Source organism: Pezoporus wallicus, unplaced genomic scaffold, assembly GCF_028554395.1.
Source record: "Pezoporus wallicus isolate ANWC-B61680 ecotype Strahan unplaced genomic scaffold, APGP_CSIRO_Pwel_v1 contig_10012, whole genome shotgun sequence".
NCBI classification, from domain to species: domain Eukaryota; kingdom Metazoa; phylum Chordata; class Aves; order Psittaciformes; family Psittacidae; genus Pezoporus; species Pezoporus wallicus.
This window is the reverse complement of record NW_026638213.1, coordinates 15,792-292,848: the sequence shown is the minus strand read 5'-3', so window position 1 is coordinate 292,848 and position 277,057 is coordinate 15,792. Positions and strand designations below refer to the sequence as shown.

Genomic DNA, 277,057 nt, shown 5'->3' with positions numbered 1-277,057 from the left:
TCTGGGGCTGCGGAGCTCCACTCGCACTTACCTACCTGCCTGCTGCCGGCCGACGGAAACCAGCCCGCGCCCTGCTCTGAACACTCGCCTTTAGTAGAAATACCACAGCTTTTAGTTTTTCTCTGTGAATTTAAGACCATCACCAGACCCACGCGCTTTCCTCAAGCTACTGCAAATCGCTTTTGCCCGGGATTTACAGCAGCGTTTCCCGTCCCCGGCTGCCCTCCAGCCGGCAGCAGCCCAACAGGTTGGAGGAGCTTTTCTCTTTCCTTTTTCTTGCCAATCCCTTTTTTTCTCCCCTTTGCAGCAATCGCTGTAATTTGCTTTAATTGACAACATCATCTGCGCGAATCGTGCCAGCCATGAAGTTTCCTCCTCGAAACGTTTCGTGGGACCTGCTCACAGACCAGGGAACTTCATTTTTTATTCTGTGGGGCCTTTAATTGGGTTCTTCATGTGCGTTTGGAAGTGGCTGCACAGAACTAGTGGGAGAGGAACCAGATACACTGTCACCTTGTGCTTCATACCTATTTGGCATCTAAACTTTTGAAGTGTTTTGGGGGCCTTTTTTTTTCCTGGGAACTTGAAGGTATGAAGAGAAGCTCTGTGCTTTATTGATTATTCTGAGTAACCTGACTCTGGGTCTGGATGTGGATTACCGGGAGAGAGGTAATGTTGAGCTCCAAATTTGAATGAAGGCAGGAGAAGGATGGAAGTGATAAGCTGCGTGTGCAAGAGAACAGTACCGGAGGAAATGTTCTTTTCACTGTAAGTCCAAGAAATCCCTCCTGCATTGTTTCTGGGAAGAAGACTGGTAACTGCCAACGACAGCGAAGGCAGAGAGCTTGAACTGCCTCTGTGGGAAATGCTGGCAAGAAGCTGAGAGGTCTCACAAGGTTCTTTGGGATAGACATTTTGGACCTGTGGATCTTCCTAACACTTGGTCAGGAGACACGAGAGCACCATGTCTGCGGCGACACCTCCCCGTATTTCATCTCTGTGGGACTGACAAGTTCCTCATGCTCCCCGGTGTTCCTGTGTATTTGAACTGATTTCTTGCAACCTGTTCCTCTGATATTTCCTGATTTCTGTGCTGGGGGAGGGACTCACAATGTAGGATATATATTCTTTTTTTTTTTAGCCAGTTTGTTGGTTTAAAATATGCCTTTGAGCTCCCAGCGGGCCTTTGAGCACGTGGCACCAAGCAAGAGAAGCAGTGATGGCGAGACCCGGAGCAGTGTCCTGGTGAGCAACGCTGGCGGTGACTGAGCCCCTCTTTCCTGTGTCTCCTGCCTCCCTGTCGCTGGGACACACGCTCGGAACCCCGACAAGCTTTGCCGACGGCTGGAGCCCGCCGCAGGGTGAGGACGCGTTCCCGAGCGGTATGTGTGGCCGGAGCCCGCTGCTGCAGCTGGTAGCATGAGTGCTGGCCCCCCGCTGCAGCTGGCTGTCCTCTGGCCCTGGCTGCTCATGGCGACCCTGCACGCAGGGCTTGGCCGTACAGGGCTGGCGCTAGCGGCGGCGGTCGAGTCAGAGAGGTCGGCAGCGCAGAAAGCCATCATTAGAGTGATCCCCCTGAAGGTGGAGCCCATTGTGCTGGAAGGGGAGTTTGCAAACGTTGCTGAGGTGACTCCAGCCGAAGGAAAACTGCTGCAGGTAAGAGCAGCCGTGTGCAATCCAGCTCCATCTGCCCCACTGTCCTTCTCTGGTCCTCTCTCCCTTTTTCTGTTCTTGTTGTTTCAGCTCTTGGCTCAAGGCGTTTGGTTTTATTTTCCAACTACAGCAAGTAGGCATTTCTCACATGAACTGTCCACCTGTGTGTGTTGTTCCTTTGTGTTCCTGCCCCCCAAGCCGTGCTTGCTCCTGCGAGGGGGACGGGATGATGCATAAGGCTGCTTCTTCGTTTGGTCTCGGTCTTTAGGTGCACTTGTGTCAGAGTTGAATTTTGGATATGGTCGGTTGATTCCTCACAGGTTACTGCATATCTTACTTGATGTTCTAACCCTGAGTGTGTCGAGACACAGGTGGGACACTGAGCACCTGACAGAAACCAGGATTTTATAACATTTTTTTTGGTGTGAAATCCATCAGTTTTTCTGCACACTTCTGCTGGTAGCTGGGCTTGTGGTACAGCTAAAATACACACCCAGGCTTTGCCCACCTCAGTTATTGACCCTGCTCATTGTTGTCTTCTGTACTGCCTGTACCTGAATGTTGAATTGTGCCCATAGAGCAGTTCCCATGATGTCAGCACCAAATGTTTTTATAAGTGAAATTAATGCTGGTTTCTGACCTGTGCTAAGGAGAGAGCATCTGACCATCCTGCCGTGAGGTGCAAATGCTGCCAAAAGACAGCACTGAGCTGGTCGTGAACAGACCAACCTCCTGCCTGTGACAAGTTTTGAGTTCGGTTTCTTGAGACCTGGTGCATTCTCTCTCGTTTCTGTTGGGAATTTGCTTGGCAGTTGTGTGCTTTATTCTTGAAAACAAAACCCAACAGAATAGCCTGTGTTAATACGGAATCTTCATTTTTACATAGCTTTTCCCAGTCTTCACTTCCCAAATGTGGAATGTTGTAATTTTAATCAAATTTGTAGCTGGGAAATTTAAATGAAGGTAAGAAATTGGGTATAGTCTCGTAAGGAATACAGTCAAGTCAGCTTTAGAGCATGGTCACCTGTCTGCAAATGGGAGCGGGCAATGTGTGTCATTTATAAAGCCTGTTTTTTCCACGCCTTTTCAACTACTCAGAACAAAAGCTGTGCTGTAAAACTATATTGCCAGGCTAGAAGAAAAATCTTAGCCAAATATACTCAAGGTCCTGTTCGGTCGTGAGGCAATGTCCAGGAAAGTCAATATTTATTCCTTACAAAAACTACAGTGGTGTTGCAACTGAGCACAAAGTGTAGAGCGTGGACCTTTTTGAAAGGAGAAGGTGATAACTTGGGTTGTGGGATGTGTGGATGTTTTTAACCAAATCCAGTGCTACATGGTGGGATTTTTGTCTCACTGGCTGTTGCAGCAACACAAATGAGGCATTTTGAGTGCTGAGCCCTGAGTAGTGTTGGATTTACAAATGGACTTTGTGCTTTAAAACTCATCCTCAGTATGAGAGGGCTGGGGAAACGCTAATCTAATCTGCTGAGTTTGTGTACACAGATACTAACCTGCACTGTATATGTTTTTAGGCCTTGGTTCCACCACTGTGTGTGCATAGGTGATCATTCCTGTTCCATATCCCACTGAATCCAGTGCAGAAAATCACTCGGGTCTGGTTTCAGATGGCAACGTTGGGATCGGGGGGTCAGGCTGTGCCTGCTGCAGCAGGATGTTTGTCTGGTGCCAGGCACGGTGTTCTGGGAAGGCTTAGTCAAGTGTACCTGTGACCTCTTGTGTATGTCGTATGGTGTAGTTTCTAATTCTGCACTGGGGTGCAAGATAAGTAAGAAGTTAACGGGAGGAACTATTTTTAGTTTGCATTTAAGTAGTTGGATATTAAATACACCTGAGTTAATTAGGTTTTATTGGGACATCTCATTTTACATGTGGTCGTCAGCATCCCAATCTTGCAAAAATGTTAAGCCACGTGCTCAACTTTAATGTCATTGGAACTCTCACCTGCCTGTTCACACCTACCTGCACAATTGGTTCTTTATATGCCATTCAGATATGTAATGTGATTATCTTTGAGGTTAATGAGTTGAGAAGTCTTGGTCTTAAACCATTTTTGGATAGGTCTTCTTGGTTGTGTCTGTAAGATGCCATCAATTCTCCTGCCATTCACAGGAGAACAGAAACTGCAGAGCTGAGCTTAGCAAAGCAGAGTGGGTGATCCAGTCCTGGTTTTGGAGGAGTGCTCTCTTATTTCAGTGGTATAATAGGATTGCTTAAGGATAAGTGTTAGCCCTATATTCAAGTAAAGTTCTCTTTAACTTATAATTATCTTCAGAGTGTTCTGGTCAATATATTTTTAGAAATGCATTCTTCATGTAATATAGAAAATCCTGCATGGAAGTAATGGAACCTCAACCAAACGTCCTTCTACCAGAACACTTTCTTGGTTTCATTTCTCTCTGCTGTGCTCTCTGGGATCATCTATAGAGATGGACTTTGATCACAGTGTGTTCTTTTCTTAGAAGCTAACTTTAAAAGTACCTTCTTTACCTATATCAAAAGAATCCCTGTGTCGAGCTCCTCCTCGCACCCCTCACTGCTGTGGCCAGTTCTGCTGGGAGGTCTCTGGATTTCCAGTTTTGCAGTGATGGGTGAGCAGGTGGATCCGCAGCGCTGCCCAGGACCTGCCTGCTGCCTGCCCCTTCCAGTTCAACCCAGGCAGTGTTACCTCTGGCACTCCACTCCATGCGGGATGATGCAAAGGCAGAGGAATTTCTCAAGTAGGCAGAGCCACTTAAGGCTTTATAGGTCAAAAAACCAACACCTTAGACTTCTTACAGAAATCATCTTCAAGTTTGTTCAGAGCTCAGGCTTGTTCAGATAGTACATGCTCTGAGCATTAACTATTGCTTAAAATGAGAAAAGTAGTGTGGTGAACTAGTCGCCAATTTCCAAATAGCTGGAGCTTTAGATCTCTGCTGAGCCCTCTGCAATAGCTTGGGCTTCTGAAAAAAGTCCAAGGGAAGAAAATGTCCCTGTAGTAACATGGAAGAGCCAAACCTTTCAGACAAGTAGGTTGGGAAGAACATGTTTAGATCTTCCTGATAGCGGGCAGCCCCTGAGCAGTGAAGGACTCACCATGCCCTCTGAATTGCAGTTCTAGAGTCATTTGCAGATCAACTCCCTTTAAGATGATGAATAATGAAATTTTCACAGCCTCTCCTTCTGATCTTTATGCTGTTCTGTCAGCTGTTTTTTGAGGAATGAATCTTGGTTTCCTTCTTGCCCATGCCTCAGTCTCCAGTTGGTACTGGAGAGAGCTGTTGGTTTGAAGATAGATGGGAAAATAAGGAACATCTTGGAAAGAAAAGGAGTGAGCCACTGTAGAGACTTGAAAGAAAGAGATGGAAGATTTATCCAGTTTGAATTGCAACAGAATTCACATGCAAATGTAATTGTGGATGAAAAAACCTTCTTATTTGAGAAATAGTTCAGCACTTACAGTTTATTTTAGTAAAGTGCACATGCAAGCATACATCATTGAAAGTGAGCATTAGTATCTCTTCATTTCAGTGAATATAGGCCCAATCTTGTATGCAATGGAAGGGTGATGCTGTTAGCATGTGCAGTGTGGCTGGGATCGTTACAGTCTCTAGTTCTAGGGATAGTATTCTAGAAACAATGTTAAAAGTTTGGGAAAATTTGCAAAAAATGATGTTAAAAAGAGATAGTAAATACAGCAGTTTGAGTTTATCTATAAAGGCAAAGTGATACTCAATCACAGATCACCTTACATGCCTATGTGTAGAAAAAACACGTAGATACGTAGAACAGCAGAACAGTCTTACTTATCAGGCAAAAGTATAGAACCAGTGTTCCCAAATTACATTATTTTATCACAAGTTCCGCAACACTGCTTCATTTCTGTATAACCTTTACAGTTCTATGGGTGATTGTAGGAGAAAGTAAACTTTCACTTACCCACTGAGCACATTGTTTCAACTTATTTCTGCAGGGAAAACCCTTGTGAACACAGAACAAGCTCCTAAAGGCTCCGAATGGCAAAAGCAAGGATTAGCCTCTTTCCTCTCCTCCCCAAAGAAATGAATGATTTTTAAAACTTATTTTTTAAAATCAATCTTCTATTTATGGTGGAATGAGTGGGAATTATGGGAGGATCCCAAATCATCACTGTTTAGGTGTGTGCGACTCAGAAACTGAAAATCAGACATAGCTATATCCGGAAGAGAAGCATGTGTGTATTCAGAACAGTGTTAATTAACCCTTGAAATAGTTGCAGTGAACCCCACATGATCATCCTGGAAATGGAGAGTGTTTCCAATGTGGCAATGCACAACGCTGTTGGAGAATTATAATCACCTCCTTAACTGCTTATAGAGGGTAACACTCCCAGCCCATAAGAAAGTAAATATATTAGTAGTCTTCTATACTACTAGCTCCTGGATCAACAAAGGGATGTGGAGTGCATAATGTTGACAGAGATCAAAGAAGTGGTAAAGTCCAACTAAATGATAATGGAGACTTAAATTACCTGTGAATAAACTGGTCCGATAGCACAATAAGAGTAAGTTCAAAGAAGCAATTTCTGCCTCTTGGAACAGCTAGTACTAGGGTACACAGAAATATATTCTTGACTTCGTGTTAAGCAATGTGCAAGAACTGACTCAAAAGCTGGCAACAACTGAGCCCCTTCTATTTGACTGCAGCATAATAAAATTCTTTGCCCAAGTATCAAAAAGTGGAATTTTGACACTAACCTTTAGAACAGGAAATTGCACTAAAGTGCAGCAGCAAGATTAATGGCTCTTACAGCTTAAAGAAAAATATCTTTAGATGTGGCATAGGTACTACTCAGGACAGGAAAAGCATATGGAAAAATAGAAAGCATTGTCCCAAAAAGGCAGTAGTAACCCAATACAGATACATTGGTAGGGTTCAAGAAATCATTTTGGACAAACCGTTCTTTGAAGAAATGGATGTATAGTATTAGTGTAGGACTGGCATTGTATGTAGTGTAACCTGCAGTGGAGATTAATGCAGTTCTTCCCTGTGAGGGTACTGAGGCTCTGGCACAGGGTGCCCAGAGAAGCTGTGGCTGCCCCATCCCTGGCAGTGTTCAAGTCCAGGTTGGACACAGGGGCTTGGAGCAAGCTGCTCTAGTGGAAGGGGTCCCTGTCTGTGGCAGGGGGTTGGGGCTGGATGAGCTTTAAGGTCACTTCCTACCCAAACCAGTCTGGGATTCTATGACTGGCATGGTATTGGTATCAGGATAGGATTTAAGTGTATCTGAAAGGTGAACCATTAAAATCCAGGTGCAGAGTAGGGAGTCTCAGCTAGAGTTAGCTGCTAGAAAAAGCTGAGCTTAGAAGCTTTCTGACCTTCCATTCGTTTTTTGATTACATGTGGAGGCTGAGTTGGAGCTTTGTGTGGTGTGTCTTCTCCTTTCCTGATCAAAAGAAAATGTGTCATGGGAAACTGTTCTCTGTTTAAGGAGGAGTTGGAAGGACTTTAAACCTAAATCTTCCATCTCCCCAGTGCCCCATCTGGCGCTGGTCATTGTGCCAGTAGAATTATTTATGAGACGTGTAGGCATAGACCCATTCTGACTTGAAGATTTTTGGTACCATAAAGGTCATGGATCTGGAGGTCCAAGTAGTTACATGGGGAAAACATAAATAGGAGAAACAAACCCATCTGCAGCAGAGCAAAAATACATGATCAGCAGGGTAAATCAACAGGACTGGAGTGAGCAACAGTCAACAGAGGACTTCTGGCCACACACACCCATCCTGGAATATATCCAGGGAGCAAGTGGATATTTCCCAAAGATAAGCTAGCAGAGGGATGAGATTACAGGAGAAGGGAAATGAGCCTCAGTCTCTCCTGTTGGCGGTAGCCAGGCTGGACTTACGGGTGAAAGAGTTCTGGACAATTGGAGAAATGACTTCTTGTTGTGTGCCCCCCATAGAACTGAAGGTTTGATAGGCATTATGTATTCTCCCTCTGTATTTTTCCATGCATAGAGCTCTCAGATATGCCTGACAGCTTTCTCTGGACTTCCCCAAAAATCTTACTTAGTCTGAAAACAAGCAAGTATTAAATTAAAAGTCAAAAAAGGTAAATAAGCGCCATGGAAGAGGTGCAGTGGAGTTTGATCTTCAGATCTCTCTGTCTTCAGTATCTTAGAATCGTAGAATCATAGAATAGTTAGGATTGAAAAGGACCTTAAGATCATCTAGTTCCAACCCCCCTGCTGTGGGCAGGGACACCTCACACTAAGTCATATCACCCAAGGCCTCGTCCAACCTGGTCTTGAGCCCTGCCAGGGTTGGAGCATTCACAACCTCCCTGGGCAACCCATTCCAGTGCATCACCACCCTAACAGGAAAGAATTTCCTTCTTCTATCCAACCTAAACTTCCCCTGTTTGAGTTTTAACCCGTTACCCCTTGTCCTGTCACTACAGTGCAAAACCTTGTGTTGCAGCAGTCGCCAAGAGTCAAGTATATGGAATTTTGGTTTATAAACAAAGCACAGTTAAAAGCCAAACCTCAGTACCTGGGTATATATCACACTTCAGCAATGTATGTTCATATTTTATCACCCTTCCATCCATTCTAGGTCTTGAGATTAGCTACAGAAAGGAGGACAGGGTATAAAGCAGGCACATGTGGCGCGGGTGGTCATGGTGGTCTCTTCTGTCTTTGAGTTCTGAGATTTTAATATTTACTTTTAATGTCTGTTTATTTTCCCCTTATTTCACTATCTGTAAAGAACAGGAAGCATTGTAGCATTGTTGTACTGCCTTTCCTTTGGCCATAATGCTTTCAGTCTACATTAAGGAATTGTAATCATATCTCATGCTTCGGAGCTTTGGGCTTGCTGCCAACATGGATCAGTCAGGAGGTGGCCAAGAGTACTCTTGGGACCTTTTCACCTTTTGTTTTTAGGGGCATTACCTCAAAAGCAGGTGCTAAAACATACAGGTCAGTGTTCAAAGATAGTAGAGAGGGTATTATCTGGAATATGCTTAGGTTGTATTGGTCACTTCTGTGCAGGTTGCCAGATTTAAGGGGAAGATTCTATTCCCCCTTGCAGCCACTCTGTTCAAATTATGTGACATTTTGGGTGTGTTTCCTCTTCCTCTGCAGCTTGAGACATGAATCATCGGCCTAGATCAAGGGATGTATTCTCACCTTGTCACTTCCCTGATCCTGAAGGAGCTAGTTAAGGGCATTAGTGGCCCTTTGATCTCTCTTTTGTTCTCCATCCCATTAATTTGGTCTCCAGTGATCAAATGGGTTAATCTGATGTATATTGCTGTGCTCAGTATCAGGATAGTGGTAGAAATGTAATGGATTGTCACACGCAGGAATTCCAACTTGGGAGCTGAATTAATTCCTCTGGCCATAAACTCCATTTTATGTTTATAAACTCCAGTTTATAATGTTTTTTTACCAGCTTCAGTTATGACATGTTGATTTCAAATGTGAGTAAACCAGTTTGGGGATATAATTTGCTGTTGTTTTGACAAAAGGTATGGGAATTCTAGTTGAACATGACATGAAAGAACAGCAATTAGATTTCCTACTTCTAAAGCACTTCAGCAGCTGTTGTTCCCTGGGTTCTTTGTTCAGCTACACAGATTTGCTCAAGATGACTGGTGTGTTGCTGTAGAAGGGATACAGACACTGCGGAAACATGGAGAGAAAGACTGGGATTGAATTTGATCCAGATATCAAAAATAAAGAGCACTTCAGTCCTACTGCAGATGTGAAGCAGTTTTTCTTACAAAGGCCAAAAAGCCTGATAGTACTGCAGAGCAGGTGCAGGAAAGACACTGTTTGAAAAAGGATTTGGGGTGATTGCCCCATAGTAGAGCAGAAGAGACAACTAAAGGAGTGAATTCAGGATGTTGGTTCTTTCATTAGTTGAATTTTGTGCAGGATCCTGTAGGATTGCTAAAATATAAGGAACATGAAAGTAGGATATGAAAGTCAAATAAGAAAGAGTGCATTGCAGCAATTCCTGTGACTTCCTGGGTGTCAGTTTGAATCAGAGGTCAACGGCTAGCAAGTCAGCCTCTTTAGACCACCATCCTGCCTAGAAATACAACTTCAGAAACCCTGGGTTAACTATTTTTGTTGAGTAGTAAGAGAGCTAGTGGATGATGTATAGCTGTTACTGCTTCAGCCTTGGATCATGTTACTTGCAAAATTATCTTAATAACTTTTACTTACTGAGACAGTTTTATTCCAAAAGAAGTGGAACCTCACAGAGATCCTGAAGATACAAGAAAGAATTACCTCAGGTACTCCTTTGTTCCATAAATGCCTTATCTGAACAGTAGTCCTCATTTGCAGCCATGCTGGAGGTGCACATAGGTCCCCAGATGTCAGCGACAGAGACTTCTGTCCAAACAGGTCCCTAGGGCCACAGAAATGTCTCTGTCCTCCCCATTATCCTCTATTACATCTGACCTCATTCATATAAGTGTAAGATGCCCTAAGTCATACAGCTCCACTCAGCTGTTCTTTTCCGCTCATCTACTCTCCCAGGTTTCTTTTTTCCTTTACCTTTTACCATTTTCATCTTTCTTTTTGGTCAGAACAATTTTTATTCTTGTTATTTTTCTGTATGTGGTCTTCTTGATCACTACTGGTGCACAAAATGGTTTAGGCTGCCGCCTGGCATTGTTTGCCTCCAGTACTTTGCTCTCCTCCATTCTTCTCTGTGATCATCTGGTCTTTCCATTATCTCCTTCAGAGCACCTAATCTGTAATTAGATTAAGTGCTCAATTGAGATTATTTCTCCTAATACTGGGATGACATTGTCCCAACTGTAAATTGCCTTCCAGAATGGCAAGAATTGTCCTGTAGGCCGCACATCCAGTCTGCCTTTAGAAATCTAGCCTTCCTAAACAGGTAACTGCCTTTATGGAAGACTTTCTTCAAGGCTGTAAACTTCAAGGGTGCAGACTAGTAAGATGCATCATGTTTTTAACTCACAGAAGAGCTCAGGTCCTGCTTACATTCTTTAGGAATCCTATCCCCAATGCTGTGTGCAATCATCAGGAGTATCATTCCTCTCCAACAACATTAGCCAATACTGAATTCTAGAACCTGTGACAAAACCATTATCAGTTGTGTGTATCTGAACCTTCGAGTGCACCTTGCAACATCCTGCTCCTGTGCATCAGATCCCAGAATATAACCAAAGGATCTTAGTCCTTCCACCCATTCCTATAGGCACCCAGATGGGGCCAGTGCCACCGCACCCAGTCAGTGCTAGGGAGCAATGAGATGTACACTGTTCAACTTGGCAATTTCCTGACCTTTTCTAGGACCTCCGTCACAAGATACCGTTGTGGTGGGAGACTGCTTGCTAGCACTGGATATCTCTTCATCCCTCCTCACATTCCCATGCATTGTGCATATTGTAGGCAACAGAGCCTTCATCTTTGATACCTCCCAGAGTGCTTGGGTAGAGTACATGCTCTTGGGAGTTAGCTTCTCTTTATAATAACTGTATCTCAATAACAGTCAGATATTCCTGTGGTGGAAATAAGAGCCTCTCTATTAGAGAAAGTATTTTCTTTTATAGATACGTTGGTATATAAGCCTCTTTCCTTGCCTAGGGAGTGAATCATGGTAAACTGTGAACATGAGGTATTTGCTCAGCAAGAAAACCAGTTGATGTAGAATCATAGAATCATTTAGGTTGGAAAAGACTTTAAAGGTCATTGAGTCCCACCATAATCAACGTTTGCCTTGAAACAGAAAGGACTCTGCCAGACATCTTAATACTCCAGCAAAACAAACAAGAAAACCCCAAACCCTCAAGCTATAATCTTATGGCTGTCAGCTGAATTACCCTACACAAGTAATTTAATGAAGCCCCTAAATATGCAGTGAATGTCCATAAGTATACTTTTTAGAAAGATCTGTATTACTTAAAGATATCAAATAAATAAACCAGTTCATTAGTTCTGGGACATAAAATTCTTACCCCACCTGGTCTTAAGTCAAAAATAGTTTCAGTCCCTTCCCTTGCCATCCTTGCTATTTGCACGTTAAGGTCTTCATGTTCAGGTGATATCAAGTGAGACATCCTGAGGTCCCATCTTTTTTGTCAGAAACCACGGAGCCAGGGAATCCAGTGTGCCTGGTCAGACCTCAGCATCAGGAATACTGTTTTAGCTGACAGACTGCAAATGGGAAATGTGGGATAACATCGGAAGGAACAGTTCACAGAAGCTCAGGGGTTTGCAGAATTGACTTCCTCAGGTGCCAACAAGTACTGGCTGTGTATCCCATTGGCTAGCCTGTTTCTTGGATTCCTGGTAACCACATTCTCAGTTCTGTAGTCTGAGGAATTAACTGATACTGTCTAATCCTTCTTCCCCCCCAAAGCCTACTGCAAGATCAGGCAGCAGGCATTAGAGGCGCTCCTGCAGACCTCATGGTGGCCGGGAGAGGCTGAGGATATGCTAAAGCCAGTTTCCAGAGAAGCATGCCCATCCTTCCAGACTGACTTGCGCAGAAGGCAAGACATCTGCTCCAGTCCCTCCTCTGAACTTCTGCTTCTCAATTTTGATGCTAGATAATGGTTGCTGTTCACAGAAGTCTCTTGTCTTAGACCTCTTCTCCCTACACAGTCCTGTGTTTCAGTGATTCTGGATTGTTCACTGGGACTAGTGAACAGCAGTGTATCGATTACATCAATGCAGATATCTGAGTAACTATTTCTGTCCATCTGATTTACAATTTTCTCTGACCCTGTGGTCCTAAAATACCATGTGGAACTTTGGTAAATGAGTAGTGATCTCCATCCCAGCATGGGACCTTAAGCAGGGTCTCACCATCCCCCAGCACAATAACATGAACTTGTGGCAGCTTGTTTATTATTCTGTGTTCTTAAATGTGTCTTTCCTGGTAGCAGGAAGTTCTGCCAGAGGGTGAGAAAGCCCCAGTGCTAAATATCTAGCATCCAGTGTCTTTATTCCCTCTTCCCAGACAAGGTTTCTTATATACTTTCCTGAGGTCATATCTAAGTCTTGTTGGAGCCAGAAAATAAATAGCCCTTCTTTTCCTTGCCAGCTAACCCCAGACCTCTATGGACAAAGTGGTATGTGCCCTCAAGATGTCTGATGTCAAGCAGGCCATCTCCTTCCCATCTGCACAGAAGCAAACCTGTCAGGTGGCCTCTTCATTTGTAACATCAACTGCGAGATAAAGCAGTGCACTGATACTGGTAATTGCATAACATTGTATCAGGAGATGTTATGATACTGCCTAAGTGTTGGTGCCTCTGGCCATCAGTACATTCCATCAAAGGTCAAGTTGTATAAGAGTCTCTCCAGGGGATGTCTCCATTCTTGCCTTCTGCAAAGCTGGTGTGGAGTTCCATTGAACTCTATACCATTGCAGATGCTTCCAGGAATGATGCCAAAATAGGCAGATTGTGGTTTGTGGACTACTCTAAAATGCTTGAAATGCCCTTCCCACTCGTGGAGGGAGGGAGATTGGGAATTACTGCTTGGAGTTACTCACCTCCTGAATAGGTATGTGGGTTGTCCTTTGAAGAAGAAAAGAAGATAACGTGATAGTAATTGGGCTGGTTTGAGATGTATAGTATAAATCCACATCAACTGTTCACTCTCCTTCCACTAAAGACTTGTGGCCGGGATGAGTGGTAGGCCCATAGGGAAGAGTTTATCCATGCTTACTGTTCTGAATACATGCATACTGACAACGTGCATCTCCAAAAAGACTGCTAAATGATGGTAAACATTTTTAATTCTTCCATAGCAGTAATCTGACCCTTGTGCCATGACTTACGAAGTGAGGGGGAAAAAGGAGAAATTAAGCTGGTGGTATTTAGGGATGGACAAACAGTTCTGAGTAAACAAGATGAATGCCAGTATTGAGAAACCTGATGTTTCCGTGAAGGCAAACTTCCTTATATTTATTTAATTCTGTTGACCATGTTAAGAACTTTGAGAGATTTTTTAATGCCTTATAAACTCTAGTTAAGCATCTGTATGATGGGTTTAAGTAGGTAGGATGAAGAAGTGTAGCTGGTTTGTGAATATCCCTGTGCTTCTCTAAAGTTTATGTAGAACTGGACAAGTCCACTAGAGCCCAGGTGAAAAGCCACTGACACTTTTGGGATTTTTTGGGGATGTGTTTATGTAAGCAAAGATTTGAAGGAGATTTAAGATGACTTTATGTTGAATCGTAACTTGTCTGTGTCCTGGTGGGGAAACCAGACCATAGTTTGGGCATATGTTAAGGACTTCCTTTGATCCAGGACAACAGTTCCTGTGATCTTCAATCTCTTCAGTCTAAATTGTATTCAGAGGATCACATTTGACCTTTTGACCACAATATCACACTGGCAGCTTATGTTCATTTGTTATTTCATCATGATACCATCCTTTCATTGACCTTTGGTTGTTTTCAGAGTCAGTGCTTTCAAGGGCCCGAGTCCCTCATCCTTTGAGTATTTTCTGAGCTCTTTGTTCTTGTATTATATTGGTGTCTGTGACTGTATCTGGATGTAGTAAAATGTCCATTGTTCCCATGGGGCCAAGGCATCACAGCTGATAGCAAGCTCTGGTTTTGACCGTATTCATGATAGTGCACGTCTTTGTGTTATCTACAGCAAGACTGCCAGAAAGAAGTAATTGAAGTTTCTCCATTTGAGTGACTTTTCCAGTTAAATAGGTAGTTCTTAAATTACCTAATTTTGGTTCCATTTAAGTGATTAAGCTTAAGTGATTAGAGCAGGGTGAAGAAAACAGAATAATGTATATGCATGTTGAATGCTATTCTGATTTATTCTTCACCTGTGGATACTTAAGTGTGTAGAGTCTTGTCCATGTGTTTGGAGGCTGGCTGTTACACATACCTGAATTGTTCATTAAGAAAGTGCATCTCTACCACATAGTCTCTTCTCTCTTTGTTTGAGAAATGAAATGTACTGGTGTAAAGAACTAACTGAAATATCATGTTTATTGAGTGCTGTGTAGAAGTTATTCTTTTTGTTATGCTCAGTTGATGCAAAGCCTACGTGAGAGAGGTGTTCACCAAGCTTGGAAGTCATATATGTCATTTTTTCTGTAACTGCTACAGCGATAAGTCTTGCAACATAGAAATTATACAGTTTTTAACACAAGAAAATTATTGAAAAAAGATACCTTGTTTGAAGTGGGTGGCTCTGGTGCTGGTTTCTGCACAGAAGATATCCATGAGCCTGGGGGAGGGGGAGAACTTTGAATTTCAAAGTAATTTCTCTTTCATCTTTAAATTTTGATATTCAGTTGAGTTTTGCCAGAGTTCAGAGTAACTTCAAGACTTCAACCATCTTTCAGATATATTTACAGTGAAAATCTGTTATTTCCACTCGGGCTGCACCTGTAAGCTGATATCCCTGGGTTTCTCTTAGTTTCACTGTTTTGCTTTGTTTTCCACCATGTTTTAACAAGATAAGCATCTCTCAGTGTATTTCCCCTTCATTTCAGTAATTGCCTTCTTTAGTGACTGATTTCCTGTGCTCTTCTGTTCATGTATGTTACAAGATCTGTGTGTACAGCCCGAGTATACCAATGCATAGAGCCCTCACTTAATCATATTATCAGCTCAGGTAATTCATTAAAATGTCCTCAGAGCATCAGATGGAAAAAACAGCGCTGATTTCTCTGAACTCACTCCCCGCAGACAGCCTGTGTAAACAGAGATGCTTACCAGATGCCTAGAAATTTGACATCATCAAACATTGAGGTGGGAATTATGTTTCTTTCAGGTTTTTGAAGTTCTTTCAGTTGAAATAATTTAGCCTGCCTAAAATTCAATCTGAGTGCTACAAACTCAGTGTTTGCCACTGTTCTGACTGGCTGCAGAGCAGCGTAGAAAAAGAAATAGCTTTAACATTGAACCATAAAGGAATTTATGACTAATGCAATAATTAAAGTTCTACATTAAATAAACTAAGAGATAATTTTGTCTCATGAAGCTAGATGTGATAAATTCAGTTCTTAAAATGAACTAAGCAAGTATATTCTGCATCCTCAGATCTCACTGTAGTGATCTTGCCTGATTAAAAAATACCTAGATAGCCACAATGCAGTTTCATGGAGGAGTGAGGAGATGGCTTCCTTGCAGTAGCATAAGAATGCAATGTACTTTTGCCCATTATTGACTGGAAGTTTCAGGCTCAAATGAGAAACCAAGGTTGTAAATTTGGATAGCTGAACAAAAGTCATGTTGATAATACCTCTTCTCTTTCTTCTTATTGCCTGGTAATACTGTTTCAGTCTTACTTGGACAGTGTTTGTTTGATGTTTAAACAGGCATAATGCTGTCTGGAGCCAAGCAAATACAGATCATTGTACTGCATCTTCACTCTTCTGAGGTGTCCAGCGACCTCACAAACATGCTGGAAATGGAGGTTAACACGAATGAGTCAAACCAGTCTGAGGACAGTAGAAGAGTGGCTGTGCTGCATCTCTTCTAGGGCCTCCCACAGAGATACCAAAGATAATTCCAGCCTTACAAAACTGCATGATTGGTTTATTTGACATCAAAGCCTGGAGCCAGATTTAAAGGAAGCATGAAAGTCCAAGTCAAGAGTTTAATTCTGTGTAAGTTCTTCTGCATTGTAGAGTGTTAGAACCTCTGGTGTCAGCACACTGAGCAGCATGGGTACCCATGTTCAGAAATTGTTTGTTTTGTCGTCATCTCCTTAGGATCAGGATTTTTGTGTACAAGAGTAACTTACTTTGCTGGTTTTAAAATAAGAGTTTTCTTCCATTTATTGGAGAACATGAAGTCAAGGGTGTCTTTACCTAGAAGTGAAAAGTAAGATCTGTGATGATGCTTATTTCTTCAGGGAATCCAGTCCACATTGTTAGACTTGGTCCCTCCAACACATTATCTTCTGTGTGGATGAGTTTTACCCTTTTTGTGGAAAATCACTGTAAAGGACTGGGACTTCTTGGGGTCAACTGCTGTAGTACAGAGTAGGTGTCTATCACAGGGCAAACGAACCAGGTATTATAAGGGCACAGTGGTATTATTAGGGCACAGTTTCAAAAGTTTTTCCTTCTGGTATTCTTCTTTATTGTTCACTGTTGGGCCTTTGGGGTCCAGCTGGGGTCCTTTGCTCAATGGTGTAGGCTTACTCTGAACTCCTAGCAGCTGATCTCTAAACCATTTCTATATCACCCATAAACCTTTTGCCTTCTCATTTGTTTTCTAGAATATTTTTCTGACTACTTTCTTTATTCTTAGGTTGATTTTTTTTTTTTAGATGCTTGGAGACTTTTGTTTTATTTATTTTTTTTAATTTTCCTTTCCCCTGAATGTGTTTTGGGGTTTGTCTGTAAAGGGAGGCTCAGCAGCACATGAACTACGTACACAGGTACTTGAAGTTAGGAGGAGAAGCCCAGTAGGAGAGAAAGCTCAAGGTGGGCATGGCCTCCCAAACCTCCACAGTCAGTGGCTTTGGGGGCACCCAGACAGAAGTGACCATCAGGACAATCGGATTGTTGGCCAGGCTGGATCTTGCCCACATGGCTTTCAGGAGCTTTTCCACCTCTACATCATCTTTCATTAGTCAGGGCCTGTGAAAAGAATTATTTTTGTTTACTTGGCAGCAGTTTGAGGTGCCCCCTTCATCCTGCCACTGTGAGGAACAGTGAATAATGGCTCTATATTTGTATTATTTACAATGTTCACAATTTTACAAGGCACTATCCTCTGCGGGGTAGAGCATCCCCTGCTCTTCCTATACACAAGCCATTCCACACCTTCTTGCTACCTGTCTACTTTTTCTATCTGTGTACTTTTTTATAGTTTTCCATTTTGCTATAGGGTGACCCACTACTGAATGGTCTGTTGGGCTATAAGTGTATCACAGACAGTATTTCCTCGTCCTCATTCCCATACATTCCTAACGTCGTTTTCCTTTTTTGATGTATGTATGCAGTACACACAAATAGTTTTCAGAAAATGTTCCTGAATGATTCCAGGATCTTCTCCAAGTTTAAGCAGCTATTTTAAAGCCTGTCATCTTGTCCTGAGGGTTTGAATGACTCTTTCCCAGGCACATCCCTTTGCACTCACTGGTGCTGAATTTCAGCTGTCCTTTTACCCTGTAGCCATTCAAGCTGCAGTTACATGTACAGCTAATATAAAATGATGGCTGCTTGCTGCTGAGAGGAAGAAGACTTGCTCTTCTCTTTTTCCCCTGATTACTGCTTTCCTCTCAATCCTGCTTTTTCCATGTCATAGCTCATCTTTCACGTGCTGTGGCCCCAGTCCTTGTGAGACCCTTTCCCCAACCTGCCCAACTCAGGGAAAAAAACACAGAAAATACTTAATTTGCTAGGTTCATTTTCTGATGTTTTCATAAGCTGAATGGGCTCATGGAGAAGTCAAGGATGGGCTGAGCAGTAGGGAACAAGTGGCCAGGAGCATGGGAGGAGGTGGGAGCTGTTGGCACCTTGTCTCTCATTCAGCCACATGCTGAGCAGACTGAGATCCTTCATGCAGGTCTTCACAATCAGCTTGAGATTGGATAATTAAAAACCCCTAAATAGTTTCATCTGCAGATTTTGTCACCTCATGAATTTACCCTTTTCATGGTACTGGATGAATATGGTGACACGCTCTGCGTGGGCACTTCCTGACTGCCTCTGGAGGGAACCACAGTGGAAAAAATTCATTGAGCTTTTTCTGCAGATGTTTTTCAAGTGCATCTTTCATCCCCTGTGTTGTTGCCACACAAAGGCACTAACGGGCTTCCTGCCTCTGATGTGTTGAAAAAAGCATTGTTTGTAAGCTCTGAGCATGTTTTTCTCTTAGGACTGGGCTTGTTAACGTACCAGGATTACAGTCTCTTCTGCTCTCATCCTTTAGATGCAAGTTCCACTTTTCAAAGATTGCTTTTTGTATTCTCCTTTCCTAATTGTTCACTGTTGGGCCTTTGGGGTCCAGCTGGGGTCCTTTGCTCAATGGTGTAGGCTTACTCTGAACCCCTAGCAGTTGATCTCTAAACAATTTCTGTATCACCCAGAAACATTTTACCTTCTCATTTGTTTTCTAGAATACCTTTCTGACTACTTTCTTTATTCTTAGATTGATTTTTTTTTTTCTTTTAAATGGTTGGAGACTTTTGTTTTATTTATTTACTTTTATTTTCCTTTCCCATGAATAGGGCAATTTGAATATGTAATGGTCACTCTTACAGAAATCATCTGTCTTCAACCAAACCCTCTGTATTCTGTGCAGGATTGCATCTACTTTGGAGGTAAAGAAGTCATTAAGGATATCTAAAGCTGCCTTTTGGTCAGACCTCAATCCAGCATTTGCCTGTCTGTATGATGCTGCTTGAAGTCACCTGTTAATACTGTGCTTTGCCACTTTTGTCACCTTCCTAAATGTCCTTTGCCTTTCCTGGTCTCTGGCATCACCGTGGATGGGTGGTCAGTCCATAGCTTTAGTACTTTTTTTCCCCATAGAGGCATGGAACTTCAGTATAGATCTTTGGAACTCTTTCATACAGTTAAATGAATATTAGTACAGTCTATTGTATTATTCCTGTATCTCTAATCTTACAGCATCCTCTGGATGAACTTCCTTGCCTTGAATTTCCCAGGTGCTTATGAAATTAATATTCTAATTTAAAAGCAGGCATTTTCCCATCTTAACTTCAGGCTTGGATTTTGTGTTTTCAAGATATCTAGCTGGATAAATATTTGTATACATACACATAGATGTGTATATCTGTATATATACCCATACAGATACGTATGTATATATGTGTGCACACATAAGATACACATTTGTTGATACACATAGCGTTCTTGGATGGTGGGTATCGGGGCAATAACCTGTATTTTAGGTGAAGGAATTAAAAAATAAATTTTATATCCAGATTCCAGCTACACATGCATGAAGCCTGACACACAATTCATTTTTAGACTCTAAAAGAGCAATGTGGTGTGGTGGGTGCTGCTTGATGGGAGGTGCCCAGTGCTCTGTGTTGCCTTTTGAAAGAGCAGTGAATTGGAAAGCACTCACTGAAGTCGCTAGCCCAGAGTGAGGCAGAGGCAGAGCTTGAATCAGGGCAGACAAAGGCACTGATCGAACGTCTGCAGTACTTAATCTCTGCAAATGTTAATAAAAGTATTAGGCAGGCAACATGTTTCCTCTTGTTTTGTTATGGTTGAATTTCATATGCAGACAGCATGCCATGAACCTCGTTTTCCCTTGCCATCCCTTCACACCAGCAGCAGCTTTCCCGAGCCTCAGGCACCACAAGCTCTGACTCATTTACTTAATATTCCTTTAATGAAACTGCCCAGAGCTCTGGACCTTTTCTCCTCCAAAACAATCTTTCTCCTCCCTGTTTTTCCACACCCTGCGCTTTCTTCTCGGCTCCCGTCACATTCCTAATCAGACTTTAGCTGAGCTTCCCCGAGCACACTGTCCCTTGCTGCTATTCCCTGCCCAGTCCCCTCTGCCTCCTGCCAGTCCCAGCCGATGGGTGGTGAGGAGCAGCCGCAAGCCAAGGCAGTGCTGGGGATGGCATGGGAGGTACCAGACAGGCTTTTTGGTGAAGCCAGGAGGGCAGGAAACAAGCAGGAGCATTTCTTCAGCCGTGGTGTGATGGGGAGAGGGGGACAGCTCATGGTCTCCTTCCCCCTTGGCTTTCTAGCAGAGCCCAGGGTAGCTCAAAGCTGTGCTAATTCATGGGCATTCTTTGCCAGAGGATCAGGGAGGCTGTGGCAGGGGAGCTGGAATGAGCACAGAGTGTTCCTTGCTAAAGGGATGGGCACAGTGGAAGAAGCCGTAACTGGCCTGTGGGAAAATCCCCCCCACGAATGTCTGTAGTGGCCCTCCCAGGGCTGGAGGGTGCTGGGAAAAGCAGAGCCCAACCCAGGGGTCTGCCACCAGGAACAACCAGAGAGCAGCTGTGGTTGCACTTGCCCAGCTTTGGTGAGGACCATGCTACCACCTGGAACCCACAGGGGATGAAGGGGGTAAAGGGAGCTGCAGACCAATTGCAATGCTGTGGTCCAGAAATGGAAAATTTCAGCTCCTTTCCATTGGCTTTGCTTTCTCCTTCCTCAGAGGTTAGGACTGAACATAGTGAGCAGCAGCACCGATGGGATGCTGCTTTTGGTTTGTGTGTTAGCTAGTACCTCTGCATGAGAGACTGCAAAAACCAGATAGTGAAGCGGTAAGGGGGGGAGAAACAAAACACATTTAAGAGCAGTCAACACACCCAGGAGTTTTTCTGGATGTGGGATAGAAATGGTGCTGGGTTGGGTCTGTCCCTGCTTGGACTGCTTGTGGCAGCATACTGTGTTGAGAGACACTGGTGGGCTAGTGGTGTTGCTGTTGCTCACAATGCAGAGATCTTCAGGAGGACTTTTAAACCTGCTCTTAAAGATTTCTGCGTTGTTGATGGGGCTTTTTTTGTCCGTATTTGTTATTTTTTCTGAAATGTGTACTCTTTGAAGGACTTTGGTCATGATGGGAAAAACACAGGGCTGATCCAGAGCAGGGCTGACTGCCCAAGTCTGTGCCTATTCTGAAAAGTACAGGAATGATGCTTCTTCATAGGGCTGAAAACCACGAAACTTGGCTTCTCCAGCCCAGCACTGATTAACAACTTACTTGCTCCTAAGGAACGTGTTCTGCCCAGTTTGCAAAACAGTGGTGCTTTATGATCCTCAGGATTTAGTTTTACAAGCGTGGATTTAGACAGTCACAGATTATTTGGTGGCATCTGCAGATTCATTGCATGCAGCAGTTGCTGCAAGCAGCAGCGTGATTTGGTGGGGTATTGATGTTCACTAGATGGGTGAGTGTCCTTGATGAGGTTCTGTGGTCAGTAGGTGGAGGGTTTCTTCCTCCTCAGCAGCTCTGGGAGGATGAACAGGGAGGCTTTGAGCAGCAGAGAGGATTTACTTTTGGGTGGATAATGTGAAGTGTGCCTGGGGGTGGGGAGGGAGGCAGGGGAGCCTGCACAGGGCAGGCAGGTTGGGAGATGCTGGGGAAGCCATTTGCCTCTGCGGAAGGGGGTTAATGGGGCGAGGAGGTGTAGGTCTGTCCAGGGGTGCAAACAGGAGGAACGAAGCCATTTTCCTTGTGTGGTGCAGAAACTGGAGGCTGCTGCTGAACATCGCGTGTTGCACTGGCAAGGAGAGGGCTGGTGTGTGTTATTGTCGGCGTTGCACACACAAAGCTCTCCTGGGCTGGCTGCTCCTGCAGCCTGTACAGACAGGCCTGTGCTCCTCAAAGCCGAGGGATCGGATTCTTGCCCTCCGGGGCTTTCCAGCCAGCTCGCAGTTCAGAGGAGTCCTTTCTTTCTCTTGCTGTTCACGCCCTGCAAAGAATTTTCTATCAACAAAAGAAATGGTTTTATAATCAACTTGATGTTCATGCCCAGTCCTGAGGTATATGAAAGGGGTTTTGAAGGACCAGGGAAATGGAGCCTGGAAGTTGTGGAAGCAGGGGATGGCAGATGGTGGCACAGCCCTACTGGGACAGGGCTGGGTGAATTTTGGGGTACTGCAGAGTCAATGAAGCTCTGGGAGTGGGAGTAATCAGACAAGATGCCAGGAAAGAAACTGTCCCTAGAAGGAAAGTGTTGTAGGATCCCTGGTACAGGCTCTGTTAGGCTGAGAAGCCTGCTACTCCTGCAGCTTCTCTGATGGACTCTAGTGTTTCTGTTGTGTGCTCCATCACATGAGGATCCTTGAAATGTTGACTGTAGTTCGGGTTGTACCTCACAGTCAATAGGACCATGTCAAATGCAGAAGGATTTTCTTTGGACGCTGTTGGTCATCATTCCAGGGAAAAAACCCAGTCTTGTTTGAACTCTACTTGGTGGCAGCCCTGGCAGTGTTCAAGGCCAGGTTGGACACAGGGCTTGGAGCAACCTGGTCTAGTGGAAGGTGTCCCTGCCCATGGCATGGGGTTGGAACTGGAGGAGCTTTATTGCCCCTTCTAACCCAAACCAGTCCATGAGTCTTGTCTTCTGCATAGAAATGGGATGTTGTGAGACCCTGTGGAGGTCTCATCAACATCAAGTTCAAAAGCTGTGGGACAACCTGGGGAGAGAATGAAGTTTTCTCTTTGCAGAAAACACACTCTGTGGGTTTTGCAGTGCCATGTTTTTCAGATGTGAATGGCCAACAGATTTTAGTTTGTCCCTGCCAGGGAGATATTGGGAGTGCTCATGGCACACAGCCGGCAGGGCCAGGCAGCGTTCCTGTTCTCAGCAGCGCAGAGTGCACGGTCAGCAGGCAGGCTTCTACCAGCTCTGAAACACGGCTGCCACCATGTCTCCTGGAGCAGTGACCCGGCTGCCATCACTGTGACAAATGATCAGTAACAGGAGATGGAGAATTTGCCATTTTATCACAGAGAGATGCCCTGCAGTCTCAAGTGATGGAAATATTAAATGCTTCCGAGTCCGATTTCCACTCTTTCTGTATGTATTACAGCCTCGTTTGTGGCCCAGGGCTCAGAACCCTACCAGCCAGTAACTGTTCATTTCTTCATCCTTTCATACTGAGATTACATGTATGTTTTCAGCCTCTTAGAGCAAAGCTTTCTCAAAGCTCAGAAAAAAGCTGGTGCTCAGCCATCCCGGCAGTGGTTTTGGAATGGAGATGGGGTAGGGTGGTGCTGCTGTCAGAAGGAAGAGCTTCAAGGCAGAGGTACAGCCTCCACGCTCAGGACATGTGAGGATGGTTGGGGCTGGCAACCCAGGCTGGGCAGAAAAACTGTTCAGAGTTATGTGGCCATACTTGAGGCTGTTGGGGAGTAGCCGTTTCTTCCCATTGCGGCACAAATGTCCCTGCGTGGCTCTGGGGTGGAGTCAGTATTTTTTAGTGAAGTATGGGGGCGTGGGCTCAGGAGCTGGACTCTGTTACCTGAGTGGATTTCTTTGCTTCCAGGAGTGTGTCCAGAAGCTGGTGCATTTGAAAAAGGAATATTTTTGTGCTTACGAAAGGCGGTTTTTAAATGTCAAAGTTGAAAGTACTTTTCCTTAGCAAAAACAAAATCCCCACGAAGCCATCCAGAGCTGGCTGTGCACGCCACAGGCTGAGCAGATGCGCTGGCTCCGTGGCATTCTGGAAGAGACTTTTAGGGCTATAAAGGCAGCCCCATCTTGTTGTCATCTCTCCTAGCCAGGAGCACACACTGAACACCACACACCAGCCTTTGAGTTCTTTGTGTCAGAACTGTTTGCTTACTTAATTTTAAAATGACCACATCCACATAGCTGGAGGAATTGCCACATTATGATGCTCTGGAAGTGTCCTTTGGCACTTGATTTACAACAGCTAAATAGCAATGGGGTCAGTGGCCAGCTGGCCACCGAAGCAGGAAACTGAATGACAAGAAGAATAAATAATGTTTCATGGAGCTGGAGTGTCTGGCAGTGCTAGAAGCTGTGATGATGGATCAGCCTCCACAATATTAGCCATGGAGAGTGCTCGATGGCTGCTCAGCTGCCTGCCAGCACCGATGGCCATGGGAGCAAATGGCTTATGGATTCCTACCCCCTCTCTGCACACATGTGCAGGAGTAGGAGCATTGTATTGCCCACTAAGATGCTGATTTTTGCTGGGGATGGGAGGAATGATTGATACAGTTGTACAGAAGTGGCATCTCTGCAGGCTTCCAAAGAATGAGAAACAGCCATCCTTGGGCAGAGCTCGAGGAGAAGCAGCAGGGTTTGGGAATTCCCCAGCCCCCAGTAGCAGAAGTGATTGATGGAAGTTGTGAGAGTATAGGATTGGTAAATGAGAAATGCTTTTTGGGCTGCGAGGGTGCCCATGCTGTGAGGGGTGCTGGTGATTAACAGTGCTGTCACTCGCTGTGCAGGCATAAGGACTTGATCACAGGCATAGGAAGCAAGCTCAAGCCAGGCAGAGCAGGAAGGCAGGGCTGTGGCACTCCTCTTGTGGATTAGATTCAGCAAGGAAGGTCACTTTCAGAGTATTTTTTGGTATTAGAGGAGAATTTCTCCAGGAAAAGTCCCACCCCCACTACTCCACAGCAGTTTGTCCAAGTTGACCTCAATGGTTTCGTGCCAAAAATACCTGTGAACAATAATGACTTGTTAATGATTTATTCCAGTTTTCTCAAGTTCTGCACTGATTCCTAATACAACAGAAACCATGGAAGCAGTACTCTGCCGGCTCTAAGGTTTTGGCTGTGATGGGTTTTTGTACTTTTTGCGCACTCAGTTGACAGTGTTGCATGAGGAGTCCAAGAGCTTGGTGTATTGGGCAGTGTAAGCGCACATTGTTCAGCGTAACATTAGGGACTATTGGTGGGAAAATCACCTGAATAGCACTGGGTGAGAAATCAGCTGAGCTGTAATGAAGGACTGTCCCTTCCAGAGTCAGCAGACAGTCCTGAACAGACACTTGAGCAGCTTCCACGTGGTAACATCAATGTCAGCAAGGCCCAGCTGTGTGGAAAGTTTGCTTTTGGCAAAGAGAACTGCAAATTCATGCTGTGTGGACCAGGCATGGCTCTGGCAGTGGGAGCTCTGAGAACAAGCTCTCTCCTTCCCCGGGAGATGGGCACCTGCCCTTTTTGCAGGCCATCAGGGCAGAAGTACAGAGTCTTATGATGTGAAGGGATGAGATGCAACATAAAAAATGTGTCCTGGGTGCTTCCAGCATGGCTGTGTACTAAGCTCTTGATCAAATATCCTGCCTCAGTGAGGGGGAGCACAGCAAGATGTAAAGCAGCAGATAGTGAGAATCTGTGATTGCAACAACCACCTCCACCCTTCAGAACCAGAAGAAAAGACAGTCAAGCCTTGGAACCAGAGTCTGCATGGGCTGCTTGTACACAATGCAGTGTAGTTTTACCACTGAGCAGCCATATCAGAAGCTCAGGACAGTGCAGCAGCCTTCCCTTGTCAGGGACTGACATCTGACATCACTGTTAGAAAAAAGCAGAACAAGAGAAGCATTGGCAGGTGTCAGGCTGGCAGCTCTGTCCATTGTGTCCCCTGATCTGCAATAATCAGAGATGAGAGAGTGAGACAGGAGGGCTTTTCTCCTCACTGAAGTTGTTTTAGTTCTGGCTCCTGTAGCTCTGGATGTCCTTGTAATCTCTGTCCCTTCTGGAGGAGACGGGGCTGATGAGAGCTGGATCCTCCAGTGGAGGTCATGTTGCAAGTTGCCTGCTTTCACTGCCTCAAACAAATGGCCTGTGAATGGCTCCCTTCCCCTTCTGCAGAGCAAAACAAAGCTGTTAGAGCTCAGTCAGCCTTTACCATTTTAAAGCATTGTCTGGTCAAATTACTGGGTGGGCTTGAGTAAAGACAGGAGGTAATCTGCTTGGTCACTTCTGTTAAGCAGGGAAGTTATTTAACTTTCTGCCTCTTTGCCCTTGGTCCTGTGTGTTCAGCACTCCCTGCTGCTCTGAACAATGCAGCAGAGGTGGCTGAAAATGGAAATTTCTGCACCTTTTTAGCCTCAGCTTCTCACATACTAGGCCAAGAGCTGTGTCATCCTCATCCCTAAGAACCTCCACGTGGAGACATGCCTTTTGGTGATGAATGCTCCCAACAGGCTGAAACTAAGGGAAAGTGGTTTATGCTCACCTGTTTCAAGCTCCTTTCAGCGTGCCAGCCCAGCACTTTGAACGTCTGTGGTATCTCCAGTGGTTGGACTCCCAGGATCCAAGCCTGGTTACACATAGCAAGGATAAGTGATAGTCCAAGGTGCATCTGCCAACTAATAGAGATCAGTCTTGTAAGTCTCCTGTAAGAATATCTTCAGTCAAAAAAAGTTGTTGACTTAGCTGAAATCCTTTGTGGAGTTCATTTGCAAAGGATATTGTGGAAGAAAGTATAAATGGGCAAAAAGAGAATGAGGCATGTTTGTGATGTCCTTCAGGCTGCCCAATGTGCTCTGCCTATGTCCTCCAGATCAGTAACTCCAGTAATGCTGGAAAGGTACGAAAAACCCCTGTGACCATGTGTTGTGTGGCTTTAAGAAGTGCAGAGGGTGTCCATTGGAGGGGAAGGCTGTAATGAGGCAGGACTGCGAAGCAGACACCCCATCTTTCTCTTGCCTCTGGTAGCAGCTGATGAGCTCAGCATCCCCAGGAGCACAGAGCTGCATTCTTGGCATTCCTGCAGCTCCTTAGATGTCAGTGATGTCATTGATAGCAGCCAGGGAATTGCGGATCCCAGAGGGCCTGAACTCATGTCTTAGCAAGTAAGCGTAGGAGGAACCAATTTTTGTAGTCTGCTGCACTGTACTAGCAAGTTTTATTGAATCAAATCACAGCAAATGTATTTGCATCTACAGTTCTGTCTCCTGGCAATACTACAACATCCAACAAGAGAAATACTTCTGTCCTTCACCAGCTACTCCCTCATCCCATCCATAGTTAAAAACCCCACATCTGAGCAATAAAGCAATGGGAAGCCAGTGTGGTATGTGATTAAAAAGCAAGTCATTTATTCCTTTAGCTATTCAGACTTCACCCTTATGCCTCAGACCTGCTGACATGCATCATGTTTCAGGCGCACCACCGACACCATGTGAAAGCATCCGTCCTCTGGAGAGCATCCCTTGAAAACTCCATCCCTTGTCAGCCTGCAAAAGAGACACTTTTGCCTTCTTTTGCCTTTTTTTTTCTTTCCAGGACAAAAAGATGTGGTTTAGGAACACAGGAGGAAAATTTGAACATAAAGTTTTATATTTTTACTGGTGGCCTTTTCTACAAGGAGCTTTTGGGTGATGGCATACCAGTGCTGCTGCAGACTCCTGGTAGGCATGGGGTGCAGTAGTTTGTGATGCTGATGGAGCTGGGAGTTTTAAGACCCAGACTGGACTGGAGCAGAGGTTTTTTAACCTCTGCAGATATCTTGAAACCATGGTAGCTTGGTTGGCAGAGCTAGCATTTTACAGCCTAAAGTTTGGTGATGAAGGGGATTGATGGTCCATGAGGCATGTTTCTACCTGAAATGGAGACTTGGATTTTTCTTTTATCTAGGTGTATTTAGGAAGTTCCCTCTGACAGAAAATTCCAGGAGTCTGGCTCCTGGAAGCAGAGCCTGGCTTCTGCTCTCGCTGTTCTTCCCCAGGCAGGAGTCCTGCTCTGCAGCTGAGGTATTTCCTGCCTCGGAAGCAGTTTGCTCTGTAGCCTCAGTGCTGCTTGAATGTGGCTCTGTGTTACTCAGCTGTAATTAGAGCAGCTTGCCAGTTCTTGATTTCATCCCTTCGTTTCAGCGGGATTTCCAGACTTGGTGCAGTTTGCCCCACAGAGCTGGGGCTTGATTTTCTAACCCAGTTCTAGCTAGACCTTATACCTACACCTGCATTTTCCCAGCTACAAATAACAATGGAAGTGATTTTATCTAATCTCCCACCACCTGGTTTGTTCTTGTCCACACTCTTAGACATGAGGGTATTGAAAACACTTTTGGCAGGAGTAGCTTTAAGCTGTGTAACCACCAGCATTAACACAACCACCCAGGCTACATGTAAAGAATAAGCTATGGATGGCAGTGACCTTGTGTAGGGAGGGAAATCTGGGTAGCCAGAGCCTGTGGGCTGTGTGGTGTCCTCTAATGAGGTCTGGGAACGAGCACAGGCAAAGCCCTAGGTGATGTCCTGCAGGGAAGAGCCCACTCTGCATGGACCTTGGGGCACGAAGGTCTTTGGGGACCTCTTGGGAGTTCCGGTGTCTCTGGCAGCCGGTCCCCAGCACACCTTGTCAGAGCAGATCTGTGACTTTCTAACTTGGGTTTCAGGATGGAGTGCCGAAGGCCCCTCTATGCCGGCATTTTGGCGCTGTGTTTTGGAAGGACTCCAGGCCAGCAGTGAAGGGCTCTTTGATAATATCTGACGGGCGGGTAAGAATTTTGGGCAGCAGCCAAGGTACACATTGCCTGTAATCGTTAACTCAGTCTGTAAACAGTTCAAACGGCACTGAAGAGGCCGTCAGTTATTACATTAGAGAGAAGCCTTTCATCTCCCCGCGCAGAAGCCAGCCGTACAGTACGGGCCCCTGCGGAGCCGGCACTGGCTGCAGGGCTGAGGCAGGGCAGCGCAGGCAATGCTTGGCCATACAATGAGCACCGTGCTGACCTTCAAACCTTTGGCGCTGGAGCAATAACTAGATCATTCGTTTCCTTTTGTTCTGCACCTGGCCAAGGCGGTGGAGCCCAGGGATATTCAAGGGGGAGGGGATCGGCGATGTTCCCCCCGGCACAGCACCAGCCGGGAAGGCTCAGCCAGCCCCATCTCCTGCCTGTAGTCTTTCCTTGCTGAGCCTGGGTTCATGTGCAGGCGTGACAAATGCCCCTATTTCACTCAGGACCAGTTAAGTCTGCCCTGGACCATTGCTGGTTCCTCCAGAAATGGCCACAGTGATGGTGCAGGTCTGCATCAGGGTACTGCAGTCTCCAAGCAGCAGTGGAGCTAACACTGCTGCTGAGCTTCATCTTCAGAAGAGTTCTAGAGCATTCCCCAGTCCATGTCAACATCAGGAGAGCCCTATGGTCTTCTACCAGGGCAGTTCAGCCCTCTTGGAGTTGTGTGACACTTCAGAAGAAATTATAGACTTATAGACTGGTTTGGATTAGAAAGAACCTTAAAGCTCCTCCAGTTCCAACCCCTGCCACAGGCAGGGACACCTTCCACCAGAGCAGCTTGCTCCAAGCCCCTGTGTCCAACCTGGCCTTGAGCACTGCCAGGGATGGGGCAGCCACAGCTTCTCTGGGCACCCTGTGCCAGCGCCTCAGCACCCTCACAGGGAAGAGCTTCTGCCTCAGAGCTCATCTCAGTCTCCCCTCTGGCAGGTTAAAGCCATTCCCCTTGGCCTGTCCCTACAGGCCCTTGTCCAAAGCCCCTCTCCAGGTTTCTTGTCAGCCCCTCTAAGCACTGGAAGCTGCTCTAAGGTTTCCCCAAAGCATTCTCCAGGCTGAACAAGCCAAGCTCTCTCAGTTTGACATAATCTCTCAGTTTATGGTCTGATCTGCCCCAAGGAGAATTTCCTTGTCAGTCTTTGCTCTACTAAGCTCTGTTACCTACTTTCTGGAAGTGCAAGAATGCTCCTTCTGACATCCACCCTCAAGGCTTCAACTTTGAAACCCACTATAGAAAGTTGCTGGTTGAGGAAACACTACTTCAGTCTCTGCGGTAGAGTTACGTGAGTTTGGGTGAGTTTTTGTGTCTGGCCCACCACTGCAGAGTCAGTGCTGTCTCCTATGATGGTGTTTGACATATCAGTTGTGGAAGACCTCATATTGCCTGTGCCATCCCTGAGTTGGCCCCAAGTGACAGTGCAGCTTTGTGCTTTGAGTGGTAAAAAGGATGCTGTTGGGCTGCTGTGCTGCCTGCCCAGTTTTGCCAGTGCTTTAAGCTGTTGCTGAGGGGCAAGACTTGTGTGAGTTTTGTGGAATAGTTTTAACCTCCAAAGCACTGTCAGCACAGTGCAGATGGTCGTTGTGTAAGAGGGCCTTGAAGTATGGAGACTGCCACACTGTCCACAAGACTGAGGATGAGTTGAGCACTCTAAGGTGTGTGAGGTGAGCAGCTTGACATGGGCTGGATACTGTTCATTGGGTTTGAATCCAGACTGCTTGCAGCAGGAGCATGAGCTGTTTTCCCGTGACTTGGGCCAGCTTGCCTTTACTTTCGTTTAGTGGTGTGAGTCAGGGCTGACCAGAGAACTCCCTTTGCCTTTGATATTCCAAAATGGATGTGTGGACCAGAGAGAGAGAGCTTAACCAGACATCGTGATGGAGCTGTCAGAAACGTTGTTGGAAATGGTAGCTGTGCTAGAAGAAATGACGCTTGCTTCCCATGTGTTGTAGCCCTCTGTCCCAAGACCAGCAAACCTCAGCAGAGCTCTCAGTAGGACAGTGATGTGTGCAGTGACAGTTTTCTCTGACACCGTGGCCATGCTTGTGCGATGGGATGGAAAAGACCCAGACTTCGCCTAAACCATCTAATCCTGCACACGATATAATCAAATAAACATCCCACTTGGGGCTCAGCACCTCCCTTTGTAGCTCACCAGCTTTATAATGAAAAGGAGGAGGAGATGCATTTATTGACTGGGGACTGATTTGTTGTATCAAACCCTCGGGCACTGCTGACCCTTGAGATGGCCCAAAGATAGTGAAGCTCTTGAGCATGTGTAAGGGAACAAGCATAGGGGTATTGCACTGGCAGTTTGTAGATCCTTTGTCTCCTCTCCCACCTCTTGCCACTCCTTTGGGGGACTTGGATGGTTGTCTGAGCTATTTGCACGTTGAGGTAGGACCTGGGTCTCTCTAAGAATAATGCGTTTTTTATCAGTGAACGTGTTTGTCTGTGACTCACATGTGGGTAAGGTGTGTTTGCTGTTATAACAGCTCTTGAAACTTTATGCAGGTTAAATTAAAAAGCCCATATCCTGATGGCTAAGCTTCATGCCCAAGAGTCATGGAAGCTGCATTTTTTCCTCAGGCCTCTTGAAACACTGCCATTCCCTTCCAAACAGCCATTTCCATCTTCTTCACAGTTAATATCCACTTCACCTCTCTGCCTCATCCCTCCTCATTGTCCTATGTACTTCCAGCAGCATCCTAGAGCATCTTTCAGCCCCACTGTAGCTGCATGCCAGCCTCTGAGCAGCATCTCCTGGGCCTTTGGTTGCATCCCCTCATTCCTACTGCTATGTCTGTGAGTAGAGCGACAGCTGCATAGCATTGTGACCTTGGTGTAAAAAAGGCATCTGTTGAGCTGATGGATTTGAAGGGTTAAGGTAAACTGGGAAGAACCTGACATATAGGAATAAAAATGTTAATGCAGTTTGAGCACTAGAGTTGGTCCATCTGCCCTGATCCTTCCTGCATCAATTCTATCACAGGTCAGTGTTAGCAACAAAGATGGGGAGGAGGGTAGTAGAGTACTTCCACTTGATCCTATGAAGGAGTATCATTTGTTTAATGGAGAGCCTTACTTCCAGCAGGAAAGAGGATGTATTGAGCCAGGCATTGATATCCATGAATAAAGAAATGTCCGTATTCTGCCCTCATGAGCTCATACTCTGTGACAATGACATGGCACAACTGAGTGAAGTGAGCATGTCAGTGGGGGGTGAGCACCTCTGACCAACAAGCAGGCGTGGCACAGTGATGCCTGAGATGCTGCATACCCACAAAAGGCCCCTCCTCGCTGTGCCTTAGTCTCATTGCTTATCTCCTCACTGCCCACAGGCTCCTTCTTGATCTGTCATGTAGCTCATCTAAGAAGGATGGCATTTCCATCCACTGCAGACTGCAGCACCACTGACACATGCAAAATGGCCCTGGCATGAGCTGCAGCAGTGGGGAGGCTGCTGTCCTGAATAAGATCATTGTATGCTTCTCTCAGCCCTGCACACTTGAGTATTCCCTCAAAGTCTTGTGTGGGATTCAAGCTGCTGACGTAAGAGGAAGGGCAGGAGAGCCGGTGCTGGGGCAGGATCAGAAGTCACTCAGCTGTCTCCATCATTAGCTGGCACTGCTAATGACCTGCAGGAGTCTGCAGGGTGGAGAACACTCTCTTGGTGCTCTGGCACTGACCACGAACTTCAGCTTTATTCAAATACTTGGTTTCTAGCACAGATGTTTGTGGCAAAAGGCTTCCAGTGGTGGGGTGTAGCCTGTGGAGCTGCCTGGTGAGTGCCCACATGGTTGCACCAGACCCAGGACAGAACTGTGCTGTGCTCAGGGATTGCCTGAGCTGGGCCAGTGTTTGCATCTTTGCATTGAACAGCTCTTCCTGGTCTTTTGTTCCAGGAATTCTCCATATCGTTAGTGATTTTTATGTAGCTCTAGCATATCCCTTCTGTACTAAGCTGAAGAATTCTTGTTCACTTAATCTTTTCTTGTGCAGAAATAGTGCCCTCTGCTTAAGGTGGAGTGAGCAGGACTTCAAGTAGTATTCAAGATGTTGACACATTGCAGCCTTCTCTAGTAGATTTTCTTTTTTTCACTGATTTTTTAACAGAAATGCCCAGCAGTCTGGTTGCCTTTTGCTTTGGGTGATTCAACAGTGCTTTCCATAAAACTCACTGCAATGCTGCCAAGATCTTTCCTGTTCATTAACAGCCAGCCGATAACTCATCCCTCTGTCAGATAGCTAGCTATGTTTTATAATATTTCCCTTTTTTAACATCTTCTATCAGTGCATTACTCAGTATCACATGAGTCCTTTGCAGCCACTTTTAATATTTACCAACTTGAATATTTATGTATTACTGAAAAACTCATCCACTTCACTATTCCTCTCGTTATCCATGTCCTTTGTGAATATTTGGACAACACAGTTTACTTCTGTGACTGTCCTGGTAAGTTCACTCCATTGCAAAGGCTGACTTGCATTTTGCTCTCCTTAGTCCTGGTGATGACCCAGTGAAGTACTACAGGATGCTCTGTCATTGTCCATAGCCTTGACCTCGTAGGAGAACAGAAGAGGAAATACCAGACTATTATGTGAACTGAACTACCTTTATTCCCACACTTGCTGACTGCTTTGAGGAGTCCTGTAGGTGTGTGAAGCATCACTCTCCTTTTCCAAAGCACTGTTCGTTCTTTCCTCTGTTCATCACACTGGGTTTTCCCCAGTTTTTAAGTCAGGATTATTGACCTGCCATTCGCTGCCTCGCTCTCAACTTCATATTCAGCGTGGTATTTGCTACCTGCTATTTTTCTGGTGGTGGTGTCAATTTAGTGATGCGTTATATGTTGGTCTTAACAGTTCACCAGTTTAGGCCATGGTTTTTCTGGAGCCTTTTGGTAAACACTCTCTTTTCCTGTTCTCTTCCTCTCTTTTTCATGCTTAATTTTATTGGTTGCTTATAAAAATTTTACTGCCACTTCAAACCAAATCAATCCTTTTAACTCATCCCCCACGAAGAAAGGGCGTGAAATACTCTGGGTTCTCTTACAGAGAGAACTGAGAGGCTGTCAGGGGCTTTGCTTTTCAGCCTTTGTCCCTTAAGGCTTTTGGGAACAGGAAAGTTTAAATGGTTCTGAGGGGAGGGGGCAGCAGATTCTCTCTTTTCCATGGGCATAGTCAATTCAGTGAGAATTAATATGTTTAAACTGCAGCAAACCCCATTCAGATGAGGTGTTGGGAAATACTTCCGGGTGTGAGGAGAAGGCAGCCCTGCCAGGAGTGAGCAGGCTCCTTTTTGGAGGTCTCAGAAACAGGTTGAGCGAGTGTCTCTGAGGAATGTGTTGGGTCTGGCTGATCCTGCCTTTGGGCTTGGTGACCTCTCAGGGTCATCTTTGTTTTTCTACTGTTTTATAAATGAAGCCCCCAAGTGAGAACCCAACACCTCTCTCTGCCTGGCTTTCCCTGGGACCTTCCCGCATCCTGTGTAGCACCAAATGGGAGGAGACGGTGCTAGGAAGAGAGGAGCAGGGGTGAGTGGAGCATGTCACTTGGGTGGACGAGGTGTGTCACTTGGGCAAAGAGGAATCCTCCTGAGCTGCCCCTGGCCATGTGGTACAGGGTGCTGAGGAAGGCACCTGCACTCATCCTCCAGAGATGATTAGTGTCTGATGAGGGACTGGTCACAGGTAACGAGGGTGTCACTGCTCTGGCTGAGGTCGCTGGGCAGCTGCCTACATGGGAAGGGTTTCTGCTGGCAGGGATCTGCATGGCTGTTTCCCCCAGCCTCCTGCCCTGCCCTTGGTGGGTGCAGCTGTGCCCTGGCAGGAATGCCTGAGGCAAAGGACACTTGCTTGGTCAGGGAGGGTGGGTGTCCCAGAGGGATGAGGAGAAGACCACGATGCCCAGTCTTAATAGATAATCAAAGGGAAGGCTTTGGTGCATCCATCAGCAAGTCTTCTCCAGATTTACCAACTGGAACAGCTGCCAGCATTTTATATGTGCTCTGACGCTCATTTGGGGCTGCAGCAGCTTAGCTTGTTGCTTTTATCCCCAGTGCTTATCATTAATGCTGTGATCAGGCCCTGCAATCCTTGTCACAGAGGGGTTGCTCCATGCTCAGCACACAGGTCTGTCACACACTGCCCCAGCAATGTCACAGCACCCCAAGACATTCCCACCCAGGGTTGGACACACCTCCAGGCAGCACTGGTAGCCTAGGCTCCTCAGGGAGCAGCCTGGCGAAGGCTGGGTAACGCCAGCAGGAGGGTTATCTCTGCAGTATTGGAAGGATCACGAGACACACTCTTTGCATTTCCTGTTTTGTGTTTTTTCTGCCATTATTAAAATGATACATTAGCCAAAAGCCGGAGACCTCCCAGTCCAGCAAACAGTATAAAAGTAACGACATTGCTTGGTAAAGCCAGTGGGATCATGGGCACTCCAATGCTGTGTTGGTCTTGGTGGGGCAGTGCCTGCTGTTACTTGTGTGAAGCACAGGGTTACTTGGGAGCCTTCTCTTAATGCTCCCAGGGCATAACAGATTGAATTGTTTCCCTGGAAACCTGGATTTCTAGAGTTATGGTGCTTGGCTTGGTACGATCGCACCCTCTCCAGTGTCTTTGAGTCTGAAATCTAAGTTCTATAGCACTATGAGATTTTTCTTCAAATATCAGTATGGATTAGAGAGGGAGTCCCCAAGAGGAAGGTGGATGGGGGACTGCCAGTCAAAGGCATGCAGCAGTTCATTGGTGCCCAGCTACTCTGTGCAGTATTTAAGGTGTAACAGGTTATGTCTTAGCTCGTGCTCATGGTGCCATCTCTTACACATAGGTCTCCAAGTTCCTGAGATAGTGAGAGCCTGGGCTTTTTCTTTACTCCCTTGTGACTGTAGGTGTTCCCTGCCTCAAAACCTGGGCAATTTGCAAATGTCTGTGGTTGTGGGTATGTTGGGGTTATTTAATCCTCACCATTCTAACTCACTTTTAAGAGCTCTTGTTTTGCAGCCCAGGACTTAGTGCTACAACAAATCACAGAATCACAGAACAGTTTGGGTTGGAAGGGGACTTCAAAGTTCATCTGCTCCAACCCCCCTGCAATGAGCAAAATGTAGCGCTGTGATTTTGTAGTGCCTCCTGATCTCCCAGTGCCAGGCTGCTTGCACCTTTGGAACTGGTGCCAGGTTGTGCCATAGCACAGGCTGCGCAAACCCACCCACAGTCTGCCAGCAGCATGACTGTGCCCTGCATCGTTTGATGGGTACAACCATTAAAGATTGCCCGCTTGAAGGGGCAATCTCTGCAATTTGCAGCGCCGGATACCTTGGCACTGTGGGTCAGTGCAGGCAGCAGCCAGTATGGGGCTGCTTGGGACTGGGTAATGAAGCTGTGGTCTCTGCAGGGGACTCCACTGAGCCCTGGCCAGGCCGCAGGGGCACCTTGGCCAGACAGGGACAGAGAGGGGGCCCAGAGGGCAGGACCCGGCTGAGAACCCCACTCTGGCTGCAGCCCTAGGGCTTTGCTGGGGGTGTTGGGGTGAAGACCAGCATCCCACATCCCTGGGGCAGTGGCTCTGGGCTGGTATAGGGATGCAGGGCAGGATGCTCCAACCTGCACAGGACCAGCTCTGGCATGCAGCCCCAGTTAACTTTAGCATTGTCCACCCTGGCCTCTGGCTGCAGCAGCTCCAACAGGCAGAGCTCTCTCTCTGTGTGCCCAGGAAGGACACTTTGCATCTCTGAGTGAGCATAGGTGCTGCTCGTCTGCTTCAGCTTTTGAAGGCTTCCATATAGATGGCTACATCTGAGTGAATTGCCTACACTCCATTGTTAGCAGCAAGAAATGGGCATGGTGCATCTCCTCCTGAAGGATGTGACTAAAAACAGCCTGGGTGAGTCATCCTCCTTGAAGGACTTGTTCTTGCGACCCACTCAGACATTAAAAGGTGACATCAGCATGTCTGCAGTTAGGTGAAATAAGCCCTGTTTTCCCTCTCCCCCACAGCTGGATTTCTTCAGTAAGCAGCTGGCAGAGGGGAGGAAACATGATCTGTCTCTTTCTGAGCCTGCCCAGCTCCTGCCAGCCCTGTGCCTCTGTGTGCCCTGGCTCCATGCTGAGGAGCAGCCCCAGCAGCCTGAGCAAGGGCCCAACACAGCCTCACAGCCCCTGGGACAGCAACGGCGAGTGTGGATGGAGGTCGAGGAGTGTCCTTGGGCTGCTCTGGCAGTTCCTTCCCCTGGTTTTAAATCTGCCAAGACAATAACCTTTTTTGCATAACACTGGGATGCTGTTGCAGGATTACATGCAGGGTGGGCAAGCCTTCTGGGCATGCTTCTGGATGGACACCGGACACAAAGCCTGCCTTAATCCTCCTGATTTATGATGTTGAGCTTTCTTGCTTGTTTCTCACACTTCCGTGCATCAATGCAGTAACAACAGCTGTCCAGCAGCCTCAGTATTTACAGGCTTTTCTGTACCATAACCTGTGTGCTTCATACACCACAACATAGTCACAGAGCAGGAAGCCAGGTAACTGTGTTAAGAAGAGCTGGGGAGGCCTCATACAAGGTGATGGGACCCCCCAGGAGGGAGCCAACATCTGATATGCAGTTTGCTTCAACATCCTGCCATGCAGCACCAACACTGCCATCCAACGCGCCATCCTTCCACTGCTGGACTGAAGAATCAGAGGCAGTTGCTCGCTCTTCCAGACAGGGACCAGAGCAGTGCTCAGTGGATGTCGTAATGAGGGTGAATGCACAGGAATGAGGTGCAGCCAAGGGCAGTGGTGCTGCCCCTCTGAGCTCTGCCCCACACCGGGACAGGCTCACCACAAGGGGCCTTGACCACCAAAACCCCAACTGCCTGCCTCCAACAGGAGTGAGCCCCTCAGCTCGTGTCCAAGTGACATACTGGGGCACCATATCCCTTCCTGCAGGGTGCTCTGCAGGGTGGGTGCGCCCAGACCTGGTGCCTTGACCCCGTCTTGTCTCAGCTTCCCAGCAGTTGGGCTCAACCTGATGAGCATTTCTCCAGGACTCACTGGGGATATGGTTACTGGAATCTTTTCTTCTCCCTTCTCATTCCTGGTACTTCTCTACCTGCTTTCATTTTTTTCACTCCTTCCTTTGGCTTGTCTGCAAGTTTATCTTCAAGTTGTCTAGTTTGGTGGCTGAGAAACAAGGAGTGCTGAAGCTTTGAAGGCAAGAGAAGTTTGCTTTTGTTGTGGTCCCTTCACCTTGCCCAGGCCCTGGCAGGGAGCATGCTGGCTGCCAGCAGGGCCTTGTGGTCCAAGGTTGCTGGCAGTCCTTGCAGCAGCAAGACCTGTGCTATCCGGATGCTCCATCCCAGAAGGCAAGGACTGTGCTCTCCTGGGCTGCTCTAGCTCTGAATATCTGTGACTGGGGCAAAGCCAGACACAAGTGCAGGCCAGGTTAGAAACTGCACCTTTCTCTGTGACATGGAAGTTGGAACTAGATGATCTTTAAGATCCTGTCCAATCCAAAACATTTTTAGGATTCTATGACGTTGTCCTGGTGGACCAAAACTTGGACAGTGACTTGCTTTTTTGTGGCATTCAGAGCCTCAGTGACTCTTAGACAGGGCCATGGGATGCAGCAGCAGTGGTGATGCCCACTACAGGGGTGTCCTGCACCCTCTGGGCAGGTAGCTATGGTACAGTGAGTGACGGGCTTGAGCCACCCTTTGCAGTGCTAAGCCCCAAGGTCTGAGTGTCCCTTTGCTTGTGTCCCTCAGTCCCACCCGCTGTCCCTGTGCAACACCAGCGAGGATGAGCACACCGAATCGGGATTCATCACCATTGTCAAGCTTGAACAGCCGGATCGGGATCCCAACCCCTGCCTGTCGCTGGCAAACAAGGTAGGTACAAATGTGGGAACGGAAACCCGTGGTGCAGGAAAGAGTAAGAGCAGGAGGGTAGAAAAGAGCTGTTGGAAGGTGGAGAAAAGGACAAGGACATTGATCCTTGGCAGGGGGGCTCTCTGGGAGAGATGCTGTGGCAGCCATCCCCAATACCCGTCCCTCTTTATCTTTTGGACTGCCTGGCTTTGTGGCTGTGGAGTTTTCCTTAACCTGACTGCTCTAGGATGCTCAGACCTGACCCCAGCATCCCAGCTGCCTGGCAGCCTTGCGCCCCTCCTCTTTTGCAGCCTCGCACTGCTTGCTTGTCTGTTGAGGGGATTTGTGTTTCTTGGTGTCCTCTGACCTGTGGGAAAACCTGGTCACAGAAGACACCTTCTGTAGCTCTGTCTTCAAAAACAGTACTGTGATACTTCACTGGATGAGGCATGTAAAGAATCAGCACTGAGCAATCGGGCCAAAAACAAACGAGATGAACTAGTGGTGGGATGTGACTTGTTAACAACATGGGCAACCATCTGCCCTGCAAAGGCATGGGAGATCTCAGAGGTCTTCAGATCAGGTCTCCTGTGAAAGAGGTACCTCAGTGACACAGCAGTCACTGTGTCAAAAGCTGAGGTCACTGGTGCAATTCTCTGGTAATAAGGAAGTCAGGTAGGAACGAGGGTCATTTTTTAAGCCTTAAAATCTTTGTGTCTCTGATAAAGTTGTGTGGATAAGGCTAGCATTAGCTTTTACTTGTTACTGTCTCTGTACTAAATGTTGTGTTATTTTCCACCAGCACTGTACAAACATGAAAAAAAAAACAACTTGCATAGCTCTTCTTGGCTTTATCTGGATGCATTCAGGTGATACTGCTCCTGGTGTCTGCCTTCTGCTGGTAGTGATGTGCTGGGGATGGGGACAGGGTCCTTTTCCATCCTCCCTGCAGCAGGGCTGAACAGGGCAGGTGGAACTCATTCCAAGCAGTTGCTCCTGCACAGCAGTTTGGGGGTTTTTTAGTTGTTTTTTTTTTGTTGTTGTTGTTGGTTTTTTTTTTTTTATGCAGAGGTTGTGGCTACAAAAGCAAGGGAAGGGATGTGATGCTGCTATGGGTAGGCCACCTCGAGGCTGCTTTCCCCCAGCTGCATGGCAGACAGCAGTGCCTATCCCTTTCTGGACCAGGGTGGAAGCCCAAGTTTGGCTTGCTGCTGCTCTGGAACTGATACCAGCTGTCAGCACAACCAGTGTGCCGGAGTTAGGGAACTGCTTCCAGTTACCCAGACCTGGAAATCAGCCTGGTCCCACTGTGGGTGTAAGTGCATGAGGATGAGGAGTTTGAAGTGTGAACCCAGGGGCTTCCAGTGTGTCTTGTGGCAGGAATGAGAGCAAGGTGTCCTTAGGGAGCACAGCTGGGTACTCCAGCTGTCCCAGGTCCATCTAGATGTGACCATCACATTATAATGGTCTCATCTCGCAGGGGAGGGTGCTGGGGTTGGCAGCAGCAACAGCTGGTTTGGTCAGTGCAAGTGCTGTGGAGGGTCTTGAACAGAAGGAAGGAGCAGCATCCAGCACTCATCTTCCACTTGAGAACCTTAAAGGTTAGAAGCTGTTATGCTAGTTTTGACCTTTATCTTTGAGTTGCTAATCATGGTGCAGGAAGTACCAGAACGTTACTGAGGCCAGGGACAGGAGAATCACAGAATCACAGACTGGTTTGGGTTGGAAGGGACCTCAAAGCTCTTCCAGTTCCAATCCTCTGCCACTGACAGGGACACCTTCCACTAGAGCAGCTTGCTCCAAGCCCCTGTGTCCAACCTGCCCTTGAACACTGCCAGGGATGGGGCAGCCACAGCTTCTCTGGGCACCCTGCGCTAGGGTCAGCTGAGAAAGGTCAGCACAGGGAGGACAAGTCATGGTGCATTGCTGCACTGTGGTCATCCTCACTAGCCTTGATCCCTTCTCCAGGACCACGAACCCACACAAAGAAAATAAACCCCTCAGTTCATTGCCATGGTACAGTGACAGTTCACTGGCCTTTAGTCATCGTTGCTTTATTACCAGAGCCAAATCCAGCAATGGATTTTGAGGTCCAACTAGGCATGACATCAGATGCCATCCTGCCTGTAGTTACTATTTCCTACTCCAAGACCTCACCCAGGGAGGCTCACAGCTCTTCTCCCTGCCAGTGGTCACATTCTGGTCTAGTGGAAGGTGTCCCTGACCATGGCAGGGGTATTGGAGCTGGATGATCTTTAGGGCTCCTTCCAACCTAAACCATTCTGTGGTTCTATGAAACAGGACTAGGTTAGCCATGAAATACAGGCAGATGTTTCTTAAGCTGGCCACATCCCTGGGCCCTGCCTTGTACCTTGGTTCCTCCATCCCCCTGCAGTTGCTGTGTGGATGCTTCTCCATCCTCCCGAAGCCAAGCTCCTTTCCTTCAACATCATACAGATCTCTTTCTCAGAATCCCTGGACAGCACTTCTCCTCAGGAGCAGGGATGAAGCTGTAGGATGTGGCTGGTGCTCACTAGAGCCTTGTTTTCCTGACGTGTTTTTGCGGTGGAGCTTTGCATATTGAATTGCAGTGCTGTATTGATGATGAAAATAGCCATGTGAAAAGTGTTATCATAACCTCTGCTTTAGCTGTCACCCAGCCAAGCAGTGCTGCGTCCAGCCCAGCAGGAGAACTCCACCTGATCACACTTCAAAGTGATTTATTTTTCTTTCTGGTGCATAGTTTGTAATTTTGGGGGTGTGTGAATTTTTTCCCTGAGCAAACCATTGGTTGCCAGTCTGATTGACAGGCTACTGCAACCTCCTCAGTCACCCTGGAAATACACGTTTGTACCAAAAGTGTTTCAGCCCTCAGAAAGGGAGGGCACCTCTGCATGTGGCTGGAGAGAGCTGATGAAAGGCAGCAAGCACTCAGAAAACTGTTGCATTAAGTAGGCTTGATAGCTTGAACAAAAGCTGTGTCCTTTGCAGCAGGAGTCAGAAGGATGTTGGGAAGAGTCAGTTGTCCATTCTCAGTTGTTCTTTTTCCTATTGTTGGTGTCTTTAGTAGGATCAAATCTTCGTAGAGCTGTTCACTGTTCATCAAAGCTTGACTGGCTCCAGTGGGTGTAAGTCAATATCTGAAAGTGCTGTTTCTTCTTCAGGGCTCACAAACACCGAGGCTTCTTTGATCCCAGGCAGGACCCCAGTCTTTGGTCCCTGCCCCTAGCCTGTGGTCCCACTTCTCCAGCTTCCCCATCTGGTATACCCAAGAGTGTCAAATCCATTCAGTGACTCAGAGCCTTCAGCCTGTCCTCCCTGCTCTTCCTGACCATCTGCAGCTCCATGCACATCCCCATCCCTGTCCCCAGACTGAGGCACCCATCTTCTCCCTGATGAGGCACGTGGAGGTGACCAGCACCTGCGAGTGAGGGATGGAGCTGAACCCACTCCACCGCTGCTGGGAATGCCCCTTCCCTCCGCTCCGCTGGTGCCCTGTGTTTGATACCGCAGCTGGGAAGCGGCGGCACTGACCTCTGGCCCCAAGCTGGGGTTTGGCAATGTTGAGGCTGAGCTGCGGCAGCGGCTCCGGCAGCTCCTGTTTGCACAGGCGCTCAGGGACGTGCAGATCAAAGGGCTCCGCATGAGTAAGAGTGGCCCAGCCCTGCTTTCTGTTCATGTTCCCATCTCCAAGGGCTGTCTTTGCCTGCCTGGAGGGCTCAAAGGGCTTGGTGGGAGGACGTGGGTGACCCCACAAGGTCCTCCAGGCGCTGTGCTTTGACCTCACCAGGGTGGCATGTATATTCATTTGGGTGGGTCTCAACACTGTTCTCAGAACACAGCAGCCGGTGGGCTGTGAAAAGCCACTCTGTTCCTAATCCTAGATCAGACCCACAGCCCAGGCATTGCCTGAGCTTCTCCCTGGTACCTGTGGGGGACAGGGACTGGGGAGAACAATATGTGTGGGAGTCAAGCCCATAGACAGCCCATGGTTGATGCAGCTATGATGAGCAGTGGGGACCTGAAGAGGTTCCTGCTGTCCTGGGATGCGAGGGACGCACAGGGGTCAACAGGGCTAATGGGGCTGCAGATCCCTCCCTAGCAAATCCAACTCTGAAGCAAAGGGGACAGACAGCTGGGGAATTTGGTGTGCACTGCAAGCCCACCAAGTAATTTGCCTCCACAACTACAGGGGGAAACTGTCTATGAGCTTCAGGGCTGTAGCAGGAGCAGGCACTGCAGCTCGACACAAGTACAGAAACCAGGGTATAAAGTGTTTTCTCAATCTAAGCAGCAGGTAGGTGCTTCTTTCCCCCATGAAGAGACGGGGAGGCAGATACATATCCAAATGGTAGATGTTAATGCAGAGGTACAAATGTCCACTGAAGCTTCTGTTCTTTTGGACAGGCAAAGCTGGCGGGGGAGCGTGGAGCTCGTGCGATCCTTTTTGACATTACCGATGATGAAAGTGCTGCTGATCAGGTACAAACTCCACTGATAATAACAGCTAAACCACAGTGCCTCTGTCCCATCCCTAAATGAGCCCGAGTCAGGACCTACCAGCCACTGACATGCAGTGGGAGGTTCCAGGAGGACACTGCAGGCTGTTTCGGATGTTAGCTGTAAGAGCTCATCCATGCACAGACAGGGCTTTACTCTTTCACTCACTCCATGGCACATCCAGGTGTCCCCAGAGCACATGCCAGCAGCTTGCGAACAGCATCTTGCTGCTCTTGAAGGACATTGTCTGGTCAATTGAGCTTTTCTGCCAGGAGCTGGATGCTTCCTCTTGATAAGTCACAGATTACCTATCCCAGCTAGTACAGACAGCCCTGGTGTACCTTAGGGGAAAGGTGATTTCTGAAATGTTCAAGCCAAAGTCACGGCCACCCTGCTGTGCTGGTGGTGATGCTCTTACTGCAAGCTTAACATTAGTTTAAAGACCTCCAGAGGTCTCTTCCACCAACACTGCTGTCATCTCTGGAAAGAAATAGGTTCCAACCTCGAAATAATCAAGGGATGATGAAAAGCATCCAGCACTAGATAAGAGGACAGGTAGGGGAGCTGATGTTTGATCTTATCCAACCTCTGGGCTGACTCCTGCTCACTGGATTAATCTGTTGTCATTCTTTTGTATACTTAGAACTAAAATTCTGATGCCAGAGAAATACAACAGTGAGTGCAGGTGAGGGGATGCTGAGATTGCTCAGTAAGGGTATGGGAAGTGGCCTGTGTCAGATGGACACCCTCACTCAGTCAGTGTGGAGCAGAGGGGAGACTGAGGCACTGGCTGAGCCAGCCCATGCCAGGCTGTCTGGACCATGGTGGAAAGCTGCTGGTATGGTCAGAAACACACTGAACAGTGACCAGTTATGCACGTAGGAGGCACCACTGGAGGTTATTAAGAAAACCTTGCTGAAAAGCTGCTGGAAGAAGAAGAGCTTCCATCTGGTTTCATCAGAGAGGAGAAAGGCAAGTTGCGGGGGTCAGTTGGTATCTAAAGTGTGTGCAAGAAGCATCAGGAGGAACCAGACGTGCCTTGGGAACTGGGATAGTCCTTGTTTTGGGCTGTTCTGGACCACCTCTTACTCTGTTTGTTTCTTTACAGCTGAGAAAGCCCAGAGGTCTGAGTCAGCCTGTGGTTCTGATCAGAGGTCACGATGCTGAGCTTCTCATGGGGGTCGTGAACAAGAACAGAGAGGCCCATGTGAAGATAGAGGTCAAGGAGCCACCATCTTGGGTGAGAAACACACCATTCCCACTGCCTTCTGTATCCTCCCTCCCAAGCTGCTGTGCCATGGAATAGGACTTCCCCAGAGATGCTGAGCTTTCCTCCCCAGGGACAGAGATCACAGCCTTTTGCAGTAGCTGCCTGTCTGCAGCATTCAGATGGCATGCCACAAATAAAGGCTCAGAAGTGCTTTCAGCTTCTTCTCTTCCCTTACTTTAATTGTCACGAGTGAGGTGAGGGGGTTCTCTGTCTCTTCAGGTGAGACCAAGGCTTGATTTTTTCATCTTGTGCTACCTTTAGACCGTGACCTCTAGAGAGGTGTGATGCTGCAAGACAGAGAAATTCCATTCCTGCTGGAATGCACAGAAAAGACTGAAACCTTTTTCTTTTACCTGTAAAGAGCATATGAGACAGAGCTTGGCCAAGGATCATGTATTCAAAGGCTGATGGTCAGGAAGAGACAGGGATTCCCCTGCCTAGCTTCTGACTCCCACCCCTGCCGCACACGAGTAATTTCTTCCCTGTTCTATCCCACAGCCAGACTACGACGTGTGGATCCTCCTCACGGTGGTCAGCACCGTGGTCGTTATCATCTTAATTTTTGTGGTGCGCACAAAGTGCCAACTGAACAGGACTCAGGTAGGGACCTCATGGAGCAGCTGTGTCTGAGCGAATGGAAACACAGGAAAGGCAAGAACGGGCAGAGTGTGGGAGGGGAAATACACCTCTGTGTGAACTGAAGATGAGGCCACATGAAGCAGGAGCAGCCCAGGAATGAGACGAGTGAACCTGAGATGGGCTGGCTGCTTTCCTTGTGCGGTGGCCTTGCTTTCCTCCTGCTGCCCCACCAGCACTGCAGCCTGCAGTCCCAGAACCTTTCAGAGCTTGGCCCAGCACCCAAAGCTGCAGAGCTGGCCCTCTAGCTCTCGATTTTAACAGTATTGTCTGTACAGGTAGAGAGCAGAAGACTTAGTATTTTTAATAGAAACTAACAAATTAAATAATTGTCTTTTCAGAGTCAGATGTATTTCCAGATTTGACAATACCCTGTTGGTCCTATAGAAGGACAAGCCTTTGGGGCTCAAAAATTCAGCACTGCTGAATTGGCCAGATGTCTCCTGCTGGTGACAAAGCCTACTCTGGCTAAGTCAGGTTAGACAGAAAGTCACCTCTGGAAAAACGATTATCACCCCCAAATTCCTGATGATGCCATTTTGCAAACGGAAGGGCAGTGGGAAGCAGGGCAGTGTGGGGCTGAGCCTCTCCTTCACACCTCCTCTCTCCGGTGCAGGACTCCCTGCAGCAGCAGACCATGCAGGCCATCGGGCAGCTGGCCACGCGTAAGTTCCAGGCGAGGTGCCGGCCAGCAGCACGGTGGGACTCGGCCAGTACCTGCAGCTCAGCCCCGGTCTGTGCCATCTGCCTGGAGGAGTTCAGCGAGGGCCAGGTAGGCTGCAGGCATGGCTGCTGCTGAGCCACAGCACTGAGCAGGCTGGCTGCCGGCGTGTGGGAGCTGCGGCGGGGGCTGAGCAGTGTGGTAGGGGCAGGAGGCACTTGGAATGTTTCCTTCAGCAGCTCCTGGAGGCTGGGACAGGATGGGCATCAGAGGAGTTTTGCCAGCGCCTTGACCAAAACAGCCCTGCCCCTGTTGAAGACACTTGCCTGCAGACTCAGGCTCCTCGAAGACAGTTCTCCAGCTGTTGCTGTAGGGTAAAATGAGGTGCTGAGGCGCTGGCACAGGGTGCCCAGAGAAGCTGTGGCTGCCCCATCCCTGGCAGTGCTCAAGGCCAGGTTGGACGAGGCCTGGAGCAAGCTGCTCTAGTGGAAGGTGTCCCTGCCTGTGGCAGGGGGTTGGGACTGGATGAGATTTAAGGTCCCTTGCAACCCAAACTAGTCTGTGATTCTATGATTCTATGAAAATGCCCATATACATCCATATTGCAGCAGCGGGGCAGTCCCCCTGCTATTCCCAAGGGCAGCCACCTCTCTGGAGGTGGCTGGATGCAGTGAGCAGAACCAGAACTGCCAGGCTGCTGCACAGCCTCCTCCATGCAAAGCTGGGCTGAAGCCCGCTCACAGTTAGCCATCTTTCTATCCTACAGAGCTCACTTCCACCAAGAGGAACCCATCCAGCCCTTGGGACATGGTTCTCCTTGCTCACACTCCTCTTCTTCTTTCCACCTCTCTAGGACCTGCGGATCATCTCGTGCTCCCACGAGTTTCACCGGGAGTGCGTTGACCCCTGGCTGCAGCAGCACCACACATGTCCACTTTGCATGTTCAATATCCTTGGTAGGGCTCAGACACAGCAGGGTTGTGCCCAAAGGGTCCATATACTCTTGGGTGATGCACATGGTGCATCAGCAGGAGCACTTGTGGGTGTATAGGGTGGTGGGTGCATGGAGAGGGGTCCCTGTGCATGTGAACACCGGCAGTGTACAGGGCTTGGGCTGGGACCTGCACTGAGAGGAGGAGGTTTCAGTCCTGGGACTTGTGGGAAAGGGAGGTGGGATCTGAGCATCAGGGCAGCAGGGCAGGTGCTGTGTGTGCAGGACCATCAAGGCAGTTTGGTGGTGGCAGTGAGGGGTTGCAGGGCATGGGTGGGATGTGGGGTTGCAGTGAAGGCTCGCTGATGCAGGGGCTACTGCAGCTGGGCTGTGAGACTTGTGCTGGATGCTCCCTTCTCTCTCCACAGCCAGAGACTCGGTGGACCAGGCCACGGCTGCTGGCTCCAGGATGGCCCCACAGGACATGGAACCCGGACGGCGACTCCACCTCTTCCGACAGCACCCAGGACATGCCCTTTACCACCTCCCACATGCTTATCCTCAGAGGAACCTCAGGAACTTTCCCCCGGAGCAAGCCCATGGCAACCCCTTCTTTCACTCTCTGGAGCTCTCCCAGTTGGATTTTGGCACTATCCACTACATGCCTTACAGGCCAGCCACCTCCCTGCTTGCCTGTGGCCACTCTTCTCCTCTGGCCCCGGGCTTGCTGGGCCAGCAGCATCCCAACCCCTCGGCATGCGGGCAGACGCTGCCATCCCACAGGACTTGTTCTCTCCAGCCCCAGCCCCAGCCCCCCTGCCTGGGGCTCAAGGCAGCCCTGGTGCAGAAGCAGCACCGGGCGCCTGCCCTTCGCCGGGGGGTTGGCCACGGGCACCAGCACAACAGCAGTGGCTCTGGAGAAAGCTATCTCACGGAGCACAGCGGGTACCTGGCAGATGGGCCAGGCAGTGACTCCAGCTCGGGGCCTTGCCACGGTTCCTCCAGTGACTCCATGTTGAACTGCACAGATGTCAGTCTGCAGGGCATCCATGGCAGCTGCTCCACTTTCCGCAGCTCCCTCAGCAGCGATTACGACCCCTTTGTGTACTGCAGCTCAGAGGGCCCTGCCACAGACAATGGCCAGGAGCAGCCGCTGCCACCAAGGGACATGCGGCCCAGGTCCTTGGACTTGATGGTGCCTGGGGGTGCTGGTCCGGCGAAGCCCCAGGTGCTCAGCCACGTCCACTACCACCACCACCAGCACCACCACTACAGAAGAAATGCGGAGTGTACCCCGGGGTGGGCAGGGCAAGGGCCTGGGCAGCGCAAATCCCGGTACACAGGGGCCAAGGTTGGCTTCCACAGTGCTCGGACACAAAAGAGAACTGAGAAAAGCTATCACTGTCAGCAGCCTCCAGACAGCAGCACTGTGCTGCAGGAAGCAGCTCTGGTGGGACAGCCAGCCTGTTCCCAGCAAGGCCGGGAGTCCCCTCATATCTCTTCCGCTTCTCCAAGCAGCTTGGACTTCAGTAAAGATGCCAAAAGACAATTGGAAGCATCTGGGACATCCCCTGTCCCACTGCCCCCAAAACACAGCTCACAGAGCCGTCACCACCGAAGGAAAAGAAAATGTCCCCTGGAGCCCAGCCCCGCTCTTCTGCCCGAGGACTCAGCCTTGCCCAAAGCTTGCGATGCTCGTGTTCCTCATAGACATCCTGCTGGCTACTGCTGCTCACCCGAAGCCCAGCCCCTGATCCCCACAAGCGCTCCCCTGTCCTGCAGCTCAGGCTCTCGGCCGCTCTGGAAGTGTTTAGTGCCGCAGTCTGGCTCAGAGCTGAAAAAGCAGGAGGAGGGGTTGTCAGGATGGGAGGGAAACCACACGGTTCCTGCTGATTTCTCAGGGACAGGCACCCCCAGACACAGTCTGAGTCTTCAACTTCACTGCCCGTCTCAGCAGGGTAGTCAGGGTAAGTCTGCTGTTGGCCTCTTCTTGCAGCAAGCAAGTGGATGAGGGTGGTTTGCTGAAGGTACTCTGGCTGCCAGTAAACCTGATACCTTCATGGTGGGCTTTCCTACAGGACCACTGACAACAGAAGCGTTTCAGATGTCACCTGTCTGAAAATCATGGCCTGAATGATTAGCAAGGCTGTTAATGAGGGCACCAAACCCTGCAGTTTCATCCTAAAATAATACACATGAGGAATAATGTGGCTATTTTGAACTAAGCATCTCTAGCAGCTGGAATATCTCCCAAATGAAGGGATGGGAGCATGTTTCTCAGTGTCCTTACATCAGTCTGGATGTCTCACTGGCACAGTCAAGGCTTATTGGGCTCTAGTTGTTTTAGCCAACCCTCGCTAACTGAATCAATAAGGAAGTGTGCATTGCCAGTGGTAGTAGGAAAACAGACTAAATGAGTTTATGGATTTGCACATGCCTCACCTCTCACCTGCCTCTGTTGTGTGGGAGTTGCTTTTTAGCATCGTTTGGAAATCGGACATAATTAAAGTTTGGCCCTTTGCCTAACTGCTGCACATCTCTGAGAGGGGAAATGCATTTGAGACCAGGCTCTTTCAAAGAGCCTGAGTTTAGCTCCCAGGTCTTGCTCTCTCATGCTCCTCTGAACACAGCAACCTGCGAGTCAGCATGGGCAGGTTCTGGCTGCAAGCAGAGCCTGGCTCCTTTCCTCACCCTGCCACTGACTCATTGTAGCTCCTCGGGCAAATCGTTTTGATTTAGGTACCAAATACAGATCGAGCTGCCTAATTTCTGTTAAAATGCTGGCCTTAAATTCATGACTCACTGTGCCCATTGTGCCACGCAGATAATAACTTCCTCCCCATGCTCGTCTATCCAGCCCTCCACCACACCCAGGCTCCTGGTGCTGGAGCGCCTGTGAGAAGGCAGCAGAGAACGGGGGAGGCTGGATGGAGCCCTGTCCTGGCTGCCTGCAGCACTCCGCGCTCCCAGACTCCCAGGAACAGAGGTTTTTTCCCAGGCACAGAAGTGCCTGACACTGCAGATGAGTTCTTCAAAGAGCCTGGAGGGATGCTGCCATTTGGAGAGCTAAGGAGGCAGCAGTTTAGAGGTATCTCCCTGGTTTGCAGGTAGCTCTGAGTACTGATGTCCCCTGAGTTGCAGACAGTGGGCAGTGATATTGCCAGGACACAGCCCTCTCAGGGTCACAGCAAGCGACCTCCACATGGAGAGAGCCCCCTGGCATGAGGGGCAGGCTGCTCAGGAGTTGCTTTGAGCTCCCATTTAAAAATAAAACTGGGAGGACTCCCCAGGCCACCAGAGCTGGAGTCTCCACCTCACACAGGGTGCGGGGTGCTGCAGTGTCCAAGGCATGGCAAAGGTCCCTGGTATGATGCCTCCACCTCTTTGTAGAGAACCCCAGTGGCCCAGATGTCCCCATCTCCTGATGGCATGGTAGGGAAAAGCTCTCTTGGCATCCACCCAGAGCCAGTGCTAGTGTGCAAGCACACAGCCTTCATTCCCTCCCTTTTCCAGGAGCTAGAAGGACCAGTGTGTTGGAAAGGACATTGCAACTCTGAGTCTATTTGATTGCAGTAGCTTCTGTGAATGCTTTCAGGACCAGCCAGAGAATCAGAATCTCCTTGTAAGATTGAGAAAGACACAGAAAGGAAGGATTTAACTTTATTAGGAACCGAGGACAGTTGAAGAGAGCAGGAGCAGAGCTTATGCAGAAAAGCCATCAAGCTGAAAACACTTTGGTTGACATAACACAACCTCAGAGTTGCTGGATGTAAATCAATAGAGAACAAGCTAAAAGAGCAAAAAACAATCTCAACAGACAGTCCCATGTAAGCAGGACACAAAAATAGACAAGGAGACCAAGAAGAAATGCATAAATATATGCCTCTAGATAAATGTTGTAAGGCTAAAAATGTAAGTAGATGAATTAGAAAGCCCAGCTTTAAAGTAAAATTTTGACATAAACCTCTTAGAAACCCAGCTTAAAACAAACAGTGGGCACCTGTAATTTCCAGGTGAAATTACAGAGAAGAATGTGTCTCTTCTGGTGGCATGGGAGGGACACTGTGTTAAGGAGAGTGTAAAGTCCAATGACAGGTGACACAAAACCCCCCAATTGTGCCTAAGTAAGAGAAGTATGATGTTAGGGTTCTAATGCACTGCGCTAGCACAGGCTGCAAAAAAGGATCCTGCATATACATGAGACCCTTCTTCAAATAGTACTAAAAGAAGCAGTCAAAAGAGTAAGATGATTTTGGGCACAAGGATCACTTAAAGCCCCAGAAAAGGACTGGCCAAGCAATAGAAGGGGAAAAGAGAAGCAAGAAGCTGTTCTTCCAAAGTAAAGGCGTGGCTAGACAAAGAAATCAGAAAACAGCAAAGCTGAGCGTGGAGCCACAGTGAGGCAGGGCAGGGAAGATTGCTATGAACAGTTTGTGAGAAAGACTAGTAATGCAAACAGTTTGAACTCCTTTAGAAGCAGGAAAGCTGCCAGTGGCTCTGCAGGTCCATGAAGTAACAAAGGTCTAAGAGGGATGGCAAGGGCTGTAACTGCATAGCAGAAGGGTAAACTGAATTTATTGCATTAGTGATCAGCGTGGAAGTGCTTGAAGAGGCTCTCACCCTGGAACGTGGGGCAGAGGATCCCTCATAAATCAAATCATTAGTTTGAGCATTTCTGAAATGCATCAGTAAAGCAGACAGTAATGAATCGCTGGGGCTACAGGGCGCCCACGTGGGCATCATGCAGGGGCTCAAGCACAGAACTGCTAACCCACAAGCATGCAGTCTGTTACCCATGCCCAGAGCCAGAAGGAATAGCTGAGGGCAATATCAGCTTGAAACAGCTGAAGCCACAGAATGATGAGCCTGACTTTCCTGCCTAGCGAATTGTTAAAAATTCAAATACAGGGTCTGACTTGTAGGTACATGGCTAAATGTGAAAACCAGGGGAGGAGGCAACACAGCTTTTGTAGAGAAAGATAATGCCTTGCCGATCTTTTAGGGGAATGAAGCTCTCAAAGGATAAAAGGGAAGGTACTCTCATAGGTAAATAACTCACTAAAAAATAGGAGACAAAGTGCAGATCATTCTTAATGGAAGAGAGTTACTCAGAGAAGGAAGAAAGTGGAGTTCTCCAACTGTCTGCACCTTTCAGCAAGTTCATAAATATCCTCCACAAGGAGAAGAGATAGTTTATAAAGTAGTTTATAAAAGACAAGATCCTTCAGCATTGGCAGCTTTAAAACTGGTTATAAAGTTTGGTTATAAAGTGGGTATAAACTATCTCCTGTTGCTCAGGCAATAAGAGTGGTGGATGAAATCACATGTAAGTAGCACAAAATGCCACACACAAGCAAAACTGCTTCTGAGTAAAAAATTGAATTATTGTTAGGAACTAGCTGGAAACAAATGGGGAACAAGCAGCAAGTGCCATCATGCAGCTGTGTAAGTGTGCAGAGCTTTCACAGCTAGCACCTGCCACTGCCCGGCACTTCTCGAAGAAGGGTGTAGCAGACTTGGGAGAAGTGCAGAAAGGTATCGAGTACAGTCACAAGAAAGGATATAGACACTTTCATGTGGGGAAAAAAGATGATTCGCAGAGGATATGAAAGGGAGGATATGAAATCAGGAGAGAAGGCAGATAAAAGAGATTCGCCAGTACTTGTAACAAAGAGGTGGCATCAAATGGGAACCAGAAGTTTTAAAACACCCAATAATGTAATAACATGGTGTGTGGTGAAACTGGTGCTTATTGCCCAGAGGACATAGGTGCCAGAAATAAAATAGGTTCAAGAGCCTAGATCAAGAGCTATCAAATGCAGAGATGCAAATATACTCTCTGGCTCAGGAAGTCCCTAAACCAGGGTTTCCAGAAGCTGAGGGTGCTCCTATGGGATGCAGCACCCTCCAGGTATGTGCTTACCTCACCCAGCTGCAAGGTGAGGCTGAGTCTTGGTCCATGGCCCCTGGAGAAGCTCCACTTGTGCAGGCAGTGCCATGCACTGGCATTACAGGGAATAACGCTGTCCATAGCCATTGCCAGGGCTCTGCAGATGATCCCGATGATGCTTGCATGATCTTGGAGTTTATCCTGCTTCCTTGAGCACCTTCACCACCTTTTCCTGGTGGGGTTTGCATAAAGATACATCCCTGGCTCTCTTGCCTGGGAGACTGTACCTGGGAGTTGTTTCACTGAAGAATCAATCCTCAAGCAATGCTGAATGGAACCTTTAAAGAGAAGTCAGACAACTAGCAGCGACTTACAGCTAGATGGCTTCCTAAACCACCCTGGCGTGCACGGAACTAGTCCCAGAACAGCTAGATTACTCCCAGCACAGGCAGATGAAGTTTCTTGATTTCTCTCTCTGGGAAATCTCACCTCCTGCACCATGTTGTCAGCATCTCCCCCTCTCCTCCATCCCCTACTCATCCTCTTAGCTATTTCCTTTCATGTCATGTCTTTGATCCTTACTACAGAGGGGAAAAGGGATTAAAGGGCAGAAAAAGACCTACCAGTAAAATATGGTATCCAGAGAACAAGACTTCTGTTGTATCCCTAAGGTGTGCTCCTTCAGTTCATTGCCCTGTGTGGGTCTCGATGGCCAGTTCAGCAGCTGAGGCTGTACCACCACTCCCAATCCAAGACCTTTTTATAACCTCTCTTTCTTTTTGGCTAACAGGGGACACTCACACAGGCATGATTTTCAGAAAAACATTTTTATAATGCTGTTTGGGTGCCTCAGGGCATCTGATCGCAGAGTGATCGAAGCTGTACAGTCTCTTTTGTGTTGCACATAAGCTGGTGTTTGTGAGAAACAGTTGGCAATGGCTTATTCAATGTACCAGTGACACAAATGCCAGATATGCTCAAACTCTGTCTCCTGGTACTTTGGCCATGCTGCACATGTATGTATGTGTATACCACTGTGTCTGTGCATTTCCTTCTCAAAGCAGAATATCAATTGTTTCTTTTCTTCCCATAGATTTAATTTTCACAGGTCCTGTTCCTCCAGCTGGTCATTTATAAAAAAGAAGAATTTGCTGACTGTTCTGGAAAGCTGTTTTGAATTGCTCTCTATGAATACCTGTATGCACATTTGTCTCCTTTTGATCTTGAGAACATTCAGGAAAAGGGATATATGCAAAAATAATACCTGTATGCCTTTACTGGGCTACACTGGCCCTGTGTGATTGCCCTGGGCAGGCTTGAGAGATACCTGGGAAAAGGACTGTGGTGTGTGTATCAACACTTGGTCACTGAGAGAGAAAGGGCCTAACTGAAGCAGTAACTCAGGGTGCGCTGTTTCTAGGCAGTTGCAGTACGCTGAATATTTCAAAGTGACCTGCTCAGCACTTGCCTGTTGACAGTTCATCAGGCAGAAGCTGCAGTCCTTGCTGGCTGGGCCTGAGGGGTTGGCATTTATGGCCGAACACCACTCATTGGGTTTGGCTTGTTTGAGACTCACAAGCAATCTCTGCAACTTCTAATACACTCTGAAATGCACGTGCCATCCCTCTCCTGCATGCACACAGCACTTGCAGTCTGCTTTTGTTGTGTGGAGTTTCTGTTGTTCGCTGTCCCTGGTAGGTGCTGCCATGCCACTGTGAGAATACGAATTGGTGTTACATTCTGTTGCTACTGATTTTTTAAATGGCTGTACAGCTTTTCCTTGAAGAGCAAGCATCAAAAAGCCTCAAAAGCAAACATCTAGTACCAGTGTGAACTCTGAGGTGCACTGTGCTTAGCCTGTATCTTCTGAAATACTTAAAGACTAGCTTGACATCTTATCTTAACATTTTATTGTGCTTTAGCTTTCAGAAACAAACTGACTGGGGAGGTGGCCAGGAAAGTCCCTCCAAAATACTGTGAGAAACTTAGTGGCTTTCGCTGCAGCATCTGTTCTCTGTATTGCAGGGTCATGGCTGCAGAGCCTGGGAATGTTCAGCTAGGTGAGCATTTTTCTTTCTCCTTTTCTTTGAACACAGGATCTGAAGAGGAGGTCCAGGATGTCCGTGAACACTCAGTTTAATAAAACACTGGCCTGCTTCCTTACTGGAGAGCTGGAGTGGACAAAGATGTTCAGTGTACCAGCCGTCGAGGAGCTCACATCTGGCTCTGCGCAGTCCTGACCTGCACAGCCCATGCCAGGGTGCAGACTCTGAATAAGCACTTGTGGTCTCTTCACATGTTCCCCATTTGCGATGGTCACACAAACACGGTGCTGTGTTCTCCAGGTCCCCTTCTCCTTTGAAGGCAGAGGCAGACCATCTTCATCCTGTAGCATCCATCTGTGTGGGCCAGCTGGCTCAGAGGTCAGAGTTGGGAGTCACCAGCTGGAGAGCTCGCGCAGTGAGTGCAAGCTACTATATCGGCATGTTCATGCCATGGAAGGTTTTGCTAAGCACTTCAAAAATAAACAAACCTTCAAGACCAAAAGCTGCAGAAATGACTTTCTGTGGCCTGGTAGCTCCTGACTTAATTTCCTCGCTTGTCAAAAGCCAGACTTCTTAATTTAGCTTTTCCACTCTTATTTCAGACACAGGAACAAGCTATTCTCCATCTTATCACCCACAGGTCTTCCCTGCAAGGTGCTGCTTCTGGCTTTTTTGGAAACCAACAGCTCTCACCACTTTTGATCACTTCATTGTCCCTCAGCTGACGCCATCTCAGCCATTTGCTGGGTTTTGCCAGCAGCAGGCGAGGTGAAGACACAGGGACAAGATCAGTATTTCTGGGAAGGAGCTGGGTTAGACTCTTCCTGTTGCAGTGGGAAGAGCAATCTCATCTGGCAGTGTGTACAAGTCTCTCTCTCACTCTCCTCCACCTGCTCTCAAGATAGGTGTGATGGCTGGCTCTGTTAAGAGCAACTCATTTGTTGAGCATATTTCAAACCTGAGATGCTCCCATCTCAGGAATCATGGAAAATCTTTGCCTTGATGTGGCTCTTGCTTCTGTCCTTCCTCTCTCATTGCCTCAAGACAGAGCAAAATTCCCAGCAAAAGTATCCATAATAAGTGCTGAGCATCACCCAGCCTTAATTGTATTTCTAAGACACCTGAAATGATCCTGCAAAGGAATTTTTCAAAATACTCTTCTGGCTTTCCTAATATTTTTTGAATGGAGAGAGAAAACTTGATCAATCACTAAGTTCTTGGTTTATTACTAGGGTTTTTTTCTCTCCCAGTTGCGGAGGTTTTTTTTTTAATGTCACTAGTTCTCATTTCCTACATCTCATAATTTGGGGGCATTCAAGTAAAATAAAGCCTGCCCAAATGAAAAACTTACAGAACCCAATCAGTTTTCATTCAGCAGGGAATTCAAGTATTGATTTTATTGCCTTCAATGACCATTCAGGCCAAAGAATTGGGCAGATTCCCACATGAAGTGCCCATTTCTGTGGCACCCAGCGTTCCCAGAGTTAATACTCTGGGCACTGGTGAGGATGCAACACTGGAGCTGAAGGTAACTCCTGACAGTTTGAAACCCGATGTAGGGACAGACTGCTGAGTACTCAGTAACCTTTCTGTGTCTTTCTTTAAAGCAGCAGCTGCTTCTCCAGTACAAGAAAGAGTATGGGTTATGTAGTTCCAGTTCAGGATGATCCTACCTCTGCCTTCCTTCATTGGTGAGAAAGGCTTTTTATGGGGTTTGCTGCCCTTCTTTGAAAAAGGCATCTTTGTCCCAGCTGCTAATCAGTCACTGACATTCAAATGATCTGAAGTCAGGCAATAGCACTGTTTAAAACAAAACATTATTCCCTTGTTAATGTTCATTTCTTCTGTGACCAAACCACTGCAGGACCTTTCAGTCTAGGGAAGAGTTGAATTTCTTTCATCAAAGAAACCAGGAGAACTATATTTTAATCTTTCGAGGCTCTTCTTGCTTGTCCTACAAAGCAGGCAGAAGACAGAAGCTCAGATTTCTTTCTCCCTTGCAGGGATGTCTGTCTTAAGCTAGAGGAAAAAACCAAAAAACAAACAACAAAACAGGAGCATATGTAGATTCTCCCTGTTCAGCTTCCTGTGCATGTTGTCCATGTCAACCAGCTCCCTACATCCTTGACCATCCTGGAGGACTCAGATGACTTCACAGGAAGGAGGGTTGCGAAGTCCAGGTGCTCCCACTGGTTTCTTTAACAGAAGGCTGCGAACCTCCAGAGGTGCATTTCACTGCCTCAAAGAATGGGCATCTAGTCTGCAGTCTAAAAGTCCTCCTCTTTCCCTCCTTATCCTTAAGAAAACAGAGGGCTTGGAACCTGCAGGAGACCTCAAGCTTCTTGGAGAAAGTGGTCAGCACTAATGCACTCTTTCCACTCCCTACTGCAGTATTACAGGGCTGTGCAGGGCAATGCCTGCTTTTCCTTTCCTGTTTTCCTTTCCTGACATTATGCTGCTGCTCCTTTTCATACAGAAAGCCATTCTAGATTCTGAGCCGAATGAGAGCATGCAGGTCTGCCTCTGTGGGTTCTTGGATGGGAGGAGAGGGAGGAACTCTCCAGGAAGGTGGTTTTTAAGGTCCTCTTCAGTAGATGGACTTCCATCCTTGGCTGCCTGGAAGGGAAGAAGCAGTATCTGAGAAAAGGCTCCTTTCAGTTCCTGCCCCTGTCACTTCAGGGTGATGCATTCAAGTGCTCAGGACCCTTGGGCTCTGTCATGGAATTTCTTCAGCCTCACTGCAATGAAGCAGAGCTCGTTTTTCTTCATTGCCTCCAAAGTCCCACCTGAAAACCGATGGAAGCCAGAGCATCCCAAACTCCCTCTATCTTAACCCGAAGTGCAGCCATTCCCCAGGGACTGCCACCCTCCCAGGGCCTCCTGCCCCACCGGGGTGGGTGCTGTGGCCCGGGCTGGCTGGACCTCCCCCCTTCCCACACAGAGCCTTTGCTCCGTTCTGTGATGTTCAGATCCTTTGGAAATGTGAATATAGGTTTGATTTTTGTCACTGGTTGTCATTTCCTGAGCCTGGCCTGGCTCTGGGGCTTGGGAATAAATTATGACACCACCCCTCCCCCCCCCCCCCCAAAAAAAAAAGAGGAAAAAGGAAGAATACGTTTTATATCTATGCAAACTTGTGTATTTATGTCCGATAAAAGATGTGTGAATATGCTGATGTGCTCAGAAATATATTTATTTACTAATATATTTATCCACGTACCCGGTCTGCTCGCCTGCTTTTGTTCTCAGACCATCGACCAGTTCGAGTACGACGGCTGCGACAACTGCGATGCGTACCTGCAGATGAAGGGCAACCGGGAGATGGTCTATGACTGTACCAGCTCCTCCTTCGACGGGTGAGTGGGCCCGACCCGTGGTCACCGGGGTGTCACTCGGCTGCAGAGCGTCCTCTCACTCCTGTCCCTCCCACAGGATCATCGCGATGATGAGCCCTGAGGACAGCTGGGTCTCCAAGTGGCAGCGGATCAGTGAGTGGGTTTCTGGGGGCGGAGATCCCTTCTCCTCAGCAAACCCTTCTCTGGGGCAGCGGGAGTTGCTTTTGGGGCTGCAGAGGGTGTCTCTGCTCCCGATGAGGGGGCATCAGCGCTGTCAGAGGCTCCCAGGATGCTGCCCCACCTGGCTGCTGCCGTGCAGGTACCCCTCAGTGTTCTCTTTCCCCCAGGTAACTTCAAGCCGGGTGTGTACGCAGTGTCAGTGACCGGCCGGCTGCCTCAAGGTAACGCTGCAGCTCGTGTTATGGGGGAGGCTCCTGCGCAGGTGGCAGCTGAGGGATTGTTCTGTGCAGGAGGTGCTGGGGCTGTTGTTTTGAAGGTGTCAAACTGGGCAGAGCATTGTGCTGTGCTGTGTGACAAAATCAGGATGTTCAGTGAATACTGTGTATTGCAAACAGAGCACTTGCAGCGTGGGTGAAGGGATGAGCAAGGGTGCCACAAAGAGATGCTGAATAGGAGGTGCTTTCACGGTTATGCAGGTGGGGTTTCTCCCAGCAGTCTTTCAGCACAACACCTGCCAGAAGCTGACATTAAAGATGCTGCTATCCCTGTGGTACCAGGGATAAACTGTGTGAAGGCTACATGACAGAGCAGCCGGATTTTTTCAGGGCTCTTCATCCCTAAGGAATACTGAAGTGTGTTTTTCTCCTTGCTGCAGGGATCGTCAGAGAGCTGAAGAGCCGTGGTGTGGCTTACAAGTCCCGAGACACAGCTATAAAAACCTAAAGTGCTCTTGTGCTGCCTGGAGGATTCCCCAGATATGTTTGGAGTGGCACCAGGCATGTGGGGCACTGCTCCAAAACCTTTTAGCTTTAGCATGTGTGAAGGAGAGCCTGACGTGGAGGGAGCTTCCTGGCTCAGCTTCTCTCAGTACTTCTGGCCTCTGTTGTACCACTGTGGGCCTACACAGACTGTAGATATTTTCTTTGACCCTTGTCGAGGGGGATGGCATGAATGGGTCTGGGGAAGCAGTGCTTAATGGTGATGCACTAGATTTTTTACTGGTGGCATGGAAAAGAGAAGGGCTGGGATATAGTTGTGTTTATACTTCAATAAAATGCACTGTCTGCTCAGAGCTGAATCTCTAGTCACTAGTTTCACCCACTGCAGGGAGTGGGGGTTTCACACTCACCCCCTACACCTGCCAGACTGTTTGGAGTCTACAGTTGCCGTCACTTCTTACACCATGGACGACACTTCTGCCTGGGGAGGGAGATCCTGCCCTGGCTGAACTGCGGAGTGCCTCACTGTAGGAATGAGCAGACTAGTGGGTTGGGTCTTACAGCTCACTGCTGGATGGAGTAGGTAGATGATGCTAAGTATTTCATGTGCAGGTTATCTAGAGGTCTTGGCGCTCTGGGCCTGCGTGGTCTGGTGCAGGGGATGTGGAAGCCGGCTGATCACAAAGGACTCTGCCCTTAGATAAGCCATCTATATCAGTAGCTCTCTGAAATAATCTTTTTCCCCCTGAGATAATTCTATAGCTGGAAAGCTCAATTTTGGTTTTTTGTAGACAAATAGTGGAAAATCACTATCTGGTGAAATACGGTGGCTGGAATCAGATGGTGAAAGCACCATCTGATGTGGCACGAAAGCAGCTGCAGCAAGGGAGCATTGCTGTTGCAAAGTGAGTGTCAGCAGCACCAAGGTGATGTGTTCTCTGTCCTGCTGTGGTTTGTAGAGCTAGCCCAGAGAAGAGCCCCAAGCACTCAAACCCAGGGGTTTGGAGCAGATGTGTGGCTAGAGAAGACTGATGTGAACATAGGGAGGCTGTGTGGGGTCACAGTGCTAGTTGAGACAAAAGACTGCAGGGAAAGATGCCTTAAACCACATTTCTCCTCGGGACTTGTAGTGAAGAGTATTTGCTGGATGCAGACCAGGACCAAGTCAAGTTGGTGGTGGGCTTTTGAGCTCCAGCAGACATCTCCAGGAGCTGACTGCCTTTTGTGGAAGAACCAAGGGTGCTTATGCTCCTGGCCTGGGGGTTACAGTCTCCTCTGGGAAAGATGGACCAGCAGGTTCACATCCTCTGGGGAGAGGAGGGATCTGATTTTCACACACCCCTGGTGAACATCCAAAGCACTTGAGTTACCTGATGCTTACCCTCCAGGCTTCCTTGGTTGCAGAGCCTGGGCAGGAGATGACCCTGGTAGGTCAGGTCTGTGGGAGAAAGGTGTGACTGACTCCAGGATGCTCCGATTTAGACATTTTAGGCACAGACATCTGGGCCCTTGAGGGTATTTTGGATTGGCTGTGCTGTGAGAAGCACAGAGTGAGCTAGGATCCCCCAGGCTGTGTTCATTTCCAGCAGAAGTGTCCAAGAAAGCTGCAGCCAGTGCTGTCTAGTTGTGTGAGGTTGATGAGAGCTGACAAGGTTCAGAATGAAAGGGATCAAGGAGGATGAGATAGGCAGCATTTTTTACAGCTGAGGGGAGATGGATCTTGAGTGATGCTTTGGCTACAGCCAAGTTGGAAGGATTGTGGGGGCAGATCACCCTTCCGTGCCAGTGTTCCAGGCCAGGTTGGATGGGGTTTGGAGCAGCCTGCTCTAGTGGAAGGTGTCCCTGCCTGTGGCAGGGGCTTGGAATTGGATGAGCTTTAAAATCTCTTCCCACCCAAACCATTCTGTGATTCTATTATTCGTCATACTCTTAAATGACGAATGTATGATTCGTCATATTACTATATGACAGAGAGCAACGACCCTGGCCATGGCCAGCTTCGAAGCCTCACCTTTTAAGTGCCACGGGGTGGCAGCACGGCTTCGTGGAGCATGGCTGGAGGCTGGTGATGAGGGGAAGCTGCTGGAGATGGACCAGAGCAGGACAGACCTGAGGCTCATGTGCTTTTTCTGCTGTATTTCACAGTGCCATGCCCTCCCTCTAGCTTACCCGGCTGTGTCCCCCTTCCCTGGCTCCAGGGATTGGCATGGACACGCTGGAGCTGTTCCAGGACTGGAGGCACATTGTGACTCTTTCCACAGTCCCAGGTCAGCTGGTCCCCTGGCCGCATGGTGCAGAGGAGGTGATGAGAGGGCTCCGTGCAGGACCTGTGCAGGGTGGGCTTGTTTGGCTTGTCTGGGTGTGAGTCTGCAGGCACGGTGGTTCATGTCTCCCTTCCTGGGGAGCTGCAGTCTTGCAGTAATGCAGTTACTGCCCAGCGCTTGGGAACTTTGCTTAGTTGTCCCCAGGGAGAAGTGCACATTGTCACTGTGCCTCTCATAGAAGGTGAAGGGGCTTCTAAAGCCTGCTGGGACCTCACCCCTTGGAAGGAATCACAACTACTCCAGGTTATATAGAGTTCAGACTGGGGTGCTGCAGTGAAAGTGCAAGAGGCAGAACATCAAGCAAACAGGCTGAGCCCTGGTGGGCTTTCAGAGAGAGCTGCACCTCCTCTGCCTGCAAGCAGCTCACAGTGCTTCTGAGCACTGGGTGCCTCTGATAGGGCTGAATCAGTGAGCCTCTTCCCTGCAAGCTTGCTCGCTCACCCACACACGCACCACATCTCCCAGCCCACGCCACCCAAGTGATTCATTGCTTCCAGGCTGCCAGAGCTGAGCGTTGGACCTCTGCAAAGCGCCCTAAAATGAGCATTTCAGTTAGACTTGAGCCCTGGGGCTGCCAGCAGTTTGTAGCAGCAAAAAAGCAAACGGATCTGGATCTTTATTTGCTGAGAAAAGTAGGGCAGGGAGCTCTCACGTTGAAGGAATAGAAAAGATGTGCAGTGGCAGCCTGGGCTGTAATCAGGAGAGAAAGCGTCAACAGGGCAGGGAGTTGTGGATCTGAGTCAGTTGAAGACGGCTCCTCCCCCTGCACCAAAATGACGTTAAAATGTTTGAGCCAGGCCTGGAAGCCCTGCAGGGTTGGCACCGCGGCCGCCCCCCGTGCAGGGGGAGGCCAGGGCAGCCCCGGGCAGCGCAGGCAGGAAGCACGAGCCAGTGGGTTTTCTTGGTGCGGGTTTTGAGAACCGATACCTCGGCTCTGCCTCCGGGTGAGAAAAATGACTTTCCCAAACCGCAGCGCACTGGGTGCTTCCACGCAGAGCAGCTGCTGCCGCTGCTGGGAAATGCCTGTCTGAGCCCTCCCCACCTGCACGGGGGGCCCCGAGGCTCTGTCCCTGCACGCTGCTCCCACCGCCTGCCATGAGCCTTTGTCTTGCAGCTTGGCCACGCTGGCCTGCAGATGGAGGGGGATGTGTAGCAGTGCCTTGGGACAGTGGCTGAGGTGTGGTGACACCCCCAGTTGTGCTCCCACGGGTGCTCTGCGCATGCCGTGGCAGAGGTGCTGCCCAGGGTTGACTGCAGCAGCATCAGGGCTGCTTCATCCTAAATCTGCTCTCAGGGGCTGCCTCACTGCCTTCCAGTGCACAGCCTCAGATCTTCCCTGTGTGCTGGGGGGGCTGGTGACCGCAGGGGTGCGGAGACCCTTGGGGGTAGGTGCTGGGGGGATAAACTAAACTAAAACAAACCCCTGCTTTCCTTGGAAGCTGGCTGAAGAGACCTTGGCAAGGTTGAGGTGCAGGGAAAAATGACCTGGTCCCTGTGCTGCCAGCCCAGGGCTGGGGGGAAGCACTGCTGGAGCGAGGATGGCAAAGCCATAGTGCATGCCGTTAATGGCGGCCCACCCTGCCCATCACCTCTGCGTCAGCACCCATGGGGAGAAGCTACCAAGGCACCTGATTGTGTCTGATGTGGTGGGAAGAGGAGGGGCCCATGGCCAGCTTTCAGTAGCAGCCGTTTGGATGGGCTGCAGAGGGGATGGGTGCAGGTTTCGGAGGTGCAGGTAGTTATGAAGGCTTTCAAAGCATGGCAGAAGTGGGGCACGTCTGCCTCGTGCACCATCCCAAGGGGTTCCTGGTGTTCTAGCAATGGTAGGCAAAGAATGGAGACGTGTTCCCGGCTGAGGGGATCTGCAGGGAAAACAGGGAGCTCTGAGGTATGATGGGTCCTCTGGCTGTTTGCCTGTCAGGAATTACAAGGGAAGGAGGAGGCTTTGCTTTGTGAGGGACAGACAGACTGGTGGGCCATTGGTTCCTGAAGCAGGCCTGCAAAGAGCACGTGAAGATGGTGCTGTCACCCCCTGCAAGTTCAGTGCTGCCTGCAAAGTGGCCCTAAGCTGCTTCATGGTGGATACGTCTAAACCCACTGATGCTGACAGAGTTGGGGTCTTAGCATCTGGGGGGACACAAGAAGCTGTTGGAGGGTCCCAAACCTCCTCTGGGCTGAGCCCTCTCACCTCCCTGGTCTGCTCCTGCAGTTCTGCTTCATGGGAAGGGGAGATGCCAGGGGTTGGTGGGACAGATTAGGGTCTCATCCTGACGGTGGAGGTTGCGGGGGGTGCATGGTTCCTTGTGGCAAATGGCAAAGTGAGACCACAGATGAAGTCACAGGACGGATTTGAGAACCTGGTGGTATCTGCTTTGTCCCCAGCTCTACTGGGGCCTCCTGCTGCATCCTGAGTGGTACTCGTCCTTCCTCCTTTTGGCCAGATGTACGTCACCCAGGCTCTTCCCAAAGTAGGTGCTGGGTTTTTCCCCTGGAGGGAATGGTCCTCCTGTGTAGACAGTGGCAGAAGAGTTGCTGAGAAGCCAAGCAGAGTCCTGGACACATGCTGGGTGAGGACATTGCACCTCCTCTGGGAGACCCCAAACAGCTGAGGTGCATGGTATGGGGCAAGGTGTCAGCCTGTGCTGGTGGCTACAGGAACCAGCCCCTTGGCCAGGCTGGGCCTTCGATGCTGCTCTCCCAGCACCACCTGGCCTGGCTGGTCTGGAAAGCAGCCATCATTGCCAGGTTTGGGAAGATGTTCCTGGCAGCCCTTGGTGCCTGTCCCTGGGTCCTCAGGGTCTCTGGACCTCAGAGATCCTCATGCCTTGTCCCAGTGTGGGAGCAGGCAATTCTGGGGAAGGAGGGACTGTCACTACAAAGCTCAGCCCCACATCTCCTGAGTCCATCCTGCACCAGAAGGTCCAGAGCACAGCTTCATCCGTTCCCCATATTGCTGTTGAGTTACAAGAGGAATGGCTTTAAGCTGCCTGAGGGGAGACTGAGATGAGCTCTTAGGCAGAAGCTCTTCCCTGTGAGGGTGCTGAGGCGCTGGCACAGGGTGCCCAGAGAAGCTGTGGCTGCCCCATCCCTGGCAGTGTTCAAGGCCAGGTTGGACACAGGGGCTTGGAGCAAGCTGCTCCAGTGGAAGGTGTCCCTGCCCATGGCAGGGGTTGGAGCTGGAGGAGCTTTAAGGTCCCTTTAGCCCAAACCCGCCTGGGATTCCATGATTCTCCATCCCAAATGGGCCTGCCCTGGCACCCACCGTGTGCCGTTGCACAACCCTTGGGTCAAGGGGGGAAAGGGGAGAGCGGAGTCGCGGTCTGTGCCGCAGCGCTGGTGCCGGGCCCCAACCCGTGTCCTCCCCTGCCCCCACCTGCGAGCTCGCTGCCGCAGGTGACACGGGATGTGACGGGGCCCCGTGCGTGGCAGCCAACGGCCCCACGCCCGCCATTGGCGCAGCCGGGCCGCGCTGTGTCTATATTTGGTCAGATCGCGCTCTGTCTAAATTTGGTCCCGTGTGCCCCCGCGCCCGCCCCCCACGGCGCTCGGCCTGGCTGAGGTTTCCCCTCACGCTCACTCGGCTGCCGCCCGCCTCACCCGGCAGTTTCTGGTTGACTCACTTGTAACGGCCCTGCCGGCAGCGGCGCTCCCTGGGGACGGGCAGGGCGCAGGCAGCGGGATCAGGCTGGGAGCGCGTCCCGGCGCCTGGCAGGGAAACGGGGCTCAGCCCCATTCCTGCTTGGGTGCAGAGGTGACCCTTGTCTGTGCCAGCAGCGCTTCCTTGTGCCTAGCAGGATGGTGGCAATGATCTGACCATCCAAAAAACTCTCAGGAGCTTTTGGGCACCCCCGATTTCTTTGGGGCAGCAGTAGTAGCCCTCCCCATGCTCTCCAGGAGCACCACCAGATTGGAGCCTTCTGCCCCAGGGGTCTTTTCTTGAGGACACCCATTGCGCTGCAGAGCAGAGGGAACTGTGCCCATCTGTGCGCCTCTGTCCCCTCTTCTTAGAGGGAACGTGGTGGCATATGTTGGGAATGCAGTCATTAGTGTTCAGTGTTAACAGTGACATGACCGTAGCTCTGTTGGGGTCTGGCAGAATGATGACCAGGAGGCGCTCCTGGCTGTCTGTGGAGCAAGTGGCTAGCAGAATCCCATTCCCACTAGCCAGTGAAGGGGACTCAGGGAGGCTTCAGGTGAGACCACCCCCTCCCTCCTCCTCCTCCAGCACAGCTCTCAGGCCCCCGAGGAGCCGGATAGATGGAAGCTGCGCAGGCATGGCTGGGCAGCAGGCAGCTCCCTGCCTGGCACAGAGCTGGGACCACTGGCAGAGGTTCATCTCCTTTCAGCACGGCACAGGGCTGAAGGCGGCCGGCCTGGCCACCACTTCCCCTGCGTGCAGCGAGCCCTGCGACCGCAGGCGAGGAGGGGAAGTTGCTGCAAGGGACGATAAGAAATATCAGGGCTTTCGCAGTGCCTGGGCTGTGCAGCCTGACAAGGGCCCTTCCCCCTGCCCCTGTGCCGGGGCTGGCGCTGCTGCTGCCCCCCAAGCCCCCAGCTCCCACACTCCCCTGTGCCCATTGATACTGGGAGAGTTACTGGAAAAGCAACAGCCCATGTCCCGCTGGGCAGTGGGGAGCCTGGGCCCTGTGGAGCAGCAGCAGCGGTGCATCCCCGGTGCTCAATACAGAGCAAAAACTGAGTGGCACACCCGGGTGCCGGGATGCTGCGAGTGTCCAACCTGCATCTGCATGACCCGAGAGAAGAGCAGGGGAGGGTAGAGCCAGGGAAGCAGTGTCATGGTGGGAGAGGGTTTGTTTTAAGGAGTGCTGGTGGGTTGGGGAGCAGCACCCTTGGGAACAGCAGCAACCAGCACCCTGGGGATCCATCGTCAAGTCCTCAGGTGATGCAAAGCAGATGGCCAGGGTCTGAAGAGGGGTCTCAGGAGCATTCTAGGGACCAGAAGCTCTCACAAGGTCCTCGGGGAGAAAACACAGCCAGAGCAGCCTCCCTGAGCTTCAAAACACCTCTGTGTCCCCAACACAGGGAGCTCTTTTGACCAGGCCAAGCACTGGGGGTAGAAATTCCTGCAGCCTCGTTTGCCAGTTGGTAAAATTAACCAATGGCCAGGGGATGTGGGAAGTTCATCATCAGTTGGAGACTTAGAGACCTGAAGAACCAGATCTGCTGATTTCCTCCTCTCCGAGAGGCGGTGCAGGCAGTGAGTGGCTGCTGCTGGCAGAAGGAAACCAGCCTGGGACACCCAGAATGTCATGTCCCCTTGCTTGTGCTGGGCCAGGGAAAGGGGAAGCATTGCCTCCCTCCACTTCCCTGCTGGGAAGGCGCCAGTGGCCGTCCCACACACCTCCTCGGCTCTTTGCTGAGTGGGCAGTGCTCTGCTGAGAGCCCATTTTGGGAGAGCACAGCTCCTTCCCTGCAGCATCCCCAGCGCTGGCCACGTGCTTCACCCTGCCCATGACATCCGTCTCTCCGCAGCAGTGTCTCCCAGCTGCCTCCATTAAGAAACACATCATCTTGCTTTGCAACGTGGTTAGCATCAAATGTGCCTTTTCTCACCTCCACCCCCTGCCCCCAGCTCTCTCAAGCAGGGGCTGGCTTGTTGAAGCAAGTCACGCTACAAGAAATGTGGCCTTGGAAAGTCCCCAGCAGCACCTCTGGGACCAAAGCTTCCTCTGTCTGCCCCCAGAAAGGCTCCTTGTCTCTGCTGTAGGAGCATGGTTGCCTGTACCTCTGCACCTCTGACACCCTGTGGTAGCACCCAGTACCACTGGGGACCTGCCCGCTACACTGGACTTGGGCTGCTGTCTCAGGTGAGTATCTGGTTTGGGAACAACCTGCTCACACATCCAGACTGATGTTCACAATTGTAGGTGTCGTCAGGAGGGATAATTCAGGGAGCTCAGAAGGCGTTTGGGTCAGCTCCACATGTGCATGTGGTGGCCTCTGCCGCTGGTGAGGAGCTGCTTGCCGCAAGCAGAAGCAGAGGGATGCTCTCCTGAGTCAGAGCTGCACCAGCAAAGGACCCTGTGGAGACATCACCTGCTTAGATTTCCCTGCTGAACTTCTCACTGGCTTGGGGAACCAGCAAAGGATGGGAGACAGGGCAGACCACTGGGGCCAGCTGGGCAGGCAGACAGGCTCACTCCAGCCACTTAGGGTCTGGGGCTGTTTTCTCCCAGTGAAACTTTTTGAGCAGTTCAATCTCCGTTTGAAAAGAATTTCCCAACCAGCTCCCTTTCCACCAAAGCCCCCTCTACCAGCTCATGTGCTGCTCAAGTCAAATCACTTCTGACTGTGCTGCTGCTCGGTTATTTTTGACCTTGCTCTTCCGCTGCCTTCTGCAAACCTCACCATAGGTTTATTTTTTTTTTACGTTTCCGTCCAGCTTGTCAATGTGGAGTGTGAATAATTTTGGCCTAAAAAAAGAGCCATTTGCAAAGCCACATGAAAACAATTGCACAGGCAGATGCAATCCCATTTAAAGTCACCTGTTGTGCTTTAGCTCGTAGTTTTTAGACTAGTTTCATGGGCAGCTTCACCTGGCACTGTGGCAGGGCATGCTTCCAGCATGCAGTGCAGTGCTGGCTGTGCAAACCCCCTGCTCCATGACACACAGGAGCTCCAGCCCCTGTGCCACCGAGCAGTGCTGGCTACTGCAACCCGGCATGCAAACCCTGCGAACCTGGCCGCTGCTTTACTTCCCGGGGCCTCACATCCCTGTCAGCCGTTAGAGCTGCCCGGGGTGGGGGGAAGTCTAGCGTTGCAGAGCATGGAGTGGGTAAGAGGCTCCAGAACGCCGCTTGGGCAACGTGTTTCCGAAAGATCACGTTTAGGGCTCACAGTCCATTGGCACCCATGTCCCCACCTCCTTTGGCCCTATACAGGACAGCACCCTGAATCCTGCAGACCCCTCCGTAAGCTCTCTCTGTGGTTAGGAATGTCTCACTCCTGTGCAGGTCCCACCACCAGGATGGCGCGAGGGGCAATGGTGGAGCCCCGTGGCCATCCCAGCCCCCACGCAGCTGGGAGGGGGTGGATTTGGTTCCTGTCGCCCTGCGCAAACAGCCCTTTTTGCTCTTTGTGTTTTGCACAAACATGTTTGTCGCCCTCAGCAGCAAGGCCCAGGAGAGCACAATCGGCTGCTCTGCAACGGCTTCCGGTGCTCGGCAGCAGCCACCCCTCGCCCCTCGCTGGGCTGGCTGCGGTCAGGCTGCGGGGTGGTGCTGGGTGGGACCATGCACCGTTATCTCCTCAGCAGCTACGGCTCTTCCTGTGGTTGGGGCCACGTGGGCAGGATGGGGTTAAAAGCAGCCCCACGACGGACAGGGGCCCATTGCTCTCTGGCCGCCGCCACCATCACTCCATGCAGCACCTCACCACACCGGCACCCGGCATGTGCCACCAGCACCCAGCGTGGGCCACCGGCATCTGGCATACACCACCGGCACCCAGCATGCACCACCAGCACCCGGCATGTGCCACCAGCACCCAGCATGGGCCACCAGCACCCAGCGTGGGCCACCTGTGCCCTGACCTGGTAATGGGGGGACCCATCCAAGGTGCCCACATGGCTCTCAAGGAGCAGCATGGGGCCTCCTGGGGTGTGGTGGCCATGGCCCCGATTCCACTATGAGGGGGGGCAGCGGGTGCTGGGGGCCGACGACAGGTAAGGGAGCGCCCCATCCCAGGAGGGGGGTGCCGGGGGGAGGAGGCACCACACTGGCGGGTGGGTGGAGGCAGGAAGCACCCGAAGCAGAAGTGACACCCAGGGGGTTTTCAGTGGCAGTGGGAACAAGACTGGGTGACATGGAGGCTGGCGGTGCAGACAAGGTGAGGCTGGCGGGGTGAGGGTCCATGTGGCTTTGGGTGCAGGGACCCCCGACTGACCCCCAGCGCATGGCCTGAAGGGCAGTGGGAGCATGGAAAGTGTCTCCATGTGACTGGCAGATGGGGCAAGGTGGAGTCCCATGGGGAGCCGCCAGCCACGGAGCTCCTGTGGCTTCAGGGGCAGGGGGGTGAGGCAAAGTGTTCTTGGGATAAGGAGGCAGGGATGACACCTAATCTCCCATGGGGGCATTTCAAGGGTGATGGCGATGGGGTTTTCTGTAGGATGCCCACCATGGAGACAAGGCAAAAGAGTCCTCTATGACCAGGGTGTCAGTTAGGTTAGGTCCCATCATGGGGACATGGCAAGGGGAGTCTTTGTGATGCAGGTGGGATTAGAGGGACAATGGTGGAGTTTGAGATGAGATCTCACTTTTGGGATCCAGATGAGGGGGTCCTCATGGGATCCTCTGGGGTTTGAAAGGCAACAATGGAGTTCAGGGTGGGATTCCGGCATGGGAACAAAGCAAAGGGGTCCTCTATGAAAGGGTATGGGGTGAAGGTCTCACATGGGGGCATAGCAAACATGACCTCCGTACCCTGGATGAGGTCTGAAAGGGTCCCCACCAGCAGGGACAAGGCAATTGGGTTCTCTATGATCAGAATGGGGTCTGAGGTGGAGTCACCTGCTTGGGGACAAGTCAAAGTGGTGTCCTATGACCCGAATGGAGTATTATTAAGTGGATTCCTCTCTTTGGAGGTAAGTGCAAACTTACTCCTATGACTAGAATGGGGTCTGAGGGGGGGTCCTTCCTTTTCGGACAAGTCAAAGCTGTCCCCTGTGACCAGGATGGGGTATTAGGTGGGTTCTCTGCTTTGGAGACAAGGTGAGGAATTCCCTTGTGCCCAGGATAGGGCTTGAGGTGGGACAACGAGGTATAAAGTACAGTGTTGCCCATGGGGACAAGGTGAGGATGTCCCCTGTGCCCAGGATGGGGTTTTAGTGGAGACAAGGGAGCACAAAGAAGTATCTCCCCTGTGGGGACGAGGACGGTGCCCATGCCTGGCATAGCTCCCCAAGGCAGGAGGTGATGCTGCAGAGGCTCCCTGTCCCCTGTGATTTGCATCCCTGGCCGTGCCGACACTGAGGGGGGCCCGTGGTGGGACACAGGGGGTGTGGGACGTGGCCCCGAGCGGGCGGAAGTGAACACATCGCTGGAGGAGAGCGACTGCCGGACACGGACTGAGAGACAGTGCAGTCACCCATAAAGTAGAAAGCACTACTAAACAGCACTGCAGGGTGTAGTGTTTCCTACTTTATGGATGAGTGTACTGTGGGCTACGGAGAAGAGAGCACTGCCGCGACCCACGAGCCCATCGCAGGCTGTCCAAGAGAGGAGGATGGGCTGTGCCACATGGGAAGAGGGGCCCTATGGCCTGGTGCCCCACGTGCGCGGTGGAGGGGCCTGTTGGGTTGGAGCAAGCACCGTTCTGGGAGGCCAGGTAGGCACCAAAGCCTCCAACTCCCAGTTTCCCCCTACCCCCACCTTCATTTTCTATGTGGGAAGAGATGGGTAGTGATGGCCATGTGCAATGCGGAGAGGGATGGGAGGTGGACAGGGGCTCCTGAGTGGCTTTGTGCTGCCAAATGACTGCTGGGTGCAGCAGGGTGGGCAGCTGCTGAATAAAACTCTTTCGGTGTTGACTTGTGGACCTTCTACTCTGCTCCTGGGAAATCAAACCCAGGGAAGACACGTGCAGTGCCTGGCGCCGCGGTCCACGGGGCTGTCTGGCAGCAGCACACACGCGGAGCGTGCACACTGCTGCAGACCATGCTCAGAGCCCTGGGAAACCCTTGGTGAGATCAGGGGTGGGGGTGGAAACAGCTCAAGAGGAGCCGGCAAATCTCAGCCCATCCACAGGGGTCTCTCACCTTCAGCCCCCCCAGGGCGCGCTGGCACAGCTGCGTGTCCTGTGGCAGCCCCAGCCATGGTCTCCACATGGAGTGAGGAGTCCTCCCGTGGTCCGTGTCTGCCCCCAGCTCCACACCCATGGCTCCTCCTTCCGGGGGGGATTGTGTCTGAAACCAGCCCAGCTTCCAGGGACACAGGAGGAGGGTCCCTGTCCCCAGACATCAGCTCCCAAACACCCCCGGACACGGTCACTCCCCATCTCCTCCCGTGGGAGAGGGCAGATAAAATTAGTAGGAAAAAATAATAAAAGCACACTTTTTTTTCCCCTCCCTCTTATAAGCCCAAAGCTTAATGGAAAGTTTCCCCATTTTGTAGAGCACCGTGTGCTGGTCTTGCCTGTGGGTGGCTTCATTGAGTTCGTGGTATTTTTCTTTCCCTTTGACCCCTCCTCAGGCTGGCAGAAAGGACTGGAGGGTGTTTTGCTTCTCTTTGCTGTCCCAGCTTTCCCCCATTCCCTGGCAGTGTGACTGTTCAAAGGGGATGGGGAGGGAAAAGACCATCAAACCAAAACTGTCGCCATGGTCACAAGGAGGCAAACTTCTACACAGTAAAAATGAAAATAGCTAACACCCCCTGTCCATCCGTCCATCCGTCCCCCCACCAAGCCCCAGCAGCCTGTGAGAGGGCCCTGAGCAGCTCCTGCTTTGCTGCCAAGGAAAAGCAAGTCCAAGGTTTTCACATGCAGAAGTTTTGAAAGTTCACTTCCTAATAATGAATATTCAGGTGTTGGGAAGGACAAACACAGAGTGGTTTTGATCAAGGGCTATACTGCGGTTACGGATGTTACAGCCACTGGAAGCTCACTGCCAGGAGAGATGTTTCTTGCTGAGAGCAGAAACGCGCTTGAAACATGTTTCTTGCTGAGAGCAGAACAGAAACTGCTACTTTCTTCCTTTTCTTTAACAGAAAACAAACAAGCCACAACCCCATTTTTCAGTGCCCTCCCTCTGGACTGAACGCTTTTTGTCAGGTTCCCACAGGGAAACGTGTCCTCTGCCTACTGGGGGGAGCCTCTGGTCTCTGAAGGACCTCGGCTCACTTGTCCTTGCCCCTGTTTGATGGGGCAGAAGTGAGTGGGCTGGGCTGTCCCAGGTCGCTGCTGCTTTGCACGCCCAGAAATGCCCTGAGCAGGGAGGCGACTGGGGCTGGGATCCTTCTGAGTGCTGAGGAAGATGTGGATGCCTGTCCCAGTGCTGCAGGCAGGGCTATAGGCACCCAGTCAGGTTCTGCCGGCATGAGGGGTGTGAACCAGACTCTCCTGCCCCAGCCCCAGAGTATGCAATGGTGTTTTCACGCCGTGCTGTGCTGGGCCACTGTGGCTGAGGCTGCACCATCACCCTGGCAGGGCCAGCCCACCACATCCCCTTTTCTGCCAGGCTATTTTTAACCAGGGCTCGGTCCCTGCACTGCTCCACAGCACGATCCCACCAGCAGCCACTGCTGCTGGGGGTGGCAGGACCAGGGGGAAGAGGAGTGTGGGCACGTGGCCTTGAGCCACACCAGGACATGTCAGATCAAGCCCCTGGCCATGAGGTGGTTGCATGGAGGTGGGGAGCAGGCACCCACTTGTGTTGCTGGAGGTTTCTGTGGTCGCCAGCATGAGCTCACTCATGCACAGTGGCCGGAGGGGTGTCTGGCTGGGGCCACCCCCAGGGATCCGCTGGAAAGGAAGTGGAAATGTGTTGGCACCCACCAGTTACCCCAATCAGGGGGTGCTCATGAGGCCTGATACAAGTCACCCCCCAAACACCCATGAGCAGGACCCCCAGGGCTGGCATGGCCCTGGGGTGCTGGTCCTCACCCCTCCTGCCCCAGATGAGACCACAGTGGAGCTCTCACAAGCCCCCTCAGTCCCTAGCAATGCCACCCCCAGAGCCAGGGGGGAGCTCAGCAGGACCCAGCAGGCACTAATTGCTCTTAATTTCCCTGAGCAGCCTCACCTTCTGAACCTGCTGCTTGAGGCCAGAGGCATTTTTTAAGCTCAGGACTGGGCCTTCTGTCCTTGGCTGAGCTTTGATGTAGGTAAACCTCTGTTTGGTCTTGTCTCCTAGGTGGCCTCTGAATTGATATTGTAAGCTTGTCTCCAGCCATATCTTCGGGATGGACCCTGGATCCACATTGCACATAGCTTGTCTCTGGCCTCCCACCCCAAAAGGATCCCATATACATGCTGTAGCCTTGTCCATAGTCCTGGCTCTATCTCCTCTTGCTTCTGGCTGGGGTCCCTGGTCCTGATTCATCTTATGTTTTCTGGGGCTATGTTCTGATTTAAACCCAGCTGGCAACCAAAGTACCAGCAACTAAATGCAGCTGCTTGTTAATTCCCCCTACTCTCCAGTGGGATGCGGAGGAGAGCTAGAAAAAAGATAAAACCCATGGGTTGAGATAAGAACAATTTAATGATGGAAATCAAAGTAAAACATAATAGTGATAGAAAATAAAGAGAGAGAGAAAGGGATAATAAAACCCTGCCCCCCTGAGAAGAAACAAGTGATGCACAATGCAGTCACTCACCACTGATGGCCAGCCCAACCTGAGCAGCTTCTGGTGCCTCCCAGGTAAGTCCCCTCAGTTCATATACCAAGCATGATGTGCTGTGGGATGGAATACCCCTTTGGCTAGTTTGGGTCAGGTGTCTTCTCACTGCTTCCTAATGGCTTCCCATGCCCCTCAGCCCCAGCAGAGCATGAGAAAAAGTCTTTGATCAGGGCAAGTGCTACTGAGCAACAACTAAACCATGGGCGTGTTATCAGCACTGTTCTCAGACTGAAACCCAAACACAGCGCTGCACCAGCTGCTGGGAAGACAGTTAACTCTATTCCAGATGGAACCACACCAGGCTGCCAAGGGACCCTGTTATCAGTGTCCTGCTCAAAAGCCATGGGATGGCTCCGTGGTTTGTGAGGACCCTGTGTGTGCTGGGATCACACTTAGCTTCTCATTTGTTGCCCAATGTAGAGCAGCCCAATCATTGCTGCTCCCCAGCTGAAAAGGGCAGGAGGATCTGGGGACCATGCACTGCACCCCTGTCCCTGCACCACCATACACAGGCCTGGCTTCCTGGGGGCCTTTGGAGAGCAGTGGGTGCTGCTGGAGGGCTCTGCTGCTATCCCTTTTCATACTCCCAGACTTGAGCTGTTGATCTTGAGCTCTCCGAAATTACCCATGTTTCACTGATGGCTTTATATCATCACATCTTTTCCCTGAGCCTGTAGTTTCCCCAGTCCTGGGAGAGCCTCAAGGGTCTTTCTAGGAAGTGCTTTGGCCCATTTCCTCTACACGGAACAGCCCCACAGAAGATCCCCGGGTGACTTGGAGGACTAGAGGTGCCTGCAGCACCCATTCCCATAATTCTCATAAAGACTTTGTTGACTTGAAACTCAGGGAGCTCCTGATTCACTGAGTCTTTGTTTATAGCCCAGATGAATTTCTCTTTTCTCCTTTCTAAGGATGCTGTGCAGCCTTGACTTACGCAGCTGGCTAAATAGCTGTAGAATGGTCAAGGAGTTAAGCATCTCCAGTTTCCCAAGCTCAGGGCCCCAGGGGACATCCCCTCCCTAGGGCTGATGGACATTCCTTACCTAACTGGGGCCTTCAGTGATGGGAGATCCAAAATTGTGCCTGGCTTTGCCCAGGTGGCTCCTCTTTCTCCAGGGCAGCAGATCTTGGGAATGCCATGGAACCACATAGGTCTGGCACTGGCGAGGAGGAGAAGCAGAAAGCTACCTGGGGGCTGTGGTGGCAGCATGTCCTAGATGAGATGAGCAGAGACAGTGAGCAGCACGTGGCAGTGGAAGTGCAAAAGCAGACGTGTTGGAGCAGGGTTTCCAAGGAGGCCGCGCTGTGAACAGCACGCACACTGCTTGCAACCGTGCGATCTTATCAGCAGCGCATTTCCCTTCCTACTGCTGGCTCTCGCCTCCTGCTAATTAAACCCACTTGTTCTGTCTTGTCAGCGAGTGAGCAGCACCTGGGCCTGGTTCCACACTGTGCAGCACCCGGAGATCCTGCCTGGTGTCTCCTGGGGGGGATGGCAGGACAGTCATGGGCAGGGACTGGGGGGAACCCAGCAGCAGGAGGTGGTGGGTCTTATCCTGAGCTGGTTCTGGAGGGGAAGAGGAAGCTGGTGTTTTGAAGGTACACAGGTACCATAAAACACAGGTAGGTGGGATCAGTTTTCTGGAATATTCCCTTCGGTTTGTTGGCTGCATTCACTGCTCATCACCAGCTTGGGGTTTCCCCCCAGCTCTTAAAAATGGATGGCTCAGAGAGGTGGGATTTGGGTGGGGTGGCAGACTCCTGCATGCTGTGAGATGGGAAACAGACCCGGTGATACCCCTCTCAGCACAGGATTCCATCTAAGTGGGTCACCTACACCTTTTGCAGCAGCCGTGAGAAATAACTGTCTCAGTGGTGATTTGCCTGTGCTGTCTCTAACACACAACACATAGCCAGTGGCATCCATTTCAAGAGCTGACACATCTGCACAGTACACATCTGGATATGCTGACGATGCTCTTGGAGGTGCTCACAAAGTGGTGTCTGATGGGGGCATGGAAGGTCCCCTGCACAGCACCCCCGTAGAGCAGGAGGCCCAGAGCAGGCTCTCCTGGTGCACGAGCCATGAACACAAAGGGAGCAACATGCTGTGAAATGCCAAATGCACCCCCAGCGGTGGGGAGGCACCGGCAGTGGGGCTGGAGGTTGCTGTCACATCTAGGACGTGGGGGAGGCAGAAAATGCCCCTCTGCTAGCAGTGGTGTGAGGTGTGTGCCCCTTGTGGTTTTGGGATCATCAAACCTTGCTTGGGTTAAGCTTTGAACAGGGCTGGGGACCAGGGGCAGGTGGATGTCCCCTAGGGTGGCCTGGTGGCTTTTGCTTGAGTATTGCTGAACACTGTGGCCTGATGAATGAGGTGATCTTCATCAAAGACACAATGAGGCAGGGGGAGAGCGCACATGACTGCTTGCTCTGTGCACCACTTGGAGGTGGCAGTGCCCTGTTTTCCTATAGCCTTATGCTGTCAGCTCTTGTCTCTCTGGATCATACCGACTCCTTGTTCCCCTCTACCCTCTGCCTCGTGTCCACCACAGCCGCTGCAGGCCGAGCCCTGCCTGTGGGCTCAGCAGCACGTTGTTTCTAGCATGCTGTGTTGTGGGAGGCTGAGTTTTGGGTCCCTCGGAGGGAAAGTGTGGGAGCTGAGCATCCTTGGGGCAGAGACGAACAGCCCCGGGGCAGAGCCGAGCATCCCGGAACAGAGCCGATTACACCCAGGCAGAGCCAAGCATCCGCTGGGGCAGAGGAGAGCATCCCCTGGGGCAGAGGAGAGCATCCCCTGGGGCAAAGCCGAACATCCTCAGGCAGAGCCGAGCACCCGTGGGGCCGGTCCTGTCCCGAGGCTTCCTCTGCCCTGGGGTGCGGGACACCGAGGACCCCGGGGTGCTCCCCACCTCCCCCCGCCGCAGCCAGCGGGCAGCGGGCCCCGTTCCCCCACCGTTGCCATGGAAACCGGCAGAGCTGCCGCTATTGGAGGCCGGGGGCGCGGTGATGTCTCCCCCCCCCGCCCGGTACCGGGCCCAGTTTAATATTGATGAGTCGGCGGCGTCTGCGCCGGGGGCTGCCCGAGGCTACGGTGAGGGGCCGGCAGCTCCCCCGGCCCCTCCGCTACGTCATCCCGGTCCGGCGGGAGGCGGGAATGGGGCCGGGGGCGGCGGGGGGCTGAGGGCAGCGGGCAGCAGCCTTTGTACGGTGTACGGGGCGGGGGGGGGGGCTGCGATCCGAGCCGGTGGAACCAGCGGGGATGGAGCCTCCCCCGGCGCAGGGATGCTGCTGCTGCTGCTGCTGCTGCCGCCGCCGCTGCCGCCGCCTCCGTCCTCGCAGGGAGGGAGTGCGGCCCGGGCTGCTCCCGCCGCCGCTGCTTTGATGCCTTCGCGTTTTTCGTGCCGGCTCCCGCAGCCACGGGGAGCTCCCGCCGCGACCGAGTGAGCCCAGAGCCCTGTCCCTGCCATGCAGGACCCGGAGCTCGGGGAGCCCAGCGCTGACCCTGCCCCGGGCGATGCCGTCCCCGCCGGCCCGGACCCGGGCACGAGTGAAAGCGTGAGGGGGGACAGCGACAGGGCGAGCTGCCGGCTGTCCCCGGAGCCGGAGGGGCCCGCAGAACCCCGGCCCCAGAAGGAGTCCCCAGAGACCCTCCGCAGCCCCCCGCCGGACCCGCAGCGAGTTCGTTCCCCACCGGAGCTCGTTAGGCCGCTGAGGGCGATGGACGGGCTCGGAGGTGACCGGACAGACAGACACCCCCAGGTAAGGTGGCTCCGGGGGGCTGCTGGCAGGCGGGGTGCGGGTGGGAGCGTTTGAGGGTGAGAGGCGTCGAGGCATCGGGGGGATGTAACCTCGGTACGAGATGGGCATGGGAACGGCTGGGGCTGACCCACCCCCAGCACCTTCCCCGTGGGGAGCTGCCAGAGCTTCTGCCACGAGAGGAAAGGAGCTGCCGCCTCTGCTGCCCTTCCGCGGGGGTCTCCAGCTGCCTCCACCCGGCTGGAGCTGGAGTTGGTCCAGGTCACGCCGGAGCTCTGACAGGGCAGAGCCCACCTGCTACAGACAGCCCTTGCACCAGCACCGAGCCCTCCCTGCGGTGTCTCCTCACTTCGGCAGCATCAATGGCTCTGCAAGGACGATTCACTGCCACCTCCTTCCAGAGCATCCCATACTCGCTCAGGGTAGCCCAGGAGGGCTTGGGGCATCTCCACTGCGGGGGGACCTGTCCATGCAGACAGCACCGGGGTACCTCGAGGTAATGCAATGCTTGGCCCCTTGCAGCACCTCTCTTAAAACAGCACAAAAGGCTCTTTCAGAGTTTCACCTCTTTGACCCAAGCCACAAAAGTTCATCAGCTCGCCCTGTTTAGGACAGCCTGCCCTCCTTTCCCACGGGTAAAATCAGCCATCTTCCTGGGATCCCCTGGAGCAGCTCCTTTTAAGGGACAGCTCTCGGCTTGTTGTTACTGAGCATGGGGGAGAAGAGCTGAGCAGAGCTGATCCGGGTTTCAGAGGAAGTTTGTGAGCCAAGCCTGTGGTGTGCTGCTGAGCCTGGCTGGAGGGCAAGCTGGACCTTCCCACAGGAGAAACAGCACTGCTGGAAACCCACCCAGTGAAAATGATTCCACTCCAGCACAGTTTCTCATAGGGCTTTTTTGAGGGGCTGCTCATCGTGATGCTCAGGGAAAGGCTCCACAGAACCACACAGTCCTCAGTCTGCCCCTGACCACAGCCTCTGGACATTCCAGAAACACCCCAGTCAAAAAATGGGGCAGCAGAATGGGAAGGATTTCTTGTCCCAATCCTCTTTTCTCTCCATCCTGAGAGTCAAATCAGTTGTGTCAAACACTGTCTTCTTTCTGTTCCTGAGAGCCAGCTGACAGGGGATGGGTAGGACTGTGCCTTGTTGGGGAAGCCTACGTGGGAAGGCTGGGAATGGCTGGGAACAGGTGGCTGGTTCAAAGGGGTGTCTGTGGGTGCTGCTGTGGGGTGGGGGCCATGCAACAGCTCTATCTGATCTCACATGGGTGGTGGAGTGTGTGAGGATCCCACTTGGTTTCCACGTTGGTGACTGCTGAGCACCTGCCATCCACTTTGCCTTGGTCCTTAGACTGCTTTGTGTGTTTCCCCATGATCCTGGAGGGTCCTGGCTTGATGGGTGACTAATATTTCCCTTCCCACTCCCATGGGGTTTTGGCAGCAGCATGGGGAGAGTATCACAGTACCAGTCCACCAGGGTAGCACCAAGGTAGTACTTGATGGTACTGATGGTGTATCAAGAGCAGCGATGCTGTCAGAGCGATGGTGCTGTGGTACCTGGTGGTATTCTGATGTATTGTGGTAGTGACACAGTAGTACCGTGATATTACTGTGGTAGTGCTGGTGGTACCATGGCAGTGCCATCCTTAGGACTGATGTTGATCCCCAGAAAGGGTAACTTGTCTTTTCCTGGAAAAGAAAAAGAAATTCCCAGCATCGTCTCCTGAAATCAAGTGGCTTTAGTGATGTGAAAGGCCCAGGAGGGACCACAGTGCTGCTGGCCCCAGCAGGACAAGTGTTGCTGAGCTGTGGAAGCCACATCCTTGAAGCCACATCCTCAAACCCACTTCATGTGAAGCAAGGTGCTGTGTCACAGCTGGGGACAAGGGGATGTTGACACAGCTCTCCTCCAAAAACACATCTCTTCCTGGCCAGCCTGGAACACGCAGGCACTGGGTGTCCTGCTGCTGGAGCTGGGATTCCTTTAGGACATTTGTCCTTGAGGTACCTTATGCAAACAGGACAGCTGTCTCCAGGGTGTAATCTCCTAGCTCAGGGAAGAGCCTCCTGAGGGCTCGTTGCTGACAGAATTGATTAAAGATGTTGATTTTATGATGAAGCTCTTGCTGCGTGTCCCAGCCTATGCCGCTATCACTCTGCCATTCCCTCAGGGACAGTCCATAGGCAGAAATTCAGACTATCCATAGGTCAGGTTAATCTCTGCTTTCTTGCTCAGGTCCTTCCTGAGTGCACAGGGTTGAGAGCTGTTGTCCCTCTCCCATTTGGAACTGGCAAGGGGAACTCTGGAGTCTGAGAGATGGGCTGGGCGAGCCTCCCATTCTACCCCTGTCCCGAGCTGGGCTGGCTCCAGAGCTGGAGCAGGTTGCCCAGGGCCTGACCAGGCAGGTGTGGGAATACCTCTAAGGGCTGGGATCCCTCCACTCTCTAACCCTGTCCTGAGGCTGCAGTGCTCTTGTGGAGAGGGATGTTTGCCTTAGTTTTGGTGGGAATTTCCCTTGCTGCAACTTGTGCCCATGTCTTCCAATCCATTTGTTGTGTGCCCCTGTATCCTGCAATTCACTGCAGAGCTCCTCTGCAGAGTCATGTGTCCCACTATGCTGCCACTGAATGATGCTACCTGGTGGCTTGCTGTCATAGATGTATTCTTGGTCCTGGGCTCTTGAAATTGCTCTGGTCTTGCTTTCCAAATTCGCTATGTGGACACAGCAGGTAAGAAATTACTTCCCTGCTGAGAATCTCCAGGTACTGCAGCCGTAGGATCCCAGTCAGAATAATGAATATCAAAGAAGAAAAATGTCTGTGTAGAAAGAATGGGGTTAAAGTGGCACAGATACAGTGTGGCTGGAAGCTGGAAAGTTCCTGTAATGCTGTCAGACAGATTTTAGAGCACCTCCCACAAGAGCTCCGTTGTCTGCATCTCTTATGGAATGCTGCTCCAGTGGGATCTGCTTTGGCCCTGGAAACACAGGATGGTTTGGGAGCAGGTTGCTGAAGTGAAAGGTCTCTTCTGGCACCCTAAATTGGAGGAGGGAGAGGAGCAAGGTCATTCACTTTCTGCATATTCCCTGCATCCTTCCCTTCCAGGATTACTCTTCCCCCCAGCCTGCCAGCTGCACTTCCAGAAAGGACTGACCACATCCCTGTTCTGGTGCTCCATGAACCACATAAGCAAGGAGCACTTCTGGGTGCTAAAAGCTGGCTATCATGACTACTTCTCAATCTCAAGAGGTTGATTTGGATCTGAATTTCTTAAAAGCCAAGCCTCAGCTTCCCTTGAGGTCATACGGAGCTGAGAATATTCAATAAATCCATAAAACCCAACTAAAAATGCTTAAACCAATGCTTAGACCAGTCAGTAGGAATTTAAATATCCACAAAAGAACCTGTTGCTCCCAGTGGGGCTTAATAACACAAAATAAAGATACAGTAATGTCCTGGTTTAAGCTCAGTCACACAGCTCTCTCTCTCACTTCCCCCCCCTTCCTCCTCTCCCTGCTCCCAGAGGGATGGGGATGAGAATGGAAAGAATGTGACTCCCACGGGTTGAGATAAGAGCAGTCCAGTAACTAAGGTATAACACAAACCACTGCTGCTACCACCAATAATAACAATGATAAGGGAAATAACAACGGAAGAGAATACAACCGCTCACCACCTGCCGACTGATACCCAGCACGACCGAGCAGTGATCCCACCCTTCCGGGTAACTGCCCCCAGTTTATATAGTGGGCATGATGTGCTGTGGTATGGAATACCTCTTTGCCTAGTTTGGGTCAGGTGTCCTGTCTCTGCTTCCTCCCGGCTTCCCCTCCTCCCTGGCAGAGCATGAGACTCAGAAAGTCCTTGGTCGGGGTAAACATTACTGAGCAGTAACTAAACCCATCGGTGTTATCAGCGCTGTTCCCAGGCCGAAAGTCAAAACCACAGCACTGCACCAACTACTAAGAAGGAGAAAACTGGCTGCTACTGCTGAACCCAAGACAAGTAAGAATTATAAAATGCTGGTAAAGATCCCCCATGTCAAGTGTTCAGGCCAAGCTGCACTTAATAAGCTCAGTGCCTTTTGCAGGAACTCGTGGTCTTTCCAGAGCTCCAATTTGTCCATTGGCAAAGATGAAAAACTATTAATTTAATGTCTGAGGTAGAGCTGTGCCCTTGACTAGAAAGTGTAGGTCAGCAGACTAAAAGATAACAGTAGGGCAAGAAGGTCTTCCTGGGCAATGAAGCCAGTTCTTGCTGTTACAGACACCCTGTCCTGCAATCCCAATTAGGAAAAGATCGTCCTTCATCTTGCTCAAAATCTGAGTAAATTATTTTTTCTTGTCTTGGCAATGCTCAGCCTCATGCAAATGACCTAGTGCTGTTTTCTGCAAGCACTGTGACTGCACAGCCAAGCACAGAGAGCTCCTGCCATGGAGAGCCAGGGGGACTTTGTTTGTAGGAATCAATGGAAGAAAAGGCAAAGTGATACTGTCTGAAGGGAAAGGTAATTCTCATTTTAACTGTCTTTCTGAGAAAGCTTGTACTCTCTGTACAAAGACAGGTCCAAATGGATTGGCCAGGTCACTTGGTGGGACATGGAGGATGAGCCATTGCCTCCTCACTCTGTCCTTGGCTCCTCTGGACTGGTGATGACTAACTGTTATTGGGACAGGGTTGCCACACCACGTTGGTTTTGGCCATTGTGGCACTGTGACCTTTCGCCTCAGCATCTTTCTCATTTCACCCTCTGTAAATTTTTGGTGAGGGGTCTTGCCAATATCTTTGCTTCCTTGTTTTGGGTGTCCTGTTGCTGTAGCCTTCCTTCCTGCTGGAATAACATGAGGAAAATGTCATGTGCAGTACTGGCAGCCTCGTTGTCCTCCTCCTGCTGTGGGTGCAGGCTTTCTGTATCCCAGCCATCTGCTTAAGCAGTTTTGGGAAAATACCTTTCTGGGCATCAATTACTAACTCTTCCACTGCTCTTGCCACTCAATGGAAAACAGCCTGGAGAAGAGAAGGCCCCAGGAAACCTTAGAGCAGCTTCCAGTGCTTAGAAAGGCCGATGAGAAACCTGGAGAGGAGCTTTGGACAAGGGCCTGTTGGGACAGGACAGGGGGAATGGCTTTAACCTGCCTGAGGGGAGACTGAGATGAGCTCTCAGGCTGAAGCTCTTCCCTGTGAGGGTGCTGAGGCACTGGCACAGGGTGCCCAGAGAAGCTGTGGCAGCCCCATCCCTGGCAGTGTTCAAGGCCAGGCTGGACACAGGGGCTTGGAGCAAGCTGCTCCAGTGGAAGGTGTCCCTGCCCGTGGCAGGGGTTGGAGCTGGAGGAGCTTTAAGGTCCCTTCCAACACAAACCATTCCATGGTTCTATGATTTCCATACTGACAGCACTTCCGGCCCTTGTGAGAGGTTCAAGGGCTTAGTTTTGACTCTCTCTCTTTTAGCTAATTGTTAAAGCCATTGGAGATTTGGAGCTTCTCAGTCCAGGACAAAATCTGTAATTGCCACAAATGAGTTCTTTCTTCATTGAGAGGGGCAAGGGATGCTGTTCCTGGCATGCCTGAGCCTGGGCATCTAGAATAGTTTTTAAGCCAATGTGACCGAGCAGAAAGGATACTCTTGGCCCCTGGGAAACTGCAAGTGATTTTGCAAACAAGAAGAGGTGGGGGAGAGCAAAGCAGATATCTGGGCAAAAACTGAACTGTGCACACAAAATCTGTCACTCCAGCTCCTTGACGTATCTTCCAAGGTGGAGAAGTACATGTGCCTCTTCAAAGCTGCACACAGGAGGTAATCCAGTCTCTCCACTCAATAAAGCAAATTTATGAGACTACAAATATTGTTGCTGGGGCTCTGGGGAGGGAAGGAGACCCGGTATTAACTTCTCAAGCCATGATCCTGTTAGAGAGCCCTGGCACCTCTGTATGGGGAGCGGATTTACTGAACCACAGCTCAGTGGCTTTCCAGGGTGAAGCCCTCACACAGCTCAGGGACAGCTGCTTGGTTCCCAAGTGCATTCATCAGTAGCACAGTCTCAGGCCTTTCTAAGGAGTGTTTCTTTGGATTAGAGTTTCTGTTACAAGAAAGATGAGATATCAGAGAACAATCTCCCCAGCTCCAGCCATCAAAATACCAAACCTGGGAAGAGCTGAATTTTATCATTCTTCCCCAGTTTGGGTTGTTACTCTTCTTTCTTATGCAAGCTCATAAAATAGAATTATCTGTTGCGGCATCTGAAAAGAGTCCAGATGCTCCCCAAAGACCTTGGGGTTGACTGGGCCTGAGCCTGCAGTGCTGGGAGCTGCAGGCTAACCTTTGCTCAGAGCTAAACAACAAAAAGCCCTTAAAATGTCTATAGAAGGCAATACTCCTGTTTTAGCTGACATGATTGGCAGTGTGCATGAGTACACAAGGAGCAGAGGTTGCGAAGTCTCTGGTTTTGCGCTGAAGATGTTAACACATTTACTTCCCGCTTCTTCCATGTATTGGTTTTTTCTAGTGGAAATTCTGTTGCTTGAGCCCACTTCTCTGCAGGTTCAGTGACTTCCTCAGCAGCACCTAAAAAAATCTGCTATGGCTGTCCTGGCACCTGAATTTTACAACCAAACTATGTTTTTTGATATACAGGCTGGCTTTCATGCACTTCCATGCAACGAAACAGAGACACTGTTCATGTTCCCTGACCATGGTGGGGATGGAGTACAGTCCTGCTTTACCGAAGGGGAGCTAGGCCAAATCTTTCTGAAAGCTGATAAGAGACAGGAGAGAAGCTTGTACACCAGTGTTAAGGTGGTAGTTGACAGAACAGGCTTTGTACGTGTTTCTTGTCCTATGAAATGCAGACATCTTTCTCACAGGGTGTTAGGTGGGAAAAGACCCGACAAGGTGCCCAGGGTTCACAGAGCAACCCAGGGGCAGGAAGGTGATGCTGTTGTCAGACTCCAGGAGCTTGCTTTGCATAACCCCATGCTGCAGGTTATCTGGTAACCAAGGATGGATCCTATCCCAGCAGCTGGCAGCAGCAGTGTCTGACTGCACACATCCTGGGGTGGCAAAACCATTTGTGTTTAACGTGGAGTGAGGTTGGGTCACAGCTGGGGAAAGCCTGTGTGGGCCACATGCACTTTGTCATGCTTCTGCTTTAGGCAGGAAATAGGCAGCTGGAAGGAGTGTGGGTTACAGGTCTCTGCACCACACTGCAAAGCTGGGCTAGGAGCAAGCCAAGGACTGATGATACCAGCAGTTGTTCAGCCAGATGAGCACTTGTACCCTGAGCAGCACTCTGTTAGAGTCCCCATCAGGTCCATCCCTGTGAGCACCCCTTGCTGTGAGTCTCTGTGCTGGGCACTGCTCCCTGGGGAAGGAAAGGGTTTCTCCAAATCCCCTGTCCCTCTCCACTGACTGCCCTGTTCTGTGTCTGATTGTGAAAGATGAGGAAACGTGTGCGCAGTACATCAGGAACGGTTCAGAGCTGCTTCTCCAGCAGCTGTGTGGTATTGCAGTGTCATTTTCTCTCTTCTGCTTGCAAAACCCCTAGATCTGCTGTAAAGGTGAGAAATAATACCATGTTACATGCTGGACCCGGCTGCAGCCTTGCATTTTGGAGACCTGATGCTCTGCCTCTGCTTGAAAGTTTATTTTCCACTCACATTACTCCTTGTCTCAGTTTTGCAGGAGCATTCATTCCTCTCTGGTTAGGAGGCTGGAGAAGCTGAGCTCATTGAAAGATAGCTGAGCCAGGGCAATCAGGGCTGCTGAGCTGATTTTTCTCCTCCTGAAGTAGCTGGGCTTGTTTTCCTGGGATTGATGATGGTGTTTCCATAAGGAGGTTTAAAGATAGAGAGGACCTGAATTTGTGAGACTCCAGTTTTAGCTGCAGATCTCATTTTAGATACACTGTGAGGAACACATGAAGAGCTGTCAGTGGTCAGAAAGCATGCAGGAGAGGAAGCCTGGGGAAAGTGTAAGAGAGAGCAAATACATAGTGAATGTTTCTCTGAATATTCTCTTAGTATCTTGCAATTTGTGGAGCCAGCATACCCCATGCTGGAGGCTGTATCTTTGAAGTTAATGGCCTCGGATGGATGTTTTCTTCCATGAATTTGTTTCATTGGGTGATAAAAATCAGACAAATGAGGAAATCACATAAATAAGGGCAAGTAGTAGACTGGAAGAGGGACAGGCAGCGGGAGAAAATGCTGACTCATGGAAATGGGAGTTTGCAGCTCACGGGGTGAGGAGCTGGTGGGGAAGTACCATGAAGTCAACGGAAGAACAGAGAAGTGCCTGCAGTCAGGAACCTGGTGCAAAAAGAAGGAAGCAGAACTGTGGGACACAGCCAGCCTATCGAAGGAGTGGCAGAATAACCCCAACGGCATCCCAGGCATGCCTTGTACTTCTTCCATATCTTTAACAGAAATATCCCTTGTACCTCTGCAGGGATGGTGCTTGCCGCGGTGTGAGGCACACTCGCTGGGCCAGCAGTGGCTGGATTTGCTCTTGCTCACTGACCGAACAGGAGGTGATGCTATTTTTGTCTTGCTTTTGACATGCACTGCATGAAGAGCACTGCAGAAGAGCAGCCTACGAAAAATGAGTTTGTTCTGTGAGGGAGCTGATTCCCTTGAAACCTGATGGAAGAGAAGAAAATTGATTGGCAGTGACAGGTTTCATTTTCAGGTGTCGAGGATGGAGATGCTAAGGAAACTAATTACCAAAGTCAGCTGGAACGAGCAGCTAAAGGGCTTTGACATGGTGGAGGCTTGGTGACAATCATTTCAAATGAAGGAGAAGTGGTGGGTCTAATAGATCCAAGATAGCAGGAGAGCTGGTGTAGTTTCACCTAGGAAATAGGTCTGCAAGGTGTCTGCAAAGGGAGGAGGGTGGTTTTGAGACTGCTTTTGCTAAGCAAACACAGCAGCTGGACCTGTATCTGCTGCAGACAGTGGACTCCCTGCAGGGACACGTTGACATTTTGTACATCCTGTATGTTTGTACATTTTGTATATCCTATACATCCTGAAACTCTGGATGTTTTAAAATCACGCATGAGACCACCTGTTTCCAAGGCCACCAGAAACCTCGTGCTCATGGGGCCACCAGGTAAACCCCTCCTCCCTGCCTGGCTCTCCACAGGGATTTTGGAGCCAGGCTGGCTCAGACTTTGGCGTGTTCCCCAGGGCTGGCGTGGGGGAAAGCCCTCTCTGCCAGCCCGCGCCAGGCCATGCTGCGAGGCACCGGCAGCCGCATTGCAGTGCAGCGCTGCAGGCAGCGGCTGTCCTTGCCAACGTTTGATTTACTGTCCCTCAAATGGCTTCCTGCAAGTTTTCCACAGGACCTGAAAGGCTGTGCTGGATGCTGGGTGCTCCAGGGGGATTTTGGCTGTGTGACCCATTTAGCAGCCTGGCTGGGCACCTCTCCCTGCAAGAGCTGCCGCAGCTCTGGTGCTTTGTGAAATGTTGAGGTGAGAAAGCAGCAGCTTTCTTGCAGCTGCCACGCTGAGGCTTTTCTTTGTTTGCTCCTTCTCAGTGCATCCTGAAGATACTGTATTTTGGGCTCTACCTGCCAAAAGAGGCGACTGATGATGACGATTTCCCTTTAGTAGGATGCTTCTCAGCCATATGCCTACTGCACAGGGGAGGTGCTGTCTGCTTCCTCAGCACCCTGCTGCTCTTCTGCCTTGCTCTGGTTTTAGATCATTTCCCACCATCAGCAGAGAACATGTCACTTGGGTTAACTCAGTGGCCAAGGATGCTCCTGCTCTGGAAGACGTGGCTGCCTGGAGACCCTTAGTGTCAGCTCAGCCTTAACTCCTGCTGTCTCCAGCTCAGTGAAAGCCTCCCTGACTCAGGGATGCTGTTGGATTTCAGCTCCTGATGGCACTTCTGCGTGCCTCCATCTTTGGGGGAAGCCTCTTTGCCTCTTCTCCCTAATGATTTCCTCCAGCTCCTTTCAAAAAGCACCATTTGTGGGGGCACCGAGTGTGGCCTGCAGCCAGGCTGCACCATGCAGTGGGAACCTTAAGGAACAGCAGAGTGGTCAATAAATTAAAAGCTATTTCATTATAGGAAATGAATGTTTAATGAGTGTGGGATGACATCCAGATAGTCTGTCAGTTCCGGGCTCTATGTGGCCATGGAGGACAGTTCAGCCCATGCAGCTGGTGCTGGTGAGAAGGTTTGGCAAAGTTTCCCTGGGTGGTGAGGTCCCAGTGTGGGACAGACATCCTGGCTCAGCAGGGATCTCCTGCCTCCATGTCTTCTTGCTGCAGACGTCCCTTGTGCCTCTCCAGGCAAAGTCCCAAGGAGCTGTGGCCAACAGTGGGATGTGCTGCCAGCAGGGAGGCTTGGTTACATGCCTGGTCCCAGCCTGGAGCACACAGCCACACTCTCCTGCTCCACGGCACTTCACCCAGGCATCCTGCAACCCCCAGGGGACTGGAAAGGAGATCCCAGTCTTTGCTACATCATGAGCTCTGAGTCCTGGCACAAAACCTGGGCTGAACTGGCTGCGAGTGGCCTGCTGGGGTTGGGGTGAGAGCTTGTGAGTCTTTGCATCCTGCCTGATGATGATGTTGTTTTATAGCTACAGAAATGGTGTTTCAAATGCAGAAATTTGAATGTAGGTCCCCAAAAGATCCCCCTGCCATGCTGGAAGTGCCAATTGACCCCTTCAGAAACATGAAGCTGAGGATGTCAGAGTCCTGCCTGCCTGACGTCCTGCCTGCCTGATGTGGAGAGGCAGGAGCACATCACCTCCTCTGTAAAAGCTCTCGAGCTCCTACCCCAAGCACAGAAGTTACTTGCTAAGTTTGCTCGGCCTGTCTCAGTGCAAGGAACCACGGACAGGAAACTTGAGGCCTCTCAGCAGCATCAAGGGGATGGAAATAATGCATCTTGACTTCATTCCAGGGGCTGCCTGCTTGGCTCTGGGAGTGGCAGTGAAACAGCCTAAGGTGCTGCCACACACAGCACAGGAGATGCTGGAAGGACCCCCTCCTCATATACCCACCCTGCCCTATCCCCCCATCACCCCCCCATATACCCACCCTGCTCTGTCCCCCCATCAGCACCCACAGCATCCCTTGCATAGGTGCCCAGCCCGAAGAAGCACTTGGCTGTTCCTGGAGCTGCCAATGGGGGAAATACTCTCTGGGACACTGCACTGTTCCTGCAGGGATGGGACCAATGCTGCAGGATCTCATACTGGGTCTCTGAGCACTGCACCAGGGAGGGTGTGTGGCTCCCAAGGGAGCATTTGGATGCCTGCAGGTTGTTGAGTTTGGGGAGTTCTTTGGTTCCTGTGTCTGCCCTAACCACCCTCGGGAGCAGCCCTGAGTCATTGGAGAGCACCCAGCTGCTGGGGTGCTGTGGCCGCAACTGTGCCTGCGTGCCCGAGGCAGGGAAAAAGAGAATAGAGGAAAAATAATGTTGATTTCCCACAAGTGGAAAGCAGCATGATCTCTTTCCATGGGGCTTGTCACTCCAGTTTTCTCAAACCCTGGGATTTCTGCAGGATGGACACCTAGAAACCACTTGCCAAAGGCCTAACAGCTCATGGCACTTAATATCCCCTCCCGGTGTTTTAGAGGGCTGGTGGGACCTGGGACACCATGTGAGGCTGGTGGGCAGGGCTGGGTGTTAGCTTCTGAGGGGTTTCTTCTGTTTTCAGCCTCCTTCAGTTGTGTTTTCCCTCCCTGCTTTGCCAAGGTTTTTCCATAAAGGTGTGAGAGGTTGGGAGAGGCATGGCATGGTCATGGCAGCCATGCTTGGGGGATTCAATGGGGTGGACTTTGTAGCATTGGTCTCCTGCCCTATTTCCCCAATGGACATGGTTTAGAAGCCAAAATACAGTATTGTTCAAAAGTGTAGCGAGTTTCAGCTAGGCTCAGACCTCCTAGAGCTTAGCAGCACCCAAGTGCTGTGAACTGCCTGTCCAGCTTCCTGCTATCGAGAAACTTGGGCAGCATTTCTTCAGTAGCTGAGGGGTCTTTCTCTCATAGCCTTGACTTGCATACTGCAGGAGCAGAGCTGGGCACCGGGAAGGTCATGGCTGTTTGGCTGCACCAGCAAAGACTTGTTGAGCACTGGGAACATCTGCCTGGGTCTCCCTGGGATGAGCAGCTTGTGCTGCCACATGGCAGCTGTGAAGCAATAGCTTGGCTACAAGCTTTGCTAAGGCACAAAAATACTTTCTGGGAGCCTGCTTCAGCAGTGAGCCTGTGGCGAGCTGCTCTGAGCAGGAAGCAGTAACCACAAGACTATATACAAGAGAGCTCTCAACAGAGCTGCTGCTGCTTTTGATGTGACAAAATTAAGATGGTGTTTTGCAAAATCTGGTGTGTTGCCTTCTTCCCAAGCAGAGAAGACACAGACATAGAGAGGGCAGAGCCTAGGGCCAGACTCCTAGGCTAAACCTGGGTTGTGGCATGGGAAAGCAGGCAAGGTGCTCTCATCACCTCCAAAAGCTGAGCAGTGCTGCAGGCTGCTGAGTCCCTGAGCCATGGAGAGCAGCACATGAGTCTGGAGTGTCACGGCTTGTGTTCTGCCTGCCTGGCTCTTGCTAGTTCTGCTAGTGTTTAACTGGAGCTAGTTTAGATCATAGAATGAGAGCCTGGTTTCGGTTGGAAGGGACCCTAAAATTCATCCAGTTCCAACCCCCTGCCATGGGCAGGGACACCTTCCACTGGAGCAGCTTGCTCCAAGCCCCTGTGTCCAACCTGGCCTTGAACACTGCCAGAGATGGGGCAGCCACAGCTTCTCTGGGCACCCTGTGCCAGCGCCTCAGCACCCTCACAGGGAACAGCTTCTGCCTAAGAGGTCATCTCAGTCTCCCCTCTGGCAGGTTAAAGCCATTCCCCTTGGCCTGTCCCTACAGGCCCTTGTCAAAAGGGGAAAAGGGGGTCCCTAGAGTTGGATCAGGACTCCGGGGGGGGTGGGGTGTCTCCCCAGAGTGCAGCAGAGGGGGAGAATCCCCTCTCTGAGCTGCTGCTCACGCTCTGGAGGTGCAAACCAGCACACGCAGTCAGTGCACGGGGAGCTTCTTGCCAACCAGCCCTAAGTGCTTCTCTTCAGGGCTGCTCCATCCAGTATCCCCCAGCCTGTGTTTGTGCTTGGGACTGGCCCCACCCAGGGGTAGGACCTTGCACTTGACCTTGTTGAACTTCATGAGGTTCACATGGTCCCACCTCTCCAGCCTGTTAAATAGGCACAAGTGGCTGAGGATGACCTGAGGGCTTGGGCTTTTTCCTCAGGTGCAAGCTGAAAGCATCTTAAATGCTATGGAGATGGTAACTGTCACCCACAAGTGATGTAGCCCAGCCCTAAAGGCCTTTAGTGCTCCAAAGTACATGCAGCCCCTTGTTCCCTCCTGAAATCAGCCTCCACGTCCTACCCTACCCCTTCGCTGCATGCACCCCGACCTTGCCAGCTTCCCCCCACAGCCTGGCTGGGCTTGCTGCCAAGGGTGGGTGTCCCTGTCCCCCTTGTCCGGGGCCTTGCCTTGCATCTCCCACACTGTTTTGCAGAGCGGAGCTGACTATGGTTTCCTCGTGAGCCAGAACACGCAGCTGCTGAGCGCGCTGGAGGACCTGCGGCACCGCTGCTCCAGCCTGGCCGAGGAGAACAGCTTGCTGGTGAGCAGAGGATGCAGCCCCAGGCCCTGGGCCGGCTGCCGGCACGAGATGCTCCATGGGGAGGGAGTCCTGGCTGGGGCGAGCTGTTGTGTGCTGCCAGCTCCGAGAGATGCTGGCACATGGGATGGGCTGGGCAGGGCCAGAGGGAAAGGGGGCCTGGGTGCTTTGGTTCCCCTGGGAACCTTCACATTGCACCCGTCACTGGCTCAAGCAGGACCTCTTCCTTGTGGCACAGAGCGGAGCTGCTCTTTCCCATCTGTGGCCGGTGCTACATGCTGTTGTAAACTACCAGAGGCTTTAAGGCTACCAGAGGCTTTAAGACAGCCGCCTGTGAGAGCAGGCAGAGAGCAAGGCAGTGAGCTGATGGCAGGGCAGGGGGAAGTGTCTGCTGTTTCCTCTTTATTTAGAAAAGCAGAAACACTGATTCACTCAGCCTCAGCTTTGGGTGACAGTGCAGCACTGCCCTCTGCTCCCACAGGAGCTCAGCACCCAGCTCCTGCCCTGCTGCATACAAAGCCAAGGCTGCCATGGTGTGGGCCACCTGTTCTGCCTCGCTGCCCCCTCCCTGGTGGGCAGCTAGAACTCTCAGGACAAACAAAAAGGGGACATTCCTGTCTTGCATCCTTCCTGCAGAGCATCAACCCCTTGTGCAGCCCCATGGTGTGGGGATGCAGCCACCCCGGATCCCTGAAAATTTGATTGCTCAACATTTCAGATTTATATCACCAAATTCAACATGTGTATTTTAGATAATTTTCTTGCACCAAAAGCATAAATCCAGTCTGACCTACCTGCTGCAGGTTACCCTTATCACTTATCAGGATCTGAGAAAAGCAGTATCGTGTAAGCTCTCATCACAACTTGCTCTCAAAAATCAGCCTCAGTCTTCCAGCTGAAGGAAAGCGGTGAAAGCAGCAAGCGCCCGTAAGTGGGATGTCACAGGAGTAGGGAGAAAAGTCCTTGGAAAGCTTGGCTGACCTGACATTTTTACTGATGTGAAAAGACATCACAACACATGTGGGTATGACCTTGAGCGAACGAGCCATCAGCAAGCAGTAGCTTATTGAAACAGACACATAACAAATAAAAGGGGATTAAGAGCAAGCGGAATCAATAAGAAGAAAAAGGAAATTTTCTTTGCAAACATCAGGAAGTCCTAAGCTGCTTCCTCCCATTCCCCCACTCATGCTTTGGTGTCATGAGAGAAAGGATGATGGCCAAGCTTGCAGTGGTTGTGCAGCACAAATATTGAGTGATGTGTTGAGTCCTGTAACTCCAGAGAAATGAACTAGGATGATTTTGGAAGAGAAAGCCCAAAGGTTGGCTGGTCAGAATAGACAGATGCTGAGTCCCAGACAGCAAAGGCAGAGCCTACAACAAGCATGTTATGGATGGATAAGGGACCAAGCGGGATGGAGTGGGGTGGGGTGAGAGACATCTCACAGGGATTAAGAGGTCACATTAATAAAAATACCAGGAAAACCAGAGGTTTCAGTGACTGGGGAGACAACAATAGGAGAGGTTGGTGTTTAACGGTTGGGATAGTTACAGGAGAACAGGCCAAGCCCTGGCTGGGAAAAGCTTGTGGGCCCAGAGCAGGTTAGGCAGGGCCAAGGACCTTGACTTCCCCTTACAGCTGGGGCTTCACCTCAAACCTCTCCTTCTGCTCTCTAGCGCAGGAGCTGCTTCCCCCAGACAGAGGAGAAGGTGAAGCACCTGAAAAGGAAGAACGCGGAGCTGGCGGTGATTGCCAAGCGCCTGGAGGAGAGAGCCCGCAAACTCCAGGAGGCAAACCTCAAAGTGGTGAGCGCAGAGGCTTGCTGCTACTGGGAAGCTAAGCTAGGAAAGCACCTTATCACGGGACTTGCCACTGTTGAGCTAGGAAGGCCTTGTCTGTTCCCTTCCCTTAAACCTGCAGCAAACATGCTTTGCACATTAGCAGGGCAAGAATCACAAACCCCAGCCATCGACAGATGCTTCTGGTCCTGCTTGAGGAGCTGGCTTTGAGCAATTTCCTCCTTCTTGGTTTCTGGCTGTAAAAGGGCTGACCTTCCCCTAAGGTGTTAGTTTAAGGTAATCAGCTCAGCTTTCCTTAGGCAAGTTGTGAAAATAATTCATCTGACTTTACCAAAAATGAAACAGGCAGTGCTTGAATAAGGAGTGTAGTAAAGCAAAACAGGAAGGGGTGAGAGACTCTGCTCTGCGCCATCCATACCTTGCCTGCATTGCTGTGCAAGCTGCATTGGTTTTTCTCTCTCCAACCCAAGAGCAGCTTGTTATCTGACACCATGCAGAAGTGGTGGGAGATGGCTGCAGCATGTGGGATCTTGGGCACAGGAACTTGCATGGACTCACTAAAGATGGATTGTTGCAGAGTAAGGTGTAGTAAGCTGGAAACAGTGACTGTGGTGGAGCATTTAAGCCCCTTAGGGTAGAAAGGAGGAAGTGAAAGCTTTGCTGAAGACAAGGTAGGTGATTTTCCTAGCACTGCCTGCCCTCTCTGTCCCCAGGCACCATGCTGCCCATCTATCATGGGGTTTTCGTACTTGCAGGGCAGCAGTTGCTGCCAGATGGACTTGTCAGATACTATGTTAAGAGAAATCATCTGCTATACATCCAACAGCTATGCAGACCTCCAGCAGCCATACAAATACTGGTTTATTTTTTCCCTGAGTGAAGCTTTGGGGTGGTGATGGTCTGAGCCCTGGGGGAACCAACTGGCTGGGCTCCTGTGCTGGCCCAGGTCTCCCAAGAACAGAAAGCACTTGGATGGATGAGGCTCGTGGAGGGTAGGCTAGAGGCAGGACAAGGCAGCTCCATGCCCAGAGAGACTGTGGCCAGGCAGCCCCAAAGCCTGTGCCCAGCCTGCTGCCTGTCCCTGTCTGTCCTGCTGCCCCCTGAAGCCCACTGCCATCCTTCCTCTTCCCTCCCTCGCAGGGAGCATGTGACTCTCAACTCCTTCTCTTGCTGAACATCTCCCAGTCCTCCCCAGACTCTGCTGGTCCTTGCTGGACTCTCTCTTGCCTCTGCTTTTGCCTGTGTCTTCCACCCATTCATGCTGAACCCCTCTTTCCCGCTGTCTAGAAAACCACAGAAGCTCCTTTTTTCTTCCTGGTTTGACCACCTCCATCCTTGCTCCCATGCTCATCTTTCCTTGCATCCTCCCCTCCTCCTCTGCTGCCTCCTCCTGTCTTTACTCCTTCATCTCATTTTTGTCTCCTCACACCACCCACTGTTGCCCTGCCTGTAGCCCCCCCATTCTGACTATACCCATTGGCCTCATCTGCTGAGCACCTTTTCCTTTCCACCTCTTCTCTGACCCACTTCTCTGCCTAGCCCTTCCTCTTGCCTCCCACTTTTCCACAGGTCTCCTCTGCTCCTCTCTCTGCTTGTCTGCCCTTTGGGGCTAGGCTGAGTTTCTTGGCAGTTTCGTCTCCCTGCCTGATGGCTGTTGAGGTGACGGTGTGGTGGTTAATGAGCATCAATTCATGTGGCTTTCTCCCTTCTGCTCTCTCCGGTGCAGGTAACTGCTCCAGTGCCTCTGAAGGGCTCCAGCCTGGAGCTGTGCAAAAAAGCATTTGCCCGCCAGCGTGCCAAGGACCTGACAGAGCAGGCCAGTGCTCTCCTGGCAAAAGACAAGCAGATTGACGCTCTGCAGCAGGAGTGCCGGGAGCTGCAGGCTAAACTCTTCGCAGGGAAGGTGAGACACTTTCTGGGGCATCACTCAGTGGCTGGGGACAAGCAGCGCAACAACAGTGATAGGAACCAGGCTCCAGGGAGTGGTGTGAGGGTAATTAGTACCAAGTGCAGACTGAAACCAGAGATACGTGAGTTGGATGGGGCACATTGTGTGAGTGTGCGGCAAAGACAGTGCCCAGACCCCTCCAGAACAGAGTGCCGGGGGACACCCCAGTTGTCCCTCTAAGAATTCATGGGTCTGAGCTGCCATTTTCAGCAGTGATTAAATCTCTTCCCCTGGAAAACCCCAAGAAGTCACAGATGCAGGATGGCTTTTCACACTGCAGAGCTTCAAGCAAGATGCAAACCCAGGACCTCCTTTTAAAGTCTGTCTTTGGAAAGTAACCCAGCACATTCTCAAGCACCAGTCTAAATCCTGTGTCTTAACCTGCAGCTTTCTGAGAGCTCACAGCCATCACGAGGCTGGTGATAACTTGGTGCATCCTTGTATGACTGTGACCAAGGGTGCAAATCATTATACAGGGGTGGGTTCCTGCATCCGAGCTGGTAACCCACATTCCCCTCAGCACCAGCACAAGACTAGCTGATATAAATGGTGAGATAAAAGGGATAATTAAGCTCATCCCAAGACAGATGTCTGAAACTGGTCAGACATGCCACTCCCTCAAAGCACTTCTTCTCTGCAATGACTCTGAAAGGAGCCTCTACAGACATCTGAAGCTAATTGAAACAATTCCCACTCAAAGTAACTAAAGTAACCTGTTTTGGGTATATCAGGCACATCTTTTGCTCAGGAGCTGGAAGTTTTCAGTTGAGATCAGTTAAACTCTCAGAAGCAGCTCAGTAACACTGGGGCTGACACTGGTTTCCCTCTGTTTTGCTAATGCAGATGTAGTCAAATGCAATCCTACATTCCTGCACCCAGGTGAGCTGAATGCTTACATTTCTACCTCCCCATCTTACATGATCTTTAGGTGGCAAATACTTCCTCGCAGAAAGCAGCTTTACTTTTGCCCCTGAGCTCCCCATATGTTCATTTTAACTGTGGGTTTAAAGGTAGATTCTCAGTCTTTCCCTAACCTAGATCTAGTCAGGACAAGAATGACTGGGTGTTGTTCGCTGTTTGTACGGAGCTGACACTGATCATTTCTGGCATTAAATCACAGGAGAAAGTTATCCAGGTCTGACCATGCTCTATGGTGTCAGCAAGAAGAAATTTCCTTCCTGTTCCTTTGATTTCTCATTGCAGACCACCCCCTCCCCCATACACACCTCCCCCCGAGGGAGAGCTTTCCAAAGCACTCTGATTTTCATAGCGGAGCTTGCTGGGCAGTCTGAATCTGCCAGGGACAGGTGACAAATTGTAGAGGAATGTGACAAAAGCAGGTGAGCAAGATTCATTACCAGCCAAGGAAATACACCTGGGGGCAATCCTCAGGGTTGAGGAATTTAGCCACTGCCTTCCTGGGGCCTGGGTGACCACCCTGGCTCACAAGGTGAGATAGTCTACTTGTGTAGCTGCCAAGGCAGAAACTGGAAGCATGACTGGGGAATTTGCAGAGAAGAGAGCAGGAAGAGCAGATTGTTCTGTCTGATCTGTTTTTTTTTTCCCAGTTTTCTCTCAAGCAACTGCTCATTAAATTTTAATTTCCAGCTAGTTAAAATTCAAAATTCCCCTAATCTCTCTGCAGCGTGCAAAAGGCATTATGCCACTGAAGGGGGTTATATGCAGAGATATGTGCACACTCAGAGCTTGCAACCAAATCAGTTTGAATCTAGGATATTTAAATCAGCACAGATTTCTCAGTAGCTATGAAATGAATCTACTCCTTTCCAGTGGCAGGTCAGACACTCTGCATTGGCCTTGTTTTGCAAAGTCAGGGCTCTTAGGATAGGGTAAAATGATTTCCTGAGATCACAGTCTCATGATGGGCTTCCAACTAAACCCCAGCTTCCCTAAAACCAGGCTGCAATTTCTTGCAGCGTGGACTCTTGGAAGCGAGGGATTGCAGGGAACAGCAAGGCAGCTGCAGGGGATGTGTATATAGAAACTGTGAGCACAGGACTGAGCCTTTTTTCTACTCTCTTGTTCCCCCAGGCTTCTGAGGCTGTCTGTTGGGAATAGCTGCCTTTTCTGGTGGGGGAAGGGAGATTTTATACAGAGCCACAGCAAATTTTGTTTTAAAGAGCTACTACACTGGTAGTCTCAATGCAGGTTTGGCACATTGGAGGCCCAGATGCTCACTTCTTGAATCTGTAGTCAGTTCCCATTAATGCTGCCTCAGTTTCCCCCTTGTAGCATGAGAGCAACCATGGTTTTCTACACAAATTGTATTTATAAAGCACACATTATTTTTAGGGTGAATAAGAAGTGAACAGGGAAGCAGATTAAATTTGTCCTGGATACCAACTATGCATTGAATTCACTGGCTTAGGAGCTTTCCAGGGGAATGAGCAATGTCTCCTCCAGCAGCATATTTGTAAAGACAGGTTTTCACAATCCGCTTTTGTACGTCTGTATGGACATGCAGGTACGTGTTTCTTCAGCTTCCTGCAATTTGAAAACCTTTGAAGAATTAAACAGTTCTTCAAATTAAAAGCTGGTGACATATTCTTACTGGTTTTGTGGGAGTAAGATTGCACTGGTTTCCTTCAAAAGCTGCTGGTTTGGGGTCCAGAGTGGATGGGAGTGACCCCTTGTGCTAGGCACCCATTCCCACAGGCTGTCTCTGAAGAGGTTAGGAATCAGGAATGTTTGAAAAGCAAACGTTATCCTGAGTGACAACTGAACAAATCCCAGATGTTCTTCATTCTTTCCAGCATTCAAAGCCTCAACCACCGTTAGGGCTGCAGAGAATGCTAGCGCCCACATCAAGGCAGTAAAACAGTTAAGGCTCGGGTTAGGCTGGGAAATGAACTTACATTATCCCGGCACGCTCTCTGCCGGCAAGCCCCAAGAAAGCACACATTTAGAAAAGCCTTTTTGCTTTGTGCAGCTATAGCTACAGAAGCACCACAGTTTGGAGGAATAATGTGCTTTTGAGGCTTTGAAGACCCAGGAAACAGAAATCTTTACATACCACTTTACCTGGTTTTCACCAGTCTCTCCTCAGAAAGGCTTTTGGGGTATGCATGTGAATTCTCCCCCCTGACCCATTCCACCTTCTAGAGCTGTCAGCAACACGATGTCATGTTTGCATTTCTGGCAGGATGACCCTCACTGTCTGAATGTCACTGAGTTTGACCGGCTGCTGCGGGAGTCCCAGAGGGAGGTGTTGCGGCTGCAGAGACAGATCGCGCTGAAGAACTTCAAGGAGTGTCTGCGTTCTTCTCAAGCCAGTTCAGCTGGTGTTTTGCCGAGTGCTGACACACGCTTGGGACTGCCCGTACCAATGCTAAATACCTGCAACAAAGGTTCACCTCTACCCAAGGAGGCCCGCCTGGGAGACCCAGCACTAAAAGGGGGAGCATCCAGGGAGGTGAGACAAGTGGGTCAGCAATCTAAGTTTTTGCTATTTAATTACTTAGTTACTATTACTACCTAGAGTACGTGAGCGCTGTGGTTTCCACCACTGTGAATTAGATTAGATATCTGGAAGTTCTTCTCTGTGAGGGTGCTGAGGCACTGTCACAGGGTGCCCAGAGAAGCTGTGGCTGCCCCATCCCTGGCAGTGTCCAAGGATGGGGCTTGGAACAAGCTGCTCTAGTGGAAGGTGTCCCTGCCCACGCAAGGGGTTGGCACTGAATGAGCTTTAAGGTCCCTTTCAACACAAACCAGCCTGGGATTCTATGAATAGGTGCTGTGCTGGTTTCTAAACTTCTAGGGCCAGGTCTCATACTTCGAGTGGGACACAGATGCCACTGGCAGCCCACTCATACAGTGACACCGAGCCATGCCAGGGCTCAGTCCTCCTCACCGTCCCTAACTTGAGGCTTTGTGCTGTTTTCCAGGGGAACAGGGCAACACCGCTATTTGCCTGCATTGGCTGAACACATGCATCCTGGCTGTTTGCTGAGGTTTGGACGTTGGCCCCCAGTGGGCACCCATGGCCACGGTGCCAGGGATTCCTGCTGCTCTGTGTGCCCCAGCCCGCGGCAGGCACGGCCCCACCGCCGTCCTCCGCTTCTCCCGGCGGGTTAGCACCAACCGAGGCGAATCCCCGAGGCGGGCCAGGCCTCTGGCCAGGCCGCGCTGCAGAGCAGAGCCGCGGCGCTCCCGGCCCCGGTGTCTGGGCCCAGCCGCCCCTCCGCAGTGCAATGGTACCGCCCGGCAAATCCGGCCGTCAGCGGGCACCGCCTTCCCGCCGCGGGCCGGGCAGTCGGCAGGTGAGGCCGGGTGCTCCTCGCCCGGACGGGTCGGGACAGGACGGGAGCAGGGACAGAGATGGCCGCGGCCTCCGCTACGGCCGAGCCGAGCCGGGCGGGTTGAGGTACTCCTGAGAGCGGCTTTGTCGCGGCGGGGCGGGGCCGGGCCGCTCTCTGCCTGACGAGACAGGCCCGCCGGGGCCTCCGCTGCTGGCGGGGTCGGGCAGCGGGGCTGGTCCTCGGCTCTCGGGGCGGGATCCTCCATGAGGAGAGGGCCGGGGTCGGCCGCCGGGTTCTGCCCTCCTCGGGGGCCGAGGTCTGGGCCGGTCCCGGTGGGCGCCTCGGCAAGAGCACTCCGCTAGCGGGGTGCGGGATCGGCGGAGGCCTTAGGCGCTGCGGCGGGCCGGGCTGCCCGGCGGGCGGTACGTGAGGCCGGGCCTCGGTGCACCCGCTTCCGTACAGCGCCGGCAGTCCCTGGATTCCTGAGCCGGGGTGGGGCGTCCGCTGGCTCCCGATAACGTTTGTCTGGTGTCGGTTCACCCGGTTGCTTTACGAAGCTCTCGGTAATAACAGTGTTCCGGGGCAGTCTCACGGTTGTTGCCTGTATGAGGACCCACCAGCTGTGCTCATTCGTTGCTCTTATAGAAGGCATGTTAAATATTCATTCCTTGTTCGTCCTTCCCAAGCCACTCCCAGTTTACAGGCCCCTCTCAGCCGTGTTTGGTTTTAGTTGTTGTTGCTGTTTCTTTACAGCTTCTCCCATTTTTCAGGGTTTATCATCTTTGTTTCCTCCTGGTGTCCATTTTCTCTGTACTTTTTTTTTGTGCTGGGGAAGCAGTGCTGCTCACAGTATCCGGGCGCAGTATCACTGATTTATATGGTGGCATAATGAAGTTTTCTCTCCCATTAGATCTCTGTGCCTTTTTGTCTAAGCACTGGGTTCTATTAAAACATCATTTGTCTGATGGCCTTCTGTAAGCTCTGTGTCATGAGGCCCTCTTCATCGTTTGGCTCTTTGCGCTATCAGTACATGCAGAGCATGGTTCCTGCTGCCTTTTCACTAGTCCTTTCGTTTTTACTAGGAATTTACCAGATAGAAAACCTCCCCCCTCCTCCTGTGGTGGCTCAGTGTCTGCAGAAGCCTTTTGGACCACTGTAGCTGCATGTGTTCAGTGCACTCAGGCAGACTGTACTGATCTGGGTCTCCCTCACCCAGTTGTCTGCTAACAACTCTTTACAGATTTGTGAGTGTGGGTTCTAGTTCCCCACTATACTTTTGTTTGGGGTATTTTTTAAGTATCTGCCTAATCTTTGTTGTCATTTCTATCAGCTTGCCTGGAACACATGTCAGATGTGTTTCCGCTGATCTCCACTGGAGTACTCTTCGTATTTGCCACCTTTCATTTGCTTCATATTAAGGCAGTGTCACAGAGGTGACACACTGCATGCCTTGAGTCACATACTGCTGAAGTGAGGGATTCAGTTCATGCTGAAGGGGGTTTTTGAACCCTTGGGTGAATATTACCTAATCTTGGTGATTTGTTACTGTTTATATTGTTGGCCTCCACAATTCTTATAGACAATTCAGTTTGAGAGAGATCCTCAGCTATGTTCTTCATAGTCTGAGATTTCTACCCTGGTGGCCCCTGACCCTCCAAATTGATAGAATCAAGGAACCCTAGAATGGTTAAATTTGTAAGGGACCTTAAAGCTCATCCAGTTCCAGCCCTCTGCCATGGGCAGAGACACCTTCCACTAGAGCAGGTTGCTCCAAGCCCATCCAACCTGGCCTTGAGCACTGCCAGGGATGGGGCAGCCACAGCTTCTCTGGGCACCCTGTGCCAGTGTTCCAAGTTCCTGTTCCAAATTCCTCCATGACGAAGAGGGATGCACAGACTTCTGATTTTTTGACCTTTCTTTGCTGTGCACTGGTCTTCCTTGGACAGCCCTTCCATACTTTGATTTTCAACTGACTCTGCAGGTTCTGTTGTGCAGGAACCTGCATTATGGTGTTTCTCATGGATGCTCTTTATTTGTCTGGTTCAGGAGAGTCTGTCCTCATTGTCAGAAGATTTTATGGCTGATAAATAGCAATGAGACTAAGCTGGGCAGAGAGCTCAACTGAGGTTAAAGGCTGAAGTGGAGTCACCAAATCCTGCTGCTTGCTCTCTGTGCAAGTTGGCTTTGGCGATCCTAAAGGTCACCTCTCCCTAAAATCTATTCATCAAAAATAACTTTAAATTCAGGGTTGAAAAGTTTATCACAGCCCTTTTGACAATGTTAAGTCAAATAGCAATTGAGAGTGAAAATTCAGAGGACTGAATCCATCTTCTTTATTGTTTCGGAGAGGGCTGTGAGAGGCGTTAGGTGAGGCACAAGTGGAAACTTGGATCTGAGAGCTTTCCAGAGCCCACTGTAGCATGTGGGTGGTTTAATCAAGCTGCGTTGATCTGTGCTGGGCTCCTGAAAACTCCCAGCACAGACCTATGGTGGCTGAGATATCCCTAGCATGGTTTTTACCTTTCTTCATGTCCAGTGCAGAGGTTTTTCTGCAGAGCGTTGTGCTCTCTGGTGGTACTGTCAAGAGACCCTCTTCTCCCTCTCTGTGCATGATGTTCTCTACAGTCCTGGCTGTCCCCAAGCTCTCTGCATCTTGCTTTCCAGGTGGAACCAAGTGTGCAACCGCTGGGACCTGCTTCTGAAGGACATGAAAATTTCCCTCCCAGAAATGCAATAACAGACCAAGAGAGCAGCCAACAGATACAGCAGCTGGTGAGTGGTGAGCCTGGGTTTGGGTGAAGGAGTGCTCTACTTTCCCTTGGGGTTTTCACCTATGCAATCCATGCAGAGAGCTTGGGGAGTGAAGTCTTTCTAGGTGCAGGAGCGCTGCAGAAGTGGGAAGCCTGGGGAGTCCTTGAGAAAGCGCAGGCCATCTGCATGGAGAGTTGCTAGGTGGCATCTCCAGGTACTGGCCTGGCGGGGGAGTATGTCACACTAAAATGAGAGGGAAACATGCCAGTAGATTTTGTGCTGTGTTTGGTTTAGCCTCACTTGAACTGGAAACAGGTATGGCTGACCTGGGACAGATGTTATGTGGGGAATATGTCCTGTGTGAATTATTCCAGCAGACTAGGACACAAGGAGGTTTGGCAGTTTGTATCTATCTGAGGAACCAAGAGTGGTAGCAAGAAACTGCAGTTAAAGGTACATAACCAGAGGGATGTCTGCTCTCTGTTAGATGTCAGTTGGATTAAAGTAGGAGCTATGATAGCACAGCTGGCGTTTCAGGCTGGATATTTTGCACAGCTCTGTCTTCTTGTCCCCTGCATCCTGTTCTCCACACTGTTCCGTACAAAATAGGAGCAATCTGTGCAAATGGGAAATGCAGAACTGTTCCCAGAAGACGAAAGGCTCAGGGGAGGAGGGGAAGAGCTGCTTCACTGGGAAAGTTTTTGGGCTTTTAAAAAATCTCCCTGGGTTTTTATATTGTTTCTGCTTGCCACAAAGTTTTTCTAAAGAAAATTAAACTGGTTAATGCATCATTGGGGCTGAGAAACTGGGCTTGAATTTCTCACACACTTCAAGAATGTGACTTGTTAATCTACTTATGCCTGTTTCATGCAGGAATTTGAACTAAAGAAAAAGCGTAAAAAATGTGAAAACCTTGAGCATGAAGTGAGGAAAAAGCATAAAAGATGCAAAGAACTGGTAAGTGTTCTTATTGACTGCTGCTGTGAGAGTGATGGCAGAAGAGGAGCCAGGTTGTTGTGTGCCTCTCTTGGGTTCTCTTCAGTTTATCTTAATAAGGAGCCACCAGCCTTTCTCTTAATTTGAACAGTGTCACAAACTCTAGGCTCCAGCCCTTGAGGCTGGAATTGTTTGTTTAGTCTGTCAGCTAGCTGTGGCTTGAGTATAGCTGCAGAAATGACTGGATGGAGCTCCATGGCCTTTGCGAGCTCAAGGAGACACTTGACATTTTCACAAGCACTCCAGACAAGTAACGAAAGATTTCTGCATCTTGAGATGGTAATTGCACAAACCAACAGCCTTTTGCTCATGCATCTTATTTGTTGGATGAAATCTCACCTCTGTTTAATGTCGTGGAGGTTTTGTAGGTCATATCACAGCATCTGAATTTCTCCCTTCTTTTCTACTTTGCTGAGCGGCACTGGTGGCGTGAGTAATTGTGATAATGTATAGTTTAAGCCAAGCATACTTACCTTCTGAGTAGATACTTTATGTCTTGCTCAAATCTCAATTCAGGTCAGTTCTAATGCACAGCTCAGATCATGTGCAGTTCATTGTGCATAGCTTGGTGTCATTGCCTGGGTTAGAGTGGAGCATTTAAGGAACACTACCTTTTCAAGGTCAAGAAGGGACCAACTTACTGGGATGTAGGCTGTGCATGCAGGGAATTAGCTCTTGGGATAGCCAGACAATATTTGGTGATCTGTAAAACATCGGGATGGGGAAATGTATGTGTGAATATGTGGAGTCGTGTAATCATGCAACTGTTGAATTCCTCTAATGCTGTACAAAGCTGCTGCAGATGGACTGGACCTGACAAAATCAGTCAATGTCTCTCCTGTCTGCTCAGAGACAACATTCTCTAAGGCAAGAGGGATAGCTAGCTCTTATTGCTGAACTCCAGAGTGGACCCTGGTGTCAGAGCCAGGCATTTAAAACTCTGGAGTTTGCAGCTTAGAACTCTCTTTTGCATTGTTCTTCCAAATAATATTCCTTCCTTAACTGAAATCTGTCAGGAAGATTGATCTTGAACCAACTGAGAAAACTGATCAGTTTTTGTAGGTGGAGATGTAAATAATGTGGCACTGGAGCTGTGAAGGAGACAAGGAAAGGTCTTTCTCTATCTAGGCTTTGAGGCTACATAAAAAGAGAAGAAACTTGAAAGATGGTCTGCCACAGGGCTGGTGCCTGCTGGAGAAGTGCTGCATGTTTTTGGCTTCTACCGCTCAAGCAGCATTCCATTAGCATCTTGTACCATCAGTCAACAGGAATAGTGGAGCTGCCCTGCTGAGTTTTGGGGGAGTTAATCTGAGGTCCGTGGTGTGGTAATGCCTGCTCTTTCTGAACAGGAGATCCAGCTGCAGGAGGTACAGAGTGAAAATGCACGACTGGCTGAAGAGAACTTGCAGCTGAACGAAAAGGCTGGATGGGCAGGACAGGTAACAATCAGTGTCCTTGTTTGTCAGATGAAGCATTGGCTTCTGTGAAATTGTGCTGAGGAGAACTTGCTGGCAGTTTAGGTGTTCAAGTTGCCAGCTGAGTAGTGGTCGTATGCCAACCTCTGTCCTGTGCAACTGCACTACTGCATCATAACTGCAAGCGGAGCAGCTACTGACCTGTTTTTATTGGAGTTTCCCAAGGCTTGAGTGAGATGCTTTGTCCTTACTTAAGTTCATGCTTGGGTTTACCTGTCGTAACTTGTTCATTAGTTCATAACCAAAGATAGAAGGCGGTTGGTAGGGAGCAGGATACACTGGTCACAGCAGAACCCATCACTGCAGGTAGTGCAAACATATAGAATCATAGAATGGTTTGGGTTGAAAGGCACCTTCAGAGCTCATCTAGTCCAACCCCCCTGCCATGATGAGGAACATATTCAACTAGATCAGGTTTCCCAGAACCACATCCAGCCTGGCCTTGAATGTCCCTAGGGATGGTGCATCCATCACCTGTCTGGGCAACCTATGCCAGTGTTTTACCACCCTCACTGTAAAGAATTTCTTCCTCACATCCAGTCTTGATCTCCCCTGTTTTAGTTTGAAACCATCACCTCTCGTCCTATCACAACAGGCCCTGCTAAAAATCTCTCCCCATCTTTCTTATAGGCCCTTTTTAACAACTGGAGGTTCTTACAGTGTGTTTGAAAATCCTCAGTCACCTCTGACATTGTTTGTCATGCTGGAATAGGGGTTTTGGTGGCTGATGTGGAAGGGGGACCCCCCCCCCCCCGCAATTCAGATGGAAACCACAGAAGCTTCAGGCCTTAGGACAAAGGCAGGATATTTGCAGTGTTCAGTTAGCAGAGCAGATTTCAGTGGAGGGTGGTTGCACCTTGGAGGATTGTGTTCTAGGAACATGTTGCATGTAAGAATGATAGAAGAGTTGGTACTCCATGGATTTCTGTGCCCAGCTCCTTCTCTGTACAAATGTAATCCGCAAGAACGAGAAAGCCACTTGTCTGTGCCGTGTGTCAATGTTGCCGCCATGCATAAGGTTTCCCACATATTTAATAACTGTTTGTTCTCAGTAGAAATGTTTGTCTTCTCTTGATAATCTGCATTGCTAATAGTCATCAAGCCAGAGTGCACTTTAGAACCAAAATAAGTTGCTGGAATTTCCTGCAGTAAGTGGAAAAGTTCAACATGATTTCAGCAGGCTGCTGAGCTTCCTGTACTGTTCTCTACATTTAACCCTGCAATCCAGGATTAAAAAAGCTTTTAGACCTTTGTGCTTTAGTCATATCACTTCAGTCTGTAGCCTGTTCATATCCCAGTTCCTTCTTCCTTGCAAATGAGGAGGGGAGATGAGTTTAGTGCAAATCAAGTGTTTGTCACACTGAGGACTGATACAACTGCTTGTCTATTTGTTCTGAGTGAAAGCCATGGGGAGAGGAGGTTCGTGGTTTTGGTATCATGACAAGTAGAAATCAGGTCTGCAAAACAACCTACTGAGATACAGAAATAAATTGTCCTTCATTATTTATACCAGGAATACCTATGACTGATTACATGTGAATACTGTGCTAAATGAAAATCCTTTCTCTTCAGGTTGAAGCTGAGAATGCTGACCTGAAATTGCAGGTGGTTTTGGTTACTAAGGAACGGGATTCAGTAATTCAGACAAATCAAGGACTGCAAAGCAAGCTGGAGAATCTAGAGCAGGTGCTGAAGGTCAGTAGGACCCACATGGCTGGAAGGACTGTTTGGACACTTCAGCAATTTGAGTGGGAGGGGAAATAAGGTGGCCATCACTGATTTAAGGATTTGCTTTGGCTGTTGCTTTGGTTTGTGGTAAGAGTTTCTTACTTTCTCCTCTGCTTGATGATGACATGAAGTACAGACCATGCTTTGAGTTCATGTCTGGTGATAGGACACAGGGCAGTGTTACAGTATTGTCACCGTTCAGCTGTCTGTGACTTGTTCTGCAGCACATGAGAAATGTGGCTGAGCGGAGACAGCAGTTGGAAGTCGAGCACAAGGAAGCACTGCTAGTCCTGCAGGAGAAGCAAGATGAAGTCAGGCGGTTGCAGCAGGTATGCAGTATGTAAGGGAATGGAGGTTTTACTCTCTGAATCCTTGGAAAGTGATGGGAGTCCTGCACCCTGTTTCTTTGGAAGTACAACATATGGAGGAGGTATATGTGAGTTTACAGGATAAAGTAAACCAGGGAAGCGTGTTTGTGTCTAGGCAAACTCTGATACTTGAGCAAAATGAAGGGTTTCTCTCTTCAGTGGCAGTTCTGGTCTCTCGCTGCTGTTTATCCAAAGACCAAGGACACTTTCAGTCTGTACACTGTTCTATATAATGATCTGTCAAGGTGGTGATGATAGTAGAAGTGAACTTAGGTAGTCTGCTTCCCTATTTACTCCCTTTCTTATTTCTTCTTAGGCGCAGGCAGAGGCAAAAAGAGAACATGAAGGAGCAGTACAGCTTCTAGAGGTAAGACAGAAGAAAATGAGATGGATTAATGGCTGCAGATTTGGTATCTTTTGTTCTTAGTGTCAGTTCTTAATCTGAGCCTGAGCAGAATGCCTTGCTGTACAACCCCTGGCCAGTGAAATCCTATGCTGAGGAGGCCATGGCCCTGTCTGTACTGGGAACTTACAGTCAGAGATGGCAGGCTGCATTGCCTGCGTTTACTGCTGTGCTGTGGCTGTTTGGAGCCCAGGAGAGTTGAGCAAGTTGGTAGGTGTTCTTGTTGGAGTAGATTGCTCTATGGCTGCAAATAGCATCTCCTTTGAGGGGGGCCTGACTGTAGAACCCAGTACTGCTCGGCTCCTACTGAATGGGATTGAAATTGTTGCAGGCTGTGTGAATTTCATGGGGAAGTGACATGATGTGTTGCCCCACTGCTATATCCTTTCTGGGACATCTGCCTTTGGCTGCAGAGACAGGATCAGAGCTGATGTGGGTGCTGCTCTTACATCAGTTGATGTTTAGCAGCCTTTAAGAGAAGGGAGGTTTGATGCTTGCCAAATGTTTTCTGAACTAATTCATTGAAAGATTGGAGAAGCTACTTAGGTTTAAAGTATACATCTACCTGTGCAAAGGAAGAAAGGGACAGTCGTTTTGTGTTTCAGAGACTGGTAGTATTCTGCAAGGGCCTCATCAGTTAAATATTCTTGAGTTCATGTTACTGGTACAGAGATGCTTTATAAGTCAATGAGACCAAGAAGACCAAAGAAAGAGACATTAAAAGCTAGTTTAATGTGAAGAAACATTTATTTATGCAACTTAACTATAATCACAGTCATTCCAGAATATCAGTGTTGAGCAAAATTAGGGGGGTTGGCTCAACTTTGCTGTTTGTTGTCTCACCAGGAGCAAGGTGCATGACTTAGCAGGCTGTTACCTGCTTGAAATAATGTCAAAGCCAGTTTTTTAGCTGTGGCTTGGTTCTCAGCACTGCTTGGTCTCAGGCCTGGGGAAAGGTCTGGACACCAGGTGTCCGTTCTGTTGATTCTGTGGGTGCTTGAAATGTGCTGGGAAAAGAGGGCTTGAAATTTATCGCTGCCACTCAAAGGATGTTGTGCTTTGGCTCAAAGCATACCATGATTTGGAGGCCCTCAAAAAGTGCATAGCTTTCTTATTTGTGTATTTGGTATGTGGAATTTGGCTTTTGTTTAGCAAGTAGATGCTTCTGGGAATGAAGTGGGAATCTCAGTATGGAACAAGGCACACATTGTAAGCCAGAGAGAAAACAATTGCATTCAAACTGAGGGTTGGGTTGTCTTTGAGTTACTAAACTCAATACTTTGCATTATTATTGAGTTTTGGCTAGTGTAACTGCTGATATGGGTTTATATTTCTCTTTGCTTTTCTTATTGCTACCAGAGTACTTTGGATTGCATGCAGGTACTGCTATAATCCTGTCAAACAGGACGTTTTTCTCCTATGTCCTAACTTTGACAGTTGCTTGATGTTCTTGTTTTAACAATACTCTGGAAAAGATTGCAAGAGTGTCATCGCCAAGAAAGAAATGTAATTAAAGGAGCTCCTGCTGAGTTTGATGGAGCAGCTGCTTTTCTCTTTAGATGCTTTGCTTTCTTGACCAATTAGATTTAGGAGCTTTATTTTGTTGACACTTCCACATTTTAAGACTTCTCCAACTGTGCCCTTTCTCCATGTGTTACATACATTTAAAGGTCTTTTGGGAAGCACTTACAGCTCAAAGGTGAAGTGTTTCCTTCAAAACCCAAAAGCAATGGCAATACTGCAAATGTAAATGTTGTGGAGAAAAAGAGAGGTCTTGCTGGCTTTGGATGGAATTGGTTGGAAGATGGGAAGCAAGACTGGGAGTAATAGTTTTCACAGAAGAGGTAGTAACTGATGAAGTTATAGTGTGGGAGCTGTGTTGTCTGGCCTGGTCCCAGATGATTTGGAAAGCTTATATGGAAGTGCTGGTGCTCACAGCTGATACAAAACTGCTTCTGCAGTCACTGTTAGATCTGACTGCAAAGAGCCATGGGAAGATTAAATGTCAGGTAACACTGTGCACGTGGAGGAGAGGCATCCATGATTGAACACACACAGGCTCTGAACTACCTCTTGGGGCAGGAAATGCAGTACAACCTTATGCACAAGTTTGGTCAAAAAAGCAAGTGCTGTGTTGGGAACATTTAGGAAAAGAATTTGGAGCAGCCTGAAGACATTATTAGGGCATATCCACATCCCGAAGAAGTAGCACTCATATCTATGTGGAGTTAGAGATGTTCCTCTGATCCTTCTGATGTTAGCCCTGCTTTGAGCAGGAGTTTGTACTGCAGTCCCATAGAGATCTCTCCTAGCAACATCATGATTCTCTGGTCTCAAAAACATACAGCAGAAGATTTGGAGAAAGGTAACAATGGACATCTGGCTGGGGGCTGTCACATGTTGGGGAAGTGTAATAGGGCAGCCAAGGAGAGAAGACAGGGCTGAGCTAGTGGTTGGATCTAGCTTGGTGTGGAGAATCAGAGCAAGCTCCTGAATTGGTGACTGAACTGATCCCACCATGCTCTGCGCCCTGCTCTTGCAGCCTCTTCTGGTAATCATGCTACTCAGTCTGAGCTGGTGTGAGGCTCCTCTTTCTTGCCCTTTTGGGTTGGACATAGACACAAAAGTCTCCTGTCTCTTCTGTGTCTGGGGCTTGATTCCTGCTGGTTCCCTGAAGCTCCTGGCAATGTCCCTAGGCTGCTCCTCCTGATCCTCCTGCCTCCTACCCCTGTCCTGGAAACTTGCTGCTTGCTCAGTTGTGTGTGAACCTCTGCAAGTAGTCCACTAGAAGTACACATTGTGTGTGATGTGGCAGTAATACTTAAGGGATGTTTGTACATTGTTTTGAATAACACAAGATCTAAAAGACACCTGACTAATGGGGTATCTCAGCATTAAATTGTGGGTTATCCAGCCTATCGGCTTGGCCACCAATATAAATGGATTAAAACTGTGATTAATGCATTTAGAGAACCCAGGTACTATTATGATGCTATTAAACACAATATCCAGATGCATCTGCTGGCTCAGGTCTCTAGACAAGATGGGAAAACCTCTCTAGTCGTGCAGCATTTCTCTGCCTGTCTCTTGTCATAGGCTGCATCCCAAGGTGGAATCTGGCAACAGGTGTTGGTCTAGAGGAAGCCCTGCTTTGATGCAGTGCAACTATTCTGGCTGTTCATGGTTCCTTTTCTCTATTAAGATGAAATGCATAGGGGAGAAGCATTTATGTGAAAGATCTTAACTAAGTAAATTCAAGCACTCATGGTTGCAGAGAAACCCTGTACAACGTGACTCAGTGAATAAGGAGTTGAGTAAGTGGAGAATGCAGAGACTTTTGGAAGCTGCTCATGGCATCTGATACTTTCTTTCAATTTCAAGACAGTTACCTCTTGCCAGACTTCAGAGACTTCACGGGGCTTCCTTTGGAGACTGAGAGCATCTAGCTAGTAGTGAAGAAAACAAGCAATAAGCTGACATGTTTCAAACAGATACGTCACAATAAAATAAAGATGCACCCTCGTAGGTCAGTTGGGAATGAGTTAGAAAGGCTTTGTTGTACTCTAGACTAGAGAGAAAGTGTTTTCCAGGTCATACGTGTTATTTTTAGAGCTGCCTCAAACCCAGACTTTGTCCCTCACAATCTAACATGGCATGTTTAATTTTTTGAGTTGGAAGGAGAAAAAGACACTTGAAACACATTTTGCAGAATGGAAAATTTTGAAGAGTACAATGCAGCTGTGTGTTTCTATGCTTCTTACCTATGCAGTGATGAGTGACTGCAAAGCCTGCTGTGATCTCAGTCCAAAGAGAAAAAGGGGAACAAATGTCATTTCCTGCGAGGCAGAGTATGCACCTCAGCCAGATGCATTAATGCTGAATGAAATATTGTCTCAGTTGAAGAATGACTGATGAGATGATACATTCCCATCCAGCACTAATGCTTTTTGTTTACTTGTTAGCTGAGGTGCATGAGCAGGGTCTGTGCAGGATATCTGTCTAGGAAGACAGGGTAAGCTGTTGCCTGGTGGGACAGTGAGAAGAGGGAAAGGAGCAATTGCATTCTCTGGGAATTGATATGCCTGCACTTGGGGAGTATGTGGGGATGTGTATAGAGAGGCAGGACTCAGCAATATTTTGGGAGGAGGAGATCTAGAGATGGTAGAAAGAGAACACTAGAAAATACAAATGATTTTCTAGTAGGAACATGTCCTTCCCTCTCCATAGTATTTCCCAAGGCTCCCCTGCATCTCATCTTGCTGAGATGTATCGTTCCTGGAGCATATGATCCCTGTAGGACCTGGTGGCAAAGTGGGTGGGCTGCCTGCAGCAAAGAAATGTTCTGCAATATGGGCCAGGTGCTGATGCTCTCTGCTCTTCCTAGTGCCTGGAGAGCCAGGATCTGGAGAGACAATCAAGCATCCTGCCCAGAATGGTGGGGAGGCCAGGGGAAGGTTTTGGGAGCTTGCTGAAGCCTCTGGAGTGATGGATGAGATAGGGCATTGGGAAAGCAGTTCCTTTTAGAGGCATGATTTTGACTCTCCAGTAAATGTACAAAGCCTTTTCAATCTTCTTTTCGAGGCTTATTCATCTTTTACTTCTGTCATCTGGTCCTGTGCAGGGCTTCGATAGGATATCGAAGTTCAAAGCCAGCATTTCAAGTCTGTAGTCAGTCTCCTCATGGATGAGGAGTCTCAGGTTTTCAAAGACACTATAGGTGCAGAGCTGCCATTTCCTAATGACCGGTCCTGGGCAGGGCTCACCTCTGGCTTCTTGGAGTCTGAGATCCGCTGAAAAGATGCAGTAAAGACAAATGCTGTTTGGAGCCTCACTCATGATATATGTTTGTGACTCTACTTGTGTTTTTCCTGTCAGGCCCGGGTGAAGGATCTAGAAGAGCAGTGTCGCAGCCAGACAGAGCAGTTCAGCCTCCTGTCTCAGGAACTCAAACAGTTCCGGCTTCAAACAGGAAAAATCGACCTGCTCACCTCGACCTTGGTTACTTCCGAGCTTCCTCTTGCTCTGTGCAGCTCTACCCCACAGCCCCACTTCGAGAAGGGTAATTGCTGGAGATGCTGGAAATGAGTTGGTTTTTGGTTAGCTGGAAAGTGTACAGGAAATAATGCAAATGTTTAATTCACTTTTGGGATCTCTGTCTCTCTCTCTTATAAATAGCTTTGGTTTCTTTTGAAGTCATAAAGAGAAGTTGGCATTCTCTCACCAAAGAGCCCGGGGTGTCCTGTGTGTTGCACTTTCAAATAAGTCACATTTTTTGACACATCAGCTGCTCTAAAGAGTGTTTGCTTGTGGTGGTGCTCACTGCTGATCTTGTATTCTGCCTGTGGCTAAAAGTAGTGGATGGATTGTTTTATTGCAGAATCAACTGTTCCTGGAGTGTTCACTCACCAGAGCACAAAGAAGGTTCACAATGAAGAGACTGATGAGTTGCAGTCAGCGCGTCAGGCGCCTGATACCACTGTTGGCTCCCCAGTTGCTGCTGCCAGTTCTCAGAGGCAAGCCAAGAAAGTGGAATCTCAGTCAAACTCTTCAAAATCAGAATCCATGCAGAACAGCCCAAAATCCTGCCCAACTCCAGAGGTCAGTATGGGAGTTCCCTCCATGGCCTGTGCTTTCTAACCACAAAGGAATAGCTGAGAGCACCAGTAATGTATTCATTCCCTCCTGGCTGCCTGAAGAGAATGGGAAAAATAAGAGAAGAGCTGTAGGAAAAAATATAAAAGGCCTTGGAAGCCCATGTCTGTATTGCTCATTTGAATGTATTGCTGTGCTCCAAGGAGCAAACAACTGGCTAGACAGCTGGGAGCTTGGAGAGGGAGTGGGGAGGGGAGGTCGATTGATGGGTGGTACAGAAAAGCTCTTGCTAAGCTTCCTTGTGACATCTCTGCTGCCATTAAAACACACAAAGACTACAGACTGTCAATTTTAGCATGCTGAGGAGCTGTGTCCAGACTATTTTTGGCCTTGAGCTGTAAGTGAGGGGCTCAGACTTTTTTGCTGGTGCTTTTATGTTTTACTGATAAAAGCAATCATGAAAAGATGCTGAGTTTGTGCAAGCAGAGAGATGAAAATAGGCTTTACTTGTGTCACCAACATCTCCTATGTTGTTGTTGCTCCCCAGGAGCTCTTATGGAGTACTGTAGGGTTCCCTTAGGTAGACTTTCATACCCTCTGCTGTGTGTCACTTGATGTGACAGTTTAGGGTAAAGCAGTGCTGTGAGTGGGGCTGGGTGTGATGGCATGGGAGGCACCTTTTGCACTTGGATGTTTTTTGTGAGTGCTCATTTCCCCCCAAATCAGGATAAGGGAGATAATTGGAAGAGTAATAGTGAGAAAACTCATGGGCTTAGACAAAGACAGTTTAATAGATAAATCAAAAGCCACTCATGTGATCAAAGCAAAACAAGGAATTCCTTCAGCACTTCCCATAGGCAGGCAGGTGTTCAGCCACCTCCATGAGAGCAGGGCTCCATCATGCATAATTGTGACTTAGGAAGACAAATGCCACCACTTTGAATGTTCCCCCTCCCCTTTTCTTCTTCTTCCCCCGGCTTTATATGCTGAGCATGATCCATATGGTCTGAAATATCCCTTGGGTCAGTCAGGATCAGCTGTCCTGGCTGTGTCGTTTCCAGCTTCTTGTGCCCACCCAGCTTCCTCACTGGTGAGACGGTGAGAGGAATTGAAAGTCCTTGACTGAGTGTAAACATGGCTTAGCAACAAGTAAAACATTTGTGATCAACATTATTGTCATCCTAAATCCAAAGCACAGCACTGTACCAGCTACTAGGAAGAAAATTAACTCTATGCCAACTAAAACCAGCATATCAGGCTACTAAAAGTTTCTAGTGTTTTGAAAGTACATAAACATTATATTGAAGTATGTTCAGCTGCTGGAGGGGAGGTGCCTCAACAAAAGTGCTTAGAGACAGAGTATACTGAGTTAGGGGTATGTAGGATAAAAGCGATTTCCTGAGTCTCTAGTCCAATATCCTACTCCAGTGGGGCTGTCACCGACACTAGGTCAGGGTGGCTGTGGCTTAGCCTGGCAGAGGCTCTGAGTTCCCTGCCACAGTGGGTACCTGTCCCAAGGCTGCATTACCCCTGAGCAAGGAATTTTTCCTAATGTCTGACTGGAAGTCCTGAAGCTGTAAGTTGGAGCTGATGTTTCTTATTACTGCTTCTTCACCTTAAAAGTCATTCTTCCAAGATGGCCCATAGCCCAGTGGCCAGATTGGCACTGTACATGAGCTCAGAGGACTTGCTGACTGATGTTCAAATCCTGTGAGTGTTCGTTTGCTCTGATTTGGGCCGTATCATCCCCTTCATCTTTAATATTTTTAGGTGGACACTGCAAGTGAAATGGAAGAACTGGATGTTGACAGCATCTCTCTAATGCCAGAGCCAGGCAGCCAAGGCCCTGCAAAGCTCCAAGTGTTCTTAGCTCGATACAGGTAATGGGTCATTTCTTGTGCTCTATGAGGTTAGATAGGTTATCTCATAGTTGCCTAATTCACTTTTCTCTAGGATTCACCACTGTTAGGGGTGGGTTAGACCATGTATCTTATTTCTCCATGGGATCTTTTGAGATAGGTTGTTTTCTGCACAAGCAAATCCAATGTGCTTAGCTTAAGAAAACCACAGGAAGCTCATAAGCTGTTCAGTGAAGAGCACTGTGTGTAACACTGTTATTTTTAAATATGATATCAGATGGAAAATTGAGTTTGAGTGGACACATTGCTTGAAATATCTGGTTTCTCCAGAATAGTCCAAGAAATTTTCTCCAACAAATCTTATTCCAACAATTAGGGAAATTTCAGCCGAGAATTCCTGAAGATTTTGGCCAAAATCTTTCTGCCTGTAACTTTAAAAGGACAAAAAAATGCACAGAATAAACGCAGATTTTCTGGTAACTGTTGCTGTCCACTGAGCCAACATTGCCAAACCCAAACCGCTACTTAGAGTTCAGAGTGCTGACATATCCTTCAGTTGTGGGTTAGAGGAAGAGAACTGGGAAGATTTTGTGCTTGTGAGGAGCAGATCAAATGTGATCTGTGCTTCGTGTCTCAGTCTTGGGCCCATAAGATCTCGCTCAGCTCATACACAGGATAACATTGCTTTGGCATGTTGAATTCCCTTTTAAAGACTAAAGAGCAGGAATTGCAGTAGATGCTTGCAAAGCTTTGTCCAGTGAGATGCCCAGTTTTTCATGAGGCATTTTCCCATGAAACACTGTGATTAGCTCAAGTATCACTGGGAAGGCAGGTTAGAACTATCCAGAGTCCAAATCCTATCAGCAGCGTATTTATCATGTTCATGCTAATGCAGGGTTTGGACTGCTGTTTAAATGTGGAGTTACAGCACTGAGATTTTCATATCTTGGATCTTGAGGGCTGGATAATGATAAAATTATGAAGGAAAAGGCGATGTTGTTCTTGCGCATGTTGTTCTTGCATGGATCAGCTCATTCGTAGGGTTTTAAGCATGGGAACGTTGAGATGCTGTGCTTGTCCATGACAGTTGTATGACAGATAAAGTGTAACCTGACAAGTTTTGGACACTTTCAGTATTTTTTTCTGGTCAAAACTGTTAAATGCATGAAATTTAGAGAGATGTCTGCATCAGATAGTTACGAGTGCAGGTGAATTTAAGAATGTTTATTTGGAAATGCAGCCCTACAGTTTATCTATTTGGTACCCTCAGAAACACAGCAGGCGCTCAGGTAATTCAAGTCTTTTCTTACATGTTTTCTTGAGTCATGCTGATCTGTTCCTTCAGACATCACATGCCTGATGTTTTGTGTTCTGCTACTCAGAAAATTGTCCCTAGCTGCTTTTTGAACATATTAGTTAGATATAAAACCATAAACTAGAGTTTTGACTGTTGTCTGTGCAATTTGCTGCTTGCAAAAAGTGGAGGCAGTCCCAGTGAATTGAGGCTGATCTAATATCGCAGCTTGAATGTGTTGCTGTGAAAGTTCCTGTACAAAGTCTTCATATTGTAAATATTTCAGCTACAATCCTTTTGATGGACCTAATGAAAATCCAGAGGCAGAGCTTCCGCTGACTGCTGGAGAATATATTTACATCTATGGAGAAATGGATGAAGATGGCTTCTTTGAAGGTGTGTTTTAGTAGACTGAAATGTGACCAAACTGCTGTGGAGATGACCTCTTTTTAAAAAATCCCAAACAAACCAAACAAGAGAAAGGTAGTCAATCTTGAAGCTTCAAGATAAAGATTTTCTGACCAAAGTTTGTTTCTTAGAGAGAAGAGCAGATTCTGTGGAAGAGGGTTTATTTCTGTCGTGATTAAATGAAGTCTGAAACATGAAATCCTGGTCTAATGAATTCAGTGGGAATTTTGCCACTGCTTTCAGCAGAGCTCCAGGTTTCATCCCCATATGGTCCTTCCCTAGCTACGGAGATGAACACGTTCAGCCCTGGGCACTGTCTGCAGATGGTGTGTTTACCTCTTTCTGGTGACTGCATAGTAAGCCAGAGACTGTAGACAGCTGATGGGCTCCATTACCTCTTGCTCTTTTGGCAGAGTCAGGGTCTAAGATAAACAGTCCAAACTACACTTGTTATCTTACTTGGTGCCACGTAGTGTGCTTCTGTTTGGCACCTTTGAAAACATGATCCGGGTCAATGAATACGCAGATGGAATTGAAACCGAGCATTGTAGACTGTAAATTTGCAACGAATTTTCTGTGTGGAGCTGCGTTACTTAATGGGATGAAAGCTCCTAATTTACTGAGGTGCTTTGCAAGGGCTGAGGCAAATGCATGCCATGTTGCGCTGCTTGCTCTGTGATATTCTGGCTCGCTCTTTGTTTGTTTTTTTCTTTCTATTTCCAAGCTTCTCGTGTATTTGTTTGTTTATTTGTTATTTAAAGAATAAAAAGGTTATTCTTTACTAACATTTTCTGCTTTCCCTGCTTTCAATTGATTTGCTGTAGGGAGAGTTTGAAAGGGGAAACAAGTACAACCCTTACACATTTGCTTGTTTGACTGTCATTGATGGTTCTTGCACGTACCAAGAGTGCTGTGGCGTCAGTCATCCCCACAGGTCCTTTTGGGACATCTTTGTTACAGAAGCTAGTATAACAAAGGAGGGAACTAAAAAGAAGGCCAGAGCTGAATACAGAGCTGGAAAGGAGGATTTTCTTGAGGAAGTTTTACAAACCCCAAATCCGTGTGATGGTTTTACATCTTCTCGCAGTCAATCTGCATAGTTTGAGAAGGCTAGAAAAAGACACTTGAGTTAGTGAAATAGCTGTGATGAGGAACAGTAGGATAACAAAAAGGAAAACCTTTAAAGCTAATTACACCAAACAGCTTTCTAGTTAGTTGGCTCTGGGCTGAGTGGAGTAGGTAGTCTTCTCACTGTGGTTATTAGGACCTAACTAGGGAAGCATTAGGAAATCCAGGAAGCTTTCCCAGGAATAACCTCCCAGAGGTTAGCTGTTTTTTTTTCTCATTCCTGGCTGCAGTGCAGTTATGACTTAGCATAGGTGTTGTCACATTGTCTTCATAGATGGGTTGGAAAGCTGAACAGGAGGTGCAGTGGTAACAGGTTTCCTGTTTCTCGTTTAGGGGAGCTGATGGATGGCCGGCGAGGGCTGGTCCCCTCCAATTTTGTTGAGCGAGTCTCAGATGATGACCTCGTGACGTTTCTGCCTTCGGAGCTGAACGATCTCACCCATAGTTCATACCGGGAGAAAAGTTTTGTCAGTGCAAGCACCAGCAGTGGAGATAAGAGTGATTTCTCTGTTGAAGAGAGTAGCATCAGCCCATTGACCAGTAGAGCAGAAGGAGACCAGGAGGAACCTGTTAGTCATACAGCAGTGCCTTACCCAAGAAAATTGACTTTGATCAAGCAGCTTGCCAGAAGCATAGTTGTAGGCTGGGAACCACCACTTTTGCCAGCTGGCTGCCCAGACGTACAAAGCTACAACATCTATGTGGATGAAGAGCTACGTCAAAATGTGAAGAGTGGCTTTCAGACCAAAGCAGTGATTGAAAAGCTGGATTTAAAGACAAGGTCTTACCGTGTATCTGTGCAGACTGTGACAGAGCAAGGCAGTTCTGATAAACTGCGATGCACTTTCTTTGTGGGGCAAGATTTTTGTGTGGCACCAACTATGCTGAAAGTAAGAAGCGTCACTGCCACATCAGCAGAGCTCACGTGGCTTCCCTGCAACAGCAATTACAACCATGCGGTCTATCTCAATGGGGAGGAATGTGACATAACAAAACCTGGGGTCTATTGGTACACCTTCCACAGCCTGCAGCCCAGCACTCAGTACGTTGCCAAGTTGGAGGCCCGGCCCTTGAAATCACCTTGGGAAGAGGTCCCACAGGGGCAGGAGCAGAACTCAGCTGTGATACACTTCACTACCCCACTAGCAGGTATCAGAGCAGTCATGCCCATTGCCATTGTGCATGGAGTGCTTGGAGCAGTGAGCTCTGTCATTATTTTGCTGCGAAGCCTTGGGGTGAAGGGAAGCAAGGTTTAGTAGTCCCAAAGCCTGACATGCTGTACTGTTTTGTCTTAATGTTTTTCTTCCTTTATTTTAACAATTTTCTCTGTTTTGTTTTCATTTGCTCTGGGAAGACATTCTCTTTGCTGATCTTAGCAGCATGTCTCTGCAGGCATGGAAGATATGGTTTGCCATGACCTTGCTCTAAGGGTTGCTGCATCTTGGCCTCAGCTACTTTTGCAAAGTTCTGTTTTCTGTGCATTAAAGCTTTCATAGAACAAGAGCACCCTATTTTCTCTGGTTCTATCATTTCCCAAGACTAGCCTGGTTATTCTGGTATGGTTCTGCAGGGCCAAGTCTTGTGTGGGACTTTTTTATTCTAACCAGGGTTTAGTTTAGCTTTATTCTAAAGTGAATTAAACGAGGTAAAATCTGTTTGGTCTCTTGCAGGCACACCTGATGCTCCTTTGGATGTCCAGGTAGAAGCTGGTCCCTCGCCAGGTATTCTTGTTATCAGCTGGTTACCTGTCACCATTGATGCTGAAGGATCTTCCAATGGAGTTCGAGTCACGGGTTACGCTGTGTATGCGGATGGACAGAAGGTATTGTGCTGGTGCAATGCAAGGCTGACATTTATGCAAGTGGGGGGCTGTGTGCTGGTGCAGGAGTAGAGGGTAGTTGCAGAGCCTCAGAACCTGGAAAGCCTGATCCAGTAAGGATGCCATGAGGAGGCAGTGACAATCCTTGGCTTGGAAAGGAATGGTATTGGAGAAGTGACAGCGCTTGGGCTGTTTGCTTTGCTCCATGCACACCAAAAAAGACTTATGTCCAGACTTTTTATGTGGTTTTGATATAACTAAGCTAAGAAAGTTTCTGTGGCAGGACCTTTCACCAGCAAACCAGGACAATTAGTGTCAGCCTCCTCCTTTACCCTAGGCACTAGCTTTATCACTGGGGAAACAGTGACCTGAAGGAGCAGTAAATCCACATGGCATAGACAGGATACAAGTACACAACCTTGCCACCACTTGGGGCTTGTCTCTGCACTATGAGAGTGAGGTGTAATTCTCCAGCCCATTTTTAAATGAAGGGACAGACAAAGGCAGATGTGTACAACACCCCAGAGTTCAGTATGAGCACTGGTAAAGAACCTCCAAGGATATTCTGTGTTAAAAGTGGCTTGCAGTCTTCTGCACACATGATGTGCCACTGGCAATGGGAGAAGCAAGCCGCAACTGTTTAAAGGAGCACAGTGAAAACCAGAGTGCTGCTGTGTTGGATGATTGCTCTTTTTTCATGGAAATGCTTTTTCCTCTACATGAGTAAAAAAGGAGGAGTCTGGGAAGAGGCAGGTGAAAGAGAAAACAAAAAAAGTGATTGCCTTTTAAAGCGTAGGGAACAAGGAGAGTTAAAACCTAGAGCAGGAAGGAATATAGTAATATTTAATAGAATAACCAGTTTCTCGAATGGTTATGACAACAATTTCTGTTTACTGTTTGTTCTTCCCTGATCCTGTGCAGAAGGGTGGGAATTCTGCATGTTAGCTCTCCAGAGCTTTGGGGTCTGTTGTTAACTTTGGGTTCAGGAATTGTCGCTCTTACTGTGTGCACAGTAAATAATTGCTCCCTGGGTTTTTGCTTGCAGGTAATCGAAGTGACTTCTCCAACAGCTGGGAGCGTCCTTGTGGACTTGTCCCAGCTTCAGATGTTCCAGGTGTGCCGGGAGGTGTCTGTGAGAACTATGTCTCTGTACGGGGAATCAGTGGATTCGGTTCCAGCCCAGATTTCCCCAGTTTTGCTGCAAGCCTCTCACCACTCTTCACCTTCAGATTCTGCTGTTTCTACCATTTTTACCTCTAGACTGCCCCGTGGAGAGCCCAGGGGCTCTCTGCCTTCACGCAGCCCACCCACCCACCACATGGCTGCACTCCTGCTTCAACAGAACGTTCCCTCTCATACCTCAGATGCCAAATTGACTGATGTCTCCTCCACCCCCGAGGGCTCAGCGCCATCTCTGCCAGAGAAAGCCTCTTCACCACCTCACCTCTCCTCTCCCAGTGCTTCTTTGGTGCAGGTTTTAGGCACTTCCCCACAGGGATCAGATGCTGCACGAGACAAGAAATGCCTGACTGTGCCTCCTCAGCAAGCTGGCAGCACAGTGCTCCCCGGTGAGGGCACGAAGCCTGTCCCTTCAAGGGAAGCAGAATTGCAAGGCCTGGGTGAAGGGACAGATGTGCAGGTAATTGTTTACATCTCCTGCCCAGTACCATGTGTGCTGGGACAGAGAATGAAATGAAGTAGCAGTGAGCCAGGGGGTAGCGTGCTGCTGTTAGAGGCCAGATCCACAGAGCAACTTAAATGCTCCTATGCCAGTATCCACAGGATGGGCAGCAAACAAGAGAAGCTGGAAGCCATTGTGTAGCAGGGAAATCATAACATAGTTGCCATCATAGAAGCGTGGTAGAATGATTTGCGTGATGGGAGTGCTGCAATAGATGGCTAGAGGCTCTTCAGAAGGGATAGGCAAGGAAAGAAAGGAGGTGGGGTTGTGTTGTGTGTCAGGGAGTGCATCAGCTGCCTGGAAATTAATGCTGTGTGTGAGAAGGTTGAATGTGTGTGGGTGAGGGTTGGGGAAAGGCAGCTGATATCCTGGTAGGAGTCTGTTATAGACCACCCAGCCAGGATGAAGCTACAAATGAAGCAATTCTTTGAACAACTGGTAGACGTTTCACATTCGCTTGCCCTTGCTCTCATGGGGGACTTCAATCTACCAGATGTCTGCAGGAAGTACAGTAGAGCAGAGAAGAAACAATCCGGGAGCTTCTTGGAGGGTGTGGAAGGTAACTTCCTGACCCAGCTGGTGAGTGAGCCAGCTAGGGGAGATGCCTGGCTACATTTGCTGTTCACAAACAGAAGGACTGGTGGGTGATGTTATGGTTGTGGCCGTCTTGGGCAAAGTGATCATGAAATGATTGGGTTTTCAGTCCTTGGAGAAGCCAGAAAGAAGGTCAGCAAAACCTCCACCTTAGACTTCTGGAGGGCTGCCTTTGGCCTGTTTAGATCAGGTGGAGGCTGCCTTATATTAGAGTGAAGGTTACAGAAAGGGGTGGTTGATGAAGGCTCACCTGCCTTCCCCTCCTTGTTCCTGAGGTTCCACTCCTCCATCTCCCAGAGGTTTCCTTAAACACCAGGCTGAGCTGACAGGGAAACACAAATCTGTAAGCGTTCTGTACTGCAGCTTGGTGATGAACCATGGGGTCCTGCACTTGTACTGTCCATATATATTCTTCATTAATGCCCCTTCCCTTCACAGCCCTTACCAGCTCCAAGAAGTAGTGGGGTAGTATCCTCACCCCCAGCTCAAGCTAACCTGCAAGCTGGTATGTAGGACATTCCTCTGGCACATAAGAGTGGGAATTGACCTTGTTGTATAGCGTGGGCTCTTCTTGCTGCTCTAAAACCAGCTGTTGTCAGTCCACTTCTGTGGCTTCCATGAGCCATGTGTGGTAGCCAGAGCTGAAGCAGTGGTATTTGCAGGGAGGAAGGGTTTTGCTCCAGGGCTGGCCAACCTTCCCAGCTGCAAATTGCTTTCTAAAATACTTATATACCAGCAGTGCAGAACACATGGGGTTTAGGTTTGGGGTGGTAAGGGCATCCTTTTGGTGCATGGGTATGGCACAGTGTCTCCACTAGGTATCACTATTTATGATGACCTTTTCTTGGTTTGTTTCCCAGATGGAGCAATCTGTAACCAAAGCACCAGAGCTGGAAAGTCCATCTGCCAGCAGTCTGAAGATAGATATGGAGACCTGCTATGCATGTTCTGTGGAAGAGTCACCAGAAGGTGCCAGTGCTGAAAGAGGGAAAGAGACAAAGGAGAAACACTTGAGCCCAGAGCCTCTGCCCTCCCCCAGCCAGGCTGAGGGCACAGAGGGCACCTTCCAAGGAGACATAAGCGTGGCTGGGAGCAGCTGCCAGGAATTCCTGAGGCTGTCCCCAGGCAAAGAAGTGATGAAAGAAATGTCCAGAGTGGAGAGAGAGGTTTGTTTAACGCTGGTTGAATGTCTGTGCCCATGGAGGGATGTGGATTTTATTTGACACCCTTGGATTTTCCACGGTACTGTTCTTCTGCATGCTGGTGGTTTTGTGTAGCTGTGTGTGTGTGTATAGACACATGCCAATTGCAGCACTGGGTGCTGCCCAGTGTGTTTCCTGCCACGTTTTAGCTGTATGTGATAGAGAAAGGTAAAGTGCTACTTTATTGCTGAAATAATGTCTGAGAGGGCTGAGGAAATCTGTTCTGGTTTTCAATAGCAAGAAGAAAAACTATCTGACATTGGAAGACGACCTCTGACCCTTTTTGCTGAGCACAGCCGTAGTTCTGACCTTTCAGATATTTTGGAAGAGGAGGAAGAAGATGAACTGTCTTCAGAAGCTCTGGAAGAGAAGAAATGGGACCAGGGAGAGACATGTTACGGGGATAATGGGGAAAAGGTAACTTGTAGCTGAATGATGCTTGTGGGGAGTGCTAGTGCAGCCATCCCATGTCATCAGCTCACAGGAGGAGGGGCTGGTCTGAGCCCAGTGCTCTCAACAGTGCTTGGCTAAGTTCCTGCCTGCTCTGCTTTTACTTCCAGTGTTGTCTTAAGCTAGTAAAAATGCGAATTCTTTGTTAGAGGGAAGGGTGTTTATGTGTAATGAATGTACCCAGGGTTTAATTAGTTGGAAAAACACACAATGCAGTGTGAACTTTAGAACCCACGGGTAAAAATCAATCCTATTGATCAAGTTCTTAATATAGATACAAACAGCGAACACACAAGAATCTGTGAAGTCCACCCATCTGTAAATCCTGTAGTAACCCACCATCCCTCCTAAGGCAAAGCAAGCGTGTAACATTTTGGCCTTAGTCCTGAAGGCAGTGCTTAATGGGAGTAATCTAGTGCAGATTATTTTGCGTAGACCTTGGTGCTCTCTGTAGGAAGAAGAAGCTGCAAGAGCTGTGGCTTTGCAATTCACATGTTGCAAGTGAGGAAACACTGGTTGAACTGAACAGTGGGTGATCCTGTTAATTCATTTGACAAGTTAAACAGTTAAAGCTAATTAGTGTGTTGCAATGCATCTGTGACAGGTCTTGTGCTGAGAACTGCGTGACTGGAAGGTGGCATAGTACAGATTGTGGCACTTGACATGAATATGCATGAGGGGAAGTATTGAGGTTGAATGACTGAGAAATCAGAAAGATTTGCGGGAAATGTGGTACATGTGCATAGCAAGAAAGTGCCCTCATTTTTATTCATGTGACCAAAGAACATTGTAGTTGGTTGATGCTGACCTGTGTGGCTGCTTGCCACAGATAGATCTCGTGAGCATTAAACGATCACTGACAGACAGAGTAATGATTCTGGAGTAAATGTGCTGCCAGTCCTTTTCTCCTTCTGAAGGGAGTTCTGCTTCCCACATGGGCAGGTGGGACCTGAAATGCAGCTTCAGGAGCCCCAGAAGAGCCTGGTGGTTGGTGATTCTGGGGCTGCCTGGGAAGGAGTTGTTGAAAGGGCTTCCAGTTGTTGGAATTGCACTGGAAAGAAAAATGGAAGAAACTCAGCTTTCCTGAAAGGGTAAAGAGGAAATCAGAACAGTCAAGAATGCTGTTCTTTGTCTTGTTTTCCTGGATGCTTTATTGACCCAAATGTTTTGGGGGTTTGTCTTTTGTGTGTGTGAGAAAGAAACACCAAACCCTCCCACACACATCCTGTTGATTTCAGCACACTGGTGCATCTTGACCTAATAAAGTGATTGTTTTCACTTCTGGCAGTGAGACGTTGAGTGTGTGAGCATGACAAGATGCTGAATGGGGAGAGGGCATCAGGGGCAGGAAGCTTTGTGGCACAGAGTTGCCAACACTACCTTGAAGAATGAAGAAAGATGGTGATTGAAGCAGGCCAGGTCTCAGCAGAGCTGTTTTCTAGGATTCTACATATTTAGTAACATTTTGGGTTATCTCAAGAATTCTCAGCCAATTCTGTCAGGATTTGGGGGATGAAAGAATGAAGTGCTTCTGCTTTTAAAAAGTTTAACCTCAATTAAGTTGTTAAATTCCTGAAACCAGTATTATATTAAGACTCAAAAGCAAAAGCCACAACTCTAGAAACAGCTAAAGTAGGTCTTACTGGTCTTCATGGTTGCATTTATAACTGAAGATATTCCTAGTTGGTGTGCCCAAGGTGCCTTGAGCGTGTGTCTTGTGAAGAGAGTTTGAGGAAGCTGAGCCTGTTTGGTCTGACAAGGAGGAGGCAAGGGGGGATCTTGTCTCTGCCTACAACTATTTGAAGGATGGTTAAAATTATGAGATAGCCCAGGGCGTCTTGCTGCTGGCAGATAATATACAAACAGGCAGCAGTTGTGAGTTCCTGTTTGGGAGATGAGTACAAACTTCTTTCCCAGGAGGGTGGTGCAGCCTTAGAACGGGCCCCAGTGAGGTGGGGGATCTCCCTTCTTTGGTGTTTTCAAGCCTCAGCTAAGCAAAGACACTGTTTTAGTGTTTGCAGCAGTCCTGCAGCAATTAGGAGATTGAACTGGAGACCTCTGGAGGCCCCTTCAACCAATTCTAAACAGAATTCAAGACCAGCTTTTGCTTGGAAAGAGTTATGAAGGTTGGAATAATCAATAGGCAGCTTAGAGCTGCCTTTTGTTTGCCCCACTGGTCCAGTTTTTAATTCTCTCTGCCCAGGCCTGCTCATGCCAGTAGCTTGAAACATCAATAATTGTGTATGCTGTGTAAGCTATTTGTAAATGCTTTTAGAACATGTCATGATATAAATTGTCAGGGAGGTTGAACAAGAGACCTTTATAGGTAACTTCCAACCTACTTTACGCTATACATCTGGGATGCGCCCTTTTGATTCTAGTATGAATGTAGTAGAAGACAAACCATAAATTCTTCAGTTGGTCCAAGGGAAATTTTAAAATTCAGCAGTGTTTTCCCAAAAGCTTTATGTAAGCTGATAAGCTGTTACCCAGCTGCAAGCGAAATACAAGTCTGTGTGACTCCTTTGAGGTGAAAGGTTTTCATGTGTATTTGTGGCAACTCTGTTCACCTGGATTTGCAGACAATAAATCACTGTAGAGCTGGACCTTGGCAGATGATGGGAAGGGCCTAGAGAAGGTCCTTCCATAGTAGCAACATCTCCAAGGGGTGTCTCACTGCACAGGGTCACTGTCTTCCGTTTCAGTGCAAGGACAGAGGTAAGGGAGGGCTGTGGGTCCTTGTGTGAGTACAGGCAGGGAGCTGATCAGCTCTGGTGCACAGCCGGGAGGAGCTGCGCCTCTCCTTCCCTGTCATCCCAGACAGGGGATGCTGAAGCTGTTGGGAACCCCATGGGCAGGATGAAAGGTGCTGCAGACAGTGTGTGTGTGTAGAGGCAGAGGCTGGGAGGGAGCTCTTCCATGCATTGTTCTTTCTCACTTTCCGCTGCATTGTCAGTTCATCTGATTGTCTTTTGCCAAAGCTCCATTGCTCTCGTTTGCTTCCTACCCTTGCTTCTCTGCAGACCACCGTCGCCGCTCCATCCTGCTGTGCTGGGAGGGAATCAGCTGTAACTTTGCCTCTCTTTGTAATGTTTATTTCCTCTCTTTTTCCCTTTGCTTGTCCTGGCTGTGGCTATTCTCGGGGGCTGGGTACAGATGGATCTTTGTGATACTGACAGCGATGAGGAAATTCTGGAGAGAATACTAGAACTGCCACTTCAGAAGAACCACAGCAAGAAATTGTTTAGCATCCCTGAAGTGACTGAGGATGAGGATGAGGATGAGGATGAGGATTGTGTTCTGGAGGAAAAGGCGGATCCTCAAGACTGCCAGGAAGAACTTACCTACCATTCAGGGAGAACAGAGAAGACACTCAACATCAAGGAGCTGTTTCTAGAGGCAGATGGGAGTAACACCTCCCTGGCTCTGTCTGCTCAGATGCTGCAGGAGGAGCATGGTGTTAAGGAGAGCAAAAGGGATGCTGACCATGCAAATCCTGCCTTTGTCCAGACAGCCTGGAGTCAGAGGAAAGCCAGCTGGAACTGTGGCTACCAGCAGAATGATCTGAAGTCTGGGACTGTGGCAAGTCCTGCTCGGATCAAGAAGAAGGGAAGTAATTATCAAGAGAAGACCCGGAGTCGGTCTGAGATGGGTAGGAAGAGACAGAATGATTTAACAGAGCACTGCAGTCGTCTGCTGGGCAACTGCAGTCAGATGGGAGGTGGGTTATACAGAGCTCCTAGCCTCAGGGAAGAGCTGAACATTGTGAGCAGTGCTGGTGCGAAAGAAGGGTTTGATATGTACAGTCGTGCCAGACAAGGCACCCTACGAAAAAAACACATGAAAGCAGTGGTTCCAGGGTTTGCAGAACCTGCTGTGGTGGCACCACGCTGCTCCAGCCCCAGGAGCCTGGAAATAGACATTGAATATGACTCTGAAGATGATGAGGATTCGATCTGTGCTTCCCCCCCTGAGAGGAGGCTATGGCCAGAAATGTCCCAGAGCTGTCAAGGGGACTGGAGTGATGGCTCCAGTCAATCTGAGGTTGTCCACATGGATGGCAGAAGGGACCTGACCAGACTGGAAATGATGGAAGAGCAGGGGATGGAGTGGGCTGGGTCTCCAAGCCGGCATCTGCAATTCTTCTGCCAGGAGAAGGAAGCACTGAGATGTGAGAGCAGTTCTGAGGAGCAGGGCTGGGAGCTGGACTGTAAGTCACCTGGCTGGAGAAGGAGGCTCGAACATCCTTCGAAGGGGATACGTAGCACCTCCTTGCACAAAAGGGTTGGGTGACTTTTCCTGTTCTGGCTTTGAAGCAGCTTGCAGTGGCGTTAGCTTCCCTCTGCTTCCCTGGCCTGCCTGTATCTTGCTTTGTTCAGTGTTGTCCAGAGAAAGGCCCCTCCTCTGGGATTTCTGGAAGAATATCTGAGAGATTCTGTAGTTCTGTGCTGCTCCGTGGCTTTTCTTGTATTAGCTGCTTCTGCTTTTCCTGCTAACTGACCGAGTGTCACCGATGCACTATTCCTTTTCATACTGAGTCTTCCTCCCCATGGCAGGAGGCTGTGGCACCCCAATGAAAATCCCTAGTGAAATAGGCTGAATTGTTGAAGCTTTGTGTAGATGATGATTGTAATGTCATTGCCCCCCTGCTTGAAATGCCCTGTCCTGTGTCCTTGTTCTCACCAAGGGGATTGTCACTAGTGCCTGGCAGGCTGCCTGCCTGTACTTAGTTCTGTTTTCCAACTCCCTTGGTACTTTCAGCTCTAGAGTGTCCCTGAAGAGGAATGTTGCATTTGGATGCGCTGCTCTTTGTGGAGTGCGTTTGGGCTGAGCGCTGTTGCTGCAAGTTGGAAGGCAGAGACTGCTACTAACTCTGCTGGTTCCTGTTGCAGGTGGCCAGTAATAAAGATCCTAGGGGCCAGGAGCTGCCTCGCACGACCTGGCAGGCTCCCAGGAGGAGAGGGAACAAGAGCGTAAGAAGAAGCCAAATGCAGAAGCCTGTGCTCTCCAGTGCGGGTGAGTGGGCAAGGAAAGAGAGTTGGGCAGCAGGAGAGAGGGAGGTGGTTGGAAATACAGGGGAGAGGTAGGATTTGAGCTGTGCAGGGCTATGGCAGGGGAATGGTACTGATGTTCTCTCTGTGTGTTTCCTGTCTGTGGACAGGTCCTCCAAGGAGCATTGCTTCAGAAACCTCTCTTAAAGATGATGGCATTAGAATATTTGTGGCTCTCTTTGACTACGATCCTGTTTCTATGTCTCCTAACCCTGATGCAGCAGAAGAGGAGCTCCCATTTAAGGAGGGACAGATTCTGAAAGTAAGAGCACACCATAGTGAGCACCTTCTACTTTGTATGGTTCCATCTGATGTTCCAGGGACAGCATAAACCATCAAGGCAGAGACTCCTTCATCTTGGGAATTTCCTTAGCTTCCCTTTCTCCTCTGTGTCTCTCAGTCCCTGTGGTTTCAACAGTCTCTGGCCTGTCTTTTCCCTTGCAGGTATGTGGAGACAAGGATGCTGATGGCTTTTACAGGGGTGAATGTGCAGGAAGGGAGGGCTACATTCCGTGTAACATGGTATCAGAAGTCCAGGTGGAGAATAATGAGATCAAGAAGCAACTCCTAAAGCAAGGGTTCCTGCCTGCTAACACGCCGATGGAGAGCATAGGTACTGTGTCTCCTTTATGTGTGCACTGTCAGCGTGTCCCTTTGCTGAAGCGTGGAAAGCTCAGTCGTGCTGTCAGGCTGCGTGGCCAGTGCACCAAAACCATCGCTAGGGCTGGTCCCCAGGCTTGTTTAGTGGCTGCTGAAGTAGCAAGCCGGGAAGTCGGGATGGTGAGGGAGGCAGATGTTCTGAGGTCTCAATTCATGCTTGAGCCGGAGGCTGCATCTGCAGCTGCAGGAGCTCCTCCTGTGCTTGAGGTGTCATGTCTGTGAACTCAGCACAGAGTGTGAATGAGGCTGCTTGTTTCTGTTTCCCTGTAGTGAGACCCAGTATCCAGCCCGAGAGGCTATGGGGCTGACAGTGCCCAGCTCCTAAATGTGGGTCTCTGGCAGGTTGATGCTGAGGAGCACAAGGGTCAAAGGTGTCTTTTGCTTTCACTTTGTGGCTATGTGATTTTTTGGTAGGTTTGTGTCCTTTGGCCTCTTTCATGTCTAGGGAGAGAAGAGATTTGAGTAAGGCACTTTTTCACACTAGGGCGCTCATACTGTTTCTCCTGTGTGGATACACAAGACTCTCTGTCCCCTGCCCTCAGAAGAATAAAGGAACTTAATAGCCCTGAGACGCCAGGAAACATGGTTGATTTGAAGGTTTTCAGGAGGGTGGTGGTAGTGAAGAAGACATACCTTATGTGTATGTGCAGAGAGGAAACCTGGTTTCCTTTGGCAGCCAGGCTTTTGTGCCTCTGTTGTTTTCCTGCCGTCACGAACCCATATTCCTGCTTGTAACTAAGAAGATGCCTTGGAGGGGTTGGTGTGGGAGCTCTTTCTGTGGGCTCATCCTATATTGACCCTGCTCAGTGCAGAAACTGTAGCTAGAAACTTCCCCAGGTTCCTTCCCCCTGAGGCAGTTGATGGGGTGCACCTCACCTGGTGATTTTCAAGTGTTAATGGAACAAGGCTTTATTTTATCCTTGTGATGCTGCTTCTGAAAGATAAAGTGTAGCAAAGTTTGTCTGATGTGCACTGTGGTACAGCTGAGGGGCATGAATACAGTGTGGATTTCTGTGTGTATCTGGGCTGTGGATCATGCCTCATCTGAGTCCACACATGAGAAATGGAGATTTGGGCTGTGCCCATAGAAATCATGGTGTCTGCTTCCCAGGGGAGGCATGTCATGCTGCTCTGTTGCCTGTTCACTCTTCAATATGCTTTTCACTTTCCCTTCACTGTTTATCTTGTCTATTTATTTGCTTTTTTGGATTTTTATGAAGGAAATGGCACATTTTCTCCACCTCCACGCCGCCAAAGCATCCCTCCTCCAAAACCCAGACGCTCCAAGAAAGGTCTGTGTCACCCACTGCTTCCTCTTTGCTTTTCGCAATAGGGTTACAGACTGCATTGAATTTTTGCTACTTGCTTACAGGACCCTCAGATGTTTGTCTCTGTACAACTGCTAGGAAGTGGAAAGAGAGCCCAACACTATGCTGCTGTTAAGTTTTTAACAACAGTGATGTCTCTTATAGTTTTGGAGCTTGACCTCTGCTTCTTGTTACGTCCCTGAGTCATGGTTACCGGTGTAGGCTTTGAGTTGCATGAATGGTTTGCTTCTGTTGTTTGCTGCTTTGGTCTTTGTTCTTTCTACGGTTGTCAGTTCTGTCATGTGGTCACTGCTGAAAGATAAACTCTCACTGATGAGACCTTTTCTTCCCCCAGAAGGGCTGGATAAACAGGAGAAGTACAAGTCTCATGCAGGTGAGAATTGCTCTTTCATACTATGAGTAGATAGTACATGATCAGAATACAGACACATTTTGCAGTCGAGACCCAATGCAAGACTCTGTAGTGGTGCTTCAGAGCACTGTAAGAAAATGGTGGTTCTCACAAATGATGGGGTTCTTTTAATACAGCAGTGGGTGCAGTGGCCTTTGACTAAACAGGGAGTGTTTGAGGTGAAGGGCGCTTATTGTTGTGCTTTGGAGAAGCAGAGAAATCCCTTATACATCCAGTGCTGTGGTCCTTAAAACCTAAGGTCCCTCAAGAGGGTGCTCATTCTGCTTAGGTGCACAGTCATCCCTTGATGCCCAAGAGGCCAAGCCTGCAAACCCCTTGGTAGCCCATCCAGTGTTGCCCTGAAGCAGGGACATAAGGAATGGACAGTGTGTGTTTCCTGTAACACCAGGCTTTGCTTTTGTAGACCCAGAGGAGGTCTCTTAAGTCCTGGCTGAGCAATTGGGTGGCTTTGAAAGTGCAGCATGTTCCCTGGATGGTGAGGCCTCTGCTTCCCTTCATGCTGGGCTCTGCTGCTGTGGCTGATGCTCTCCAGGGCTCTTGCTGTTCCCCTGGCACTTGGAGGATGAATTTTGTAGCTCAGTAGCAGGTCATTGTGTGCAGGGAGGAGAAATGTCCATTCAAGACCCTATAAGGAGACTGCTGTCCTGTGTGTGTATATATATACACATATTTGTGTGTAAATATCAGAAAATATAGAATACATGCCTGTATATATAGCAGAACACCTAAAGGATGCTTTAATGTGGAGATGTTCCCACTTTTGTGCTTATACAGGAGATCAGAAGACTATTGTACTTAAATGTCTCTATGGCCTCTAAGATCTCTCACCCATTCAGTTGCCCCCTGGTATTATTTTTACTCAGTCCACTCCAGAAATGTTGAAGGAGTTGCTGTGATTTGGGATTTTGTCCTAGAACTTCCAGCTAAGGATATTGCATTTTATTTTTGTCCTGCAGGGCAGAAGCATAAAGACTGTGAGGCTGAACTGCTTACTTCTCGTCGTATGGTGGCTGTCTTTGACTATAACCCTAAGGAGAGCTCTCCAAATGCAGATGTAGAGGTAAGCACCAGCTGCTCACTCCTTTCATAGGTTTCTTTTTCCTCTTTCTTTTTTCCTTCTGTCCCAAGTCATTTGTCTCTGTTTTGAACAAAGTGCTCATTGTAGCTTGGCAGTGTTACTGCTAAAAAGGGGTTGGCTAAAGTCATAAAATGTAGTTTGCTGATATGTTCTCATGCATTTTCTGATACCCATGTTCAGTTTTCTGTGAAGAACATGATGCAATATACCCATAGTGATTTTTTAGGATATGTCTCAGTGAAACTCTGTGAGTGTCTCATGGCCTTGTAGCATCCCCTAATGATTAGATGGGACTAAGCAGACCTGTGGCAGGAGGAAGCAGCCCCTGCTGTTAGCAGCTGATTGAGAGCACACTCTGGCAAAAGGGAAAACCTGCTTAAGAGTTTGAATGGACTTCTGATACTTCAGCTGAGCGTGTCTTGGAGCATGTCTTTTGTGTTGAATAACTGTGTAGGTCTTTATTCAAGCAAGAAGACTTAGCTCCCATTTAATGGACCAATATTCTAAGTTTTTGCTTTTCAAGCAGTCCCTACACAGAATCCAGACTGTTTTTGTGGATAAGTCTGAGGTAGAAAGCAGTGCTGAATCCTTGCTGCAAAATAACCTTTCTAAGTTAGAACATGCTCTGTTCTCTTTTCTCCATAGCAGTGTTAGTCTACTCTGAGCAAACATAAACATGGGGTTTGGATTCAGATTGTTTCTATGCATCAGAGAGGAGTGTATGGCCAAGAGGTGACTCATGAGCATCTCATGAGCAAGACAGGCTGCTGCTGAGGACAGAGTGTTTTAAGGATGGAGGATTATCTTAGAATAATGCAGTGAGAGCATGCATTAGCCAGAGAATGCTTTTGAGCTCATGTCAACAAGAAGATGGCTGTATGGCTGTATTTTTTGCAGTAATTTAGTCTTCCTAGAACCTGCCATATGGGCAGAGCTCATTATTGAAACAAGCTGGTCCAGTTCTGTTGCACTGTTGGAGGTGCTCCCTGTGCACACTCCAGGAAATCTGGTCACCTATTCTGCTAGAAACCTGCAGTTGCTGTTAACGAACTTGCACCAGGACAGAATAGGATCAGCTGTGCCCTTCTCTGTGTCTGTGAGTGAAATTCCCTCAAAGTGTCTTTCTGTTACAGCAAAGTAATTCACAGCCAGCAGGAGGAACCTGCAGCCTCCAGAGATAAACTGAGTACTAGGGTTACCATAAGGTAAATGTATTGGAGGTAGATCCCTTCCAGCTAACGCTTCTGTCAAGTGCATGTAAAGCCAGTGTGTCTTGAGTGGGACACAGCCTGTTTGAAGACTCCACCTTCTCTTAGAGCAGCTTTTTTTGCTGTAACTGGGCAGTTTCTTCTGTTGATAGAGACTGCTTCGACCTTTGTCTTTGGTCTTGTGCTCTAGGGAGCGCCTGCTGGGGTGGCTGACAGGAGGATGTGATGGAGGGTGACATGTGTTGTGTGGTAATGTTCTGTCTCTAGGTCAGATCTTCCCATTGGTATGCATTCCTGCTAGTGACTAATCTCTGAGCATTGCATACAGAACAGGCTCATGCAAAGGAGCAGGATTTAGTAGTTACCTTTAAAGAAATGCAAGGTGTTTCTGGTGCTTGTTCAGCTTGTCTCAACATACGTTTCCAGAACAGGTTGTAGGCACTATTTTGAAGCCTTATTAAAACTGGTTTAAGAAACAGGCTTTGCTCTTGTCTGAATTTATGAAATGCTTCCTTAGCACTGAGGTCCACAGTTACCCACCTCAGTTGCCCTTCATCATCCTGGTACTGCAAGTCTTAATACAGCGGCCTCCCTCCCGCAGGGTAAGCTTGTGCAAGAAGCCCAGGGTGACCTGGTGTTTCAGGCCAGACATTCCAGGTAGTGTTTCTCCTGTGACCATTTTTCTCTTGCTCTTTGCAGGCTGAACTGACTTTCAGTGCTGGGGACATTATCACTGTGTTTGGGTCCATGGATGATGATGGATTCTATTATGTGAGTACAGGGGTTGGGAAGGGCCAGTGGCTGCATTTGAAGTCGTTGGAGTCCATCTAGTGGCAGGAGAGACGAAATCAGGGAGCAAAATACTCTGCAAAAAAACCCAAGCCCGTATCTGCTTACTGCAGGGCAGGGTGTTTCTGGTAGTCCATGTTCCTGTAACCACAATATCCAGATGGATTTGAGTTTATTTCTTGGCATAACTTGAGTGCATATTTCCCAAAGCCTAGGATGCATTGTTCTGTACCTGTATCAGCTGCATCAGCATCTGCTGTAAGCTGATTTGTCACGAAGCACTGAGACACATGCTCTCATCCAGGGCAGGAGGCTACAGTGGTAACATGAAAATACAGTTGTACAGTCACCCCCATCTGAGCATATCTCCACAAGCACTGGTGCCTCTTTCATGTACTGTGCATGCATACATTGTCTGTGCCTGCCAATGAGCTGTGTGCTGGACATGATCCTTGGCCCTTGGATCCCTGCGTAGGAAGCAATGTGTCTTCACACATCAAAGTTGAGGTTCAGCTCCAGGGAGAGTCTGGAGGGGATCACTGTGAATGCTTTGTTTGCCTTCTTTCATAGTGTTGGCCAAACACCATTGCTGGGGTTGGTTTTGTCTCACTCAAGCACCTGCTGAACTGGAGACAATTCTCTAGGCATAAAGCCAAGTTTGGTTTGCAGCTCTGCACCTCAGTGAGCATTGAGGCCATGTCTGCAGGACATTGTACCAGTAGAACCTCATTCTTTACAAAATAAATAAATACCAGACTAAATCAAAGGCCTTTGGAAAGCCTGTGGCACTGTCATATTCCAGTTGCTTCCAGGATAGCAGTGGAAGTGATCTGAATTTGTAGAAGTGACCATGTTGCTGGAATACATTTGTCATGGCATCTGCCATCTTTTCTTCCTTCACTCCCTTCTGTGTTTCTGTGCTCTGAATTGTTTCACTGAGCAACTAAGCAAGAATGTGAGCCGTAGAATTTGCTGAGGATCCTTCCAGCATGAGTGTGTTCCCAGGCTTCTCTCACACAACAGCCTGGCCTTCCCTGCATGGACTTCTCAGTTTCTTATTTCCCCAACAGCCAGGGAAGCTGGTGTGAGAACTCAGTGTTGATCTTGCAGGGAGAGCTGAACCAACAGAGAGGACTTGTCCCATCTAACTTCTTGGAAGCTGAACCTTCGGCTGGAGGCATGGCTGAGGAGCTGCATTCAAAAGATAAAGAAGCTTTTCCACTGAGTGCTGAGAGCCAGGTAAGACTGTGTGACTCTGCATCATACAGACATCCAACTGTGATGTGGCTGGAGATGGGCATTGCACAGCATGCAGCTTCTGATGGAATCATTTAAACTAGTGCATGCAGCTTAGTTCATCCCATGGAAAGTGCTCAGAGGTTTAGGAGTGCTAGGAGCTCTTTCTGCAACAACATGGTGCCTCAGTCTCACTGTGGTCAGGCGAGCAAAGAGCATCCCAAAGCACACCAGCAAATACTTCACATCCACAGAAGGGTCAGTGGTGAAATCCTGCTGCAAGCAAAGCAGTTCAGGCAGCTTCCCAGACATGTGACATTTCTCAGATAGGCTCATACCCAAGCCAAGGAGTTGTGGAGTTCCCAACACCCAAACACCAATGCTCTTCCACCCATTCTGAGTTAGATATGTCTTAATCCAGTCCAAGGTGCTTCCAGTTGAATTCAAAACACACTGGGGAGTTTCCCAAACAGATCTGTGAGATGGATCCTCAGGCTTTGAAAGCATCCCACAGATGCAGAGAATGCAATGGTTGAGCTAACCCCTTGAGTTATGCTGCTGATGCTCTTGAAACAAATGCTTAAGTGGGAGATTTGGGTCATCTGCTGGATTCAGACCTCACTTGGTGTAGCACCTCACCAGTTACTTCTGGACCTCATATTCTGTGTCTTTCTAGAGAGTGGAAGGCAGGGAGGGACTCAGATTGGTCCCAGCTCATATGTACTTCACCTTCAGTTCTTCTTAGAAGGTTTTTGGCACCATCAAGTAGTGCCACACCCACCAAAGTGTGTAAGAGCAGGTCCAGTTTGGCTTTGAACCAGTCCTTCAGTAAGCCTGTGGGCCTGTATCCTCCTTTGCTGAACTTTCCACTTGTGCCTCCCTAGCTTTCCTGCTTTCTGCAGCATTCCTTGTCCTATTTTTCATGCTCAGCAATTCCTTTTCTCTGTGCCCACCTCTCATTTCTATCTTCAAATGCTGCCTGATCTCCCTTAGCCTTCACCTGCAGCCCCATCTTTTGCTTCCAGGCATTTCAAGCTTTGTGAGTACAGGGTCTGCAATACAGCCTTGATGCCTTCTTGCAAAGAGCAGGCCTGACTCAGAAATAAGGTTTGTGGGTAGTTTGCTGGATCATCTTCCAAACTCAGAAGTTGTCTGGGTCCCTTGCGCTTACCTGTTTAGGATCATTCCCTTTCCTCCTAGCGCCTAAGTCCATGGTGGGGACTCAAAGGTTAACAAGCTGTTACTACCAGGGTTTAAGAGCCCCAAGGTTATGCAAGTCTCCCTTTCGCAGGGGGAAAGCAAGCATTCAGAGTGGGTTTCCTTCTCCAATTTCCCACTCAAAATTATTCGCTCTTCCCAAATTACTGATCTATTGGAATAGAGGGTGCCAAAGGATACCTAAATCAGTAAAATGAAAAAGGGTTTAATTCATATTGTAGCTTATTACAGATCTAACCCTTCTCTCTGGCATCAGCCAGCAGGGAGAAGGACCTGTTTCAGATGCCAGCCCCAGCCTTGGTCCTTCCAGAAACCATGGGGAAATTCAGGTAACCTTTGGGGCTCAAGATAGCTGATCTGCCACTTGCTTAGTTAGTGGCCTTTTATTAAGGACAAGTAAGAACCAGGAATTTGGCTGATAAACAGGATAACATATGCAACAAATCTGCCGTTATTTCTAGGATATTTATTTGCATCCCTCTCTTATCTCTTCTGTTTTACTGGGGAAGAAACTGCGACACCAGTTGACCTGCCATGTCCCAGGCTTTGTCACAGGCTTTCCAAGGTATCAAGGTCCTGTCTGTTCTGGTGCTGAGCTGGCAGCTCGAGCTGATCCTGCTCACTGCCCTCAGCTTGCTGCTGCTCCACTTTTCTCTCTGCTTTCCGCTGGTGCTAGGTTTAGCAGTGGGTGACTGTTCCTTTGGATACGGCACTTTGGCTCACATATCCCTGTGTGCTGTTCTCCTATTGTTCATGACACCTTTTTTTTTAACAGAAATGCCTTTCAAATGTGATAAACCCAACCAACATAAAATAGATGTCTTGGGCTTGCCTGCCTTTCAGATCTTTCCATTTGTCTTGGCTTCTCTCTGCCAGAGATCCAGCAGAGCTTCCCCTTGCACTGGCTCTTAACTCTGGGTCTGTAGAGCAGGAAGATGTTGCCTTAGGTCAGGTAATTTTGGTACATGGCTGAACCATGAGCTGCTATTCTTCAGAGTTTGAAGTGTGGGGACTTGGAAAATTCAATTGGTGGTGATTAAACCAATTTTACTTCAGTGGGAATCCACACTATCTAAGCATGACTTTCGGTTGGCTGCTTCTGTGTAGTGACAGACTGCCTCCTGTCCTGCTGCTTCCCTGCTTCACCAGGAGGCCTCTCCTAGGTGATTCTGGCTTAACCCTCTTTAACTATGTGCTGTCCTGCTTGTTCTGCGCAATCCAGATCCATCTGAACAGCTTCCAGATAGGAATACCTTGCTTGTCCCCTTTTAAAAACAGTACATTTACCCTGCTCATAACCAAACTTGTGTTACTTAACTACATTTATGAATCTGCTTAGTGATTACTGAGGAGAGACAGAACCTGACCTCACTGAGGATTTGACACTGGCCCAGCAATTGCAGCATTCCTGCCTCTGGGCAGAACACCTCCTGGCTAAGGCAGAAGGAAAACCTCCTCCTGCAAAGCACGCATATTCTGAGGGCCATCTCTGAGCTGTACCGAACTCTCTCACAGAGCCATACCTGGGGCTTTTCAAACCCTGGTGACATCCTCACTCCATAGAGTTAAGGAACTTGCTTGGGAAACTGTGTTGTTGGTGCATCCAATGCAAACGGAAGCACCTTTGCTGCTGTGGTTTGGGGTGGAGGGAGTGGGGGGTATTCAAAAGGGCAAAGGATGCATGGCAGCCTCTGGACAAGTCTTGTTTGAACCTTCTGAAAGACAGCATGGTGAAGCAGACTACATCAGTGTCCCAGGCCCAGCTTGAGACCCAGCATATCCAGCTTGAGACCCAGCATGTATATGCTCCATGGTATCGCGGCAGAGCTTTGGATATGTGTTAAAGCTAGTCCCACTCTTAACAGAAGCTTCTCCAGCATGATCAGGAGTGATTTTTCAATTGCTTGTAACTTCTTGGATTTGAGGTTTCAGCATGTCTGTTCTTCACACTTCCCTTCTTCCTGCTGCTCTGTTGAAGGCCTGAGAATAAGGGCAATTGACTTTCCAAATTGCACTGGGGAAGGTAGATAATTTTGGATTATTTCTGAGTAAATCTTGCTGGCAACTGAAAAAGTGAAGCAGTCTAACTTTCAAACTGACAACATTTGGGGATTAGATTCTTAAGCAATAAGAAAAATACAGCACAAAGAGGAGTATCCAAGAAGTTATGGTCACCAGCTAGGGCCCTAAAACACTCATGCTCACCAACTGAGAGCAGTTGCTTTAATGCTGCAGCTGTTGAAGGAGTATTTTTGCATCAGTAATACACAGTTGCTGTCAAGGACTGATTGTAAAGCACCTACAGAAAGTGTTTGATTCTAATTGATTTCATGTATTTATTTCTGCCTGTGTTACGCACCCGTGATGGTTCTTTTCTTCAGAGAATGAGGAAGAGAAGAGTCCAGTGATAGATATGAATGATACATAGACAGAGAGCAACCATGTAAGTGTATGTGAGAAGATCTCTTCAATCTCCCACCCAGCCTAGCATATTAAACTGTCATGCACCTGTAGTTTACTCCTTTTCTTGCTTGTAGTTTGACAGGCTAGACTGGGGCTCTGCTAGCAAGTCCACCTTCAAAACCTCTACTGGCAGACCTTTACCTGCCTGATTGGTCCTATAGTAAAGACAAATCATGATCTGTTCAGTACATGAAGTGCAGTTGTTTGGAACAATTATCTGGTGGTTTTGGGGACATGATGGGACTGTGCTGGGTATTCAGGTTTAGAAATGACATGCTTTATAATTCAGCCTGGGCCTTCTACCACTGTCCCAGCACATCAACAGCCAAAGCTTTGTTTAGCCTTTGCAAGATCCTGCTTAGGCTGAGCACACCCCATATTTTGCACGTGTAGGGTATTTTCTTCCTGATTGTATTCCTTCCTTAGTGTAGTCCTGAAAACCCCCTGCACACCATCAACTTAAGGAAGTAGTAACATTGAGTCCCTAAAACCTTATGTGGATGATTGTTCTGTCTGACAACACTTAAAGCAACAGTTTTGGGGCTGTGGGGTGAGACCCCTGGTTTTGGGGGGCAGTGGGAGCAGATCTGTGGTTTTCTTAGTGTCAAACACTGTTTTCCTGAAATTGTGCAATGGAGCAATACCTGGACAGCATGGAAAAGTGCCCCCTGAAAATGAACATGACTCCTCTGGTTATCCACACTAACAGCTTTTACTCTGTCTTGATTGAGCAGTTTTTCCTTCATGTTTCTCTTAAAGAAACCCAAATTTTAGTAACATTTGTCTCTTAATAGATGAATCTGTGAAATAGTGCTGTTGCTTTTCTGCCATATAGAGACCTCTGAGAAAATCTGCACATGCTTGCATGTGAGACCTCTGTGTGGAAATCTGCCTGGGCATCGTATGCCACAGCTGGGAATCAACAGCACTTCCAGCCACAAAGCCAGGAGACTGCCAGTTACTTCACTTTAGCTGTTTGATATTTGCTAGTGACATTGGTACTGCAGCATCCTTATTCCAGTGTTTAATGGTGACATTTGTGAGCTGGGCTGGGTACCAGCCTCTCATTTTGTGTGCAGTCTTTCATGTATCACTCTCTACTTTTGCACACATCTAACCCAGCTGGCTACCAAGTTAGCCCTCATCTGTCTTACTTTTTGCCTCCATAAGCCTTACATTACTGGCTGAAAATGGTTCCTCTAGATTAATCCAGATTTATTCATAGACTTCTCAAACCTGACTAACACCTGGGCAGTAAACAGAAAGCATTGCAGCTTGCCTGTGTGTGCAGACAGGAGCTACCAATGATCACAGCTGGTGCCTCAGCATTAGTTGGAGCAGTTGACCTGCAGAACACAGCTTGCCCAAGAGCGAGCGGTGCCATCGAGCTGTTGGCAACATGTCCTTGGCAGTGCTGCATATCTGGAGAGTCACAGAAGTGCCTTTGAAAGTGTGTGGAACAGGATTTCTAGATAACCTGTGAGTTCAGGAACAATCAGCCACTGTATTATTTCCTGTAGATAAGAGAGGGAGAGAGGAGTTCCATCTCTGTCCCTGTAGCCAGAGACACTGTGTCAGGTAAGAGTCTGATGGCACTGTTACTTGGGACAGTTTAAACTGATTGCTGCAAGACTGTAGTTGTCTCTCATCTTTCTGGAGCTCTCTAGAAGCCTTGTGCTCCTGGCTGCTCAGAACTGACTCCATAGGTGTTGCATGTACTGAGTCTGACTCCTGAGAAGAGGTTTCTGCTCATCTTGTATCAGAAGTGCTTTCTTCCTGGAGCAGAGTGAAGCATCTGGATTACAGCAGCATGATGCAGCCTGCAAGGGGAGGAGAGGTCACAGCCTCTTCTTGTGCTCTTTGTCACACAAGATGGAGCAGTGCTGCTTTTGCCCCAGGAAACTTTAAATAAACCAGCCCACAGCAGGCAACATATAATTGCGCTGTGGCTCTGGCAGTCACATTCTGTCTGTACATCACTCCAGTCAGTGCACTGCAAGCAGCTGCTGGGATTCTCCCTCACTGCCTGTGCAGCGATAATGTTTGTGCTCTCAGGAATGCTTCCACCCCAGGTAGAGCATCCTGCTGCACTGTCACTAACACCTTCCCTGTTGGTGCTCTCCCTGACTTGGGACGAACCAAGCAGATTAATGATGAGGGCAGGATGGTTTATGGGAAAGCTTTTCCTTGGAACAGCTCCAGCCACTTTCATGTTGTGTTGTGGATAGGATGTACAGCTGGGAGCTTGGAAGATTCTGTTTTGGAAGCTGTGTGGAAGAGAAGGCAGGGGCACAAATGGTCTCCAAGGCCTCAGAAACCCAGACCCTCTTCCCTGCTGAACTCTGCAGCTTCTTGGGAAAGTTTGTCCTGCCAGATCAGAAATGATCCCTGTCCAGACACCTAGGTGCTGGAACTGACCTGCCATTTGTATTTTGCAAAGAGGAAGCTGAGCCCAGGACCAGGGCACTTTCTGATTTTTAAAAGCCCTTTCCAAAAGGAGCAGCATACAGCTTGTCATTTGGGACTGCGGAGTCCACTTAACATTCCCAAATGCTTAGGTGACTTAGGAACATGTTATTTACTGCATGCCACTTGATCCAAGACTTCTCTATGTCTGGCTTCATCATGAGCAACTTCTCTGTTATTGATGCCACTGCAGAGCATCAGACTGCTTCTGCCTCTCCTGTGACTAGACCTGATGAATGCCCTGCAGGACGCTGAATTTTTCTTCATGGCCACTGCTGCAGAAGCCTCTCAGCTTAGCAAGTCTCCTTGAACTTCTGAAGGTTGTTTTTAAGCCCTTAATAGGTTGTTTTTAATGCCCTGACTTAAGCCCCAGAGTGTGCTGGGAGTCCACCAGGACCCCTGACCCAGGGAGCCATATATGGATGTATCAGGATCCATTAATCCATACTCCTGGGAGATGCTTCTTTCACAGCATCTTCAGCTGTGAAGCAGCATCTTTCACCATGTCCTCAGTGGGGCTTTTGTGCTGTCCTGTTCTTGGCCCAAAGTTAATGCATTTCAGAATGTCTGAGCTCAGGCAGTGTCTGGGTCGTGGGTACAAGAAAGTTCAAATCCATTGGAAACTTCATAACTGGATCTGCAGCTGCATAGAGGAGCTGAGCTGGGCAGGGTGAGGGGCAGCTGGTGGGGAGAAGGCAGGGTTCTCTGGCCGAGTTGTCTGTTGCTGTGATGTCCTTCATCAGATCTAATTTGTGCTTTTTTCTCTTGTTTTCTGTTTTTCCTCACTCAGTTAAATCCAGATGGGTCTCTTGAGCAGAGCGATTCCTCACCAACTCCTCCTACTCTACCACCCTCCTGCCTTGGCATAGGTGAGCAGTGTCCAGAGCAGGCATCGCTGGCCGTTCTCAAATACAGTGATGTAACTGGTCAGAGTAAAAAGAAGAGAGGCTTCTTCCTCAGAGGAAAAGAGCTCTTCAGAAAACTTGGGTCCAGTAAGAAAAATTAATAAGGGATTTGTTGTTCTGTAAAAATTGCCTGTGCAGTCCCCACAGAAACTGCCAATTCAGGAGAAGCCCTCTGCAATAAACTGACTAGAGTCATAGGGGAAAAGTGTATGTTGAAGAGAGAGAACTCTCCAGTGGGTTTGTGAGCTGTGGTCTCTGCTGAGAGTGCAGATATGGGTGCCCACCCAGTGTGGGCAATGGCTCTGATCATAGCATCATGGCACTGGGGTGTGTGAGGCCTGAGCTCTAGGACACAGCTACTTCCACAGCAGTGTGTCCTGCCCCTGACAGCCCTCAGTGCACCACTTCCCTGTAAATATTTTCATTTAAAACTTATATTCCGGCTGTGAGTTTGCTGAATGGCTTTTTCTAGCAAAGCCCCGGTCCCTGAGGAAGAGATCCCTTGTCCTCCACACCCTGGTATTTCTCTGGTCCAAAGGAGGTTGTGTTAACTCCTCCACTTCCTGCAAAGAAAATTTGCACTTCTCTGTTCCCTTGAATCCCCTTTGCTGTCTCTGGGCTGAGGAGTGAGTTCTTTGTTCTATCAACCTGTAAATATGCAGCTGTGCCTAGGAGCATCCCACACTGCCTCAATCCTGTTTGGCAACAGGATTCCCATGCAGGGAGGAGCGATACCCTGAAGGGGTCCATGCTTCTGCCTGTGGGGTGGGCTGCTGGAAGCTGCTCCTGTGGTTCACTTTGAGCACAGACACTGGCTGTGGACTCCGCCTTATTTAGTTCTTGATTATTTCTCTTATTTATTTATTTATTTATTTATTTATTTGGTTGGTGTCTGCCTCTTTCACAGTTTTCTTTGGCTGTTTGAATGGGCTGCTCCCAAGTTGGAGCATTTGGAAAGCAGAGCTGGGGATGGAGAGTTTGCAGCTATTTTCGTATGAGATGATGTGTTCCTTGAGTTCAGACACATCCCTTTTTAAGCCACGGAAAGTTTTGTACTACATGGTTTCTATCCTTTTCAGTGTTTCTTTCTTTGCATGTTTTGGTGGGGTACTTGTGTTAAAGACAGTTCCCTGAGGTACGTGAATGATGCCAGCACAGTGTCCAGAGTGTTGGTGATATGGTATGTTTTTATTTAATATCAAATTTTATGATAATAAAGTCTATTTTCACAAAAATACATTTTCTTTAAAAACCCAAAAGATTCCATTATGCTTATTTGGTGTTGAGGGTCATAGAGGGGAAAATCATACCGGTCACTTGCACCTTGACGCTCCACAGCACTTCACTTTCCTGTGTTTGTGGGGAGAGCTGCTTTCTCTGGGAAGGAAAGGTTTCTGCCCAGCCTGTATTTGTGCTGGGAGTTGCGGGAAGGTGGGAGCTGCGCAGGTATTTTGCTTCTCAGTGACACCAGTGCGGCGCAGCCTCCCCCAGTGTGACCTGGCTGAGGTTCTTCAAAGCCTGGGGGTGCTGAGTATGGACAGAGTGGCCCAGCACCCCCCACCCCTGCTGTCTGCTTGTCCCTGCTTTGCAAAGTTCTGCTGCCAGGACTGGGCAACATTTTTCTTTACCTTAAAAAATGCCATTTTGTTTCATATCCATTTTGACTGAATGTGCCAACTTGGTTTTGTGAACAGGCAACGATCGAGAAAACAATTGCACGCCAGGTGTATCACACACACAGGTTATTAAACAAGTACACTAAAGCTAGTCAGGTTTGTATATATCTATATATACTAAACAAGCACAATAAACTGGATCAGGTATATATATATATATCACAGAGGAAACTTAGCAATGTATCAAATCATTACTGCATAGAGAGAACAGAGAAATGCATCACCAATTACCACCTAATCTTCATCATCCAGGCCCACACTTCAGCTGGGAAGCCCCATTGCAGCTGGTTCTGGGAGCCTCACCTGCGGGTGGATGCACTGTAGGAATTTTCCCAGCTACCTGGGACTCCCTGTCTCCAGAGCAGAGCTGCTCCAGCCCTCACAACATCTCCCTGGACTCGCTCCAACAGCTCCATGTCCCTCTGGCGCTCTTGCCCCAGAGCTGGATCAGGACTGCAGGGGGGTGCTCCCCAGAGTGCAGCAGAGGGGCAGGATCCCGTCTCTGAGCTGCTGCTCACGCTCTGGGGGTGCAGCCCAGCACACACTGGCAGGTCATGGGGAGCTTCTCATCACCCGATATCCCAAGTCCTTCTCAGGGCTGCTCCATCCAGTCTCCACCAGCTTGTGTTTGTGCTTGGGATTGCCCCAGCCCAGATGCAGTACCTTGCATTTGGCCTTGTTGAACTCCACGGTCTCACCTTTCCAGCCTGTCCAGCTCCCTCCTGATCCCATCCCTTCACTACAGCGTGTCGACCACACTGCACAGCTTGGTGTCATTGGCAAACTTGCTGAGGGTGATGGATCTCACCGCCCGTGTCACCGACACAGTTGTTCAACACTGCTGGTCCCAACGCTGACTCCTGATGCACACCATTTGACACCAGTCTCCACTTGGATATTGAGTAGTTGATGCTCGCTCTGCACATGGAGGATGTGGGGCTTGGTCACCAGGGCTTTGTGGGTTTGGGAGTAGGGAATGAAACGGGATTATGATGGGCCATGACTCAAATGCCTCCCATGCCACTGCAATGAGGAAAAGCTGAGTTATTTTTCTGTGCTGTCTTTCCATCTTAAAAAAAATATTTGGACATTCATCAATTAATGAAAGTGCTTTGTGCAGTTCCCTGGTTGTTTCTGCACTATAGTGGTTAAGGTACCAATGGGTCAAAGCTTGTAAGGCTTTGCTAGGTAGTATTATTTTGCTTGAGTGGGGAATGAGCAAATGCAGAGGATGTAACTCACAACAGCTCAGCCCCAAGGTAAATAGTTTTTCTTCCAGATTTCAGCTAGTCAGAGTCACAGGCGGGTTGCTCTGAATCTTGCAGGGTGCCATGAGAAAGGCACAAATAGAGAATGAGAACAGAGCAATGTGAAGGGACGTTTCCGCATGTGTCTCGAAGGAGCAGTGTCCTCCATGAGGTGGCAGTCCCGGCCTCCCGGCAAGGCTGAGAGCAGTTCCGGGAGGTCTCCTGCCACACAGAGATGGACTCATGGGGATCCCCAGCATTACAGCAAAGCACTGCCAGGCCAAGACACACAACATGGGGTGCTCCAGCATCACTCCAGCACAAGGTGAGCAGGAAGAGGGTGGCCGTGCTTGCTCCAGCCTCTCCATCCAGGAGCAGCGGTGCTCCAGCATTGCTCCAGAGACCTGCTCAGACCATCTCATCCACCTGTCTGGGAGGCAGCAGCTGCTTCTGAAACCATGCTGAGACCCACGCTGCTGGTGGAAGCAGTGAGTAGGAAACTTTCAAGGGAATCGGGACATGGTGTGCTAGCAGCTGTAGCCATGAAGGCTTTGCTGATTGAACTTGGCCACTTATCCCCTGTGCGTGGGGAAATCATCAGGGTGGAAATGCAAAGCCAGCGTTCCCTTGTGCTGCCCATCCACCTGATGGGTTCTCCAGGCGGCTCTGAACAGTGGTGATAAACACTAGTGGCTGCTTCTCAGGGGAAAATATTGTAGCAAACCACTAGGACGACTGTAGCTGTGGGCAATTTATAGTGGAGATAAAAAGGGAGGGGAGAGGAAGGAAAAAGGATTGCTAATGCTAAAAAATAATTCCAGTTCTGCACAGGCCTAAATGTAATTATAAATAATATTTGATCACAATTTTATTGGGTTTAATGCTTTCCAAGCCAGAAAAACAATCTGCTGCTCCAGAGAGGGCTTCCTGACCCAAACCCATACTGGGGCAGGATCTGGCTCTCTCCCTGTCCTGCATTGTGTACAGGAAGAAAACTGGGCACACAGGCTGAGAGAGAGCACCTTCTGCATGTCCCATGGTTGGACAAATGGAGGGGCATGACTGTAATGAGACATGGGAAGCTGTGAGAGACAGAGTTTTATGAAAGTGCTGGTATAGGAGCATCCCTCATCCCTCCCCTGTTACAAAGACCCTGGCAGGCAGGGCATCTCCTGGGAGCACTGTAGGCAGAGGAAGGAGTTCAGACAACTCTGCCTGCCTAGGGGAGGCTTTAGTCTTCGGGTGTCTGTGTAAGAAGCAGGGAGAGAATTATCTGCTCCTTACATTTTCAATCACAGCATCTTCATTCAGGAGGGGGATCTGGGCTCTGGGATAAGGGCAGTTCCATCACACCTGAAGTAGACTTTTGAAGAAAATTATGACAGGATGGAGCACAGCTGAGTTATCTGCCTAACATGCAGATCCCTGCCAACATGCTGGGCTGCTTATGGCACCGCTGGTGAAAGCCTGAGGGCACAACAGATTTCTTCAGCTGTGGAGCTGATTTCTACTCCCTTATCACTCTACGTATCTGGGCCAAGCTCCTCTCGACAACACCCCCATGGTCTTTGGGGCTGGGACTGGTAGGAAGGCCCTCCTTGGTGTCATCCTCCAGTGCCCTCCTTATAAGCTCTTGGTGTTTTATGTTTCCTTCAGCTCCTCACACCTCTCTGTCTGTCCCATCCTTTGCTCCATGTCAGGTGGAACAAAGTTCTGTGCAGGTCACTCGGTGGTGAGGACCATGCAGGGGCTGTGGCCAAAGGCAGATGCCCAGTGAGGAGCAGAACAGGCAGCACATCAGATGCTTCCCAGAGAGGGGTCCCAGCTGCCAGGGTTCTGCAGCCAGGGGCTGCTGGAGCTGCTGCTGTTCCATAGCTAGGTGCACAGCCAGCAATAAATTTGTAGTGAACAGTTCATGCTGGCTCAGAAGCTCCTGTGAAAACTCAGTGTTATTTGTGGCTTTTCCGCTCCCTGAGAACTGGGGAAGTTTTACGTGTGCAGTCACCTAACAGGGCTCAGTGATTTCCAAATGGAGCTCTGTTGGAAGCCCTGGGTGGATGCATTCTGCTAGAGGAAACCTCACAGTGCTTCTTTTGTTTCTTCTTCCGCAGTCTCTTACAGACAGCCTTTGACAGTGAATGAAAAGGACTTTGTGCTGAATGCAAGAGCAAATACCTCTATTGAATAAAGGATTGGGGAGTAAATATGACATATTTACTTTTCCCTGAGTGCCTCTTTTATACTCTCGCCACCTGCTTGCTTGGGTTTCCTGCCCTAGATGTTTGAAAGATTTAATATTTCATTGTGATGCTGTTTGTAATTTATTCCTTCAAGTTGTGACTCATTTTGCTTTTACTTCTTCTCCCCAGAGCCCTTGATTGTTACTGTCATCTCGCGTTGCCCATTATTACTTATCTCCTGAGCTGTGAGACTCTTTCTGATATGAGAATCTGGTGAGCACCTGCCTGTATTTAGCTTCTGAAGTTAATGCTCCTAGCCCTTGTTTGAAATCTCTCTGTTGCCTCAGCAGAAATCTGGCTTTTCACTGGTGCTCTCCAACCCTCAGGGCCTAGACCCTGGTTTCCTTCTCCACCTCTGTGTTTCTTACCCATCTTCTTCACAATGCAGACACTGAAACATAAAATTTTCTCTGTGCTTCCCAGTATGATATTCACCTCCTTCCCATGGGAAGCAGCCAAGTCTGCTCAGATGGGTTACTGCTATGTCATTCTATGTGAGCACATGAGATGCTGGAGTTAGTGTGCATGCACACGCTTTTTGTGGGGAGCACAGCTGCCTGGCCAGAGGGCCGGGGAGACTAAATCCCCACTGGAATGGAGAGAAGCTCTACCAGGAGGCATGAGAGGTCCTTGGTGCCATGATTCAGGTACCAGCCACCACATCATGTGTCCCGGCTCTGCTGCCATGTCTTGCAGTCTCACAGGAATAACATGACGGGTTTTGTTAGTGTGGGGTGTCCAAATGGTACAGTATTTTAGGTTGCAAAGTCTTTCAATCAGCTTCTTTCATCCAAAGCAATGGAGATACCTGAAATAACAAGCATAGAGGGTTCCCCCTGAAACTTTGATGTCCCTCTACTGTTAAATCTCCAAATAGCTTGATGGGTTTAACTGCACAATTTTGCTTGAGAAACATGGAGACAGAAAAGTCAGAGGGAAAGTTTTTCTAACCGTTGTTTTGTACAGGATAAAAATGGTATTGGAGATTTGGATTAAAACTCCTCTGGGTTTTAAGAAGCCCCATGGGCTGGTGGGTGCAACCAGCCATGGATTCCTCTGGCCTTACTGCTTTGGGGCAAAGAGCCCCTCAGGACTCGGCTGCACCCTGAATGAGATCCTAAGGTGAGAGAAATATTTCTGTGCTTAAAGGGGACCTTTCGAGATCTCTTATCCAGCCTCCAGTTTGGAGCAGGACCAGCTTCAAAGCCAGGTAAGGTTTCACAGCCAACAGCAAAGGCCAGCTTCTATGAGAAAGGAAGACATGGGGTTTCCAAAGTGCTTCGTCATAACTAATTGGAACATGTCTTCTGAGTTGTTGGGAGATTTATTCCTCACAATCAGGGCTACAGTGGGTCTGTGGATCCTTAAATATCCAATATCTTCACCCTGACTTTTCATTTTGCTCTTGCTCCAACACCTGTGGCTGTTGACTGCTTAAATAAAGCTTACAAGCCCATGAGTCCCAAAATTCAACTCAGGAACTTCTTTGCTGTTTGGGGAATCATTAAAGAAGTTGAAGTCTTTTTTGCACCTCAGCAGTGTAAGTTTATTTCATTCAGTGCTTTCTACCCTCTCTGGATGAGCTCCTGCTTCAGCCAAGCTCAAAAGCAGTTTGCATTAAATACATTAAATGACCTTTACTGTCAGCCAGGTTTTTTAAGATCATACCTGCAGTCAAATGTGGCCTACCTTGTTATGAAGCATGCAGTCTGATTGCTTAATCACTGCAGACTCTAAGAACTAGAGTCTAAGGATATTGCTCAAAGTTGTGCAGGGAAATTGATTCTCTTGCAGTAGAAGCTTATAATGAAATACAAGCTGTGTTCAGCTCTCCTGAGCTTCTTGCACATGCTTGCCAAGTGGCACTGCTCACAAGTCCCTGTGTAACCATTGCAGAGAGTATTGACCCCTTTCTTTGGAGCTGCTGTGCTGATGACACAGCAGCAAAAGGTTGTGGATGAGCTCCAGGATTGGATGTTTGAGCAAGCTGAAGGGATTTGGTTTGATTTATCTGCACTTACCACGCAGCATGGCAGAGATCACAGCCTCCTTGGTAAGTTGGCTGTGGAAGCAGAGATTCCAAAGAAAAAACAGTGGAAATCAGGCATTCTTGTGACTGATGACCTTTGGGTCCCTTCTGATGATGATCTTTAAGGTTCCTTCCAACCCAAACTGTTCTATGAGTTTATGACTGAACATTGAGAAACATCTCTAGCCCATGCTTAGCTGAAATGATTCTCTCCCAAACCTGTTTGTGGTTTTTGTACAACCATAGATAAATGGGTAGGAAGTTGAGCAATGAACTCGAGCCTGGCTGGAGCTGGGGACAACATGTGGAGGCACATGGCCAGAAGAACATGGGGCATTGCACAGAGTTGAGTGTTGTCCTGGGTTCAGCTCTAACAGTTATTTTTCTCCTTCCTAGTAGCTGCTGCAGTGCTGTGTTTTTTACTTCAGCCTGAGAACAATGCTAACTAACACACTGATGGTTTTAGTTGTTGCTAACTAATGCTCACCTGCCCCAAACCAGCCAAAGGAGTATTCCATACAACAGCACGTTGTGCCCAGTATGTAAACTGGGGGCAGTCAGCCAGGAGGGCCAGATCGCTGCTCGGGTTGGGCTGGGTGGTGAGCGGTTGTATTCTCTTCCCTTGTTATTTCCTTATCATTATTATTCTTTCTGGTAGCAGCAGTGGTTTGTGTTATACCTTAGTTACCGGACTGCTCTTATCTCAACCCGTGGGAGTCACATTCTTTCCATTCTCTTCCACATCCCTCTGGGAGCAGAGGGGAGGGAAGAAGGGGGAGTGAGCGAGCGGCTGCATGGTCCTGAGTTACCGGCTGGGCTTAAACCGCGACAATTGTTCAGTAACTGACCCATTTGTACTGTTGCTCAAATGGCAAACTTGATAAAGGAGTTGAGCAACAAGTTTGCAGGAGTGGAATTAGGGCCAGAAGTCCTCTATGGCTTCTCTCCAAGGACCAAGAGCCTGTGGCTGCCCCATCCCTGGCAGTGTTCAAGGCCAGGTTGGACACAGGGGCTTGGAGCAAGCTGCTCTAGTGGAAGGTGTCCCTGCCTGTGGCAGGGGTTGGAACTGGATGAGCTTTAAGGTCCCTTCCAACCCAAACCATTCCATGTCTCTATGACCTGTAGTGGTCCAGCGCAGCCACAAGACTGGAAGACCAGATCATAATACGTGAGGAAAATCTTGTCATTTCTCTGTAAAGACTGTGTCCCAGAAAGAAAAACCATGCCAGAACCACTCTCAGAGCTCTGCAAGGTGCAAAAAAGGTGTAATGGCATTGCAAGATGAGAAATAGATTGTTGATAGGACTTTTCAACTGGCTTACGGGTTTGTTATTAGGCTGGTGTAAGTGCTTGGAGCTGCTGTGTCAGTGATGTCCTGGGAGATGCAATATGGCTTGCCTTGAAACTGTGATGAAAGGTGTGCCGGGTTCACAGGTTTTAAGTCCAGACAGGGTTTGCAATGCATCCAGGTGCATGATCAGGTCACAGGATTGCTCTGCTATTGCTGCAACAGAAGGCTGTGATTTTTCCATGCTTTATTTAGGAGCCATGTAGTGCAGAACCTGATCTGAACAACAAATCCTGAGTTTATAGCTTTGACTGCTGCTCAGGGGAACTGACATGTATTCCTAGTGTGAGTAGGTGTTTAGCTCCCAGGCTTTGGGTCTCAGCCCATCCCCAGGGCTACTGTACTCCTTGATGTTAGACAACCTATGAAGGTGATTACGGGAGAGGAAGATGAAAAAGTTTCCTAATTCTTTCTCTGATAAAGCAAGTTCTCATTCTCTCTCCTTGAGTTGTTTGGTAACGGTGTCATCCAGGCACCATGTGCTGGACCTTTTTCTCTGAATTCTGTCTAAAAAGACATTCTGCTCACAGCAAAGGTGTGTGCTGCAGTTTGGAGTAACTCCAAGGAAGGAGATTACACAACCTCCTTGAGCTTTTGAGGAAAGACTGTTTGCAGTTGGATATACATTTGTGTTTGTAATAACCTCACCCTGGGAGTTTGTGGTTAGCTGACCTCTAAGCCCTCTTCCAAATTGCTGTTAAACAGACAGGACCTTCACTGCGGAAGAAAGAACCACATTCAGCTTTTCCTGTACCTTCCCACTTTTCCCACCCATAAGTTTTGCCAGGGCTGTTTCTGAAGGTGTGCATACATGGCCAAGGCTTCTGCAGTCTGGTCCTCAGGTCAGGACAGCTCACCACGTCCACTGTGGCTCTGAGCGTGCTGGTGAGCTTTGGGAAAGCCCAACTATGTGGCCAGTGTGTGCACACTGTCATGGACAGAGCAAGCCTGGAGCTTCCTGGAAGTTTGCTGTGCTCCAACAGACCTGCATTTTCAGCGCTCAGCTTCTCCTGCAGGAGCAGCTGCTGAGCTACCAGCCCCAGCTTTGAATATAAGAGGTACCTGCAGGGAGCATGCGCTGCTCTTTTGTGAAGCTCTTCTCTGCACTTCTGTTTTGCCTCCCTTGCATGGTTCTGCTGGCAGCACTCCTGGATCCCATTTCCTAGCACACATGTAAAGGAATGCAACAAAGCTAGAAAATGCCTCAGACACTCCCCAGGTCCTCAGGTGGGTGCCAGTGCAGGCAGCATCTTGTCTCTGCTGGCGAGAACAAGGGTCACTGGGTGCAAGAGCAAAAGAGCACGATGACAGCTTCCTGGTATATTCTGTTTGCAGCTTCCCAAGAGGAGCATGACACACCTTGGCCAAACAGGGAGTCCCGGGCACAATTCCTCTCATCCCAAAGTGTGTTTCTGGAAGGAGGGACTCTGCTGAGTTTGGCACACATAGATCAGAGCATGGGCAGTTTGGATATGTTTTCTTGCAGACATTTCATTCACTTTGCTGTGATCTAGACAGAACTTGAGGTCTTCCCACTGTGAAAACTTATTACATACAAATCATTGCTTTGGATGTATACGGGGAGAGATTCACCTCTTTCTATATTTACGATTTTCACAGTCTCTGCAGATGGGAAAAGCCTGATTTGGGTTTTTGGTGTGTGCATGTGGGACATGACATTACCACGTTGCTACACCACTGCTGGTGTGCGAAACAGGGCTTTACCATTCATTTCTGTCTTGTTCCTTGTTTTGCACCAGTCCCTCTGCTATATATTCTCTTTTTCTTCTATATTACATATAGAAACTACTCATGTATTTTCTTCCTCCTCTCTGATCCTCCAAACTCGCTCTCCCAGGAAAAAGCATCATCCAGATCCTGCCAGCAGTGAAGACCCTCGGCCTGGGCCCCTCTGATGTTCCCAAGCTCAGCGAGCAGGTCTGTGACTCCACGATTTCAGGGGATATCAGGAATGACGAACAGGTCTTCCCATTAGCGATCCTATATTCCAGCTCCTGCTGTATGTGTAGTAGCTGTTGGGGGAAGGCATGGCAACCGCAAGAAGGTCTGGCAGCAGAGACAACCATGGATTGCAAGCCCAAGGTATCAGAGACAGGAAAAACGTCCCTAGGGGAAGGAAAGCTTTTAAATGGAGGTGGTGAAACCTTTACCATGTTCCTTCCAGAGAACTGTGCCACCTGCACGGGCAGACACATGGTGGTTAGCGGGACATTTCTTTGTAATTGTAACCCTGAGAACTTCTCTCCAGCTGGACCCAGGCAGAGCTGGACCCTTGTTATCATCACTGTGTGCTTATAATCAACATTTTGTATTCAAAACCAACAAGGTGGAGGCATTTATTCCACGTGTGTGACCATCCTGCCTGGGGAAATGGCTGTCTTGGTGTTGGAGGGCTGACACATTACCCAGGAAACACAGTCAGGACAAGGCACTGTCTCCTACCTCTTTCTGTGGTGAGGACTTGGGAGGTAGCTCTGTCACAAGAGGGGAAAACCAAGACAACTTTGGAATTAAAAATCTTACATGTGTCTGCAGGGCTCGCTGATTTCTTTGTTTTTCTTAGCCTTCCTTTTAAGCAAACCAAGATTTGTGTTCAGTGGTTGGGCAGATCTTGAAAGTGTGAGGGGAGCATAGCTGGAGACTCAGAAACCAGAGGCAAACAAACAGCAAAATCTGTTGTTTCACGTCCTTGCCATGCCTTGACAATCCCATGATAACAACCCCATGATAACAACCAATATATTTTTCAACTCAAATACTCTCTGAGAGCTGCAGCTCCTGGTTTCTGGATCCTGCCTGGTTTTGTCCTGTCTTCTATGTGTCAGAGGATAATGATGTCTGTCCTTTCTCTATGCAGGGTCACTGTAGCCTTCCCCCGTTCCCCACGTGCTAGGGGCCCATGGAGCAGCACAGTCCCAAGCCTCATTGCCCTGTCAGGGCCCTGGCAGCCCAGCGGGTGTCCTGTAGGATCCCAGGCCACGGGTGGGCAGCACGGGGCACTGGCTGAGATGGGCATGACTTGCCAGCATACCCCCATGGCAAAGCACTGATGCTGATCCTGTAGCCATGGGATTTTACCAAGCAACTGCTTCATGAGTCCTCACCAGAGAGGCTCCTACTCCACCCACAAGCTTTACTCATGACTCTACGTTAGGCTGCCACCTTCTGTCTCCCAGTCCCTTCCTTCCTTCCCAGTTGTGCCGAGGGGAGACAGAAACTTAATATGATTTTTACGTGCTTGGTATTTTTTGACTTAATGGGGTCTTGGGAGTGATAACCCTGCCAGATGATTAATTTTTAGCTAATGCTTGTGATTTCCATACCAGACAGCTTATGATTTGCTTTTTTGTGCTGATACGTTTAGCTGTGAATCATGTTTTGGACTCTCACTTGATGTACCAGAATTGATGTCAAATGTAGATGAGTGCATACGATGTATTTTATTGCTGCCCAACACACCCAAACACACCCATCTTCACTATAGGATTTAAATGAAAGATGTCCCTAGACTTCAAGATGCAGCTGCCATTCTCCAGTGTCTTCAAAGACTGACATTTCACTGCTAATTAGAAACAGCCTAGTTTATGCTCTTGTGCAAGTCTAGAAGGAGATAAAAAAAGTTTTGCTAAAGATTATGTGAACTTGCTAATTTCTGAGCAATTATAAAGGATAATGAATTTTAATTTGAAATGCAAGCACGATAACTTCCAGATTTAACACCCATTTGGGATGAAAAGTGAAAGATTTGTCTTGTCTGTGCCTTTAGAGAGTCATAAAGCATCCAGCACCCAACCAAGCCTTGCACACCTCTAAATCTTTTTTTAGTGCCACAGACAAAATGTCATCACCCTTCCATGTGAAGACTTACATTGCTGGAAGGTGTTACAAATAAATGAGAATAAAATCACAGTACAGCAAATAGAACAGTAGACACAGTCTTGAGCTCCTCTCTGGGAAATCATGTGCCAAGGTTCAGTTGAGAGCAGTCAGCTGAGCATGACGTACAGGCAGCAGTTTCCCAAGAGCAGCTCCATGGCACCATCAGGAGTTTCCGCTGCTGGACTGATGAGCAGGGTTAGAAACTGTCAATGAAGCAGAAAAAGCTACTGAGAGGCAGAAAGTCTTCCTCGGACATAATATTTCTCCCACATTCTTATTTGACTCCACAGCTAAAACCAGTCACTGGTGAATGGGTGACTGAATACCAGCTGACCCCTTCCAGACTTGTCAAAAGGTACCTCTGGTGACCTAATATCAGACTGCCTTTGGTTGAGGGGTTTTGCAGCAATTCCTTGGTGCTTGAAAAGGTTAAACTTTTAGTAGCTGCTTTTTAACACCCTGGAATTTCACTCTCGCTGGGTTAAGCAAATGCAGTTCAGCTTCCTCCCAGCCTGGTGATAAAAGAGGCACAGGAAGCAGCTCAGCAAATTTTAGTGACCGTAAGACCAAGTTAATAATAGAAATCAGGAAACCTCTATTGTTTGGAGGGAAGGCGAGCATCATCTGGATTTGGTTCCTAAAGAAGGGGTGCAATCACCATAATTTAGTCTTTATATTAAGTCCAAATGTCTTTCTTTAACAGCATCTCTCTCAAACACAGTTAATCAAACTCAGTACAGGAACTGCATGGAGATACTTTGTGGTCTGTGTCTTGCAGAAGGACAGAGTAGGTGATCCCCAGGTATTGTGCTCAGCTATAAATGGGTTACCAAAAGGGAAAATCCAATCCAGTCCATTCTGCTTAGGTCATAGCTGTCTTCAGCAAGTCTTTGCTCTCCCTACATTATTTTCAACTAGGAGAACCCATGCCAAAGACATATCAATAGGAGGACACAGCTGGTGTCCACATCTCTCATATGAAGACACTTTTTTACTATCTTTCAGGATGTGGCATACCATAATTTCTGACTATGTGTGTTTTAAACTATGGTGTGTCAGGCCATACAGTCTAAAAACAACTCCAGATAGACCTTAAAATGCTTTAAAGGGGAGGGAAGGGCCTTGGAGCAGCTGAGTAAGAATTTGGAGCAGGTTGGCTAATTCTAATTGATTTCTTCAAGGAAACCCTTCCTGTGAAGTAAGACTGCAGTTGTCCTGGAATAAGGTGTTTAGAGAAGGACCAGTACAGACTGGATTTTCAGGGATTTCCCATCTAATTGAAGAGGAAGAGGGAGACTAGTAAGGGACGTTGAAGGCAATGGATTGCAAGTAGACTAGGCTAACAGCACCTCTGTCTCCAGTGGTGTCTGAGTGTGGCTGAATGGATGCTCAAGGACTCTGGGAGGGGGCAGAGCCACTGTGATGACCTTAATTCTTCTATTTCTTTGGGCATGGAAGAGTTTGACCTTGTAGAGCATTTATTGTTACTGGCAGACCTCAGAAAACTCCATACCTTTTGTGCTACTCTCAGGCTCATCATCATCTTTCCAGGGTGAGAGGTCGAGTTTGTCAGTCTTGTGGCAGTCAGTGAAGTTCTCAGGATAACTGTTGATCTTGAACACATCCCTGGGTATCTTTTTGATATGAGTATTGTCACAGATCACTGTTGACAGCGAGATATTTCTCAGTGCATGCAACTGCTGCAGAGTGAAAACTCCTGGGTTCTCCCACCAGAATCTGTAACAACATTTTCAGAAGCAGTTTATAGTCTTCTTGAAGGCATTTAGGGCTGGTTACTTGGCAAGACGCAATCTGACCATGGTGCTCATTGCAGGGGGGTTGGACTAGATGACCTTTAAAGGTCCTTTCAAACCCAAACTATTTTATGATTCTGTTCTGCGATTGTATGTGAGTCTTTGCTTGGATCCAACCTTCGGGCAGCAGACACCCCTTTGGAAAGAGGTGTCTCCTGAATCATCAGCTCTGGATTCTGCCACTCATCTGCCATTGCAGAGAGCCTGCCTCTCCCAGGCAGCATTACCAGGCTGCTGGGGTGCAGTGACTGAGCCTCCCCTTTTGTGCCCTGAGAGCAAATGTCACCTCAGGCAGAGACTATAGCAGATTACCCATGGCCAGGAGCTGGTGCTCCTCAGCCACATGAGTCCATAAGAATGGGCTGCAAAAGAGTCCTTCAGCAAACAGGCTAAAATCTAGGTGTGAGCCTTGCTGGGAGCACTCACTGACATCTTGGAGACAGCAGGATGAGTGTGTTGCACAAAACGTCAGCATTTGTTTTCATAGTAAGTGCCATGGGGAAGGTTTGCTCTCAGAGCTACCTACCGGTCCCCATCACGCAGGTTCCTGAACTGGGTACCAAGGATGCAGGCCAGGAGAGGTCCAACTCTGCCTTGCGGAACAGGGGGCTCTACGATTGCCCCAATCCAGAGGTCAATATTGTCCGGCGTCCCATACAAGTCCAGGAACTTTTTGGCCAGTTTGGAATTGCCCAGCACCTCAGAGAATTCATCTATGTTTTGAGGCTGGGAGAGCCCACAGAAGCGCCTCCAGGCATTGTAACCTGCAAAAGCAGGAACAGCAGAAACACCAGGACCTATGTCTCCCCATCATCCACCTAGGCTCAGAATCTAAACAGACCCTTTGGCCCATAAACAATGTCTGCTTCTTCTCATGGCATTAAAGGAGCTGGAAGACATGATTGTCTAGACAGTTACAACAAATGCCCTGTTTCCAAATGTGCAGTTTGTACACACACACTAAACTGACAATTTGGGTTTTCTTTGCATGTGCCTGTAAGTTCATTGCATCCTGTCGGTTAGAGGTACCTAGTGCTCAGTGTGAATGCACCAGCCCTTGCATTTTTGGGAGGCAAAACTTCGAGGACTGAAGTCCTAAGAAAGAACATTTGGCTGTGCTTAACCCAAGAGCACCCATTCTACAGTGCATGGGAGCAATCAGACCTGTGGGCACAAGCCACTTCTGCTCAGAGCTCCAGATTGTCTGAAGACACAAAATAATCATTGGTGGCTGAAGAACAAAGCACAGATGGTCTGCCTAGCCCACTTGAAACCTGAGCTTGGTTGCTTCTGTCTGTACCTTCTATACATGCATGTTCTCTCTTTGCAGCACACCACTGTTTCTACCCCTCCCTATTACATTATCCCAACTATCATCTTTGCTTTACAAGCCTTTTGTCCTTTTCTTAAATCCCTCAGAAAAAAACATCTCAGGGACCTTTCGCTCCCTGAGCTGAATTGTTTATCCATCCTTTTCCCTCAAATCAGGATACTGTTTCTTCTCATTGGTATAGAAAAAGCTTAGTATATTAGAATTACTATAAGCAGCAAAAGCAAAAAGAGTATTGTTCACAAAAAATGTGGACTTGTGTCTCCTTACCTGGAAGGCCATGGTCTCTTCCCCGTTGCATGTTCAGGGCTGCGAGATCCAGACCCATTATCTCTGTCTGCTCAAAAAGGTGGTTCTGGAGCTCCTCAATGAGCAGTTGATCCTGGTTCATCAGTTTTGCATGATCAGCTACCATGCCTCTTACCAGTGGGTCGATGCCACCTGCATTCATTGCAAATCAAGAGAAGTACCAAGTTGCAGTTTTGATGGTCCCATTTTACAGCTGAAATAATAGTGCTGCATTAGATATCTTCTCTACTCTGGGCTGTGTGGAGTTTACTTAACTCCGTATTTCCATTTCAACATATGGTAGTGCATATGCACATATCTGCATATGCCAGTAGGTGAGGCCCCACTTTAGTAACTAGATTCCCCACCCCTCCTCATCCCTCATCATTCCCTCCCATAGCCCTAAACTCACTTGTTGTCCGCCAGGAACTCAAAATCCCTTTCTGCAGAGCTACTCCATAGCCTGCCAGTACCCATCATGTACTGATCACAGAATCATAGAATGTTTCAGGTTAGTAGGGACCTTAAAGATCATCCAGTTCCAACCCTTGCCATGGGCAGGGACACCTTCCCCTAGAGCAGCTTGCTCCAAGCCCTGTCCAACCTGGCCTTAAACACTGCTGGGGATGGGGCATTCATGGAATGTCCAAGGTTCTGTTCAAGGTTTAGTTTTTGCAATTGATTTTGTTTATTAGTTGACAAATATTTATTAAAACATTACATGCAATGATGGAATCAATCCATGTCTGTTTGTCTTTCATAGCCCTTAAGGAGGCAGTATCAGTAAAACACAGGAAAATTGACTGCACATGTGTATTTTGGTATGTTTTCCATAATTAGTTAGATAACTCATTTTGGAAGAGACATTTGTCTTCCTTGAAAAGATTCGTGTCTGCAGATAGCAACTGTATAAAAGCAGGGTCCCACAACTCCCTTTAGAGTCCTGAAGAGAGATGGCTACCACCAGGAAACAATTGTTCTGTCTTGGCTCAGTTAAACTGGATGCTTCACTCTCTGGCAATGCTTACTAAATACATACATAATAGTTTAGACTAGAAGATGTAACAGTTTAGACTGACCTAAACTTTGACTGACATTTGGTACAGTGACTTTCATGCTTCCTGGAAGAGCATGAGCAGTTGCACCGTTTGAGTGACTGTGAGCAATGCTCACACTGCCAGGTCTTGCTGAGCTGAGAGATGTTCTGCCACCTGAGAAGGAGGTTTAATCTGTTATGTATTCTGGTTGTTTACTGACATGTTCAGATATGAATGTAATTATTGGGCAATGAACTGAGGGACACAGCACTGAAAAACTGTACAAAAGAAGCTACAAAACTATGTTCTGATGCAAAATCCTGCCCCAGTGCACCTGCTTCTGCAGGAGCTGGTGCTTGATAATGTTCAGTGTTTGGAGTATAACAGCATGTAATTTTTGGCAGGGCTCTTTTTCCTGGGTACAATGCAGAACCAGTGTTAGGTTGCGTTTGGTGACAAATCTGCAGGGCTGTCCTGCTGCCCCACGTTAGCAGATCACCCATTTGTCTGCAGCCCCCTGGGCAGACATGTCATGAGCACCTTCCAAGGTGAATGGCACTGTAAGTTGTGTGAGGCCAGTTAAATGAGTGGGAGCTAAAGCAGGTTTTGGCTTATGTGTCTGGGCTCATGTATTTTACCAGCTGACCTCCACGTGAGTGTCTGCTGCAGGGCCAGAGCAGGACTGCTGGCTGTCTCGTGTTCTTACCTTCCATTATAACTCTCCATGTAGCACAAAAGGTCAAATGAAGAGGAACACGGGAGAATGAACCCAGAGGCTGAAAACTGTCATCCAAACGGGATACAAAAGGCTGTACTGATGTATGACCGAATCGGAAAGCCAGAGAAAAAACATTTGAGACTGTAGGATCCACATTCTCATTGTAGCCACTGTACGAAGGGATCCACTTGCTGGTCTCCTCCCCAAGCAGAAGTCGGAGGTAATCTCTGTATGTTATTATCTGAAAAAACACAAAAGGAGATCAAGTTTCCAGCAGCTACAGCACAAATGCCATCAAACTGCAGAGTATGAACATGGAGTCTGTCCAGTACCAGAGTTCATTAAGATCTTCAGAAAAAAGAGCTGTATCGATGGCATGAGTTTGGCATACTATATTAAAACTCTTCAATACAATAAATAATTGATAAATTGCTAAATAATGATAAAAAAGCTCTGGGTAACCATGCTGTCTCATATGGACTATACTTATTCACAGTTTTCAAATAACTCCACTATATTTCCAAAGCATGGTTCTTTTTCTGGAGGAAAAACCCTTCCTAAGCATGAGGATGATGAACAGCGAGCAGTGATCATCACTACCTGGTTTATGGCGATTACAATTTTTCGACTCTCTTGGTAAAGCTTTTCTCCATCCCAGTGAGGATTTAATTTCCTCAGCTCTGTAACCAGGTGATTGTGTTCTCGTAGGAAGACAGTGTGCAGTGCAGAAAGTCCCAGGTTTTCAGTTACCCGTTTGTCACCTATAAATGAAAATATGTTAGGAATTTTGTGCACTGCTTTTTATTTCAGCAGCAGATTTTTGTTTGGACAGATGAGTAACAACTGATAGCGTTACTGGCAGTATGATCATGGTTAAGCTTCCCATCAGTCACCATTCATGCCAGATATTTCTTTCCAGCACAGACAAAACATTCTCTGTTTAAGCCATGTAGCCAAAACCCTTTGAGAAGAGGCTTTGCACAATTTAAACTACATTGCACATGGTCATTAAGCACTTGTAACTGTCTCATTTTGCAAAATATCTCATATCTGCCTTCCTTTCATACCTCAAAGATAAAACCATTTATACCAGTGCTGTGTATGTATTCTTAGGATTCACTTTGCAAGTTTCTCACTTACATATTTTTTTTGTTGTGTGGCTATGATGGACTTTCCCATTCTAATAAGTTCTATGTTTTGAGTCATCAGTTTGTTTCAATTTTAGTCAAACTTCTCGACTTCTCTTCTGATGTAGGTTGGGATATTTGAAATATGAAACATTCAGAAGGTGGTACCAGAGAGACTTAACTGAAATGACCAGAGTGTTTAATGAGGTGAAAACTAAATGGTGAATTCTAGGTAAGAATGGAAAAAAGTAACTGAGGAGTTTTAAACACTGGTGCTTATTCTATTGAAAAGTTCTGCCTTTGAAAAGACATTTTAAAGGGAGGATGATTTGCTGTAACTCTTTGGGGAAATGAAAGCAAAATAATTTTCATGTTTAATTAAACAGTTATTGCTCAATTATTATTATTTTTTAATTTGGGGCGTCGCCTTTCACTTTACACAATCATGTCTTGCAGTGCCTCATACAAATACAAAGTGGCATCAGACACCTGACTGTCATGATCCTGTTTGACTTTTTGGACCACTGAAAACTACTCCACAGACGCACCTTACCTGCTTTAAAACAGGGGATGTTCATACTCTCATTGGTGAGAACACAAACACTTTGTGTTTTATTCTCAAAGGGCAGAAATTCCAGCCCTGCATCAGTAAAATTCTGGTTCACAGCCAACAAACCGTGCTGGTTGGTCTGATTTCTGATGCTCTTTGCCACAGAGTCCTCGCTGCCATACACTGTGCTGGCATCGATGAACGAACTGACAGCGTTGATCTGCTCACGAGTAAACGTCCTGGGGTTGCACACGGATGCTGACTGAACGAACGGCATGCAGGAGTGTGAGCTTGGCATTCGGGGGTCATCGGGGGGAAACTAGAGCAAACAAACATAAGTGATGTCTCAGAAAGTCATGAGGTTTTGTTTTTACTGTCTTAGGATAGCGTGGGATGGAACGAAAGTCAGGGTACCTTAATCGGGAAGCAAGGAGACTTGAAGGTACAGTCAGTCTCACAGTGAAGCTCTGGGCTCACTCCTGCACCACTGGAAGGGGCTAAGTCTATGTCATGGTTCACCCACTGGCCCCAGTGCATGAAGACAAGAGAGAGCTCTTGATCCTGAGTGATGTTCTCGTTGGCTGTGTGAGCAATAACGTTTGACACTTTTCGAACCTGCAGAAAATCAAAATGAACCCATGTGACTGCCCCAGTGCCACGCGTTCTGGGCGCTGGCTCCCAGTGGGTGAGCGATGGGCACCCACGGCCGTGGTGCCAGGGATTCCTGCTGCTCTGTGCGCCCCAGCCCGCGGCAGGCACGGCCCCGGTGCTGTCCCCCACTTGTCCCGGCAGCTGGGCCCTGCCACCCCTCTGTGGTGCGATGTCAAATCGTGCGCTGGTGGCACCGCTTCCTGCTGCGGGCTGCGCAAAAACCTAAACCTTGAGCAGAACCTTGAACATTCCATGAATGAGGTCAGAGGAGAGGACCAAGACCTTGCCACTGTTTCATTTCTGATAGATGCAGTGTCCGCTACTGTTACCTGGACAAGAATAACAGCTCTCACCAGTGGGAGTGGAAATCCGTTATAGAGCTTTCCTTCACTTGCTCCTCTGGGAACAGACACTCCATCCTCATACACGGCTGGGAGCCAGCGAGCAAACGCGCGGTTCGAGGACCCCAGATGAGAATGCTTTCTGCAGCATCACAAGAGGAAAAGCAAATGCCAGTAATGAACAGGCTTGTTACTTGTAGAGACTAACATTTCGCAGCACTTTAATCCATGTTTGATTACTCTGGCAACAGGGAATTTTGGACATTAAGAAAAGTTTTCCCATGTCATTGTGTTAATTTTATTTGGCATTTATATCTCCGTCTCCACTGCTGCTCCACACAGAATCAAGGCCATCGCCAGTGATCAGGGTGGCCATGCTTTTGCCCAGCTGGGAAGTTATTGATGAAGATCCTTCACCTGCGGGGACTTGTGCCACAGCTGCCCTTCAGGAAGTTTTTCCCCACATCCAACATAGAACCTCTCAAACTGCAATCTGCATCTGTGGCCACTTTTCTATTGTCTCACACTGCTCGGAAGTATTTGAATCAGTAAACTCAGCCACACTTGTTCAGAAGAACACTAATGCTCATTGATCTGAGGCCCTAAGGACACAGAAACACAGGTTATTTGGAGGAAACCAGTTACTGAATATCAGCTGGTGTTTTAAGCTCTTAAATCCACAAAATCTTGTAATACCTGCCTATACTGAAAAAAGGAGTGGAATACCCAGAATTTACAGCAGTGTGCTGGGAAATCAGAGCATGCCCTAGAACAACTGCCACACCACAGCTGAAGCAATTCCCTTAATTAAGGACCCAGTTCCACCATGGCTCTTGTTTGGGTTGCTGTTACTGTCCCTGCAGGCAGAGTTTTGCAAGATACTTGAGCACTGTCTCATGGTGTGTGTCTCAAGCTGAGCAAGATCTTGGAAAAATGTTAACATAGCACGGAGTCCCCCTGCAGCCCACTAGATTAACAAGGCCAAGGACAACCCCCTATCCTGAGCCTAAAATTCAGCGTGGGGAGGTTTAGACTAGATATTAGGAACAATTTCTTCCCTAGAGGGTGCTCAGGCAGTGCTGGATTCACCATCCCTGGAGGTGTTCACAAACCATGTAGATGAGGCCTTAGTGACACGGTTTAGTGGTGAACTTGGCAGTGCTGGGGGATGGTTGGACTTGATCATCTGAAAGGTCCTTTCCAACCTGGATGATTCCATGAATCTATGGACACTGGTATCCTTGGGGAGCTGAAGGCCCTGGGGTCTGTGGGTGAACATGCAGACAGACTGTAACACTAGTACCATGACTGTAAGATCCCTGCTAGTGTGATGCAGAGTTGGCCTGTGTCCTCACATCTAGCACATCTGTTTCACATCAGGTGCACATCAGATGCAAGTCCCGCAGACTGGGTGGCTGGAGTTAGCATACCAGGCAGCAAATCTGTGACAGGACAGCAAACCTTGACTTCCCACTATTAAACTGGAAATTTTGCCATCTTCTGGTTAAAAAAATAAAGTTAACATGGAAATAGATGTATGATCCCAAGTTTGGACCGGGGGGAGGCTATGTGCAAAAAGCTGAAGAACTCATTTATTCAGACTAAGGATACATAATACACGAAGCTAGAAGAGGCAAGAATTTAAGTCTTATTTACTTCCCCTCCACAACAGTGGCCACACAGACATACTGATAGAAGAATATTTTCATATGAACCAGCCTGGAGAAATTAGTATTATGCTACAGAAGAGTGGATGGGTGATTTCCTGGAGCCTCACTCTGAGCAAGAGGCTGGCTGTCATAGCTCCAAAATCTGCTTTTCTCAACTTTTCACCTCCCCCTGCCCCAGGAAGTCACTTCCTTCACCCAAAGAAGTACATGGAGGACAACGGGCTCAAATCTGAAATTTTCAAGAAATTCCATCTTTTTATTCTGCCAGCCATAAGTAGAAATTAAGTATCTGGGGGCCTATAAGAATGCTGGAGAGGAACTCCTCATCAGGGACTGTAGCAGTAGGACAAGGGGTGATGGGTTCAAACTAAAACAGTGGAAGTTCAGGTTAAAGGAAGAAGTTCTTTACTGTGAGGGTGGTGAGGCACTGGAACAGGGTGCCCAGAGAAGTGGCAAATGCTCCATCCCTGGCAGTGTTCAAGGCCAGGTTGGACAGAGCCTTGGGTGACATGGTCTAGGGTGAGGTGTCCCTGTCTCTTAAGGTCCTTTCCAGCCCTAACTATTCTGTGATTCTATGATCCGTTATAGGCACCACTAAAATGAGCATTTCACTACTATTGGCCTGTTGAAAGGTACTTTCACAAATGACCTTAAGCCGCATATCCTGGGCCAAAGTACAGACTCAAGACTCCCTTTGCCCACACGCAAATCCTACCTGTTGTTGCACTCCCCAGTGATGGTCCGGTAAACATCATTTTTTGGGCATTTAATGGAACGAATCTGATAGTCACAGCCAGTTTCTTTGGAAATCACTTCCTTCTGTTTTCTGTCTAGTAGGTCTGCAAGAGAAACCATGCAAAATAACACCTGCTCTCACTTTTATTTTAGATTCTTGGTATTCTAGGTCAACATTTGGGTGTACTGAATCAGGGCTGTGGATATATATCAGCTGGATTTGAATTGTTAATTTGGTGCTTAAACCCTTGATTGAATCAGCTCTCAACTGGTGGGTTAGGGAAAATGGGTTGGCATGCAACAACTTCCCACCGGAATATGGGGACCGTATCACCACCAGCAATGTTTTACCCTAGACTGGGAACAAAATTATGAGCACACAGGGTGGATAAAGGGCTACTGTTTTCAGCGGCCAGAGTTTCCTGGTACTCAGCATGCCCCAGGTTTATCATGCTTATTATTAGGCTGGTTTTATCATCAAAGGTATGAGACAGGCACTGCTAAAGATGGTGAATAAAACAGGTGGTTGGTCTTCTCCCAGGGCTGTTGTGCCCCTGAGCCAGGGCAGAGCTTCTGTTTGATATTCCTGATTTGGCAGATTTTCAGCTCTTAGTTGTTTCTAAGACATTCAGGTCTAAACCACATTACCTGTAATATTGAATCCCAGTTTCCCAGAGAGATGCAGCTTTATTTTGAGGAGTTTCAAAGTGGTTTCCAAGTAATCAGCAGCACGGACTGCAGATCTGGTTCTTCCTACTGGGTCCTTTAAATGCTTCAGGAAATCCATTGGGTTGGCAACCTTTTCCTCTAGTTTTCTCTTTAAGCTGGACGTAAAAGAGTCCCATGAAAAACCTTATCTGAAATCAGACCTCCTCTGTCAGGCTAGGGTGGGCGTACTTAGATGTGACAGCACTGCTGGGTACCAGGCAGGTCCTGCTCACCCAGGACAAGCTGGTTGCTCATCAGCTTTGCACATCGTCTCAGACACATTCTGGCAAATGAATCATTGTGATCATCTACTCTAAGTTTGGATTACATCCTTGTCACAGTAAATTTTGTTATATCATGTGAAAAGCTAGATCAGTGGAAAACTGAGTTATTCAGTGACTGGATAAAATTTTACATTTACTACGTCACAATATATAGTCTGTGAAAAGAGAGATAACCTCAGTCCTGTTTCATCCCTTCCCTATCCCATGGGCCTTTCTTGCAGTGTGAAAAACCTTCCCTAGGATGGGTGGAAAGAGACTGCTCCCCAGAGGCTTGGGACCAGCCTTTGGTACAATATACAAGGGGATACCTGGGGTTTGACTTCCACTGAGATGTATTTGTGACAGGGTACTGATCTGCACAACTATGGCCCTTCCAGAGAGGGGCAGAACTTCAGCAGTCAGAAGAAGACTCAGCCCATACCACTGCGAACTACTGAGAGGCATCTGTGACAGTGTAGGTGAGGAGGTGTGGGTAGCTGCGGGTGATGAAATGTGGCCCTGGGACTGAGATGGGACACCAGAATCCAGCCAAACTGGGCAAAAGGACTTCTCCAGCTATTACAGGGAGAGCCAGAAAAAAAAGGTGTCTCCATAATAAATCATGGAATATTTGGGGGATCTTAAAGCTCATCCAGTTCCAATGCCCTGCCATGCACAAGGACACCTTCCACTAGAGCAGGCTGCTCCAAGCCATGTAAGAGGCATTTATGATCTTAAGGTCCTATCCAAACCTAACCATTCTATGGGGCAGCCACAGCTTCCCTGGGCACCCTGTGCCAGCGCCTCAGCACCCTCACAGGGAAGAGCTTCTGCCTAAGAGCTCATCTCAGTCTCCCCTCTGGCAGCTTAAAGCCATTCCCCTTGGCCTGTCCCTACAGGCCCTTGTCCAAAGCCCCTCTCCAGCTTTCCTGCAGCCCCTTTAGGCACTGGAGCTGCTCTCAGGTCTCCCCTTGAGGAGCCTTCTCTTGTCCAGGCTGACCCAGCCCAGCTCTCTCAGCCTGGCTCCAGAACAGAGCTGCTCCAGCCCTCGCAGCATCTCCATGGCCTCCTCTCGACTTGCTCTGACAGCTCCACATCCCGCTTGAGTTGGGGACCCTCACCATAATACATTGGATAACAGAAGACACAAGCATATATTTTCTCTTATTTCCTTATAATGTTGGGGCCCTCATGCAAAAAAGAACTCACCTCTTCCGGGCATGTAAATACGCTGCGTCTACCAGCTGCCTGGCTTCACTAATGCTGCTCAGAAGAGATGAGTCTGACAGCACCTCGGAGTCCTCTTCTTGCAAAAAAGAAAAAAAAAAAAATAGAAGAAATTGAGGATACTTTTTTATTCACACCAGGAGCTACAGGTACCACCCCACCACTGGGTGCTGAGGTGCAATGACTCCATTTACATGCAGTTCCCACTGGACACCTTTATTAATGCTTCTTTTACTCATCTGTTTCATCTCATTCTGAGTTCCTGAAATTCACAGGACAAGAAGTGACCATAAGGCGGTAGTTCATCCATTTCACAGAATTGGCACTGATGGCTTTGTGAGGCTTTTAGGAAGTCATTTTTCACCCTTCATTTTGGTGCTATTCTTTTCTGTGTGTAGGGAAATGCATAGAAGACAAATATAGGACCTCTGACCCAGTTTCCCTGCCATAAAATGATGATCATGTGCTTGGAAGACCTGTTGGTTAAATAAGCAATTTCCTTAGACAAGTTTCTTAGGTATTGACTTCATCGATAGTGCACCAGTCTATAGGATATTTCAGATTTATATTGGAGTTGTATCTAACTAGGAACTCAGACTGAGTTTTGACTCACACCCTTCCAAGCACAATAGCATTCAAGGGAGAAACAGAAACTTACTATTTAATGAGCAATCCGTTGCCCCGACTAAGCAGAGTGTGATGATGGATCCTAAGAGAGTAATTCTTGGGTCTAAGCCTAGAGAGAAATGCAACATAAATCTTCTGAATGCACAGGGCTTCACTGAGATATCAAAAGAGATTGTCAGGTTTGTTTTGGATATTTCTTTCAGGATCCAGGAATAAACAACATCACCCCTCTGACCAGGTCTGTAAGTGGGACTCTGGCTGGCCAGGGCTGTAGTTGTGGATGCTGGCAGGACACAGGGACATCGCTGTGCTGTGGGACATTTGGTAAACTGGGCTGAGTAACTGCCAAGGAAGAGGCAGCCAAGTACAACACAGGCTTCAGTGATGGAGACTATTGGGAAGGTGCATTGGAAGAGGGCAGTGTCCTGGTGGTGTTTCTCAGGAGAAGAGACCCCAGACATCCTTCTGTGCCTTCTCTGTCTTGTTACTGAGCAAAACAAGCTGATTTGTCTAGCACCAGTCCTTCAGCCTTTGACTAACTCTATTAGTCTTCTTGATGCTCCCTGAAATTTGTCTGTTCCTTATTCACATCAGTGCTAGAAATGTGTGTCATCTGTTCACACCAGTGTTCTATACAATGACATAGTGCCTTCCCTGAGAGTAAATCTTCAGCCTAAAATTAGAATTAGGTATATTTTAAGTAATTTAGTCTATGTTTTAACCATTCAGGACAGGAAAGACATACGAAATTTGGAAGGACTAACAAAATTCTCAATGTGGGGCAGGTTATCTTTCATTTACAATCTGTGGAAATTCTTCAATCAAATTCACAGGGATTGAAGGATGCTTCTCCCTTGCAATTCTATACTGCAAGGTATTGCGCCATGAGGCAGAAAAGTTGCTTTTTCTTGCTTCTCAGAATGAATGTATTTCATATATGGGGAGGGAAGTTAGTATGAAGGACCACCAGCTCCTAACACTGTACTGTGCCCTCATCTCCGTGGGCTTCACCATGGAATGCACCAACACCTGCACCAGAAATACCAGATCAAATACATATATAAAATGAAAAAGTACTGATCTTACCTGCCATCTCTGCAGAGCTGGAAGGGCTGGGGAACAAGCCAGTCCTTTATAGGACCAGGGCAAAAATTAGCCTGATCTGACCTGGGTGGAGCCAAGAAGGGAGAAACCATGACCAGATTGAGCCAAGAGGAAATATCTGCAGGAAAGATTTGCTTTCCTGGATTAAACATAAAGGTGCACAATTCTCCATTCCTTCTGAGTAAATGTTGACTTAATTTGACAAATCAAGAAAAAAGGAAAAAGAAAAAAGGCACATATTTCTTTTCTGCAAGTCAAAGAGGTCATCTTAATTTCATGATTGTGAAAGATGATGGTGGAATTTGGCTTCTTTTTCCCCATTGGTTGATGTCTCTGATGGTTTGGGAAGCCAGAAACCGGTCATTTTGCCAACATGTATTTGTGGAGTATACCAAGGTCCAAATACAGCATGTCTAAATAGTGGATCCAGGAGAACCAAAGTTGTGTTTAATTTAAAACTGCTTAGTGAGATGGTTTGTGTAGTTAAAAAATAGTCAGATCATCAGTGAAATGCATTTTAATCAAATGCTAATCATTCTGGAATGGAAAGACTGGACAAAGAACAAGACAGCTGCGCAGAGCAAGCTCTAGCCGTCTCCAGTAAAATTCAATGCATAGTAATATGGACAATCACAAAGTTATACCTGTGCAAATAAGAACGGGTCTGAAGTGCAAAGTGGGAGATTACATCCTGAAATGTCTAGAAAGGAACAATGCGTTGGCCCAGTCAAGCCCTTCAGCATGGATTCCCGCAGTTATACAGCAGGGAAAAGAGCTGCACTTCAATGGACAGATGGGAAGGTAGTGGAAATAATTCAGTTCTTAGAACATCAGTCAGGCTGATCACAAAAGACAATGCTGAATTCTTACTGGCAACCAGCCATGTAAATCTCACAGAATTAGGCAGCCAATCCTTCCTACTGTTTAAATATTTTCACAGTTTTTATTAAGCCAAAATAAATAAAAAGAAAATAAGAGAAAGCAAACTGCTAACAAACATGTCTGGTTTTCAATTTTATCACCAAAAAAAAAGAAAAAAACCTGAACATTTGTGAAGGTCACATTTTCAGAAGCTGAAAATACAATGCCAATATTTCTCCCTGCAGGAGAAATTCCAACCCCAATGCAGAAGCTGAGCCTAGTATCAGAGGGGCTCTGCTCACCCTGGCAAGTGCCCAACCTTGTCCATCCAGGTTTCTGCCTACAAAATGTACCTAAGCTGAAGTCCAGGTAACTGAAGCATGGTTTTGCTATTTCTTTTGTCTTTGTGACACATCACTGCAATTGCTTTAGTGTCTCAGTGACAGCCTGGTAATCCCCATTTGCCCTTGGTACAGGTACGGCACCTACCCTTGAGGGGTTGTGCTGCCACTTACAGGTGGCCCAATGCTGCTCCCAAGAGTGGAGTCAGCGGCCATGCAGACTTTGCATTAACATTAAATGTATCCTACCAGTTGCTTGTGTCTGGGTATAAGTGCGGCACGCAGGGCTTGCACGTGTGCACAGGCAGGCTGTCTTACATCACCTCTAGCTAGGGTTTATGGTATCCTTGTGCAATCTTTGGAGCTTCAAGAGAAACCGGGTATCCTGCCCACCAAGGCTGATGTTCATTCAACAAAGTGTACATGATAGCTGCCAACCAAGCAGCAGATTCCTCCATCAGATCTCCTCTTTGTCTTGAGTGTTTAGAAGCTGCGTATTTCTTCTCCTTCAGGCTCTTGGTATTACTAACATTACTTCTTGGTATTACTGTTCAGGCTGCAGATCTTCACACACGTAAACTCTAGTGTACCTGTAACAACGCATAGATTATTATGCTCCTTATCTCCCGTCCTAATGGCAAAAAGCAGCATTCCCTGTTTGACAGAGCTTTGATTTTCCCGCAAGCTTCTTCAGCATTCATTTTCATGACACAGATACATTGATGCTAGTAAAATACAGGTGTGAACCACAATATCTCAAGGCTAACAGTGATTAAGGACTTATTTTAGGTACAACTTCAAATATACAAAGTTCCTTCCTGGCATATTTTTCCTATGTGTAAAAATGTGGATTATTTACATAATCCTGAGAGGCAACAGCCTGTGCAAGCCAAGCCTGTCCTTACCAGGGGCACAGTGGCATGAAAGAACCACTGCAGGTTTACAGAACAGTGTGTCTTCTGCTCCAACAGATGCAGGGCAGAGCTTGTAAAGGGATGGAGTGAGCAGGATAAAACAGGAAAAAAAAGTAAGAAATAATAGTTTAGAAGTACAGACATTGTAGGGGCAGTAGAAGAGCAAAAATTCCCAGCAGCTCAGGGATGATATTTAATAAAACCAGTTCTTCCAACTTGAAGTCTAACTATCTCTTTATGAAGAAGGCCATCTTGTTCTGTGCTCAAGGCCAAATACAGCCTTTGGACAGAAGAGAAGTTTCAGAAGATGATGCCCAGGGGAAAGCTGGTGATGTGAACACTCTGCACAGCTCCTAGTCCAGCTTTCTGGAATAGCACTTACAGACTCAAAGGTACATCCAGGGTCTGGAAACACGCTTGCTACTGGTATCTGCAGAATACATGAGGGGCCAATGCCAGAGCAGCAATGTGGGTTGACAGCACATGAAAAACTGAGAAGTTCTGGGCTAAGAGATTATTTCCTCTTTACTTCATCATTCTGTAGAGCTGTAGCTCTCACACCTGCTGTATCTCTGCCACCCACTGAATCTCTTCCACATAGGGCACTTCCCTTCTGCCCATGGTTCAACCAGTCCACCCCTATCAGCCAGCACCTCTGGAGGAGGGGAACTGGCTCACCAGGAGAGTCTAGCTCTCCAGCCAGGGACTCGTGAAGTTTGCTGAGAACAAGCCCTCTATTCCACACCTGGAGCTGATACCCATCTTGCAGTAGCTGCGCATGTGCTTGAGGGCCCTATGACCACGGCATGGTTAGCTCACTCCTAACTTCTCTCAGTGGGACAGTGTTTGTGTGGGAGTGACAGCAACAGCAAGGGATGCTAGGGAGATGGCAACACAGGGCTTTCTAGCTTCACACTAGGAGTTTCTCCAGTTGCATGATGCCAAGGAGTGAGATTATTACCTGTCTTTGAAGTCCTTTAAAAGCTCACAGCTCATCGACACCCAAGGCTATGAAGCCTTCTTAGCGCAGCCCTCCTTCAGCCATGGAGAGTACCTCATAGCCCACCATGGAGAAATAAGTGAGCCCAACAGACTGGGCAGTGCCATCAGTGAGTACAGACTGCTTCATGCCTTTGCCCAGAAAAGACACCCATGAGTGACCATCTATGGAACTCCTGCTGCTTGCAGCACTCTTGGCAGTCCCTATCGTCACTGGGACTATGCCAGCTCAAAATGACTCAGCAGGGCAGAGTGTTCAGACATAACTCTGTCCCAAACAGTAGGTATAGTTCCCAGGGCAGGAAAGCTGTGGAAGGTCTTTGGCTTTCTAGCACAGTGGTAGTACTAGAAAGGCTAAAACCTCAGCTTGGAAGGCTAAAACATGACTCTTGTCCTGATCAGCACCTAGCATACCTCTTCCTTATAGATAACTCTCACTATTCCCCTTCCCACAGAGCAAACACCATCTCCTCTCCATGAATCTAAATATCTCCAAAATTTTCAGCTCTTCCTCATGAACCAAACATCTTCCTGACCCATCTTTTAATAAAACCCTTCTTCCATCCCTTCCACTTTTCTTTCAGACTGTGACCCCATGCTCAGGCTGGAGAGTGGGAGATGGCTCCTCTGGAGATAGGGTTGGCAGGTCTAGAAGGAGACCTCAGCTGCCACTGAGGGTCGGGGCCTGGCACCATCTGCAGCCCCTCCTGAGCAGCAGGTGCATTGGGTCCTCCCTTTGCAAAGCCTCCCGGAACCCAACTCCAGTGGGGGGCAACAGCAACAGGCAGCCCATGGGCACTTCCAAGCCACTGGCTCCAGGATGAAAGCAGCAGTGCAGAGGTTCCGCTCAGACCACACTATGCTGCAGGAATCCTGCTGCAAGGAAGGGCTGGCAGCCGGCCCTTTCCGTGCTCCATGTGCAGTACACCGTGTCCTTCGGCTTGTGGTTCAAGCTTTAACCCAAACAAACCATTTTCTGGAACAGAGCTTCACTTCTGCCTGGCTTGTCAGGGACAGCAGCACAGCGCCCACAGGCTCCACCGCCGTCTTGGCCGCATCCTTATACAGCTCATGATGCAGCTGGTCTGACCTGCCAGGGATGAGACCTGGAGGTCATCGTCTCTTTTCAAAAGCTGCAGGGCTGCAACAGAATACCAATATCTCATGTGTCCAGCGTTGGAGCTGGTCTGAGCACCTGCTTTCCAACACATCAATGCATCTGAGCAGTGGACACGCACGCCTGGGTACCATCCATGCCTGTGGGACTGTGCCAAGCCTACCTCAGTGTCAGGACTCTGGTCCACTCTGGCCAGTGGAGGAGGGAAACCAAACCGCAGCAAGGCAAAGGCCAGGCAGTGAGGTGATGCAGACCCTCCTTGTGGCTGGGAGCTGAGCACAGGAGAGCAGCTCCTACACTGGGAGGTTTCCATCCAAACAGCTCCCTGCAGGTAAGTCCCTGTGGGAGAGGTGTGAGGTGCCAGTGACATAGTGAAGCACTTGCACAGCTTTTGGGCATAACTCTAGGAACACAGTGAGAGGGCTTGGGATATTTCAGGATGGGTTCCCAGAACCAGCTCCAGCACCAAACCAAGGACAGGCTTCCAGACCATCCTCCAAACAGGGTATTTCTGCTTCAAAGAGGGGCCAAGGTCACTACCAGACCTCGCTCAGCAAAGATTTCCTCTTGACAGTCAGCTTTAATTCCTGTCTCTAAATCCCCTCTTCCAAAATCTGAAATGCAGGGAGCAACCTGGTGAAAACCACACCAGTCTGTAACATCATCCTGACAGCCGCAGGACAAAACATTGCCTGCTCTGTGTGTCAGACTGCCTCCATCAGCCAGGTCTGGACCTGTTTTTACAGAGGCGGTTACTGGGGGGAGAGGGGAGTGGAGGAGGCTGGGATGTTCCCAGTCTGGAAAAGGAGGTTGGGGATGGTCATCTTGGGATGAGTTTCCTGTTGGATGCAAGGAGACAAGACGGGACGTAGATGTCCCACCATGCCCATCCCCCATGACACCACCACGGATGCTGTGACTGGTGCCTGGTTCCCTTTCCCAGCACTGCTGGGATGCTGATCTCCACATCACCTTAGCTCTGTGCAGGGCCAGTGCTGGCAGTAACAGTGGTACCTGTGCTGGGCGTGTGTGGGGGCCAGGATGACAGAACCCATGTCCAGGGTGGAATCAGGTCCTGCTCCATCCCGTGAGGCAAGGCAAGAGCCCTGTGCTGCTGAGGAGCCCTCCAGTGCAAGGTGCTGTGATGGCCGAGCAGTGAAGGTGTTGGACTTGAAATCCAATGGGGTTTTCCTGTGCAGGTTCAAATCCTGCTCACAGTGGGAGCTTTTACAGGCAGCCCTTGCTCTCAGGGGGACAGGCACAGACCTGTCACCCCTCATCAAGGGGTCCTGCAATCCCACCCTGTCCCTCATCTCGCAGGGAACTATTACTGTTTAGGAGAGGGGCCGCAGCCCTGCACCTCTATGTATCTCAAGAAGAAATCCTGCGATAGCATGTCCACACCACTCAGCTGGTCACCCTGATCTCTACAGCCGTGTTACCCTATAGTCAATCACAGGCTTGTGGCTGCCCTCCACCAGTGCTATTTTTCTGCTGGGGGTGCAGCCTGATGCCAGTGGGGGGACAGGAGGCTGCTGCCACCCCCAAATTCATCCAACCCTGCCCCAGCTCCATGAATACATGTGGGTGCTCCTGAACGCTGCGCTGATCCCTAGGGAACACTCAAGGGCAGTGCAGCCACCCAAGAAAACTTTGGGACGTGCAGTTGCTGCAGAAGCCCCTTTCTCAGCTGGGAATTGAACTAAGGCCACAGGAGTAAGAGTGCCGAATCCTGACCACCAGGGACGAGGTGGTGACTGTGGCAGATCCATCAGTGGCCACCAGCCAAGCCCTGAAGGGACAGAGACCCTTGGGCCCCACAGCCCAAGGAGAGGACCAGATGGGGTAGATGTCACAGCCTTCCTGGGGGACTTTGCAGGGATGCCTGCTCCTTTCTGAGAGCTATGGCACTGGGAAGACCCTCTGTGCAAGAGAACCCCACCTCTGCCAGGCCTGGGGAGCAGGAGGTGGCTATGCCAGATCTCTGATAACCTCGAGAGGCAGGTTTGGGGAAGGCAATGATAGCCAATGGTTCAAGAAAAGATTTTACAGTCCTGTGAGGATTTACGAGGGAGGTTCAGTCCTGTTGATGATAGAGCATGGACCCCACTGCCAGGCTTGCATGGCAGACAGCCCACTGGCCACAGGTGACCCAGCTTCATGGACACAGCAACCCTGACTCCCAGTGCACAGCCAGGGTTTTCCTGTAGTGACCTCAGGAGAAACAGAAGAGTGTCAGTGCAAGCTGGTTGTTGTCAGCAGAGTCTTCTCTGTTCTGGGGAAACAGAAGTCTGAGCCCTCATGCTGACAGAGGGAGTGTGTCTGGAGTCCCCTTTGCTGCTGGTTTTACAGCAATGTTTGCATCCTGTTTTTCTAGGGGAAAACAGCTGGCTGGTACCATCGTCTGAAACTTCATCTGGAGCTGCAAAGAGTAGGTGACCCTGGCTCACAGAGGGAGCAGAAGGAGCTTTTGCCTTCATTTACCCCACAGAAGGACGCGGGCTCTCATTAGGCAGTGCCTGGGGAGCTGTGCTGATGGAGGTCATGGGCAGCAGCATTGCCTGGACATCCTGCAGCTGCGCTGCTGGTGATCCTTCATCCCTGTCCTGCAGACTACACACAGCCTGCTTCCTTAGCCCCATACATTTCACTTAAGAAAATAAGACTTGAGAATACACTTCACTTGAAAAAGAAAAAGAAAAAGAAAAGAAAAGGAAAAGGAAAAAGAAAAAGAAAAAGAAAAAGAAAAGAAAAAGAAAAGAAAAAAGAAAAAGAAAAAGAAAAAGAAAAAAAAAAGAAAAGAAAAAGAAAAAGAAAAAGAAAAAGAAAAAAAAAGAAAAAGAAAAAGAAAAAGAAAAAAAGAAAAAGGAAAAGAAGAAATAAAGTCAGAATGGAATGGGGCAAAACCAAAACCAGACTTCTCCTCCACCACCTGCACTCATTTCCTGGCTTCAGCTGGGATAGAGTCCATTTTCTTCCTAATAACTGGTGCAGTGCTGTGTTTTGGCTTTAGCGTGAGAATAATGTTGGTGACACACCAATGTTTCAGTATTTGTTCGGTAGTGTTGCATTAAGAGCATAGAAAATTGGCACAAAATCCCTGCTGGGATCCCTGCAGTGCTCCGAGATCAGGGGGGCTGGGGGCGGCTCGGCTGCATCTCTGATTACCACGGGCCACGATCATTGAGAACTGTCACGATTCCGGATTCACGAATAGCGCTGTTTGCTGAAGCGACAGAAACACAGACTCGAATTGCCCTTGATACAGTCACTAACTGCATTAGCGCTAAAATCCACCCCACTGAGCAGCCCATCTCCCCCATCATCCCATCAGGGGGTTGCAGCCTCATTAATCCCTTCACCACATAGCTCATGGCCTCAGGTCTCATTCCTACAGGCAGAGCTTCCCCCTAACCAAGGGCTTTTTTGTCTCTCATGCTCTGCCAGTGAGGAGGGGCACAAGGAGCCAAGAGAGAGCAGAAACAGGACACCTGATCCGAACTAGCCAAAGGCATATTCAGTGCCACAGCACGTCACGTCCAGGGTAGAAACGAGGGGGAGTTATCCAGAAGGGACCGATTGCTGCTCCGGGACAGGCTGGTCATCGGTCAGCAGGTGGCGAGCAATTCGGTTCTTTTCTTCCCTTCCTTTAGTTTTATATGTATGTCCTTGTTATTTTCCTTTTTATTAGTAGTAGTATTATATTATACTTAATTCTAATTATTAAACTGTTCTTATCTCAACTCGTGGGTTTTACATTCTTCTGATTCTCCTCCCCATCCCTCCGAGGCGGCAGAGGGAGTGAGAAAGTGGCATTTAGTTGCTGGCTGGGTTTAACCACAGCAACTCACCTCCTAGAAAAGAGGTTTCCTGCTGAACAGGAAAATGGAGAGGGCTTGAAATGGGCCCCCCACTCCCCAGGTGGTTGCTGCCAGCATGGGCAGCACGACAGGGCACAGACCCCAGGGGACAGCGCAGGGCTCAAGGTAACAGGACAACTGTCCCCTGTCCCTGCAGTACCCAGCACAGCGGGGTTCAAACCGGGGGCAATGAGCGCTGGCACAGAGGGTGACACCCTGGGGGTAAGGCAGGAGAAGGCACGGCAGGGCTCCTGAAAGGACGGACGAGCTGTGACTGCGATGCAGATGCAAGAAAGGGCTCCCGAACATTTCCCACAGAAGACGGCAGAGGGCCCGGTGCTCCTTGAATGCTCTGGTGTGTTTGGGAGGGGAAGTAAATGGACAGCGGAGAAACCTCCCTGCGGCTTGCCTTGAACCATGCAGCTCTCTGAAACGGCCAGGGCAGCTCCTCCCTCCACCTGAGGCCAAATCTCAGCACGGTCCCTAAGGACCCCCGCAGCCCTTCTACGACATGGCCTGGGGATGCAGTGGGCATACAGGTCCTCTGTCCCCATGGTGCCCCGATCTCTGCCCAGGTTCCTCTGCAATGCCTGGTGGATAGCTGTCACTGGCTTTGCCACCACCTTTTCCCTGAGGACCTACACTGCAGGGAGCAGGAGAGGTCAAAGGGAGGCAGTGGGTAGCTTTGGAGAAGTGCAGAGTAGGGCAAGAAGAGGAGGGAGGAGTGTCACCCTCCCCTAAAGCTGGCCCAGAGCAAGGGCGGAGACATGATGAATGGTCTGCCGTCTTTCTACACTCTGGCATCTGCTGTGATGGTCAGGGCTGCAGAATATAGCTCCAAAAACCTGCACAGGGCCAAACCCCCGAGTGAGGGTCAAGGCTGGGCCATGCAATAGTCACATGGGATTATCATAAAATTACAGAACAACTAAGGTTGGAGGAGACCTTAAAGATCATCTGTTTCCAGCTCCCCAGCCACGGGCAGGGACACCTTCCCATTATGCCACCCCTTGGGCACTTGAGGTGGATGAAGAGGAGCTGTGCTGGGCTGAGGCACAGCCACCCTGTGCTTTCAGAAGATATGCAGATGTCATGGTTTCGGTTGCCTTTACAAGCTGTAATGGGGTGTGAGCTCTGGCAGCCTTGCGGCTGAGGGAGCCTCAGTGTCTCTCTGTGGTTTCTTAGATCGCTATCTGGCCCTATCAGTTAGCTTGTCACATACAGTAAGTTCCTTCCTCTACCAGCAGGTCTGGGCACGCCAAAACAGGTCACACAGCAGGACAGTCTCCACCTGTGACTGCAGAGGAAAGGGACATGAGTAACTGCCACCCACCAAGTGCAGCAGGGAAGTGATGCAGCCCAGGAGCTGCCTGTTGGACCCCAGGAGTGCGTGGGGCCATGCGTTGAGGCAGGCGGTGGGCACTTGCCCAAAAGGAATCTCCAAAACCAGGGACAGGTCAAGGCTCAATACAAAATGCAGTAGTTATTGTAGTGAGGAGACGAGTCTGAGACACATCACCTTCCTTTGCACCCCTACATGGATCTGGGGCATGAGAAATACATACACAAATCAGGCAAACAATAGCCTAATTGCAATACTGGAATTCATGCAATATAGCAGTACCAGCAAACAGTCTCTTGGCAAATTCCAGCTGAGATTTTTGTTCTTTGCAGAGCCTGAGTACCTGCTAGCATGCTACTGTGCTGCTCCAAAATGCCACCGCTGCATGTCTGTGACAGTCACAGAATCCTAGGGTCACAGATTGGTTTGGGTTGGAGGGGACCTTAAAGCTCACCCAGTTCCAATCCCCTGCCATGGACAGGGACACCTTCCACTAGAGCAGCTTGCTCCAAGCCCCTGTGTCCAACCTGGCCTTGAACACTGCCAGGGATGGGGCAGCCACAGCTTCTCTGGGCACCCTGTGCCAGCGCCTCAGCACCCTCACAGGGAAGAGCTTCTGCCTAAGAGCTCATCTCAGTCTCCCCTCTGCCAGGTTAAAGCCATTCCCCTTGGCCTGTCCCTACAGGCCCTTGTCCAAAGCCCCTCTCCAGGTTTCCTGCAGCCCCTTCAGGCACTGGAGCTGCTCTAAGGTCTCCCCTTGAGGAACCTTCTCTTCTCCAGGCTGACCCAGCCCAGCTCTCTCAGCCTGGCTCCAGAGCAGAGCTGCTCCAGCCCTCACAGCATCTCCATGGCCTCCTCTGAACTCACTCCAACAGCTCCACGCCCCTCCTGTGCTGCTGCCCCAGAGCTGGATCAGGACTGCAGGGGCTCCCTCCAGGTCCTTCACGCACTTTTGAAGGCAGGAGTCCTCAGAGTCCCCAGGACACCCCCAGCCCCATGAAGATGGCTCCTAGGAGGATGAGATGGGTGTCGTGGTTTAAACCCAGTCAGGCAACTTGGAGCCATGGACTCTTGCCTACCCCAGCACAGTCCCTGGCCCAGCCCATGGGGACCCTCCACTGCAGACAGTGCAGTGAAGGGGATACTGTGGGGAGGAAGCCCCAGTACACCCAGACACTGCCCTGCGGTCCCTCTTCATTGCTGAGGCTATGGGAAGATGAACTCATGGTGTCTTGTGAACAGCAGTTCACGAGAAACCACAAGCTGTGAGCTGGCAAATTTGGTGCCTGTTGCAGAAGAGAGGGAGATGGTGAAAGGGGAAAAGCTCTCTGGGGCATCCCGGGGAGCACATCACCTCATGGCAGGGGCAGTGCATGGGGCGATGTCTGGTGTGCATAGGGCGATGGGGATATCTGTTTGCACAAGACCTGGTTCCTCTCCCTTCCACAGTCAGGGGAACTTCTGTCCTGCTTTCTGCATCCACCTTGAGCCAAATCCACATGGACACTTGCATTTGCCCCACATCCCTGGGAGGAGATAGTATTTGTAGAGTCAGACCACTGAGTCAGGCTTCGCAGGCAAGCACTCCCTGACTGATCCTGAGGTGTGTTAGAAGGGGTTTGGAGGTCCTGAGCTGCATACCGGAAGCATAGCATTCAGGATTTTTTGTTTATGGTGCCAAGACTGCCAATCCAGATCTACAACCAGTCTCTGGGGTGACAGTCACCCTTTCTGCCTGCACAGGCACCACTGCTCCAAGCATGCCTGCTGCCCATGCTGCCTGCACTGACCCCCTGAATCCACCTCATACATGTTGCAGACCCACTACGGGAGCAGACTGCCCAGCTGGACCTGCACTGTCCCCAGGTCATTTCAAGGGTCTGAGCACCTTTGTGCTCAAGGCCTGGGTCCTCCAAAAGGAGGCCGAGTTGAGGTCCTCCTGATGCTTCAGGGAGGATGCTAAGATGAGTTTGATGGGTTCTGCTGTCGTGTTGGTGAATCTAGCCTGACCCTGCTGCTCAAATGTGGTTTCATATCCTGTCACGGTCAGGGCAGCCTTCTTGGGGGTGCCAGTTAGCTCAGGCTTAGCTCACCTCACACAAAGGCTATTTTTGCATATCCTAGACTTGCTGCTTCCTTTTTTTTTTCTGCATTTTTGAGGCAAAGGTGCCATGACATCAGCTCTTTTATGCTTTGGAAATTCCAAGTGCTTGTCTTGAAATCTGACTGATGGAGCTGGCCACTGTCACTATATGAAAAGCAGGGACTGAGCCAGCACCTCACATCAAATACAGGGGGAATCTTTCTGGTCCTGTATCTGCCCTTGCAGCTCATCTGTGTCCATAATGAACATCTCTGCAGTGAGCCTCTCCATCATCCTCGTTGCTTCTCTCTTTTCTCAGGCCTCTCCTGCTCCAAGTGAGTACCTGCAGCATCTCCTTCTGCTCTCTTGGGGTGGGTTTTTGCTATGGCTGGCAGTAATTTCGAAGCAGAACTGGAAAAAGTTAGCTGCAGAGGCTGGAAACCTGTGTGAATAGTTTCTCCTGCTCTCCTGGGGCTTGTCCTCCTTTCTAACATCCTTTTATCTTAGGGATGAATTTTACTACTAAGTGTTGAAGTTTTCAGGTTTCATCTCCCCTGATTTTGTTGTCGGGCTTTATGAGTGGTCCCAGGGGGACTGAAAGGATTTTTATCATTGGAAGTGAGTGCAAGGCATTTTACACACAATCCTAGCAATTACTTTAATTAAGCTTTGGTGTTCACAGCAGTTCTTTGCTGGCTTTCTGAGGAAACAAGAAAGGAAGTGGGCTCCAGAGCTGATTTAAGGGGACTGCTGCCCATGCTCTCAGCTGGTGGACGTGCAGTTTATTAAGTGGGAGACTCATGCTGGCTTTCCTGATCTCTTCCAGTTGGGGCTGACACAACTGTGTGCTGCTTCAGCTACACCTCACGAAAGCTGCCCCAGAGTCATGTGAAGGATTATTTCTACACCAGCAGCAAGTGCTCACAGCCAGCAGTCGTGTACGTACCAGCTCCTGCTCTGGGCTCTGGGAAAAGGTTCTGCCAGCCTTTGGGATCTTTGCTTCAGATCCAGTGGTGCCTAGGTCACAGTGATGTGAGGAACCATACCTGGAGTAAGGGAAGGGGGTGACCCAAGGCCCTCTTGTCCCATTACCCCTCCAGGGCTATAAAACTTCCCTGCTTCACCTGACAGGTTCGTCACCAGGAAGGACCGGGAGGTCTGTGCTAACCCTGATGCCAGGTGGGTGAAGGAATATGTGGACACCCTGGAGCTGCAGTGAGCGCTGGGAGCTGAGAGGTCTCTGCCTCGAAGAAGTCCTGCAACCCAATCCAGCAGAGTCTTGGCACAGACCTAGAAATGCTGCTGCTGAATACCAGGACCTGTGGAGCCATCTTGGGGCCCCTTAAGTTCCTCCTGTCTTGCAAAGGTGCCATTTACCCATAATAATTTAGACACCCTTATGGGCAGCTGTGATGCTGGCGACCTTCTGGCCTTGCAGACCCATCTTGCATAGCCTGCTGTGTAATGTGGTTAAACTGTCTCTTCCTCATGCCTCCACTGCTAGAATGGAAGGGGGGTTTATCCCTAGAGCTATCTGTGGGAAGTGGTCAGTTGAAAGTAAGTGTGAGTGCTGTCATGTAAACCTAGGCTGACTTTCAAGTCAGCTGGCTGAACTTTGCTATGGTAGGGTAGATGCTGTGAGCAAGATCTGTCTCCCTGGCAGAGGAAATGGTATGCTTGTTACTTACAGGATGCTTATTGTGGAACCACATTGTTCAGCCTCATTTCAAAATGTCTCCTGCTGGTGCCAAAGAATAAAGATGTTTTTCTCTCTGTGTGTCAGCTCTGGAAGATGATGATCCCCTCCTGCCTGGGGAAAAGGGGTAATAGGACCCCACTACAACCATTTTGAGAGAGGCAAAACCTCAGCCACCTTATCCCTGAAAACTTTCCCTTCTGCACCACATCTCTGCTCCCAGCACCACAGCAGCAGCAGCAGCCCCAGCACCACACCAGCACCTCCGGGGCTGTTGCCTCCCAGCCTCCATGCTCCTGCGGACCCAGAACTCTCCCCCAGCCCTTCCCCCCCCCCCCCCCCCCCCCCATATTATCAGCAGCCAAGACCAGGGGCTGGTGGAGCTGGACTCACTGGATTTGCCACTGTGAATTTGGCAAGGGGATGTCTGGAAGTCAGAGGGTGGGGATACAGCAGCATCGCTGCTCAAAGGAGAGCCAGAACCACATACCCAGCACAGGCTCTTCTGGGGATGCAGCCTGAGCTGTGCCCAGCTCTGGGTACACTCTTGTCAGTGTTTTGCTGAAAAAGACAGGCACCAATGATCTGCTGTTCTTCAGCTGGTTTGGGAAGGAAACCCAAATTTGGTTTGAAAAAGCATAAAAGATCTTTTGCACTGCAAAACCAAAAGCACTTTATCAGCCTATGGCTTGCTTTTAAAAGGGTGACAATCACCAATTAACGGCACACCTGAAATACCCCGAAGTAGCTCTCAAAGGAGCCTAACTGCTCTGCAGGCTGGGCAGGTAGCTCAGCAGGAGAAAAGAGGTACAAGGTTCTGGTTTGCAACCCTGCAAAGCAGCTCTGGCAGAGCAGGAGACAAGAGGGACCACGGGATATAGCCTGGACCTCAGGGGAAGCAGGGAAGGGATATAAAATCAGCCAGGTCTTCCCAAACATGAGAATAATCAAGCAGTACTCATGTTGGCTTGCTTTCATACAGTGGCTGCTTGAGCACTTCTCAGAAAGCCTTTAAGCATTGCTATCCCTCACTTGCAACTGGGAAACTGAGGCACAAGCTTGTCATCGAGGGGTCAAGCTGGGTGAGGCGGGCTGATGGGGCTGGCGTTCCTTGGGGCCACAGGACTGTAAAGAGAGAAGTGAGCAGTTCACGACACCAAAATCATTCCTTTGCAAGAGGAGCAGAATGTGCTGGGGGCCAGAGCTGGAGCACTGGGGACCAGGTGGGGGTGGCCATCTCAGTATCCCCAGAACGTTCACAAATGCCTTCACCCAGATGGCATCAGGGTCAGCACAGACCTGGTGTTTCTTCCTGGTGGCGAAGCTCGGAAGTGGGGAGGACCAGGAAACCTTTGTGGTCACTACAAGGCTGGGGAATATCCTTTTTTGACCGTTGTCTTGTGTGAAGGGAGCTGGCCAAGCTCTGGGAAACCAGAGACGGGCCCTGGGTCAGAATCCTGGCTCTGCCTCAACTTGCTGCTGGCTCCGGCAGGCAGGGAGAAGGACCAAGGACCGCAGACCCAAGCGGCCACTGCAGAGCATGTGGTTGGTGTCTCCTGGGGCAGGCACCTCCTGGGTATTTCTCTGCTGTGCACCAAGCACCTCGCCTGGGAGCATTTCCTCAGCTGGGCTGGGGCAGCTGCAGCCTCTCCTCCTCCCTCTGCTCCCATCCCAGCTTCAGCATGGGCAGGTCCTTCCCAACCACCTCCTAACACCTGGAAAGCATCTCTCCCTGCCAGGACAGGGTGATGGCCAATCCCAGATAACACCCCAACAAGTCCCAGGGTTGGTTCCAAAAGGAAGCACTGGTGGGCTTATGCCAGGGGAGGTGGGTCTGGGACAGGGGGAGCAGGGCCTCTAGGGCAGGCTGGCTTGGCTGCTGATCCCGGAGCTTCAGGATGGAAACTGAAACCAGAAAGGCTGGAGAAGAAAATTCCCACGTGTGCCTGGGCTCCTGGCCAGGGACTGCCCGAAGAGCCAGCAGCAGTGCTGAGTGTTCCAGCTTCTCCGGGCTGTCCCTGCACCTGGGGACTCAGACACGCCTCAGACCCCTGCAGCGCTCCCATCCACCATGACACCCGTCCCAGTCCCCTCGCAGTGCACGGAACCCCAGATCAGGGACTGTTTTCAGTTCCTGCAGTTCCTCCTCAGCATCAAACTGGGTTTCTCAGCCCAAACAGCAACGGAGTGCGCAGCAGGCATGGAGAGAATGGGACGTTCTTGGGGTAGAGGAGACCCCCTGCACCCTGTTCCTGGGCTCCCTGCTGTCCACCCGTGGGCAGCACCTCCTGCCCACCCACCCCACCACGCAGCAGCAGTGGCTGCTCCCGTGTTTCACAGCACAGTGGAGAAGCCCGCTCAGGATACGGCTCTCTGCAGGTCTCAGTCTCTGCCCCAGGATGGTAAGCCCCGGCCACGGAGCAGTACAAGATGTTTCCAGGTACGCTGACCCATCTTGTCCCTGCTTGGGCATGACCTGACCTTTTCTGCTGGGACCCTGCAGGGTTGTCAGTGTGTCTTCCCAAAGCACCCTCCCAGCAGAGCCATCTCCGTGGAACAGGGGTTCTCCACGTGGTGGCCCTTCACCTGCATCACCTCCTGGGACACAGCACTGGGCCCTGGCCTGGGTTTGCCCTTTGCTGTGAAGGCAAACTCATCAGGTGCACTGTAAGCCCTCCTGCCTGCAGCCAGCTTTCCATCCTGGAAAAGGCAAGACTAGAGGGAAATCACAAGACAACATGCAAGTGCTTTCCCAGCCTCAGTGTGGCCAAGTCTGATCTATAGCTACCGGGAAAAAAAGAAGCAATAAGAGAAAGGTTTTTGTTTGCATTAGGAGGAGAAAAGGATGGCTGCAAGGCCAGGCGAGCTTCAGGTGACCGTGCTGTTGGGGGATGTCTTCTCAATCTGCAGAATCACAGGAGTGCTGAACACGTTTGCAATGGGAAAGCTGTGCTCAGCACTGTGCTTTTACCCTTTGGACCTGCTCCCTTCCATTCGTGTTCCCATGCAAAGCTGTGTCCTGGGAATGTCTGCAGCAGGTTTGCTGTGGCTGTTTTACTCCTGCAGCATAGCTGACCCCTTCCCTTTGTTTTACAGGAACAACCGCCATCGAGACGGTCAGAAAGAAAGCTGGGGTCCCTGCCCCTCTCCTGGCAGCACTGCTGGGCTGGGCAGGACAGTGTGTATGTGGGTGCCTGTGGGCTCTTTGCTGGGGAACACTGATGCAAGCATATGGGACATGCCTGTGGTGTGTGTACAGCATGTTCATGTATGTAAGAGGCTCATCGGTGCATAGAAACATGTCTAATTCTGTATAGGATGTGGGAGGCTGGGGTGTATGTGGTGGGGAACAAGATGTCAGAGGATGTTCATGTGTCTGCAGTATGGAAACTTCATGGTTTTGCCTCAAACCATTTCCCATCATCACATGCCATATAGAATGCGCAGACAGGCTTAGGGTGAGGTTCTGTCTCTCTGCTGGTGAGCACCACACAGAGGCATATAAAAGGAAAAAAACAGAGGGTTTGTCTAAATTCTTTATTCTCCAGAATCATGATTTCATACATATAAGCCAGGGCCACTCATCATCCAATGCTGAGACTCTGAGCCACCCTCACTCAAATACCCTCCCTGCCACTATCCCATAAATAGCATCATTACCCACAGAAGAAAGTACTGCCTATCCAATATGACAATTTCTTAAATAACTTAAAATGTTACAACAGAGGTGCAGTCCCACGGCCCATTCCAGGCCACAGGCAGAGGGGTCAGGGCAGATGGATGAGGTTGCAAACTAGCCCACACAGGCCAAGGGCAAGCAGCAGCACCCCAACACAAGGTGTCTTGTGGTGCCCTTCCAGTGGTTCCCTGTAGTAGCCTGCAGGTGACATGGGCTCAGCAGCTTCTGTTGCCCCAGTGTCCTGCTCCATCACAGGAGCTCAGGAAAATGAAGCTCCTGCATGACAGCAGCTATGCTTGCCATCTTGCTTTGCTCAGTTCAAGTTTTTCAGGTAAGCTTGAACCCAGGTATGACTGGGATTGGCACAGACCTGGTGGCCTTTCTTTGTGATGAACCTGTGGAAGAGGGATGAGACATTAGATCTCAGCTCAAACTTGCACCTGGGAGATCCCGGATCCCAGCTTTGGGGCACTGCAAGAGGTTCTCCCACATGCCCTAAACTGATGCTGAAACCAATGGCTGTCTCTGTGTCCTGGGCTCAGCAGTAGCAGTCATTTTTTTCTCCTTCTTAGTATCTGGCGCAGTGCTGTGGTTTTGACTTTCGGTGGTAACACTGATGGTTTTAGTTACTGCTCAGTAATGTTTAGTCTGAGCCTCATGCTCTGCCAGGGAGGAGGGGAAGCCGGGAGGAAGCAGAGGCAGGACACCTGACCCAAACTAGGCAAAGAGGTATTCCATACCACAGCACATCATGCCCACTATATAAACTGGGGGCAGTTACCCAGAAGGGTGGGATCACTGCTCGGTCGTGCTGGGTATCAGTCGGCAGGTGGTGAGCGGTTGTATTCTCTTCCCTTGTTATTTCCCTTATCATTATTATTACTGGTGGTAGCAGCAGTGGTTTGTGTTATACCTTAGCTACTGGACTGCTCTTATCTCAACCCGTGGGAGTCACATTCTTTCCATTCTCCTGCCCATCCCTCAGGGAGCTGGGGGAGGAAGCAGGGGGAGTGAGAGAGCATCTGCATGGTTCTGGGTTGCCAGCTGGATGTAAACCACTACACTGTGATTTAAGGTAGAAGTTCTACCCTGTGAGGGTGCTGAGGCGCTGGCACAGGGTGCCCAGAGAAGCTGTGGCTGCCCCATCCCTGGCAGTGTTCAAGGCCAGGTTGGACACAGGGGCTTGGAGCAAGCTGCTCTAGTGGAAGGGGTCCCTGCCTCTGGCAGGGTGGAACTAGGTGAGATTTAAAGTCCCTTCCAACCCAAGCCAGTCTGTGATTCTATGATTTCCCCCATTTCATCCCTTTTCCTACACTGCCTCCTCAGCTCCTGCAGTAACATCCTTGTGCATCCCTGGCAGTCACTGTCCAAGCCCTTTCCCCTTGGGGTTCCCCTCACCGTGCTCTGTTCCTACAGACCCCTGTGCCCACAGCTGCCCTGGTCACTCCCACACGCACACTCCATAGGGACTGTTCCTGCGCTGCCCCGGCTTTTCCACACCCAGGAGTCAACACTGGTACTTACACGATGGCTGGCAGCATGCAGCTGGTGCTGGTGCTGTAATACCGCAGGATGCGCCTATGTGGGAGCTTGTGTGCTGTGTAGGAAAAGCAGCAGATTGGGACATCGGATCCAACTGCAAGAGGCAAGGAGAGACGATGTGAGCATGTGCTGGGCTGTGCATCAGGAACAGCCAGCTCATCGGCTCATAGAGCTGTCCTGGTAGGGAAGGGAGTGAGGAATTAGAGAATAATTAAAATTGAAATGGACATTGGGGATCATCTGGTCCAATGCCAGGAACAGTACTGTTGAGTACTGGGGGAGATTCCCATGCAGTCATTGCTCAGAACTTCATTTCTCCGAACTTCATTTCTCCACCTCTTCCAGCCCCAGGGCAGAGACTGAAGTCTCCAGACTACAACCAGGAACCAGTACCCTGAGTCCAGAACAGATGGATGAACAGATGTGTGGATGGAATGATGATGGATGGATGGATGGATGGATGGATGGATGGATGGATGGATGGATGATTTTCTAATTCTGGGGTTCCTACATGCAGCTGAGCTCAGTGCAGAGTGGAGACTGGTACATATGCTGAAAAATTCCCAGTCATCTGCCAGGGGAGCTCCATGGAGAATGAAACCAAAACCTCAGATCTGTTCTTCACAAATGAAAAAGCAGGACTCACCTGGACCAGAGAAAGTCTGGGAGCAAGAAGCTGCAATGAGGAGAAGAGCAAAAACAGCTGCAGCGACCTTCATCTTCCCTTAGGTGAGGGCACTCAGAGCAGGACCAGAAGCTCTGGCAGATGAGGCTCAGACTGCAGCAGCTGGATTCAGCCCCTTTTTATTAGGGAGTTCTGGAGGTAGCTGGCAGAATCCCAAGTGGAAATTCCAGGATGACGAGAAAGGATGTCACGAAAGTGAAACAGACAAATGGAATCAGGTTTAAAAAAAAAAAAAAAAGAAAAATCATAAAGAATGGGATCTGGTTCACATTGGATCCAAGTCTGCTGAGCTCTGACTCAGTGTTCATTTTCTGTTCTGTGAAATCAAAAGGAAACTAAAATGTGCCAAGTGGCATGGCACTGTTTATCTGATCGGAAGGAGGGTTTTTCCCTGTGAGTCTGTTATAGCAGAAAGACACAATGCTTGCCTAGGATTATGCAACTCTGGAAAAATGTCCCCAGAGGGGCAGGCTTCGAAACGTGCTCATGCTCTTTGTGTCGGGTGCTTATCAAAGGCTGTCAAACTGCAGCACATGGAGCTGAGAGGTGGCAGGACTGCAGGCGCTTTGCCCCTACCCATCCTGCAGTGCTGGGCTTAATGAGGAGCAGTGAGGAGCTGGGGCTGGAGGCACCCTGATGATCGGCCAGTCCAGCCCCTGCTCCAAGCAGGGTTAGTGGGAAGGCTGCCCAGGACCATGTCCCAATGGGCTTTGAGTATCTGCAGGACTCCACAGCCTCTCTGGGCAAACTGTTTCAGTGTTCAGTAATAAAGTTTTTTCTGGTGTTTAAACAGAATTTCTTGTTGCCTCTTGTCCTGTCATTGCACGCTACTGAGAAGAGTTGAGCTCTGCCTCTTTGCTTCCCACACACATGTTGATGAGATCTCCCGGAGCTCTCTGCTGTCTGGGATGAACAATCCCAGCTCTCACAGCCTTCCTCCTAGGAGAGATGCTCCTGTCCCTTAGTAATTTCCGTGGCCTTTTGCTGAACTCTCTCCAATATGTCCATATGTCTCTTATGCTGGGGAGCCCAGAACTGGACCCAGCACTCTAAGAGCAGCTTCACCAGTGCTGAGCAGAGGGGAAGAATCACATCCCTTGTTGTGCTGGCAATGCTCCTAATGCACCCCAGGAGCCTGTTGGCCTTCTCTGTGGCAAGGGCAAGTTGTGCTCCTGTCTAATTTGGTGTCCACCAGGACTCCTGGGTCCTGTTACGTCAAACTGTTTTCCGGCTAGTCAGCACCAACACATGCTGGTGCATAGGAGCATCCCGCACCAGGGACAGGACTTTGTTGAGCTTCATGATTTTTTTTCTCCAGCCTGACAAGGTCCCTCTGGGCAGCAGCATGTTCCTCTAGTGCGCCAGCCACTCCTTCCAGCTTTGCATCACCTGCAAATTTGGTGAGGGGGCACTTTCTCCCAACATCCAGATCATTTAGATATTAAAGAGTACTGGCCCCAGTACTGATCCCTGGAGCTGCCCACTGGCAAATAGCCTCCAGCTGGACTATGTACCATTTATCACAGCCCTCCAAGCCCAGCTGTTCATCCAGTTCTCAGCCCCTCTCACTCCCATTTATCTAATCTGCACTTGGATCAGAGAACTCTTGGATCACAGCCTGCAAGAAACCTGGAGAGGAGCTTTGGACAAGGGCCTGTAGGGACAGGCCAAGGGGAATGGCTTGAACCTGCCAGAGGGGAGACTGAGATGAGCTCTTAGGCAGAAGCTCTTCCCTGTGAGGGTGCTGAGGCGCTGGCACAGGGTGCCCAGAGAAGCTGTGGCTGCCCCATCCCTGGCAGTGTTCAAGGCCAGGTTGGACACAAGGGCTTGGAGCAAGCTGCTCTAGTGGAAGGGGTCCGTGCCCGTGGCAGGGGTTGGGACTGGATGAGGTTTAAGGTCCCTTCCACTCAAAACAGTCTGGGATTCTGTGATACTTTATCAGTTTGCCAATGTAGATGCTATGGGAGCCTTACTACTGTCAAAACAATCAACATCCCCTTACCTCTCTACCCTCATCCATCTTGCCAGACATCTCATCTTCACAGGCTCACCAGGCTGGTGAGGCATCTGACTACTCATAGTCACCTTAACAGTCACAGGCCTCCATAAAGCAACTAAATGACAGGGTCTCACTTTGCTTTGGAGGGTCTTTTCAGGCAAGAAGGTCTTTTGCCACCTCAACCTCAGTCCCCAGAGGAACATGGAGTTCACTGCAAGAGGAGGTTTCCCACACCTGAGATATTTTGCCAGCCTGAACCAAGCCCTCCAAAAGTTTCCTTGAGTACAAGATGGATTATCTGGCTAAAAAAGTGAGAAACAAATGGTGGAGAACCTGCCTGGCATGGGAGAGACTTTCAAGCCTCAGCAGGTCACCAGATCAGGACAGCTCCAACCTAGGAAGCAGGGCAAATCAGGGAGAGGGTGACCTGGGGCTTCCCAACATCCTGCAACACCCTGCGGATGCAGCTGGAGTCGAAGCCCCCCTCCACTGCAGAGAGGATGCCAAGGCCTGCGGGTGAGCTCCTGGACCTGCATTTTCCTCTCTAGAAGTACAAAACCGCAGCTCAGCTACCGTGGAGCAGCAAGTGAGAGCAGTGGAGTCACCAACCTTCACCAAGTGGCTTGTCTCTGGCAGGGACAGAAGGAAGGTCCAAAGCCCCTGAGACAAGTGATGCTCTGGTCCTCCCCATGCTTACCCTCCCTGGGAGGATCTCTTCTGCACTCCTGCTTCCCTGCATGGTCTTACGCTGCGTTACACCCCAGGACACTGGTGCTGTTGGCTGTGGCAGGCCACCAGCTCGCCATGCAAATGGGCAGAGACATCACGAGAGTGGCTGAGCGTGTGCTTTTATTGGGGCCATAGACTCTCTGAGTCCTGACACAGGTATGGGGAGAAGTGTTGAGTTCTGTTGGATTCGTAGCAAGCCCTGGCAGAACCAACTCTGCTTTCCTGGGTTCGTCTGAGCAGCTCTGGACAGAGGTGTATGACGGAACAAGAAGTGCCTCCAGCTCTTGGTGAACTGCTGCCAAGCAAAACCAAATTGTGGCTTCTTGCCATGGAAATTAATCATGCAGAAACCAACAGTGGCAGTTTCATGTTCCTCTGTGCTAGCATGTGCACAGGGAACAAATGCAAGATGCATTGCCGGGTGAGAAGGTTTGTGGCTGCAGAACGACAGCTTTGTGGCTAACACCAGCCAGGGGTGGCTTTGCTCATGGGAACTTCACAACTTCTGCTCCCCAGCCTGCCACCTGCGAGGAGCAACCACAGGGCCAGCAGCACACGAAGCACTGGTGTGGAGGGGAGGTGTGATGGGGCGTGCAGTGTGATCTGCATCAGGCAGCTCCATCCTCCATCTGGCAGCCCTGAGATGGTCAATGGAAGGAAAGGAGACGTCATTTACTGCTAATGAATCTGACAGAGCTGGAGGAGCATCTGCAAGGAGCTGCTGCAGCTGCAGTTGCTTGGTTGTGTCATCGGCACAGACTGTTTAGTGCTGACAAAACTGCCTTTTGTCAGCTGTGATGTTGTTTCCCCTGCAGTGCTGAGGAGCCTTCTGGCAGGGGGGCACCTCTCCCCGGCCATGGGACTCCCAGAGCAAGGCACCCTCAACAGCCTCTGAGGCCAGCTTCTGCTTTCATCTTTCTGCTTCTGTACGCTGCTTTTTGCTTCTCTGTCAAATCCCAGAGCCCTCTGCTGTCACAGTTCCCACAGTCTGGGCAAGCCGATCACTGTCAAGCTTCCTTTATTACTCCTGGAAATGAGCCATTTTTATCATGTTAGCCTCACCCAGACTGGGGCATGAGATTTGTTTTGGTGCAAGCAGGGTAGAAAAAGAAAGCTTAAATTATTCAAACAGGAAGACTTTAGGGAATGATGTTGTAGTGGGTGTTGAGTCTTTGTCCCCTGTGATAGATGGTGACAAGGATTAGCCCAGAGGCTCTGGGGCTCCTTCAACCTCCCCCCCCCCGCCCCAAATCCTGCTCTTTCCAAGAGCCACAAGGCACATACCCCAGGGCAGGGGGAAGCAGGGCAGTTTGCTACTGCAATGGTGAGGGCTCTGCCCAGGCTGATGGAGAAGCCTCCACTCACCCATGATTGCTGCACCATCCCAGCCTGGCACTGTAGCACCATCAGAAGGACCTTGGACCCTGTAAAGGGCTATTACCCCATTCCAGTCACTCCTGCTGGCCATTTTCTCCTCTTGCCCATAAGCCCACAAGCGGATGGGAGCTCTGGGGCATAGGGTGCCCTGGGGACTGCAGCCTTGTCCCTCCACTCGCAGCCTGGGGCAAAGGTGATCCCAGACAGAGCCGAGATCCCCTCTTTCTCCCTGCTCTCACCAGCAAACCATCTACAGCAAGTCCCTCCCGTGGCTGCACGTCCACGAACAGTCCAGAGGGATGCAGGAGGCCGCACAGGGAGGCTGTGGGGTTATGGCAGAACTCCTTGAGCCCTCCCTTCTGCCTCAGGGAATGCTTGTGCCAGGCAGAGCCAGAGCTGGCCCAGGCAGCCAGACAATGGCCCTTTTAAAGAGCACAAGCCCATCTGGGGTAGCAAAACCCTCAACATCACGGGGAGCAGGACCTGCAGAGCGCCCTAACCTACAAACAGCCCCCACACATGGGAAGTGGTTTGCAGCCTTGCAGCAAGCCCAAAATAAACCATGAGGCTGGTAAACATCTGAGCACCACTGCCGGGCTCCGTGCATGACCACGGCATATGGAAAGCTCACACCTCGCTGGAAAGCTTGTGCCTCCCCTCAGGGCTGGGGGGGGACTGACACCTGGCATGTCCCTGCCAGCACACTGCTGCTGGTGGGCACAGGGTCTTCAGGAGCTCCAAGGGCCATGCACAGGGAAGTCCCCAGCTGTGGCAATGGCCCTGACACAAGTTAAAGGCCAACAACCCTGGTCTCAGCCCCCTCTGTGATCAGGGAAAGTCGAGATTCTCGAACATCCCCGAAACACCCATGGGGTGCAGCCACTCACCCTGTGCTCTGGAGGCCACCCACAGCCAGCCCACTCAAGCCTCCTGGAGAGCTGGGCTCCAGGAGCAGCAACGGCAGGGAAAGCAATTTAGTTCTGCCTGGCTTCTTTTCCTTTTTGCTTGCTTATGACTAGCAAACAAGCCCCACTGGGCTGATTTATAAACTGATTTTCTTTTTCATCCTAGCAGAGCAAGCAAGGAGGCTTTTCTCATAGAATCATGGAATCTCAGGCTGGTTTGGGTTGGAAGAGACCTTAAAGCTCACTCATGTTTTATGGTTGTTTTATTTGTTTTTCGGAAAAAGCCCTTGCTGGAGACAGATTAAACCTTCAACAGGATAACATTTTCTTATCGGCCACAAACATCTTCCTGGCGTGACGTGATTTCAGGGACACAAAGGGGTCTCCCGTGCAGCATGGCCAGCAGTGCCCAGCACCGCTCACACCCTGTCATGATGGCCACGCACCCCCCTTCACCCTGCACAGTGTGGACCTGTGCTTTCCAGCCACTGCCACAGGACAGGTACCACTGGAGCCAGTTCTGGGACATGACATCATCTACAGAATTCCAACATTTCTCCAGAAATGTCGAGAATGGTGGGGGCAAAATTTCCGTGCATTGATGGAAAGTCACCAGTGCCAACACTCAGAGCAGGATGGCCCAGACACTGCTGCAGGGGGAAGTGGAGCTTGGCCTAGATGCAGTTTCTGAACTCAGGACAATTCTAAGCACTTCCTTTTCTGAATCTTGACTCCTTGTCATTAAACACAGCTATCAATAGCAACTTACATCAGCCAGTTTCACCGTTTTTTGCAGGGTTCCCCTTTCATTCAAGATCAAGAATTTCCCTATTTCTGCTATCACCCAATTTATTTTGGGCATTTGTTTTACTTAGCACTTTCTCCTGGGATTTTTTTGGCGGTTTGCAGAAAAGCTTCATCATATTCCTCTATGTAAATCGATGCAATATCATCCAGACCACCTCAGATGGCCTGTCCTGCTGACCACAAGCACTGAGGGCTGCTGGCAGGGCAAGGGTAGACACAGGTTGACCATGATTCCTGAAAAGATTTAAGAGGGCAGACTGAGATGAGCTCTTAGGCAGAAGCTCTTCCCTGTGAGGGTGCTGAGGTGCTGGCACAGGGTGCCCAGAGAAGCTGTGGCTGCCCCATCCCTGGCAGTGTTCAAGGCCAGGTTGGACACAGGGGCTTGGAGCAAGCTGCTCTATGGAAGGTGTCCCTTCTCTTTGAAGACAGGCCACCTCTGGCACTTCTCCTGTGCAAGTCCAGGACTGTGTTCTCCTCCAGACTCCTCTGCCTACACAGAACAGAGCAGGTCACCTGTATGGAGCTAGCCTGCCATGGCTGGTGGCGGGCTGTGCACACCATGCAGCCCTGGAGTGATATTTGGAAACTACAGAATTATTTACTGGATGGCTGGGAGCGTTGAAAATGGTGACATGGAGACATGTCCAAGAAATGCATCTGCTTCCTGTTGAGAAGAGATGTTTTCTTAGGAACATCTCCTCACAGCCGGACAGCCCTCAGCTCTTCCCAGAGCATCCGTCGTGTCCCTGCCAGGCCTTCCCTCTCCTCCTTAGGGACAGGGAGGAGTTTCGTAGACCTCCACAGTAGTCTGTGTTTAGGCTAGTAGCTCCTTTCCAGTGAACAATCCCTGGTGCTTCAGCTTCTGGAAGTCTTATTTCATGCGTACCTCCATCCGTGCTGGTGCCTGCAGTGCTGCCATGGCAGCAGGACATGCCCTGAGTCCCTTCAAACTATGTGAAGCACAGACAGGTCATGGACCCCACTGGTGACAGCTCCAATCTCCTGCTACTGGGGCAGCATGGGCTGTGCAGATGTGGGAGGGAAACAGTCCACAGCAGAGGACACCTCAGCCCCTTTCTCCCTAACGGGCCTCATCTCATTCATACTCTTCAGCCCTTGGAAGGATGCACTCTCACCTCCAAGCTGCTTGGGCAGGTTGGGTAACAGCAGCCTGTTGGCAAATGCAGGAACCTCCATAGGGGAACTTCTTACTAAGGAACATGCATGAAAGCGGCACAAATAGCAGTGGTAATTGTTTCATATCCTGTGTTACTGGGAAGGCACTGAATCAAGGGGGTAGCTTCACCCTTCTGGGGCTGAGGCTACTGCTTTGTTCCACCATGAGACTTGCACCACAAGCAGCCTCTCCTCTAGTGGAAATTCCACCGTGCCTACGCAAGCCGCTGCATGGACCTCCTCACTCCATAAATTGAGGAGCTGCTGACTGTTTCAGCATCAGACAGAGAAGAGGCTGACAAGCTCCACTTGCCTGCTTCAGCTCCAGCCACCACTTCGCATCTGACATGAAGGTCTCTGTGGCTGCCCTTGCCATTCTCATTGCTGCCTTCTGCTACCAGACCTCTGCTGCACCAAGTAAGTCCAGCTCTCCTCCTCCTCTCTAATTGGAGACAGGACAGATGTCACTGCTGGGGCAGGGTGCCTTCTGCCAGTGTTTCCATCCCTGGGTCCCTTCCTGTGTCAGACCATCCCCTGGCAGGTGCTTCAGGGACATTGGGTCTCTCCTGCCATGGGAAAGGCACAGCTCAAATCATGGCATGGGCTCTGTCAATGTCGGTTCAGGGTGAGCCCAGAAAAGGAAAGAATCCACATGCTCCCCAGACCTTGCCACTGACAAGAGCCACCTTTGCCCTTCACAGTTGGCTCCGACCCACCAACCTCCTGCTGCTTCACCTACACATCCCGGCAGCTGCCCCGCAGCTTCGTGATAGAGTACTATGAGACCAGCAGCCAGTGCCCCCAGGAAGCCGTCGTGTAAGTCCTCTTCTCCTGGGCAGTGGTGGGCTTTCCCTTTGGGCTGAGGATCCAACCAGGGAAAGACTCTTTTCACAGGAGAGGGGATGGAGGCTGGCCCCAGGGATGGGAGGGATGGGGGGACAAGATGTATAAGGGGGTGGTCCACAGGCTCAGGCCAGTCCTGCTCTGCCACTTCGCAAGCTAGCTGGTGACAGCCTGACATGATAGGCACGGCATTCTGCGTGCCCAAATTCTGCTGACTCTTGGGAAAGCCGGGGTTTGGGGCAGAGCTCCTCCCAGTGCAGCGCCCTCCCACCAAAACCTTACCTCTCTGCACCCCACAGGTTTATCACAAAGAAGGGCCGCCAAGTCTGCGCTGACCCCGATCAGGACTGGGTCAAGCAGTACAGGAATGACCTGGAGCTGCAGTGAGATCCTGCCAGCCATGTCTCCAATTGCTGGGACGAGAGAGCCCCAGCCATCTGCGGGCTCCATCAGAAATGCTTGCATGGCATTTAAAGAGAGCTGAGAAACTGAAAATGGTCCAGAATCTGACTTCAGTGTTTTGCTATTTATTTTTTTTATAGGGGAGAGATAAGGTGCAATAACTCCATTGCAGACAAACAAGAATATTATTTAAAAGATATATTTTTTTAAATGCAGACTCATGCGCAAGTTATATTTTCTGTATTTAATGAATTGAATTTTTGATGCAATATTTAATTAAAATTTCAATAAAGAAATATTTTTCTAAGAAATTTCTGTCTTTGCCTCTATTGAAATTCTTTGCAATGACAATAGCTGAAATTATTATAGTGGCACCATGTTCTTTATTCCCTTTCCTATGCTGTCGAAACCCCCACAAGATTTCACTGTCTGAACATTCCTGTTTTGCAAAAAAGGAAGAGAAAAAACATGAAGGAGTAGGTGTGAGAAGGGCATAGATTCCATTCAGGTAGCTTGGCTCATTCCTTCTATAAGGTGTTTACCTCATTATGACTACCAGCAACTGGTTAAACTCCATTGCTGCCCCCATTATAGTTAATTATGTTACCTTTAGGGGATGAAATTTAATGTACTGGCTGTTTCAGGAGAAGTTTTCTGAGACCTTCAGCTAAAATGGATCAGCTATTCCCCGAGCCGAGGATGGAAAAAATACGTTTCACTACAAGATGAAGTTGTGTTTCATTAAAGTCTCACTTATAGTAGATGTGCCCCCTTATGTGAAAAGGTGCTTTGTCTCAGTGCCTCAGAAACCTGCCCAACCCTGGGATTGCCTGTCCAGAGATGCAGCATCCCCTGCAATCACCCAGCTCAGCCCCAGGGCATGAGCTGCCCCTTCAAGGAGTCATGTCTGCCACAGCCCTGGCGCTGGTCTCCTGCTGGAGCTGAAGGAGATCGAGCACACCACTGATGGCATTTAAGCTCCTCTGATCAGCTCTGGACACATGCTATTGGATGAACAACAAGGGTTTGGGTTCCCCCTGCCTGGACTTCTGGTGCCTTTAGGGCAGCTCAATGGAATACTCAAGTCAGAGACCTGCCTGCACTCAGCTCACTCTCCAGTGTTCACACGTTGAGTTTGGGATGACAAACACGAACACCAGTGAGACACATGGGAGCGGAGCAGGAATAACAGAAGGACAGAATGACTGGAGCTGAAAGGTACCTTAAAGCTCATCCAGTTCCAACCCCTGCCACGGGCAGGGACACCTTCCACTAGAGCAGCTTGCTCCAAGCCCCTGTGTCCAACCTGGCCTTGAACACTGCCAGGGATGGGGCAGCCACAGCTTCTCTGGGCACCCTGTGCCAGCGCCTCAGCACCCTCACAGGGAAGAGCTTCTGCCTAAGAGCTCATCTCAGTCTCCCCTCTGGCAGGTTAAAGCCATTCCCCTTGGCCTGTCCCTACAGGCCCTTGTCCCAAGCCCCTCTCCAGGTTTCTTGTAGACCCTTTAGGCACCAGAGCTGCTCTAAGGCCTCCCCTTAAAGAGCCTTGTCTTCTCTAGGTGGAACCAGCCCAGCTCTCTCAGCCTGGCTCCAGAGCAGAGCTGCTCCAGCACTTGCAGCATCTCTGTGGCTTCTTCTGGCCTTGCTCCAGCATCTCCACATCTTTCATATGTTAGGGCTGCAGAGACGAAGGAAGGAGGCTCCTTGGAGAGAATGAGGATGAGCAGGCACAGGGTAGAGGCTGGGTGGGAGCTACCCAGAGAGCAGAGCCTCAGGTGTGGCTGGAAGGGACCAGGCAGACGAGGGGGTGTTTGAGGGAGCAAGGAGCATATCAGTTATGTTGGGCACCTTGTCAAGTCAGGAACTGCAGCCCTCAGCTGGGCGATGAGCATTCTATCAGTCATCCCAATGCAGTGCTGACTGCACCCAGCCTAAAATATCCCCTGGGGAGGAGGAGGTTAAAAGAACTGTGCCAGTGAGCAGGGCCAGAGCACCCTTCCCTGAGATGCTGATGGCCAGGAGGCGCGGGTGGACATCACCATGAAGGCAGCTGTGCCTTGGTGATGAGGAGCTGCTTGTGCAGGAGGGAAGTAGGTCTGCTCACAGCCCTGACTCCCCAGGCACCACATGCCCCATGGCCTGCCCTGGGCACCAGGCTCATCCTGACCATGCTGGAGACCAAGGACACCTTGGTTGTTGGGTACCAGCCTGCCCCATATCTGAGTGCCAGAGCCACATAGCTTCACTCTCGACAGACTGGGGTTGGCACAAAGCTGAGTGCTGAGAGCTGTCCTCACTCCAGGGAACAGCTGGAGCAGAGGACAGGATGTGGAAGACCTGCAATGTGGTCATCCCAAAATGGTTTGAGCCTCTACAGTTCTTCCTGGGTACAAGCTCTATCTGTCGCTGTGGGAGCAGCCTTGGCATTTCTTGTTGAAGGATACACAGTGCAGAGTCATCCAAGGATCACAATCCAGCCCATGCACTGTTTGAGCCTGCTGCAAACAACCCCATGAACCAACATCCTTAAGAACCCAGGTCACATTCAAGCCACCCACAGCAGACACCCACCCTGGGTACCTCAGCTAACTCCTCACTGCTATTCAGGGAGGCTGCAGGGAGTCCTGAATTGCTCATGTCTTTCTTGATCTTACACCCGCCTACATGTGACAGCTCAGAGAAGCGCATGTGAGGAGCACAGCTCTCTTGTTAACCCACACCCCCAGCACTGAGGTGTGAATGAAGCCTGCACGAGCAAGGCAAAGGCAGAGAGCAGCTTTGAGCAAGCTAGCAGCTGCCTCCAAGGCCAGCCAGCAAGCAGTGGGTGCATGGAGAAAGCATTCCTAGAGATCTTCAGAGCCATCACGTTCTGCAAAGGAGGAGGAGGAGGAATGCAGGAAAGTGGTTAGGAGTACGGACAGGCAGGCAGAGCCTGCAGTACCCATGTCACCACGAGCTCAAATCTGCACCCAGCGATTACTCTGCACATACTGGGGATACTGGGACCCAAGAGGAGGGAGGCGTACAGGACGTTTCCTTTAGATTCAGACCAAGACAAGAATGATGGTGTCAAGGGTTTCAGAATTTGTAAACTAGTAAATGACATTCTGAAACTAGAGTGTGGCATTTACTAAACATTTTGTGCAGTGTATATAAAAGTATTTTTAATGAAACCCTGGGAAAGCCAAGTGGTGAACAAAAATAAATCATTACTGTGATAAGAACAACACCATTATCATAATAGACATGCACATTTCTACATATTTGCTGTCTGTATCACCCTAGTGTGTCTGTAAGCTTTTTGGGGTATACCAACAGCCAGGAGAGTTGGAGGTCGGTCTGGCGTAGAAGGAGGAGCTGGGCTGGGCTCAGTGAGGTGGGGATTAGTGGCAATCAAAGATCATGGGCTGATGGCTTTTAGATCTCCACTTTATTCAGAGAGGAATTAAACATCCTGAAGGCAAAATGTCAGCACACTCAGCAGTTCCAGCTCTCTGCCTCCCCTACCATCCCAGGGACCAGGGCCCTGGCTTGCTACAGGGAGCGAGGCTCAGTCCTCCACCCAAAACAGCTCTTCCCAGTGACACCAAGATGAGGAATACTCTTTTGGGAGGCCAGCATCCAAAAAAAAAGGCATGTAAAAGGGGATGGTTTTGCATGCTGCATACAAAAGTAGTATTTTCAAAAATAGTGATATGTTCCAGACTTCCAGGGCTGAGGAAGACATGGAAGTATTATGCTAGAAATGGTGCCTGTGTATCACCTTCCACATAACAGCCAGCAGGAGGAAGAAGTGGCAACCAAGAACACTTCTGCTCAGTTCTTAGACAGAGATGACTACTCACATCCCCCCTCAAGATGACGAAGCATTTTTCACTGCACTAAAAGAGAAAGAAAGAAGTTAATATTTGTTGAGAAAGTGCATTTCTAAACCCTCAGGTCTATAAATTTTGCTGCAGGGGACACTGTCCATGCCTCTGGGTGACCAAACTGCCCTAGCTCAAAAATGTGACATCAGTCTACTGATTCCTCAGAAAAACAGCCCCCTGATGACCCTGTCCGTGGCTGTTCTGCCAGACGTGGTATCCCAAGGGACTGTTGCCTTCAGTAACATCAGAAATCTTGAGCAGATCAGTTTGGGACTCACCAGAGCAAGAGACTATTAACCAAAAATGTCCCTGTAAAATATATGTATATGCATATGTATGTGCTCATCTCCTTTCAGCATATAGAAACCAAACAGACATGGTGTGACTGTGATTATCCTGCCACATACAGATCAGCCCCTTTGGCAATGAACAATCTTATGAGGCTGTGTGAGCATCACCAGTTTGCCGGGTATCTGGGGAGCAGGAGCACTTGCAGAAAGATCCACATGCTTGGGTCAGACCATGCTGTGCCATGCAGATCTACCTCATGGCAGAGGTGGGTGGTCCAAGCAGGACCTGGTCCTTGCTGGGTAGGATCTGCATAAAGGCCAGAGCCAGGCAACAAATGCACTTCCACCAAGGACAGGGGCCAGCTCAACTTGTTCGGACTTAAACAGAAAACGTGTTTGCAAATAGCTTTAGGAGCAACTTAGCTTTAAGTCACCAGGGAGCTCTAAAAGCCAGCTGCTGGCTTTTGTCTAGATGCCCATTACCACTCAGACTGGGTATCTCAGAGCAGACTGGTACCAGCCCTGGGCAGTATCTTAGTTGCAGATGATGTGGAGAGCAAGACAGAAATTTTCATAGCGTATTCAGAGCTATCTCATGCTTTCAGCCTTTACTCTCCTTCTTGAGAGAGGCAGATTCATGATTTCTAGGAATGCCTTCGATGCTGCATTGGAGTGATTTCATATCCTTCCTGCTCTTTCATTTCTTCCCCCTCTTTGCAAGATCTCTGAAATATTGCACTTCCTCACACCTCTTTGGAAACATTCTTCATCCCTCTGGTGCCACAGCAGATGCCACTCATCTGTCAGCTTGCCACAGTCAGATTGCTCCTGCTTTCTGGACAGTTTCCATCCTACCACTTCCTCCTGCCCCTGGTGACACTTAGGCTGTCCCTTCCCAACTGTCACCGTGCACAACAGGTTCCCTGGCTGCCCTCACCACTCCCACCCTCCACTGCCTCTGGTTCCAGCTCTCTGACAAGGTCTCCAGGTTCATGCCCTTTCTCATCTCCCCAGGCTCCATAAACTCCCTCTGTAAGATCTCCATGGAGATCAATGAGCTGCAGAGCCCACCAAGACCTTCCTCCTGAGCTGCAGAGCCCACCAAGACCCATTGCCTTTCTCCTTCCTGGGACATGGCAAACCTGGGACTTCCAGCTGGTCTCTTCTCCCTGCCACACAGCCTCCAAAATAAAGAGCCTGCAGCTGGAGGTGGAAGGGTGAGACTCTCCAAAATGCAATGAAATTCAAGGTGAGAGGAGCTGCTTTCTCAGGTCCAGCATCATTTCTCACTGGGATACTCCTAAAGCACCATCCAGGACATCCCCAGAGAAATTGTGCTGAGCATTTAAGACCATGCTTTATCAGGTCTCATTTCATTTGAATTGAATTCATCTTTAAATTAAGCAGATTCATTATTTCTGTCTGAAGGGTGAGCTCCAGCTGGCAGCACACAGCTGCTGGCCTTGCCTCCACCCCACCTACCCCAGGCAGTGTCTCCTGTCTCCTGGCCCTCTGTACCACAGCACTTTGGTTTAGATGACTAGAACTGGCTGATGCCACAGTGAAGCTTAAGAACCTGAGAGCTTTTCCTCCAGCAACACAGTGGCAGACTGAGGCAAGAGGCTGGGGCAACAATACAGCCTGGAGCAGAAGGGATGTTCCAGGAGATGTCTCAGGGAAAGGAGAAATCAAAGGGGAATTTGGAAACATCAGCAGAGACTGGGTTATTCTCCTTTCCAGAGTTTTGCAGCCCCTGTAGTGTCCCTGTCCTGGGGTCAGCAACGCAGCACCTCCCACGCCTAGAGATTTCCCACCCTTGTGGCTTGTGAGGGGAGGTGGAGGAGTTGGAGCTACCAGACCTGGAGGTTATCAGCCCACTGTGGGACAAGAGAGAGCAGCCCAGCAACCACCCACACCTGCACAGATGTCCCCTCACCCTCACCAAAGGCCTCAGCCCATCCCGGCAGTGTTCAAGGCCAGGCTGGACAGAGCTTGGAGCAAGCTGCTCTAGTGGAAAGTGGCAGGGGGGTGGAACTGTGTGAGCTTTAAGGTACCTTCCAACACAAATCATTCCATGGTTCTATGACTCTTTGATGCTGAAGCATGGCCAACTACACAGGCAGATGCTGCTACCAAATTCTTTCTGGGTGGGTGCCTGGTTTAGTGCAGTGTCTCATGGATGCCACAGCAGGATCTCTCTAGGACTCTCTTTAGGCTGGGCAGGACCAGATCCAGCAGCACCCTTTGCCTCTGAGACATTGCAGATTAGCTGGGGGTAACAACCAGGGATGGAAGTGCCACAAAACCACACTGCTCATTGCAGAGGCTCTCCACATCAACACTTTATTGCCTTGTTCCAGAATAATTCACACTAAAATCAGCACTACACATTAGGTTGGGTGCATACCTCTTCCATCAGCCCATGCCACAAGCAGCAGGGTGATCAGGGGGCTACCCTGGCCCCATCGGCAGCACCAAGGGTTGTGGCACGTCCCCAGTGCAAAATGTCCTTCCCAGCACAGGCATGGCACGTGGCTGGTGTCAGGCACATGGCTGGCGTCAGGCACATGGCTGGTGTCAGGCGCATGGCGGGTGTCAGGCACATGGCTGGCGTCAGGCACATGGCTGGCGTCAGGCACATGGCTGGTGTCAGGCGCATGGCGGGTGTCAGGCACATGGCTGGTGTCAGGTGCATGGCGGGTGTCAGGCGCATGGCGGGTGTCAGGCACATGGCTGGTGTCAGGCGCATGGCGGGTGTCAGGCGCATGGCGGGTGTCACACTTGTCAGGTCACCCCCAGCAGCCAGGAGCACACAGGGGACACGCACCAAGGCACGCCAGGTATTTCCCCAGTGCTGCCCTGCTCACAGGAGGAGCTGGTTGAGCTCCCAGCTCCCTGCCCAAAAGTGAGAAACCAGAGCAGCTGCTGTCACAGGATGATGCACCCAGTCCCTTGTGTGTCCCTGACCCAAGAGATCACCAAGGGCTCTGCATTCCTGCCCCCCAAAAAGGCACCCAGGAAAAAGAGAGGCCGGAGGTTTCCCGAAAACCTGTCAGTGAAGGTGTAAACGTGGGAGCGGTCGCTCACATTGTAAAAGGAGATTTCTCCTGCCTCATAGTCCAGGAAGATCCCAATGCGCCGGGGTCTCACGGCCAGGGTCAGAGGGGAGACAGGTGAGGTGAGGGCCTCATATTTGCCCCCATTTTGGAGCCGCAGCACCCAGTAGCCGTTGTTAGGGGAGAAGAGGATGTTGCCCTTCCGGCTGGCAGACTCCCTGCAGAGCCCCAAGCCCCACTCTGGCTTGTCTCCCACCTGTACCTCCCAGTAGCAGCGGCCTGAGAAGAAGACCTGGCTCCCCAGCACCACTGGAGCCGTGCTGAACCTCTTGGGGTTGTCAAAGAGGGACAGAAGAAGCTTCTTGCTCCCTCGCCGCACACTCTTGCAGTCCTCAGACAGGGTGAGCTCAGGGTGTGACGTCTCGGGGTCCAGAGTCACATCCACTGGAGCGAGAGAAGGGTGGAAGGACAATGGGGCTTTAGAGGTCTGCAGGCATGCACCTGAGCAGGTGCCTGAAACTTGGACGTGGGGGGCTCTTCCAGATCTTCCCACCTCCCACATTTATTTGCTTGTGCCCATAGTTTTGCACAGCTCCTAGCACTGCCCAGCAGCAGAGAAGTGCAACACAGAAGATCATGCTAACCATGAAGCATATCAAAGCATTTGGCATCTAGCTGCAGAGCAGGAATAGAATGAGGATGGCTTCACTGGCCCCAGCACAGCTTCACAAACAACCAACACTGACAGCAGGAGCTTGTGAGCAATGCGGAGCCTGAAACTCCTGAGTGACCTCCTAGACTTCAGGGTCACCTCATAACCCATCCAAGAGCAGGAGGAAGGTCTCCCCTCCATGAAACCAGCCTAAACTCACCAGTAAATAAACAGGGGCCAGTTGGACAAAGCTTGTTGACAAAAACTCCCCAAGTCCCAGGGTATGGGTGGGAAAGGGGGATGAACCAGGACCCAGGTGTGCCAGGAGATGGCACAAAAGCAGCCACCTTACCTTTGAACTTCTTCAGCATGTCCCTCATGCCCAGGCAGCGCTCTGGGATGCTGTAGTCCTCCTTCAGGGTCACAGACACAGCCATGGGGGATGGGAATGTTACCCCCTCACACCTGAAAGGACAGTGATGCCCATGGACTGTATCCAGAGCCCACAGCACTGCCAGTCTCCTGCTGGGGGGTTAATGCCTTTCTGTTGCACAGATACATCTCTCCCTTGAGCTATTTGACTGTGAGCTCTAGGGGTAACTGCTTGTTAATCAGCAAGGCTGATAAGTGTGATCAGCAGGTTGAGCAGCTTCCAGTGCCTAAAGGGACTACAAGAAACCTGGAGAGGGGCTTTGGACAAGGGCCTGTAGGGACAGGCCATGGGGAATGGCTTTAACCTGCCAGAGGGGAGACTGAGATGAGCTCTTAGGCAGAAGCTCTTCCCTGTGAGGGTGCTGAGGCGCTGGCACAGGTGCCCGGAGAAGCTGTGGCTGCCCCATCCCTGGCAGTGTTCAAGGCCAGGTTGGACACAGGGGCTTGGAGCAAGCTGCTCTAGTGGAAGGTGTCCCTGTCTGTGGCAGGGGTTGGGGCTGGAGGAGCTTTGAGGTCCCTTCCAACCCAAACCAGGCTGGGGTTCCATGATGGGACCAGAGCTATAAATGCAGTGAGTGGCTGTGCCAGGCTCTGGGAAGGAAGGAGCAAGGCCAGTTGGGCAGTATGTCCGTTAGGAGGGGACACATCTCATGCAACACAAGGCCAGGCAAGACCTTTGGCTCCCAGGGGTGGCTGACATGGACCAGACATGAACATCTCAGAGCCTGGAGGCAGCCAGGACAGTAGGAGTATGGGTACCTACCTGCACAGAACGTTCTTCATGTCCTAGAAGAAGAGAAAAACCATTCTGGGTGTGTGGCTCCAGAGCCTTGTGCCCACCAGTCAGTCTGACCCTGGCCACTCACCCAGGCAGCAAAGGCACTGGGGTTGAGTTAGCGGGGCTGGTGGCATAGCCTGACCTTGAGCAGCCCATCAGCTGGCTGATGTATCTTCTCCTTTATCTCCAGGATCAGCTCCTCCAGCAAGCACTTCTGCTCCACCAGTCTGGCCAGGTTTTCACTGATCAACAGCAGAATCCTCTTCTCCTCCTCCTCCAGCTTCTGGAGAAGCAGCTTCTCCTCATCGGCCAGCAGCCGATGCAGCTTTCCGAACTCGCTCACAATCCTCTCTCGCTTTTTCTTCACTGTCTCCTTGTGATAGGAAGAAACATGGGGTGAAGACAGGCAATATTAGCCAGCAGACAGGATGGGGCCAGATGCTCCAGCAGCCAGCATCAGGCCCTGGGAAACCACCACATTTTTCTGCTAAGTGCATTTAGTTAAAAAAAAACAGCCAGAGGCCAAGTGCTGAGCTCCCACTCCACAGACTGTTTATCAGCAGTAGGACCGCCTAGGGCATTTCTGCTCAGCTGGACATCGGATGTGTAATGATGACTTGGTGCAGCACTGGGGTCTACTGGGCTGCGAGGGGATGCTATCAGGGCTGGTTTGTATTAGATGTGGTACAACCTGTACCTCTAGCTAGATCCAGACACAGTCACTGCTTGGGCCGCCCAGAAGAAAGGCTGGAAAAAGACTTGGTTGCTAACCAAGGGAGACAAGGTAACCAAGGGTTGTTAACCTCTTTCCAAAGGGAAAGAGGTGGAAGAAGCCCCAGGGCTGGGGAGGTATGGAAAGGGGGAGCCAGGGTGTCTCAGCACAGCCTGGGGTGAGGAGACAGCAACAGGCATGGTTTGCTGGTGCGTTAGGGATTTTCTTTTCAGCCCTATAAATTGGCTCAAAACCCAAAGCACCAGGAAAACATGCTGCAGATAGCTAGGGTCATGGAACCTCAGACTGCAGGAGACAAATGAAAGGAAACTGAACTGCATTTATTTTTCTGTCCAAGCACATGATTTCTTGGACCTGAGTCATGGAGGTTTGATAAGCAAGGATGGTCGCAGCCACTTCCCCTCCCAGCTGCTTACAAGGGACTCCCCAGCTCGGGTGAACAGGGGACAGTGACATGGCTCATCCACGACCTCCATCCCCCGCCCCATCTTAGACCCAAGGGGGACACTTCAGGGCTTGGCTGGGCTGTGGGCAGGCAGCGGAGCTGAGCAGACAACTGGAGAAACCAGTTTTCTCTGCCAAAGCTGATTAATCATCAGCTCCAGCTCAGAGCTGGGTAACTCGGTCCCGTGCTTCCTTTCCTGCAGTTACTTTCACTTCCCTGCTTCTGGAGGGATGTGAAATGCAGCTGTTTTGCCGGTGTTTGCTTTCCCTGGGCTGCTGTGGAGTCCGGCAGAGGTGCAGTAATTCAGCTTTTCTTTTTCTTAACGAAAATAGCTCCTATTGCTGTGGAGCAAAGCTCACTTTGTGGCTCATGCCTGGCTTCTAACTCATGCACATATTGTAAAACAAAGGGCAATTACAAAATAGCCAGTGTCCGTTTGTTTAACCCTGTGGTTTCGGGGGAGCTGCCCTTCACAAAGCACTTCTTTCCTCTTGAATTTTTTACAGTTGCACAAGGTCACTCCTGTTAGAATTAAGCCAGACACGTGCCTTGCACTCCTGGCTCTTCATCCTTTCTGCCAACTCACGCTTCCTAACGTCCTCCACTTCCTTTGAAAGATGCTCCAAGGATTTCTGGAGTTTGACCTGGAAAGCGAAGAGACGGGCTCAGCCCCAGCAGCACCCACAGGCTGGCTCCTGTCCTGGTGCCAGCTGGGCCCTGGCACCCAAACCCAGCAGCTGCGCTCCTCACTCCACTCCCAGCATTAACCCTCTCTGTGCTCCCTGGGTTTTCCCCATGTTTTTCTTACTGTTTAGGTTTTGGAGAGCAAAGTGGCTGCCCCCTCAGTGCTGGTGTGTGGGGCACACTGCCAGGAGCATTACTGGGATGCTGGGACACGGGGTTTGAGTGCCAGTAGCTCTGCACCACTCCACCAAGGCGACAGTCTCTGCCACCCCTCCTCTGCTGTCCTGGCGGTGCTGCCAGGGCTGTTGGGAATGGGGTAGTGGGGTCCTGGCAGCTGATCCCCCTGTGCCCAGGGTGCATCGGAGCATGATGGGGATCCCCAACCTCCCCTACCTTGTAGACCTGCGCGGCCTCCTCAATGGGGTAGACGGTGTGCGGGCGGTGGTGCAGGGACTCCCGGCACACCACGCAGATGGCCTCCTCATCCTCCTCGCAGAAGAACTTGAGGCGCTCGTCATGGTGGGGGCAGAGCGGGGTCCCTGCTGCCGGCTCCGTCCCCTGCCCGCCCCGCAGCCCCAGCTGCCGGATGCTCTCCACGATGTTGGCCAGCTGCCTGTTGGGTCGGAAGCCACTGCGGTGGCAGGAGGCCCTGCACTGTGGGCAGGAGAAGGGCCCGTCAGCCCAGAGACCCTTCTCTTGGCAGTGCTTGGCGATGCAGCCCCGGCAGAAGTTGTGCCCGCAGTCAATGCTGACAGGCTCGCTCATGTACTCCAGGCAGATGGGGCAAATGGCCTCCTCCTGCAGCCGCTCCAGGGCCCCCGCCAGGGCCATCGTGGCCTCCGTGGCCTTGCCAGGTGCTTCCTTCCCACCACGGTCGGCGCGGCCGGTGAGCTGCTGGCGAGGCAGCACTGGCAGCGCCAGCAGAGCCAGGGAGCAGTGGCCTGGCTGCTGTGTGGCACCGGCCACCGAAGCCTCTGCCGTGACTGGGGGAGGAGCGTGGCAGCGACAGCTGCAGCCAGCCCGGAATGCTGGGGCTCCTCCAGCCCCGTGGGTCCAGGGAAAGAGAAACCGAGCAGGAGAGTGTGATAAATCGGGAAGCGCCAGAAATAACCTGTGCGCAGGCACTGGGTGGCAGAGGGGACAGTGTTCACTGAGTGCTGAGCAGAGCACCCATGGCGTCAATGAGAGCCCTGCCATTGCCTGCCTGCTGCCTGCTCTCTGCCCTTACTGCTGCCTGCCCTCTGCCCTTACTGCTGCCTGCCCACTGCCCTTACGGCTGCCTGCCCACCGCCCTTACTGCTGCCTGCCCTCTGCCCTTACTGCTGCCTGCCCTCTTCCCTTACTGCCGCCTGCCCACTGCCCTTACTGGTGGCTGCCCACTGCCCTTACTGCTGCCTGCCCTCTGCCCTTTACTGCTGCCTGCCCACTGCATACTCACAAGCTGTCTAAAGGCACCGGCTGAACTCAGTGCACAACACCAAAACATCTCCCACAACACCCACCCACCCCAGAGAGCTGCAAGTTTGGACATAGGGCAGGCAAGGGGTACGAAGCACAGGGAGATGCCCACAGACCTGCCAGGAGCAGGCAGGAGGAGCAGTGCTCCACTGTGACAGGGGGTTGTACATCCAGGAGCCATCCCACCACCCCACAGACCCACCTAGTGTCAACCTGTACCTGCTCCCAGCCTCCACTGCCCACCACAGTCACTGCAAAGCATCCTGAGAGCCACTGGGAGAAGCTGGAGGTTTTGCTCTTTTTTATTATACAAAAATAGCTTCAACACAGTCAATACATTAGAATGAAAAGTTCCACAGAAATGCCAAACAAATTAACTTAAATATAACTTAAAGAGCTGAACACTGTATTAAATAGTCTGCCAAATTCAGGAGTAATAAGAAAACAGGGATGTGTCTCAGAGGTGCCCATGAGAGTAGGTCCTTGCAGAGGGGATGCTTGGAGGAAGCAGGGTGTTGCTTATCCACTGCCTGCGTTGTTGTGGTGATTCAGGATGTCCTGGACCCACTTATCACCAGGTCTGCCACAGACTCTCTTACCTTGGCCTGTGATAAATCTGCAGAAGGAAATCCAGTGAAAGGATAGGGCAGGGGAGGAGGAGAAGAGGGGAACTGCCTGCTCCTTGCCACCCATGAACTCCAGCAAACCAGACACTTCTATAGCTGCAGACTCCCAGGGAAATATGGGGTAGGGGGTTGGCTTCATGTCATTACAGGGAATCTGCTCCCTGCTGCTTAAGCCAGTTTGTCCTCGCCTGCCTAGTCCAGTCAGGACACCATCCTGGCTGGGTCCCGCTATCTGGGCATGACAGGGGTGGTCAGCAAAAGCTCTTTTGACGCAAATCCAATAGGGAGGTCCAGAAACTGGCTGCCTGGGATGCGGGATTGGCCTCTGAGGTATCTCCAGGCTGTTCTAGCATGGGAGAGCCCAGACTGGTGTTTTCCCTTGCTAGGACTTGTGTAGGTTCCTGGCACTGCCACCCTTCTGTGGAGCAGGGTGGCCAGTATTTGGGCAGGAGATCTACTCACATCACGGCTGGCAGGTGGCAGTGCCTGCCTGCATATTCGTACGTCACCACGCGGTGCGAGGGAACTTCATTGGTTGCATACCGGTGGCAGCAGGAACGACCAAACTTGACAGCCTCTGGAAGAGAAGTTAAACTTTGTGACGAAACCAGACTGGGAAAAGTGCCAGTGGGGAGAAGCAGGGTCAGAAAAGCAGAGGGTCCCTGCTGCAGGCAGTGCTGTTCCCAACACAGGTTCCCACCGCAGCCACCCTTCCCTCAGGAAGCCAAGGAGTAGCAAGACAGGCCTCTCCTTCCCTGCAGCACATGCTTGGAAGAGAAAGCTGCCAAGCATTGCTAAACTTTATACAGCACAGAAAGAGTAGAAAAGAGAGCTCCTTGGAGAAGAGAGCTTGGACTCACCTGGAGAAGAGGAGACCTGATAGCAGAGGACAGCCAAAAGGAGTACAGCAAGGGCAGCTGTGGAGGTCTTCATGCTCCTGTTGGGTGGAGATAAATCGTAGGAGTAGATAAATTATAGGAGTCAGGCCAAACTGCTGCAGGTCTTGCTGTGCCTGATGTGGGATTCCTGGGTTCAGCTCATTTATAGACACAGTGAGCAAGGACGGAAACACACCAGAAACATTGCTGAAAGACATGACACAATGGAAAAAGTGCTGTGTCAGAGGTTCTTGTGAAGTACCCAGAACCCCAATAACAGCAGTGCCCTGGTGTGCCATATCATATAATGATATGATACCACAAAATGACAGAGAACAGGATATGACCTCTCTTCTTTTCCTGTTACTCCTGACCAAAGGACTCTGTAGAGAACCTAGAAGGAATAATTCAGATTAGTAGATGACCCGCTTACCCAGAAGTGACATGACGGCAATGGGTGGAGGATGGCTGTGACTGCTACACACCGTGTTTCCTAGAATATCTGCATCACAGACAGACTTAGGATAATTCACTTCTCCCACAGCAACTGGAGCTCAGAGAAAGCATGAGTCTGCCCTGCTTGCAGCACTGCCCCAGGGAGATGCGGACTTTCTCCATGAGATCCAGAAGGCCATCAGTATGTAAACATGCAGAGCAGAGGGTACAGCATGGTGCCATCCCAGGTCTGGGCTCCTCTTCTGTCCTTGACTATCAGTTGCAGTGAGTTATTAGGAAACTGGTTCTGTTGCTACATTGCAGTTTCACAAACATCAGTGACAGCTAAAACAGCACTCTGTTACCTATGGACATGAGAATCAGCCATGAGTGTTTATAAAGAGCTCTAGAAGCCCATGTCAGTGCTGGCACAGCAGAGTTGGCTTAGGTGATTATTTGGTTCCAGCAGCGTAGAATCGACGCTCTCCTGACGCTACTTTGTCATTTCCCCAGCAGCCACAGACACATAGAGAAGAGATTTGCTGGTTTAGCTCATGTTTGGGACGGGAATGGTGTCACTGCACTGGCAGAAAAAACACTTATCAAATGCTGAATCCATACAGAAGGGCTCTGCTGGCTTCTGGGCAAAGGCTGGTGGATGAAGCCTCAGGAGAATAAGAGGAAGAGCAAGACCTTCATGGTGCTAGTGAACGTGCCCAGGCCTGGGCAACCACAGCTGCAGAGGGAAAGCCACACAAGCAGGCTGCCTTTCATGATGGTCCAATGAAGAAAGGGATCTAGCTCCTCTATGGAGGAGGAAGATTACAAAAGAGAAACGGCTGCCAAAAGTGGTGGCCTTGTAGGAACCCAGAGGAGGAAGTAGAAGAGAATTAAGAGATTCCCTGGACCAGCTGAAGGAGAGCTGATTCCAGGCCTGGGACACCCAAGGACGTACCATCACCATGTCTCAGTAGACTGATTGAAAAAGTGATCCAGACTTGACAGGAAGTGTGGCCCAGGTGGCACTGCAGGATCTGTTTTACACAGAGCCTTTTGTTTCACTACGACGCTGTTACTACGAATAAGCAAAACTGGGCCAGGGTGAGACCACACACACGTGGGTGCCTTGATGCCATGGAGCTGGAAGCCTGGTTGAGCCTGCAGAGCCCTGGCATCCCAGGGCACCCGCTGCCAGCAGGGCTTTGGGAAAGATGCTTCCTTAGCAGGAACAGGCACTTCCTACCACAGAGCAAGAAGGCAGCCTCCCACATCCTCTGCCGCCATTGTTGCACAGTCCCCAGCTTTGCCATTGCACCAGTGAAGGATTTAGCATAGCCAGTTGCTTTTCTGCGTCTCTCTTACCCCACTGATGGGATTGCTGCTATCCCAGATCATACACAGGGGTTAAACTCACAGACAGAATCAAGACAGCCCAAATCAAGGCTGAGGCTTTACTTGCCTGTGACAGAGGTATCTTACAGTACCCCACTCTGAACAGCTGAGGCTCTTCAGATTCATCTGGGATCCTGACTGCTCTATAATCATAGAATCCCAGACTGGTTTGTGTTGGAAAGGACATTAAAGCTCACCCAGTTCCAACCCCCGAGCCATGATCCCAAATCCACGGCACCTCTGCACTCTCCCTCCTTGCTCCAGCTCTTCCTGCAACATGTGTGCATTTGTGCTTCCAGGATGTGGGGGGGCAGATGCAGCCACTCCCTTCCAACCCCATGCCCAGTTCAGCCATGCACCACAAGCAGTTCCCCTCACCCTGCACCCATGCACACCCCTGTCCCCACGGGCTGTCCCAGCCACTGCTGTGCTGCCTGAGACATGGCAGCCTGATGGCCAAGGTAACAGACCAACACCCCTGCCTGAGGCAACAGACGGCAGACTGAGGCTGGGGGTGCTAGAAACAGGCTTTGACACAGATCCCACTGCCAGACTGGTGTTCTGGGTTCAGCAGTAGCAGTCATGTTTCTCCTTCTTGGTAGCTGGTGCAGTGCAGTGTTTTGACTTTCAGCTGGGGAACAGAGCTGATAGCGATGTTTTGGTTTGGCCAAGGACTTTGTGAGCCTCATGCTCTGCCAGGGAGGAGGGGAAGCCAGGAGGAAGCAGAGACAGGACACCTGACCCAAACGGACCAAAGAGCTATTCCATACCACAGCCCGTCATGCCCAGGATGTAACTGGGGTTAGCTGGAAGGGCTGGGAGACTGCAGGGTTGGAGGAGGTATCAGTCAGAGCTTGGTCGGGCTTGGGGGGTGAGTTATCGGTTGGCTGATGGTGAGGTGTTGTATTCTCTTCCCTTGTTATTTCCTTTATCATTATTATTATTGGTGGTAGCAGTAGTGATCTGTGTTATACCTTAGTTACTAAACTGTTCTTATCTCAACCCGTGGGAGTTGCATTCTTTTGATTCTCCTCTCCGTCCCTCTGGGAGTAGGGGGAGGGAAAGAAGGGGGGGAGTGAGTGAACGAGTTACCTGACTGAGTTTAAACCACGACAACTGGGAAACCACATGGAAAGAGATGAGCTGAGATGGAGCTGAGATCAAGCTGAGGTGAGGCGAGGTGATCGCAATGCAGTTGGTGACCTGCTAACTGAGGTGCCACCAATGTCCACCACTTTCATTCCTCTGCTCCTGCCATTCCTACCAGTGCGTTCAGACCCAATATTTGCACACATCCCCTGCTCAGACCAATCTTAGCATTCCTGTTACACATCTCCACACAGAGACCAGAATAAAACTGAGAGGAGGAGAACAGGCTCAGGACACCCTCGCTGATGCAGCTCACACCAACACAGCCCAGCCTGGAGCTGCTTTTAGCTAATGTTCTGGATGTTCTTGCAATATTCAAATATGGGTTTGATGGAAATGTCAAGATTCATTCTGAAAAATCAATATTTTCCATCAGGAATATGAATGTGCCTAAACACTTTCAATGAATTCTTTCCCCTTTGAGATATCCTGGGCTGTGTTTTCTGCTTCCATTCATCGCAAAAGGAATTCTTGGAGGTTTTGACACCTTTGTTATTCCCCCTATTCACTGTTTTCCTTGAAGGAAGATTTCGTATTTCAGTCTTAGCTGTTCCTTTCTGCTAAGACAAATAATGCAAATCTCTAAATATTTTGATTTCTGAAACCTCCTCCATATCCTACATCCTAAACAGGAGCTATTTATGGAGTCTCTAAAACCCCTGCCTTATGGTGTGTTTCAGCTTTTGATAGAAACCACACATCGTATCTTTAAATCCATCACCAGAACAGATTTGGGATGCAGGAGGACATCTTTTTTTAGCCCCGAAGGCAGCCGGCTCCACCAACCAGCCCTGAGTCATGGCTGGGGGATCACATTGTCATAGTGCCCTGGGAGCTGCCAGATCACTGATGGGGGAAATGCTGGTTTTAACTGGGCCTGCACCAGCTAGAAATAGAAATAGAATGACTGGGGGAAGTCAGCAATCGTAGGGTGAGGCTCCAAAAAAGACAAGCAAGATCACAGATGAAAACAGGAGTTTTCCAGAGGGATCAAGACTTTCCAGGAAGGGAACTGAAGTCTGCAAAATGATGAGGGGCCTGGAAAGAGTGGCACATAGCGATTGATTACACACTGTTTCTCACAGAGTGAGAACCATGGACCATCAAATGAAGCTGGCAAGGGCCTGGTTCAAAATGAACAGAAGGCAACAGCTCTTCATGTGAGGAGCTCTTTGCCAAGGGATGTGGTGATCGCAAGGAAATTTCCATGTGTCTGAGTCGAGGCTTGGATTTCATAGTGATAAGCTCAAGATTTGTGAAATGAGAATGGTTGGAGGCTGGGAGAGAACTTGAGGGAGGCAGCACAAATATTTGCTTTTTCTTCAAGGGGTCTGTTGTATATAGCCACATCTGGAGGTACTAAGGCTGGGCAAAAAGGACCCTTCCTTAGCGTACATCCTCTGGGGCTGTTCGTGTTTGATTCCCCAGGACAACTGGTCCTACAGGACTGTGAGGTCGATAGAGTAGTTTGTGAAATCGCATTGAAATCCCTGGACTGAAACTTATGCATCATAATATGCCTCCAGATGGATATTTTTAGTAAATGTCAGCAGAAAGACACCAACAGTTTCTAAGCACACAGCAAGGCAGAAATACACTGCTGCAGTTTGTGCCATTTCCAAGACAAATCTTGGGTGCCTAGAAAAGCCTCACTTTTGGTCAAGAGCCTGCAGAAGTGGCCAGCTGCTGTGTCAGGATATGGCCCTCACAGCAACGTGGTAGTACCCCTAAGGCCAGACACAGGCTTCCTTTGTCTTCCTGAAGGTGCCCTCAGTCCTGAGCACCAACCTTCCTGGAGCTGAGCAGCATCTGCCCAGCAGCTATGGCACCGTGTGACTGGTTTAGCTACGGCAGCTGGGGTTCAGACGACCGAAGACAAAAAAGTGGTTATTGGCTTGGAGATGCCACGGCCGGAGGTTGCTGAGCACTTGACGCTGTGTGGTACCTTGCACTGGAGAAGTCTGCCTCCTGTGGGCTTCTGCTGGAGGGACAGGTGCTGCCGGCAAGTCAGGCCGTGGGATTTTAGGAATCAAGAAAGCAAATGAAATGCTTCACAGAGCACTGGTCAGTGTTGGGCTATGCCCATGTTGTAAGGCAGGACAGGGGTAGACTGGCCCTCCAGATCCTTTTAATATCTGAAGGGGGCCTACAAGGATGCTGGAGAAGGACTCTTCATCAGGGACTGTAGCAACAGGACAAGGGGTGATGGGTTAAAACTTAAACAGAGGAAGTTCAGGTTGGATATAAGGAAGAAGTTCTTTACTGCAAGGGTGGTGAGGCACTGGAACAGGTTGCCCAGAGAAGTGGCAAATGCTCCATCTCTGGCAGTGTTCAAGGCCAGGTTGGACAGAGCCTTGGGTGACATGGTTTAGTGTGAGGTGTCCCTGACCATAGCAGGGGTTTGGAACTGGATGATCTTAAGGTCATAGAATCATAGAATAGTTAGGGTTGGAAAGGACCTTAAGATCATCTAGTTCCAACCCCCCTGCCGTGGGCAGGGACGCCTTATGCTAAATCATATCGCCCAAGGCCTCGTCCAACCTGGTCTTGAGCACTGCCAGGGATGGAGCATTTACCACTTCTCTGGGCAACCTGTGCCAATGCCTCACCACCCTTACAGTAAAGAACTTCTTCCTTATATCCAACCTGAACTTCCTCTGTTTAAGTTTGAACCCATCACCTCTTGTCCTGTTGCTACAGTCCCTGATGAAGAGTCCTTCTCCAGCATCCTTGTAGGCCCCCTTCAGATATTAAAAGGATCTGGAGGGCCAGTCTACCCCTGTCCTGCCTTACAACAGGTCTCCATGCAGCCTTCTCCAGGCTGAGCAGCCCCAACTTCCTCACCCTGTCTTCATACGGGAGGTGCTCCAGTCCCCTGATCATCCTTGTGGCCCTTCTCTGGACTTGTTCCAACAGTTCCATGTCCTTTTTATGTTGAGGACACCAGAACTGCACACAATGCTCCAGGTGAGGTCTCACAAGAGCAGAGTAGGGGGGCAGGATCACCTCCTTTGACCTGCTGATCACGCTCCTCTTGATGCTTGACTATTCTATGATCCACAGCCCTTCCTGCAGGCCCTGCCTCATTCCCTACCCACGCTCTTCCGCAGCAAGCACAGCGGTCCTACACCCAACCCTGCACAGCCCAAGTCATACCCAGAAAACCTTTCCTCAGTGATCATCACATCCTGGCAGCCCAAGGCTGCCTCATAACATAAAAGCAAAGCAAGCTTGGATGTCCTACCGTGGGAAAGACCAGCTATTCCCACCTGGAAAGGTGCTGCTTTCCTGCTCCTGGTGCAGGCAGCTGTGCCCAGGGTCACCCAGGGCTGTGAGCGGGGCTGGGGCAGTGCTCCAGCTGGACCTGCTGCCCGCGCAGTGGGGCAAACACTTCCCACCTCCAAACAGTGCTCCAGAGGGAGCTTCTCCCCTGCACAGCCACCACTGCCACAGTGGCCCAAGGTCCCTGCTGGGTTCAGGTCTTCTTCTGTAGATCTGGCTGCAAGCTGTGCTCAGCTTTGCTTTTGAATTCTTGGACAAGCAGAGGCAGTTGCTGAGGCTTAGTGCGGAGCACATACCTGGTGATGTTGTGGGGTTACATCCCTCCTTGTAAACCCCGGCAAGCAGGGGACCTCTCCCAGGACAGAGACAACGGCCCCATGGACCCTCATGCTCCTTCACTAAGCAGTTCCCTCCAGGACCCTTTCCCAGTCCCCTCTCGAGCAGCTGCTTTGCCTCCAAAGCTCTCCTGTGTGGGAGCTGGCTCTCCTGCCCATTCCCTTTGCCCATATAGCAGCCCTGGGGTCTTTGGCAGCAGCAGACAAGGACTCGGCAGCAGCATTTGGTTTGTCCAAAGCATTCAAAAAAATGGGATCCAACGATGAAAATCTCCCCCACACCCCACCCCTGCACCCCCATGCACGCTACTCCCAGGGCAACGTGCTGCCCCGGGTGCTCTTTGCTTTGCCAGAGACCCTCCTGTGGGTCCGGGCCACCCCATGTACCCCAGACCCTGCCCGCCCCCAGCACCAGAGCGGCATGTTTTTGTTGCAGGGTCTGAGCGAACATCCCTGTCACCAGGGCAGGGTTGTATTTGTGGCTGCAGGACTGCAACTGAGGAAGGCTTCACAGCGCCCTCCGCCTGCGTGGCTTTCCAGGAGACCTGCCCTCCACGGGCACCTCATCTGCTTGGGTGGGCTCAGAGGATTATGCCCCGGGATGCCTAAAAGGATGACTGGAGAGGATCCACTTGGGAGCTCACCTCCCGAAGGTAAAAGAGAGCAAGATCTTTGCACAGAGCCCTGTGCCCGCCTGCTCCGAGCAGCCAGCTGGGTAACAGAGGAGGACTGTGGCACTCTGTGCCTCTATTTTCTTGCTGAAACAAGGGGGATCTGTGCTCGCCCTGAGCCCGAGCCAGGCTATGGGAGGGTAAGGAGGGCTGCAGCAGCACCCTGGGACTCTCCCAGCTCTGCCTGGGGATAGGGGTTGGAGAGGGGCCCTCCAGCCCCCCACCCTGGGAAAGGAGCATCCCTCCACCCTGACTGTGGCCCACAGCCCCTGCAGCCCCTTCAGCCCCCCTCCTCCCACCTCTTCTCTTCTGCTGGCAGCTCCTTTGAGTTGAGACCAAGCTGAGACACAACCTCCTGGCAGAGAGGGAGGATGGGAGCGAGCAGCAAGGGAAGGCTGCCCTGCAGAGCCCCACAGCTGGGGACAGACCAGCCCAGCCTGATGGGTATCACTTGGTGTCCCAAAGGAGACAGTGCCTGATGGGTATCACTTGGTGTCCCGAAGGGAAGGAGAGAGGGGTCACAGCACCCTCCCCATCTCCTAGCAGACAACATACCTGTGGTCTCCATCCTGCAGAAGATAACTCGGGTGCAGAAACCCAGGTTGCTACTGAAAGCAAGGAAGGTGACCATGCTCCATGGCCCAAGCCAAGGACTCCTGCCCCCAAAATGGGAAAGCATCTGTAGCAGGTGGGTGGCACTGGGAAGGACAGTGCCTGTCCCCACGTAGACCAGACACCCCCATGACAGGCTCTTCCCTCACCCTTTGCTTCCACGGTGCAGTTCAGCCTCTTAGACAGGAGCAAGGACAGAGCACCTGAGCAGATGAAAGTTATAGAGACTACCATCAATAGACAGAAACCGACTTGGATCTGTGGTGATTTTGATCCTTTCAAAAAAAGACCCCTTGGCACAATGGGCAGGTCTGAGGAGAGCTGTGCATCCTTCTTGGGATCCCCCACCTCCCTCAGGGGGTGAGGCTGCAGTGGTGGAAGGTAAGGCAGCACCCTGCTCCCCTAGTGCAGCTGAATGCCAAAAGTTGGCCCTTTTTTGTTGGGGCAAAGCCAGCCATGGCTTCCAGAAAGGACCTGCAGAGTGAGAGGAGCTGTGCCCAACCTGCTTTCCCTCCACCCTGCTCACTGCTAGCCCTTCCCTGTCATCTCCCCATGGTACCTGGTGTAGAGGGGCAGCCCAGTACCTTCTCCTCTCCCAGAGCATATCTCAACGTGTCTCAAAACAAGACAACCTCTTCTACTGGAAAGCAGCCCCCCAAATCCCTGCAGAGCAGCTGAGCCTGGGCCAGAGCCCCAAGGCACAACCCCACAGAGCCACTGTGGGATTGGGCCAGCCCAGGGTGCTCTGACTTGTGGGCTGGATCCCAGCTCCATCCTGTCATAGCCCCTGTGTAGAAACAGCTGTTCCACAACCAGTTGCCTTCCTCCACTCCTGCCCAGGCAAGAGGAGTCTCTCAGTTGCCCAGCCCAGGCTCAAAATGCCCTGGCTGTGGAGGAAGAGGATGTGGCTCTGCTCTTCAGTAAGGGAGAAAGCTAACACAGGTCTCAGTCCAGTGGTCGCTTGCCCTGGGGCAGAGGTCCAGCCCTCCTGGATCTAGGCCTGCACCCTGAAGAGGAAGGATTTGAGCCTCCCTGCTCCGTCCCTCTGCAGGAGCAGGAGGCTTTGAGCCAGGTAGAGGTGTGGGAGGCAGATGACAAGGACCTTGCTGTCCTCCATCAAATGCCCTCCTCTGTTCTTTCTCACCTCCGTCTCCATTTGGCAATGACTTCATTTTTTTTCAATTATTAATCACCTTGCTGCAATAGTGGCTGGATTAAATCCATTAAACCTCCTCTGGGACCAGCCCCAATGGAAGAGGCAGGTTTCCAGAAAGTACATTAGAGAGAAGGCAGACTGGGAGACGAGACAAGCTGGAGGTGGCCTCACTGAGCAGTGGAGCCTGCTTCCCGTCAGCCATGCACTTGATAACCCCAGCACAGCCATAAGTGGGGCTGGCATGGCAAATGTTTTGACTGAAAAATAAGCCACAGAAGTGAGTTATGTACGGAGAATGATTTAATGGCTTGCACAAGAGCTCCTGACAGCCCACATGCTCAGCAATCCTTCCCAGGTTGCCCCATCACCCCTAGCAGCAGCAGGGAGGGTGGTTCTGCACAGATGTTCCCCACCAGTGCTGGCAAGACCACTGTTTTTGTATGTCCTGCTTTAAGGATGCAGGAGGACAGCACAGCCCTTTTGCCATCACTAACTGGGAGCAGACCCAGAGTTTTCAGTCTTTTTGCAAATACACTGAATTTTCTGAATTTTGAAGAAATGCTCCAAGTTCTGGCAAAGGTCCCAGTGAGAAATTCACCTCCAGAGCGGGATGGGATTCCTGGTCAGAACTACAGGAGCTAGCACAGCTAGCAATTCACTGAGTTGAAAGAAGGCAGAAATAAGGTCCCAGCCCAAAGCTCTGCTAAGTGAAGGGACCAGAGAATCAGTTTATGCAAAGCACAGCTTAGCATCGATCTGCCAGCTGCTCAGGGGATGCAAAAACCTTTTCCTGCTTCTTTCCTTGTTTTTCAAACATGTGTAACCAATTTTCGCCTCTGCCAGTGGTAGCACAGAAATGACCCATCCTTCTTGCTGCTGTCTGCCTGACTGCACACCACACCAGAGCGTCTCATCCACAGCCAGGATGACACGAAAGAGGAAGGCCCACACAACTCTCTACAGGCTGCCGGCCATCCTGTCCACACCAACAGCCCAGGAGGGCCTCCTGCTCCCCTCCTCCCTGCCCCAGGCAGGGCTGCAAAGCCCCAAACTACTCAAGGCCAGGTTGGACGGGGCTTGTCGAAACCTGCGCTAGTGGAAGGTGTCCCTGCCCGTGGCAGGGGTTGGAACCAGGTAAGCTTTAAGGTCCTGTGCAACCCAAACCGGTCAGTGGTTCCGTGAATGCACCCATACGTGAAGCGAAGTCTGGGAAAATGTCGCAACACAGGATGCCAGGAGCGCAGCTCAGCCCTCACGGTGCACGCGGGGTCCTGAACCCGGGGAGAGGCAAGAAAGCGGCGGGACGATGGAAGGATGGGCTGCCCTGGGCAGGCTGCGGAGCACCGCTGCCGCATCCCACTGCGAGGCCGGAGCAGGGCTGGAGCACAGCAGGAGCCGCGCAGGCCGCATGTCGGGGCTGTAGGACCCTCGAGGCCACGCCCGGGCAGGCTCCAGCCGCACCGCGCCTCCCGAGCCCCAAGGGGCTCGCTCAGTCCCGGGGCTGAGCCGGAACCGCGGCCTCACCGCCCCGCAGTCCGGCCCGAACCCCAGCTGCGGAGCGGCAGGGGCGGTGCCCTCCCGGCACAGCAGGATAGGATGGGCCGGGCCGGGCCGGGCCGGGCCGGGCCGAGCCGAGGCGCGCTGCGGGCGGGGCCCAGGCCAGGCCAGCCCGGGGCCGTCCTTTGAGGGCACAGCACGGAGCGGGAGCCGGCGTTGAGGGGCTCACCCCCGAGTGGCAGTGCTGGTGGCCAATGAGAGCGAGCGGGCGGGACGGAGGGCGGAGCCACGCGGCCGAGGCGGTGTAGGCAGGGCGCGCCCGCACGTGAGTGGCAGGTGGGCGGGCCAATGGCGCGGGGTCCGGCCAGCGGCGGCGCCGAGCGGAGCGGAGCCGAGGGGTGGCGAGGGCGCGGCGCGGCCGGGGCGGCGGCGAGGCCATGGACCGCGTGAGCAGCTCCATGAAGCAGGTGTCCAACCCGCTGCCCAAGGTGCTGGGCCGGCGGGCGGGCGGCGGCGGGCTGGAGGCGGAGAGGGAGAGCTTCGAGCGTGCCCAGGTACGGGGTGGGGCCGAGCGCGGGGGGCGGGGCCAGCAGGTAACTGGAGCCGGTTTAGTGCCCCGCGGGGGGCGGGGTCAGCGAGGAGGAGCCGCAAGGGGCGGGGCTAGCGCGAGCTGGCCGCCAGGAAGGGGTAGCCACAAGTGGGCGGGGGTTAGCCGGTGGGCGGGGCCGCCCAGGTGCGCTGTGCAGGCTTCAGTGGGCGGGGCTGCCCCAGGTAAGGGAGGTGCTGGGGGCGCGGCTGCCTGGCTCCGCCCCCCCGCGGACGCGGGCCCGCTGCCATGGCTGCCAGGGAGGGTCAGCGCTGGCCCGGCGGCGGCGAGCATGGTTCGGGCCGGAGGCACGTACGGGCTGGCGGGGGTCGCTGCTGGGGCTCGGCCTGGAGCCCTGTAACCTGGAGCCCTGTAACCTGGAGCCCAGGCCTCTGCTCCATTTTGCGTCCTCTCGGAGCCACCCGGACAGCCTCTGCCTCCGCTGGCTGCAGACTTCGCGGGGCGGTTCCGTGCGTGGTTGTTCGACCCTCTGAGTGCTGCTCTGGGACCCCCTGGAGTGCGCAGGGCGAGGGGCAGGGTCTGCCTTGCCCACGGCTCTGGGGCAGTGGTACCGAGGTGTGGAAAAGCACGTCCAGTTTGCTCCTTAGCAGCATCCGGAGTGTCTGGATGGGGCCCTTCTGTCTTTCACTTGTGTTTTCAATGATGGCTCGAGGTGGCAGAGCTGGGGGAGTAGAAGGGGTGTTTTAGGGGAAAATCTAGAGATTTAGGGAATGGATGTGCTTGGAAGCAACTGGGAAGCTGGGCAAGTCCCAGCAGGGGTGAGGAGTGGTGGATGGCAGCAGAAGAAGCTGGGGACAGCTCAGCCCTGTTTTGTGTCCAAGGCTGGAAAGTAAAGGTGAAGTGATGCTGGCCTGAACTCCCGCAGCAGAGGAACGGAAATAGGCAGGAGAGGGGCAGAGGTGGTGGCCAGCAGGATCGGCTGCTCTGGGAGCCGTAAGGGGGCAGTAAGGGGGCACGACCCAGATGAGACCAGAGTGGGAATGGCAAATGCATGATGGCTTGGTAATGAACATAAAGACAAATGAGACCAATCTGAGGGCCTCCTTTACAGAAGGAAAGACGTCATGATTTAAGGGTGGATGTGAGACTATGCCCATGAGGTGTTCACAGAACCACAGGCTTTGGGTTGGAAAGAACCTTAAAGCTCATCCAGTTCCAACCCCTGCCACGGGCAGGGACACCTTCCACTAGAGCAGCTTGCTCCAAGCCCCTGTGTCCAACCTGGCCTTGAACACTGCCAGGGATGGGGCAGCCACAGCTTCTCTGGGCACCCTGTGCCAGCGCCTCAGCACCCTCACAGGGAAGAGCTTCTGCCTAAGAGCTCATCTCAGTCTCCCCTCTGGCAGGTGAAAGCCATTCCCCTTGGCCCTTGTTCAAAGCCCCTCTCAGGTTTTGTCATGGGCCCCCTTTAGGTACTGGATCTGTCCCTCAGGAATGTTGGGAGAAGACACTTCCTGTCTAACATTTATCCAGAAAATCGAAAAAAAATATGCACTTCATCTTCTTTGACTGCATTTTTTTCTGAGAAAGTCATCAGGTAGCAAAGAGAAACGCGGTCTGCTTGGGTTGTCCATGGCCACCACCTTCTCTTGCATGTTTGCACACTGGGTTCTTAAACTTTGTGTTACTGCTGGACAAGTAACAAAGGCACTTTATGACTCACAAAGTACCCTGGAAAGACATATTTGTAGCAGAAGGTTTTTAAGGTACTCATCCTTGAGCCCTCTCACCACTATATCTCATGGGCTGGAAAGCTGTTTTCCTTCTGCTGCTGCTGCTGGAGGTGCCCTCACAAAAACCAAGTGTACAGACACCATGCAGAGGAAAAAAATGTATCTGCCACAAAGTGATGTCAAATGAAATGGGCTGTTGGGTTTTTTTCCTTCCCCAGTGTGGTTAGTAAATCCTTTCGATGTGGGAACCAGCATTTTTCATAACTAAATACAGGTTGAAAGCAGCTTTGAGCCTATCCTCATCCCTGCAATGGGCTGGGCCACCTTCAAGGCACAGTTGCAACCCAACTGCCACCATCAATGCAATTAATCCTTTTCCTCCATTGTTTACCTAATGGGGAATATGGCACCATATCTGCCCTCCACAGCAGCCGCACTGGTTTCAGACCAGCTCCAGCTCCAACTGGCAGTCACAGAGGAAATACCATTTTACTACTGAAAAAAATAATTTTTGTGGTTCGGATGCTGCAGCCACCAGCAGCTTTGCCAAGAACTTCAGTTCTTACACAGGAAATGAGGCTCCTTTGAAAGCACCAGAGTGGGGATATATATATATATATACATATATATAGCTTCTCTGAAAAGATATTTAAAGAAACATATTGACACTAGCAAGAACAGGAAAAAATAGCTCCTGGCTGTGGGGAGTGAGGGCTGAAGGCAGCTGAGCCCACCCTGGGGGAGTGGGTGATAATAGTGGATTAATTCACAGCTCTTTCATCTCCAGGAAAATGAGCTCCTGTGCCCTGTGCTGTGTGAACCCCCGTGCTTTCAGTCTCCTGTCTTTTAATTGGAATTAGAGGTGCCTCTGATTGAAAGCAGCTTCAGCAGCAAAGAAATGAGTCACCTCATCTCTTTTCAGCAGGTCCCTTTTAGGAACCTATTTCCCTCTCCAGGGAAAGAAAATAGTTCTTCTTTTACCAGATTAGGGGCTGCTTTTCTTTTTAGGGCAATCTGGAGTGGAAGGGTTTGGGGGCTTTTTAAATATATGCAGAATATATATATGACAAGCTGAGAGAGCTGGGCTGGTTCAGCCTGAAGAAGAGAAGGTTCCTTAAGGGGAGACCTCAGAGCAGCTCCAGTGCCTGAAGGGGCTACAGGAAACCTGGAGAGGGGCTTTGGACCAGGGCCTGAAATTTTGGCTGAAGACTGAGAAACCAAGGATGGGAAGAAGGTGCCTGTTGCAGCTCACAGCACATGGGTGTGACATGGGGCCAGGCTGAGCATCGTCTGCTGCAGCACCATCCAGCACGCAGGTACCCCAGTGCCTGCGCTTCAATACCCCATCGCCTGCATCACTCCAGTGCTGTTGTGGCTGGAGGACTGGAATGGCTGCCCCAGCCCATGCACAGGTCCTGAGCTCAACAGGCACCCAGCTCCTCAGACCCCTGTATTTCTGAGCTAGAAAACTGAATGTATTTGTAACTCGAAGCAGGAAAGACCAAGAGCAGTGGATAAAGCCAGGGGATGCTGCATCTTTGCAGGCTTGTTCTTGCACAAACCTGACACTTCAATTTCAAAAAAAAAAAAAAAGGTTATTTTTTATAAAGAAATAGGTTTGAATTCAGAATATTGACAACTATGTTTTAAAAAACATACTCTGCTGGGAGGGCTGGTGAGGATGGCTCAGGGACATCCCGGTGCAGGCAGGAGAAGCTTTGCAGGCAGCCCCGTGGCTCAGCCTTGGACTGGTGCTGGCATGGGGGTACAGAGAATCGACTTAAATCCCCTCTGTCCTGAAGAGATTCAGTCTCTCCCTGCTTTCCCCTGGGGTGACCCATGCTGGGGCGTTTGGGACGGGAAAGCAGCACTCAGAGAGTCACAGAGCTGCACGGGGCTGGATCCTGGCCCCAGTCTCTGCCACCAGCTTGGCTGATTCATTTGACACAGTCACCAAACTTCCTGGGGACAGGCTGTTCCCTGTGACAGCAACCAGCAGCGCAGGCGGTGCTAGCCTGGATGCAAGTCCCAGCCCCTGGCTGGACTAATTACACATTGCGTGCTGTTCCAGGCTGATCACAGCAGAGGGAAAATGATCCTGGTCCACATGCAGAAGGTGAAGTTACTTACTCAAAGGGATATACAGACATTTAATATTGTATGATGGGCTCACAGTGGTTTGGTTGGAAGGGATCATAGAATCATAGGATGGTTTGGGTTGGAAAGGACCTTAAGATCATCCAGTTCCAAACCCCTGCCATGGTCAGGGACACCTCCCGCTAAACCATGTCACCCAAGGCTCTGTCCAGCCTGGCCTTGAATACTGCCAGAGATGGAGCATTTGCCACTTCTCTGGGCAACCTGTTCCAGTGCCTCAGCACCCTCACAGTAAAGAACTTCTTCCTTATATCCAACCTGAACTTCGCCTGTTTAAGTTTAGACCCATTTCCCCTTGTTCTGTTGCTACAGTTGGAGATGCTTGATCCTTGAGGTCCCTTCTAACCTGGTATGCTGTGATTCTAAGAAAGGGTAGATTCAGACTAGATAAAAGGAAGAAGTTTTTTATGACGACAGTGGCAAGCCACTGGCACAGGGTGCCCAGAGAAGCTGTGGCTGCCCCATCCCTGGCAGTGTTCAAGGCCAGGTTGGATACAAGGGCTTGGAGCAAGCTGCTGTAGTGGAACGTGTCCCTGCCCATGGCAGGGGATTGGAACTGAAGGAGCTTTCCAGGTGTCCTCCAACACAAAGTGTTTTATGATTCTGTGTGGGATCCACAGCTTCTCCAGGCAACCTGTGCCAGTGTCTCAACCACCCTCACTGTAAAACTTTTCTTGCCTATGTCCTGTTTCACACCCATGTTCCATTTAAAACTGTTTCTTAGCACACAGGGGTTCCTTTTGTAACCACAGAATTTCAGTTCCTTCTTTGGTGGGATATCTCTCCAGCTTGACATCATGCTAATGGAGAGCACATCATGTGGGTTGGTTGTGGTCATGGTTGGTGTTTTGCCGCAAGGATGGGCTTAGCCTTGTGGCTGCTGCAGGTTATAGCCCTGGCCATTGCTTGCTACATCTTCAGACCAGCACAGAAGTGACCCTGGGTGGTCCCCATCCCCACCGCAGGATCTGAGGTGGGTACATCCTTCACTATGTCTTGGAGTCTGTGCCCTCTCACAGGGCTCAGTGCTCACTTGCTGCTTCCTTCTTGCCCTGCCCTTGCCAGCTGTGCTGGTTTGGTGCTCAGACCAGCAGATGCCATTGCATTCTGTGTTCCTGCCAATGCAAAGAGCATCAGTGTGGTGGCTGCAGAAAGTTGTGTTACAGAAACCAGGTGGCTCTAGAGCTCATTCAGTTTTGTGCAGCTCAGAGTGCAGTTACCAGAATTTTTTATAGCTTGCTCATGAAACTCAGGCTGTGAGGTGACCAGAGCTGCCCAGATGTGCCATACATGAGTCTTGGGGTGAAGAAGACTCTTCGTTACTTGGCTGTCGATCAATCTAACAAAACTCTGCTAAGCACACCTACAGATCAGTTTACTGAAGCTGTGGTTACTTTATTCCAGGATTTTCATGATTTTATACACTGCTTTTACCTAGTGTGTCTGGTAACCAGTTTGCTGTGTTTACAATAAATCCCAATTTAATAGCATCCTGTGCCCTTCCCAGGTGGGTTTTTGGTCCTGCTGCTCCAAATGCTGCATCAAAAGCTGTTGGCAGCTGGGTTTCTGCTCCCTCAGGAGTCTGCTGTAGTCCCACATTCACCACCCAGCTTTGTACCATGTTCACCCTTTACCCAGCGGCCAGTTCCTATGTCAGTTGTGCTGCTTGTCTGCTGCTGCTGAGGAGGGCAGGTTAAATACTGACTGTGCAGAAAAGAGACAAGTTGCAGCGAACAAAGGAACCCTTGGGGAGAACGGGCTTCTTGTGCCAGGGCCAGGCTGGAGACTTGCTGGTTATCGTTACCATTTGTCTCTTTTGTTCCATGTGAGCAGTTCATGGCATTGTGTTTTATTTTAATTAGCAGATGCTGGCTGGAACCTGGTGTTTTCCAGTCATTGTGTTCACATGGAAGTAAACAAGAGCACAGGGTTTCTTAAGCACAAATAGCGTTGCAAGGTGCGTGTGCCAGAACATCAGGGACACCCAGGAATTGACTCTCCTCCTCCTGAGAGCCCAGAAAAGAGGTAGTGCTTAGACCTCACCAGTAGACCTCACTGATCTAGTGATGTGTGTCCTGAGACAGAGCCCTCACCAGGCAGCATTCCTCCAGGATCAGGCGTCCAGGCGTGGGAGGGTTCTGGGTATGGTTGCAAAGAGCCATTTGCAATTTCTTCACAAAGCAAGATGTGTCCCTCAGGTGCCCAGTCATCTGCTGGTGACGGTCACTGCTCATCCAGGCGTCGGCCAAATGCAATCTCTGCAGTCCACCGAATCAAGCGCTGTCTTCTGCATCCCAGTGGGTTTGGCAGCAGGTCACGCTGGTGCTTGCCCTCACCCTTGCTGGTCCGTGGGCATCATGGTTGTTTCTTTCCTCCAGAACCCATGGTTACTGCATGCACCAAGTGTGCTGTCTTCAGGTTGCTCCTTGTGGGCCACCCAGTCCGGACCTATAGTGCTCAGAACTGCTCACAACAGAAGTCTCTCACCATGAGTTAGTGGTGTGCGAAAATTTCCCAAGGTCTTAAGGCAATGGTGAAATGGAGACAGGGGGATTGCCTTCTGTGTCAGTGTAGGCGAGGAATGGCTCCCCCGGAAGAGATGATGACTTCTGCACTGAATAAATCAATGAAGCCATTCAAGAAGTCATCTTTTCTAGTGGATGCATTCACAGACTGTTACCGGTTGGAGACCTTGTTTGGCTGGTTTTCCCAGCCAGAAGGACTGCACTTCACAAGTGGGAATGTAATGTTCTGACTGTCAGCAAGGTTTGGCTGCTTCCACACTTGTCTGGAGAGGTCTAGGGTAGGAATTTCTGAGTTTCTGAGTTTTATGGTCTCATTCTGTTACCTGGAACTTCCGTGATCCAGGCTGTCTTCCTAAGATGTTGGATCGGGTGAGGCAACCCCTTCAGCAGCCAGCCTGAACAGCAGGACAGTTGCAAGTTGGTGTGGCTTGTTCCTCTCCATGGTCCCAGGGCTCACTTCATGCTCACTCTGGTACCTGCCACAGATGTACCCGTGCCTCTCCCAAGCACAGAGCATATCGTTGCTTATGTTGGGCTTGTGTTGGAGTAGGGAGGGTCACGCAGAGCATGGCATGAAGCTGGACCTTCACCTCCTTGTGCAGGAGGGGTGAGGGACGGGGGGATGACTTGGAATGTGGCACAGTCAACATTGCAGTGGGTGGGATCCAGCCTGGAGTTCCTGTCATGCCCCACAGCACTCCCTCCATGTGTGGGCACCTCAAAAGGTGATGTTAGCTGAGGACTGGGTTGAGCAAGACCCATCTCCAGGCTTCTCTCATCTCCTGGTGAGATGCTCTTGGCCTCAAGAGGAGGACACGCTCCTCTCTTGTTTGTCTTCCCGGCTACTGCAGTCCAACTCCAGCTCTTTTTATAGGTCGGAAAGAAGTGCCTTGAGTTTCTGAGTCGTCTGGGAGGCCAAGCACACAGGGAGCGGTCACAGCTAGAAATAGGGCTGCTGCATTCCAGTTTTATTATTTTTTTTTAGCTGGGATGTCCAAGTTTGACGAGTCCTGCTGCCGCAAGCAATGAGCTGGGAACCATGTCCTGCATTTTTTCCACTCAGTTTGGGTCTTCTTTCTCCTTTGCCTTATTCCCAGTGCCCTCACACCAGCCGTTGTACCTCCATAAGATGGCTTTCCCAAGGAATGAGGTCTGGCACCTCAGCCTGTAGTTTCTGTAACCCCCGGGTATCAAAACTTGGCACAGCCGGTTTGCCAGCAGTGCTGGCGGCACTGGCCGAAGCTGCAGAAATTAATCATGTCTGGGAGGTGGAGCAGTGATTAGTGTTTGCTAAAGCTGCTGGGTGGCGAGCAAAGAGCTCACACAAGATGTTCCGCAATTTCTGCCCACTGGGAGGGAAGCAAAGCTTTGTCTGCTGCACAGACGCGAATAAACGAGAGCAGAAAAGAAGAGGACAATTTGTTTGACAAAGCCCTTGGCTTTCAGACCCTTAAAATTAGCTGGGATTTTGGCTGTGGTACAAAGCCAGGGTAGGGGCACCTGTGAGCACCGTGCATAACCATGGCGAGAGCTTCTTATTCTTGCCCTAGCTATTTCCATCTTTTCCAGCCCTGGAGGGTAGGAAAGACTTGTGCTCAGCTCCTTCCTTATGACTGCCCCACGTCATGACCGCAGTACTGGAGGCTGCGATGGCTGGGTGCTCCCAGCAGCCTGGGTGCTCCTGCACGTGGCTGTCTGCTTTTCACCTGCAGTGTTTCCTGGACCTGTTGTTTAGTTGCAATATGCTCTTCTTGCAGGTCACAGCGTCGTGCAAATTCTCACTAGTTCTCACTGTGTGGATTTCTCTTTCTCAGTGTCTCACCGGTGGGTATGGCATGGGAACGGTCACGGCAGCTGAGCTGTGTTCGGGGCTCTGGCATGTTTCTGGTAATATCAGTCAATATCAGACCAGTCAGTCTGGTAATTATCAGTCATAGAACCATGGAAGGTGTCCCTGCCTGTGGCAGGAGGCTGGAACTGGATGAGCTTTCAAGGTCCTTTCCAGTACAAATCATCCCAAGATTCTGTTTCTATGATTTTTCAGTTATAGATCCATCAGGGAACATCCCTTGTTCCTCCTCTGTCCCATTCTGCTCCTCTGCCCCATTCTGCTCCCCTGCCCCATTCTGCTCCTCTGCCCCATTCTGCTCCTCTGCATGAGGAATGGACACCTGAGCCAGAGATCCCTGGGGGATGGATGTAGAGCTCCATTCTGCTCCAGCACAGGCAGCCTTCTGTTGTGACAGGGTTAGATCCTATGTATTAAGTATACACAGCTTAGGTCCTGTGTATTTATTAAGCCAGTATTTATTAATTATAAAGGTTAAACCTTCCCAGCAGCAGAGATTTGGATGCTGGGGGTGAGCTGTTTCCTTGCTGGGGCAGAGGGAAGCAGGTTCAGCCCTGGGGTATCATCCTGGCACTGCTCACCTGTGAGGGGACGCTGACCAGTGAATGGACAATGTCATTTTATCTGTCATTTGGACATCAGCTCATTTCCTCCACCAGTTCCCCCCTGGGCTGAAATGGGCACTTTGTTGGGTCTGGTGGGAGGGGACGAGCCTGGTGCCCTTCACAAGACCATGGGCTGCAAACTGTAGCCCGCAGCACACCAGTGCTGCTGGGAAGAGGCTCTCCAGGAGGCGGGAGGTGAACAGAGGTCTCAGCAGCTGGACTGGGGAGGCGACCTGGGATGCCAAAGAAAGCGGAAAAACCTCGGGGAGCCTCCGAGGCAGCGCTGCTGCAATCTGCTGCCGCCCACTGTGCTCTGACCGCTCCCTGCAACTGCGCCGTGCTTGAATATGAGAGTGCCCCGAGCTGGAAATGTGCCCGGGGCTGTAAATCCATTGCCTAATTCCTATAAATACTTGTGCTGCTGCCCATCAGTGGGAGACTGCAGCCCTCTGCGTCCCTCCAGCACCACCCTGCAGGCTACAGGTAGGGTCTGGCAGGGCTTGGGCAGCGCCTGGCCCTGCAGGGTGGGTTCCAGCCGCAGGGACAGCGTTTGCTGTGGCATTTTCCAACCTATTGCATCAGGTGGTTTCATTTCAGCTGAGTTTGTTCTCTATTTGTTATGCAGATGCGCCAAAGCCATCAATATTTGGGCTTGCTGTAGGTGCTGAGGTGTGTGTCTGCATGGCAAGTCTGTCAGGAGCATCCCCTCATCTCCCTTCTCTGTCTTTTGGGTTTGGGTGGAAATAAAGCTCGAGAGAAGGTATGAGAAGGTCCTGGGAGGTAGGTGTGCAAGGTTTGGTTGGGCACCGAGTTGAAGTATCACACACATGACATTGTCACCAGGTCTGTGGGTCTCAATTCAAGTGGCAAACAAAAGCAGATAATTAATTACTCCTCTGATGGGGCAGTTTGAAGATCACCAAAGGCCAAGTTTTGGGGACCAAGCCCCCCACCAAAGGGAGGGGGCTCCATGTGCATTGGGGAAGGGAGGAATTGCAGATACTGAAGGTATTTTGGCATCCTTTGCCTCCAGCCCCATGGGCACCAGACATGCTCCACATGAAGCTTCCAGGGCAGAATTTAGGGGCTTGAACAGGAAATGGGTGGGAGCTTTGTTTTATTGACCATCCTCTGAATCGTTGATGGCACTGATCCAGATAGAGGCTGCAAAGTGGAGAAGTGTAGACAAAATTGGGGGCCGCTGATGGAGGCAAATGTCCGTATTGGTGCAGGAGGATGCTGGGGGCATCTATGCCCATAGCCCTCTGGGGCTCACAGGGAGGTGGGTGATGGAGGAGCTCTGGCAGCCCAGGGATCGCAAGGTGGCAGACATGGGAGGGGCAAACACAGTTCTGACAGTTGGGTAGCATGGTTGTGACCTTTGCTAACCCTGTGTCCTTCTGCTGGGCGTTTTGCTTATGTTGATGGTGTCAGCATCAGGCTTACAAACAGGAAATGACCATCTACAGCAGTGCATTGTGCATGTGTAAAGGAAGACAGATGGGGCCACAGGGGACACAGAAGAGATCTGCAAGTGATGAGCATGTGGTCATATACTTACTAGCGGAGGTTAAGCGTGCAGGTTTACATCCCACTGCTATGATTCACTTATGTGGCTACTGAAGGCTGTCCTTTTGCATCAAGGGCTGCACATAGTGCCTTTCCCATCTGTCATAGGATCATGGACTCACAGGACAGTTTGGGTTGGAAGGTACCTTTCAGGGACACTTTCCACTAGAGCAGCTTGCTCCAAGCCCCAGCCAACCTGGCCTTGAACACTGCCAGGGCTGGGGCAGCCACAGCTTCTCTGGGCACCCTGTGCCAGCGCCTCAGCACCCTCATGGTACCACATTTCTCCCCTATGTCCAACCTCACCCCACTGTTGTCCAGTTTAAACCCATCGCCCCTTGTCCTGTCCCTGCAGGCCCTGCTCAAAAGTCTCCATCTTTCCTCTAAGCCCCCTTGAAGTCCTGAGCAGCCACAGGAAGGTCTCCCTGGAGCCATCTCTTCTCTGGGCTGCACAACCCCAACTCCCTCCCCTTTCTCCACAGCAGAGCTGTCCCAGCCCTTGGGCCGTTTTGGAGGCTCCTCTGGACCCACCAGGTCCATGCATGTCTTGTGCTGGACGCAGAGCTCCAGGAGGTCTCAGGAGAGCAGAGCAGAGGAGGAGCATCCCCTGCCTCGACCTGCTGGTCACGCTGGTGGTGATGAGCCCAGGAGACACTTGGCTTTCTGGGCTGCAAGCGCACACTGCTGGGTCATGTCCTGGTTGTCACCCAACAGTATCCCTGAGTCCTTCTTCACAGGGCTGCTCTCCATCCATCCATCCATCCATCCATCCATCCATCCATCCATCCATCTATCCATCCATCCATCCATCCATCCATCCATCCATCCACCCACCCATCCATCCATCCACCCATCCACCCATCCACCCATCCACCCATCCACCCATCCACCCATCCACCCATCCATCCATCCATCCATCCATCCATCCATCCATCCATCCATCCATCCATCCATCCATCCATCCATCCATCCATCCATCCTTCCCTGCAGTCTGTGCTGGTACTGGGGATTGCCCTGACCCAGGCACTGGACCTTGCCCTTGGCCTGGTTGAACTTCATGAGGGTCACACAGACCCACTCCTCCACCAGCCTGCCCAGGTCTCTCTCATGCCACGCTTCCCTCCAGCCCATCGACTGCACCACTGCACCGTGTCATCCTTTCTGTGGCTTCCTTGCCCTCCATGCCTGGTGGGGAACAAGAGTTTCTTGTGCTCCAGGGTTGGATGGGAGGATCTGCTTGGCTCCTCATAACAGGAGTGAGCAGGGCAGATGCTGCTCTCCCTGCCTCTCTTTCCCTCTTGCATTTTTAATCCCATTGGCTTTGCAGAGCTGCTCACAGAGCTCCTGCCAACCCCGGACCAGCCCCATCCACAGGCACTGTCTGAGCAACATTACACAAGGCTTGTGCAGCTGCTGTAACACTAACACTAGAGATTGAACACAGAGCTAAAAATAACAAACGATTGATCATGGCAGCTTGAACCCAGCTTGGTTGGGTTCTGAAAGAAAATCTGTATATTGACAACACAACAAAGCGGCTTCCTGTACAGACAGGAGAGAGAACGGAGCCGGGCCTCCTGCCCATGCTCTGGCCTCGGGCTGCCAGTAGCGCCAGCTTCATCTGTGTCTGTCTGTCCAGCTTCACCCACGTCCCTCCTTCCTGCAGGGATAGCACGGTTCTGCGCCCCGGGAGCTCATCATTTATGTTGTGCTGGAGCACAGTGACGTGGAAGGGCTGCTCTCCTCCCAGCACCCCATGCTGGTCCAGCCTGCAGTGGGGGGCCGGGGGAAGTCACAGCCCCTCGCTGCCAGCCCTGTGCTGCCCACTGCTGCCTGCGCTGCCAGCTCCGTGCCGACACAGGCCTGAAGTGTGGCTGCCAGCCCTGGACCCGTGCCCACTTTCTGATCTGCTTTTTCCTCTCTCTTTCACATGCCCAGGAAACTCTGGCATTACAAGGATTTGAACATGGCCTTGAGCTTTTTAAGCACTGCTCCGGAGCCGATATTCTTCCTAAATCAAGATTTGCAAAGGTATTTGGGCATTAGTCAGCCAGGGGGATTTCTAGAAGTATCAGAGCTCCCAAATACCCATTAAACCTGCCTCATGCGAGTGCAGATTTGGTGCTGAAAAGTAGCTGAATCACCAAGACTGATGATTTTGGGGATATTTTCTTCCATCACCAGTTTTAGTGTAAGGGGTTTCTGAAGGTTGTTCAATGCTGGATCCCTCCTGAAGAACGCAGTGGTGTGGGATTAGCCCAGAGGGGTTTTGCTGAATTTCAGCTGAGTCTGGAGAAACTCATCACACCTGCAGCTTCTGCTGATGCAGCTGCTCCATCCCTGTATCTCCAGTAACCTGTGGGGTGATGTGGGCTGTGCAGGTCTTGGCTCTGTTTTGGAAGAACATGGAGCAGTGCAGAGGATCGGTCAGGAAAGGATGATTCAACATCCCAGTGCAGCAGAAGGAAAAAGCCATTGCCACAAACAGCAATGGTGAGGTGGGTTTGTCCTCTAAATTTTCCCAGAGAATCTGTGGCTGCCCCATCCCTGGCAGGGTTCAAGGCCAGGCTGGACACAGGGGCTTGGAGCAAGCTGCTCTAGTGGAAGGTGTCCCTGCCCGTGGCAGGGGTTGGAACTGGCTGAGCTTTAAGGTCCCTTCCAACCCAAACCACTGTGTGATGCTATGATTGGATAGAAAATAAATAGTTTTCTAAGTGCTCATTGGTTTTCCCAATGAACCTGCTATTCTTCTTTATACCTAGAGCTCTGAAAACCCCATGATCCTAGGGATCCCGTATAAGAAGGATGCTCCAGCAGCATCCTGCACAGTTAAGGCATGGGGCAGGACTAGTTTATTATGAGCTAAGAGAGCTGCTCTTGGGAGGTGGGTTTAAACTGCTCCTACACTGCAGCAGCTGGAAAAAAATGCCATCCCCCAAGGAAAGTGAATTGAAGAGTTTGAATGCAAGGGATGGTTTTAGAGCAGGGCTCCTGTTTGGTTCCTTCCCTTGGGGAAGACTTGGGGAATACAGAGAAGACAAAAGGGAGCACAGGTATTATTAGTCATCCAGGAGGGGGGCGGCTGCAGGGGAAGAAGGTTTAAAAGGCTTTGGAGTATTTTTAGACCTGGTAAAATGAACACTGTGGGGAGGGAGAGAGGTGAGGGGACCATCGTGGTCTGGACTACAAGTAGTGTCCCAGCAGCTCACAGGGGCTGCAGGAGGGCAGAGAGGGGCTCCTGGGTGGTGTGAAGAGTCCAAGACGCAAGCACTGGAGGAGGTTAAATCGAGCCAGGGGGAGGGAAGGGGGCTGATCTACCTCTGCAGATCAGCCAGGAGGAGGATGAAGGCACTCAGGGGACAAGGTGAAGTGAGGGGCTGCCTCCCCCCTGCTTCTCCTGGGAAACAGCTCTCGCTTTGCCTTCTCTATTCCCTTCTGGAAAAGGTCCTTTCATCCCCCTGAGCCAGCAAGTCTGGTGCCCTGCTTGCTGTTTTTCAGCAGCCCCATCAACACATTCTCCCTCTGCAATTGCCTTCATTCACAAGGTCATTCCCTCCATCCCAACCGGAGCACATCCTCTCCAAAGAGGCTTGCCGGAGCTGGTCCTCACAAGCTCATCCTGAATTGCTGGGTTGGGATGCAGCCCTGGAGAGGGTTGCTGGAGCCTGGATTGAGGCGTGTGGGTTCGCACACCCACCTGGGTTGCTCGATACATACCCCTGCTCCTGCTGGAGCAGCATGGAGCAAGTCCACTTATTGCACAACCATGGGGCATTTGGGCAGGTGAGTGAAGTGTGATAGATGTATATTGTACCTGTAGTAGATGAAGAGAACTGGAAGTGGAGCCTATGCTCCTGTAGCTGCACAGAGAAGCAGGTCAGCACCTTGGCATCTTTACAGGAGCCCCTGGGAATAACCTGGGAGCACCATGAAGGGCAGGAGCATCTCTGTGCCCACACAACCATTTCTCCACAGCGATGCCCTGAACTGCAGCACAGAACTCACCTGTAAAGCAAGAAGGGAATTCCCTTCACTCCAGTGCATGCCTGTAGAGGTGGGATTTGTCCTGTGGGTCACAGTGGCCCCTCCAGAGCCCTGGCATGGTCCTCTGCACTGCCAGGGTCCTGTGCACCTCTGGCCCGCTCAGGGCTTTCAGCTCAGAGAGCACAGCTTTCATTGCCACCGAGGAAATGTGGGGCTCCCTTTGCTCCAGGGGCCCTCTCTAAATTGCCTGCAAATTAATTTTCAAGTTTTATTCCAGAGCTGCCGTGGCTCTTGGTTTTGCCCTTTAGCTGAAGACCCCCTTCACCTTGACACCAGTGGACTTGGAGCTTTCTGCCTTTTCCCCAGGTGCTTCCTGGCGGCCTCCAAAGTCCAGGCTTTGCCAGCTGGAGCAGCTCAGCCATGGGGACATACACAGCAGCGGCATACTTGCATGTCCCAGCTCTGCAGCATCCATAGGAGACAATCAGTAATGTCAATAACTGTCATCTCTCTGAGCTGGCTTTTGCATCAGCTGAGGTGCTTAGTTCAGGGGTGAGCTGGTGTGAAAGTTTGATTTTGAAACGTAAGTTAATGATGACTTAATTTGTGGGATTAAGGAGGGATGTTGGGAACAAAAAGCCTGTATGTGGCAGGTGAGCAGCTTGGCATGGCTATTCGATGGTGTTACAGTGTCGGATGGGTCCTGCATCTCATCTCACAAGTCATCCAACTCCCATGCAGATGGCACTGTAGAGAAAGTCACATCCTACCCTGGGGCTGGGTTTTTCTCCTGAGGATATTCCTTGGTTCTGGCTGTGCCTTGCAGGGGGTGTGCTGCATACCTGCCTGAAAGTCTCTTCATGTGAATGAGGCATTAAAACCTGATGACCAAGTGCTATTTGCAGGGCTGCAGCCTGGCCAGGCAGGACAGGACATCTGGGGCAGCAAGGCAGCAGTGATTGTGAGATGGGTCAGTGAATTAATGAATTCCAGGATCCCGTTAAGTTAGGGGGAACCAGGTGGGGGCTGGGCTGCCTAGCGAGGACCCAAACTCCCAGTTGCCATGCCAAGAGCACGGCTGGAACTCATTTACTAAGGGCTTTGCCATGCAGAGGGCACAAGCCCTGCTGCCCCCCACAGCCGTGGTGCTGGGCTCTGGGTTTCCTAGAATCATAGAAAGAAGGCTGGGTACAAGTTGTGTTGGTTGTAGATAATTCGGAGGTCTGACCCGTGCACTTCTGGGGGCTGTCCTGGGGACACTGGGGTTGGTGACTCCTGTGGCCACTACAGCAGAGACAGTGCCTGCTGTGCACATGAGCTGTCAGACCTGTTGGGATAGGGGCTGTCAAGCCCCCTTATGCCTGGCATGATGATGGGGCAGGCATCAACTGCCAGAGGGGAGACTGAGATGAGCTCTTAGGCAGAAGCTCTTCCCTGTGAGGGTGCTGAGGCGCTGGCACAGGGTGCCCAGAGAAGCTGTGGCTGCCCCATCCCTGGCAGTGCTCAAGGCCAGGTTGGACACGGGGGCTTGGAGCAAGATGCTCTAGGGGAAGGTGTCCCTGCCTGTGGCAGGAGTTGGGGCTGGATGAGCTTTAACAAACCTTCAACCCAAACCAGTCTACACGTATCTGATTTTATGATCATGCCGCTGCTTAAAACCATCTGGTCCAGCAAAACCCCAAAGAGCTGCGTCCCCACAGTGCTGCTGAGCACCACGTCCTGCCATCCGCCCCAGGAACCACAGCACAGGCTTTAACAGCCACATGAGGAAAACACAACCTGGGTTTTGGCCCTAAAAGCTGCTCCATCCCCCCCAGGCTGGGATGAATGGAGGGGTGTCGGGTGCTGGCCATGCTCCGTCCCCACAGAATATGGGATCCCGTTATCTTACTAAGAGTGGCCAAGTCTCAATCCTGAAGTAAGTGGCTGAGCTGTCACTAGACTGTGCTAATCCCAGAGGATTAGCACACCCGGCCAGGGCCAGCACCACAGGAGCATTTCTTCCTTGGGGCTGGGAAGCTTCTTCAGCCACAGGGCAGCCGTGACACTTCTGCCTGCTGTGGGATTGCTTTTAGGGGTGTGCAGAATAGCAGGAGAATCGTTTGTGTTTTTGTGCCTCCCATCAGAAGATGCAGAAAGTGCTTCTTGAGCGCGGGTAGAAACTGGGGAAAAACCCAAACCGCTCCTGCCTGGGAGCTGGCCTGTCCCACAGAAGGCATTGGAGCAGCCATGCTGGCCTGGGAACCACAGACTGAGACGAGGGGGCTTGATACTGCACCAGTTTAATTGCTTTTGTTGCTAGAGCCAAGACGGCTGTGTGGCCTCCTGTGCAAGGCGGGTCACTGCCAGACCTTCCTCAGGTGCAGCTTCCCCCTGCCCAGGGACAGAGATGGCGCAGGTGGGGCTTGAGGATGCGGCAGGGGATGGGGCAGGGAGTCTGTTAATGGGGCAGGGAGCCTGGCAGTGGGGTCAGGAGTCTGGCAAGGGGTTGGGCAGGGGCTCGGGCAGCAGGGCAGAGGATGGGGCAGGGGATGGCCAGGGGATGGCCAGGGAATGGGGCAGGGGATGGCCAGGGGATGGGGCAGGGGATGGGGCAGGGGATGGGGCAGGGGATGCGCAGGGGATGGGGCAGGGGATGGGGCAGGGGATGGGGCAGGGGATGGGGCAGGGGATGGGGCAGGGCATGGGGCAGGGGATGGGGCAGGGGATGGGGCAGGGGATGGGGCAGGGGATGGGGCAGGGGATGGGGCAGGGGATGGGGCAGGGGATGGGGCAGGGGATGGGGCATGGGGCAGGGGATGGGGCAGGGGATGGGGCAGGGGATGGGGCAGGGGATAGGGCAGGGGATGGCCAGGGGATGGAGCAGGGGATGGGGCAGGGGATGGGGCAGGGGATGGGCGGGGGATGGCCAGGGGATGGGGCAGGGCATGGGGCAGGGGATGGGGCAGGGGATGGGGCAGGGGATGCGCAGGGGATGGGGCAGGGGATGCGCAGGGGATGGGGCAGGGCATGGGGCAGGGGATGGGGCAGGGGATGGGGCAGGGGATGGGGCAGGGGATGGGGCAGGGGATGGGGCAGGGGATGGGGCAGGGGATGGGGCAGGGGATGGGGCAGGGGATGCGCAGGGGATGGGGCAGGGGATGCGCAGGGGATGGGGCAGGGGATGGGGCAGGGGATGCGCAGGGGATGGGGCAGGGGATGGGGCAGGGGATGGGGCAGGGGATGCGCAGGGGATGGGGCAGGGGATGCGCAGGGGATGGGGCAGGGCATGGGGCACTGTTCTGTGCGCAGCCCACCGCCACCCCCGCGCTTCAGGCGCCCGCTTCCGCCCCGCCGCTGCCCGGAGCCGCTCCCGGAGCCGCGGTTCAGCCCCGCGCCCCCCGCGGGGCTCCTTTGTTATCCCCCACCTCCCCCCCCGCTCGGGTTGTGCCGCCCCTCGCGGGAGCGCGCCTCCCCCCCCCCCCTCCCCCGCTCGGCTCCGCCAACCGGCAGAACCTTCCAGCGCTGCCGCCGCGGGCACCGCCGCCATGGGCACCGCCGAGCCGCGCTGAGCCCCAGCCCCGGCCGGCAGCGCCATGGAGCTGGGCAAGGTGGTAAGTGCGCGGCCCCGGGACCCCCACGGCGGAGCCCTACCCCCGCCCGGGCGTGGCATCCGCGTCCAGCCAGGGATGAGGGTTTGCATCCCGCGGAGCTCCCTCCCGGGGAGGTTGGGAAGCGCCCGGATCCGGGAGGAGGGGCTCGGGGGCCAGCGGGAGCCGCACGGTGACCGGTGGAGCTGAGCCTCCCCCCACCAGTCCCGCGCTGATGCACCCAAGCCCGGGTTTGCTCCAAGCCGCCCGTTTCACCCGCCTGCCCCGGTCCGCGGGTCCGGGCAGTGGCACGAGCACGCGCGTGTCCCCCTGCAAACCCGCGTACAACCGCACACCCTCATCCCCACACCCGCCCCTCACCCGGGCATGCGGGATGGACTCAAGTTTGGGGTGAGAAGTGGGGTTTGAGGGTCCATAGAGGCGCGGTCATCATCTGCACTGCTCACCTGGGGATTTGGCTTTTCCCAGTGCTCCTTGTCCCGGTGAGGGCGACAGAAGGTCCCTTGTGTGCAGCATGGAGCCCACGTGGTACCAGCTGTTCATGGCTCCATTGCAGGATCCAGACATCCTGGTGGGATATCGGGTGAGAGGTGGGAGCAGTGGCTCAGCAGGAGCTGTTGCAGAGAAGGATTTCCACCATGGCTGCCATGGCACCACTGGGCTCTGCATCCCCAGGGCATCCTGGCTTTGCTTCATTCAGGAGCATCCTGCCAGGGCCAAATGCACCCTAGGCAGCCTGGGTATTCTGTGGGGGTGAAGCTTCCCAAGGAAGGTCAATCCTCGGGTGGCAGCTGGACACCAATGTGCATGTTTGGAGATGAGCTGTGGCATCTGCTCCCTGCATCCTCCAGCCTCACTCCTTTATTTCCTCCCATTCAAAAAAAAAACAAAAAAAACAAAAAAAAACACCCAAATATTTGCATTTGCTGGGAAGCAGAAGACTTCAGTCAGGACCTTTGGGAAAGCTTCTGGAATATTTGAAGGTGGACCTTTCTGGAAAACAGCATCCTCCCTTCCCCGATGGAGATCACTGGTGCTAGAAGGGATCAATTTCATTTAAAATCCCTACTTACAATTGAAAGTCTGCCCATGGGACAGCTCCATGGCCAAGCAGCTGGGCAGTGCAAGGCAGGAGTGATGGAGTGCCCACATGGATCATCATCAAAACCAGGAACAAGTATTTTTTGTGTGGAGCAACCATGGAGGAGTGCAGGGTCCTGTGGCACCTCCAGAAAGGTTTTCTGCCTTTCCTCGGATCCAGCCACTGTGCTGGGGTTCAGTGGTGCCGTGGGACCTCTGGTTGTGGTGGGTCGGAGGTGGCCGGTAGCAGCGACCAAAGTGATCCCCAAGCTCTTCTGCAGCCTTGATTGACTTCTCTTTTGACAGTTATTTCAGCTGGAGACTCCAGAGGGATCTGGTTTTACAGTGTCAGCTTCCCCAGTGGTCTCTGCTGAGGTTTGGCTTCTTCTGCAGCCTCTCTTTTTCCCAGCTGTTCTGCCCCAAATCACTTTTCACCCTGTCCATTCTTTTTCCCAAAGGGTATTGGTGTATTGGAAAAGTGCATATTCCTTAAACTGGATTGACCAAACACATGGCCAAGTAATTAATCTGCATAAATTGTTTATGACACTGGAGAAACCCAATGGCCCAACCAACTCTTTGGGTGCTGGTGCCCCATGCTGGGCAGTGATGTGTTCAATGTAGCAAGTTCTCATCTCTGGTGTTGGTGGAACCCTTCCAGCTACTGGTGACCATCCTGCTCTCCCCTCCTGGCATCAGATGTCTCACTTGAGTCCTTGGGACCCACCACAAGTTGTGTGGGTGGTTGTCTTTGTTCTTTGCTGGCCTCAGAGGTGGAGGAGCGATGAGATCCCGCTGTCTCTCCTGCCCCAGCTTTCAGGATGTTCTGCACTCCTTATTTTCACTGGAGGCTCTGGAAGGGCCAGGCGAAGTGGTGGAAGCCCTCGCATGTGCAGCTCATGGGTGCATCACCCTCTGGATCCCAGCCTCTGCTTTAATGTCACCTGCTGTCCTCAGGAGGAGTTGGTGGGGTGGTCTGTTCAGAGACATTCAAAATGTGTATCCTTCAGCTTATTTTCATCTTTCCACCATTACTACAGCTCACAAGGTGAAAGTCTTGGTGGGAGCCAGACAGTGGCTGTCATCCTCTTGTGTGTGTGAAGACCTCTGAACATCACCTCACCCTGGCCTGGCCCAAGTGGTTTCTCCATTGGAAGCAATTCCTCTGCTAGAAGAGCTCCTCCATAACACCAACACTGGGCTATGCCGTGTGCCCAAGAGTGCTGATGGCGGATAGAGCAAGCATGACATGGATGTGAAGTCATCATCTTCCCAACTTAGAACTGGGGTCAGTGACGCCAGGCCAGGTCTCTACCAGAAGACCCTCATGGCAATGCCATCTTTTCCCAACATGGCTTGTGGAGCCCATGGCTATCTTCCCGGAGACTGGTTTGGGGTGTCACATGTGCCATAGGGCAAGGTGTCTCCAAATGCCCCCAAAACCCCCATGCTGGTGTCCCTTGGGATTCAGGGATGTTTCTGGTACACCTTGGTCCTCCTCCTGCTGGTATCCAAGCTGGTGGCATCAGCATCTCCTTGTAGACAGGTACATCCCAAGCCATCTCCACTGGGAGCAGACCCAATGGATGCAGTGAGGTTTTGGGGTCTCTAACACTGGAGACCAGCGTTACTTTGGGGAAATATGGTGGTTCTAATGGCCCAAGCGAAAGGAAATACAAGACATGTCATTTGTGGAATATTCCTCATCTGGTGGGATCAGGAGGCAAGAAGAGCAGCAGCACCTGAAAGTGCTCACACAGCCCTGGTCAAGGCACTTCATCCCTGGAGCGGTTCCAGCATGTGGCCAGCAGGAGAGGAATGCTTTCCTTCTGAACTCACGAATCCAGCAGTGGGTGCAGCCGGATAACCCAGATTAAATCATGGGAGGGTATTTTTAACATCTCCTCTCACTCCCTGCTCAAAGGAAGCATTTAAGACTGAGCAGGAGGGTTGGTTTATGCTGAGCGTAGTCTATACAGAAACGCATCCACGTGAGACCTGGCCCCATGTGGCTGCTGTCGAAGGCCACCATGGGTGTTGGCGGTGGGGCTGTGATTTGCTTTTAGCCGCTGTTGGTGAGGGATGTTCAAAGCTTATGCCCCCCTCCAGGGCCAGGGCACAGCGTCGCTGTGCTGGGATTTGCATTTTAATTAAGCTCATGGATCTTTTTCCCAGGCTGGTTGCAGTCAGGTCTCGCTGCTGCTCACTTCCCCTGGAGCCCCTGCATCTGCAGGGCTTGGTTGCGGGTGGTTTTCCAGAGGTATGCTCCATCCCAGCTCTCCATTTATAGAAAGGAATTAAGGAGAAATGAGGGAGTGTTACTAAGAGGATTTACACTGCGACTTACTCAGTTTCTCCAAATAATTTGCAATAGCTCTGGATTCTTTAATCAACACTCATTTCCTTTTGGAAATGAAAGGAGAAGCAGGAAGGTGCTGTGCGGCTCCTGAGGAGAGCTCTCAGAACAGCAGGAGATGTGCAATTCAGAGGAAGCTGAGAGTGTAATCTGGGGAGATTCAGGGGGATGAAGGTGTGGAGATGTTCATGTGAAAGAGTGAAGTGTTTCTCAGTGCTCAGAAAGTCCCTGTCACTCTGTCCAGGTCCCTCCCTGCAGTTTTGGACTCCTCAGTCCCTGTCTGGTACCTGTGGTCACCTCTGCATTGGTGGTCTCAACAAGAGGCACAGTCCTCCCGGTGCAGAGCTGTTGATGGCTCTGCTGTGGTGTGGCATCTCCCTGGAGAGGAGCTGGGCTGTGTCAGGGGTCCCACAGGACATGGTCTGCAATGCTCATTGCCAGTGGGAGTCCTGGAGACCTGTGGGAAGGGTGCTCAGTTCCCCCAGGGAAGGGCTGTGATGGTGCTTCAAGCCATGGGCAAAAGACCTTGCATGGGTTTCTGGGGGTTCTTCAGAGGGAAGAAGAGGTGCTCAGGCAGGTCCTGCTGCTCCAGGGCAGGATAGTCCCAGTCTGTATTGCCTGGCTGCCCCTTCCCCAGATGGCCTGAGCCTTTCCTTGCCCCGCTCCAGAGGTGTTCTCAATGCTAGCGACGCTTGCAGTGGCACAAGTGCGTGCAGCGTTCCTGGTGCTTGCTGCAGTAACGGACCCACTGGCCTCTCCTCTCGCTTCCCTCCCGGCCCTGCTGCCTCAGCTGCATTGCACAAGAGGAAACGCCAGGGTTTCCTTTCCCGGCAGCAGTGGGGAGGGTGTGGGGCTGGCGGAAGGGCCCAGCTGCCCCACACCCCCGTGACTCCCTGCCATGCTCCCAGTGCTGGGAAGCGGTGATGAGCCCATTGGGTGCCTGTGTGGGGACCAGGAGCTGGCATCCCTCCATGAGCAAGACACCGGAGCTGGGCCAGCAGCAAAGCCAAGGACATGCTTGTGGCCTGGCAGGTTAGAAACAGCCCTTGTGCTGTCGGAGCTAGTAATTAAATTAAAATAGCCATCAGCTGTAGGTGCGGGATGGTGTTGGGAAGCAGCACCTGTGGGTTGGCCTCAGAGACCCTCTCCGTGGCAAAGAGGTCTGAGCTTTCTGTCATAGAATCGTAGAATCTTACGTACTAGAGCTAGAAGCCTTTCTTTTTCTTACTCTGTTGTGTCAGCTAGCTTGTTTGTGAAACTTACCAGGGAGTCGGGGAATGGTTTGGGTTGAAGGGACCTTAAAGCTCATCCAGCTCCAACCCCTGCCACCGGCAGGGACCCCTTCCACTTGCTTGAAGCCCCTGTGTCCAACCTGGCCTTGAGCACTGCCAGGGATGGGGCAGCCACAGCTTCTCTGGGCACCCTGTGCCAGCGCCTCAGCACCCTCACAGGGAAGAGCTTCTGCCTAAGAGCTCATCTCAGTCTCCCCTCTGGCAGCTTAAAGCCATTCCCCTTGGCCTGTCCCTACATCCCTTGTCCCAAGCCCCTCTCCAGCTTTCCTGCAGTCCCTTCAGGCACTGGAGCTGCTCTGAGGTCTCCCCTTCAGGAGCCTTCTCTTGTCCAGGCTGAACCAGCCCAGCTCTTTCAAGGCAGCCCCGAACTTTTCTCCTTTTTGACCTTTCAAATGCAGCAGGGGGTTGGGGATGGAGGGTCCTGGAGGCCTCTGTCCAGAGCCGGGGGCTGCCAGTCTCCATCACCCTCCTGCCATGTCTCCCTGCTCTGAGGGCATCACTTCGGCCCTCTGGCTGGATAAAGATGTCCTTGCTTTCCTAATAAAAGTCTGCAGGAAAGGGCATTTAAACTGGGAGCGTTTCCAGCTTTCCCAGGGACGCAGAGGCCAGTGCCTTAGGCATGGGGCAGCAAACACCACAGGCCTGTGGGGACCAGCCCTGAGAGCAGCCAGTGCAGCTGGAGCAAGCACCAGTGTCCCCACAGCAGGACTGGTTCATACTGGGATGTCAGGACCCAGGCACCTTGTTTCACTTAAGGGGGTGCTCAGCCTTGGAAGGGGGTGCAGTTGGCAGCTGCAAGTGAGATCAGAAGCTGTCTCAAGCCTTCAGCCCATTGTTCCTGCTCTGTCTGGTGGATGCTTCAGTGGCAGAGAGACTTCCAGGGGGGTTTGGTTGGGCTGGAGGGCTTGGCTCAACACTAGTGTTTTGGACCATGCCTCGCTGTACGTGGGGTGCCTGTGGCTGGTGCCCATGTGCCCCCCCAGATCTACTTGACACAGTCACCAGGGTCAGTTGGGATGAAACCAGAGCAGGGCTCCCTCGGAAGGGACAGCAAGTTGGGATGCAAGAATGAGTGAAGTGGGAGAGGCACTGGGATAATCCCACTGCTTTAGTTGGTTTATATCAGTAACTGGCTACTTCTGGCAGTGCTGAGCCAGATGGTTTCTCCCCTCAGCAGTGGATGGAGCCTCACAGAACAGGTGCTGGGCAAGTGCTTGGTGCTGCCGGTGACGGAGGAGTGTGGAGAGTGGGTGGCCTCACGCTGGCATCGCTGCACTCGCTTAGGGTGACCGGCAGCATCCCCCCACTGCCAGCACAGCTCCCCGAGCTGTGGTTAAAAATCCTGCCCGGCAAATGCTTCCAGTGCTGCCGCTGCCTCTCCGGAACCTAAACGGAGTGCTGGCTCTGCCCTGGCTCCACAGTGTGGGCTTCACGCAATCCCCAACATCTCATGGAGTCCTAGAATAGCAGATTGGAAGGGACCTCAAGGATCATCTGGTCCAACCTTTCACGGCAAACCCTGACCTAGACTGTGTTGCAAGTTTTTTGCCTTTCTTGGCAAGGGAGCAAAAGAGCAGCTCTTGGGCAGGGTTGTGCTGGGGGGGAAGGCTGCCTGTCCTGCAGGAGGGTTGTGCTGGCTCCTGGTAGGATCAGTCTGGGCGGTGGGCACCGGTTGTGCCATGTTTGGATGTACCTGTTGGCAGTGGGATGGGAAGGTCCATCTCCTGCACCGCTCACTCTGCAGCTGGGGCTCCAGTCCGGCTCCACTCTGCAGCGTGTCGTGGCCTCGCCTTCCCACTGCTGGATTCCCTCAAACTCCCTCTCCACTCAGCTCCCCCTGAAAGCAGAGTAGGAACCACTGGCTACTGTCTGTGATCCAAAGGCAGGGGAGGGATTTGCCTTCCTTGTGTCCATCCACCAGCCCAAGGGCAGGAGAGGGTTCTTTGTGGTCCCTGCTTGAATTGCATCATTATTATGCTGAGTAAATGAGTCCTGACAGCAGCTGAACCTGGCGGATGCCAAGTACATCCCAGAAAGGCATCCGGCAAGGGGCAGGATCCAGCTGGCACAAGCAGGGGCTGGGGACCTGGATGGGACCCAGCCACCAGCAGGTGCTGGCAGAGCTGGGGTGAGGGGGGACCAGGGGGAGCCTGAACTCTTATCACCTCCCCCTCCTCCACCACTTCTCTTCTGCAGACTGTCAGCATCAATAAGGCCATTAATGCGCAGGAAGTGGCTGTCAAGGAGAAACATGCCAGAAATATCCTTCCCAAAGTTGGCCGTCAGACAAGCAAGCGTGGGAGCGTGGCCGGGGCTGCCCAGAAAAGAGGCAGCAGCAAGGTGGCACATGGGGGAGGTGTTGGGGTGCTGAGGGTGCCAGGGTAGGACCCTAATGGGCTCTTGATGATGGTTGGGGTTTTTTGAGTATGGCAGCGGGTCCCTGCTCCTGCTGCTGCAGCCTTTGTTTGTTAGTGGGTGCCCAGCCTTGTGCTTCCAGTGCTGCTCACATCCCATGGGAGGGGAGGAGTGGTGGATGCCCACAGCAGGTTGCCTGCATGGGAAGATGATGTTTAATTCCCAGTGGTGCTTGTGAGTGTGCTGCCTCAAAAAGCAGATTCCCAGCATCGCAGCAGGGCCGTTGGGAAAGCTTTGCAGGGGTAGAGCCCCAGTCCCGAGTATGCCATGGCACTCCTGGAGCGGTGGTGTAGGACTGGAGGAGAGGGGACAGCAAGTGCTGTCCTTGGGGATAGCGTGTGCCTGGGCTTGGCAGTTTATGAGCTCCCCGTGGTGGCCTGGCTCCCCTCAGCTCTCTGGGTACAGCTGGGTTCGGAGTGGCAACTCTTCATCACCACTGAAGGGGAGAAGGGTTTTTCCTTGACCAGCCACCACCATGCATCTTGGGCACGCACCACGAGAAGGGAGCACAGACCTTCTGGTCGGTAGTGAACCGGCTGCCGCTGTCAGGGAATGCCGTGCTCTGCTGGAAGTTCTGCCACGTCTTCCACAAGCTCCTCCGGGATGGCCACTCGAACGTGAGTGCTTGGCTCGGCAGCTGCCAAAATCCTCTCCCTGGCAGGGCTGTGTGGGGTGGTGGGATATGCTGGTGGGTTGGTGCCCTCCTGGGGGTCAGTCCTGGGTGGGGACTGGTACAGGGACCCTCCCCACTCACTCTGCCCATAACCCCCTGTGCTACACACCCCGGTGCCAACCAGTGCCCTCCAGTGCCAGAGCAAACTGCTTGGTGCAGGGCATTGACATCAGGGCAGGAGCCATCAGCAGGGATCCTCCTGCCCGTCCGCAGATGGGGAAGCTGAGGCACCCTCATGCTTGTGGCAGTGACACCATGGGCAGGCTGCAGGGTTGGGAACAAATCAAGATCTCCCGTTCCTGACCCCAGCTGCTGGCTCCACGTCTCACACACCCTGTCCCAGTGCTTTGCCTGTGTTGTGTGCTTATTGTCACTCATTCCTCCAGGTCCTGAAAGACTCTCTGAGATACAAGAATGAGCTGAGTGACATGAGCAGGATGTGGGTAAGTGGCCAATCCCACCAGCCACAATGAGTGAGGACACTCTGGGGGACCCTCTGCAGTATGTGGCATCCAGCCAAGCTGGGGGATGGTGGGGTGGAGGGTGCTGTATCCCAGGAGGAGCCAGGCTTTAAGGGCAGAGCAGATGCTGAGCTGTGGCTGACCCATGGCTACTGTGGGGTGGGTTTGCCGGCTACGTTCAGTATCCCCTTCCACCAAAATCAAATGCCTTCTTCCTATTTTATGGCAAACCCCAGTAAAACTCTTGCTTTGACCATCAAAAGCAGCACTGAAGTCTGCAGATAAAGGGATAAGAAGGTCCTGACCAGATCCCTTCAACACGTTTGCTGCAAGCCAGCCAGCAGCCCACATGCCAAGATGCCAGTGAGGATGGGCTTCGGCTGGGTTTTTGAGGGAGATAAGGCAGAGGTCACTCATGCTGCAAGGGGAGAATGTTTTTTCACAGCCTGGCTTGCATCTCAACAGCTTTTTGGTGTCCTCAGGGCCACCTCAGTGAGGGCTATGGGCAGCTCTGCAGCATCTACCTCAAACTGCTGAGAACCAAGATGGAGTTTCACACCAAGGTGAGCATCCCATCCCTGTACCCAAGACCACAGCAAGGGCTGGGCACTCGAGTGCTGGGGCGAAAGTGACAGCAATGCTCTGGGGCAGGACAGGGGCTTGCAGAGCTGTCCTAGTGCTGTCTCCCCCATGGGTCCTCTCTGTCATGGCCATCCTTCTGCCTTCATGAAACGTGCCCCAGACTGCCAGTGTCCATCCTTAGCCTGGATTAAAATTGGCCCAAGAGCCAGCACTTTGGGATGGCAAGCTTCCTGGTGGACCAGGGCTCCTTGGAACGCATCTAGACTGGGCTGGGAATTGGTGAGCTACAAGAAGCAGTAAGAGACCACCCCCAGGTTTGGGGTGCATGACCCCTTCCAGGTATCCTAGATGGGCAGAGGTGGAAGAGGCCATGGGGTTCTGGAGTGGAGAGGGCTTAGGGGAGGCTGTACCATGCCATGCTGCGGGAACAGCTTCTGCCTGTCGCCAGCACTGCTTTGGCACTATCTGCAGGGGCTCAAGGGAGCCTGGCAGGGCAGGGCCAGCACCGAGGTGTAAATTCCATAGCCTGGGTTTTCTGCATCACCACAGATGTGGGGAGGGAAGCTGGGGATTTGGGCCAGGGGAGGTCCATGTTGGTGCACCTGCTCCAACTGGTGTGTACGCATGGGGTGGGTATTCACCATGATCTGCAAATGAAGTAGCTGTGTTTAGAAACCTGCCTTTGCTTGGGACCAGGGTGTGAGTGTAAGGTGCTCTGGTGCTTTCTGAAACAAGTATTTTATACAGGCAGGAAAAGTAGAGTGGAAGCAACAAGTCAGCTTGGAGATTTAAGAACGATGAGGAAGTAATGATTAACTTGACCTAAGCACTGCTGAGTGTGCACAGCCTGAGTTCTCAGCAGAACTTCCAACAGCGTCACAGATCTGAGGTTTCTTCGTGCACATCCAGTTCATCTCAGACCATAAATCTCACCTTAGGTTTATCAGGAGATCAGGACAAGGTAGCACAGAACAAGCCCCTCTGCCCAAGCAGTCTCAGGGCTCCAGGCCTCTGGGAGCAATCCACTGCTTCCCTGGGGAGATTATTCCAGTGGCTGATTGTTCTCATTGTGAAAGATCTTGCCCTTATATCCAGTCACAATGTCCCTGGCAGTAACTTGTGCCCATTGTCCCTCATTTTTAACATGTGAATCCTTGTAAAGAGAGTCTGCATCTTCTTTTAACCACCTTTTAAATACTGGAACATGGTAATGAGGTCTCTCGTAAGCCGTCTTTTCTCTAGGCTGAACAAGCCCAGTTCTGTCAGTCTTTTCTCATGTGGCAGGCTTCCCAGTCCTTTTATCATCCTTGTGGCTCTTCCCTGGGCCCTGTCCAGCCAGTCCACATTGTTTTTGTATAGCTGGGACCAAAACTGAACGCTGTATTCCAGGTGTGGCCTGACAAGCACTGAGTGGGACAATGACATGTCTATCTCTGCTGGTGATGCCCTTGTTGATGTTCCCCAGCATTCTGTTGGCTTGTTTTGCCACAACTGCGTACTTGTGCTCCTGTTGAGCTTGTGTCCTCCAGCACCCCCAGGTCCCTTTCCACAGAGCTGTCCCACAGCCAGGCAGATCCCAGCCTGTGTTGCACTCTTGGATTATGTTTACGCAGATCTCTTGTACAAGAGTAAATGACATTACAAACCACCTGCCCATATCAACATCTTTGGTTTTGCCTTGAGCAAGCCAACAAGTCCTGAATCTAGACTATGCATTCATAAGTAAATAACTCTATGACCTGAAGTTTAAATTAAAGCCAAATGTTTGACCCAGTATTGCAACATTTATTAAAAGATTGTCAACCATCAGTGTTGTATGTTATGTGATGCTAGTGGATCACAATCACTGTATACCTGTACCTTTCATCATATCTCATCTAAATCTCCCCTCTGTTAGTTTAAAGCTGTTTCCCCTTGTCCTATCACTACACTACATCTACATCTACTACATCATCTCCTCCCTGCTCCACAGGTTTCTAAACCCAGGGAGAATTGGATTTTCTTGCTGGGCAGAGTATGGGCACCATGGATGGTGCTGGGGATGATGCAGTCACCCAAGGCTCTGCAGACCTTGTGTCAGCCCCTTTCCCCCCTGCATCACTCCCACTGGGCATCCAAAGAGCTGTCCAAATCTCTTTCACTGAGGCCACTGGCTGGATCAGCAACACTGGTGTTCTCAGAGCTGTGTGATCCTCCAAAACCTGTTCCCAACTCCTGTTTCTCCTGCAGAATCCCCGCTTCCCCGGCAATCTCCAGATGTCCGACCGGCAGCTCGACGAGGCAGGGGAGAACGACGTCAATAACTTGTGAGTGTGGGGCAAGGGCAGGGTGGGAGGTGGGGGGGGGGGTGTGCAGGCAGGGCCATGGCACTGCCCAACCTCACCAGCAGCACTGAGCCAGGAGCAGGGCCTGGCACCTTCCCCCCAGCCCTGCCCCAGGTGCATGGAGCCCCGCTCAAGGCTGGTGCTTCCATGCCAGCACATCCGCTTGTTCCTGTGGGGTGTCAACCTTCACACGCTGAGGGCCATGGGTGGCCGTGGGAACACTCTCCAAACATCCTTATCCCTTTCTTCCTAGTTTTCAGCTGACAGTGGAGATGTTTGACTACCTGGAGTGTGAGCTGAACCTCTTCCAGACGGGTGAGCTCTCGCACTGCCCTGGGACTGAGCTGCTTTGGGGCAAGGCTCTGGGGAGAGGAGCTTGTTTCTGCTCTGGGCACTTCACACGGATTTCAGTTGACGTCCCTGCGTGCCTTGCTGTCTCCAGCAGTGCCATGGGGTCCTGGGGTGGGCACGGAGGCATCTTGCCTTCCTCTGTGTGAGCAAACAAGGGGTAAAACCACCCAGGCTCAAGCCTTGGGCTGTCACACACCTCTGCGTGCTTGAGCAGGGTCAAGCTTGAGGTAAATTAAAGTGATTCTGGGGCAAGCCTTTAACTGCTGCATGCCCGAGGCTTGGGGTGCTGGTAGGACAGAGCTGTGTTTCAGTAGGACTGGAGCAGCACCTTCACCTCTTGGCTGTACAGGGGGAGGGTTCTGATTCCAGGGGGGCTCATCTGTCCCCAGAGTGTTCCCGGGATCTCTCACTTTTCCACCCATTGGAGGGGAATTGCTGGGTAGAGGGAGAAGAAGCTGCCATCCTCTCCAGCCACCCTGCTAGCATCCCACAACTCATGGGAGGCCCATAAGGCTGGACCATCAAGATGGTCACTGGATACATCAAGCATCCCATGCCCGAGGCCCTGGCAGAAATACTTCTGTTCCCTGGGGCGCATCCTTCTATAGCACTCTTCCAATATCTAAAGGTGGCAAACAAGAAAGCTGGAAAGGGGCTTGGACAAGGGCCTGCAGGGACAGGACAAGAGGAATGGCTTTAACCTGCAGAGGGGAGACTGAGATGAGCTCTTAGGCAGAAGCTCTTCCCTGTGAGGGTGCTGAGGCGCTGGCACAGGGTGCCCGGAGAAGCTGTGGCTGCCCCATCCCTGGCAGTGTTCAAGGCCAAGTTGGACACAGGGGCTTGGAGCAAGCTGCTCTAGGGGAAGGTGTCCCTGCCCGTGGCAGGGGTTGGAACTGGATGAGCTTTCAAGGTCCCTTCCAATACAAACCAGTCTGTGAGTCTATGATCCTGCAGCGCCAGCACAACGTGCATTTTGATGTGATGTGGACAGAGGATTGAGGACATGAGGTGTTACCAGCTGCTCTCGACTGGTTTTGGAGCATCTCCCTGCCGGCACACATGGCAGAATGCAGTGGGACAGCAGTGACTGGCAGAGCACAGGGGCTGCGTGCCCTCGGGGGTCAGGACTTCTGCCCAGGGAGCTGGCTGGGGCTCAGGACTGGGCACCTCCAGCCCACAGTTCAGGCTGAAGTGTTCCCAGTGTTGGAGTCCTGGGTGGGAATTTCTCCTCCCACCAAGCGTGCAAACAGCTGTGGGCAGCAGGCTGGGTCTGCAAGGGCCACCGGGTCTCTTTCTCCAGGTGATATTAGTGGACATGGCTGGCAAAGCATGACACCAGCCCGTGCTGTGGGTGCTGTCAGGGCCTAATCCCATGCTCCTTCCCTGCAGTGTTCAGTTCCCTGGACATGTCGCGCTCGGTGTCGGTGACGGCCGCGGGGCAGTGCCGCCTGGCCCCGCTCATCCAGGTCATCCTGGACTGCAGCCACCTCTATGACTACACCGTCAAGCTGCTCTTCAAGCTCCATTCCTGTGAGTGTCCCAGTGCCTCGGGCAGGGGAGGACACAGAGTGGAACACCAGGGGTCACCACCCTGCTCAATCCCAGGCCTTCTGGGGGGTGAAGGGAGTCACATGGGCAAGGGAACAGGAGGGGCAAGTGCTGGGGGATGGAGGTGTCCCAGAAGTCTCCCCTGCTGAGCACCCCTCAGCTGCATGGACAGTGTCCACCAGGAGCTGCCCTGGCTTTGGCCAGGCACTGGCTGCAAAACCCACATCCCTTGGGACCTTGAACTGTGATGGTAGCTGCCTGAATGCCAGCTTGCTGCCTTTCCCTGCCTGGAGTGTCTGGTGGGGCACATGATCCCCTTCTGCAGCAGGACACAGTGACAGAGTATTCAGACCCGGGAGGAGGGTGGTCGTCACTGGGAAAGACCCATCCCCACATGGCTGTGCCGATGGGCTTTCCTTTGATCTGCACTCCTTCCCAGCGTGGAGACACCCACCGATGTTTCTGCTTGCTACTTCTTCCAGGTCTGCCAGCAGATACACTGCAGGGCCACCGGGATCGGTTCCTAGAGCAGTTCAGAAAGTAAGTGCCCAGATGTGGGACAGATGTGGGGCACCGGCTGTCCCTGCTGCTAGCCATGCTCCAGGGATGTTCGTGGGGCAGAAGGAGGATGGGGGAGGAATGCCAGAGCCCCTGCGCTGGGCCTCGGGAGCTGAGTGATGGAGGTGGAGGAGGCACAGGAGTCAGTCTTGCTTGGAGCTATGAAATCCAGCCTGCTTCAACCTGTTGGCTTTCTCTGGAGCTTTCTGCATGGAAAAGTGGCTTTTGCTTGTGGCTCCATTATGAGAGGGATGTTTTGGTAGGAGCAATGGGGTGGGAGAACACAAGCAGCACATGAAGGCAGTTTGAGATGCTGCTGCTGGGCAAGGGTTTGCATAAGCCCTGGTCATGACACTGAGGGATGGGACAGGGAAAAGAGATTTTCCCCCCAGTTCTGTTGAATTTTAAGGAAAATTGACAGTTTCCCAAACACAAGGGAATTTATTAAAAGGGGTGGCTAAAGGATGAAACCTTGGGGTGTTGCACAGCTGAGGAGCGGTCCATGAAGAGTCTTGCCAAGAGCCTGCATGCCATGGGGTGGAGTGGAGCAGAGGTGGTTTTTGCATGGGAAAAGCTATCCCTGCGGGGACATAGAAAAGGAAAAGCTTTTGGCACCTGCGTCTGTCCCAGATTAAGGTGCCAATAAGAGAGATTTTTAAAACTGCAGCTAAAGGTTGTGGGAGGAGAGCTGGAACCAAGTTGCGGTCACCCAGTTGCAGCATGGGATGGGTGGGTGCTGCTGTTTGGTGGAGGTGGGTGTTGTGTTTGTGAGAGGCCATGAGCTGCTGCAGGGTGATGCTCGATTCAAGGTCACAAACTGCAAACCAGTGTCCATGGCAAAACCACTGGGCATGGCTATTAGCAGATGGCAGGATGGTCTGTGGGCTCTGACACCCTGGGCACAGCACTTGGGGCAGTATCAGCTGTGGGTATCATCAGATAACCACCAGGATGGGGGGTGGCTGGAAGGGAGGGCAGCCGTGACGGCAGGGCCGGGCAGTGCTCATCACCCCAGAACTGGAGATGCTGACGGAGGGCCCTGTGCTGCTGCCAGAGCTGAAGGGGAAGGTGCAGGTGTGGCCTCCAGGCAGGAAGCCCCCAACCCGCTGGGGCTGTTCCTCGGCAACGGGGGTGTTTCTGAGCTGTCCCTTCCAGCTTTGGCCGTGGTGAGGACAGCACAGAGAGGTGGCTGCACCTCAGTGTGCCCCGGTGCGGCCGTTGTGCTGTGGTTCATGGTTTCATAGACTCAGAGAGTGGTGAGGGTTGGAAGGGACCTTTGAAGATCATCCTGTCCAGCCGCTCTGCCATGGGCAGGGATATCTTCCACAAGATGAGGTTGCTCCGGTTTCAGGTCCTTCTCTCTGCTCATCATGTCCTGGGTTAGGTGACAGTACCTCATACACTCCAGAACAGCATGGCGGCCCAGTAACATCCTCCTGGAGCCAGGCGAGGCGCTGGAGCTGCCCACATTTGGGGTAGGGTGTCTGGGTTGGGCAGGATCTATCCCTGACCATTCCTTGCCCCTTGCAGGCTGAAGGACCTTTTCTACCGCTCCAGCAACCTGCAGTACTTCAAGCGGCTCATTCAGATCCCACAGCTGCCGGAGGTGAGACCTCAGGGTCAGCACTTCCCACACTTGCTGCCCCCATGGCCAGGAGCAGCAATGGGGCTGGTGGCCCTGGGACAGTGCCCAAAGGGTGTCAGCTGCTGCCTTCCCTTGTTTCCTGAGGCCAGTGGCAATGTGTGGCTTCTGGGGTCTGAGGCTCATCCTGCATCCCTCTGGGTGGGATCCTGAGGGATGGAGCTGCCTCTCCAGCCGAGGGCTGGGACCCCCTCTCACAGTGGCCTTCAGCCCTTGCCGGGATCTGTCCTGTGCGTCCTGGCTCCATCCCTGCAGGTGCTGCCGCTGTTCTCATGGGTCAGGGCACAGCCAGCTCAGCACTGGGGCAGGATTTCAACCAGCCTTGCCTGAAGCCCTGCGGCAGTGCCAGTGCTCTCCGCAGCAGCTACACTCCCCTTTCTCCCCAGAACCCCCCCAACTTCCTGCGTGCCTCCGCACTGTCAGAGCACATCAGCCCTGTGGTGGTCATCCCCGCTGAGGCATCCTCACCTGACAGTGAGCCCATCACGGACCTGGTGGAGATGGACACAGCCTCACAGGTGAGCTGTCACAGCACTGCCCGTGCACCCCAGGCTGCAGAGGGGATGGCGGGTGCCCTTTGGCTCCCAGACCAGGGTTGTTTCTCCAGAACCACACCATGGTCACAGCTGGGACAGTGGGGATGGCCTTGGGCACTGCAGAGCATCGCTGCAGCGGGACCTGTTGGCACTGGGTGCCACATGTGGGTGCTGCACAGTCTAAGCCAGGCTCTAGTCATCTGGGAGTGCTTCTCTTCGTGGTTTGGTGCCATACAGTGATGGCTGGCTGGAGATGTTTGGCTTCCTAGCATTGCCCCTCTGTGCTGCATGCTTGCATTAGGTCCTCACTCCCCTCTCCACCAAGAGCTGTCCCCTGGCACTGAGCATTTCTGGGAGGGGAAGAGGCGTACAGTGACATGGTTTATGGGGCCCATCCCCACCCCAGGAGTGGGGACACATCAGAGATGATTCATGTTCAATATGTTCGACATGTTCAGTACCCTGGTAGCAGCGGGGAGGATCCAGCCCCAGTGTCACAGCAGCACCAGCAGGCAGCAGCCCTGCTGGCACTTGGGCTTGGTGGTGCTGCCAGGGATATGGAGGGGACGAGGGCTCCGGGGCAGTGCTGGGTTCACTCCAGGTCCCTGTTGCTCTCCCTTCAGAGCCTGTTTGACAGTAAGTTTGACGACATCTTCGGCAGCTCTTTGGGCAGTGACCCCTTCAACTTCAACAGCCAGAATGGGATGAACAAGGATGACAAGTAAGCAGTTGGTCTTATGCCGTGGAGGCAGCCAGGATTGGATTAGGAGCTCCCAGCATGGCACCATGGTGGCCGAGGGGACACCTCCATCCCAGGCAGCGTGGGTGGAGCATGTACCTGGTGCCTCCTTCCCAGGGACCGCTTAATCGAGCAGCTTTATGGGGAGATCGCAGCCCTGAAGGAGGAGCTGGAGAGCTTCAAGGCTGAGGTGGGTAACAACCATCCTGTGATGCAGAGAGGTGGGAGGTCCAGGGGCAAGATGAGACCCAGCAGCTCATGTTGGGAATGAGGCTGATGGGGTAATGGCTGTGTCCCCAGATGGGCAAGGAGTGACACTGTCATAGAATCAGAGCCTGGTTTAGGTTGGAAGGGACCTTAAAGCTCATCCAGTTCTAACCCCTGCCACCTCCAGGGACCCCTTCCACTAGAGCAGCTTGCTCCAAGCCCCTGTGTCTAACCTGGCCTTGAGCACTGCCAGGGATGGGGCAGCCACAGCTTCTCTGGGCACCCTGTGCCAGTGCCTCAGCACCCTCACAGGGAAGAGCTTCTGCCTAAGAGCTCATCTCAGTCTCCCCTTTGGCAGGTTAAAGCCATTCCTCTTCTCCTGCCACTGCTGTCTGTCCTGCCCTGTCCCTGTTTCTGCATCGCTGGTGCTGCCATCCCTGCCATTACAGGGGGTCCCTAGGTGTGCCAGAGGATCTGTGTCCCTGCTGGGAGGGGCCAGGCTCACCCCCATTGCCCAGAATCCTCCTTGCTTCACCCCAGTGCACTTGGGGCACTGTGGGGTGCTACCCATGGGGTGTCTGCCGGACAGTACTGGCAGGGCGTGGGGCAGCACTGGCAGCCATGGAAAGGCTCTGGGAGCTGCCGGCTGCCATTCTGCAGAGCGCACGGGGCATGATGCAGCTGCGCGGTCGCGCCAGCGAGCTGGAAGCTGAGCTGGCCGAGCAGCAGCACCTGAAGCAGCAGGCGCAGGATGAGAGCGAGTTTCTGCGCACGGAGCTGGAGGAGCTGAAGAAGCAGCGGGAGGACACGGAGAAGGCACAGAGGAGCCTGACGGAGATTGAAAGTGAGGAGGGAGAGCCAGTGCTCGGCTCGGGGTCAAGGTGAGCTACAGGGCAGGAGTCCTGGTGCTCACCCCAGTGTCCCTGTGTGTGGGGCAGGGCGGGCACAGGCCAATGAACAGCGCTACAGCAAGCTGAAGGAGAAGTATAGCGAGCTGGTGCAGAACCATGCTGACCTCCTGCGGAAGGTGGGTTACCCAGACACACCCTGGTGTCCCCTTTTCTCAGCCGTGCCCCGTGACACCAGGGGTTGCTGAGCTCCTCTGCCCTCACCAGAACGCAGAGGTGACCAAGCAGGTGACAGCAGCCAGGCAGGCCCAGGGAGATGTGGAGCGGGAGAAGAAGGAGCTGGAGGACTCCTTCCAGCGGGTGAGCGAGCAGGCTCAGAGGAAGGTGAGTGGGAACTGAGCAGGGGACATGCCAGGAATGGCTGGGGGAGCTCCCCATCAGGGCTCTGGTGCCAGCCTCTCCTCTTGCTGGCAGTCTCAGGAGCAGGCAGAAGTGCTGGACACTCTGAAGAGGGAGCTGGCAGCCAGCAGACAGGAGCTGCAGGTCCTCCAGGGCACACTGGAGTCCAGCACACAGGTGAGAGTCCAAGGGTGGCCCTGCATGGTCTGCCTGCTGTCACTGCTTGCGTGAGGTGTCCCCATCCCAGAGGTGTTACCCACGGTTGGCCTACTCCCAGCAGGGAGATAACCAACTCCCTGTCTTCTCCTTCCTCGCACCTAGGTGAGTTTAATGCTTTGGGGCTGAGAAATGCAGGGAGTTAAAGATTCCTGGAAGCAAGAGCATGCTATGCAACGGCCTCCAGCAGCAGGGATTGTTAAACAGACCCCTGCCAGAGCAGGATCAGGGGAGGCAGCTCTGCCCACTGCAAAACTGGCAGGCTCACTGCTGTGCCAGAGGGTGTTTCATGCTCATGAAGCTCTGGAGGGCAGCAGGGGCTTCCGTGCTCCTTACAGAAGGCAGAAGATGGCAGGAGAATGCAGTGGGACAGGGATGGGGCAGAGCTGGAGCTCGCAGCCACCACCTTTCATCCAGTCCTCCATCAGGATGTTGACAGTCATCATAGCAGTGGTTTCACTGATGAAAGTGAAAGGGCTCTCCAAGGAGCCTTGGCTGGCCCCAGACAAGGCCATCGGTGCTGCAGGGGTGCTGCCAGGGAGTGGGTGATACAAAGCTGCAACCTGCATGGGCTGCGATGCACCAAGCAAGGACAGTTGGGGTGACCCAAGCCTGGACCATGACCAAGTCCCCAGCCTGGAGGGTTCACCCTTGGCTCAGCCCCTACTGCTTTGTGCCAACGCAGGTGGGAGCGGAGCAGAGCACCCGAATCGCTGGCCTGGAGCAGGAGAGGGACAGCCTGAGCCGGGCAGCGGAGCGGCATGGGGAGGAGGTGGCTGCCCTGCATGCTGAGCTGCAGCAGATGCGGGACAGGCTTGGCCGTGAGCAGGAGAGCAGCAAGATGGAGCTGGAGATATTGCAGGCCCAGCTGAGAGACAAGGTACTCCAGGGGCATCCCAGCATCTCCCTCCCTGCCATACTATGGGGTCCAGCAGAGCTGGAGGCAGCGCAGGGCATGGGGGTGACTACCAGCCAGCACGAACTGGATTTCCAGTCCATGACCCCCACTGTGGTTCTGCAGGAGAGCAAGGAGCAGGCGCTGCAGCAGCACGTGGCTGAGGAGCAGTTTGCCCTGCTGCAGGGCACCGCGCAGGAGGCCAAGCGGATGGTGCAGGATGCCCTCAGCCATCTGGAGGATCCTGCCCACATGGCCTGCACCGGCTCAGCAGGTGAGTTCCCTGGGGGCTCGCCAAACCTGGCGTTATCCCAACCTGCTGCCACGCCAAGCCCCACTCTCTGCTGTCCTCTGGGCCATGCCAGCAGCAATCCCTGCGTTTGAGTCCTGCCTGCTGTCTGCCTGCAGATTGCCTCCTGTCCAGGACACTGGCAGCCTCCGAGTGCCTAGAGAGGCTGCAGGATGCCCACAGCAAATACGTTTCTGACCACACAGGTGGGAGCCAGCAGGGGCTGGGCTGGGGGAAAGGGGCAGCTGCAGCACTTTTGGGCTGGGTGGGCAGCACCCACCGGGGCTGAGGCATGTGCCCCTGTCCCACTGCAGCCATTGGCTCCCTGCTGCCCACCCTGGCCCTGTTTGCCCACCTCGTCAGTGACACCCTCCTGCAGGGCAGTGCGACCTCCCACCTGGCCCCCATGGAGCCCGCTGACCGTAAGTGCTGCTGACCAGGCAGGGGGGACAGGGGCTGGGACAGTCAGGGGCTGTGGTGAGCAGGAGCTGGGGCAGGCGGGGGGGGCAGGGGCTGGTTGTCTCTGTCACTGCCTGCGGTACCCTCAGCCTGTCGTGCTGCCCTTGCAGGTCTGCTGGAGGCGTGCAAGCAGTGCAGCAGCGAGGCCGTGAGCTACCTCAGTGCCCTGCAGGACCCGGGCAAGGTGAAAGGTGCTGACTGCAGCCTGCTGACGATCTGCCTGGGACGTATCAGTGCCATCGGGGAGGTGGGTGCCCAGGAGGGTTGGTGGGATGGCGTCAGGCTGTGGCGGGCACTGCCAGAGGGGCTATGCCGGCCTTGGACGGTCCTTTTTGTCCTCTCCCATCCCCAGGAGCTGCGGCCCAGAGGGCTGGATGTCAAGCAGGAGGAGCTGGGTGACTTGGTGGACAAGGAGATGGCAGCAACAGCAGCAGCCATCGAAACAGCAGCTGCCCGCATCGAGGTAAGGGTTGCCGCATGCCATGAGGCACCCGTGGGTGCTGTGTCTGCCAGAACTACTAGCATGAGGCCAGGATGGCAGAGGGCTCTGCACAACCTCTCTCCCCTTTACCAGGAGATGCTGAGCAAGGCACGGGCTGGTGACACTGGAGTAAAACTGGAAGTGAATGAGAGGTGAGCAGGATGTGGCCCAGTGCCACACGCAGAGCAGCTGCCCCATAGCTTAGGGGTCTCCCTGCCCCACAAGTGGGGCTCAGTGGTGTTTGTCTCACAGGATCCTGGGCTCCTGCACGGGCCTCATGCAGGCCATCCGCGTCCTGGTCCTGGCCTCCAAGGACCTCCAGAGAGAGATTGTGGAGAGTGGACGGGTGAGCTGGGGATGTGGGCAGGAGTGCGGGCAGGGATGTGGGTGAGGCACAGGGCCAGTTGGAGCCACCATCTCTTGCTGGAGTGTGCTGCTCCCAGCCTTGATCCACTGGTTAGGCCACACTGGCTGCCAGGAGCTCCAGCCCCAGCCCAGGGTCTTGCCCTGGCCATGGTCCCCAGGTTGTCACAGAGGTCCCCGATCTCCCTTTCCATGTAGGGGACCCTATCACTCCCTGGATTCAGGGTTCCCAGTTCCCATGCACATCCTAAATGAAGCCCTTACTTACTCCATTCCCCATGAGCAGGGGTTTAGGAGTTCCAGGCCTTGCCACCTCCCTGTCCCCCACCTGTGACCATGCCTTTCCTGATGATAGGGTGCGGCATCCCCCAAGGAGTTCTATGCCAAGAATTCCCGCTGGACAGAGGGTCTCATCTCCGCCTCCAAGGCTGTGGGCTGGGGTGCCACTGTCATGGTGTAAGTGCTGCTGCTGCCAGAGTGGGGAGGGGTGGCAGGGTCCTGCTGTCCCTACAGGGAGGGGACGGGGTAGCAGGAGGATGCTCCAGCCCCTCTGCCCTCCTGCAGCGATGCTGCTGACCTGGTGGTGCAAGGCAAGGGCACCTTTGAGGAGCTGATGGTCTGCTCACGAGAGATTGCAGCCAGCACTGCCCAGCTCGTGGCAGCCTCCAAGGTAGGGACGTCAAGGAGCTCTCCTGCTGTTGCCTGCACTCTGGAGCCCAGAAACCAACTGTGTCCTGGGGGCCTGCATGTCCCAGGGTCAAGGGAGGGGGAATGGCTTTAACCTGCCAGAGGGGAGACTGAGATGAGCTCTTAGGCAGAAGCTCTTCCCTGTGAGGGTGCTGAGGCGCTGGCACAGGGTGCCCAGAGAACTGTGGCTGCCCCATCCCTGGCAGTGTGCAAGCACAGCCCTTCTCACTGCCCGTGCAGGTGAAGGCAGACAAAGACAGCGCCAACCTTTGCAAGCTCCAGCAAGCCTCACGGGGCGTCAACCAGGCCACAGCCAGCGTGGTGGCCTCCACCAAGGCCGGGAAGTCACAGGTGGAGGAGAAAGGTGAGCGTGGGGCCGCAGGAGCGTAGACCTGCCCTGAAACCTCGGCTCTTTGCGCTCGCCATCTTCAGTTGGCTGTGTTCTGGTGGTCTCTGCGTGTGGCTGTCCCTTGGTCACTGCCTGCACATGCCATGGTGGCAGACCCTGACAGCAGCATGGGAGCTGCTGGGGGTTCTGAGCTGGGGAGGAGCACTCGAGGGGGGCTGATGGTGTCTTTATCCACAGAGAGCATGGACTTCTCCAGCATGACACTCACCCAGATCAAGCGTCAGGAGATGGATTCACAGGTAAGAGGTTCCTCCGTGTTTTGGGAAATGTAACCACTGGTGCCTCACTCGGGCTAATGAAAGGCTGCAAGGGCTGGAGGGTTGGGGGTGTCACCCTGCCCAGATGCCTAGGCCCAACTCGCAGGGAAACTCCATGGTATGAAGGCAACAGATGGGTTTGCCCAGGAGTCACATGCAGTTGGTCCTTGAGCCTTACCCAGTATTGTCCCCATCGTGGCACAACAGCCTGTGGCCTCCCCCTGCCCTTGTGTGCCCACTGGGCTGCCCCACAGCACCTACCTCTGCGTTCCATGGGGCAGCCCTGGGGAGGTTCCTTTCCCAATGTGCCTGCAGGCAGTGTCCACCCATCCCCAGGACTGACCACTTCACCTGCAGTGAATCCCATCCCCAGGACTGACCACTTGCCATTGGAACACTCGTGGCGTGTACCACAGTGGTCTTTGTGCTCATTACGGGGAGATACCGGGTGTGAAAGGGGTGCCCCGCCCAGCATGGCTTCATGCCAGCCAGAGCACCGGCTGCTGTGCCAAGGCACAGGGTGGCCATGGCGAGTGTGACAACCTTCAGGTGCGGGTGCTGGAGCTGGAAAACCAGCTGCAGAAGGAGCGGCAGAAGTTGGGAGAGCTGCGCAAGAAGCACTACGAGCTGGCAGGAGTGGCAGAGGGCTGGGAGGACGGTGAGTGCATCCCAGGCCTGGTCCAGCCAGGAAGCTGCTCTGGGAAGGAGCAGGGGAGGATGGGGAAGCTCTGCCCACAGTCCAGGCAGGGATTTCACTCCAGCTGGCACAACTGGTGTCTGGGTAGTTGGCACATGGGGGCAAAGCCATGGAGACCCTGAACTGTGCAAGAACCTGGAGGACCCACATAGAATCCTAGACTGGTTTAGGTTGGGAGGGCCTTAAAGCTCATTCAGTTCCAACCCCGTGCGACAGGCAGGGACACCTTCCACTAGAGCAGCTTGCTCCAAGCCCCGTCCAACCTGGCCTTGAACCTGGTCCAGCCTGCATCACCCTTGGGCTCTGCTGTCCTGCAAACCAGTGAGGAGTCCCAGAGGGCTCATGCAGAAGGATGCTGCAGGGCACCATGTTCCTTTTCACCCCCTTACCCTCTTTGTTCCCCTTCAGCAGCAGATTAGCCCCAGTGGCAGAAGCAGTTGCAGGGGACACCCCTGCGGGCAGCCAGGATGCAGCTCGGTGCAGCCTTTTGGGAAGATCCACAATAAACCGGTGCAAAAGCCACCCCGAAGCACATGTCCTCCACATCCCCCTGCCAGGAGCCGCCTCCAGCACCAGAGCACCGGGAGCTGCTGGGGCAGGAGCGAGGGCTGGCCAGCCCGCCACCAGCCGCAAACCGCATGTGTATTTATCAGAGCTGCTTGGGGTTGGGGGACCGCTGGGGGGGCTTTAACCCTTTCATTTTGTTTTTGCACAGATTTTTGGAACTCTCTGAACCGGCTCGGGCTGAGCGAGAGCGCTCGGGTTTCTTTTGCCTCTCGCTGCTTTTCCAGCCTTAACCCAGTCCCTGGCTCAGCGCAAGCATCCCCCCGCTGTGAAGGGGCCTGTTAAGGGCCCCGGGGTGCCACTCTTGGGGTGCTGCTGGCTTGGTGCTAGGTGTGATCCCCTCCAGCGGGGCACCGAATGCCTTTGGCTCATGCAGGGTGGGTGGGAGCATGCCCATGGGACAGGGTAACCAAGGTGCTGGCAGCAGCAGGGAACAGGGCAGGCAGTGGGAGGGTTACTGCAGAGTATCTGGGTCCGCAGAACATGTCCCCCTGTCCTGTCCCGGAGCTGGGCTGCCCTGCCCCAATAGATCACTGTGTTAATGCCAGCAATAAACCCTTACGCAAGGTGCTGGGCAGGGGCTTGGACAACCATAGTGCCACCGCACAAGCCACCAGCTCCTGTGGATGGGGCATGGCTATAGGGCAGCAACATACAGGGTTTGGGGGGCAGACAGGGTGCCCAAAACCAGAGCACCCCAAGCCAGAGCACGCAGCTGCCTGTGCCCACTCCCTCCGGGCTGGTGCTGCCTCTGTGTACTCACCACCTGCTTTGGTGCAAGGGGGATCAGTGCTGGCGTTGCTGTGGGGCTGGCACCAGCTAGGGAACCTTTGTGCCTTGGAGCAGGGGGCTCGGAGGGCAGGGGGCTTCTGCCAGCTTCGGGCCCCCCAGCTCATCTCGCTGCAGCAGGGACAGTGGCATCAGACTGCGCAGCGATGACCCCATCCCCCCCCACGGTCTTGCCCATGTCCCTTGCAGGGCCAGGGTGTCCTTCCCAGCCTGGCAGCACTGCTGCCTGCACCCTGCCTTCAGGCAGCTGCCCCTTCCTGGGGGTGAGACAGCCAGACCAGCCCCCTGGGAGTGCTGGGGGTGCAGCGTTTGGCCTTAGTCTCCCTTTAGAAAGTGGTGGCTGGTCTGTCACCATGTGCTGCCTTTGGCTGGCCCTTGAGCAGTGGGACCCGCTAGTATCCCCCTGCTGAGCCAGGCCATCACCACAGCCTCAGGGCTGTCACCTCCTACGCACAGGATAGCGCAACCGTCCACCATGCCGGGACCCAGTGCCCCCGTGTGCTCTAGCCAGCCCCACCTCTAGCACACCTGCCCTATGCTCCTGCCTGCCAGGAGGCACTCGGGGCTCCCCCCGGCCCCCCCTCTGCCTCGACATGCCCCTATCCAGCTCCCTCCAGATAAAATACCAACCACCCCATTCCTGCAGGACACGAGGAGCCCCAACACCCTCCCCCCTCTTTCTGGGGAGGTGTCTTGCCTGTGCAGGGTACCCCCAACTACCTCAGGCCTCCAGGCCAGGTTGGGGCTGGGGATGATGAGGGGGTTGTGGTGGGGGCTCGGGGATGGTGGCACCATTCTCTTGGCCGAACTCCCTTTTTGTATCTCGGCTGAGTGCTGGTGGAGGGAGGGTGTCCCCCCTGCAGCCTCCAGCACTAGTGGCTGGTGCTGGGGACAGTGGGGGTGCCCCTGCTCTGCACATTGGGTTGATTAATTACTTTTTTTTTTCATTGTATAATAATTACTACGTTGTGTGTTTTCAATTTTTCAATAAAGCCTTCAGCCCAGCTCTGCGGCTCTGGAGTGGGTGGCAGGAACCTGTGTCCCCATGGGGGTCCTGGGGCTCTGACCCGATGGGTGTGCTCAGAAAACTCTGAAAAAATGGCCTGGGGAGAAGCTGTCAAGGTGACCCGGGCGATGATGTCCCCTTCCTAGTTCTGTGCTCAGGGCCACCGCGCACATCACCTCTGTTGTGTGTTGTGCAGGCGACCAGGATGTGGTCCCTGCTCAGCCCTGAGGAGCAGGGGTGGCTTTGGCCTCCCCCCAGCCTGCTCCCTCTCTGGTGAGGTAATGCTGCAGAGGGGCCATGCAGACAGCCCTGCCCTCCTCAGCTGGGCTGCAGGGTCCCCTCGGCAGGGCCATGGCACAAGGGTCCTGCTGCTGGGTGGCCCATGGGAGTCATGGCTAGGGAGGTGCTCAGGGGAATCATGTTCTGTGTGGTCCATGTCATCGTCCCTGCCATGGTGCCTCCTGGCAGGGCACAGAGGCAAGGGTGGGATAGGGACAGGGGTGGCACAGGCACAGCAGCTGTCAGGGATCCAGGGGGAACAGGGGTACTGATGGAACAGGGACATGGAATTTCCAGGACAAAAGCAGCCCAGACCCCTGTGCCAAAGAGACGGTGCTCAGTGCCATCAAGGAGTGCAGGAAGAGGCCCTTGCAGTAGGAGGACAACCAGACTTTGGGAAGTGATCAAGAGAACAAGAGGAGGTAATGAGCCAGCAGTCCAGGTCGCTGCCAGTGAGTTGGGAAGGTCTAAATGGGGCTAGTGCTTCAGTGGTGGCAAACGGGATGTGACCAGGAGTGGGTGGCAAAATGCTGCTGGAAGTGAATTGCGGAGGGAAGCACAGCCATCCCATCACCTGGGCCTCTGGGCTGTGTTGGGAAGTTCTCCTGGACTTTGTTTTGCCCTTGAGATTAGCGGGATGTGGTTTAGGACTTTTGGGGCACCACAGTGGTGGTGCCCATCCCTGGGGAGACCCTCCACAGGGGGCCTCCACATCAACCCACTGTTGTTGATGGCATCACCAAAGCCTGGCACGTCCACGATACTCAGAGCAGCTTGACACCCTTCTCCTCATTGTCCACCATGTTCTTGATGATCTCCACTGTCTGCATGACACACTGCAGCAGCAGGAGATGTGAATGGTGGTGGTGGGGAGGGCACCTTGGGTGAGAGACGATGGGGGTGATGCAGGGAGATGCTGCAGCACCTCAGGTGTCACCCCTAACCCTGCAAGGCTGGGATGGCTTTGCAGGATCAGCCTGTACGTGCACCGGGGTCCAGAGCGAGGAGCTGATCCTCCATGCTGGCATCCAAATGAATGCATACCCATCCCATGGTGGCTGTGCCACTGCCACCCCGTGACACCCCAGCGTCAGCAGCACCCAGGCGTGCTCATACAGGGAACACTGTCTTTAATTTTAGCTGTAATAGTGTTTTTACGGTGTGTGGTCGCTCGGACACCTTCATTTTAAGGATGACACCGACTGATGGGATTTGCGCTATGCCCTTCTCTGGCAGTGACGGTTGGGTCACGGGAGCTCCCGGGCTCCACGGGTTCAGCCCTGGGCAGCAGCACTTGTTCCTCCTCGCTGGCAACTCGTGCGCTCGCTCTCAGGTTGTGGCTTAACGCGTTTTCTAACCTTGCCTCATCTCCAGGGAGAAAGACCTTGACGAGGTCCTGCAGACACACACGGTGTTTGTCAACGTTTCCAAAGGCCAGGTGGCGAAGAAGGAAGATCTCATTCAAGCGTTTGGGACAGATGACCAAACAGAAATCTGTAAGGTGGTAGGTGTCACGCCCTGGGCTTTGTAAAAGCTTGGAGAGGATGGGGGCACTTGCTTACTTTGGACAGTTTGATTGAGTGTTAACAACAGATTTAATTTCTTACTCCTTTCTTCTTGGTTGGACATGAGCTGTGGACATGTTCTGGGAGATGAGAATTCCAGTCAACCTGCGCTTCTCTTTTTGGTATTTCAGTGTTTCTGTGGTGGGTTTTTGTCTGAAGTCTTTCAAATGTCGTCTGTCATAATAATTACATTATTGGTATGAGTATTCCTTTTCTGCACTTCATGTCTAACCAAATTCAAACAATTGTTAAATTTACCCAAGTGTCATGGTTTAAGCCTGGGTGGTAACTCAGCACCATGCAGTTGTTCACTCACACTCCTCTTCCCCTCTCCAGGCAGGATGGGAAGGAGAACTGAAAGAATGTAAACCCCATGGGTTGAGATAAGAACAATTTAATAACTAAAGTACAGTATATTACTACTAATTATAATAAGAGAAATAAGGGGAGAGAATATAAACTAAAAGGGAAAGAAAAACAATAAGCAACAGTGCTGCACAATACAATTGCTCAGCTCCTGCTGACCAATACCCAGCCTGATCTAAGCAGCGATCAGTCCCTTCTGGGTACAACCCCCCTGTTTCTATACTGGACATGACGTGCTGTGAGATGGAATACCCCTTTGGATAGTTTAAGTCAGGTGTCCTGTCTCTGCTCCTCCTGGCTTCTTGTGCCCCTCCTCACTGACAGAGCATGAGAGACTGAAAAAGCCTTCATCAGGATAAGTGCTACTGAGCAGCAGCTAAACCATCAGTGTGTTAGCAGAGTTATTCTCAGACTGAAGCCAAAACACAGCACTGCACCAGGTACTAGGAAGGGGAAAAAAAAAACTATTACAGGTGAAACCAGGACACCAAGGTACATGAATTCTCACTAATCAAATCTGTGATGTTTATCAGCTGGTTTCTTTACTTCTGCTCAGATTTTATCAAAAGGAGAGCTGCAGGTATCAGACAAAGAACGACACACACAGCTGGAGCAGATGTTCAGAGACATCGCGACTATTGTGGCTGACAAATGTGTGAATCCAGACACAAAGAGGCCATACACAGTGATCCTTATAGAGAGAGCCATGAAGGATATTCACTACTCTGTCAAACCCCACAAGAGCACAAAGCAGCAGGTTTGTCTCTGGCAAAATGTGCTTCTGCTTAGAGGTGTTGTCCTGAGATGTAACTTCTCTATGATGCTTTTTAAAGGTGTGTAAATGCTCTTTTTTCTGAATGTCTTTACAGGCACTGGAAGTGATCAGACAGTTAAAGGAGACGATGCAAATTGAACGTGCTCATATGAGGCTGCGATTTATTATTCCAGCAAAGGAGGGGAAGAAACTAAAAGAGAAGCTGAAGCCATTGATTAAAGTTATTGAGAGCGAAGACTTCCATGAACAGCTGGAAATGGTAAGTAATAAGCAGTCCTTGGGTTTCCTGCTTGATTTGACTTCAAACTGTGCATTTTACTAGAAGGTGAACTAGTGTATGGAAGTTGTTCAGATGAACTGTAAGTATACCAGAGGTTGTTAAGCAGAGGTGTAGTTTGTGGGTTTTAGTTTCACACAATCCTAGTGATGTCAGCTTGAAAGTAGCCTTTATTCCATAGAGATTGCTGATTCCAGCTGAGAAGTATGGTGTAATCCCTTAGCACTGATGATCGTACAACAAGGATGAGTTTTTCTGTATTAATAGAATGTTACTCATCTTTATTTGATGGGTCAGGCCTGTATTTTGACAGTGGTTAATTAGCATTATAGAAAAAGGTCCATGTTAAAGCAAGATTTAGTCTTGGCAAAATCTTTCTGAGAACAGATCAGAATCTTATCAATCCCAACTGTCAAAAGCCGCGTCCAGTGTGGATAGATAGAACTGCAGAACTTGTGTGGTAAGATCCCTTAATGGAAATCACTTATCAACGCTGCAAAGTCCTCCTGAGTAACTGAGCAATTTTATTTTATAAAAATTAATGTTTGACCTTGGAAAGAGGCTGTAAAAAATCAAATGCTGACTGATGAAATGGGAAATGTTTCAGGTGTGCCTTATTGACCCAGGCTGCTTCAGAGGAATTGATGAGCTGATCCGGAGTGAGACAAAAGGGAAAGGAACACTGGAAGTGCTCAGTCTGAAAGATGTAGAGGAAGGAGATGAAAAGCTGGAATGATGAAAACCATCTTACGAACTGACTGGTGTTGGCTGCTCTTTTCTGTTAGGCCTTCTTGTTTATTCCAATTTCTTGCAGCCAAATGTTCTCTGACACTAATCCTTTGGGATTTTTCCATGCAGTGTTTTGGGTTTTTTTTTTAATCATTTTTCACTTGCTTGGTTTACAGCTGTATTTTCCTGTAGGCACATTTTGTGTCAGAGTTGCACTAACGAGAATTTGAGTTATGATGTGATACAGAGTTACTATAGCTTTGATTTACTTTAAGGGTAGCTATTGACGAGTGCTTGACTGATACGCTGCCAATCATTTTTACTTGGAAGTTGTCAGTGTTGAGTGGAAGATTGAATTGGTCGCTGAGGGGTAGCTTTTATATGTGAGGAGAGGAACCTCAAGAAGAGAGACCTGCATTCTCTTGAGAAAAAGAGATGCAAAGTGTCTAAAACCTGATCTCTTGGCAGTGTGAAAACTGACTTAGGCTTCCCTAATGGGCTGCTGGAAAATTTAAATGCTTTAAAGGACCCTTCTGAAAGATTTCTTTCACTGGATAGAACAGTACTTTCTGACTTATAAAAAAATATTCTGCAAATAGCTTCTTCACAAAATATATTTAGCTACATTAATAAAAATTATTGTCTATTTATATATTCTAGGTACAGAAAGAAAGAATTCTGTTTGTTACTAGTGCAGGAGTTATTTCTGGCCGTAGCAGTGCTTTTTGGAGGCTGAAGGGGGAGCCTGCACTCGTGAGCTGTTTTCAAAGGCCTCTTGAGCAGGCAGTAGTGGCCTCTGGCCAGTGAGCTTGACAGGCTCTTGTTGGGCTGTAATTCTGCAGCAGGAACTGTTTGTGTGTGCCTCCAGTACAGTCAACTCTTGGGATCCGCCTGTCACTCCAGAAACATAGATGGGTTCCACCCCTTGACAGCTTGATGGCATCAGGGTACACTGTGCACTGATATCTACAAGAGCCTTATACTTCTGTGGGACTGATATGCCAGGCCATCTGATCCACACAGTCCAGTAAATCTGATTGTCCCCTGCCTCCACCTGGCTGGAGGCAGGGCCCCTCTAATGGTCGTCACAGCTTTGGACACTTAAATCGTGTTGAAAGGGATTATTCTTCGTTATCACAGGAGCTGGAGTAAAATCAGCTCTTCCACTCCATCTGGGAAACTGCTCACCAGAGACTGAAGCCGTAGCTCTCATGGGACGATCAGTCTTGGCCCTTGCTCCCCTCTTCAGTTCACTCACCCGTTCCTCCAAAGCTGAAGTAGGTTTTACATCCCACTTTGTCATGTCTTCTCCGTGATCCAGCAGGTAAAACCATAGGGTACCCCGTGGCGTATACCTCCTGTATCTCCTCTCTTGAACAATAGGACGCCTTTTGTTAATAGCTGAGACGTGTGTTGGTACACGTGAGGAGCTGGATAAATCAGATAGAACGTCCCTCAATTGTTCGAGATCCTGGGACAGTTTTTTCACAGCTGAGATGATGGAAGGGGTGAGGTTGTCTTCGAACTCTCGGAGTTTATGAACCATTTCATCCACTGTTAGTGGTACTATGTCATTCCAGGTCACTGTTGCCAATGAATGGGCATATGATGACAGTGCATTCCATGTAAGTTTTCGCCACATGGGTCGTGTACATTCGACTTCATCTGGATCTATGGGTATATCCCTGTTATTCGGCTTGATGTGATAGATCATCTCTACGATGGCTGATTCCCTCAGAGACTGGATGCCTTTGTCTATAGTAGTCCACTTGTCCGAACGACTCATAACATCGTCCTTGTATGGAAACCTTTCTTTCACAGCTGCTGAGAGCCGCCTCCAAACGCTGAGGGACTTTTTCTCTCTTGCAATTGCTTTGTCAATTCCCCCTTCACTCTAGCAAGTGATCCCAGCTGCTTTGCTTCTGTACCTTCTAGTTCGTGACCATTGGCCCCATTGTCCCAGCATCGGAGCAACCAGGTGATGATGTGCTCCCCTGGTTGACTGGTAAAATCTTTTCGCATATTCCGTAGCTCAGTTGAGGTCTGAGGTTGAGAAGTTACCTCTTCTTCTTCTTCTTCTTCGTCATGTGATAATGACTCCTGGTCAGATGCTAGACCAGGTGGTGAATACATTGTTTCTTCATCTTGCTTCACCCTTCTTGCCTCTTTTTTGCTTTTTCTCTTGCATACAGGGGCAACTGATACTGGTACGCATTGGTCCTCTGGTTTGGCTGCAGTGATTATCACTGTGGTTTGAGTAGCAACTGTACTTGTTGCTGGGGGTGGTGCAGCTGCTGTGCTTGGAGCTGGGGTAACTGTGCTGTCTGTTGCAGTTGAAGTTTGAGCAGCTGCTGTACTTGCCACTGGGGTAGCTGTGCTGTTCATTGCAGCCAAAGTTTAAGTAGCGACTGTACTTGTCCCTGGGGGTGGTGTAGCTGCTGTGCTTGGAGCTGGAGTAGCTGTGCTGACTGTTGCTTTGCCCTCAGATCCACCAACATTTTTTTTCCTTCTGAAGGTGCTGGATAGTGTTGAACAGGGCCCTAGAAGCATGGGCCAAGCCCCAGCACATTGCCATGATTTGTCCGTCTCTGGTATGGCCAGAATGACCACACACCTCATTTAAGTGTTTTACTAATTCTTCTGGATTTTGCAGTTGTTTGGTGGTGAAATTCCCAAGTACTGGAGGGGCCCACTGACCTAGATACTGGCCCATACTATCGCACACACCCTGCCACTCATGGCTGTCCAGCCTCAGGAAAAACCTCTTAGTCCTCCTATATCATTGTTTGACCCCAGACAAGCCCCAAACCTGACTCTGCTTAACTCTTGAAATCAGTCACGGGCAAAATACACTGATGGTGATCCCAATCACGATCAGCAAACAAGTTTCAACGGCATTAAAAGGCCATTCAAAAACTTCAAAACTCTCAAATGATGCTGTAAAAGGTCTGGGGGGAGAACGGGGAGGGTAAAAGAATGTCTCCTTCACAGGTTGACCACCCGAGAAGGAGAGAAAAAAGATGTGTAATTGCTAAGCACTTTCATTATATACCTCCCAAAGCATAAAGGTGGTGACCACCCTGGGAACATAAGCCAGATCAGTTTCATGGTCAATGATTCTATTGTATTACAAGTCATTACAATAAAGTACAATGAGACAAAAACCTTAGCCCAAGCCCCACACTTGATAAAACACTAATAAAGCAAATACCGGCTCAAAGTAAGGTACAATATACTGAAACTGTGAGAACAAGAGGAACAACCTTGAGAGCCAATAAATCAGCATTGTGATGAGTGACTATTAATAGGGACAGATCTGTCGTTATCTCAACCCTTAAGTACCCCATGTTGGGCATCCAAGAGAACTGTCATGGTTTAAACCTAGTCAGACAGCTTGTTCACTCACTCCAAGTGAGTGGTGCCAGTCTGGAAGCAATCGAGGCCTGCTCCCCCCCCCCCCCCCCCCCCCCCAGGGGCTCTCCCCTTCCCCACTCCTGGAGGGTCGGGGAGGAGAATTGAAAGGATGCAAATCCCGCAGGTTGAGACAAGAACAGTCCAGCAACCAAGTACAGTACAGCACAAATCACCATCGCTACCACCAACAACAACGATAAGAGAAAATAACAAGGGAAGAGACTATGATGCCACCTGCTGAAGAATGAGTCCAACACAGAAGACCCTGTGTCCTTCCGGGTAACTCCCAGTTACCCCCCCGGGCATGACGCGCTGTGGTATGGAATACCTCTTTGGCTAGCTTGGGTCAGGTGTCCTGTCTCTGCTTCCTCCTGGTTTCTCCTCCTCCCTGGCAGAGCATGAGACTCACTAAGTCCTTGGTCAACAACTGAAAACATCGGTATTATCAGCACTGTTCCCAGGCTGAAAATCAAAACACAATGCTGCACCAGCTAACAAGACGGAGAAGCTCCGGGCTGAAGTCTATCGCCAGGTGAACACATGCAACATGCTGCTGTACCAGGTGGAGCAGCGGAGCCGGGCCAAGGAGCGGCTGCAGAGGCGGCTGCAGCAGCTGCAGGATGTCCAGAGGGCCGAAAAGCAGCAGCAGGCACAGGTGCCAGGGCCCCTCCCTGGGGTGGCAGCACCCGTGGGGGGTTTCAGTCAACCCTGCCCCCCTGGGTGGGCACTGGTCTCAGTAGATGGGCTCACCCCTTGTCTCCAACCTTCTCTGCCCCAGGTGGTTCGTACCCTGGAGGGCAACATAGAGAAGATGCAAACAAAAGTCCGCGCTGGGCAGAAGGTGACTGCCCTGTACGTGGCGGTGCGGGATGCCCTGAGGAAGGTGAGCTCATCCTCACCGTGCCGTTGTCTCACCCGCTCCCCCTGCAAAGGCACTGAAGGGCCCAAGGGGCTGTGCTGGTGGGACACCCTCCTGCAGGAGGTCCTCCTGCTCCCCTCCACCTTCTGTCCCAGCACAGGGCACCCCTGGGACTCAGTGGGCTCTGGCTCCCCGTGTCCCAGGAGCTGGCCCACCTGCCTCTGCACCTGGACCTCCTGAGTGAGACGGCCGAGCTGCAGCATAGGGAGGTGGAGGACATGGAGCTCATGGCCTCGCGTGGGCTCAGAGCTGCTCGTGGAGCCGAGGTGAGACCATCGTCCAGGGCACCTCAGGGTGCTTTCCTGCCCTCCAGAGCCCACACATGGCACCAGACGGCCGTGCTGCTGAGTCTTCCTTCCTTCAAGAAAAAGCAAGACTGAGCTTGGCTTCCCCGCAGCACCCAGATGCCTCCATAGCTCCTCCTGTGTCTGGCTCTTGGGCCGGGCTGCCCTGAGCTGGGGACAGCTGCCTGAAGCCCTGGCCACGGGGAAGGTGGCGTTCTCCATTCTCTAGCTGGCCTTGCTCACTTTCCTTCCCAGGCTGTTTACAGGGGGTAGGGGGTGGCATTTTTGATGCTGGCCATGCCAGGCTTAGAAGCTCACAGAGGTCCACTGGAGCTTTGGGAGCCACTTCTCTTCTGCTCTGCTCCAGGAGCGCATGGTCAGGACGAAAACCCAGGTCCTTGCAGAGAGGGAGCTCAGGCTCCGCACCCAGGCTGCTCAGAAAGAGCCCAGAGACGGAGGCTGGCTCAAGGAAGCAAAAGAAAGGGCTCTGAAAACGGTGAGCTGGGGGGCCCCGGCACATTCAGGGTTGCCGGCATAGGGCGGGCATCAGTGCCCAGCCTGCCATGGGTGAGGGGCTGCAGGGCCAGCTCCCCCAGGCTGCCAGCAGCTCGGGGGTGACGATGAACATCCTTGCAGCAAGCCAAGCATGACCTCAGCAGGGACTTCCTGAGCCTGCCCGCAGAGGACCCAGTGGTGGGTGAGTGCCTGTCAGGGTGCAGGGGGGGGGCAGGCGCAGCCGCAGGCATCCTTCCCTGCCACAACCTTTCCACCGCAGCTGCCAAACTGGAGGCCACCAAGTACCAGCTGCAGCGGGAGGCCTACGTGAGGGAGAAGATAGAGGAGGCCAAGGATGTGGTGCAGTGCTCCCGCCTCTGGGTGAGGTGAAAAGCCATCTCTGGTAGAAGCTGGGGCTGCTCCAGCCCCAGGGAGCTGAGCCTTGTCTGCTCACCTTGTTCCATGGCAGGGTTATCTGCTCTCCTCTGTCCCCAGAGCCCCCCAGGGCCCCTCTTGTACAGGCAGGGCTGGAACTGCTTTGCTCCACGCCATGAACTTGCAGTGCTTCCTGTGGTTCCTGGTGCAGAAACCTCCCCAGGAGCACGGCCCAGATCCTGTACCCTGCAGGAGTGCCCTGGGCTGAGTCCCTGTGCTCTCCCCCGGCCAGGACATCCCCATCAGGCTCCAGGCACAGCAGAAGTCCCTGCTGGAAATGGAGCAGTACCTCACAAGGTGCAAGGAGAAGAAGCAGGAGCTGGAGAAGGCAGTGAAGGAGCTGGAGATGCAGCGCGATGAGCTGAAGTTTCGCCGGCCCCCAGACACAAGCAGGTGCTGCTGGCCTCCGGACACTCATGCCAAAGGGGCCGGCACCCTTAGGGGCAGGGGGACACGTGCATGGCAGGTGTCCCAAGAGGGCAGCCCTTCCTTTGTCACCCTGCGGCTGCCCACCCCTCCCGCACTGGGAGGCTTTCTGAGCAGAGTGCTGCCCCAGCTCTGGTGCTGGCAGAGCACGCAAAGCTCCTGCGCTGGCAGCAGGAGGAGCCTTGCTCCTTGCCTGGCATGGGAAGTGGGAGCAGCAGCAGCGTGGGGTTGAGTTGCAGGCAGCATCTCTGCTCTGCGCTTGGGGGCAGGGGAGAAGCTGGGCAGCAGCTTTTGCAACAGCTTTGGGGTGTCTGCACCCCTGTGCCGTTGTATGGATGTGACCGTGGTTGGCTCCAGGGGGCTGGTGGAGGAGCTGAGGACGAGGCTGCAGCGGGAAGAGGCTCGGCTGGAACAGGGGCGAGCCCAGCTGCTGAGGAGCCAGGAGACGCTGCTGGACTTTGAAAACGCACTTGACAACCTCTTCGTCCGGCTGCGGGGCATCACCGTGCCTGGCCAGGTACCCGCCCAACGCTGGGCTGAGCAGAGCCCAGGCTCTGCTTGGTGCTGCAACGGCACCGTGTGGTGACACTTGGTGCAGCGACCATCACCCCAAGGGGCTCGTTCTCCCCACCAAGGCTGTTCCCTCTCTGACTCCAGGAGCATCCTGTCAAGGCCATGGCAGTGGACGAGAAGCTCCGGCAGTGTGAGCAGAAGCTGCAGTACCTGGTGCAGCGGGTGGCTGACCTGCCCCCTCCAGCCACAGCGAGGATGATGAGGTGCACGGCGGCTCCATCCCTGCTGCGCTCTTTGGGGACCCGCACAGGCTTTCCCGGGTGGCCCGTGCCAAGCCATCCTCCCAGCTGGAGGATGGAGGTGCTCGAGGGAAGAGGCACGGAGCAGCTCAGGCCCAGGTGGCCCCGGGCTCTGTGGGGTGTTCCCTACCAGGGGCACATGGAGCTTGGGCACCCCTTTGCTTGTAACACCCGCCTCCCCTTCAGCTATGAACACAGCCTCTCTTTCACAGACTTTTGTGAAGGTCAGGCAGCTGCTGGAGGAAACCCTCATGGCCGATCCACGGAACCGGAAGGTTTCCTTGGAGGACACGGGCGTGGGGCTCCAAGGTAGGAAAGGGGACACATCCCACGGCAACTGCCCCAGCCAGCCCCTGCCTCCTGGCATTTCTGGCTGTCCTTGCCCATCTCCCACTGTCCCAGCAGAGCCCAACCCAGGAGTTGCTGCAGGCGTTGGGGCTGACCGCGCTTGGCTCCAGGCCTTTGAGCATAGTGCTGGTTTTCTGTGTGCATGTGGGAGACTGGAGGCAGATGGTGGCTTGGGGAGCGTAGAAGCACCACAGGAGCAAGGGGGATGCTGTGGTGCAAGCGGGGAGAGCCTCGTCTTCAGAACCACTTGGCTGTGAATCTTCTTCACAGCCAGGGCTTGGCTCTGCCAGTGGCCTCCTCCTATGGGAGCTGCCGGCTCCTCCTGGGGACACAGGCACAGCAGAGGCAGCCCCACAGACCCTCCCCAGCCCGCTCCTCTCCGCTCTCTCCTCCAGACGATGTTGATATCCCTGACAACCACAGTGGCCTTGTCCTCACCAGAGAAGCCATCAAGAAGCAAGGGCTGGACTTGATCGAAAGCAAGAAGAAAAGCAAGAGGAAGTAGCGGTTGCTCCCCGAGACCTGGGGATGCCCCAGAGCACCCGTTGTGCACTTTTGCCTCCTGTTAATAGAGGAGATGTTTTTCATTCCATCGGATGCGCTTGGTGGGCTTTGTGTGACTGCAGGTGTGGGGATTCTATTGCCAAAACGTAGCACAAGCTGTGGTTTTGAAAGGAAGCTCCAGAAGGAGCATGATGTGCCAGTGACCACGTGGAATGGAGCTTCCCAGAACCAAGAGCCCAACAGGCACGTTCTTCTGCAATGCCACTGTGCTTTACTGTCACCCATCCATCTCCTGCCCCTGTCCTGTTCTCATGTGCTTACCACAGCCAGGGGGTGAGCTGAACTTCTAGGAACTACATCATGGATAGCCTGCATAGAAGAGCCAAAATTAAAACACCCTATGCCTCCTCCCACAACTGTGCCAGGACAAAAAGCTCTTGCTGGGCATCACCTACACATGGTGAGCACCAGATAGGCCCCACCGACACGCCAACCTGCCCTTTCTCAGCCACCCAAAACTCCATCCCTCCACATGGAAGGGAACCAAGGAAAAGCTAGGGTGGAATGTGGGCATTGGCAGCAGCAGAATGGGAGGAAGCCCTGGGGTGGTGAGGCAGCAGGAGGCCTGTGCGAGAGGACCGCCGCTCCCCGGGGCTGAGGGACTGAGGAGCAGTGGGTCTGGACCCCAGCTGGGCACACTGTCCCCACCACAGTGGGGCAGTCATTGGCATCCATGAGGAATGGCTCAGGGAGATCCGAGAGGAGCCCAGAGGAAGGGGAGGGGGACAGAAAACAAAAGTGATGAGCAATACAATTGTTCATACCCAGGGTGTCAAGGAGGCTGCCCAGCAGGATGCCAAGATGAAATTCCTGCAGAGCACCTTCACCCTGTGTGAAGCTGGCAGAGACAGGGGCTTCTCACAATGCCTGAAGGAGTTCTGCCACCAATTGCAGGTGGTAGAGACTATTGAGGTGAGGGGACAGCCGGTTGCTGTGGGAAGGGGGCATGTTGCCAGGCACCAGCACACTGTCAGGACAGGGCACAGGCAGGGACCACCAAGGTGCCTGAGGGGCCGCGGGTGCCAGCGCAGCCCTGGCAGCTGGGATGCTGCCCAGCATTCCCCCCGTGCCAGACACACCTGAAGGCTGAACCCTGCTCCTGCAGCACGGTGCCCACCATGTCCTCGTTCTTCCAGTGCAGGGCGCAGCTGAAGGAGACCAAGCGAAGCAGAGCCGGAACGCTCAGGGCAGGGCTCAGGGCTGCTTCCCAGCACTACACTTACGGGTACTTGCTTGCTCTGTTGAACTACACCTGAGGGGTTGAACAATATTTGTTCACACTATTATTACTATTTATTTTTATTTCGCTTGTTTTCCTCCAGTTCGCCTCTGCTTACAGCAGTGGCAGTTTCCATGCATGGCTGCACAAATGTGCTGGAGAAGACCAGGGAGAGAGAGAAACTCGGCTCTGGGTCATCCCTACAGTCAGTCACAAGCTTCTACGATAGCCCACATCAGGGTAAGTGTTTCTGGGACAAAATATGGTAAAAGACACCCTTAACCCAGCTGACTTTACCAATGATGGGAGGCTGTGCCACAGCTCAGGCAGGCAGCAAGGTGACAATCCCCACCAGCCCCAGCTGGGCACTGCACAGTCCTAAAAAGGGTCGTTTCCCTCCTTTACCCGCTGCTTTTTCCTCTTCCTCTTCCTGGGAGCTGCTCCTGGCTCTGTTCCCTTGCCATGCTGCGGGCTGTCATCAGCAGCCGCAGGCAGGGAGCTGTGGACAAGAGCAAAGGGCCTGAGACCCACTCAACACAGCACTGTGGCTCCTGCCCTCTCCTCATGCTGCAGTCAGACCCCTCCATCTTCCCTCTTCCTCCCCATGCCAGGAACGCAGCAGCACCCTCAGCCTATGTGTGCCACCAGCCCGAGCCTGTCCCCAGACCCCCAGGAGCTGCTGGAGGCCACAGAGCCCCCAGGCCCGCTCTCACCTCGAGGCAGCGGCCCCGTCCCCGCGCCGCTCCAGGACAGCCACAAAGAAGCCGTGGGTGAGGGTGTCGGCAGCAGAGGCACGGAGGCAGCTCTCTGCCCCCGGGA

The 277,057-nt window shown here is 50.9% G+C and overlaps 12 protein-coding genes, 1 non-coding gene and 1 pseudogene across 33 annotated transcripts in view; 9 read left to right on the top strand and 5 right to left on the bottom strand.

Moving 5' to 3' along the window:
- The first annotated feature begins 748 nt into the window (after window positions 1-748).
- On the top strand, window positions 749-56,551 carry RNF43 (ring finger protein 43). 2 transcript variants are annotated; one of them, XR_008972239.1, is made up of 10 exons: window positions 749-1,656; window positions 38,326-38,448; window positions 42,835-42,909; window positions 44,036-44,167; window positions 44,696-44,797; window positions 45,450-45,605; window positions 46,348-46,450; window positions 46,854-48,392; window positions 54,412-54,775; window positions 55,001-56,551. XR_008972239.1 is itself a non-coding variant. In XM_057409953.1 (9 exons), the coding sequence occupies exons 1-9, from the start codon at window positions 1,420-1,422 to the stop codon at window positions 54,453-54,455; spliced, it is 2,511 nt and encodes an 836-aa protein (XP_057265936.1). In that variant the 5' UTR covers window positions 749-1,419; the 3' UTR covers window positions 54,456-56,551. The 2 variants fall into 2 exon arrangements, 1 of the variants encoding a protein (XP_057265936.1); XM_057409953.1 differs by having other exon boundaries at window positions 54,412-56,551.
- Window positions 56,552-57,610: 1,059 nt separating this feature from the next.
- On the top strand, window positions 57,611-58,947 carry SUPT4H1 (SPT4 homolog, DSIF elongation factor subunit). The gene is made up of 4 exons (XM_057409921.1): window positions 57,611-57,716; window positions 57,793-57,848; window positions 58,043-58,096; window positions 58,531-58,947. The coding sequence occupies exons 1-4, from the start codon at window positions 57,664-57,666 to the stop codon at window positions 58,596-58,598; spliced, it is 231 nt and encodes a 76-aa protein (XP_057265904.1). The 5' UTR covers window positions 57,611-57,663; the 3' UTR covers window positions 58,599-58,947.
- Window positions 58,948-76,393: 17,446 nt separating this feature from the next.
- Window positions 76,394-142,491, top strand: TSPOAP1 (TSPO associated protein 1). Of its 13 annotated transcripts, XM_057409943.1 has the most exons (32): window positions 76,402-77,033; window positions 90,559-90,666; window positions 92,341-92,469; window positions 94,190-94,366; window positions 97,575-97,853; window positions 101,335-101,442; window positions 102,295-102,378; window positions 103,767-103,856; window positions 105,465-105,587; window positions 105,845-105,949; window positions 106,305-106,355; window positions 107,751-107,771; window positions 111,267-111,450; window positions 111,769-111,989; window positions 113,754-113,863; window positions 115,423-115,532; window positions 117,006-117,821; window positions 118,343-118,494; window positions 119,537-120,130; window positions 121,627-121,932; window positions 122,206-122,385; window positions 125,575-126,702; window positions 127,311-127,434; window positions 127,580-127,731; window positions 127,914-128,082; window positions 129,350-129,421; window positions 129,792-129,830; window positions 130,826-130,929; window positions 132,855-132,926; window positions 134,055-134,183; window positions 137,780-137,845; window positions 141,118-141,238. In XM_057409943.1, the coding sequence occupies exons 1-31, from the start codon at window positions 76,740-76,742 to the stop codon at window positions 137,804-137,806; spliced, it is 6,258 nt and encodes a 2,085-aa protein (XP_057265926.1). In that variant the 5' UTR covers window positions 76,402-76,739; the 3' UTR covers window positions 137,807-137,845; window positions 141,118-141,238. The 13 variants fall into 13 exon arrangements, 11 of the variants coding, with proteins under 11 accessions (XP_057265921.1, XP_057265928.1, XP_057265926.1 ...); XM_057409938.1 differs by lacking the exon at window positions 137,780-137,845 and having other exon boundaries at window positions 76,401-77,033; window positions 121,627-121,899; window positions 141,118-142,491; XM_057409933.1 differs by lacking the exon at window positions 137,780-137,845 and having other exon boundaries at window positions 76,404-77,033; window positions 141,118-142,491.
- Window positions 135,215-195,530, top strand: LOC130599465 (C-C motif chemokine 4 homolog). 2 transcript variants are annotated; one of them, XM_057409950.1, is made up of 4 exons: window positions 135,215-135,218; window positions 194,281-194,391; window positions 194,676-194,790; window positions 195,117-195,530. In XM_057409950.1, exons 2-4 carry the CDS (start codon window positions 194,322-194,324, stop codon window positions 195,202-195,204), a joined length of 273 nt encoding a protein of 90 aa, XP_057265933.1. In that variant the 5' UTR covers window positions 135,215-135,218; window positions 194,281-194,321; the 3' UTR covers window positions 195,205-195,530. The 2 variants fall into 2 exon arrangements, with proteins under 2 accessions (XP_057265933.1, XP_057265932.1); XM_057409949.1 differs by lacking the exon at window positions 135,215-135,218 and having other exon boundaries at window positions 194,090-194,391.
- On the bottom strand, window positions 153,746-167,936 carry MPO (myeloperoxidase). Of its 3 annotated transcripts, none has more exons than XM_057409946.1 (14): window positions 167,845-167,936; window positions 166,790-166,867; window positions 166,114-166,210; window positions 164,582-164,757; window positions 163,914-164,037; window positions 161,541-161,670; window positions 160,951-161,151; window positions 160,540-160,855; window positions 159,460-159,620; window positions 158,848-159,100; window positions 157,087-157,257; window positions 156,013-156,250; window positions 155,186-155,409; window positions 153,746-153,875 (listed from the first exon to the last, which is right to left on the bottom strand). In XM_057409946.1, exons 1-14 carry the CDS (start codon window positions 167,849-167,851, stop codon window positions 153,835-153,837), a joined length of 2,217 nt encoding a protein of 738 aa, XP_057265929.1. In that variant the 5' UTR covers window positions 167,852-167,936; the 3' UTR covers window positions 153,746-153,834. The 3 variants fall into 3 exon arrangements, with proteins under 3 accessions (XP_057265929.1, XP_057265930.1, XP_057265931.1); XM_057409947.1 differs by having other exon boundaries at window positions 166,114-166,207; XM_057409948.1 differs by lacking the exon at window positions 167,845-167,936 and having other exon boundaries at window positions 166,114-166,207; window positions 166,790-167,179.
- Window positions 173,233-173,314, top strand: TRNAS-UGA (transfer RNA serine (anticodon UGA)). The gene has a single exon. It is a non-coding gene; the product is annotated as a tRNA-Ser (tRNA).
- Window positions 179,427-180,838, top strand: LOC130599467 (C-C motif chemokine 5-like). Its single transcript, XM_057409951.1, has 3 exons — window positions 179,427-179,714; window positions 180,206-180,317; window positions 180,511-180,838. Exons 1-3 carry the CDS (start codon window positions 179,642-179,644, stop codon window positions 180,596-180,598), a joined length of 273 nt encoding a protein of 90 aa, XP_057265934.1. The 5' UTR covers window positions 179,427-179,641; the 3' UTR covers window positions 180,599-180,838.
- LOC130599468 (C-C motif chemokine 4-like) lies at window positions 184,926-187,185 on the bottom strand. The gene is made up of 3 exons (XM_057409952.1): window positions 186,943-187,185; window positions 186,279-186,390; window positions 184,926-185,149 (listed from the first exon to the last, which is right to left on the bottom strand). Exons 1-3 carry the CDS (start codon window positions 187,013-187,015, stop codon window positions 185,068-185,070), a joined length of 267 nt encoding a protein of 88 aa, XP_057265935.1. The 5' UTR covers window positions 187,016-187,185; the 3' UTR covers window positions 184,926-185,067.
- A 6,691-nt stretch (window positions 195,531-202,221) lies between the features above and the next one.
- Window positions 202,222-207,034, bottom strand: LOC130599461 (E3 ubiquitin-protein ligase TRIM39-like). The gene is made up of 6 exons (XM_057409932.1): window positions 206,552-207,034; window positions 206,023-206,118; window positions 204,439-204,669; window positions 204,282-204,304; window positions 203,439-203,551; window positions 202,222-202,878 (listed from the first exon to the last, which is right to left on the bottom strand). The coding sequence occupies exons 1-6, from the start codon at window positions 206,987-206,989 to the stop codon at window positions 202,307-202,309; spliced, it is 1,473 nt and encodes a 490-aa protein (XP_057265915.1). The 5' UTR covers window positions 206,990-207,034; the 3' UTR covers window positions 202,222-202,306.
- A 967-nt stretch (window positions 207,035-208,001) lies between these two features.
- LOC130599455 (C-C motif chemokine 4 homolog) lies at window positions 208,002-209,282 on the bottom strand. Its single transcript, XM_057409923.1, has 3 exons — window positions 209,103-209,282; window positions 208,705-208,819; window positions 208,002-208,232 (listed from the first exon to the last, which is right to left on the bottom strand). The coding sequence occupies exons 1-3, from the start codon at window positions 209,173-209,175 to the stop codon at window positions 208,136-208,138; spliced, it is 285 nt and encodes a 94-aa protein (XP_057265906.1). The 5' UTR covers window positions 209,176-209,282; the 3' UTR covers window positions 208,002-208,135.
- Window positions 209,283-220,007: 10,725 nt separating this feature from the next.
- Window positions 220,008-261,622, top strand: HIP1 (huntingtin interacting protein 1). 4 transcript variants are annotated; one of them, XM_057409929.1, is made up of 31 exons: window positions 220,008-220,203; window positions 245,133-245,196; window positions 245,826-245,968; window positions 246,411-246,467; window positions 246,968-247,048; window positions 249,297-249,373; window positions 249,645-249,706; window positions 251,132-251,272; window positions 251,773-251,830; window positions 253,379-253,454; window positions 253,877-254,008; window positions 254,650-254,747; window positions 254,883-254,955; window positions 255,633-255,816; window positions 255,911-255,999; window positions 256,088-256,204; window positions 256,295-256,396; window positions 257,121-257,315; window positions 257,457-257,604; window positions 257,739-257,825; window positions 257,934-258,041; window positions 258,189-258,325; window positions 258,431-258,541; window positions 258,653-258,711; window positions 258,812-258,905; window positions 259,278-259,378; window positions 259,487-259,592; window positions 259,850-259,973; window positions 260,196-260,257; window positions 260,825-260,933; window positions 261,384-261,622. In XM_057409929.1, exons 1-31 carry the CDS (start codon window positions 220,087-220,089, stop codon window positions 261,389-261,391), a joined length of 3,120 nt encoding a protein of 1,039 aa, XP_057265912.1. In that variant the 5' UTR covers window positions 220,008-220,086; the 3' UTR covers window positions 261,392-261,622. The 4 variants fall into 4 exon arrangements, with proteins under 4 accessions (XP_057265912.1, XP_057265911.1, XP_057265913.1 ...); XM_057409928.1 differs by having other exon boundaries at window positions 261,381-261,622; XM_057409930.1 differs by lacking the exon at window positions 220,008-220,203 and adding an exon at window positions 238,110-238,211 and having other exon boundaries at window positions 261,381-261,622.
- Window positions 261,623-264,970: 3,348 nt separating this feature from the next.
- On the top strand, window positions 264,971-267,377 carry SBDS (SBDS ribosome maturation factor; the record flags this gene model as incomplete). The annotated part of the gene is made up of 4 exons (XM_057409927.1): window positions 264,971-265,114; window positions 266,098-266,298; window positions 266,411-266,575; window positions 267,201-267,377. Coding segments are annotated over 4 exons (639 nt in total), but the record flags the coding sequence as incomplete, so codon positions are not given.
- A 3,468-nt stretch (window positions 267,378-270,845) lies between these two features.
- On the top strand, window positions 270,846-275,010 carry LOC130599452 (coiled-coil domain-containing protein 183-like; annotated as a pseudogene).
- Window positions 275,011-276,516: 1,506 nt separating this feature from the next.
- The window catches only part of LOC130599457 (28S rRNA (cytosine-C(5))-methyltransferase-like), a 3,097-nt gene continuing 2,556 nt past the window's right edge, over window positions 276,517-277,057 (bottom strand). For both annotated transcript variants that reach the window (XM_057409925.1, XM_057409926.1), the window contains exons 9-10: window positions 276,952-277,057; window positions 276,517-276,737 (exon numbers count right to left, since the gene is read on the bottom strand). The exon at window positions 276,952-277,057 is cut by the window's right edge and continues 47 nt beyond it. In XM_057409925.1, coding sequence (XP_057265908.1) covers window positions 276,617-276,737; window positions 276,952-277,057 — 227 coding nt within the window. In that variant the 3' untranslated portion in view covers window positions 276,517-276,616. The remainder of the gene's footprint in view (window positions 276,738-276,951) is intronic.

Bases quoted from the DNA above. Each gene is read 5' to 3' on its own strand.
- RNF43 (XM_057409953.1), top strand. From the start codon at position 1,420: ATGAGTGCTGGCCCCCCGCTGCAGCTGGCTGTCCTCTGGCCCTGGCTG. The intron at 1,657-38,325 runs GTAAGAGCAGCC...TGTGTCCCTCAG, and splicing joins CCGAAGGAAAACTGCTGCAG to TCCCACCCGCTGTCCCTGTG. The intron at 45,606-46,347 runs GTAGGCTGCAGG...CCACCTCTCTAG, and splicing joins AGGAGTTCAGCGAGGGCCAG to GACCTGCGGATCATCTCGTG.
- SUPT4H1 (XM_057409921.1), top strand. From the start codon at position 57,664: ATGAAGGGCAACCGGGAGATGGTCTATGACTGTACCAGCTCCTCCTTC. The intron at 57,717-57,792 runs GTGAGTGGGCCC...TCCCTCCCACAG, and splicing joins ACCAGCTCCTCCTTCGACGG to GATCATCGCGATGATGAGCC. The intron at 58,097-58,530 runs GTAACGCTGCAG...TCCTTGCTGCAG, and splicing joins GACCGGCCGGCTGCCTCAAG to GGATCGTCAGAGAGCTGAAG.
- TSPOAP1 (XM_057409933.1), top strand. From the start codon at position 76,740: ATGCAGGACCCGGAGCTCGGGGAGCCCAGCGCTGACCCTGCCCCGGGC. The intron at 107,772-111,266 runs GTACTGCTATAA...TTTTCCTGTCAG, and splicing joins GTACTTTGGATTGCATGCAG to GCCCGGGTGAAGGATCTAGA. The intron at 115,533-117,005 runs GTGTGTTTTAGT...TTTCTCGTTTAG, and splicing joins TGAAGATGGCTTCTTTGAAG to GGGAGCTGATGGATGGCCGG.
- MPO (XM_057409948.1), bottom strand. From the start codon at position 166,886: ATGTTGCATTTCTCTCTAGGCTTAGACCCAAGAATTACTCTCTTAGGA. The intron at 164,758-166,113 runs GTGAGTTCTTTT...TTTTACGTCCAG, and splicing joins TATTTACATGCCCGGAAGAG to CTTAAAGAGAAAACTAGAGG. The intron at 157,258-158,847 runs GTAAGAACACGA...CAATGAATGCAG, and splicing joins ATGGAGAGTTATAATGGAAG to GTGGCATCGACCCACTGGTA.
- LOC130599467 (XM_057409951.1), top strand. From the start codon at position 179,642: ATGAACATCTCTGCAGTGAGCCTCTCCATCATCCTCGTTGCTTCTCTC. The intron at 179,715-180,205 runs GTGAGTACCTGC...GATCTCTTCCAG, and splicing joins TCAGGCCTCTCCTGCTCCAA to TTGGGGCTGACACAACTGTG. The intron at 180,318-180,510 runs GTACGTACCAGC...TTCACCTGACAG, and splicing joins TGCTCACAGCCAGCAGTCGT to GTTCGTCACCAGGAAGGACC.
- LOC130599468 (XM_057409952.1), bottom strand. From the start codon at position 187,015: ATGAAGGTCGCTGCAGCTGTTTTTGCTCTTCTCCTCATTGCAGCTTCT. The intron at 186,391-186,942 runs GTGAGTCCTGCT...TGCCTCTTGCAG, and splicing joins CCAGACTTTCTCTGGTCCAG to TTGGATCCGATGTCCCAATC. The intron at 185,150-186,278 runs GTAAGTACCAGT...CCTCTTCCACAG, and splicing joins TGCATGCTGCCAGCCATCGT to GTTCATCACAAAGAAAGGCC.
- LOC130599465 (XM_057409950.1), top strand. From the start codon at position 194,322: ATGAAGGTCTCTGTGGCTGCCCTTGCCATTCTCATTGCTGCCTTCTGC. The intron at 194,392-194,675 runs GTAAGTCCAGCT...TGCCCTTCACAG, and splicing joins CCAGACCTCTGCTGCACCAA to TTGGCTCCGACCCACCAACC. The intron at 194,791-195,116 runs GTAAGTCCTCTT...TGCACCCCACAG, and splicing joins TGCCCCCAGGAAGCCGTCGT to GTTTATCACAAAGAAGGGCC.
- LOC130599461 (XM_057409932.1), bottom strand. From the start codon at position 206,989: ATGGCCCTGGCGGGGGCCCTGGAGCGGCTGCAGGAGGAGGCCATTTGC. The intron at 206,119-206,551 runs GTAGGGGAGGTT...TTCGCTTTCCAG, and splicing joins AGGCCGCGCAGGTCTACAAG to GTCAAACTCCAGAAATCCTT. The intron at 202,879-203,438 runs GTAAGGTGGCTG...CTCTCGCTCCAG, and splicing joins CATGCTGAAGAAGTTCAAAG to TGGATGTGACTCTGGACCCC.
- LOC130599455 (XM_057409923.1), bottom strand. From the start codon at position 209,175: ATGAAGACCTCCACAGCTGCCCTTGCTGTACTCCTTTTGGCTGTCCTC. The intron at 208,820-209,102 runs GTGAGTCCAAGC...CTTCTCTTCCAG, and splicing joins TCAGGTCTCCTCTTCTCCAG to AGGCTGTCAAGTTTGGTCGT. The intron at 208,233-208,704 runs GTGAGTAGATCT...TTCCTTCTGCAG, and splicing joins TGCCACCTGCCAGCCGTGAT to ATTTATCACAGGCCAAGGTA.
- HIP1 (XM_057409928.1), top strand. From the start codon at position 220,087: ATGGACCGCGTGAGCAGCTCCATGAAGCAGGTGTCCAACCCGCTGCCC. The intron at 245,969-246,410 runs GTGAGTGCTTGG...TCATTCCTCCAG, and splicing joins TCCGGGATGGCCACTCGAAC to GTCCTGAAAGACTCTCTGAG. The intron at 256,205-256,294 runs GTGAGTGGGAAC...TCTTGCTGGCAG, and splicing joins GCGAGCAGGCTCAGAGGAAG to TCTCAGGAGCAGGCAGAAGT.